General features: G+C 43.6%; 4 protein-coding genes and 2 long non-coding RNA genes across 10 annotated transcripts; 2 read left to right on the top strand and 4 right to left on the bottom strand.

Annotated features, from left to right (window-relative positions):
• Positions 1-177: 177 nt before the first annotated feature.
• On the top strand, positions 178-7,723 carry ARSI (arylsulfatase family member I). The gene is made up of 2 exons (XM_080991391.1): positions 178-1,382; positions 5,763-7,723. Exons 1-2 carry the CDS (start codon positions 1,042-1,044, stop codon positions 7,159-7,161), a joined length of 1,740 nt encoding a protein of 579 aa, XP_080847517.1. The 5' UTR covers positions 178-1,041; the 3' UTR covers positions 7,162-7,723.
• Positions 7,724-32,933: 25,210 nt separating this feature from the next.
• CAMK2A (calcium/calmodulin dependent protein kinase II alpha) lies at positions 32,934-151,359 on the top strand (the record flags this gene model as incomplete). Of its 4 annotated transcripts, XR_013981974.1 has the most annotated exons (20): positions 32,934-33,272; positions 52,388-52,482; positions 82,155-82,214; positions 98,631-98,685; positions 100,370-100,435; positions 102,162-102,234; positions 105,350-105,452; positions 109,560-109,643; positions 117,664-117,758; positions 119,359-119,481; positions 120,799-120,882; positions 123,328-123,370; positions 127,940-127,980; positions 132,238-132,270; positions 133,332-133,380; positions 137,342-137,417; positions 139,480-139,574; positions 140,904-141,132; positions 142,489-142,584; positions 144,935-151,359. XR_013981974.1 is itself a non-coding variant. In XM_080991394.1 (19 exons), the coding sequence occupies exons 1-19, from the start codon at positions 33,211-33,213 to the stop codon at positions 144,936-144,938; spliced, it is 1,470 nt and encodes a 489-aa protein (XP_080847520.1). In that variant the 5' UTR covers positions 32,934-33,210. The 4 variants fall into 4 exon arrangements, 2 of the variants coding, with proteins under 2 accessions (XP_080847520.1, XP_080847521.1); XM_080991394.1 differs by lacking the exon at positions 142,489-142,584; XR_013981975.1 differs by lacking the exon at positions 132,238-132,270 and having other exon boundaries at positions 32,937-33,272.
• On the bottom strand, positions 120,889-166,013 carry LOC308469248. Of its 2 annotated transcripts, XR_013982050.1 has the most exons (4): positions 159,875-166,013; positions 157,433-157,510; positions 152,084-152,150; positions 120,889-122,985 (listed from the first exon to the last, which is right to left on the bottom strand). It is a non-coding gene; the product is annotated as an uncharacterized lncRNA (long non-coding RNA). The 2 variants fall into 2 exon arrangements; XR_013982051.1 differs by lacking the exons at positions 157,433-157,510; positions 159,875-166,013 and adding an exon at positions 155,161-156,244.
• LOC308469250 lies at positions 127,939-133,332 on the bottom strand. Its single transcript, XR_013982053.1, has 2 exons — positions 133,194-133,332; positions 127,939-128,157 (listed from the first exon to the last, which is right to left on the bottom strand). It is a non-coding gene; the product is annotated as an uncharacterized lncRNA (long non-coding RNA).
• Positions 166,014-170,173: 4,160 nt separating the features above from the next.
• SLC6A7 (solute carrier family 6 member 7) lies at positions 170,174-193,450 on the bottom strand. The gene is made up of 14 exons (XM_080991387.1): positions 193,298-193,450; positions 184,279-184,462; positions 182,080-182,211; positions 180,160-180,394; positions 179,797-179,935; positions 178,718-178,852; positions 177,188-177,291; positions 175,871-175,995; positions 174,786-174,898; positions 174,548-174,679; positions 173,945-174,044; positions 173,227-173,327; positions 172,524-172,694; positions 170,174-171,108 (listed from the first exon to the last, which is right to left on the bottom strand). Exons 1-14 carry the CDS (start codon positions 193,325-193,327, stop codon positions 170,896-170,898), a joined length of 1,914 nt encoding a protein of 637 aa, XP_080847513.1. The 5' UTR covers positions 193,328-193,450; the 3' UTR covers positions 170,174-170,895.
• Positions 193,451-206,335: 12,885 nt separating this feature from the next.
• Positions 206,336-238,156, bottom strand: CDX1 (caudal type homeobox 1). Its single transcript, XM_080991434.1, has 3 exons — positions 237,624-238,156; positions 208,415-208,560; positions 206,336-206,611 (listed from the first exon to the last, which is right to left on the bottom strand). Exons 1-3 carry the CDS (start codon positions 238,054-238,056, stop codon positions 206,408-206,410), a joined length of 783 nt encoding a protein of 260 aa, XP_080847560.1. The 5' UTR covers positions 238,057-238,156; the 3' UTR covers positions 206,336-206,407.
• Between the last annotated feature and the right edge of the window lie 19,155 nt (positions 238,157-257,311).

Below are 257,311 nucleotides of genomic sequence, written 5' to 3'. Positions count from 1 at the left end.
TATTGCTCCTCTACAACCAGGAGATCCCGACTGGGCCACGTGGTTACATTTACAGCGTGGAATAGTGCGCTTGCATTGGCGGGTGGGGAAGAAAAACGGGCGCGGACGGAGCCCCCTGTGAGGCGTCGCGCAAACGCTGCTTGCTCAGCTTACGGCTTGCAGACTCTGCAGAGAGACGCTGCTGAGACCGCCTGGAAAAGGAACCGCTCTTAGGACCCGGGAAGATCCTCCCGGATGACTCCTTCGAATCAATGAGAGCCCTGGGAGGAGCCGGCGCTTGAGGCTCCCCATAAACCGGCCAATATCCTGGGCAGATGTTTTACAACTTCTTGCATTCTTCAGAGTTTGCTCAGGACGGGCTTTCCTGCCTGGCTGCGCTCTCCACATTTTGGGTTTCCCCCGGGTTGGCTGGACAGTGGAGGGTGGAGGGCGCGGAAGAGGAGGACTTTGGCAAAGATCTGCGTGGATTTTCGAGGCGGGGCAGTTTCAAGATTATTATTATTATTCATCTCAAGGGGGGCTAATGATGCGATTCTGCCCTCGCCAGGGATCTCCGCCAGGGCAAAGCTTGGAGAGGGCAGGGAAGCCCCCGCTCCGCAGGCCAGGAGGGGGCGCAGCGGCGATGGGGGGCTGAACTCCCGCGCCACCTTCGGCAGGAGTAGCACGTGGAAAGATCCTGTCTCTCCAAAGGGGCTCCGGGACGCTCAGCCCGCAAACGGGGGCGGGGGCGGGGAAAGAGAGAATAAATAACGGCAAAGCCCCAACTTTTGGGATTTCAAACCCTGAACTCTTTGAGGGCGTCGCTCTCTCGTACCTTGGCTGGTATTAACAATTGATACGATCGCTCAGGAGGATCCCTTTTGTGGCTTCCCCTAGATCGGCTGGGAAATTGTGAATCAAATCATAAAAGTTGCTTCACGAGGCAAAATAGTTTTTTTTGGGGGGGGGGCGGAAAGAGGAGATCTCCTGCTGCCGAAGATGCCGGGGCTGCACTAGAAAGCGCTTCTTCCCGCTTTTAAATGCCTGCCGGCTCGGTCCAGCATGGCTGTGTATGCCCTCACCGGCTTCTCCCTCGTCAGCCTGCTGAGTTTCGGCTACCTCTCCTGGGACTGGATGAAGCCCGGCTTGGTGGGCGAAGCGCCCGGCGACCCGATGGGGAAGCCTCTCCCGGCGGCTGCTGCTGCTGCTTCTGCCGCTCTGGCCAGGCCGCCCCACCTCATCTTCATCCTGACGGACGACCAAGGCTTCCATGACGTGGGCTACCACGGCTCCGATATCCAGACCCCGACGCTGGACAGGCTGGCGGCCGAAGGGGTGAAGCTGGAGAACTATTACATCCAACCCATCTGCACCCCTTCCAGGAGCCAGCTCATCACGGGCAGGTAAGGGCTCTGGGGTGGAGGGGGAGGACAAGCAACCAGACCCCCCGCAAAAAAAAAAAACAAAAAACACACAGCTTCTTATCAGGATGGTGTGGTGTGTACCCCCCCTCCGTCCAATAATTTCACATGCAACACCTGGCAAGTGTTAGGACATGGAATTCAAAAGGTAAGGTGAAGATGCCCAGGGTTAGAATCATAGAATTGTAGAGTTGGAAGGGACCCCAGAATCATCGAGTCCAGCCCCCTGCAATGCAGGAATATGCAACTGTCCCATACGGGGATCGAACCTGCAACCTTGGCATTATCAGCACTACATAAAATAACAACTGGTATTATACCAGGGGCAAGATCTGCGTGCTACTTGCTGGCGGTAACTCGACAACGTTCTGTAAAATAAGAGAGAGGAACTTTAAAAGCCAAATGAGCAACTCGATTTAAAATAACAAAAAACAGATTTCAGGCAATTAAAGTTTTGCTTTTGTTTCCTGGATGCTAAAGATACTAGGACTTTTTTGGGGAGGGGAGTGGGGGCACAAACAATAACCCTAACTGGGTAAAATATATCACTTTATCAAAATAGTGAAATGCAGCGTGGTTGGTGTGTAGACAGTGTGACGATCACTGGGAGGGGATACTCATTCCAACCGTTCAGTGAAGGCGCAATTTCATTGGATGCCTTTAAACAAGTCATCACAGCTCATTCGCAGTATGGGGATCGCGCTGACCTAAGAATTACAGTTAGGATGAATGATACATGTAGTTTGAAAAGCTTTTCTTTCATTAGGAGTACCATAGAAGGATGTGGTATGTAACAGGAGAAAGCACCAACCCTACCTTAGACAGAGTAAGGCAACTGCTTCAGAGACAGCTGTTTTGGGTTATCACAGAGGGGCAGCAGCAAATCGTTATTTATTTCTTTGTTTTATAATTGTTGTATTATTTACTGCCAGGGAGGGATAGAGGCATTTGCAGGATTCTCTGCCTGTACAGTGGTACCTCGGGTTAAGTACTTAATTCATTCCGGAGGTCTGTTCTTAACCTGAAACTGTTCTTAACCTGAAGCACCACTTTAGCTAATGGGGCCTCCTGCTGCCGCCGCACCGCCGGAGCAAGATTTCTGTTCTCATTCTGAAGCAAAGTTCTTAACCTGAAGCAATATTTCTGGGTTAGTGGAGTCTGTAACCTGAAGCGGATGCAACCTGAAGCGTATGTAACCTGAAGCGTATGTAACCCAAGATACCACTGTAGTGTCAAAATAACTGGACCAGCCTTGCATCTTATGCTCCTTGACATGTGTGTGTGTGTGTGTGTGTGTGTGTGTGTTTGTAGTGGAGTCTTAGACAACAAAATATCTTCAGTCAGCCCTTCCAAACAGTAGCTCTTTGGGTGGAGAAATCAGTGGCGTTTGAATACCATGCCCCACCTCTCTCTTTTAATTATGTCCTGGACAATTTCCCTTAGCAGTAAGAGTGATTTATTTTCCCCCTTTCATTTTTATGAAGTACTTTGAGGCATGATCTGGCTCCTGTTATAAGAAAAGATACTGGGCTGAAAAGTACTGTAGATGTCAAATGGAATAAAAGATCGCTTGCCTGCCAAGACACAAGAAGGAGAAAGCTGTGTAGAACCGTAAAGAAAACTTAATTTTTTAAAAAAGTTTCTATTAGGAATGTGCCCCTGGGGCCTTAGGTTGCAATCCTGAGCTTCTCTACGTGGATATACAGTCCATTGAAATCCACAGATAAATGCAGGGACTGTTGTAAATTTTGGTTCATGAGAGGGGGAATGCAGGCTCTTTTCTGTACTGTTTCTGCAACATGAGGATAGAATTAGTGTTCAATTAATGGGCATAATAATTTACTGACTGGTTGACTTCAGTGCCGTTAGCAAGAGCCTCACAGTCTGCATTATAGGTTTAGACATCCATGGGTGGCACAGAAAGGGAAGGGTGGATCCTGACATCAAAACCCCAACAATATTGATGGGTGTGTGAATGACATTTTTCCTTCAGCATTCTCCTATTCAGTGGCACCTATTTTGTAGGGAAGAAGAAATCTAGCATTATGACAAAGTATATTGTACAAACTGAGATTGTTTGCTGAACAAAAAACTCCCTTGGCCAACTGGAACAGAGCATCTAGATAGAGAAGATTATCATCATCATCATTTGTTAGTTGCTTTGTTCATGAAAATGATTCAAAGTGACTTAAAAACACAATAGAAAAAAACACAATAGAAAAAAACACAATAGAAAAAAAATCCAACGTCAATAAACAAAGTCAATAAAAAACTAAAACCAAAATGTAATATAGCAACTCAAATAAAAGACAAGCGTAGCAGATCCTGCTCCATGGGTATAGCCAAGAGGGGGGCAAGGGGGGCAGCTGCCCCCTCTAAATCAAGTAAATCAATAAAAAAGACTTAACTAGCTGAGGTTCTGCCCCCACCCCGACATAAATCCTGGCTATACCCATTTCCTGCACCAGAAGAGACCATCTGAGGATTCTCCCAAACGCTCTTTACTCTACACTCCCTTGTATTGCCAGTGTCTCAAACCACCAAAATAAGTATTCTGAATAAAAATTATGTTCTAACAGTAATCATTCCTCGAATGTTTATGAAATGATCTGCAGTGTGAAAATCAGGAAGCAAAGAAACCTCCCTGATCCCATGTAACCAAGCACTTTTCAGTCACGTAACAAAGACAGAAGGGACTGGTGTGACCTCTCCAGGCTATGCAGCCCAAACCAATGTAAGGGTAAGAAAGAGAGGCCAGAGTCAGCTGTGGTCACTCCTTCAAAAGGAGACTACATTTTGGACTGAGTAACAGGGTGAATAGAACAGACTCGCTGTGAGTCACAATGATTTCATCCTGGGAAGACTTAACTCTACTTCCAAGGGATTGGACAGTCAGCAATGCCAGTTAAAAAGGGGAATCCTCTTTGTACCTGCCTGGAATAAATACAGGAAGAATACTTAGGAGCAGTTGGGTGAATAATTAGCGTGTTGGCTGCAGTTTGAATTGCCTGCATGCCCAGGGCAAGTTTGGAGGGCGTGTGAGGTCTCCCCCCCCCCCCCATGCAATCTGACTGCACATTAACCTGGGATCAAGTCCCATTGCATTCAGTGGGAATTACTTTGAAGTGCATAGGATTGCATTGCACAATAGTTTCTCCCTTCTGGCTGAGCCTATCTATCAAGGCTACCAGTGATAGTGGTGGGTGTGGCCAGATGATCAATAGCTGTGGCTCTTATCTTTGCACAAGAGACTACAATCTGGCCAAGCACAAGCCAGAGGCTTTCTCACCTCATCCCACATCTCTTCATTCAAGCAATCACAGTTCAAGGACATGTTCCAGCCAGGCAAAAACATTCAAGGAGGGTGCAGAGTGTTAGTGACTGGGGAGGCCATGCAGGTGAGGTTCAGTTGCTGTAAACACAGTGGGTCACTGGCACTTACCCAAAGGGGAGAGATGAGGTGTGGGAAGCTTGGCGCGGCGCGGCGCATGGTGGCAGATCTAAGCCGACTCCTGCTGCCATGTACCGTTTCCCAGTTCACAGTGTGTTACACCCCACCCCCACCAGCAACCTGCAGTGTTGGGAAAAGGGGAGAGCGTTAAAGCCCCACCCACACTGTCTCACTAGACGCTACTGGGGCAGAGCAGGGCCTGGGAAAGGTTTGGCCTGGAGGGAACAATGTGGCCTAGAAAGATTCCTGAGGGCTCAATAGAGAGGCCTGCAGCCTAGGACAGAGGTCCTCAATGCCTGGTCAAAAAGCTTGGTATTGTAGCAAAAACAGGCAAAGGGTACTGTGTCACCTTAACTACTGAATGGTGCATAATGGACTGGAGACTATGCTTATGCTTCTGATGAGATGGATTCCAGTCTATGAAAGTTCATGGTATAATAAATCTATTGGCTCAAATCTGCATTTCTAGTCCTGGACAGCATGGTGAAAAGCATGGTGTGATAACAATGTGATTAAGGCTACAATATCATCATCATCATTCAATGTAGCACCAAGCAAATCGCCTTGCCAGTGCAAACATTTCTGCCTTCTCCCTCACCTGTGTGCTCTTCTGGGGCTCTCCCACCCCCAACCCTGAGCTAAGGGAAGCTTGGCCCCATGGCACCAGCAAAAGTCCTTATGCGAGCTTCCACTGGCGGGACTACTTAGTTGAATCTGCCCCCAATATATATATATTAGGTGTGCCTCCAATTTGAGAATCCTGAATATGCAGAATAAACATTCTCAAGTGCACCTAATGCCCTACAAGGGCAGATTTTTCCCTTGGGTTCTCTGCAAATGCAGAATGAGTGAGGGACTGAACTGTAGCCTTTAACAATTTCCCTTTCTGATCCCCTTTCCTCTCGTCCTAGGTACCAAATCCACACTGGCCTTCAGCACTCCATCATCCGTCCCCGGCAACCCAACTGCTTGCCCTTGAACCAGGTCACTCTTCCCCAGAAGCTGCAGGAAGCTGGCTATTCCACGCACATGGTGGGCAAGTGGCACTTGGGCTTCTACAGGAAAGAGTGCCTGCCCACTCGCCGGGGCTTTGACACTTTCCTTGGCTCGCTGACCGGGAATGTGGATTACTACACCTATGACAACTGTGACGGGCCGGGCGTTTGCGGCTACGACCTTCACGATGGCGAGAACGTGGCCTGGGAACAAAGTGGAAAATATTCCACTTTCCTCTATGCCCAGCGAGTCAACAAAATCCTGGCTGCCCATAACCCCAAGGAGCCCATCTTTATCTACGTAGCCTTCCAAGCTGTGCACACACCGCTGCAGTCCCCGAAGGAGTACATCTACCGCTACCGCTCCATGGGCAATGTTGCGCGGCGTAAATACGCTGCCATGGTCACGTGCATGGACGAAGCGGTGAAGAACATCACCTGGGCACTCAAGAAGTACGGCTACTATGAAAACAGTGTGGTCGTGTTCTCCACTGACAACGGCGGGCAGACCTTCTCCGGGGGAAGCAACTGGCCTCTGCGAGGCCGCAAAGGGACTTACTGGGAAGGAGGAGTTCGTGGAATTGGCTTCGTGCACAGCCCGCTGATTAAACGCAAGCGGAGAACCAGCAGGGCCCTGATTCACATCACGGACTGGTACCCAACTTTGGTGACCTTGGCCGGGGGCAACTTGTCCGAGGCAGACAACTTGGACGGCTATAACGTGTGGCCAGCGATCAGCGAGGGCAAAGAGTCTCCCCGCACGGAAATCCTGCATAACATTGACCCTCTTTATAACCATGCTAAATATGGCTCTTTGGAGAGAGGCTTTGGCATATGGAATACGGCAGTGCAGGCCTCGGTGCGGGTAGGAGACTGGAAGCTTCTTACTGGAGACCCCGGTTACAGTGACTGGATCCCGCCACAGACTCTGACCAACTTCCCAGGGAGCTGGTGGAACCTGGAGCGCCTGACGGACGGCCTACGCAAATCTGTCTGGCTCTTCAACATCTCCGCTGACCCATACGAGCGCTACGATCTGTCGGACCAGCGGCCCGACGTGGTGAGGGCTCTCCTCATTAGACTCGTCCGCTACAACCAGACGGCCATTCCTGTCAGATACCCGGCAGAAAACCCTCGTGCCCACCCAGACTTCAACGGTGGCGCCTGGGGTCCTTGGGCGACAGAAGAGGAGGACGTGTGGGAGGGAGGACATGGAAAACTGAAAAATAAAAACCGAAAGAAGAAGTGCAAGATCTGCAAGCTGCGCTCCTTCTTCCGGAAGCTGAACACCAGGCTGATGTCCAACCGCATCTGAGGGAGTAGGGCTGGTGCCAGACGCAGCCTCAAGGGGGTGCAGTTCCAAATAGAATCCATGGGGCAGTTTAATCCTCCCCCATACCTAGTGTGTGAAATTGGTTGGGATGCTAGTCCACTTCTTTTCCAGTGGCAGTAGGGCCCCTCCAGGTGGCCTTTTTATTGAACCTTCATGATGGTTTGTACTCATGGTGGTATCTAGGGAGTTATATGCAATCCTGCCTTCAATACGGTTTGCACCTACAACAGTTTCGGGGTGGGCAGACTGCTTTGTTTCCAATTAGCGCACATCCCGTAACTCCCTGCTGAAATCCTGCAACTTTTTATCCACAAATCTTCTGTTTTCTTTGTTTGTGTGGGTCTTGGTTTTCTTGCGCTATAGTGCAAGAGTATCCCTCTAGGTGGCAATAATGCGCTAACATTGGGGAAGCACTAATAAAGCGGAATGTTGCGAGAACAGTCCAGTATAAACCCACCACTGATGTACTATTATTGCATCAATGACATGTTACAGAAAGAAATCCCGGTCTGGAAGGGCCTTTAATAAAGTTTGACCTAACCCACCTCACCTCCTTTTTTCTTCCACTTTAGATACTGTCCACAACAATGAATATTTTTACTGGGAAACCCTCCAGGACTTGTAATCTCTAATCTTTGAGAGCCTGCTTAGCCTCAGCAGGTTCTGGAGACTGTCCCGTCCCGTCCCTTCCCTTCCCTTCCCTTCCCTTCCCTTCCCTTCCCTTCCCTTCCTTATTTCAGAATGTTCCGAATCCATAGTTGTCAAGTGTCATCATGATTAATGAACGTGTGTGTATCATAGTTAGATACAGTACTGCTATCCAGCAGTAGTCACGCTGAGCAAGGTCTTATCCACTACCCAAGGACCAAACCAATTGTACTCAAAATCACTGAAAGGTGTTTGAAAATGTCTGCAGCTGCTCTGTGGATGCATCATGAAATATCATAAATAATTTTAACTTATGTAACGCTTTTGCTCTGGGAAGGCGCCTGCAGGTTCTCCCCTCCCTCAAGGCTGCAGCCCCCGCCCCCAATCACTTCAGTGCATGTGGGCGGTGATACAGAAGACCTAGGATAGTTATTTTTATCAGGGAGAGAGAGAGAGAGAGAAAGCAGAGCTCTAACCTTGTGAACATTTTACCCGAAATATACATAATGCCTAACATCTCGTAGGCAGGGACATCAGTAAAGGGTGTGTGAGCACTGCAGGCATACAGTGCGCAGAAAAAATGTAAAATGACTGAGCAATATTTACATACTGATCCAACTACCTCATCTTTTATGGAGAGAGAGATGTTTCCACGTCTATTTATTTAGCCAACAAGTACAAGAGATTGAGAGGAAGCCACAGCTCTCATGGAGCTCCTTTAACTGCCCGGGTTTTCTTTCTCTTGGGCATGCCACAGGATTTTCTTCCTCTTCCCGCATCCTTCAGTTCAAGGGCTTAAGAGCGTTGGCAAAAACTGCTTACATAAACCACTCGTGTTAAAAAACTTAACATGAGCAAGATGTATAAATATAATTAGTTCAAAAATCATTAAACAAAGCCTGCTGCTGCTAAACTTTGGGAGTAGTTGCTTGAAGACAGTGCTTTTTTCCTTTAGTAAAAATAAAATAAAATGAGGTGCCGCTATACGTCTATTGATAAAAGTGCTTGGGGTGTCTGCACAAATTGGGTGCCGTGGGCAGCAAAAAAGAAAACCAAAAAGGGATGGTACACTGTACCATCTCTGTCACAAAAATGCCCTGCTTAAAATACACCTTGCAGTGCACAGTGAACTTGCAGTAACTGCTACAAATGTAGTGATGCCTACTAGTATAGCCTGCTTTAAAAATATGGACTTGTTAGCATGTTAGCTGTGATAGCAAAATAAACTCCCCTATATTTGAAAGCAGACAAGCAGACATTGAAGGCAAATAGGAAATGACCATCATGTATTACTTACAAGTAGGGTTGGAATGATCTGTCCATTTCTTTCCAATCTTAAATTCAGTTCATACAATTTGCAGGGTTGTTGTTTTTCTAAAATCCTCATGAAAATTCTTCAGCATTTTAATGCAAATTTCTTTTAATAAATACACTTTTGTTTTAAGTTTTGATTTATGTACATATTTTTGCAAGCAATTTCTCCTCATATAATGCATTTTGTATTTTATTTTTTCACCAATACATTAATTTTAATGCACATTTCCCTCTGATATATGCATTTTTGTATACATGGATTGGTTGGAGAGCTGCATCACAAAATTAAGATAAGTGCAAATTTTGAAGGATGGCTATGCTTCAGTGCCCATATTTTTTCAGAAAGTGGGAATTTGGCTTTGAATTTCTCCCCCGTCCCTGCTTGCAAGTTTCCAGCGGCAGTGCTTGATTGACCATTGTGGGAGACGGGCTCTACTAGATGGGCTGCTGGTCTGTTGCACAGGTACACAGGAAGCTCCTGTTTCCAATAGCATTTGTCCAACTGGTTTGGTACTGTCATTAGAGTCTCGGGGTTCAAGGCAGCAGCCTTTCTGAGCCCTGCCTGGAGACACCATGGATTGAACTTGCTTGCTCCAACAAGACAATTCTTTTGATCTTAACATTTCAGAAGAAGCAACGCTGACCCATTCAAAGAAGGCATCAAAGCCTGCAAGCAGCTGAAAGGAATTCAATCACCACCGGAAAACAAAAATTAAACTATTCCCCTCTTTCACCTAAGAATCTGTCTGCATGTAAACCAGGGGTTGCTAATCAGTTCAGGGACCTGATTGTTCACTTTTCTGCCCCCCTGAGACACACTTCCCCCTGATTTTGGCTTGGCTCACATTGTACACATATAGGCCTGTGTGTCATCCCAATGTAAATAATACCAGAATTGTTAATGTGGGATAACCAGCCCCATGTTATACATGAAGGGGTTAATACCATAGAGTAAGCTGTTTTGCCATGCTTAGCTATGTTCCCTTCCCTTCACCTTGGGAAGAACTAAGCAATCAGGCCTTCCCAGTCAGCCTGAGAAGATCAGTGTGTGAGGAGGCTGAGGTTGGTTGCTCCACATGGCTCTCACAAGCCACTCTGGGTTCCCATACCAATAATTTAGGAATTAAATTATTTCACCACTTTGTAATGAAGCTAAGTTTTACTGCCTGGGCAACTTTCTGAAGCGCATGAATCTGACCTTTGAATAGTTTGTAAGTAGACTATATTTTATTATTACAGTACAGTGGTACCTCAGGTTAAGTACTTAATTCGTTCTGGAGGTCCGTTCTTAACCTGAAGCACCACTTTAGCTAATAGGGCCTCCTGCTGCCGCCGCATCGCCGGAGCAAGATTTCTGTTCTCATTCTGAAGCAAAGTTCTTAACCTGAAGCACTATTTCTGGGTTAGCAGAGTCTGTAACCTGAAGCATATGTAACCTGAAGCGTATGTAACCTGAGGTACCACTGTAGTTCCTGCCTTGGGCTGAAACAGGTCCCTCACCCCCACTTTAAACCACTCTTTATTGAACAAACCATGCTTAAAGCAAAGGACATTCAGCTGGTTGTTCTTACAGACATTCAGAGTAACTCTCGCCTGTTTCATCATCCTTGGCCCTCCTTCCTCCCTTCAGCTGTTCCTCCGCTCAACATTTCTTAAGTCTCCATGGCACCAAACTGATGGCATTGTCTCACCACATCACCATTTCCCTTGTCACTGGTCAGTCGTGAGAGTGAGGGTGTGGGAATCTTCTCGGCAATCTTTGTCAGCTATTCTCCCCTTCCTCCAAGAAGGAAACACCCACAGCCCTTTGGAGTTTGTGGTTTTTAAAAGCTATTCTCTTCCACTTCTCCGTTCTAAAGCCATGGTTTAGTTTTGCTTTTTCCTTTCCCCAACCAACAATTGGTTGTTACTGGGAATTCATGCTTTGAGTTTAGTAACCCTCACCTATGTTGGAGCCACCACTTATCTGTCCCCTATTCCTCTACTACTGGGGCATGTTATTTTGCACCACCCTCCGTTATCAACACCTGCTGTTTTGTTTTGTGCCTCACAATTGAAGCAGACAGTTAATGCCCCCCCATCTTTCAAAACAGGACTTTGCACTCTGTGCCTTTGCTCCGCAACCCATATGGGCAACCCTTGGTGTTTATATTTCTTTCTCTGTGTTAAAATGCAAACATTTTCCAGCAGCACAAGTCTGTCTGGTAACATCCCAGCCTCATCCCAGCTGTGCAACCCTGCAGTGCGGAGCACCCACATTTTTGAACCCCACCCCGCCCTAACCATAGAAATAGTAAGTCTTTTTTTTGCAAGGACTTTACTTGAAAACTGCATGAGACAAATGTAGCTTCAAAAAACTAATCAGGAGCAGATGTTGCATGAGATATAAACGGGGGAGGAAATGTGTGTGTATATTTGTCACATGCAGGTGTGCTGCGGAGTTAGCAGCGGCATCAGCCTTGGGGAAAGTGCTCACTAGAGGAGCTGAGCGTTGAGAGCAGCTTTGCTTTACAGCCGCTCTCGCTTGTTGGGCGATGAAACAATCTAGACTTAAGCCATAGATAGAGAGGTGCCTATGTTCATACAAGACGCTAAGTCATGGTTAAGGGCAGCAAGCCAGCAACAAACTATGGCCTATTTTCACAAACAAACCATAGTTAAGGCACTAACCCATGCTGTATTGCCTTAAAATTTACTTAAACAATGGCTTAATGTGATGTGTGAACCAGGTTACTGGGTCAGAGCGCTGGTCTACCTAGCTCTACAGTGGATTTGAGGCTGCTGTCTTTCCTAGCCTTACCAAGATAGCTCAGGGATTGAATCTGTTACCCTATCTATGCAGAGAACAAACTCCTTTTTTATATTTGTGGATTGTTTTCTTGAGAAAATCCTTTAATCTTCATAGCGTAAGAAAGTTGTATTGCACCTGACTAGCAATGTGGACCCCTCCTTCTGATGCTGCATTTTCAAACACAGGCTTTTGATACTCACCTTGTCGTGTCACTGAAAACAATCATAGTATGAGAGATTGCCCTTCGAAGCCTGGTGCTGAATGTCCTATCCTGTTTTGAGGATTGCTATCGATCGGTTCGCGGGACGCGGGTGGCGCTGTGGGTAAAACCTCAGTGCCTAGGACTTGCCGATCGTATGGTCGGCGGTTCGAATCCCCGCGGCGGGGTGAGCTCCCGTCGTTCAGTCCCAGCTTCTGCCCACCTAGCAGTTCGAAAGCACCCTTAAGTGCATGTAGATAAATAGGTACCGCTTTCTAGCGGGAAGGTAAACGGCGTTTCCGTGTGTGGCGCTGGTGCAGGCTCGCCAGATGCCGCTTCGTCACGCTGGCCACGTGACCCGGAAGTGTCTCCGTACAGCGCTGGCCCCCGGCCTCTTAAGCGAGATGGGCGCGCAAGCCCAGAGTCGGTCACGACTGGCCCGTACGGGCAGGGGTACCTTTACCTTTACCTTTTATCGATTGGTTCCTTTTAACATAACAGGTGCAAGTATTACTTGACTGCAGCTTCCAGTAGAGGCAGATTTAGGGGAGCATGACTGGTTGGCTGAGCCAAGAGGGTGCTGCAGCAGTGACTTAGAATAGAAAACCTATAATAATTGTGCTCAGGAGTCTCCTGAGCTCAGAACACATCTTTGGTCAGTGGACTATGGAATGCAGGTGCTTTAAGTAATCCTGGCTACATTATTCTGGGACTTCCTGGACCACTGCAATGAGAACTTGCGTTTTCACTGAATATCTCTCAGCCTCACTTTCAAGACAGTAGCATACGTCATCTGACAGACGTCACTGGAACTTTATGGGGCAAACCGACATTGGCTGGCATGGCCTCTCCATTCTGCTTCTTTTCACGTATGCCTTTTTGTGTGTCTGGAGACCACGTTCTGTGTCCGTATGTGCACCACAGACGGGGGGTAGGCTTTAAAAGCAGTTTCCCATGTGAGCTGCATTTACATTTACACAATACATTTTACATTTTCTCCCCACAGGTTTTACATGGTGTAGTGTGTGTAGGCGAAAGCCCTGCTGTGAAGTTTGAAAAATAGATATTTTTGTCACTGGGAAAATAAGCCCTTTTATGACTTGTCAGCTCTTGGATGAGTTGTGTGAGGGTCTTTTTCTTTCCTTTCCTTAAAAATAATAATAATGAAATAACATGGATTTAAAATCTGTCACTGAAAGCTGTGATAGTTGGCAGCATTTATACTCTGTAGCTTTAAGTTTGCCTCTGAGCATTTGAGCAAAGTGTGGATTCTTTTGATGGTGTTCTGAATAAATGCCCTTGGTAATCAATGATGCAGATTCAGAGGGGACAATGAACACAGTCCATCATTTACTAAGTGGCAACTTACCCTGTTCTGCAGTAAGCATGTTATATACTGCTCATCTGAAAAGTCGTGTAAATGATGTGGTGCTGACCCAACAGATACACCTGATCAGCAGTGCCAGCCTACTCATGAGGCAACGTTAGGCGACGGCCTCAGGTGGCAGGATTCATAGGGGTAGCAGATCCTGGTAGAGATCTTGATCCAGTCATATTGTTCCCAGTGTAGATCTTCACTCATGCCTTCTTCCCTGGTGGGAAAGTGGCGCCATTTTGTGGTTCACCTCAGGTGCCAAAATGTCTTGGGCTGGCCCTGCTGATCAGAAACCCAGGGCCAAGTTTATAATAATAATAATTTTATTATTTATACCCTGCCTATCGGGCTGGCTTTCCCCAACCACTCTGGATGGCTTATGCATCCAACAAAGGCTTGAGTCTTTTTTTGGTAAATCTCTGGGAACTTAAAAGTATATTTTAAAAGAGTTATTATATTTACCAGGCAGCCCAGCCACACAGAGGAGTCTTATGGTGGAATCTGGCCTGTGAGCAGCCTCTGATCATACATACATCATTTTATTTGTCTGCCGCCTTTTCACACTTCATACCATGCTCCAGGCGGCTTACAGCATGAGTAAAATACGTAACTACAAAAGTAGACATAAACAATGAAACATTTTAAAAATGCAAAACTGAACTGAACAATTTCAACATAAATCACTACAAAATATAAAATAAAGTACAAAAAATCAACCCCCCGCCAACAACCCCCTCCCAAAAAACAATACCTCAGCCCAAGAGTGTTCAGCAGTGCAGCTTTTGCAGCTGGAGATAGTCAGGGCACTGTCCTCCCAGGCCAGGTGGAAAAAAGCAGGGAGCAGGTCTTCCCAGACTCACAGCCAATATGGTCTTGGCAACATGATTTTGGCATGGAAACCTGAAAGTGGGATAATGGGTGTTACTGCAGCTGTTTCTCCTTGGCTAAGCCACTGTCTCTGATAGTCCCATTAAGGCCCATCTTGGACAAGCTGTTCTGACTATCACTGCTGTGAGCTTGGAAGGCTTTGAATACTTGGAGAGAGTCTGAAATTGCCTAAGGGAGCTGTCTCTGAAAGTGGCTGATTTCTTTCCTGCCTGGTGTCAATCAGTAAAGGGCAGAGCAAATGAGAAAAACAATTAAATTCAAGGGAGCTTTGTGGAAATACAGGTTTCAAAGTGAAATGGCTCCTTTTGAGTCTGCAGAGCCATCACCCAAGATGCACTGCAGCCGTATCCCTGCCTGTCCCTGTTGCTGTTGCCACTTCTGGAATGTTCTGCACCAGCATCGTCACTCTGCCTTCCAACAACTCTACACCTTCTTCATTTCTGTCTCAAATGCGCATTGTGTGAGCAATTCCAACCCCCCTTCTGAAATTAACACAAGACATTCTGATTGTTGTCTTGTCTTAAGATAATGGGTGATTGACTTCTTTTTTCTCTTTCCTCCACATTTTCGTTTGATCCTTTCTCATCCAGGTTTCCAAGCCTGCTCCATTCTTTCTGCTTCTCCGAGGAAGCTCTCCTTATACCAGAGGCTGACTGTGTGGCTAGAGAGGGAATATCACCCTCTTTCATGCCTGTTGGTGAGGAATTATTTCCACAAGCTTCTAAGAAATCTAGATGCAGTGGAGCTGATAATATATAGGAAGGAGAGTAGGATACGAATGTCCTTCTGGCAGTTTCAGCACCAAAGAATCTGAGCATTTGCTGCTAGAGCTGACAGGCAATTAATTCTATGCTGTATTTTGAGGTGAACTTCAAATGCTATAAATTGGTATATGAGCAAAAGGAGAGCCCTGCTGGGTTAGTCCAAAGGCCTGTCTAGTCCAGCATCCTCTTCTCACAGTGGCCAACCAGAGGACATCAATACTCTCCCCACTTGGGACTCCCAGCAACTGGCATTCAGAGCACACTACTTCTGAGACATGGAAGATGCTGGCACAACAAAGGAATTAGTATGAAGCTTAGCTCTGTTCTAATACTTCTACCTGTCAAATATCGGATGCACTGAATGGTGTGAATGCAACTCCAATGTACGCCGACAGTTGGGTGGAGCCTGCAACTATTCTTGAGAAACGCTGGGTACTATCTAGCGGCATAATTTCCCAAGGCAACTAGCCCTAACTGTTCCCCTACAAAAAATGTCTCTGCACGTAGGAGGTGTGAAGCCAGGAAGCTGCAGGATGCAGTGCACAGGGAATTCACTCATATTTTTCAAGTTAGTATAACACAATCAGTTATGTCAATTACCCAAGGATGAGAGAGTTGAAGAGGAAGAAGCTTATCGCATGCTGGCTAGTACATAAATTGAAACCACAAAGGATGGCACAACCTTTTACTCTGGATGAATTAATCCAGATTCACTACCCTTTCTGTCTCCATGCAAATGGCTGTTTTCATCCAGATTCTAACTGATCCTCCTATGGACTAAAATGTATGCGTTGGTGAGGAAGGAAATCCACAATTTTAACTCCATATTTTGAGAGTGCAAAATAGGTTTCAAGGGAACTGACAGGTGTTAATTTATGTCTGGTATGTGTGCCTTTAGATGCTCCTGCCATTTTATGCTCTCTGCATATACATCATCTCTTAACAGCTCAGCCGTACTTTCGCTCTGCTACCATGACAAACTCCTCCGTACTCCTATAACTTTGCCGGGAGTGAGGTGGGGGTGTATGCCAAAAGTGTATAAATAAAATGTACAGCAGAATGACACAGTATTCTTTAGTGACAGATTTATACATCCACTTAAAACACACTGGGGGCTGGTGCAGTTTGTCCTGCTTCTGATCAAGTCTGAGGAATAGCAAGCATAAGCCTCAATCACATCACTTGAAGTTGGGAGAGCAGCCACTTAAGATCTGGGCGTTTATTCAGCGGGTCCTTCCTGGCTTGATCAGGTGCAGCAGGTATTCTGCACGTTCTTCACATTTGACATTGCTGTACCGCCTTCTCTCTTCAAGAAACTGTCAGCTCATTCCACATATACATCAGAGTGACATTTCCTATTTACAAATTCCATATCCCGGCCTCTCTTTAATGAGGGTTGCAGCGCCCCCTAGTGACATCTGGGATAAAAGATGTCTCTTGTTGGGGATTGCGCAAGATTTGCAGTTGGCCTTCCAGCTGTGGCCATTTATCCATATGTGCAGCCCCACCCCCACCAAGCCTTCAGAACTCTTTCTCAAACTAAGTAGCTTTCAAAAACCATTTAAAAGTTTCTGTGCTCTTTTCCTTGAGAGGAACTTCTTATCATTACAGCACTAAGTGGGTTTCTTTTCTTGCTTTTGGGAAGGCTGGCAGCTCAGTGGCTGAGTGCATGCTTTGCAGGGAGAAGTTCCCAAGTACAATCCCTGGCATGCCCAGAGTGGGCTGGAAAAGGTTCCAAGTCCTGTCTGAAAACCTGGAGAGCCATTGCCTTTCAGTGGCAGCTGGATGGACCAGTGCTCCGACCCAGTATAAAATGACTTGCAAATAGTACAGGAACTCTGCATTCCTCTGCCCTGAAATGTTGCTCACGCCAGCCAGGCTACTAATATTACAAACATTTTTGAAACTGACAGCAGCTCAATGTTAGAACACATTGCACAACCCCCAATCAGGTAACCTGGCAGACAGGATAAAAACAACACACTCAGATTTCTGTTATAGTCTGCCCCTTCTCTGATGTACTTATGATGTATTGGGGGGGGGTTGTCTTGGGCTCCAGGGTGGGCAACTCAAAAGTCTATATAAGGGTTTACACACCTTTCTCCTGGGTCCTCCTCCTCTCTCCTGTGTGTGGGGGGAGCACCCTGTTGCCACAGCTTTAATAAAGAACAGGTTTACTAGCTGCTTTGCTTCTCAATATTCTCTAGTTGGCCTCTGTTATTTTCACCTACTGATGGAGAACCTACAAAGGACTCTAAGGGCTCTTGTGTACCCCATAAGGGAAAGGAAGCTGTTTTTGTTTACAACATGCATAAGGCAAAATAAAAAATACTGAGGTCACAGTGTGACCAAAATTAAAGTGCAATCCTATACATGTCTATTCAGAGGCAAGTCCCATTGACTTCAATATGTCTTACTCCTGGGCTGTTACCTTAAGCACTTTTACTGACTGATAACATATCCAGGTTAGTAAAAATTAAAATATGCACAAGTTATTGTCCTGAACGTACTTATTTGGATTGACTTTTAAATAAACATTAATACTGGCCAAAACCCAACAAAGGTTTAAACCTGCTTAAGCCCTCTACTTTCAAAGGCATTAAGCACACTTAATTCTCCACTGGACTTTTTGGCCTATGTATTTATATACTGTTAGAAGTATATAATTTATAAATCTCTTTTCTACTTTAAAAATATCCCAGAGCAATAGACATATTGTTAAATAATTCACAAAGTAATATCCTATGTTAGGAATAGTTAGGATTGGGCTGCAGATTTAAATCCAACCATGTTCCATCATGTGGAGGATGCAATGAAGGGACTGGAGAGTCCCAAAGGAGATAAAGGATCGGCTCAAACGGGAGAGAGCCAGAAGCAAAGGAGTCCTGGGAAACAGTTTAAAAGGAAAAATGAGGGGAGTGAAGATGAATAATCTCTGACCAACCTATCCAGATAAACAAGGATTTATGCAATGTTGATTGCAAGTCTGCATACACAAGCTGCTTGACAAATGCATAATTCTGTCAGTGCAACCATGATTTAACATTTCAGTAAAATGGCCTGGGATTACGCTGCTTTGGAGTAACTATAAATTTCCCGTGAAAGAATACCAGACCTAAGAGACCAAAGGAAAACAGTAGTTTAATGATATGCACATGTGCAGAATTTCTGTTGAGACGCTCTGCAGGCTGGAGACACAAGACTGTATAAAGTTGTAGAAGTGGTGGTGCCGGCTCTCCGCTGAATAACTGCAGTGGTATCTAGAATGCGCATAACGATAAAGGCATTGGCGCAGCTTGCTCTCTCGTGCTTTGTGGCTCTGAGTTTCAAAGAACCACTTAGGTAGGCACCTGAACTCCTAACAAAATGAGAATGAACTGGTTGGCGCACTTCTCTGAGGACATTCTTAGGTCAGTTTCCTTGTAGATACAGAGCATGTCAGTGAGAAGGGAAGGTGGCCTTTGGGGCATGCTTTGAGATATACAAGGGGAGATGGGAGAGCAGGCAAGCCCTCTCCAAAGAGTGTTGGTCTGTAAACTGGCCTCAGCCTCAAACCGCTGACTCTTCAAACCTCCTTGCAGTCTCCTTTGTGCCTGTCGCCCACAAGTGTCAAACCTCTTTCTGATTTGCTGACCTCATCCCAAACTGAGGTCACACCCACGCCTTATGTTTAAAGCGCCTTTCTTCTCCCCAGGGATCCTGAGAACCGTAGTTTCCCCCTCACAGAACTGCAGTTCCCAAGCCTTTTTTTGCAGGGGTGGAGGAGTTAGCTATGTGCTTGAAGACTTATGAATGGTGGGAATGTTACCCGATTCTAACCAGCCACCACCATTAAGTAGCTGCAGCCACCAGCAACCCAAAGCCATCCAAGCTCATTTCTGGAAACCCCTTTTTGCCTGTTAAAGGCACATCTTTAGCTGTTAGCTAGACTTGAAAGTCTTGAGAAAATGCCCTCACTTTGCACAGCCATAATATCATTGCTTGTCAGTGCCCTCCTTCAACAATGAAAGGAGCATTGGTAACCTCTACGTTAAATTACTGTAATGTGTTATACATGGGGCTGCCTCTAAAGATGGTTTGGAAATTTCAGCTGGTGCAAAATTCAGCAGCCATGTTGCTCACCGGGGCAAGACAGTTTTAGCATATAACACCAATACTGGACTGACTGTACCAGCTGCCAATTAGTTTCTGGACCTAATTCAAAGTGCTGGTTTTGACCTATGAAACCTTAGACAGCTCAGCACCACAATACCTCAAGGACTGCCTCTCCCCATATAAACCAATCCAGACTGAAATTCATCATTTGAGGCCCTTGAAGTGCCATGTTTTCTCTTTCTCTCTCGCATAGACACATATATCCACAAAGGGGAACCAGAATACCCTTGTTTCCTTTCTGAATGTCTGCAATTTCAAGCATAGACATACATTCCTTGGCACCCTGGAAAGACGTGTAGCAAATGAGACGGCTTCTGCAATGGCCATTTTGTATTTGGAAACCAGCAAGCAATGCCATATGCTGTGCGCTGTTTAAAGCAAGACATTTAATTAAGATGCAATAAATCACAAAGCAGGATGAATGGCTAGTGGAGGGGGAACCCTCAAAATCCCGGGGCACATGAACCAAAGACAGCAAGTCTTTAGGGCATAAGCTGTAACACCACAGGAGCTATTTCAAACGCCTCACTCAGCATGCAGGCACTACCGAAGGCAGTGAAATCTGCCTCGAGCACAACTGGCAGAGCAGAGTGTGAGCAGCAAAACACCATGTGAGGTAATGGAAACCTGACTAGCCAGAAAGCAAAGGAAGCCCTCGTACACTGTGGATGAGCTTTGCAAGGCACATGGAGGACTAGCGATTCTCAGCACATAGATGGAGATCTGCTCTGCGGTGACAGACAGAAGAGAACAGAAGGTACAAGCTAGAACAAAGCTGGTAGCTAATAAAACAAAACAAAAAACCAGCAGGGCTGTGATGTGAAGGAAGGATCAGGCTTCTTATTAGCATAATGATCTTTTGCTGCATGTGTGCAGGTGGTGCAGGCTCCAACTAACTGTCTGGGCAGTGAGAAGGGGGCATTAAATGGAAGAATATGACCTGGAGGTGAGGGTGGTCTTAATTTATTTATTTGCTTGATTTATTAAATTTCTGTACCACCCTCCATCACAGGTCGGTTTACAATATAAAAACACAAAAATGCATATCATAGTAACGAACAAAAACAATAACCCCACGACATGTAGTTTAAAGGGGCATAGGATGCTAATCAGCCCAAGGGCTGGTTGCAAAGGAATGTTTTGCCTGGCTCCAGTCGAACCTTCCTGGGGAAAGCATTCCACAAATGGGAGCCACCGCAGAAAGGCCTGTTCACCCTCCAAACCTCTTGTGGCACACAAAGAAGGGCTTCAAATGTTTTGTTAAGAGGTGGCTTGGCAAGCACCTCTGGGAGACTGTTCCCTATCCACAGCACCAATACTAAAAATTCATTGTTTGTTTATATTCCAAGTAGAAGAAGCCCAGGCCAGATTTTAATATTCTGAGAAATACACAATGCACAATCCTCTCATCTTCCTCTCTTACAAATATACAGAATGGTATATTTCTCTGTTGAGTGGAGAGACTAGCGATAGGTTCCGAAGGCTGGCATAATTTCCTCCAAGTCATCCGCTGCACTTTCAACCTCCCCAAAGAGTTTGGTTATCTATAGCTTCATCATTCTCCTAGTGCTTCTCACTTTCAGCACAGCAATGAGTAAGATCCAGATGGCGTAAGGATTTTGTAGGCAAACACAAAAAACCATTATGAATTCTCAGCAATGGTTCCATAAAGCCAGCTTTACAGGAAGTGAGAGAGAGTGATTTTTAGCCCTGCGAAGGCATTTAGCGAGTGGGTTGTGTGTGTGTGTGTGTGTGTGTGTGTGTTTGCATGCGCATGTGTGTGAGAGAGAATTAGTGTCATGCCTGCTGTCCCTACTCCCAGTCTCCAAGTGGCAAGCTAAAAGTCTGAAGATAGGCTATGCGTGTACAGCCATGTGTGGATTGCTCGTACCTGCGGTAGGTTGGAAGCAGGATGCTTCTAGATGCCAGTTGCTGGAACCCATAGGAGTGGAGAGCGCTCCTGTGCTTGGTTCCTGCTTGCTGGCTTCAGTGGCGTAGCGTGGGGGGTGCAGGGAGGGCCGGCCGCACCAGGCGCAACATCTGGGGGGGAGCGCTCACACTCGCAGCTCTCTGCCCCTACCTGGCTCACTCACTCTCTCTCACTGCAGTGCTGGCTGTGCGAATCCGATCCGAGCCGCTGGGTCGCCGCCCACTGTGGAGGGGGTGGGTGCCAGGCGTGCGGTGCGGAGAGAGAGCGAGGGACTATCTGGGGGAGGGACAGTGCAGCGGCCGCCCAGCGCAGCGCTGAGCGCGGGAGAGAACCACACCAGACCAGCCCAGGCAGCAGCAAGAAGAAGCTGGCAGCGACGGCAGGTTAGGGGTTAGGGGGCGCAAATTACTTGCCTTGCCCCGGGTTAGGGGGCGCAAATTACTTGCCTTGCCCCGGGTGCTGACAACCCACGCTACGCCACTGGCTGGCTTCCCGTAGGCACCGGGGCAGGCCACTGTGAGAACAGGAGGCTGGACTAGATGGGCCATTGGCGTGATCCAGCAGCCTCTTCTTATGTTTTTACAGCTGGTGACTGCCTCAGTAGGCCAGCAAAGTTATCAAGTACAGTGGTACCTCAGTTTAAGAACAGTCTGGTTCAAGAAAGATTTGGTTTATGTTATGTACTGAAGTTCTCACCCTGGGCCAGCAGGGGGATACTGTAGATAGTTATGCAAATGAAGGATCGAAAGTGACGTTCAGTGATTGGATGGATACTGTAGATAGTTATGCAAATGAAGGATCGAAAGTGACGTTCAGTGATTGGATAGTTTTAGAAAGTTGTTACAGTAACGTGGTACTGGAGCTCTATATAAGCAGGCTGACTGAGCCCTTCAGCTCAGTTCTGTCCTGGCCTGTGAATAAACAAGAGCTGTTTGAAGAATCGCTGTGTCGTCTGATATGTTCACCCACAACTTAACAGTTTACAAACTCTGCAAAACTGGAAACAGTGTCTTGTTTTAGAACTTTACCTTGGTCTAAGAACGGAATCTGAACAGTGGAAGGGCACCGGCAGCGGGAGGCCTCATTAGGGAAAGCGCGCCTTGGTTTAAGAATGGCTTCGGTTTAAGAACGGACTTTCGGAATGGATTAAGTTTGTAAAGCGAGGTACCACTGTAACTGCCTTTCAGTAGGAAGTTGGCTGATTACTTTCTTTAATGTGTCTAGGAAAAGGCAGGAGAAGATGGGGAGCATTTTGGAAAGCGGGCATGTTTCCCACGCCCATGGTGCGAATTATGTAATCTGCGCATGACAGGAATTTGGAGTTTGAGGCACACAGACAGTGGACTTGGGCTGGGTGCTGGAATATTTGAACCGTGCCCCTACCCACACTCAACCGGTGTACTTGGTTAGTACTTGCACCCCAGGAGCTTCTTTCCACCTGGAGAAGTGGGCTAAGTGTAATGCTATTTTAATTAAATAGTCGCATGACTCCTATTCCTGGATTGTACACAGAAAATTCTGTGTGTTCTTTTTCTTTTGTTGAATACCTTGTATTCAAAATTTGGTCCTGAAAATCTCCTGTCCTGGGGAGCTTAAATAAAGGTGTTTTTTCTTCTGTCTGGAGATGGTCACCTCCCAAGTGTGATGTCACATGCTGTTGCTGAACCCCTTTCAGGTTAGCTTAATCTGAATATATCTATGTATATTCCAGAATTTATCTGGACCATACCTCCTTGTCAGCACCTTCTGCAAATTAAAGCAAAACCATAGAGCTTTAATCTCCTTTAAAAAAACCCACAAAACCCCCCCCACCATCTTCTGTATTCTAATCTCGCTCACATTTCACAGTGCTTCATTGGGCCTGCTGAGTGTGATTAATCAAATAATTCTCCCCATCATTACTTCTTCATTAGCCTAATTTTTCTCAATGGCTGAGGCTCTCTCATTTTCAGTCCAGTTTCCAAGAAACGCTTCTCCGTTCCCTCCCCAGCACTGCAGGAAGAGCCTCGCTGCCTTGAGTTCTCATGACACATGTCATCACTCACTCAATCAGAAACAAGACATGCTGTCATTCGCTCACCTCAACCGGTCTCTCCATAGCCAGTTTTTGCAGGCAGTGTGCCGAATTGAAAATCCCACCCCCTCCCCCATACCAAGAAGCTGCTTACATAACTTAGTTTTACTCCTTTTACAATGAAAAACAGCCTTCAAAGCATCTTTCTAATTATGTGTTCATTTATGTTTCATGAAATCGGGCCTGGCTGTTAGAGGCTCCCGGGGTTGGTATTGCAAAAGCAAGAAACAACAAACATGGAGGTAATTGTGTAATCAGGTGGTTGGAGGATAATCACAGCTGCTCTTTTTTTCTAAATCAAACATAGGTCACTCAGCATCCTGTTTTTTTACTGGTTCAAAATGTGGAAACGGTAAAGAAGGGGAACCTGTGGTTCTCTGGATGCTGTTTGACTGCATCTCCCATCATCCCTGACCATTGTCTATGCTAAGGCTAATGGGAATTGGAGTCCAACCACATTGTGAGGGGCCACAGATTCCCCACCCCAGCTGTAAAGAAGTAATTCCCACATTGGGTTGATATTATGGCAATGCTCTAACCTCACCTTTGAAAGTATCCTGAAACCAGATTAGCTCCATGCAGACAGCATGGACTTGGACTGATGCAATAGTCTTTTCCTTCCCTCCAGGGGCCTCTTGAGAATTGTGTGGCTAGGGATCTCTAGAAAAGTTAATATGTCCATAGTCTACGTGCCCTTACAATACATAGCAAGTTCTTAAATTGTCAGCCTTGGTAACTCTAAAAGCAGGAAGGTCTCTGTAGTGTACATATGCCCTTACTACCAAAAAAAAAAAAAAAAAAAAAAAGCATTAGTGTAGAGCAAATATTTAGCTGGCCTTGAAGAGGGAAGGAAGAGACTCCCTCTTGCAGATCAGCGTGCAGGGGTATGTGACCCAGTGTCCCGTTGTAATGTGTGCGCCTGTGTAAATGTGGGCATACCTCATTTTATAAGGGACAATCTCCTGGATTCAATTAGATTTCCATTGTGCTACCTCAATAGGTGCTCAGCCATCAGTCTCTCGCTGCTGGCAATGGCATACTTCTTTAGTTCAGATTTAGCACTGATGGCATTAGACATAATGTGTCTCTGCAAGGGGCTGCAATTATCTGGCAAGGTATAAGCAGAAAAGTATAGACCGAGGCAAACTCTCTCCCAAGATGATTAAAATCACTTCCCTAGCCTCCATCCATCAGCTTGCCAGGCTCTGCCTTGCAAGTTTCACACGGCAATTTGGTGGAAGGGGACAGCAGAGGAGCCTGGCTTAGTTCTGGCAGGTGTCTGCGGACCAGAATTGCAGTGGTTTGCTTTCACTCCACCAAGGTTTGGGGGTTTTTTTTTGTCTAATCATGAAAGCGAAAATGTTGAAAAAGAGATTGAAACAGCTTTAGCTATACATTCACCATGATTAGTTGGTGGTCTCTAAATCTAATTTTTTATTTGTTTTTGTTGTACATAGATACTATTGCAAGCTGCTCTGATGTTTTCATTGACATATAAATATTTTATAAATAAACAAATAAAATACCTTTAAAGCATACCGCACTGGCTCTATTAAAGCCCTGTTCACTAACTCTGGATGTTCATATAGTTGTGGGGGATGGGCTGGTTAGAAAAATGCATTTGGGGTGTGTGTGTATGTGTATGTTAAGTTGATTGCAGAAGCAGGAGTGTGGGGGCCTGATTAACACTTTACCTCTGGATTTACTATAATCAACCTTCCTCTCCCACCAAGAGTCCCCCTATTCCCCCTCCTGATTGGTGGATCTTTGCTCCAGACTGACGCCACAGTCAACAAATTCACATCCATCACCTACAGCTTTTCACTTAAACAACCACCACCACACACGACAAATGTCAAGAGACTGAAGAGCAGGCATAGGCCCTCCAGATGTTTTGGAACTACAATTCCCATCATCCCTAGCTAACAGGACCAGTGGTCAGGGATGATGTCTCAAAACATCTGGAAGGCCGGAGTTTGCCTATGCCTGCTGAAGAGCAACCCTGCAGTCTATATTGCAGGGTTCTCACACACTAACTTATTTTAGACACTCTCCTCAGCAATGTGGGTATGGATCACCAACATGGCAGCCTCAGATGCAAAGGCTTCCATTGGCAGCCCCAGGCAGGGTTCCCAGCCTCTGAGCTTTCATTTAAAAAGCAAAGTACAGTATGTCTCTAGCCCTCTTACAAAGAAAAGGTGGTTTGCAGAAGAAGAGCTGGCCAGAGTGGAGTGACAGCTCAACTGCCCTGCTAGCTTGTGTTGGAAGAAATGGGGTCTGTCCTAGGAATTGAGTAACTTCACCCATTCTTCCTCTGCAGCCCCCCATTTTGGGGTCGTGTGTTGGCTATGTTGGTTGACGTGTCCAATGTGTTGCGGTTTCTGCAGCCCAAGCAGGAGTCTCTGCATTGGTGGACCTCCCTCCCTCTACCAGAAGCCAGTGGATGGGGATGTCTGCTACATAATCATTCCCTCCAGCTGGAAGGACCAGGGTTTAGGACTGCAGCCCTAAACATCTTTATTTAGAAACACCTTTGGTCTTGCATGTGGTTGCTGGTCTATTTTTGTTATGTGGGGCGGTTGATGACTGATTTGTTGTCTTGTTTGTAGTTATAATCTGCTTTTACCCAATTAGGATATATGTGGTATTTTTACATTGTTGGCACTGCAGTCTTCATGAGAGCCATGTTTTTGGCTATTTAGCAAGATCTCAATGTTATAAACAAATAAAAATAAATAGGTTGATGGCAAGAAGAGACACTGTTCTCCAGTCCAATGTGCCTGAATTTTTTTCAAGAAGTTCTTCTTGATGCAAACATTTCTGGGTGGATCACAAGGCCTCTTGCATCCCTTTAAAAGGGTGGAGGGAGCAAGACTGTTCCTTTCCATCCCCTTGTGGTTTCACCAGTTTCCCTCCCTAGAAAGATTTGTGCTCCTGACTTTCATCAGTGGAGTGTATGCCTCCCATTCATTTTTTACAAGTTGGATGTAAATTAGGGTGGCCACGTGTCTTATTAGACAAAGGGCAGTCCTGTATTTGAAAGGCTATCAGAGTAGAGTCCTCTGTTTTCAAGGAACCCTCTGTTGTCCAATCCAAGTCCTTGGTAAAAAGAAAGAAAGAGTGGAGACCATCATTAGCACCTGGACAGCAAACAGAGCCTTCCCAATATAGTGAGATATATTTCTATTCAAATTATAGTAATTATTTATAATCATGCATCTGTACATATATATTTTTTTAAATGATATTTATTGAAAATTTTTAGAATTATAAAAGAGAACAAAGCAGAAAAAGAGAAAGAAAGAACAAAAAACAACAACAAATCACATCAAACAATACAAATTCAAAAAACAAAAATACACCACAAACACTCAAAAACAAATCCATCATTCTCAAATCCTCAACTGTCATTACCTTCTTTCTTTGACCTCCTCCTCCTCCCTTTTTTTGTATCCTAGTTGTTAATTGTCGCAGCAAATCCTTTCCATATTTCATAATATTCTGTCATTACATTACCTTAATCTATTTTAATCTTATCTTACTATAAAGAACCTTAAAGCTTAAAACTTAAATCTTATTTTTACCAACTTCTCATAACCATAATATTCTTACATAATTCTTTAAACATTTTTGCTATAGCCAAGTAATTTCGTTCCAACATTTTTCTAACATTCATCAATTTTATAAAGCAATCGTAGTAGTAAAAAAAAGAAATAAAAACAATCCAATCTTCATCCAGCGTCCCTTCCTCCTGGTCCCGGGTTTTGTCAGTTCTTATTATCCCATCGATCTAGCGCATTAACCTGGTAACCTTGTATCCGAGGCCCTTAAGTCTCTTCCATGTCCCTTCCGCAGCTCTTCTTCATATTTATAACTGTATTTTCCTTTGTCTCCTGCTCCTTTCACTCGTGGGAACTCCAGCTTAACAATGTTTTTGACCCTTCTCGACAAATCAGCCCCTTTTCCATAGTCCACACTAAACTCCATATGGTATTTAAGAACATGTTTCAAAATCCCTCCAAAATTAAGAGCCCCCACAATCCCAAACATCTCACGGCCCATTGCCAGACTTGAAAAGTCCAAACATCCCTGCATAGGGGGGTCTATCCAACCCCCCATTTCCAAACCAAACCAAACTTTATCTTTCCAAATCTGGCTTTTTCCAAGTTCATTTGTCAAGTCCAAAAGCTCATGTTCCTGCTGGGCCACAGCTCCCTTCATCTCTGGCGCCCAAGATTCAGCAACATCCTCTTCCCTCATCTGTTCTGTCAGGGCACACTCCTGATTTAATTCCTGGATGGGCTCCATATAATTTTCCACTGCCTGTTCAAAATTTCTGATCGCATCAGTCATCAAGTCCGTCTTCTCATGTAGCTGTTCCAGTAGGGCATTTGTTTTACAGAAAGCACGCAACAGAGCTTCTGAATACATTGTCCTGCAAGGTCAGAAGTCTATTCCCACGATTGTAACAGCTGCAAGCTCCCCGGAGTTGGTTACAGTTTCTCATTCTCCCTCTAGGGGGAAAACTTCTATTTGTTCTTTTTTTAAAAGACAAGTCTAACAACAAAGTTTCCTTTTTCAGATATTTTGTCAATATTTGTTCCTTTAAAATGCGAAGGGGAACAATGAAATCAATGTTTCTCTTCTTATAGCTATCTGTCAAAAAGTTTGTCTCTGGTCAATGAGCTTCAAAAAACATCAGTCCTGACACCCCGCTCCAGGATCAGGACGGTGGAAAGTTACTTTACTTTACACTCACTTCTGCAGGTTTAAACAGTCCGAAAAAATCCCCCCTCTTCTCCTGCTTCCAAAGGGGGGTTCAACAATTTTAAATGATGAAAGTTAATCTTTTACAAGCGATTTTCTGAGCTCTAGTTTGCCATGTCTTTGCTTTAATCTAGCTACAAGAAACGGAAGGCTGACTTCCTGTTTAGACCTTCCCGTTTCAGTGCCAAATTGAGGTAAACTTTTAAGTCCAATTTTCCTTTCTGCTCGCAAGTCCTTATTTAAAGTCCAATTGTCCGAAATTTAAGTACTCACGGGTGATTATTTTAGAAGCCAAATTGTCCCAGGAAAAAGGCAGCGCTCTCCGGCAACGGCTGTGCGGCTTCGCTCCACCGAAGAAGCAGTTGACTCTCAGCACCGCGCCACTTCCCCCTCTTCGCTCCGGAGCCCGTTAGTGGGTTCTTTTGCGGGTTGGGGGGGCGCTAAAGGTGCCCGCCGAGTCCCATGGTCACAGGCTTCATCCGCCTGTGATTTTTGAAAGGGTCCCCGCTTCGCCGTAGCGGAAAAGACCCGTTTCGCGTGGAGCTAGTCCCTCCAGATCAGAGGGAGTCCGCCATTGCCGATGGCGCCACCCCGGAAGTCCCCCATGCATCTGTACATATAAATTAGCACATGCTAATTTTATGCAAACCTGCGCCATGTGCCTCTTTTTTGGTGATGTGTTTTCTCTTCCTGGACAATGTGGAAGTTGTCTCCTTAGAGCACTTTCCTCCTGGAAACAAAGCAATTAACTAGCCATTATATTTGTAAGGGTCTTCTACTGTTTCTAGAAGGGCTAGAGAGAGCAAAGCAGAAAGGGAAAAGTCACTGGCCAAAACAGTCATTTGTACAAACTCTTCCAGGAGGGGCCAAGATGTCCCCATCATGCCATGTTTGTGAGGCATCTGCCTAATCACTGTTGGTAGACAGAATGCTGGGCTCCTGGATCCATCGCTCTGACCTAACGCAGGAAGTCTGACATTCATAGATTCCTAGACGTTCTAAGACCTGTGTTCCAAGCTGGGCCTCCTGCCATTTGCTGACAAATTGTTCTCAACAGTATTCCATGCCATTTAAACAAACACCATTCGTTAGTCACTGCTGAGGTAACAATGTCAGGAATGCGGAGAAACAGAATCTGCTTTTGGCTTTAGATATATGCAGTTTTGATGCAGCCTGGCCCATCTCGCTCCTTTTCAATTAAAAATAATAATTACGGTAGTTCTCCACTTTCCAGTCAAATGTTCTCCCCCCATGCTGGTGGACAGGAGCTTGATTCTCCTATGGAACATGTCATCTGACTGAAATCTGCTGGTGGATGGAGTTGAAGTGTATTGTGTGGAGGAATAAAAGCAGGTGTTTTCACGAAGGTGGCAATTAAATGGAAAGCCATTCAGGATTGCCTTCTCCCCCATCTTATTCTTTCTGACTATCCTTCTCCATCTACCTTAGCACCCCACCCCACTCTGGTCCACTTTCTCTACCTCCTTCTCTCCCTGCTGCAGAAAAGCACTGTGGCTTGGGACTTGATTTCAGCCTAGTTAGTTCTGCGGCTTTCCCACTTTACTTTACCATACCTACAGAACGGGGTGCAAAACCTCTAAAATGGGGGTGGGGTGGTCCACACTAGCAGTAGTTTGTTTCTTAGCATTACTGAGAATAATGTTGGCTGCTAACAAATTGTCCAGAACTGCTCTGGTCACTATGACACCTGCAGATGTTTGAGAATGGAATGTAAGTGGCATGCTTCCTTAGTGATGAAATCATTTTGGATCAGGCTGCAACTGCAATGGCCTGTCTGCCTTTCACCCTAGTTTTCACCCTGTGTGTCTTCACTTAAAGAAATAACTTGGATCAAAATTCCGTGTCAAGGAAAGGTGAATTCTGTAAGTAGCATGAAACATGTCTGTTAAACCCACGTGTATCTATTTGCTGATTTTCCATGATTCATGCATGGGACAGGATGGAAGTTTATAAAGGTATGTATGGTGTGGAGAAAAACATGATACTAGAACCCAGGATCATCCAATGAAATAGATTGGCAATAGATCCAGGACGGGCAAAAAGAAGTACTTCCTCACACAATACATGCTTATTTTGTGGAATTTGCTGCTGCAAGGTCTATTAATGCCCACTAGCTAGGTTACATGGCTTCAAAAGAGAATTGGGCAAATTCATGGAATCACAGAATTATGGAATTGGAAGGGGCCACAAGGGTCATGTAGTTCAACCCCCTGCAATGCAGGAATCTTTTTGCGTGGGGTCAAACCCACAACCCTGAGATTAAGAGTCTCATGCTCTACCTGAGCTATCTGGTTGGAAGATAAGATTATTAATAGCTACCAGTGCAAGTTCAAAGGCAATATACAGCTGAGGCTGCAATCATGTACACACTTACCTAGGAATAAGTTCCATTGCATTCAGTGACAGATCCTTTTGACTAAACATGTACAGGATTGCACCATTAATAGCAGTTGCAGGACAGCGACAACAGGAGAGGGTGATTACTTCCATTGCCTCTAGCAAGGGCACTCCTTCACACTTGGTATACTGTGTCTGTTTGTCATAGTAATGTGGTGTTATTCAAGGAAAGCTGTCTAATAATAGAACCTCTACTGTTCCCTTTCTGGGTTCAAAGATTACGCCAGACATTGCCCACACATTTTCAAGCTCAACTCATGACATCATGAGGTCTAGAAAAATTCTTTCAATATTAAAGGTCAGAACGTTGATTTCTGCAGCCAGTACAATGCTTTGCATCATTTCCGGTACTTGTGAACACCACAAAGCTCTGAGTATAAATCTCTGAGTTTGTTGTCACTGTTTTACGAAAGAAATATTTCTTAATGTGCAAGCATCTGTTGAGTTAAGAGGCCTGGAACTCTTAGAAATAGGAACACAAACTGAAACCTTGATTGTTCAGTGAAGAGGTTTATTTTTTAGTACAGTGCTTTGCTTGCTCATACCTATACAGACTGCTGTTCTTCCTCCCAGAATTCTCTGCAAGTCCTGGCACGGACAAGTCTATGCTGCTTAGATTAGAGCATTTTGGAATCCTGATCTGGAGCAATGAATGGATCTAATGTAGGCAGTACAGCATCTGGAACATTTAATGCCTGTAGTCTCTGCTGGAGCATGGCTACCACTGAGCATGATGAATTCTTGTCTCTTTCAAAGTCTGCCAATAAGATAACTTGCTGGGAAATGGGGGCACTTTGATTTTAAAATACAACACTGTATAAGAACGAGAAGCCCAGCAGCAGAATTTAGTATCTGAATGAAAAGGAAATAACTCCACATTGGTTGCTCTTTGGCTGTGTACACACCAATTTGTAGCGCAGAAATGTAATTTTTCTTGCTATGCAGTCATTCATGCTCATCCTCAACATGCTGCTTTCAGTATAGATTGACTGTACTGGAGATCCTGCCATGCAGACAGTTGGGTGTGGGTACTATGGAAAAAACCCTGTTTGAAAATTATCCCCTTGCAATCTTGGTATATGACCGCCAACCATATCATTGGGCAGGTGAGGATACACTCCCCATTGCTGAAGACTACCAATTATGCTGTGGGTTGTGATGCAGAAGCAATCTGCAATAAGCTTTTATTTTTGCAATGAAACCAGTTTGTCAAGAAGTGTTTTTTAGGAGGGGAAAACAAGCAACAGGTCTAGGTTTTGTGTGGACTAGTTGGGGGGGGGAATGCTCAGTTTCCATGGACTCTAAAATAAAATGCCATGTGTGCACATCCTTTGATTACATACCTTCATGGATGGAAATGCTGAAAAATAATAATATGAAAACTAGAAATAAGCAAGCATTTGCCACACAACTCAGGACAGTTAATATAAAATAGTTCTCACAAGCATTACAAAGATGTGGAAAAGCCTAAACATATTTAATATGTTTGTTCCTGTGTGGGCGACCTTTTAATATGCGAAAAGGCTGGCTCATTGCATTCCCAACTGCTAGAGAGGGAGGATTTCAGGGTTATTGGCAGAAGATATGGCTCTCAAAATGTAGGCATATTTTTCCGGCATCCTTAACTCAGCCCACACTCCATAATCACATCCACGCAAGGACTGATGTCTGCTAGGCAACCTGTCCTTCCATCAGGATACTTTTCCTCATCAGCAGCTGCATATAACTAACTACTGTATCATGCTGTTCTTGTTTTCTCTCTCTCTCTCTCTCTCTCTCTCCTCCCCCACTCCTCAGGAAATGTTTTTTTTCCCCTTTTCCTTTTTCTAAGTTCCAATGGCAGAAACAGAAAGTGCATGAAATCTGGGCCAGACACCCTACTGGGAATAAAGCTCTGTTGCTGCTTTCCAGAAGGTTTTGTAGATTCTGAATTAGTTTTAGCTGCTCCCCCTACAGGAATTGGAAAAATTCAGACTGCTTTATACTTGATTTATTCAAAAACCATAGTGTATCCCTTTAAAGGCACCCCATTCTAATGGTACTAAGTAAGTCTCACAGGTGCCTTCAGAAGCAGCCCCTTATATCTTCCCCAAAAGTAGCTGTGGCTGAAGGAAGCATAATGTTCCTTTAAACCTTGAAAGTATTGCAGTTGCCCGGGCAACGCAGCAATACCTGTCTTTCTGGAGAATAAGATGCAGTTGCCAGGGCAACAGCATCCTGTCTTTCCAGAGACCATCCTGTAATGTGGAAACTGCAGTTTCCATAGTAACCTTTTTGCCCCAGTTAATTCTCAGTTGCTTGACTTAATTTGCCTATATATATATATATATATATATGGTCTTCTCCTTCAAGTCATCTTCTGTTTTCTGGCTAAGGATGCAGTTTTCACAGTGACAGAGTCAGGGCGTTAGAGAGCTGCAAAGTAGCGGGCGAAGCAGGTGTTTGGGAAGCAGTTACCCAGGCAACAAAACCAGGGCGTTCCAGAGGTGGTTGCTATGGAGAACTGGATGCTGACGAAGGCTTGTGAGGCTGAGAAGACAAATTGCCCTCATCATTATCTCCAGGCTTGTCAATCATACATATTCGCTTATTTACCTCTGAGAAGGCGAGAGCGCTAGGAGCGAAGAGGAAAACGAGAAAGTGCGTGCTCAAGAGAGGAGAGGTGTTTGTGTAAAACTTCACGCCAGGGGAGGCAGTCACCATCCAGGATGGCAACCATCACCTGCACCCGGTTCACGGAAGAATACCAGCTCTTTGAAGAGCTGGGGAAGTAAGTTTAAGACAGATACAGTGTGTGTGTTTTGGGGGCAGGGATTGTACTGGAAATGAATGAGAGTACTGGACTGAGGAGTCAGAGGGGGGGATGGAGGCATCAGCCAGAATGGGAACAGCTGGCATCCCGGGGGGAGGGGGGGGGGAGAAAAGGCAACGGAGTGAACAATAAAACAAACTCGCAGGAGAGCAGGGAAATGTAGGCTTTAAAGAGGGCAGGAGGGGGGCTTCCAGGAAAGGAGAGCCAGTCTTGGAGCTGGCAAAACATTTTTTTCAGTCTGCTGATAAAATAAGGGTTCCATATTCCTCCACTTTTGTAAAGCAATGAGATCAGTGTGGGAAGTGTTAAAATCGCTTGCTAACATCGTTCGCACTTGCTGTGTGTGTGTATACTGTACTTGTGTTGCTATCTGTAGTTCTGAGATGACCCAGCGGAAGAGGGCAAGGGCACTAGGATCCTGGTTAAAATAATTACGCCAAGTGCCACTTTCTTCTTGGGGAAGTTGATGTGCTTGATTTGCCTCGCAAAGCACAACTTTCCGGGGAAGTCGCTGTCTTCCCAGGGAACGAAGGACTGGTGATTTATAAAGCAGCCCTGGATTGCAGTTGCCCCGTTCCTTACATTCCCTTAATCCTCTTTTCAGGTGAGACAGTTTTAGAGAGAACCCTGAAACCTGTGTGTAAAAACACTCACAGGTATGCAATAGAAACAGAACGAGAGAATGCCAGTTGGGTTTTTGAGACTGTAATGAACAGATGTGACAGTGTATAGTTTTGCATATTAAACCACATCTTTGCATGCACAGCTAGGTTTGCACCTCTCTTTTGCAGTCAGCTTGCATATCTCTTGTTCCGAGTGTGTTTGTGTGCATATGGCCACATGTGTGAATTTATATATCTGTTTCACTTTGCATATGCACTTCACTTTAAAGAATGTGAGAATTCACTCTACATGATCAAGTATCTTAGATGCATATCAGGCAATGCATATATCTTTCATGTGTCAGTAGTGTGCCTTGTATATGTGTGTCTGTATATCTATATCTATAGATATGTAACTTGTTCATGAGACATTTAGATGTTCAAGATATCTCCTATAAATTATCCTCGAATAGTGAGCATTTATGGATTTTTGTGTGTTTATGTGCTTTTTCTCCACACACGTTGACAATCCTAAGTGTCTGTATAAATAATCCTTTGTTGGAGATCCTCTTGTTTGTGCTGGCATTTTTCTGTCTTTGCAACGTATTGTGAATATGTGCCCCTGATTTGAATATGTAGGTGTGTCTATTTGCTGGCATTCGTGTTTCTCCAAGTCCACACAGTGGTACTTTGCATACGTATAAATGTTTGCATGCAAGTACCTGGAATTTTGGATGCATTTAGTTGCACTGGGGGATATCTTCACGGCAAACAAGATTCGAGAAGGGGTGGTAGAGGAAATTAGACTCATGTGTTAACACATGTGGTTTAGCACATGCAATTTAAAGCGGAGAACAGGACAAAGTGGGATAAATTCAGTAAGAGTCAACTCCATAGAAGTTGAACCTGTTTAAACTAGCAGGGTACGTGCACCCCTCTGATGTGTGTGCACATATGCATTTGTGCAGGGAACATATTTAGATGTTGTTCACCAGACATTGCATTTATTTTCACAAACATTTGGGCTGTTGAATCATGCATAGGTGGCGGAGTGATGAGTCAGTGGCCAGATCTCTGCAAAGCTTTATTTCAGTCCAGAAGATGAGTACGATTCCTTCTTAATTGACACCTGGGAAAGACTCAAACCTGTTTCTTCGGGAAGCTTTCTAACATCACCCCCAGCCCTCATGCAGGCACTATTTTGAGGGGTGCTAATGGCTGTGAGTCTGTGAAGTGTTCACAAGAGTCACTGAATTGGATGGAGAGCTTGTAAGGAGCAGCGTTTAGATGGTACCTGGCTCAGAAAGAGAGAGCACAGTGTTCCAACAGTGTGAGAATTCAGGTTAAAAATAAAAAAGCTGGCTATCTTTGGTTACCTCACAACAGTTTGGTATGGTCAGCATCCATTACTGACTTTTCCCCTCACCAGGTTGGATCCTGGCTCGTTCCCTGTCACTTCACCCAGCACTTCACTGAAACATTCCTATGGTCAGAAGGGTGTGGCAGAACTTCCATTTTTCCTCCTCTGTTACAGCTTAGGAGGAGATTGTGGGTGTCACACAGGATCCCATGGAAGTCTGCATGTGCCTTTGGTTGTGGAATGTTATTGACTGTGACGCAGGAAGGAAAGGATAAGTGTTGCATGGAATATGTCTCTGTCTGGCGGATCTGTCCAAAGCACACTTCACCCACTGTTTTCCATAGTCTTTTGAGCAGTGAGCCACATTGTTAAAATGTTTTCTGGATATTGCATTACATGTTACTCAACACAGTTGCAAGATGGCCACTTCCTCAGGAAGAAAGCCAAAACAAGTGGGATTTGCTGGAGAGGTTTTGTTTAACTTGAGGCACAAGGTTATGCATATCTTCATCCTAAGATATTTCAGAGCGTACTCTTATGTAGGACACTGTCAGAGATTGTTTTTACTAGACATGAAGGGGCTTGTTTGGCGGGCACCTTCTTCCAAACACAAGCAAACCCCAAAGAATGTTATTTGCATCTTAAAAGCTTATCCATGCGTATACTGAGGCAACTCATGTCCTAGTCCTCAAACTGAACTACTCACAGAGGATCCACTGGTATGCAAATTATTTGTTTCAAGAGATTATTTTGAGTACTGGGCTACTATCAATAAATTTTGGCTACGTCATCATTAGCATTATTAACATGCATTATGTTTTTGTGGAAATGCCTAATGTCACACCCTTCTCATATTGAGTAAATGTGTAACAAAAATATAGCTCTTTCAGGGAACACATCCCCCATGCCCCCGCTTATTATATTCTAGATTCACACAATGAAGAAATAATGGGCTTGCAAATCCCACCAGGATAAAGATGGCAGCACCAAGGGAGTAGACTTGGCATTTCTCATTCTCCCCACAGCGCTCCTAAAACATAGCTGTTTAACAGATCTAACACACCACTGGCTATATGGAGTGTATGTTAGTTGGAAGATGTGGTGTGTGGAGGTTGCTATTTGTGTTATATAAGACAAAGGCAGTCCAGGATGAGAAAGCAAAGTACATTTTGGCAGACTGCAAGCAATGAAAAGGAACTTGTGAGTATGCTGCCCCTGGTGGAGACGGAGTGAAATACCTCCGATTATGTACCTTTCCAGGGTCCTGTGGGGAACAAAGTGACTTGAGAAAGGAAATATATTCAGCATATAAAATACTGTCGTTTGATATTTATGTTTGTCTTAAATTGGACTGAAAAATTATTCTTGGAACATCACTGTCTCCAGGTGGGATTCAGTTGCATACTGGCAAATTCAGGTTCCACAGTGAGAGTTGATTGGGAGCTCTTGCACTGCAAAACCACTTCCCCAAAGGACCAGACCTTTTGTGTTAAGGAAAGTTCAGAATAACACTTAGATGCAATATCATTTAACCTCCCTGTAAACAAATCAGGCTGAATGTGTAGTAAACAGGTTGTGTGGAAGCACCCTTGGTTAAAGTAATTTTTTTGTCCAAAATCAAAGCAAAAGAAAAATCCCACCAATCCAACATAATATTATTATTATTAGTGGTAGTAGTAGTTGGAACCAAGCAACCCTACTGTTTGGCCATGGAAAGAAGAATTTTCAGAATTGATATCAAGTAAAGGTAGCCAAAGTGTAGAGCTTTCATTGGTACGGAACAACCAAATTTGAATTCAGTCTTACTCATTGGAGAGGCTTCCAGTATATTGAGACACACAATAACTCCGTCAAATTCTGAGGGCAGCTTTTCCAGTGCCAGATGAAACAGAACTGTTGGTAGCAAAACATGACGTTCTATCTATCATATATCTATCTTTACCTGGCTATGTTGAATGGTTTTAATGTCATTTTAAGTTAACCATTAAGAACATTGTTCTAAATTAAGATCTGATCAGTAATGGAGTGAACTTCCTAGGAAAACAGTAATTTGAATACAGTGGTGTTTTCAGTGAGAGATTAGAAAGGCGTAAGGGACACTTTGAGCATATGATGTTCTGCCACAGAACTTTTGGTCATAGTGAGCTGCAAGTCTTCAGAATGCTGAATCAGCACATCTGAATCATCACCCCCCAAGGGGATTGTGCCATGTCTCCTCCTTGATTATTGCTGGTGCAAAGAGAGTAGTAAACACAGATAGCTCACAAACTAAAATGCGCCAGCAGCGCCCAATTCTCCTACAGGTTGATACCTCTTCTTAAGATTTGTATCCCTTCCTCTTTGGTTATACCAGCAGTGATGAAACTACCCTTTGGTCCCTTCAAGCTCTGTAGTTCCAGTTTGCAATAATATCAATATATGGTTAAGACCAGCATCATGCATCTTCTAGATGCACCTATGGTCCAGCTCCAAATGGTCCACATGCACTGTATGAAAGCACAGGATAATTAAAGAGCATGGAATTCCATATCATTAGCTCCCAGGTGTTGTGACCAGCAGAAATGCACACCTTTTAGCCAGTAAATCAATATTAAAATTACTGTAAAAACACAAGAACACCCTTATGTTCAAGGGCCTCTTCAGCATCCTCTTTCCCACAGTAGCCAAGCAGAGGACTATAGAAATCCCAAAAGCAGAACCTAAGAGCAATGGTGCTCCCCAGCTGTTCTTCCTCGGCAACCGGCACCTGGAGGTGGTATATGGCCATCATGACAACAATAGCCATTGATCCCCATTTCCTCCATGCATTTCTCTGATCCACTTTTAGAGCTATCTAAATCAGCACATCCATCAGCACATATTGTGAAAGTGAATTTTGTAGTTCAGCTATGAGCTGTGTGAAGAAGCAGCTCCTTTTGTCTGCCCTGAATCTCCCGACATTCAGATTCATTTACATGACCTCAAGTTCTAGCATTATGAAAGGGAGTGGGGAATATCTCTATAATAATAACAATAATTTTTCTATACTGTACATACTTTATACACAACTATCACGTTCCTCCATTACTCTCCTGCCCTCCCCCCAATCTATAGGGCCCCCAAAGTTGTAACCCTTTCTCATGATCATTTTGCATGCCCTTTCCTATGTCTTTTCCAGCTCTACAATGCACTTTTGTGAGATGCAGGAAACAGTAGTACAAGGTATTCCAAGGTGCAATCACACCATAGGTTTATTTAAAGGCATTGCAATCTTGATGTTTTTATTCGTTGATCCTTTTCCTAATGATCTCTAGCATGGAACTGTCCATTTATTCCTCCTTTTTGCTTCTGGTTCTTTACTGAAGCCTAGGAGGGCCTCTCCTCCTGTCCCAGGACTGCTAAGCCTTCTCAGGAGCTTTTTGGAGAGGGACGTCATCCAAAAGATTTTGAAAACCTAAGTGAACAATGTGCACTAGATCACCCCATTGGCACACTTGTTGGCGCTCTTGAAAAACTCTGAAAGGTTTTGGAACGGAACTTACCATTGTAATATTGAACATTTACTGAAGCCTCAGAGAGGAACTGGAGAACATATAAAATATGAGCCTGGAGAAGCTCCTTATAATTTGGTTTTGTTCTCTCTCTCTCTCTCTCTCTCTCTCTCACACACACACACACACAATCTAGTATCTTTTAGATTCTTTAAAACACAATATTCGGGGGGAGGTTACATTTTTATTTGTAGTATCTTTTTTTATTTCTTAGCTTTTGAAAACTGCATGATAGAGTTTAATTTTTTTTACAAACTATGTCTTCAATGCAGTTTTTTTAAATTCAAATGATATGTTTCGGTAAATTACACTTGTGATGTGGGGGGGAAATGGTTGTAAGGTCTGACTTAATGTCATGTATGGAAAATGTAATGTCATCCATGACCTTTTTGTATCAAATATCCTCTATGTTAAGGGGGGGGAGACCATGATTTGCGCTGTTCAGCAAGGAGTTTTTCATTGCGTAAAGTGTTATACAACTGCTTGGTGTTTTACAGCAGGATTATTATTTTTTTACATCAATCTGAATCCCTATTTACAGAAATTCCCTTTGAAGGAATTATTCCTGTTACAATAATCCACTGGTGTGTTTGGCAGCATTATCTTTTCGATGGCCACTACTTTTTATTATACATCTTGACACTTAGCAGAGCCTTTGATTGCGCAAGGTCACAATGCTCCCATCCTTAGAACAAAACTAGAAGATAAGACTTGCTTTTTCCTTTGAGGCATGGGGAATGGTGATAATTAAAATGCAGGGAAGAGCTGACACCACACCAGGAATATCCTTCTCAATGCTAGCATTACTGAGTGGGTCTAGTTAAACTGGCCTCCCCCCACCCCGGGAATGTGAAGGCAGCATTTCCAGAATTCAGTTTTCTTGCATCACTCGAAAATTTGATAGTATGGTCAAAACCCCAGTAGTTCCCTGACCTGGTGATCTTTGAATGATTTGGGCAGGGAGTTGTAGTCCCAAACATTTCAGAGCGCAGCAGGTTGGGAGAGGCAGCTCTTATCATTAGTGAGGCAGGGAAAACTAGCTTCTCCTGGGGGAAAATGCCATTGATCGATCGCTCTGAATGCACGAGCTGATACCTGATGGAAGCAGATGCTTTCCACCCTACTGTTTGTCATGGAATTGTAAGAATACTCAGTCCCAAAGAGGGTTGGGGAGGGGCAAAGAAGATGGAGAAGGGGCACAGAAAGGGGCAGGGCTGCGGGGAATTGGAGAGGCAAAGAAAAAGAGCAGAACGCCTCTGTCTGAGTTCTTTGAGTTCACCCCCCCCCCCATGAGCAGGCAAAAGAAGTGGCTGAGTGGAATTATCATGTGACAATATATAATCAGGCCCTTCATTCCCAGAGCTGCAGGGGGAAAGAAAGGATTTGCTGAACAAATAAGAAGGGGAGAAATTTCCCAACCCACACTTTTCTTTCTAGAAGGGAGATAAGCCCTGAAAATGGTTTGGAGGAGGAGTGGGAGGCAGGCAGGTGGCCTCACAGGCTCACAAGTGTGAAGAACTGTGGGGAAGGAAGCTCTTTTTGCCTCAGGGATGCTGCTGCCTGTGTGGCAGGGACCTGCATGCACTCAGAAATTAAAATTGAGGCAGAAGCTGCTCTCCTCCCACTGACAGTTGGCTACTTCCCCCCAAACCTCTTCTGATAAGTAAGTTTATTCATGAACATGGTGTGCCAAAACATCCTTTGCCACTTTTCAGACAAAGGGAGCTCAGTTATATTGTTTCCAGTAGCCAGAGTGCATGTTCTTTGCATTTATTTCCTGTTTGTCTTCGAAGGTGCTCAACATCACCATGTTGAGCTTCTGTCCCCTGGCATTATAATATGTTTACAAGAGGCTGAGAGGCTGGGCAGACTGAGACATAGTGGCTGGCCCAAGCTCATCTAGTGAGCTTCATAGCTGAGTGGAAACCTGAGTCTGGTCCCCACTAGACATAGGACTCATCTACACTCGTAACACTAAAAGTGAGTTTTTAAAGGGTTATGATAACGACGTTCTTTTAAAACGTCAATAATGTATTATTAAAATGTGACACCAGAGAGCGCTGTAGAGTTCTCCCCATGAAATAAGTGGGTCGGCCTTGTAGAAAAGGAACCAAAAAGAAATCAAGACGCCTTTTTGTTAGAATGATATCAACAACACCGTTCTAAGAATGTTTAAAGAGTGAGTATAGATCCAGCCCTAGTCTACCACTGGGCCACAGTGGTTCTTCAGTTATATACTGTGTGGCCTCCATCACCTTAGAAAGGCACCCGTAACTGGTCGCCTTGGTTTGCTCAAGTTGTGCCATGATGATGAGAGGGTGCAGTTCTCAACAAATGTCCTACATGGCTTATTTATTTATTTATTTATTTAGTATTTTCATTGCCTTGTTCTTTTTTGTCTGGGGTAGCCAAGGTACCGGTAGTTCCTCCCAGGTGTTGTTAGACTACAGCTCCCATCATCCTTCACTACTGGCCGTACTGACTGGGGCTGATGGGGATCGGAGTCCAACAATGAGTTGGCTACCCCCGCTTTAGTAAAGCACCCCAGGAATATGGTGGAAGGGCAGTATAAAAATATCACACAAATGTAAATATGAATATAAATTGCACTGTAGCAGAGGGAAATATATTGCACATCCTCAAAGCATGTAGGCATTCTGGTTAATGAATCTCCTGGAAACGTGTAACCCAGCTGAGAAGAGCCTCTCAGACCTCGCTGGTACACTTACATCCTCACCTCCCCTGTTTCAGGAATGAGAAGATGGGGGTGCAGGTTGCATGGGCATTGCTGATCCAGAACAAAGAGGTACCAATACAAAAACAGCACTTTCCAAACACCTTAGAAACTTTTGCTTCACGAGCGGAGAACTTTTTGCAGCCACATTCCCTTTTGGACCATGTCCTGAAGGCCACATGCCAGGGGTGGGCAGGGCCAGAGGCAAAATTAGTCAGAACAGAAAAAGGAAGTAAAAATTATCTTTGTACAGAAGGCCGGCTGGTTTCATCACACACACCCTCTCTATTCTGAATCCAGGCAGGCAAAAGGCAGTTCAACGACACGTTCCAGTCAAGGAGGGTGCAAAGCAGCGTTGGTGCCCTGGAGAGGGTGTGTGACTCTGGGGAGGGTGTGGGGAAGAGTCCTGAGGACCCGATAGAGAGGCTTGGAGGGCCACAGGCCTGAGGTTTCCCACACCACATGAACCTGCTTCTTGGAAATTCAACCATGAGTGTCAAATGCAGGTATCCTGACCTTGTATAAATAATATATTTCAAGCATTTTTTGCTTTCAGACGACGGGCTTATATTCATGACACCATCAACAGCAAGGCATTTATAGCATTGGCTGAATGTGTGTGTGTGTGTGTTTGTGTGTGTCTATTTTGCATAGTCGTAGAGAGCTGTTTTCCTGTAGAGACATGAGCCATAATCGTATGAGTGGATCAACACTGCTGATGATTACCAACGTTATCTTTCAATACTATGACTAAAGCTGCGCTTGCCAAATTAAACCAAAGCTGCATGTAGTTCAACATTCAGTTTCCAGCAGTGGCAAATCAGATGCTACTCTGTGTGTGTGTGTGTGTGTGTGTGAGAGAGAGAGAGAGAGAGAGAGAGAGAGAATGGACATATTTTCCCCATTGGACTTATGGGGAAGAGGCACTTCCAAGATGCTCATTTACATCAGCTGTGAAAAGATGCTTTCTCTATATGCAATGGTGGCAACTGGTTCTCATAGAATCATACTGAATCATATTGAGGAAGGAAAGTGTGGGTGTAATAGGAGTGAAGGGGATTTTATGGATAACTCTGGACCAGCCAAATTTGGTGCCAACTGGGGATTTCCTCCCAATGCAAATAGCAGGTTCAGAATGGATTTTCCTCAGGGCTGCAGCTGGGGAGGAAATTGTTAAACTCCTCCTCTCCACTTATCATAGAATCAGAGACTTGTAGTGATCCCAATAATTATCAGCCATCCTGGTGGATGTCATATGCATTTTTTAAAAGAACAAAACCAAAGTTGTATTTAACGGCAAATCTAGTTTGGTCTTTCATCTCTGCTCTCTTCTACAGACCGCCTTTGTACAATGTGCATGATCGTAGTGAAGGCTGAATGAAGGGATATATTTGCGGGGAGGGGGGGCTCATGTGAGCACTACTTGCTGTCAAGCTTTATGCGTGTCTGAATGCCAGCAGGGATGCATCACCCACTCAACCACCTACATGCAAACTGAAATATGGACACAGTGAATCCCAGCCATGGTACACAGAACTCTACGCAATATGCTCTTGCACACATGTCCTTCTGGTTCCTTCCTGAACATGTGCGCACACAACCTTTGAAAGAAAAGAGAAAGACAGTTCCAATCTTACTATATAATAAAAATGTAAGAGTGTCACCACATGGCTCCCCTTGAAGGATTTGTAATGCTACATCAAAATCCTGGATTTGCGTGAAATCAGGGTGTGGCAGAGGAGCATGAGAGCCGTAGTGGCCATGCCATGGCATGGGAGCTAGAACGGAAGGTCACTGAGAATGGGAAGTGGTGGGAGAGGTCTGAATGGATATGGAATTTTAGGGTTATTTTTTTTAAAAAAGGTTAAACAAGAAATAGCAGAAATGGATACAACACAGAAACTAACACCAAGAAGCTAACGTAATACTGTAGACTCTTTCCCAGTTTCTTTCTTGCTGTACTGAAACCTTGTTTTAAACTGCTCAAACCCCTGACAAAGTTTAAAGCTGCGATTTTCCTCTCAATATCACTCCGCTCTTCCTCTGTTCTTCATACTCAAACATCTTCCTCCTCCTTTGTTCAGCTGCCTTACATGAGAGAGATAAAGCGTGCAGATCCCTCAAATATTCCACAGCACTTTCACACAATGTATATCATTCCTGGTACTACGTGTTGTCTTCAGCATGAAGTTCCAGATTCAATGTAGAACAGATCTTTTATTAACAAGCAAACACCCGTATTATGTGCAACATCCATCAACTGAACTGATTTTTTGTTTATTTATTTATTGCATTTACATACCACATTTATCTTCCACGGATCTCAAGGTGATGTACATGGTTCTTCTCCTCCCCATTGCATCCTCGCAACAACCCTGTGTGGTAGGTTAGCCTAAGAGATGGTGACTGGCCCAAGGTCACCCAGTGAACTTCATGGCTGAGTGGGGATTCGAACACTACTCTCCCAGGTCCTAGTCCATTGGTTTGACAGTGAAGTGTAAAGCAGGGCTGCAGAACAGAAGACTAATTAGTTGTCTTTCAGGACTAATTGGGGAGAAGGAGTGGGGGAAGGGGACCCTCCAGGCAATACAGAAGGCCTTTGTGGATATATGTGTGCCTACAGGTACCACATGGAGAATGCCTGGGCCACAGGTTCCTTTGTTGGTACCCCTTGAGAACACTGGTGTCTCAAGCATTTGCTCCTGAGCAATTTGTGAAGTTGTGAGGTGGTCCTGCATACAGTACAAAAAGGAAAAGCTGAATATTGCTCACAAGAAGTCCAGTGTGTGTGTGTGTGTGTGTGTGTGTGTGTGTGTGTGTGCTGCACGTGTAGCATGCATTGAATGCTTAGTGATAACGAGAGCAGTTAGCCAGAGAGAAGGGGAAATGCAAAAAACAAACAAACTACAGTTTCCATGAAGCTTGCCTATCCCTTTCATTATATCTGACCTGTTCATTGGGGCGTGTCTCAATTTTAATAGAACAAGGTTACACAGTTGTACTGCACATCATGGTCTTGTCTAATCCAAAGGAGACACTGGTTCCCCTGAAATACACATAATACTCAGAGAATGCTTCCTAAGCCAGCCACTTCCTCCTCCCTCACATACACCCATGCACGTTCCTTTGTTAACAGGCACCTGCAGTGCTCAGATTGCTATGTGCACACTTCATCCAAACATCTACCTTTCACCTGCCACCTCTGATTTCAAGCTACTTGAGTAAGGAGCAGCTTTCAGTGTGACTCCCCACCTAAACAAATTGGATAATGGTAGGCATAGGTGTGACTACATGACAGATCTAAAGGGTATGGGAGTTTCCCCATCAGCAGTTTTCAATAATCTTCAAATATACAGTGGTACCTCAGGTTACATAGGCTTCAGGTTACATACGCTTCAGGTTACAGACTCCGCTAACCCAGAAATATTACCTCAGGTTAAGAACTTTGCTTCAGGATGAGAACAGAAATCGTGCTCCGGCGGCATGGCAGCAGAAGGAGGCCCCATTAGCTAAAGTGGTGCTTCAGGTTAAGAACAGTTTTAGGTTAAGAACGGACCTCCGGAACGAATTAAGTACTTAACCCGAGGTACCACTGTAGTAGTATTCACACCCTTAACAGTTTGTATTATTGACAGATTCACAGCATACATTTAGAGTACACCCAATGCACATGTAAAGCACATGACTCCCCCTAAAGATTAATGGGAACTGTAGTTTGTTAAGGATGTGGGAAATTGTAGCTCTGTTTATGAACTATAGTTCTTTGGGGGAAGCCATGTGCTTTAAATGTGCATCAGATCGTAGAATCACAGAACTGTACAGTTGGGAGGGACCTCGAGGGTCATCTAGTCCAACTCCCTGCAATGCAGGAATCCCACCCACAGCTGTCCCTGGGTGGGGTTGAACCACTAATGTACTTTAAATGCATGGTGCAGACCCATGTTTTAAAATATACCAGAAACCTGGAAAGGATCCATTGCTTAGAGGCAGGGCAGGGTTTGCAGGCTTGACCATGGATGGGTTGCTGAGCTTGGTGGGAGGAAATGGTGAGGAGCATGCAGTGGTGATGATCTAGCAGTGTCAGGGCTTGGGAGATCACACAGTGTGAGTGAGCTAGAGACCTTCGGGTGACCTGTTTATTCAGAATCCATCCTGATTTGCTTGCACAAATCATACATGGTGGTTAGACTGCAGATGAATTCCGATGTGGGGAATATTGTCTTGGCTTTCCTGGTTCTAATGCTAGTGCTTCTGTCCCATTTTCTAACATTTCTTCCAGACTGCAGTACCTGTTGTGTTATGGAACGGTGTCTTTTTGAGCAAAATTCAGTCTGTCATGCTGAATTTCATTCACACCTGTGGGGGTGGAGTCTGCAGTGGCTGCAGACATATATATATAAAATGGATTGTTTTTGCTTAACGGGTTTTCCATGGTAAGGGGAAATCCAGATCATTTATATATATATAGAGAGAGAGAGAGAGAGAGAGAGAGAGGCTGGCATTTTGATGACAATGATGTCATGGGGTTGAGCAACAGCGAGTCCACAATAAACTCCCGCCTGGAAGCATCCTGTATAGCAGAGGTGAAGACTATTCTTTTCCACCAGAGCTTCTTTCTTAGTGATAATTTGCATTGCCATAGCAACTAGTCTCCAGCTATCTAGGGGACTCTCTGTAAGTTTGAGAAACCTGTGGCAGATGGGCTGTTGGGGGCTCCCCTCCCACCCCACCCCCAGTTCTGTAAATGCTGCTTTATTTGCTTTCTTTTGTTGAAATCCTATCTACATTGTTTGTTAACACTGTTCTAGATATCTGGGCCAAATACCCCATTGGGAGATGGGGGGGAGGTAGAATAGCTCTAGAGCTCTGCGAAGCTTCCCCAGTAACGTGGGGCGGGTGGGGGAAACTTGTGCCATGATGATAACATCATTTTGCATCATTGCATCCCCAGTTGTAAACATTCAGAGCGAGAGAAGAGGGAGGGGAGACTTGGAACTGCTGTATTCAGGTCAGGCTGGCTGGGGCTGATGGGATGGGAGTTGTAGTCCAAAATATCTGGAGGGCACCAGGATGTGGAAGGCGGTAGTTCTGGGTCAGTCACTGTGTATAGAACACATGGAAGGTTCCAAGAGAAAAAAGAGTGTGTATACTTGTGAGAAGCTCAAAGCTTTGCAGCCGCTGTAGTTTGTTAAGGGTTGCTTGGAATTGCAACTCGGTGAGAGGTTAACTGCAGGACCCAGAGTTCTTTGAGGGAAATAATGTGCTTCCCATGTGCTTTAAGGCTATCACGTGTATACAGCCACAATGAGCTTTAGAACTGAGAGGGAATTTGAATCAGAATTTGACATGGCCAAGCCTAGCGCTGCGTTAAACTGGAGCAAAGCAGCTATGACAAGAACATGGAGGCAGGCAACTTGCAGTCTCATGCACAGCTTATTATACTTGCAAAGGCTCTGCGGGTATTAAAAGATTGCCATCTTTCCTTCCACCCACTTGCCCTCCTACCCTAGCCAGGTACTGGAGCCCGTTGTGGAGAAATTGTCAGGGAATTGTTCTCACATCCCCCTCTCCTGCTGCTGGGAAAGCAGATGCGATTAAGACAAAAGCGCAGGGAAGGGAAACATAAAAGTAAAATCTTCAGGACCGAGAATGGATTGGTGGGCCCCTCTGTGGAGAAGAAATGCAACATTTATTTCCCTTCGTCCAAATTAAGCCCTTGGCCCTCTGGGTGAATGAGATATTAATAGTCCACTTCATACACAAGCAAAGAATAATTCTCAGGCTCCTACAGCAAAGACAGCCGGCAAGTATTCAGCCCCAGTCCCCTCTGTATAGTTAGTACAGCTACCTTAATTCTTCCAGAAGGGTCTCCTTTTTCCAAACCTCGCTCACTGCCAGGCCTGACTGCCATGTGACCCAGAACGATGGTTTCTAGCAGGGGCCCTTTGTGTGTGGGTTTGCTTTGCTACGTGAATTTCAATGAACATTTTGCTTCTGTTCCTCACACCCTGCCGCTTTCCTATTTGACTAAAGATTCATATTCATGCCCAAATTGCCCTCATCCTTCCACCCCACCGGGAAAATCAGTTACTCTCCATTCTCCTCAGAGGCTCTGGAGCCCCCTTTCCTGTGTTTATTCTTTTCCTTCTCTATATATGTTTTGCTGTGGGGAGAGATTGCTCTTGATATTTGTAATTCCTATGCCCACCCCCTCCAGGCGGAATAGATTTGGCAGAAATAGCGCTAGATACAAAGGAGCGTGATTATTTCCCGACTAAATGGAAACTGGGTGCAGGGTGGGGGGAGAAGGGTGGGGGGAGAAGGGTGCCTCTGATATGTGGGCCTATTAGGGAGACAAGACATGCAGACATCACACTTGGGGGTATTTCAAATAGGGGACCCATGATTTATACCTACTGTGTACAATGTCTAAAAAAGCGACTTACTCCTTCTCCCGTTTTAGTTCTTTCTGTCTCCAGCCCCCAGAGTGCAGAATGAGACCTCTGCATCATAAAGGCCCCACTTGAGAGACCCCCACATGAAACGCAGCGAGGTTATTCCTGCACCACCACCCTGCACTGCATTTCAAACCACATTTGCAGAGAGTTGTTTGTGTAAGAGAGGTGGCAGGGATGTGTCCCCCGGATGCCTCTCTTAGGTTTCCCCACCCCTCCAGCTCTTCTGTTCATTAGGCTGTCGCCTGCACTCATCTATGCCAGTGCAGCGACTGTTAGGGTAATTTCACATTACTGCTTACTCCACATTCACTTGTCTAATTGGATTGAACCTGGTTTGAGACGGGGGCGGGGGGACACATGAGACAACAGTGTTCGTCAAGAAACTACAGGTTCAATACAGTTGTGTGGATGTGGCTTCAAAAATCAGCCATGGGAGCGCAATGGAAGTGGAGTAAGTGGCACTGTGAACACCCACTTACCTCCACCTTCCATTGCCCCCTGGATGCAGATCCCTAGACATTGTGAATGGCAAGTAGGATACTCTTGTGGTACCATCACTGCTTAATCTAAGCCAGGGATCACCAAGGCTCATTCTGTGACACCATTATCAGTTGCTGGACCCATGAGTAGTTTTTGTTTTTGTTTATTCTGCAAAGGGTGCCTTTTTACAGCACTAACACTTCAGCTTAGGGAGAAGAGCTTGCAAGGCAGCAGTTGTGGCCCTCAGGCAGGTTTTAGTCCCAGCATTGCTTACTTTATGCCCTTGGCTGGTATGAGCCATGCCTCAGTTTCCCTCAGTCAAGCAGAAAGTATAGCTTCAGTTCTGAGCTCCTTGAGATTCATCAGGAATCTGGTTTGCAGGCCCAGGTGCAGTGGAGCTGCAAGCAGTGGGGCCAAGGAAAGATGTAGAGGCAATAAGCACAGGACAACCAAAATGGGATTTAAACAGGCCACAACTTTATTGATTACAGGTGTCAGCAGTTTTTGGCCTAGGCATTGGGTGTGTATCTTGACTTAACCAGCCTGACTGCTGGTTGATTTTTGGCAAGGTTAACTAAAGTTAAGTAGCACCCTATAACATGCATCAAATCAGGGCAACCCCTCCAAAATCACTATTTGGGGGTGCTGTAGCCCATCAGGCCCTGTCGGGGCACCCAAACAGAAGCATCTCCCCAGAATCACCTTAAGGGGATATACTGATCCCTTTGGGTGGGACACCCCCCATCCAATTAAACTAAGGATCCAACTCAATGTCATATCTGCCACCCGAGTGGCTAGGGCCTGAAACAAGTTGTTTATTATAAGTGGTGAAAGGCATAATAAAAAACAAGAAGGGTGAAGTATCTAATTAGGCACAAAGTCTTCTTTTCCTTAAGAGCATTCTCACACCTGTCTCTGTGGGCCTCTCCCATACCATTTGTGCACATGTGAATATTGTTAATGCAAAGTATGAAGAGGAATAGAGTGAAGGTTAGCCTGAATTTACACACAGGTTGCTGTAGGGTTTTCCAGGAGTGATATTTTTGTGGGAAATGCAAGCGCCAGTTTAAACCTCACATACGGAAGCACCTTACCATTCAATTTTAGCACCACAGAGCCAAGAAATGACAAGATTCCCGCTGCAAATCTTATTTCCCAGGCAATGAATATAAGCGTACCTTCACAGCATGTCTCATTTCCTCCTTTGCCTCTACTAAGTACTAGCAAGAGGTAGTTAACTCTACTCGGTAAGGTGATTCTTCTATTTCTGCAGAGGAGGCTCAGATTAAGAGAAGCCAAGCTGTTTTAGAAACTAGCAGGCCACTTCTCCCTGTAGGTAGATGACACTGGTCAGGTCAAGGTTGAAAAAGTCAAAGCTTTGCTTTCTGGTTGAAAAGTAGCTGCCCATGAAGAGGAGAAAAGGACACACATCTTCATTCTTCTTCACCTCTGCTTTAATGTTTACCATCAGGGGTCAATGAAGTCTTGGCATCTACAAATCCACCAGGATATGAACTGCATGCCTGGTGTGGAAGCATCCTGTAGGAAGCATGTTTCATAATACAGTTTCACTTGTGGGAAGCCTGGTGGCATCACAAATCATCATCTTCTTAGCAGAGCTTAAAGGGCTCTGTCTTTAACCAGCTCTTGCTTCTCTATGGAGCATTCCTTCTCTGTGGATGTACTAGCCTAATAAATGAAAACGACCAGTCCCATAAAAGACTGTGGTGCAGTGAAGTTGTCACAACAATTAGGATCCCAAAGGGATGCAAAAAATAAAGCAAGTTTTGTATACGTGTGGTTAGGGTTATGGGGTGGGGTACAAGTTTTATGTCCAAAGCTTGAACTTGTGTGTGCTTTAAGCCAGAAGGTAGTACAAACCCCCAATATCCACAAATTTGGGAATTACAGAAATATGGCACCCCCACTCCCCGAGTCCCCTAGACAAGCCTTCCTTGCACACCTTAAACTAGACATCTGTCCCCAGGTACAGAGGAGGATGTTGCCTCATCCCCAGTGCTGAAATAGGATTCAGCTGTCAACCCAATTGGATTCCATGCATGGAGTGGAGGACACCACCATCTTTGCCTCTGACAGAAAAATATATCGGCCAGGCCTGCTTGACTAACAGGCACAAAAGAAATTATATGAAATAAGCAAGCCTATGCAAATTTTCTTAACCTGACACAATTTATATAGACTGCAGAATGCAAGTTTCTATTTCTATAACATGAGAATATTTTAGCCCTTGTAGCTGCTGTCACTATAATCTTTGCCACCAGGTCATGTTTTAAAATTTCAGCAACATCAGATTCAAGTTGGGTCTTTTGCACAAAAACTGCATTGGTGTCAATCTTTCCTTCATTAAAATGCATTATTATTGGCAGGCACTGACTGCCATTTGTACCAAGAGACATTTGATAAGACAGAAGGTGCTTAATGCTTTCCACCAGTGGAAAAAGTCACTATTCAGGGGGAAGGGGGAGAAGACAATGTGAAAAATTGGAAGGGGAAACATGCCAAATGCTTGAATGAAGGAGACAATTTGTCACTTTTTATAACAGGGATTTTTTTTCTTTATTACATCCACATTGCTGATTTTTCTTTCAAATGCCATTTGATTGGGAAAGCTTCCCTAAGTGGATCTAATGCACATTGAACCTCTCTGTTGGGAAAATCCCCACCCCTCACCTCACCCCAGTGTTTCTACTCAAGCTAGTTATCAATTTCCACTTCAGCCTTAGAGTATTGGGCAAAAGAGGGTTGCAGAGGGCTGGACTAGATTATCCCTGTGGTCCCTTCAGACTCTACAAGTCTATGAAGGTCATGAAACTAATGTGATACATATGTAAAACAGCCAGTTCTTCCCATCCCCCCCCCCACTCAGAATGTGTCAAAGAGATAGGAAATGGCACTCATTTGGGGTAGGCAATGTGTTGAAGATAGAGGCAGAGCTAAGATTTGGCAGCTGTGGCAAAGGGGGAGAAAGGGGGGGAAGAGTGCTTTGGTGAAGGGGATTGAAGGGGGTAGGGGTTAAGATTAGGGATTATCATAAGAAAAGGATGAACTGCTGCAATCTTCCTTCTAAACACCTGACCATTCTCTAGAAGAGTGGTTTTCAATCAGTGTGCTGGGGTGCCTTGAATGATGGTTGGGGTGCTGCAGGCAACATTGGCCTCTGTCCCTCTTCACTTCCCTTCCCTTCCCTCCCTCCTCTGATGCCCTCTCACATCTCTTGCACAGCTGTTTGTTGCAGTAGCCCTGGCTACAAACTCCCAGGGCGAATGGTGCTTCTGGGGCTGGCCAGGGGGTGCTTCTCAGGCCCCAGTGGGGTAGTGGGAGGAGGCACCTCTCTTTGGGGCGGCGGGATGTGTGTGTGTGTGTGCAGCTCAGAGACCAGGGGCAGCAGCTGCGGCGAGGAGAGGGGAGAAGAGAGATTTCCCCACAAGGGAAGGTGTTCAAAAAGGGGTGAGGGGCTGCCAGCTCTGCAGGCAAGGGGTGACCTAAATGGGCTCCTGAGCCCCCCAGGGGTGCCACAGAGAGAATGTAGTTGGTCAAGGGAGCCATGGACCCAAAAAGGTTGAAAACCTCTGTTCTAGGTTTTAATGTGCTGTTAATAAAAAAGGAGCATCAATGACAACGGATCATGATGGCTTTATACTACCTCCAGGATCAGAGGACACATCTGTTACCTTTTTGTCTTGCTTGTGGGCTTTCCAGAGGACCACTGTGGGAATCAGGATGCTAGACTGTGCATGGGCCTTTTGCCTCCACCAGCCTGGCTCTTCCTAATGTTCTTTTGAACATTCCCACTTTTAAACATGTAGGCATGTGGGGTACGTGACTTTATTCGGCAAATATCTCATGTATTGGGGGTTTCTCCCTCTCTTCTCTTCTTCTCTCCAACAGAGGTGCTTTCTCAATTGTCAGGAGGTGTGTGAAGGTGTTGTCAGGACAAGAATATGCTGCCAAGATCATAAACACCAAGAAGCTCTCAGCTCGTGGTAGGTGCTGCCTGATCTTACTACATGTTGGAAAGGGATTCCTCAGACCTGTGTGCTGCAGTGAACGGCACTTATATATTTTTACATGCTTTGGGAACTGATGTGGTGACAATTGCTACAAGCACATGTTTAAAGGAACAAGTCTAGGCACACATTTTCATACATGCTAGAACCATTACTTTTACCCATTCATCCATCCGTTTAGTGTAGGATCAGCTGGCACCTAGGAAGGTAATCCCCCCCCCCCGCCCAGCTGTAGAACTAGAGTGGCCACATGCAAAACCCTGCATGTGACTGAAAGCCATACTTTCCATCAACATTGCTGCTCCATCTCCAACAACCCCTTTGCACCCTTCTTTCAATCCCTTAGGCCCAGCCCACAGGACAGCATTTAAAGCAAAAAACCCACCTTTGGATCTTGTACGTTCCCACCTCCTTGAAACTGACACACAGTGAAGAGGAGAAATGGAATGAGAATAGGACAGAGGGAATGGCCTTCTTGAACTGCTAGAGAGATATATATGGTTACTATCCCTTACAATCCTTGATCTAACATTTGAACTGCAAAGAATGCTACGTGGCTGGTTTTCCAGCCTTCCCACAACTAGGTGGTTGCTTTTCCCATTCTATGGATGGAGAACTGAGGCTCAGATAGTTTCTTGTTCTGAGGCTAGGTGTAAACTCATAGCTTTGGCCTGTGCACAGTAACTAGTAGCCACACTGCCCCTTTAAGGCTTTTGAGGTTTGGGATTTTGTGCTGTCAACACAAGAGACAGACACAAGAAAGAGCAGCCAGCACCCAGTTCCCAAAGAGATTCTTTCTTCAGTTATAACAATCAGTTCAGGGTTTTTGAATTACAGAAACTTTGCAAAACTATTGATTCTATTACTATGGCGAAACAACTCTAAAATTTTACAATCAATAGCCCTTCTTGCTTCTTGTAGCTAAAACCCAACTTTTCTCCAATTACTTTTAAACTAGGTAATATCAAGAGTGTTTTCGCACATCACTTTTGAGCCTCTGTCTCGCTATTGTTGCTAAGTGGCAGAGAGAGCAGAGGGACAGCATTTGCAATGCAAATTCTGGTGAATATAAGTTTTACATTCATAATCATAAAGCCTGCTTTAAGAGCTGCTTTAGGTTTTGTGTATGAAAACACTCATAAGAAGCAAGTCATCTTTCCTCCAGGCATTTTTGAAGAGCATATTGTCTTATAAAACAGCAAACATACAGACAAGCCGCATCAGAGTAGCATTACATGGTGAAATCACCACTTGGATGGGTGTCAGTAAGCAGAGGCTTTGGAGAATGTCAAGCATCTCAGTTATGGCCTTGGTGATGGTTAATGCCCTGAGCTGCCTGCCTTCCAGTAGAAAAGCCATGCTCAAGGGCCAGTCAGAGCTCCTGTCTTCAAACCCACCCTTTGAACTGTCAAACCCTAAATGCTTGCTGGTGGCTCACCCTCATGCCCTTCCTAATTCAATCCCCGGGACAGGACTCATAAATTTGCATAGCATGATGTTTTCCCTCATGCTTCCTAATGGGACTTGAAGGAAGTTGCCACCACAGTTTCTGTATTTGTCAATCATACTTTGCATGCAGGAGGCCTGAGGTTCAAACTCATGTTGAGAAAGACCCCTGCATGAGGATCACTGCCAGTCAGAGTAATAGAATAATATTGATCGATAGGTTGATTCAGCAGCCACACTCAAAATATTATGTCTCTGCACCTGCGCATAGCCCCTTTGTTTCTCCTTTTGCCTGAGTGGGCAAAGAACCCAGGAAGTCACATTCAAACATAGTTTCCCATTACATCTGAATTAGAATTATGGTTAATGGCTTCCAACAAACCAAGATCTGGAAACCAGCTTCATATTCTGGCTTGTTTGGATGCTATTAACCATAGTTTTCTGGTTCAGATCTGACTGGAAGCTAGGGTTAAATGTGGCTTGTTTGCACATTCAGCTAAAAGGAGCCTCAAAGCAGTTTGACATGGATGCATGAAGCTCATTAATATACAGGCAACAAGCATTTTGCACAGGGGTTGCATTCCTGAAACCGCCCCCCCCCAACATTGGCATGTAAGCCTGCCCCCAACCCTGTGACACCCCCTTTTATGTCTATTTCTGGGTTGCAGCGATGCGATTTTTGAATGTATGCAAACCGGGAGTTGTGTGTATACTTTTTTGCCCTTGCCTTTGACACCTGAGATGTTTTTAATACAGAATTTTAAATTTTTATAACCACCCACAGGACCTGCTAGTAAAGGGTAGGTAATAAATATAAAAATAACAACAAAGCTCATTAAGGCTTTGTCCAAACAAGCCCCAGTGTAAGGGAGCTTCATAAGCCTCTCCATTTACCTCTCTGTGCTGCCCTGGAGAAGTGGGATGGGCTGTCCGTCCTGCAGGCTCCTTGTGCTCCCCATGCAGAGAGAGGGAATCTGGAAGGACTTATTTAGTCAGTTAATTAATATGTATTCCCCCAAACATGCCTGCTGTCAAGGGGATTCAAAATACCACCTTCCTTTTAAACCTATTAAAGTGGTGTGGCATTGACTCTAGAAAAGACACAGTCAATCAGTATTAACCTCATATTTTAAAAAGGTCATAACAGATTAATTAATGCGGTGGTTATAAACCTCTGCACAGGCAAGTGTTCAGCAGCAATGGAGCAGATTTCCCTCAGTCTTTAGGGGGAAGATAAGCAGGGGGAGAGATATTGCTAAACATCCTTCTGCAAGAGATTCCTCGGCCAAAGATGCAGTGCCCTGGGCTTAAGCTGTGTCACAGAGCGTAGTCCGGGGACAGCAGCCAGCCAATTAGGTGACAGAGGAGCCAAAGAGAGGGAACCAGATTGTGTGCAATGAACTGCAAAAGGCAACTGAGGAAGTCAGAGGAAGCTGGGTGACAAACCGTCTGAGGCCGGGTCTCTGGGGTTTCTGTGACAGAGATCACCAGAGGGTGTGGAGGGCAGGCAGGTCAGCTGTAAGAGTTGCAGAGTCTGCTTCAGAGGGCAGAGACAACCTGGGGGCCCTGTACCTGTGAGAGAAGCATAATTTGAGACTCTGAGTTAACAGTGGTGCAAACAATGCCTTGTATGCTTAGTGCAAGTTGAAGAAAGCATGCTCGTCGTAGTTTTTACCTGTAGGAGTACAATAGGTTACTCTGAAGAATAACTGGGAAAAGGAAATGCCATTTGCACCCAGGTGGTGGGGCTCGTAGTTCAATGGTTAGAGGACACGCTCTGTGCTCAGAAAGCCCCGTGTTCGGTTTCCTGCTTCTCTGGCGGAAAGGATCTCATGTTGCAGGACTGGGAAAGATGGCTTATTGAGGCCGTTGGAGCCGCTGCTTGTCAGTGAATATGCTGGGCAAGATGGACCAATGCCCCAAATAAGTCCATATGGAATTAGATCCCCAAATTTCAATTTTGGCACTCTGATTTACAGAAGGCTGTATTCTAACTGAATGCCCACTCTGACAGTAGTCTATTTGAAGGAGCCTTCTGTTTGTAAGGTGTACAGACAAGTCCAGTCTAAAGATAAGGAGCCATAAGAAGGGGAAGCAGCAGGGACCTGAAAGTTGTTCATCAACAGTTGGCAGCTGGACAATAGTTTTAGCAGACACACCGGTCACCTGGTCAGTCTTCCCAACTGGATGTATTGTATTTCTATTTGAACTCTAGCACCTATTTCTAAATTTGTATATTATATAATAAAAATGTAAGAGTGCTGTCATGCTGCAGTTTGCTTGGCCACAGAAAGGTGGCACTGCAAATCACAGTATGATGAAAGGCGGTGGATGGGCAGCTGAGATGAGTCATGGAGGGACAGCCAGAACAGGCTGCAGCAGCTCCCGCCCCCCATCCCAATCCACAGGCTCCTTCGCCTGCCACTCCTGGGGCCCCTGCCTCCAGGATCCACACCTGTATACTAACTGGCACCGCTGCTTGCCAGCTTCATCCTCCTCAGCCCACTTGGGGCTCTGCTGCTTCTGCCACCACCATTTAGGATGATGAGTTGGGCTGTCAGGAGCAGCAGTGCAGGAAGGAAGAAGATGGCCAGTGGCCAGCCCCTCTGGTAATCTGCTGCCGCCGCTGCCGCCACCGCCACCACTGTATCTGGTGGTATATTACGTGAAAACTGTATATATATTAGCACATGCAAATTTCATGCAAATCTGTCTCTTCTGTTTTGGTGATGCATTTCCTCTTTTTTAGTGATAGGTAAGTGGCCACCCTAGCTAGACCAGACGGACTGGCTCCTATTGGAAATATTAGATGCTCTTGTAACAAGTTGAGGAGTTGCCGCCCACTACTATTTCAGGTCTGTGCCTGTTCCAACAGTTCTCCAATTCATTGAGGGTGCATGATATAACTGAGACTTCTAATGCACTGAGACCTTTGGGCATGTGCTGGAGGCCAAGGGACGTCCTTAGCCATGTCTTAGGTGTCTTTGTACATATGCTGATTATAGAACCCATTCCAAATCATCTAATCTAAACTGGAGTTCAGGTAGACAGAAATGGTCTCATTCTAAAATATGCCGGAACTGCTCATATCATAGTGTACTGCACCTACCTTTGGCTGTTTAGCATTGAGTTAATGCTGAGGAATCATTTTCATTTGGTAACCACAGTTAGTGCTTGTTTACTTGCAAAACTGCTGTAGACTATAGAGCTTTCTCTCGTATCTCCAGTCAACGAACTAATGAGAGGCAAACCAGGGGATAATAAGCCTATCACAGGTGTCTGCTCCTGCTTAAGGTGATTTTGTGAAGTGTTCCCTATAATAACTATACATGTCAGGAGCAGAATGTATGCACAGGCAAAAAGAGGAATATTACTTCATTGAATAATGCTAATCATTGCTTGATCAAAGGTTTAAAAAGCCGTATGTTACAGATTTTATTTTATTTTTCTTCGGTTGAAGCTTGTTTTACATCAGTGGATAGTAAGGAAAATGGAAACCCTAATAAACTCTCCCTTGGTTCTGCCTTTCCTTTTAATTTGCATTTACTATTCTCTCTAGCTCTCTTCAGGGGGAAAAATGAGTGGGCTTGACAAAGTGATAATTACCGAAGGAACATTATCAGTCTGTGTTATGAAGCAAGGTTAGCAAGCCTACAGTGGCCTTTTTTGATCTTAAAACCCCATCAACCTGTACCAACAAAGCCATGACAGTCTGTTACACAGAGCTTCCTCTCACATAGTTTTTGACATAATTATGTGAATTTGTGTTCTCAACATCAAAATATGCCATCTTTGATCAGGAACCATGCAAATGTGTGGAACTATTTCTCACCAATGTGGGGATAGCTCCAGGCGTTCAGTGGAAACACTCTGCATTTGGACCTCACCATAGTTGGTTCCAGCTGTTATTTCTAATAATTTACTTTGCGTATGACTTTCATCCTCCCCAAATCATGCATTTTTCTGGATTTTCTGGACTGAGTTTCAGAAGCACAGAGTACGTGCATTTGGTTACAGGACTAGTTGGTGACATAGGCCAATATGAAGAGATGAATGGGGGGGGGGATTAACAACAACAACAACAACAACAGCAAAAAACCAGGGTGATGGAGTGATATCATTTCTAACTAATCTCATACCTGTTTTCTTGGGATGGCTGTATATTTTACATTTCTAACATAAAAAATATCTCTGTCTCAACAAACTGAGTGGAGACAAAAAGCACAGTAATATTAGAAAGAAATCTCCAAATTCAATGGCTTGGGCATTCAGGCCAATAGGATGCTCAGTCTATCCAGGATTGACACTTGACAAACACATATCAAAAGCAGGATAGAGAAATAAACATCCTATGGTTTATATTGCTGGGTTTTCCCTTTTATCCTTTTGAATGGGTTTGAGCAGAGAGACTGTAGGCATGCCCAGGTGTCATTTTTATTGTGCATTTATGATTATTTATGTTCATGATGGTATTGGGGCATTTATATGGGATCTCACTTTCAACACTGTTTACATTTGCAAAAGTTTCAGGGCAGACATAATGCTTCATTTCCAACCAATGCATGTCCCATAACTTCCTGATAAAATCCTGTAATTTTTCAAACCAGAAATGTTTCAGGGTTGTTGTTTTTTTGAGGTGTGTGTCCTGTTTTTGTTGTGCTATAGTGGCGTAAGAGTGCTTTTCTTAGATGACAAAATTGAGGAAGCATTGCAACAACCAATAAAGCAGAAGTATGTGTGGTTGGTCTAGTATATGTCCCCCACTAGTGTATTATTATTGCGTTCCTGTTATGTTGCAGAATCCACCCTGTCCCAGTTCAATATTCAAAGGCTCATGATTCTGAAAAGGCAAATGAAAGATTATGCATAAAGTGTTTGTGGTTATATACACAGTTTCCATGCAAATCATTCAAGGCTGATGGGTTCCCAGTACAATGGGCCTATCTTGTCTTGGTAGCCTACAAGGGCAGGACAAAGCCAATGGAGGTATGGGTCACCAAGCGCCCCCCCCCCAATGGAATCCAGTGTTATTTCTGTTTAAAATCAAGTATAGCATTCCAGTGGCTTCCACGTCGCACATATCACTTTACCAGGATCAGAAAAATTAACAAAAAACTCTTTAAGGTTAACTTGATTTTTTTCAGGGAATAGTACAAGTATGTATTTGTCAGCACTGAATTCCTTGACTCTCCACTTGCTCAGCTAGCAAAACAGCTGTTTCACTCCTCAATCCACTCACCATTCAACAGTCTTGTGACTTTTATTCCTTTTGTGCTATGAATCAGGAAGCTGCCCATTCAGCTGTTTCTTGGTGGCCTTAGCAAGGCATTCTCTCTAAGCTTCAGTGTACCCTACCTACTATATGGGGATAATGACACTCCTTCACCTTACGTTGTTGTCGTGAAGGTTACAACATGATAATGCATGTGGTGCTCTTTCAACGCGTGGAAGTGCTTTACAAATGCCGCATATTACGATACTTCTTATTAGCATTTGGTGAAACTTTTCTTCTTCTTTTGGAATGTTTAGAGAGGACTGTAGGCTTAATTCCTTTTGGATTGTATGTGCGCAATACATTTAAATTACAGTGGTACCTTGGTTGTCAAACTCTTTGGTACTTGTACATTTTGGCTCCCAAACACCGCAAACCCAGAAGTGAGTGTTCTGGTTTGTGAACATTCTTTGGGACCTGAACGTCTGACGCTGCTTCCACAGCTTCTGATTGAGTGCAGGAAGCTCCTGCAGCCAATTGAAAGCCGCGCCTTGGTTTTTGAACGTTTTCAGAAGTCGAACGGACTTCCAGTACAGATTCCTTTCGAGAACCAAGGTATAACTGTACATTTAAACACATCCCACCCAAAGAATCCTGGGTATTGTGTTCTGTTAAGAGTGCTGGGAATCTGGCCAGGTCCAATACATTTTGGCACTTGAGGTGAACCACAAAATGGCATCCCCCTCCCCTCCAGAGAAAAAAGATGAGTGAAGATCTACATCAGGAACAAGGGGGGAATAAAGATCTGCATCGGGATCTCGACTGCTACATAGTCTCTGCTGTGCCTTATTCTCAAAAGAAAGCACAAACCCTGGGTAAGCACCTGGAGCCCCTGGAATCTCGCACCGCTCGTGGAGATTGGGGTGGCTTGTATCACTACTGTTATGCCCTATACTCCCTATAGAGCTATATAAATTACAGCATAGCAGTCCGTAAGTTGGCTTTTTCATTGCCATTCCCAGGAGTTTAGATTCATGATTTCCACCTCTGCATACTTGAGAGCCGCAGGCTTAAGCTGCTAGTCATTTCTCTTGGGAGTTATCCCAGCAGCACTCCATCAATACCCATTTCTTGTGGCAGCTTAGTTTGATGTTTTCTGTCAATATCAGGCAGGCTGCGTGTCAGAAAGGAAATGCCTCTAAATGCAACTTTGGGGGAGTTTGAGAGTCAGAGGACAAAAGCCTTCCAGCTATGGAAGATTTATTGGTTGGAGCTCTAAGCTGGGAGGAACTGCATTGTGTTTCATAACTGGATGGCATTCAATGTAGAGCATATGAAACTGAATTGAGCTTTATATAATGCATTTCATACCCGAGGTGTCAATACACTTTATAAGGCAGTGAGTAGGAGCAGTAAGTGTGCAAGCAAACAAGAGGAGCCTGTATGTGCGCAGCTGTCACTCAAATGCAGCTTTTAAACTTTCCTTCTTGCAAATGGAAGGACTGGCCCAAGGCACCGTCAATTATTTTCCTCCCAATAATTTTCACAAGTTCCTCAACTCCCACCTGAACAATCAGAGAAACATACTGGGGGGTTTTCTGACATCCTATTTACTGTATATGGTTGCCAGCCGGTCATGATATAAATCTGACATTTATATAATGCTGCAATATTTATGTTTCAGCCTAGTGTGATGGAACTTATGCTTCAAAATATCTGTGGCATGTTCCTCTGCAGAGATCTTGTCCCATTTCCCACTTCTGGTCTCCTCTGTGGCAATGCACGGGTGGATAATTTGCCAAAACATCTAGCTGCCTGTACTTCCTGTAGTCCTGGTACGACAGATCTTTCTGGTGTACCTGGAAACATTCTCAGGGCTGCCTAGAAATTTCATCATCACCAAGATACTACTAGATTAAAGCAACGACAGAAGGGTCACCACTAGGGTTGCCATATGTAAGGGTCATGACGCAAGTGTAGATTTTGGCGAATTTCCTTAAAAATAGCTCAAAAACTTCCAGCAACTTCTGTGTCCAGATGTTCACTTTTTGAAATATGGCGGCCTTAGTTACCACACATAAATGAATATCAATGGAACATGACATGGGCATAAGGGCATGAACATGACTCTGGAAGTAAAATTAGATTTAGCATCATTACCAAAGAAATACATTACACTGGGTTGGGGGAAATAGCTGGGAGATGGCTACCACCACTCCAAATTAAACTAATGATTTTAATTGTCTTGTGCTGTTTTGATTGAAACAGTGAAATGCAATGCAGTTTACACCAAGCCCACTGATATGACATACAACAAAATGAAAGTGCATAAATCCTTTCTATACATGTTTTAAAGGGAGAAAGTAGGAAGACGCGGAAAGATGGGGAAGGGCAGTGGTTTAGTGGGATGGCTTTGCATGCAGAATATCCCAGGTTCAATTCCTGGCATCTGCAGGTAGGGCTGAGAGAGAGACTCCTGCCTGAAACCCTGGAGAGAGGCTGCTAGTAGTCAGTGAAGACAACACTGAGCTAAATGGACCAATGGTCGGATTTCGTAGAAGGCACCTTCCTATAATCCTGTGATACATCTGAAAAGGAACCAATGGTAGGTCATCAAAGTGCCCTAGGAATAAAAAGAGCTTCAGAAAGGAAGGAGTAGGAGTTCCTCCATCATAGCAACAGGTTGTCCCCTCAATAAATACAACGTAATAGCTAGGTGCCCAAACTGGAGCTTGACAGGTGCCACCACTGAAACCTTTCCTAGACTCCCTTTCATTGTCAGAGTGCTCTAAGCAGCACCAGCAACTGAGTCTAGCTGCCATTTTTAATTTCCCACAATGCCCCTGTCATAGTGTTGCTCTAGGGAACTGTGGGGAATTTAAATGGTGTCCTTCAGACGGCTGACATTGCTTGAAGCACTGATTCTGGCAACCATCATTGCCATGAAATCTGCCAGGGCCTCCCTTAAGAGAAGAGGACCTACTGGAGGGTCCTTTACCCAGGCCCCACTCAAACTCGGAGCAGGCCTAGATGAACACCATGTCAATCATTTTGGAAAGACTGTATAGGGATGTCATTTTTTTGGTCAACTGTTACATATCACTTTACGAAATTATCGGATGACTCATTTACATCTCACGGCTGCCCCATGGAAGCCATTTTGAATTTTACATTTCTTCACTACAGAGGATGCCGCTCCACAGTGAAACACTGGTGTGCAGCTGGATTTCAGATCTATTGGGGCCAGGGAGCATGGGGAAAATCCCTGATCTATGTGGCAAGGTAGCTCACGACTCATTACGTGATAGCGACTCCCTTGTGGATGGCCAATGCGAGGGCACCTCCACAGGTGAGCTGCATCATGCATAGCAGACCTCAGCTGCCAAAAAGTGACCAGGCTTTTCTCTGTCAAAAGAAGCATCTTAAGTTCCGCCCATTGCACATGAAGAGGCAGCGTTAATGGGGAAGGAATGGCTGGTGCCTGTGTGCTGCTGCTTCTTTTGGGATTCATTTTGACTTTGTTTTCTGAAAATTCAAAGTGGGGGCGTTCCCTTCAGCAGAGCTGCTAGTACTTAATTAGTGTGAATAAGAAGCCTGGAAATGGGCAAAGCTTTCCCTTTGTTTCTTCATGACACCATTATTCATCTCTCCAAAAGGTAAAAAAGAATGAAATAAAGGAGCTACTTTCAGGCCCCCAAAATAGAACAGTACTTTGCAGGCTTCCCACACACAGCCTTGCCAGTGTAACACAATCCCCAGAAACCACAGCATTGCAGATCTTCCAGCCTTGGTTCATTGCAGTCTGCTGGAGAGACCGACCTGGTCCTCCCACCTCCCAAGTAGCTTCAACCAGTGGGGTGAAGTGGACAGGTATGTTAAACTGCAACCAAAGAGACCTGTGTTCAAATCCATGAACTTCACTGAATGACCTTGGTCCAGTTGCTCACTCTTAGACTTAAACCGACTGCCACACAGGATTATGTTGAGAATGACGTGAGAAAAATGCAGGCATGGTGGAGCAGTGGAAGAGGGAGAAACCTCTGCTAGCAATTAGTTTAGGTTTCTGGAAAGGATGAGGGCGTGGCAGAAGAAGAGGTGAAAGAGTGTATGTGGGTGGTGGAGGGGTGGCAGAGAGGGGGAGAGAGGAGGTTGGTATATTCACTGCTGGCATGGGGCTATGTGGTCATTGACATAAAAATCAGACCATTGATCTATCTGACTCAGTATTGTCTACACTGACTGGCGGCAGCTCTGCAGGGTTTCAGAGTGGGAACATTCCCTGCTGTACCTGGAGATGCCAGGGATTGAATCTGGGACCTTCTGCATGCAAAACAGATGCTATGACCCTTTCCCATAGAGGACAGGTGTCTGCTGCATGATGTATCACATTCATCATATCCAGCCACAAGGTATACTAGATTCATAAGAGATTCACTTGTCCGGGTTGTTCTGGTGACCTGGAAGGCTGAAGGAGCCATTTAGACCTGGGCGTTGCACATCCTGCAGATACATTCGCTCCTGACATACCGGTATTTCACAGGTTTATTAGTATTATTGGCTGATAAAATATTGTGTGTAGACTCTGGCATATTGAGTCCTTTTCATTTCTAACTCAACTTCTTCCAAAATGTAATGGCGCAGGACTTCGATAACTTGCTGCCACTGAGAGCAGATGGTGTGATTCTTCTGAAGGGTGCGCCCTCCTGGACTGAGTGCTTCGACGCTCCATGTGAATGCAAGTTGGCAGCAGGCAAGGGAAGGAAACACAGCAGTCTCCAGATCTTTCAGGAAGCACAGATTGAGTTACATTATTTCTTTCCTCTCCACCTTAATCCATCCCCCGTTATTTTTAAAATCTTCCCCCCCTTTTCCCTCTTCTCAGACTCACAGGAGTACATCCTTATAGCAAGAAACATCTGCAGTCCTCTGTGCATTTACTCAAGAGCAAATTCTGCTGTGCTCAACGGAGCTTAGCCCCAAGCAAATTTGTTTCAGATTGCTGCCTTAGGTGCAATTCAGATGAAACAGGCAACCATGGTTTCTCACTATGTGAACAAGGCATGTTGAGCCTTGACTTCCCGTTCAACTCCTGTTTCATGCACTGGATTAGAAAATTGCTGCAGGAAATTATATTCACAGAAAACAAATATTTTCCCAGTTATAGGTGATGTCCAGACTCAAGGAACTGTAGTTTAAAATATAATTACAGTGGTACCTCGGGTTACATACACTTCAGGTTACATACGCTTCAGGTTACAGACTCCGCTAACCCAGAAATATTACCTCAGGTTAAGAACTTCACTTCAGGATTAGTGAGAATTGCCAGGATCTAACTGGGCTGGGATTGAACTATGTTGTTGCATGCATGGAACAGAGTTGGCTCATGCAACTGGACTTTCCCCCTCCATCTCCTCGTTTCATGCACCTCCTAAATATACTCTTTGGGTTTTGGGGGGAGGGCAGAACAGGTTTAGGTTTCAGATACAGACTTGCTTTCACTGCTCATAGTTTACAAACCACAGTTTCCTATTTCAATGAACTATGATTAGTTTAAAACTCGTAACTGGATGTTCCCAATCTCCTTCTCTGTGTGTGTGAGGGAGGGAGGTGATGGGAAATAAGAACCTGAAGTTTGCTGTGGTTCATTTGCATAGCAGAAAAATACACTGCTAAATACTGTCTGAATCAAGGGTTAAGTGTACTTTGCAAATGACCTTGGATAAATAGCTATTGATGCATGGCAATCCTTTTAAAGTCGGCAGGACAATATTCCTGGATAGCCTGCTCCAAGGCCGCTACTAAGCTATTGTTGTGCCTCTGCAGGCTACCTGGGAAACTAGGTAAGGGGACAGCATCATTAGAGGCACTTTGGCTGTCAGGGAGAGAGTGGGATGCAGGCCAGGTTCACCAGCTGCAGCTTCCCTCTCATTAGGGTCCAGCAGTCAGCCAAGTAAATTGCAAGCTTCAAAGGTAGCTGATTACAGTGTAAGAAAAAGTCCTGCTAGTTCATGCCAATGGCTCATCTAGTCCAGCATCCTGTTCTCACAGTGGCCAACCAAGTGCCTACGGGAAGCCTGAAAGCAGGAAATCCTTGCTTTTTACATGCCCCATTAACAGCACAATTAGACTGCAAAGCACCCTCTCCCTCGCTGCAATCTGACAGGCAGTGGAATGGACTCTACCTTATAATGCATAGTGTGTGCTGTCTTAAGGATAGCCTGGCACACCTATTTCACCCACAGAACCCTGCAGAGGGCAGGGTACAATAATAAGAATATTCTGCTCACTGATCCTGTACAGCACCCTGCTGTTCTTCAGAGCAATCCTCTTTCAGGTGGTCAGGACACTTGCATACAGTGGTACCACGGGTTACATAGGCTTCAGGTTACATACGCTTCAGGTTACAGACTCCGCTAACCCAGAAATATTACCTCAGGTTAAGAACTTTACTTCAGGATGAGAACAGAAATTGTGCTACGGCGGCGCAGCAGCAGCAGGAGGCCCCATTAGTTAAAGTGCTGCTTCAGGTTAAGAACAGTTTCAGGTTAAGAACGGACCTCTGGAATGAATTAAGTACTTAACCCGAGGTATCACTGTATATGAATGCATGAAAATTTGTGCTGAATCAGACCAGAAGACTCATCTGCTACACTAATCTGCTTCCCACCATGGCTAACCAGATGCCTATGGAAAGTCCATAAAAGCAGAATGTGAATGCAACGGTGTTCTCCAGTTCATATTCCTCAGTGAGTGGTGTTCAAAGGCATGTTGCCTCTGATCCTGGAATTAGTATGTCATGAGGAGCAGCCATTGGTCATCTTATCACCCACAAGTTTTTCTAAGCCCATGTTGAAGCCACCTAAATTGGTGGCTAGTACCATGTCTTGTGGCAGTGCATTCTAGCTATGTGGTGCGTGAATCATAGAATTGCAGAGTTGGGAGGGACCCTGAGGATCGTTTAGTTCAACCTTAGCATATCAGCACCACTATCTAACTAACTGAGCTATCTAGCTGATTGATGTCAAGAAGTACAGTACTTCCTTTTCTCCTGATTCTCCCACCATTCAGCTTCATTGAATGAGCCCGGATTTCAGCATTAGGAAAGAGAGGGGGGTAAGGTGCTCTGTCCACTGTCTCCATAATATACATAATTTTATACCCCAAATCATCTTTTTCTCGATGCCTTGGATTGTGATTATAAAAGATGCATCACATGAATTAATGTAGGGTATTATTTTCCCTTTTCTTCCCTTTTATCCATTCTACTTCTCTCTCCCCCCACATTTGTATCTGTTCATTCAATGTTGTTTGTATTTTGTCTTTATTTTAAAAATTAAAGTTTTATTTTTATTTTTATTTTTCTTAAAGTTTCTTCCTAAACTGAAAAGCCTCAAAATGTTGCAACCATTCTGGGAGTTGCTGCAGCTCCTCGATCATTTTGGCTGCTCTTTTTTGCATCTTTCTGAGCAGCTCTAGAATATTATTTTTGAGGTGCTGGACCTTCAACAGGCATCCTGGTGAATAGGTTGCTGCATAGACAGAGATGTGCTGAGAGGAAGGCCGAAGGCGAGTGGTTAGGTGTGTTGCTTTAGATAAGTAAAGTAGTGGGAGAGAGGTGGAAAATGCAGGATTTGCCTTCCTTCCAGGTCAAAAGGGTGTTTTGAGTAAAGGAACAAAGGAGGCTTTTCAATTAGCCGACTAGTTTAAAAACTAAACTCCCCCACATATTTCCATTATTCATTTGCCATCAAACGCAGAGACCATTGTTTCAAGCGACATGTGCAGTACCCAGAAATCAGTAGCTTTACATATTCATAAGCAGAAGGTTCCCTGCTGCCCTGCCATGCTTCACGGTGACACCAGCTTTTGTTTGAATAAAGAGGGATTCCCCCTGCCTCTTCCCGCCTCCCACCCCCAGTGCAGATCCTGCCAAAGGACATGGTGACATGCTGTACTTAGAAACTCCCTTTCCCATTTCCTTCTACAGTTTGTGTTTGGATTGGTTGTTTTTTTAATGTACAGATTTTAATCTGTTTTTTAAAAAAATCTTAACGCGTCCAGGGACTGGTAGCAAGAGGGAACTATCATCCATAGGTACTTGTGAATATGTGTATGTGAAAAGTTATTGAGACCTTTCAATGCCTCTGGTTGTGCTGGATGTAGGCATGCGTGTATGAGCTGCCCCTATGTAGAAACTCTAAGATAAGACATTACTGGGAAGCATCAGATATTAGCTATTGGACTAGGGCAGCATGGAAGAGGAATGGTCTAAATTCTTCCAGCCACAGTCCCACTGCAGATAAATACAAACATATTTTGCAGTGAATGTGGCCATGTCTTGCAATGATTTCAGATGTTTGGGCTGGGATTTGGTGAGTCTCCTGAGAAAGGGGGTTCATCATTTACTTTGTTTTTATTTCTTTTCTGCCTTATCTGAAGGGTTTAGGGTTAATCATAACATGTCATCGCTGGCAAATCCTACTCACAGTCCCTGTGTGGTATGAAGAGTAGTTCATTCAAGTAGCTGGTCTCAATTGATGTTAGAGACTGACATTGGATGTAGGAAAGACTGTAGTATGTGTGTGTGTGTGTGTGTGTGTGTGTGTCTTAGGCCCAATTAATACAGTATCATGGCAACAGAGTTCGAAATTAGCAGGGCGCCAGGCGCATTTTGCACCTAAAGATTATCCATTTGCGAGTACTTCAAAAAGTCTGGGTGCCATTTTTTGTGCCTGGCTGACACTCAAGCATTACTGAAATGTATGTGCTTTGAAACGTCAACGTAGATCTTAAGGATAAACAGTATGTTAAGGAGTTTAACAATAAAGAGTAGAGTGTTTTGGAAACTGAAGTAAGGTACAAATATTTTTTATTATAAACATCAAATTAAACACGTATCTACAATTTCTGATAAAAATGTGATATTAACAATATGTCTCTTATGTGAATTGCTTATCAAAATAATAAATAAAAAGTGTTGCTGACACTCCGCCCCCCCAATGGCGACTAGATATTCTGTTTTGGCGCCCAGAACCCAGGTCCCAGGAACCATTTGGCTCCTAGCTTTTCTACCCCAGTTTCTAACCCTGCTTGGCAGCATCGTTGCTGCCATGAGGCCACTTCCATGTCGCACTCATCAGCATCAGGAGAGTAGCCACAGCTTGGATCACACTGGGTGCTTTCCACATCAACACCTCCTCAAGAAGTACTTGATCTGTGCTTACCTATATGATCAAAGCATACATTATGGATGCAGTGTGTGAGCCAGGTGTGGGAGACCTGTAGAAATTATGTTGCATAATCAAGCAATGTAGGACCTGGATTGAATGATTCTGCTCAAAATGTTGATGTGCATTTTTTATTGCATAGATATGTGTGAGCACAACTTTGCGGCACAGTGTGTCATTGCAGAAACACTGGGAGGAGTATTTATACACGAGTGCAAGTGTGTTTACTGCCAGCACTGTGCCAGGTGTTTATCTGAGCAGGTGGATGTGGGCAGGTACGTGTAAGGAAGGGTGTTTCAGCTCGCCATATGCTACACGTAGACCCTAAAGCAAAATAAGCCATTTTATAACTTTTAAGGTGGCAATTCTAATAGGGAATAAGAATATATTAAATACCACTATACAAAGAAGCTCTGGCCTCATTTAGAATCTGGTTTTAGTCAAAATAGAGACACTTAAATGGGAACAATTGCAAAGAAGAGTGATTGAATAATTGCTACGTTGCCAAACCCTATATGTGGAATTGCAAAAAGAGAAGAGAACAGAAGAGAACAGAAAAGTGGTGCCTTGTCTGTGTTGTAAAAAAAAAAGGGGGGGAGGCATTACTATAGCACACAACAGATAGGGGAAGAGGTATCTGTCATGATTCCCCAAAGGTGCAGGAAGCACTTTGGGATGTGAGGAAAAAAATTCAATCTGGTTCATATTTCCCAATACAGTATGTAGGTTTAACACAGCTATTCTTCCAAATTTTGCAGTGCAGTTCCCCAGCCAAAAAAATCCCTACAAAAATGTGTTTTATCAGGGGAAAGTGAATATATTAGTGAAGATAATACAAAAATGTTGAAAGTTACTTGCAAAACTGTGTGTATTAGGAGAAATCAACAACAAAAAAGGCTGACAAATTCTCATGGGGATGTAACGCTTTTTAAAAAATCAAAAACTGATGCAGAAATGTAATTTAAGATTGGAGAAATGGGAAACAGAGAGAAACTGAAATAGATGGATTCCCTAGAAGTACTCCCCCCCCCCCCCCAAGGCATGAACAGTAGGTGTGTGAGGAGTTTCCTGGATGCTCCTCCACAAAAGAATGACTCTGGACTTTCCAAACAATATTCCCTAGATCTTACCCTCCACATCTCTTTTACTTAAGACAGGCTTTGTACACACATCATTCTGGAATGAAGAGCGACCGAGCACTTGGTTTTCCTACCTAGCTGTGTTGCACTTTTTTTTTTGCCCTTGAAAAATGCTTCTTGACAAGCTGGATTCATTCCAAAAATAAAAGCTCATAGCATATTGATTTTGTATTTGCCCATCTGAAAACAGATGCAGGCGGTCCCAGCAATGGTGTGTGTGTGTGTGTGTGTGTGTATCCACACCTGCCCAGTGACATTGTGGGTGGGCATATATCAAGATCACAAGGGGAGAGTTTCAAACACATGCCAAGTAAGCACACCCACCTGCCTGGATGGCAGGATCTACGCAATAAATCTAGACTGAAAGCAGCATGTTAAGGATGAGCATGAATGGTTCCAGACTAATACAAACCACATATTTGTGCTGCGTATGGGTACCTTTCTTTCCTGAGGATGAGGAAGAAAGAATTCTTCTGTGCTACAGCCACAGACAGACAGGACTCTGCACTGGAAATTGTGGGGGGAAATCGAACAGCTTCCTCTTCCTTTTCCTTCGGGATATTTAACACAACTAAGTTTGCCACTGCCTGATTGTTGCTGTAGTTTAACTGTAGGTGCAACTCCAGCTGAATAGGAATAGGTATAAATGAAGCTGCCCTGAAATCTGTACCAATGCCTGGAGAGGATGCAAGACTGAGTAGACATGAATGCTAAGGAATGCAAAGGAAAGTTCCTCCACAGATCTCTTTCCTTGCGACTTCTCTGCATGTGAGTTCTTAGCACAGATGCATGATAGTGGGTTGTGTGCTAAAACTTGCTCCACAAGTAGATAGATGCTACAGAAAACCTGGTCACGTGGCTTTCTGTATCCTGGCAACCATGTTGGAAATAGTTTTCAGTATCCACCCAACAGCTTTTCTATATATTTTAGGGCTGTTTCACACAGAGGTAAACCAAGGTTGCTACTGAGAACATGCTTTCAGGGTCATATTTTATCCAGGCAACCTTTCTCATAATGTTGCCCAGACGCTGCATACATATTCTGAATCAAAATAAGAAAATGAAAATGTCTCAGATGTTGGTTTTACTGAAAGCTTCAAATCTAGTCATTTAAAACCATCCCATTTTAATTTCAGAGAGCTTTTGTATCATGCTTTATACCTATGTGTTGTAAACTGCTTGTGTGCGCAGCAGTGAAGAGGAGGGCCAAAATTAATAATCACAACAACAACATTAGAGGTAGAAGCAGTCATACGAAGGTCCTTGACCAGTATGCTTGTGTGACATTGTGTTTGTAGGTATTGCTTACAATACCTAGAAATATAATGTATGGAGTTGGCCCTGAAAAGGTAAGCAAATCAAACCCATAACAACGTATTATTATCACCAAATATAATCCATTCTGCATCAGTCTGGTGTGGATTCTGGGGCCCAATGTGACGGCCAGATCTATTCTAGGTGGACCACTAAGGCTGCATCTATATCCACTTATGTGGGAATACGCCCCATTGAACAGGGTGGGACTTAGTTTTGTGTATGTGAGGATTGTGCTGAACAGCTGCTAGTCTGTATATGCCTACTGAGAAGTAAGCCCCATTGAGTCCCATTACTCCTAGGGAAGTGTGCGTAGGATTGTAGCTTTAGTCTCCAGAGTTATTGTACCTCCTCCTTTCTTAAATTCGTGTTCCATTTTACTTTGTTGTTGTTTAGACGTATAGTGATGTCTGACTCTTCGTGACCCCATGGACCAGAGCACGCCAGGCACTCCTGTCTTCCACTGCCTCCCGCAGTTTGGTCAAACCATTTTACTTAGTGTCTCCTAATTTCCCTTTGTACCTTTTGAGTTTTAAGAAGAGCTGGATCTGTTCTGGCCGTCTCCTCCACACTAACTGCTGCTCCTTCTTTTCTCTCATTTCATAGTGACAGATTGCAATAGCACAAACAGAAGGAGAGGTTGCTTTGAGGAAGGAGACATTCATTTAGCATTTCAGTCCATATGACAGGAGATGGGTAAAAGCAAGGGAAAGGTTTATAACTGTCTGGTTCTGGCTCTTTCCAGATCCCTTATATGGGGCTGATGATCTCAAAGTATTCTGAAGACAGTGATGTAGAGACCCCATATACTTATCTCCCACATGTACCTTGGGTAGACATACATGCGGACTGGGGTGGTATTCAACTAAATAATTGCACTCATGGAAGGACTGCTGCTAGTGCAATGGGACTTTTCCTCCTCTGGTGTGGGTCCATGTTTCTGAGACAGGTTGTCACAAATAAATAGATTTTTTGCAATAAAAGAAAAAATAAAACAAATAAATTCATATTTGTTAAGCACTGGCTTGTCTCAGATTGTTTCTGATGTCCCCAAGAGACAATGATGTCTACTTAGGACGGTATTGGTGCTTAAGTTTAGAAACAGGACACATAGTGCTATTTATGTATGCAATTATTTATTATATTTTTAAACCACCCTTCATGCGAAGATCAAAGGGAGGTTTACAGTATAAAAACACAAAAATGCATGCCATAATAACCAACAATAACAATACCCCTCAAAAAAGTTCATAGTGTTCTGCACGCTCTACTTCCCCAAACAGTGAGAAGTTCCAGAGGCAGAGTTGGCTTCCTTTGGAGGAGAAAGCTGTGAACACTTACTGTGGTTATGTTACATTTTGTTTATTTCACTACCACACAAGTATAGCAAAAATGCAAGTTAGCAGCATGTGCACTCCCACCAGCAGATCTGTTACCTCACCTCAGGTCTTCAGACAGAGGCATCCAAGATGCTCTCAGCTTTTCAGCTAGACTTATCTTCATCCACTCACACTTTATCCAGAGAGAGGGTTCACTTCTCAAAGTTCTGATAGCAAACACTCAAGAGAGAGAATCCCATTAGTTCCCATTGAGATAAAGCCTGCGCCCCACTTACCAGTGCAAACCCCCTAGTGATAGACCTGTTCACAGGAGCCATAAAGTGAGCCCAGAGAACTCGGAACTTACTCAGTATGTCAGAGAAAAGGTATGTCTGGTTCAGTAGTGGGGGGACTTCTCTTTGCTGAGCGCTACCTTCACTTGGCTGTAATCTGTCAGGGGATGCATGCCAGAACCCAAAGTGTGTGACGTTTATAGGACTGCAGTTTTGCAGAGCCATCTTTCCCTCCATCTATCTGACCACCTTGGGTACCTTCTCTCCTTCAATTAACACATGTTAACACGGGAGCTCCTGGTTCCCTGCCAGTGGCTCTAGTCCAACAGAGTATAGACCTCCAACAGCAGGTGCAAAAGGAAGGAGCAGAGTTCTTGATTCCCTGCCATGTGTTAGGGCAATCTTTTAGCAGCCTAAGGTTTAAGGGCAGTCTAAGCAGAAGAGTAGACATTCTTCTGCCTTTCATGAATGCCACTGCCCCCTCTTGAGTAATAATAATAAGAAGAAGAATAACCATTTTATTATTTATACCCCACCCATCTGGCTGGATTGCCCTTCGAGCCAGACATCTGCCACACATGAATCAACTGTTTGCAGTTGAAACTGGCCTGTGTTTCAAGAGATATCCTGTAGAGCCTCCTGGCTATTTCCTCCCCCCCCCCCCCGTCCCATCTTCCAGCTTGCGATTGTATAGAAGGGTTACATTTCTCACATCGCTTTCAGTATTAAGGAAAGGAAGGAAATACCTCTGTATAAAAGGGCAGAGTGGGAGGATAAAATTCCCTGCCTCTTTGTTCCCTGGCTGTGAAGGTAAAATGAAATGCTTAGCGATCACTTCTTTGCAAAACAGGAGAGTGAGATCTCACCTGCCAGTCACAGTTAAAAGAACAGGTGCACCCCCCCAGCTATCTACAATGGCAGTAACACCCTGCTGTTTGCAGCTTCTGTACTTAAGGCAGGGAGCTTGCTGTGCTTTGTCCACCAGCAAATTTTATTGGCCTGTGACTGCTTCAGGCAGGATGCTGGGGACCACTGAGTCCTTGGAAGATGGTTTCCAACTAGGAGAATGACCAGGCTTATTAACTACGAACCCAACAAACCAGGCTGGAGTGACCCTCTGGAAGCTCTGCAAAATACATAGTTATAGCACCCTCAGTGTGAGGCAGGAGGGTTTGTTCAGGGGGAGAGTCAGGGTCAAAGTGGAGGAGTGAGCTGCGGTCTGCGGAATCACTCCTGCTTGCATGGACTCTGGGATTTTATCCCCATCATGCGTAGCATAAACAAAATTCATTTTTTTCTGGTTTTATTAAATGGAAGCATTTGCTTTTGGTTTTAGTTAATGGCGGCTTCCCGTATTGTCCAAACCAGAAGGTTGAAATTTGAGACAAATTACCGGTAGTTTCCAGACAAGCCAATTTCTAACCATGGATTATTAGGCTGGCTTGTTGAAACTAATCATGGTTTGTATTAAACCATGATGTGTGCTTACACAAAATGGGGTGCTATTGTTAAATAAGACAAAGAGAAAAGGCCTAAAAATCCTCCTCCTCACCATTCTGGAGGAAGGCAAAGGAAGGAGGACTTCCCAAAGAGCTGTGCTCATTCATATTACACTGAACCCTGGTTTGGTGTGTTATCTAAATGATGCCATTATCTCCCTGTCAACCCACCCAAACACTCTTTGTCCCAAATTCTCAGACATTCTGATACAGAAGATGGATCTACTACTGCTACTACTATTACTATTATTTAAACATAGACAATCTTGCTGATGTTGATAAGTGAGTGACAATTTCCAAACCTTCTGGAAGAACTACAGATTTCACATAACAGTACAGTACTACTACAGGACCCAGTGCAAATTCATGCCATGTCATGTGTTTGATATCATAGCCCCTCTTGGGCTTTTTTAAAAGCATGAATAGAAGCAATATTACCATGTACAACCAAACACACACTATGTCCTTTCTGAAAAGGAAAAAGGCTCCTCTTGCTGCTTTGCACCGCTCCTTGCTATATCTGAGTATCCCCACACATTCCGTTCACACAGTGATCATTATTTCCTGTTGGCTCTCCTCAGAAACTGAAGGAGGATACTTTCTTCTTTCACAATAGAACAAGTGGAGTTTGCAGCAAACCCACACAGGATGGCAAATGGAGTTAAATACTGTACAGCAAACAGCCATCCAACCTGTTGGAAATGACATGGCAACAGCAGAACAAAACATATTGTTCTGCCGTGCCGCTTGGTCAGGGGGCTCAAAGAAACATCCCCCTCTAGAAATAAAAAGCATTTTAAAGGATTCAAAGCAATTCACACATTTATAATTGGCGTGGGAAATGGTTGGCCCATAAACGGTTGCTGAACCAAAGGTCCCATCATCCATAGCTATTTGTCATGCCTGCTGGGACTGATGGGAGTTATAGTTCAGCCAAAATTGGTGGGCCAAAGGTTTCCCATATCTCCTTTACGACAACATTGTTATTTGCACATTGTAGGTGGGGTAGCTGAGAGAGTTATTAGGTGCTGAAAGCCACCTAACAACTGCATGTAAACCTGAGCCAAGTCCACAATGTTGGGTTTACCCCAAGATAAGCCTATTCAGACATTATATGCCTGAACAGGAAATATGAACACAACCAGTTCCTGACATTTCCAGGTAGGACTAGCAACTGCCATGCTTTCAGACCAGGCCTTGGGCAGAGTTTAAGCTGAATACAACCACACCAAACATTTAAAGCACTTGACTTCCTCCCAAAAGCACATTTTCAGGCTGTGTGGCGCCCAAAAATGTTCATTTTGGGGCACTGTGTGAGATCTCACGCTGAAAAAAGTGTGGCACGTGTCATGTGACTCACCTGAGAGCTCATCCCAGAAGGTGTGTGTCCCAGTTTTGGCTCCAGAAAAGCTGGACGGTACGCAGCCATGGCAGGAGCCTCCCCTATTAGTGTAGACAGTTGTGAGCTGGACCAACTGGTGCTTCCACTCAGTATAAGTCTGCTTCCTATTTTTCCTTCGTTCCTTGAGAAGGATATGGTTGGCGCATGCCAATAACTCTGACGCAATTGGAAATACATGGACAGACGTCACAGGGAAGAAAGCTTTATCTCGTGCTGTTCAACCATTCTTTGCGACGTTTTGTCAGCCAAAAGAGGAACATTTGTTCCTACACTAGGTGAGAGGTGTACTCCTCAGGACACTGTGAGTGGTATAAGCAAGCTGATTCCCTCCTTGGCAGCTGACAGAACCCACTTGAGAATTTTAGGAACCTACACTTAATTTGTATTTATGTACCACTTAGGGATTATTCTTTTTAAAAAAAAAAAAAGTACTACAAATGTTCATCAAATGCGACCTTGTATTTAAGCACTCACTGCTGGCAACAAGGAATTGCATGGAGGGTCGGCAGAGGATGAGTGGAGAGCCCAGCCTCCTCTCTGTGCCCTGCATAAAAAACAAGTAGGTTGCCAAAGGAGAGGAAAGCCCCTCTTCTCCACACTCAGTGTAGAAATTGCAGTGGGTACAGGAGCCCTTCTGTGTTCCTTTGACAGCACTAAGCAGGCTAGTAGGAATTTCTGCAGGATTGAATGGACTTATTTACAAGGTTGACCTAGTGCTACATGCACGGGTCCTTTCAGTCTCAGGGATGGCATTTCATCATGGGGCAACCTTCCAAGGGCTTTGTGCCAGTGGTGGGCGGGACCAGAGGCAAAAATGGGTGGAGCAACAGGTGGCGCTCTTTTGCCTTGAAACACTAAAAGCCAGATGTTTCTACATACACTCACCCACTACCCAGCACTCACATCTTTTATCCTCCATCAAGGCAAACCAGATGAATTATCCCAGTTTAAGATTAGGCATTCCAGCCAGGAAAAAGCATTTGAGGAGAATGCAGAGCAGGGCCCTTGGTAGCCAGGATTGGGGGGTGTGGATTGTGAGGAGTACCAAAGGCCAAGTACAGTAGGGGAGCTGGGTGAGGAGGGCGCAGTGTTCAGTCCTTGGGCTGTTGCACACTGATCAAATAAAATATTGAGCTGTGCATCAGCAAGATCATTAGATGTGTGTGGGAGGAGGGAATCCAAGGTAGATATCATTTGACCTGTCAAATTGGTACAGTTGCATCTTCGGAACAAATTCAGTACTGAATCAGTACCATTAAGTATGCAGAAATAGACACTGCGCCTCCTCAACCAGTTTATCATAGAATTAAAGGTTTATTACCCCTCTAGATTGAGGCTGCAATCCTACGCATACAGCATAGTCATATGCATGTTTACTCAACTCATGGTACCTCCTCTGACAGAAGTATGCAGCGAATGGTGGCGACACCTCAACTGCTTAAATCCCATTGAAGTCAATGAAGTCAAGATTATTTCTCTTTGAAAGGAACAAGGAGCTCTTGCTGGAAATGGGAAGCCTGCGTGGAGCTCCCCACTTCCCTCTGCAATGTCTAGTCCAGTTAACCCGAAGTTCTGACATCATTACGATGTGTGTTTCCTCGCTCTTGTTCCACACAATTGGCTGCCGTTGATGGAATTGCAGCCAGAACTATAGCACAGAGAACAAGACTGCCTTATAATGGCTTAGACCATTGATGGCTCTGCAGTCTTTGCCAGCTAGTGGCACCAATGGTATGGACATATTGAAAACTTAAGAGCCAGTGTGGTTTTTCCAGAAGGCAGATTAGAAGAAGAGGTGTAGTGTGCCCATGAGGAGAAGAAGAAAACTGTTGTTGTTGGTTCATTTTTGTTGGTTTGCCTCCTTTGTTTCTTGCACACACACACACACACACACATGCACTCACTGCAAGCATCAGAGACAAAGCAATGGGAGGGAATTGTAAGCGGGGACAACAATGAATTCAATGAGGAGGAGGTGATTTAGGTGGAAAAGATTAAGAGCTGTGTCTATGTCTGCATAGCTTAGCAAGAAAATGCCGCAATGATGAGTCTCTAGATGTAAACGCCAAGGATTGAAAAGGATTATTCAAAGCTTTACATGGCAGGTGCATGAGTAGAAATGCAGTGGAGCCGAATTAGGGAAAATGTTAGCTTTGTATTAGGAAGAGCTGCCTGTCAGACTCAGTGACATTAGCCTACGGGATCCTTCTTGCATTCAAAGTACCAGAAGCTACAGCATCCAGGAATCCCTCTGTGGCCAGGGAGGCCAGTGCAAAAGGTCTGCTCCATTCTCAATAGCCGCTAAATGCAATGGCTGAGCTGTGCTGTGTTCCAATAATGATGATGAAACACTTGCTTCAGTTGTTGGTGCCTGGTGCAATAAAACACTTTCATAAATGCTAGCAAGGGGAACGTTCTGCTCCCAGGAAATTCATTCTATGTACTAAGAAGCCAATAAAATGTAGAGCGATGGGCACAAAGCACTGCACTGTAAAATGGAGAGAAACAAATACAAGATTCTATATTTCAATGTTCTAGAAAACAACCATTGCTAGTTCAGCTAACAAGGCTCAAGAGTGTTGAAGATATCTGAGAATCTGTGCGCAACTCTTTTAACACTTTTTTTGTTGAGAATGCAAGGTTCACACTGGTGCTGAGATCCCATGGCTGATATATAATCTTTAATCAAATTAGGAGTATCATTGCCAGTGCCAGGGAGAGGATCGAAGTCAATTCTGTGTGAAGAACCACATTTTATATCCTGCTGTTTTTCATTTTCACAACGCCTTCCTACTTACGCAGCTGCAGAGGGTGAGCCTTGTCGGTAAAAGCCACAGCTTTGTGGTAGGGTTCATGATCTGCATCCATAAAAGTTCAAGGTTCAAGCTTCAGCGCCTCCAATTAAAGGATGTCTATCATCCAAACTTGTTCAGCTCTGCTCTTTTCCCCATATGCAGGGAATGTCCTCCAGAACAACTGTGATACCTCTCTTCTCTCTTGATTCAGAACAAGCCTTTGGCTCAGTCCCTTAGACCTCATCCCCCATTGAAACTTAGGGCCCACCCACACTCCCATTTGCCCCATGATTTCAAGTGATTTCAAGTCATAGGTCCAAGAGGCTGTTGTTGTCCTGCCGCTTTCTCTGGGAAAACCTGCTGTCTACTACAGAACCAGGACAACCATCAATTAGGTTTTCTGCAGTAGAAAGCATCTTTGTATAGTCATAAATGGAAACTGTTCCTGAAGAAGGTAGAAGCACAGGTGCCTTGTAGGGAGGGCCCTAGACGAATCTGGGACTGCCACAAAGCTCAAGGAGCAAATTCTGTGGAACATCAAGTTCCAGCCAGAAAGGTGATTGCTCACAATCCTTTTTACTACTGATGTGAGGCCAATATATTTTTGCTCCAGAGCTGTGTTGCAAGGGTGAGCATAGGCAAAACAGTGAAGTTCTACGACTTCATGTTCTTTCAGATGTGTTTGTGCAAGCACAGTGATTCCTGCATACTCATGAGTGTGGCGGTTTTGTGGATTTATTTCCAGTGGTACCCGAGTTACAAACGCCTCAGGTTCCAAACGCTTCAGGTTACAAACTCCGCTAACCTGAAGAGTTACCTCAAGTTGAGAACTTTGCCCCAGGATGAGAACGAAAATCGTGTGCCAGCGGCGCAGCAGCAGCAGGAGGCCCCATTAGCGAAAGCACGCCTCTAGTTAAGAACAGTTTCAGGTTAAGAACAGACCTCCGGAACGAATTAAGTTTGTAACTAGAAGTATCACTGTATAAGATTTCTTACCAGCCCTTCACCCATAAGGCCCCAGGGCAGGTTCCAACAATACCATATGATTAGACCCTATCAAGTGTCCCTATTTTCCAGGGACAGTCCTGGATTTACAGAAGATGTTCCAGTTTCTGGTTTGATCCCAGAATGTCCTGCTTTTCCTTAGGAATGTCCCTAGTTTCATTGTAGAAATGTTGGGATTTACTGATTTATGTGACCCCCAAGCCAAGAAGATAAGTAACTACACAGCCATTAGAAGCAGCATTAGAAACTGAGATATGAAAGCTAGGAGCTAAATGGCACCTTAAAACATAGGATATGGGCACGACAATGGAATGTCTAGGTGCCCTTTTTTAATAATAAGAATACAAAGCTGAAAAATGAATGAACTGCAGCTCAAATTTTATGCTCGTTTTTCACATGGTCTAGTCTTCCCTGCCCACCCCTCTAATATTCTTAAAAGGGTCCCTTCTGTAGTCTTCAGAAAGTGGCTGGAAGTGGGGAGGCAGAAAAAGGTCCTCTTTTCCTTCCACTCTGCAGACAAGCCCTGGATTCTCCCTACACCCACTTACCTTCATATAAATATATCTTTTTGGCACCACAATTAACACATATTAAAGGCCTATACAACTGATGGCAGAGACATCCACCTTGAGTGTCCAGTTCGCAAACCTAAGACTTAAGGGTTGTTCAGTGATCCCACTCCAAAGTTTGTTTTGATTTTACGCATCACTGTGAGAGTCTGAGGTAGATAACACTTTTAACATGTGCTGTTTAAACCATCATAACTAACTGGCTAGTATATTTTGAATTCAAAGCACATCATACATTAAAAGAACATTTAATGTTGGGTTGAAAAGAAAAGTTTACAGAGCCCCAATCCATGCATGTTTTAGTTGGGAGGAAGCCCCATTGAACTTGGTTGGGATTTACTTCCTAGGAACAGTGGCAATTTTAATCTGAAATCTTAGGCGCAGTACTGCGCCCAGAGCTCAGAAACTGCGTTTATGAAATTCCCTGTAGCAAAATGCGCCTAGAACAATGGGAGTTTTGAATGCTGATTACAAGACATCTGAAGGCAGCCCTGTATAGGGAAGTTTTTTAATCTTTAATTTCTAGTATGTTTTTATATACGTTGAAAGCAGGCCAGAGTAGCTGGGGCAACCCAGTCAGATGGGTGGGGTATAAATAATAAAATGAGGGTGATGATGGAATGGGACATCCCTATTTTCATCAGAGAAATGTTGGAGGGTATGTATTATTTAATACAAAGGAAGTAATTCCAAACAAAAGCAGCTCAGTGTAGGTTAAACAAAAACAGAAGAGGTCCGTCCTACAAAAATATATGAATTGTCAGAGGCCTGACGCCTGTGTGTGTCTTCAGAATACAGGGGAATGTATACAACAGATACGCTAGATGCCCCTCTGTGGGGAGGGAATCTGACAATTCAGAGGCTGCCACGAGGCAAAAGAACACCAAGGAAGAATTAAGCTTGCTTTTCTTATTGCCATATGCCCTGTTGGGATAGGCAGGCTAAAAGAAAACAGCAGTGAAAGATCAGTGCTGTGCTCGCACATACATAGCCATTCATGGTCTGCTGGAGCTTGTTAAGCTTTTGATGTTTGGCACCTCTGGCGGAGTGTGAGACTGTTGTCCCCAAGCTCCGAGGCACATTTGCAACACAATGGGGAACAGGCAGCAGAAAGTTCACACTGCTGGATTCCTCATATCTTACTTCAACACAAACCTAATTGTGTGTGTTTATCTCAAGAAAGAGGCTGAGAGAAAGGGGACAAGTGGTGCTTTGTACTAGGAAGGTGAGCAAGGAAAATGGGAGGTGGGGACATAAAGAGGCACATGGCTGCTACATCAGAACAAAACCGAGCTAGACATTTAGGCTGCTTGTTTGTAGGACGCTATATTCAACCAGCAGTCCGTGAGCTTGCTAGGGAAGAACTCACATTTGTAAAATCAGTCTTTGCCAAGAAACCCTTATTTTTAAATTTAAATGCCAAAAGAAAAGGTTTCCCCACTCCCACTATCTTCAAATGAAGTGCAGTGGATATTTCCACTCACTCACCCACCTTTGTTAAAAATCTTGTTGCTATTGATGAGAGCCCTGCCTGCTATAATGCAAAATAACTCCAGATTTTTGTGTGGCTTGATCCTAAGTGAGTCGAAAGTAGCCAGTGCTAGGTTGACTTGTGTTTTAAAGACATGCCTTTGAGGTTGTTTACCTTTGAGGTTGTGATTTCTGCTTTGTAGGAGGTTGGACTAGGTGACTCTGTGGGTCCCCTCCAGCTCTACAATTCTGTGAGGTGCCAGGGGTTACAGTTACCTGCAGAATCAGAGGATAATTTGTTTTTTTTTATGACTATCAATTCTCATTGTCCTGACTGCTTACTTGCATTTTTTTTGTGTTGCAGATAAACATATATTACAAAAGGTGTAATCTCATTGAAAGGAAGTAAGCACTATGACACTGTCCCTGGAACTTCTTGTCCCTTGGGGAAGTGGCACAAGCAGAAGCGTATTATAAATTAGCATTAATTTTTAAAAGTGGAACATAACGCAGGAGATTGTCAGCTCTAGCTTAGTTTCAAGGTACTTGTGGATATTGCCAAGAAATCATTCCTATGTCATTTTTTCCTAGAGTTCAAGGAAGTAATTTTATTTTCATACAGAATAATCATTTCCACGTTGGTCATAGAAGGGCTTTTGGGTGAATAGCCGCTAAGTGGATGGGTGGGTGATTTAGATTTCTTAAGGACATTAAAGGCTGACAGTTCTGACAGAGGCTGGAAAAGTTTGCCTCAACAATTCTATAGGTACTTGCCCCTTAGCTGAATATTTAGATAACTTTTGTTAAATCATCCCAAATTCTTATTGCTGCCTGGATTTGCATGCTATAAATCCCAGAGGAATAATATGGAGAGCTAATGACTAGCCTACAATCAGCTGAGGATAGCATGCATGCTGCTCTTTCAGACACACTGATTTGTTGGCATCTTTCCCTACAGATCATCAGAAGCTGGAACGAGAGGCTCGGATCTGCCGTCTCCTGAAGCATCCTAATATAGGTAGGGAAGAATTCTCGTCTCTCTTTGGGATAATGAGTCCATTCATCTGATGGGAATGTGTCAACTCCAGTGTTTGTTCCATGAAAGTTGAGGGTCACCTGTATTTTACTTTTTGGTATGGAACAGCATTCCATCATGTGAACCCCGCTTCTCAGTCTGATGTGGTACAGTCCTGAAAGATGATGACTAGGCCTCACTCTAGGTTTGAGGGGTCCCTGAGCAAAGTGTCATTTGGTGGGCCCTTCCTCTGTAAACAGGCATGCCTGTCTCTAGTACCAGCTCAGTGCAGCTGGGTCGAGAACCCCTTTTGATGTCCCACAAAACCCCAGATCAATGGCAGCTCTGTGTATTGTGGTAAAGTAAAAGAGTGACTAGATGCGGTTTGCAGTGGCCAAGATTTTTGGTCTTGGGGATGTGGTAGGCATCAGCAGTGGGCCCTATGAAGGTGCCCAAGGATACCTGCCTGTATGCCCACGGATGCTAGCCCTGCGTGTATGAACTGTTTTCCTGTTTATGGGACTTGCTTTCAAACATCAGTTCAGAGGGGCAGGGGTGCCAACTTGAATAAAATATTGCAGTGGCCCAGGTATGCCCTGCCCTACATAATCAATCAACTGATGCAGTGCCTGCACACCATTTGAATGGCAATGACCATCACCTTTGGAGGGCCCCAGTCCCCTCAAATATTTTATTGCTGGGCCAAAGCCCCCACAGCCCCTAGGAGTTGGCAGAGGGGTGTAGCCAACTAAGTTCTAATCAGAAACAGATGTATGTTGGATTTGTGGGATTAATGTTGCTTGTTACGAACAATGCCAAAGATACTGTATTCAAGTAGCTGCGCATCCCATGTATACAGCCATGTTCTACATAGCAGACCCAATAGTAATAAAGCACTACCTGGAGGGGGGGGGGGTTATATTTCTTAATGACAAGATATTCTGGTTTAAGCTCTGAATAAATATAGACTCTCAGAAGGTGTGGGTTGTATTCAGTGTAGCGCTAAGGGGATTGTTCCACCAGGGCAAGGATTCCTGCTTGTGCAACGAAATGTTCTTTCCCTCTGCTTCCCCTAAATATGTTCTAACCCTCTGGAGCAGATCTGGGGAGGCAAATGCATGGGGAGAGGAGAAGGGAAGAAATTCTGTTGTGCAAGCAGAAATCCTTATGCTCATGAAATACTGTAGCTGAATACCTTCCTGTATCTTTAAAAGAATCTGGTTCCTTTGCCATTAATTAATAAAAACTGCATATTTATTAAGCAACCCTCTGCCCTCAGAAAACCTCAAAGAGCTGGATTATAATGCTGCTAAAAGCAAGAAAAACCAACCAATGACGTTCATTAGCATTGGATCAAATCAAATAGCTGGGCAAAAAAAGAGGGTAAAAAGGTACAAAGTAATAATAATCTGCACAGGTAGGTAGCCATTTTGGTCTGCCGTAGTCGAAACAAACAAACAAACAAACAAACAAACAAACTAAATCCTTCCAGTAGCACCTTAGAGACCAACTAAGTTTGTTATTGGTATGAGCTTTCGTGTGCACGCACACTTCTTCAGATACACACACACATGCACACTGAAGCTCATACCAATAACAAACTTAGTTGCTCTCTATGGTGCTACTGAAAGGAATTTTTTTTTTTAATAATCTGTACAGTTTGGAATAATACCTAAATGGGGCTAATATTGACTTCAGTTTTGTTTTCTATGACTGTTTCTGTGTTGGTTGAGTTTTATTTTCTTCTATGCATTTTATTTTCTTCTATGCATTTTTTTAAAAGTTGTGTTTTTATAATAAATTTAATATATGTTAATAAATAAACAGACAACTCTCAGAATCATTAAGTTCAGATTCCTAACATGTAGGGGCTAGCTTCTCCTTTAACCAACCAATTTCACTCACAGAACAGAATAGAATAGTGATGAAGGTGGGTAGTAGTAGTTATTCTCGACGCATTGATCCATAGCACTGAGAAGTAATTGGATGAATATGTGTGATATGAAAGAAGCAGGCTAGAGGAGAGGGTGGGAGAATTAGCCTCAAAAGCCAAAGCCATGATGCTGATTTGCTCTGTCATGTTCCTGTGCTCCTAGAGCTGGAGTTGTTCATGACTTGACATTAGCTACCTACCTAATGGGAGCATTCAGGCCTGGCTAACAGACCTTTCCATTATATGATGGCTATTAGTCAAAGCAGCAGTATCAGCTGCAGAGAACCTGCCGGGCTTTTGTACGCTGCATAAAAGCTAAACACACTTAGCATCAAGCTTTGGTGCTGTAGGATGATAATGCACACATAGACCAGAATTAACTTATAAGATGGATGTTAGCACAATGAAGATTTGGGGTGAAGGAATGGGACCTCTTTATCGTGCTGATTTACCTGGCTCTTTCACATAATGATGAGGATGATGATGTTGGTCTGTCCTTGAAAGCATGGCTTGCTCCCAGTCAGTTAGGAGCTGGGGATGAAAGCAAGCGAGGCACAAGCTGTAAGTCTCACCTTTAAATATTTTTCAATGGCTGCTGAATTTGAGAAGCAAAGCTGCAGTTTGTTCTATATGCAACTGCTTGTGAATAATTCCCAGTGAGACTGTTTCCCGAGACATATGGCTTGGACTGCATAGTAGTCTGATTCTTCAACCCTGGACTACCTCCTAACATCCAATGAGAACAAAAAAGAATGTTGGTTGTAGTCCACAAATGGAGGCATGCATATTCACTTCCAGTTGCTACTAAAATCATCCGCTTTTGAAAATCCTTTCTCCTCTAGGTGCCTGACATAATAGGGGAAGCTTTTCTGGTTACTTACTTTTTTTACAGTAGGAAATGCTTCAGGTTCACCTCCCACCATGTTTCAGTAATACTGTCCTTTATTAGGAGCTCAAATTCTCCTTGCTTGTTTCCCATAATCTGTGTATTAGTACGTATAACTAAAATGAGCCATTCCCTCCAGTTTATTTTCAGGATCATCTTGCCCCATATTTCCCACTCGATCATCTTGATTTGTGCAACTGGCTCCGCTTGTGCCTTTAACAGCTGCTTGATAAGCAACAAGCTTTTGAAGTTTTCTTGGCAAGGAAGCACTAGCACTTGCTAATGTTTAAAGATCAAGGGCATAGAACCAGGGCTAGTTTTAAAAAGTTGGCAACCCCATGTACTGTGTGCATCAAGGCTTTCCATCTTCACTTTTCAGATCACTTTTATTCACTGACAAACTGACTTCTTACAACTTTAGGCCACCCAAGAACAAAAAAGTCCTCTGGGTGGCTTACAATAATAGTTGAAACTGCCAGATCTACAAATAAGCTGATAAAAACCACAGAATCTTAATACAGCCTCAAAGCACAGTACTTGGTTTATGAACCACAGTCGTTTGCAGGATCCATCCTTTATCCAGAAGCTTGAGTGCAGAATATGTTTTGGTGGAATGTGCTGAACATCCTTGGCTGGTCGTCTTGCCCTCTTTCTGTCTGTAACAGTAGTCTGTTGCCACTGCTCTGATTTCCATCTCACCCTTCCTTCTCTCTCTCTCTCTCTCTCTCTCTCTCTCTCTCTCTCTCTCTCTACACACACACACACACACACACACACATGCTCACACACATGGCCCCTGCTTTATAAATGTTTCAGATCATAAAGAGCCTGTCAGGTTCAATCTGTCTTGGGCAAATGCCTGCACAGCAGCGTCAGGTCTCTTTTACATCAGGCAGAACCACAGACTGAGCTGGACCAAGCTGTTACTATGACAACAGAGGCCTGTCCTCTTTCCCCCTCCCTTTCTTTTCCTTGCCCCAACTGAAGGGATGCTTCTCTAGAGCTAAAAAATAAAAATCCACATAAGAAGACAATGGAGTTTGGGATGCATGTGGGGTAAGAATCAGGTGCTGGGACGACAAAGGAAATGATTCTTTTCTCTTTTACTCCCAATTTTCTTTTCTTTTTGAAGATATTATTATTATTATTATTATTATTATTATTAGCATAATGTTACCCACTAACAAGACCAATACTGTTTAAATTGAATGGAAACGCCAGTGTGGAAAAACTCATTCTAATGGAAAAGAAATGTAATTTGTCTATTTCTTCAGTGCATATGTCACCACATGCTTATAAAAAGCCTCAGGCTAGCTAGCAGCAATTAAAAACAACCATTAAAAAATCTCAGCGATACAATAAAATTAGTTAAAAATAAACAGCATTGACAATAATGCCGTGGCTCCATCTGGCACCGAGTTCAGATCTCTGCCAGGCTATTTTGGTTTGTTCAATACACATTGTGCTACCAGGTGGTTTGTTTTTTAAGGTCATCTCCTATTTTACCAGCAATACTGCTGTTCATTTGCCCAGCAACTCAGTATACAGAAATGTATACATTTCTGAGTGGAAGGCTGTTAAAACAGAGATGTAGAGATAGGAAGAAAAGCGGAATACATATATTTTGTGAATACAAAATAGATTTTATCACACAATTAAAATATGCAAACTTCTAAAAGAACAACAAATCAATATCTGATCTTTTATTCTGTGGTCAGGTGGTCAGCTTTTTTGCCAAAAGTTTTAGAACTCAAACCATTACATGCATAATACAATATATTCATGTGTGTGTTTATGTGTAAATCACATGCAACCCTAAGGTGTTCCCCAAACATTGGTGGAATGGGTCACCCTAATGCAAGGGTAGAGAATCTGTAGCCCTCCACATGTTGCTGGACTACAACTCCCATCATCCCTGCCTGTTGGCCATGGTGGCTGGAGCTATTGTAAGTCCAACAATATCTAGAGGGCCATAGGTTTCCCCACCCACCCGAATGCATTGGTTTCAGCATCTGATGCTGTTTGTCTTTGATCACTGTTTCCCAAACTACCCAATGTCTTTGTGTGTGGTTTACATGGGTGTCATGGAAGCAATGCACACAGAAGAATCATACCCATACATCCAGGATATGATGCCAGTTGCACTCCAGTGTGCTGTACACACCATCAGCTGCAACATCTGTGATATAGGAACCAAGGATAGACCAAGATCTGTCAATTTCAGTTCTCCCAGATTTTCATTTTTCCAATCTCACATTCAGTTCTCTACATTTCTGCAATTTGAATTCCCCATTAGAATCATTTCTCTTAACAAAAAACATTTTTATGCAAGTGTTTCCCCCTAATACGAGGCATTTTTTATGTTATTTTCATTGATATACTAATTTTAATGCATGTTTCCCCTCCTCAATAGTATGCATGTTGTTGGGTAAACATTGATTGGAGAACTACACTGCAACATTTGGAGAAGTGCAAATTTCAGAGAATGACTGTGTTTCAGCTCTGGCATTGTTTCGGAAGGTGTGGATTAAGTAGCTTTCCCTTTAAATGCAAACTGAATCAAAGCTCCCCCCAGCCCTACAGAACAACCCTAAGGTAGGCAATGACGGGGGTGGAGAAAAAGTGTTGGTACTTTCCCTTCTTTTCTTCAGCTCCAAAATGTACTCCATCTGTGTGAATCGCTGCACACAGCTTGCAATCGAGCTTGCAATAAATTGTAGAGTGCTGCAGCCACGGCTTTCCTATTTTCTCAAAGGGATGGAATAGTTAACATTGCTGACATCTGAATTCACATCTCTGGCATTTGAGTTAATCCCACACTGAAGAGGAACAGGCAGTTTATGCCTCTGAAGACAATTGAGAGTGACACTCTGCAGACTCATTCAGTTGCTTTACATAGCTCTTATTGTGTGCATTTTCTCTGCAGCCATAAAACCTTCACATGCACCTGCACACCCTTTTACAAAGGAAAACCAAGATTAATTGGAGTGAGTGTTCAATATCATTAGATACCAAATTGCCCTTTTGTAGGTCATTCTTCTTCATTTTTACTCAGAGTAGACCCATAGAAGTTAATGGACGTGGCAAAGATGGACCCATTAATTTCAGTGGGCCTGCTTTGAATACCACAGTTTTTCATTTTTGTATCTGTTTTGTTGCACGAGCAATAGCTTTCCCTTTTGTCAGGCTGCTCAGATGCAAAGGAGAGTGACAGGACTCTTGTGTCGTCCCCTACACTTTTAATATTTTATGTTAGAAGAGGGATGCTGCTTGTTCTGCAGGGCTGGAAGAAAGCTACTTCTTCTGCATTTCCCATTTTTATGCAAATGTCACAGGCTGCATTTAGAACACATTTAAAGCACACCCACCCACACACCTGGGAATTATAGTTGTTAAGGGTGCTGGGAATTGTAGCTCTGTAATGGGTAAACGAAGGGACGCGGGTGGCGCTGTGGGTTAAACCACAGAGCCTAGGACTTGCCGATCAGAAGGTTGGCGGTTTGAATCCCCGTGGCAGGGTGAACTCCCGTTGCTCGGTCCCTGCTCCTGCCAACCTAGCAGTTTGAAAGCACATCAAAGTGCAAGTAGATAAATAGGTACCGCTCCAGCGGGAAGGTAAATGGCGTTTCTGTGCACTGCTCTGGTTCACCAGAAGCGGCTTAGTCATGCTGGCCACATGACCCGGAAGCTGTAAGCTGGCTCCCTCGGCCAATAAAGTGAGATGAGCGCCGCAACCCCAGAGTCGGTCATGACTGGACCTAATGGTCAGGGGTCCCTTTGCCTTTACTTTAATGGGTAAACTACAGTTCTTAGCATTCTTGGTGTGTGTGTGCGTGTGCGCGCACACACTTTAAATGTATGGTGTATATCATTAACTCTAATCTTTTCACTGGGCCATCTGATACCCTATTAGGGTTGCCAGCTTTTCAATGAGCTGAGCCGCTGTAACGCTGCTTTTGAACAGCTGCTTGATTTTCAGAAATTAACAGATATATATATGTATACACACACACACACACACACACACACACACACACACACCATGGAAATAAGGGCTGCAACCTACATTTCATCTCCATATTGAAAAAGCTTCACTTGCTGATTTTCAAAGCTGCTGCTAAAGGCAGAAGAACAGGCCGTGCCATGGTTCCCTCTGGTCATCTGGCAACTCTGCCCCCTGCTCCTTTTTTGCCCTTCTCCCTGGAGACACAGATGTGAGCTGCACAGAGTGGCAGTGCTTCTCTGTGGGAACAGACAGGATTGTGTTAACAGAGCAAGATAACTGAACAAGACCAATCTGGTAGCTATTTATACCCAGAAAGCCTTTCTCTCCTCTCCTCCCCTCACACCCCCACTGTTCACTGCTGCCTGGAAACTCAGGAGTACAGTTCCCAATGAAAGCAGCACAAACAGGGTAATTATCTACTGATGATCTAAAATGAACCAAAATGCTGCAGGCTGGAATGAAAGAGGAGAATTGATGCTGCCAGAAGGAGCAGAGTGATATCTGTGGTGGCACAGAGCCATGTGCAAAGGGCTGGACCCCTGGCTTCTGGGGCTGGGTTGACCCTAGTTTACGAGACGCGTCCTCTGTGTTGAATCTTCACTTTATTTAAAATTATGAGGAAGGCGATCACTTTGACTCCACCCTGTCTAAAACATAATAAAAAGAGGGGTACTCTATGAAGGGATTTGTCCCTCTCAAACTACATAAATACGTAAACATAAAATGATAATAGCAAAATAGATTAATGTTATCAATCAGTTTGCTATCTTATGCTTGTGTAATGTTCATGCATCCTGGTCAGTGCGGGGCAGTGTTTTGGCTTATAGGGTGTCAAAATAGGCTCCTAACAGTGGCTCAACATCCCTTGTGTCCTGCAAAGCTTACCCCAGTAGCCTATGTGTTTTCACAATTCCTGCTACAGGAATGCTGGAGAGCTTCCTTGCCCACGGCTGTAAGTTGGTAAGCAGCAGTCTTGGGTGGAAGGAAGGACTAGGTCTCAGCCCAGGCTTCCTCAACCTCGGCCCTCCAGATGTTTTGAGACTACAATTCCCATCATCCCTGACCACTGGTCCTGTTAGCTAGGGATCATGGGAGTTGTAGGCCAAAATAATCTGGAGTGCCAAGGTTGAGGAAGCCTGTCCTAGCCTGTTGCATCTAGCTCTGTAACTACGGTAGCTTTACCATGGTGGCTTATTCCCTCCCTGCAGCTGAATTCCTTCACTCAACACATAATTAGCTAATCTTCCTTACAGTCAAAATAAAAAAATCCTTCCAGTAGCACCTTTAAGACCAACTAAGTTAGTTCTTGGTATGAGCTTTCGTGTGCAAGCACACTTCTTCAGATACTTCCTTACAGTGTTGCTGAGGGGAGAGGGAAAAAATGTAGTCTTGGTTCAGATGCTGGATTTTGAATGCTCAGAGAGGCATTTTGTATGGCATCACCTGCACCTATAGTTAAGCTTAGTTTTGGATTTATGGTTGAATATCTACCATAGTCGTTGATGAATGCGTCCCCTAGCATCCCTTCCCCCCCCCCCACACACTTTAAAGGGGCTCAGCTTTAATCCAGGTGGTCAGTTCTAGAGTCAAAAGTCATCGCTCTAAAGTGGTCTCCTTTATGCTTCGGTGGTGTTGTGTGTTAAGGAGTCGTTCTATTCTGCTCTGCCTCTAATTATAACAGTGAAGGTCTGGTGTGCCTTTTCCAATCCATCTATTCAAACCTTTTCATGCTCATTGAATAATTCAGTTGCTCGCTATTCATAAAAGAGGCATGCCTTTTATGCAACTACATTTATGTTGTGACTTCTAGAAAGATGGAGAGCTGAAAGCAGGCGAGCAATTTGGACCCTTCCTGATGGAATGTGTGGGAGGTTCTGGCTGAGCAGAGCAAGAAGCAGAGAGTCCTTGTTTTTCTTCCCCAGCACGACTCTTTATTGACTGGAACAGCTCTTCAAGGAGTCTCATGATCCCAGGGCCTGTTGGTGGACGAGTCTGAATAATCTCTTAACAGAGGCTATGCAGTATTAAATCCCCATAAGTCTGCACTTTCTGAAACAAAGCCTCCATGGCCCATGCAATCATTCAGCTGCCTGTTCTGGACTACAGCATTTCCAGGGAGGGCTGGGAAGGTCTCCTGCCTGAAACACAGGAAAGCCACTGCCTGTGTGACAGCCAGGTAGACCAATTGCCTGACAAGGCAGCTTCCTATGCATACAGCCCAACCTGGAGATTTCAGGGATCAAACATGGAACCTTCTGCATGTGAATGTTCTGCCAAGAGCAGAGGTTCTTTTAGGGTTCAGACAAGGCAAAGAACACACAGGTTGTTCCTTGAGAAACAGATTTTATTTACAGGCAGGATGAGAAAACAAAACAAGGAACAAAGAGGAAAGCAAAAGGCAGGTTATGTCCATTCTGTTGCTGGGAACCCCCTCAGAACAACCATGGTTGGACTCAGTGGCATTCAGTCAGTGGACCAGGGGACTAGGCTAGTGCCCTAAATTTTCCCCTGGTGCCTCCCTCCCAAAGCCTGGGAAGCTTCTGCCCAGCTCAGGGAAGGAGGTGTGGTGCTCTGATGGGTCCAAGAGCCCTCCCAACACCTTCCCAAAACCCACCCGGCTTTGGGAAGGAAGCAGGAGGGCCCCAGCATCATGTCAGAGACCTGGCTCCTCCTTCCCAAAGCCTGGGAAACTTTTGCCTGGCTTAGAGAGGGAGGCGCAATGCTCATGCTTGCAACACCGCCCCCCATTGTCCTCACAAGCTGGCGCCTCTATGAAAATTTTCACCACATTCCACTGGTACCTTGTAAGCTGGCCTTTGGCTTGGCCTTCTAAGATCTATTGGAGGACACTGTGCCATTGCCTGATGTTTTATGGTTCTCAACTGGTTCATTGTTTTTGTAAGCTGCCTTAGGAGACATTTTAAATAAAGGATCCAACCCTCCCTCACTTTATCCCAGCAGTGCTCTATACCAGCTATCACTTTTCTCCTAGCCCAGCTCAAATACTGGAGAGAGAAATCAGACAGAGAGATTAGAGAGGATACAATTAAGAGAAAGACTAAGATGGTAGACTTGGCCAGGTGAACCAAAGGAGATCTTAGGTGGCAATTAAGTAACAGTGTGAGAGTTGCTTGCTCCTTCCATGGACACATATATAGGAACATTCATGTCTTTGGATGGAGGGCTGAATTTTAATAAGTGCAATCAGGAGAGATTATCATCAGAGTGAGCAGGTAAGGCATTATCAAGAGACAGAGAAATTTAGGGGCAGTAGTTCTGCAGGGCGGAATGGGTGGAATAGATAGCCTAGAATTAGAGAGAGGTCAGGAGTCAAAGCCACGTGGTGGAACAAAGTCTGGTTTCGACAAAGGATGCCACTTCTTAAGGTTGTAAAGTGGGTGGGGATAATTAATGGGGGTGGCTCTGCCCATGTAGTCCTCATTTACAAGCACATAACTGCTGCACGTGTGAATAGGGCCTGCCCAGGTAAATTTTGTCCCTAAACCCTCCTGCACAGCACACTCTTAAAACCAGCAACTGACTAGTCAATTAATCAAAGCCATGATAGCTCTTCTGCAACTTCCTTACCTGAAAAACTATACATGTATAATAGCAGGCATCTCTGTGTCATGGGGTGAGCTCCTGTTGTTCGGTCCCAGCTCCTGCCCACCTAGCAGTTCAAAGTGCAAGTAGAGAAATAGGTACCGCTCCGGTGGGAAGGTAAACGGCGTTTCCGTGCGCTGCTCTGGTTCGCCAGAAGCGGCTTAGTCATGCTGGCCACATGACCCGGAAGCTGTCTGCAGACAAATGCTGATTCCCTTGGCCTATAGAGCAAGATGAGTGCGCAACCCCAGAGTTGTCTGCAACTGGACCTAATGGTGAGGTGTACCTTTACCTTTACCTTTTACCGTGTCTTGTGTGCAGATATGTGTATGCTGTCTCAGCTCATCCTGATGTGCTTAGATCACCCAATTTGGTCATTTTGGCGGGGGGGGGGGATTCTTCTCTTCCTTTAGTGTTCAATTAACCAATCTGATTTAACCAACATCACTTGAATGGAATAGCTGGCATTAATTTATTGAGGTGTGAAATCCAATTATGGAACCATTTGGTCCTTCAAGAGAGCATAACAAACTGAATCTATGTAGAGACAGCTTCTGGTGCCCTTCTCTCTCTCTGTCAAACCCTGCCCCCCCCACTGTTTCCTTTCTAATTCTTGTGGCAAATTGGGATGGAGAAGGAGGAAGGACTTTGACATTGCCTGGTGAGTAAGCAGCTGCTTGTAGGGTACATTGCTGTTAGCATGAAGGAACAGCTCAGCCTCTTTGCTTGGGACCCAAAAGGAGCCTTATCCCAGGCCAAGCACTCGCAGAGCATACTTCATTTCATGGATATAATTCCACAGCCCTTGAGCCAAAAGTAAGGAAGTAACTAGAGCCAGTTCAATACATTTTGCCGTGTGAGGCACAGCACGATGATGCCACTCCCTTCCACATACACCCCCTTCCACATACAGAAGTCAACTGGACTGGCACAGCATGGTCCACCACAACTGAAAGCAGCAGACCACTTAAGGGGGCACCTGACATGCACAGAGCATAAACTATGGAATTTGCTCCCACAAGAGGTAGTGATGACCACCAATTTGGGAGGCTTTAAAAAGAGGATTAGACAAACACATGGTGGGTAAAGCTACCAATAGCCACTAGTCAACAATACCTATGTTCTATGACCACTGCCAGAGGCACTATGCCTCTAAATACTGTTTGGGGAGTGTTGTTCTGCTTTCAGTGGTTTACCACAATGTGAGAACAGAGTTTTGGACTGGGTAGGCCTTTAGGCAGGTCCAACAGGGCCCTTCTTCTTATCTAGATAAAGGTAGGTAGCCGTTTTGGTCTGCCGTAGTCGAAACAAAATAAAAAAATTCCTTCCAGTAGCACCTTAGAGACCACCTAAGTTTGTATTAGTATGAGCTTTCGTGTGCATGCACACTTCTTCAGATACACTGAAACAGACCCTTAGATATAGTGAGAGGGTGGGGAGGGGTATTACTCAGAAGGGTGGTGGGAATGGGTGATTGGCTGATAGGTGTGGTAAACCTGTTGACGACTGACTGTTAACGGCTGCAATTAGTCTTACAGGAAAAAGCAAGCCGTGAGATGACTGAAAATAGCTTTATCATGTATAATGAGATAAGAATCCAATGTCTCTATTCAGACCAGGTCTCTCCATGGTTTTAAGTTTGGTAATAAGTAATTCAGCAACTTCTCTTTCCAATCTATTTCTGAAATTATTTTGTAATATGACAGCTATTTTGAGATCTTGTATAGAATGTCCTGGGAGACTGAAGTGTTCTCCTACTGGTTTCTCTGTCTTGTGATTCCTGGTGTCTTCTTACCTGTTCTTCTGTACCTCTTCACTGTTCCCTGCCATTCAGCATTCGCTGCCAGAAGCAACTGCCTCACTGTGCCCCAGAATTAAGTGTATACTGGTGCTAGCAGGACAATTCTAAACCCGTTAGCTCAGCTGTACTGATCAAGACCTACCATTCGGTGGAGGTATATAGAGGAAGACTATGACTGAAGACCAAAGTAGACAGAAGGGACATGAGGCATGGTTCTCATTGTTTGGCCTCATATAGGTTTGTTTGTTTTGTTTTGTTTAGAAAACAGCAGCAACAAATGATTGGTGTGGTGGGGAAACATTAGGATTACATAAATTTATTAACATTTCTATTAAAATACCAACAAAAAAGAGGAAGTAATAACTCTTAGCACAAATGAGGGAAATTGGGTAAGCACATATCTCTGAAAGTTAGCAGCAAAATGCAGAAGCCAAAGATGAAAAATAAAACAAATAGATAGGAGTAATGGTCATGCCTCAAATCTTCAAATACACAGAGGTGGAAAGAAAGAAAGAAAGATTCATTCAAGCATAGCAAAACCCATCATTCTCTGAAATAATGATGTGATAATTTTGAATGAAAATGCCCTAATAAATCTCACAGCAAGTTCAGTGCAAATCAAAACTAGATGGCAACATTTTAACAAAGGTTGTGATGTATTTATGATAACATTGAAAAATAAATTTCATGTCAAACTTGCAAGGGGACAAAGATGAAGTGTTGCAAGGGGAAGCATAAAGTATTACAAGAAAGACTCCTTGCCAGAGCAAAAAGAGGGCAGATTTTTATTCTCTCATCTCTGCCCTACCTACCTGTCTTTCAGGTACTGGCACTTTGTTTCTTCTTTGTCCCGCATTCTGCTCATATGTCATTGTTCCTCACCAGGTAATCTATTAAGAACACAAGACATAAGGACAAAATAAGAGCCATGCTGGATCAGGCCAGTGGCCCGACTAGTCCAGCATCCTGTTCTCACCAGATACCTATAGGAAGTCCACTTGCAGGACTTCAGTGCAATGGCACTCGCCTAGGGTGCCAACTTGAATAAAGTATTGGGGGTCCCAGTAAGCCCTGCCTTGCATAATCACTCACAATACGTGGCACATGCACACCATTTAAATGGCACTTCCCATCAACTTTGGAGCCCCTGGCCCCCTCAAATATTTTATGGGAGGGGCAAAGGGACCTTGGTCACTAAGAGTTGGCTCCTGTGGCACTTGCCCCACTTCTGATTCACAGAAACTTGTATTCGGGGCATTTATAGATCACTTTAGACTAGCACTTCACATGTATTATTTCAGTGTTCCTTAAAACAATCCCCTGTATTGTAAATGGAATAATTTTGTGGTGAGAAGATGACTTGTGGATTTTTTAATTTTATTTTTTAAAAACATTTTTTCATTAGGCAACATCAGCATCCTCTTTATCCTGGCCTTTTTTGGAATTATGTTCTAGTGGGTAATATTAAATGTTTAAAGAAATATGGGAAGTAGAGAGGTTACCTCCTTTAAAATCAAGAATGACATGCATGCCTCTAAATTATGTGGATCCCTTCCTCTGACTGTTCATAATAACCATTTCTGTTATTATATGAAACAACTAATATTCTGCTTGTTAAGGATTCTTTGGGTGTCTTCCCAGCCTTCTTGCAGCTGATTGTTAGATTGTTCTTACATTTGGAAATGTATCTTAGCACAAAATAATTTTCTGGTAATAGCAAGAATCAGATAACTGGATATTTTCCAAAGGTTATGCAGTAGTTGTGATTAAAATTTCAGTAGCTGAAATTGCTCTGCTTAGATTTTTCATAAATACATATAAACCCATTTCCCCCCTCTTTCGTTTCTCCCTCCATTTTTTTGCCCACCATTGGGAATATGCATTTACACACACACACTTTTCAGAAATATCTCATCATTCTAGAACATACTGAGATTAGATTAAATAGTAATATTTAAATATGCATGGTTCAAGGGATATTTTGATAATGCACATTTATTGAAATGGCATTGTGACATCCCAAACAATTGACTAATCACATTTTCAGCAGCTAAACCAGGCTGCAGTAGTGCAAACTCTGTACTGCAGAGGATAATAACCATTTCTGTCAAGTTTACATCTGTGGAAATCGACTGTAATAATTCTTGTCAATTTTTCTTCTAAGGGCTATTTTTTTCATCACAGTATTTTCCCTGATGAGAAAAAGCAAACCTGGTGAAATTGTCTCTTCTAGGCAACCCTTAAAGGTGCAGCAATATTCCTTTCAAGCCTTCAGAAAAAAATATAATTGTTAAATTTAAGCACAGCCCCCACATCGTGAAAAATATAGAATGGATTCCCTGGAAGTTGTATGTGTGAAGTCTCACACAGAGAGCATCAAGGCTGTTCCAGGATGTTTCTCATTCCATTCACGGTCTTTTGCCTCGAGTTGTGGATGATGGAGGAGGAGTGTTCCCTCGGCTATGGAAGCTATCCTTGGAGGATGCCAGGATTATTTGATATCTGGCACACAGTAAGGAGGGAAAAGGTCACAGGGAATGCCATCACCAAGCCAAGCCGCCCAAAAACCCCTGCCCTGCCTGCCAGAGTACTGTCTTAGCAAGACTGCCTGTGAAGCTGTGTTTATCAAGCCAAGCAAATGGCAGCAATCTTTGGGATATGGGGATATGGAGAAGATATTAGGCATTGAGAGCAGGGGGAAGGGAGATATAGAGAGGTTGCTGTCACCTGGGCTGGGGCATCTACTGGCTGTTATTAGCTGCTGGGTTCTAACTGTACAACCCTGAATAATGGGATGAGCCACCTTGTTCAACCGTATGATTTGTTTTTTCCCTTTGAAGAATTTCAGCTTTCACCCTAATCCTAAAATGGAAATCTGTTGGATGTTTGTGTTTTAGGCTGCATAGAATTGCAGCCCAGTTCTTAAAAGAATATAAAGTTTGAATTCCCAAGCTAGGCCTGACTCATTCTAACAATGGCTGGCCCAAAGCCTCGGGGAAGTTTATAGTCGGAGTGAGATGCTGCCATCCATTCCCTGTTGTGAGTCTGCACTATCTAGCAGCTAGAGGTAAATGATGTTGTTGTTGTTTTTGTGGGGTGGTAGTGGTACGATCACAAAACTCTTGTTGAAATATACACATAAGGCATTGGCAAGATTGTTTTCTAAAAAATGCATCTAATTTACATGGAAAGGGTAAATCTGAATTAAAGGGAGAAAACAATACAGACTGGCATTTTGATGACAATGATTTCATATGAATGCAGTAAAAAAACCCAACCAACCTTGTATGCATGAGATGCACCGATCCCACAATAACATCTGTTGTTTCCCTGAACATGGATGAGACATGGGGGATGGTGGATTCAAACTGCAGCAGAGTCCCTGGCAAAGCTGCCCAATCATTTCATCGCGTGTCCAACTATCCAGTTAGCCATCAGTGAGCTGAATGGAGAAACAAATGTCCTTGGCTCCACTGTGTAAGGCTGACAAGTAATCTAGGCACATTATAAACAAACAAACGAGTACCTTAGCACATCCTCAGCTGAAATGCAAATCCATTCAACCCACACCTGGGCACACACACAATAGGTCCCATGAATTGGCCCGCAGTCTGCCTTCTTTCCATTGAAATCCACTGTTTCTTTTCTCCCTCTTCTGTGTTATATCGAAACCATTGTTTCTGTTACTTGATAGTCTGCAGTCATAAAGAGCTTCAGCAGAAAAACGGCAGTGTTTGCCAAGGTCAGTAAAGTCGACTTCAGTGATCGGAAAATACTCCCTGGATGCATGTATGTTGCAGAAGGTTTACCTCCTTTTCAACGTTTTGAAGCATTGAATATATGGCAAGATGGGGAAGGTTCCCAGGACATGTTCTGAAGGTATATGAGGCCGCTACTTTGATAAAACTAAGTGGGCCTGGGTCTGGTAAGTGCGTCGATCGGTGGCCCTCTGGGAACCACATGGATCTCACCTTGGGTTCAGTGATGGAGGAAAGCTATCAATGTCAGAAAATAAATACATACATGAATATAGGTGAGGTGAAGTGTGGTTCCACTTCATACACTTGCAGCCTGCATTGCACTAGGGAAGTATTTCAGCTCAGTGGACCAAGGTGAAAGACCAGTAGATTTACCTCTGAATATAATAAGTTTATTCTGGCTGGTAACCTGTTCCATTTTTGTCTCTGCAGTGAGGCTTCATGACAGCATATCAGAGGAGGCACACCACTACCTGATATTTGACCTGTAAGTAATGGTGGGACATGAATAAATCTTCATATGCATGTTAAGTACTCTGTGAATCACTACAGGAGCATTACCTCTCAGGACACACACACAGTTTGAGAGCTACTCAGTCCAAAGTGGACTTAGATCATAGAGTTTCTCCACCCACCTACTGAAAAGTGAACGTGGTGTGAAGGAGCCATTTTTCCACATGCCTCATGCACACATTATCTGTCTCTCTACCATCACGAAGCAAACAGATATTTTGGAAAATAAAAAAAATCCTTCCAGTAGCACCTTTAAGACCAACTAAGTTAGTTCTTGGTATGAGCTTTCGTGTGCAAGCACACTTCTTCAGATACACAGAATATTTTGGAATGAGTCAAAACCCTGCAAAACCCATTTGACAAGAGACAAATAAATTGGTATGTAGTGCATCACAGACTACAATGGCTCTGCCAAACCACCTTCAACTTCCTTAAAAGCTGTCTCCAGGTTAAGTTGGTGCCCTATCACAGTTGGATATCAGTGTTGGGTAGCTTGTGTCCAGCCCTTTTAGAAAGCAGAGCAGTTAAGTGGCTTGGATTTCGCAAAGCGTTTTGCAGCATCCAGCTTTAAGAGAATTAGCACTGCTCTTTATGCAGATCAGCCCTTCAAGCTTCTTAGAGCAACAATTAGCATATTGAATGTGAAGTCCCTGGAGGACCAGCTGCTCTTGCACTGTTCTCCAAATCCTTTAAGAGATCCTGCCTGGCGCTGCAGTTTTTCTTTGTTACTCCTCTGAGACAGAGGGGTCTGGCATCCAAGACGGCGCTGATACATCTCCCGTTCCAACCTGTTCCTTCTCAGGCTGCTCTTAATTTCTCCTTCCTATCTGGCAAGCAAAATCACAGTAGGAATGCTCCACTAGAAATTCTAAGAAGGCTGTCGAGGAAGTAGTGGGGTTGGCAAGGTCACTTGAGAGGGGACTGCTGTTCTGCATGCTTAGCATATGGCCCACACGAGGCAAGATATTAAGCTTAACAAAGAGGAAATGGTGATAGCCCATTTCATCATTTCCTCCAGAATTACAGTCCTACAGTTTGCAGAATGAGGCAAAAAAATCTGATAGGATGAATATCACTGCTAGCTGTGGTAGAATAATAGAATTATAGAACTGCATAGAACTGCAAGGGACCCTAAAGGTCATCCTAATCCAACCCTCTGCAATGCAGAAATCTCAACTAAAGCATCCATGGCAGATGTCCGTCCAATCTCTGCTTTAAAATCCCCAAGGAAAGAGAATCCACCATTTTCCCACCATTTTCCCACAGCTCTTACCACTAGAAAGTTCTTCCTCCAACCTTCTGCATACGAAGTGTGTGCTCAGAACTGTTTTCACTAATAAAATACATTTTGTATGTCATTGCCACTAATACATGCTACTAATTGCCACTAATACACTAATACATATGGGTGCTTTACCCCAGTATATGCTTTAAAAATAAATAAATGTATACATTACTTGGCTGCAGAACTGCATTGCAAAATTCAGAGAAGTGTGCATTTCAAAGGATGGTTGTTTTTTGTTTTGTGTGTTACTTGGGAAACTGTGGGTTTAGCACATTCTCCCCTTTAAACGTGAACTGCCTTGACTTTCTCCTCCATTCCTTGCAGCAGGAGGATGTCTGGAGCTGGGACTGATTCCTCTTTAATTTCTTCACAGGGTGACAGGCGGAGAACTGTTTGAGGACATCGTTGCTAGAGAATACTATAGTGAAGCAGATGCCAGGTGGGTATGGGGGAAATAATAAAGTGCCTAGGAAAAACTGTACAACACTTCATCTCTGAGGCTGGCAGGCAACAAGGCTGAGAACCTACCTCTGTCACCGATTAGTTTTGCCTTCAATCTTTTTGTATTGATACACTATGCTTCTTGTCATGTAAGCAGGCAGTGTCCAACAACAATACAAAATACAGTGCATATTCGGTGTGTGTGTGTGTGTGTGTGTGTGTGCGCGCGTGTGTGTACATATATGCAATATAGATACAATAAAATTAAAATCCAAAGACAGTCAGTAGTCCAAATAAAAGTAAGATTCATGATGACAGACATCAAGGGCCAGCAAAGATCAGGGTAAATGAAAAGTACTGGTGTGTGCCTTGTTTTGGGTGGAAATGGAGCCATTGCAGCTGCTCATACACAATATAGGCACAATCTGTGATACAGTGTGACTCTAGGTGAGGGACTGGGAACTGATAGCTCACGGTCTTCATCTGGCCCATGAAACCTCCTTAACCAGCCCTTCTTGGCCCTTCTCCCTCCTCCTTGATATGGGCAGCTGTGGTGAGAGCAGCTACAAAAACAGACACTGCAACTGCAGTGCCCACTTCTGTCTTCCCTTTTCACCCTGATCTCAGACAAATCTGCTTCCTTCTCAGCACCGACAGCCTCTGTCTTTCCCTGGTCCTTTCCCAGTGCTTGGGAAATACAGTGGAAAGTGTAAAATGACACTTGCTTTGATGCGATGCCATCTAACCTCTGCACAAATGTATCAGGACAAATGCTCATCAAATAACCAGCATTGTATCATTGCTCCAAATAAATTAGGATGCATGCTCAACAAGCAGGTTGCCCTGAAATGCCCTTAATTGAAATTTTGCCAGCTTTTAATTTGGATAGTGACTCTTGGGCTGGGGTGGAGGGTGATTCTTTGGCTTTGTGAGACAATGGATTAAACTAGTAAGATGACGATTGCCATGCAAAGATGCTTACTTGAAAATAGGTCACACCAACTTCAACTGGACTTACTTCTGAGTAAGTAAGCATAGACGTGCAACCTTAACACCACACACACCCTTACAATCGCCTGGCATATTAGACTATCAGCTTGGTGTGCTTCCTAGCAAACAACTTTTATTAAGTTTCCTGTATGCCCAGAACATTATAAACGATTGCTTTATTAGCATCTGCCAAAAACGTAAACAGAGCCATTTCATTTTGCAGACAGCTGTTCTGGCACCTGGTCCTTCATTTTCTGTTTTCCACATGCCTGCAACATGATGTGTGTGTCTCATCAAGCTGTCGTAGTGAGACCTACCAACATGAGAAAAGTGATCATGAACTTGCCACCCCATCTACTGCCATAATTTCTGTGAGAAACCGATCCAGTGGTTTTTGCTCATTAGCTTCTGCAACACTGCATGCTCATAAAGCAACCAGCTTTGTTCTTTTTTCCTCTCACGGAAGAACCCAAATGCCTCCAATAATGCCCTCCTGTAATAGTTTCAATGGCAATCAGATTACAATGGTTATTTCATTTCCCGTCCTGTTGGTAAGCCTGGCTCTGCAGAGAAAGGCACTGAGCCATTCTTCATGGCTGCTAGCAGGAAAGGGGAAGGGGAAAATAGGAAATGGCAAAAAGATAGCAGTGCAGACAGGACTCTGCTGGGAAACCTTGCCGCAAGCCATCTCCTGACCCCTTCCAAGGTAATGTGACTGTGTTTCCTCTCTCTAGTCACTGCATTCAACAGATCCTGGAAGCTGTCTTACATTGCCACCAGATGGGTGTAGTGCACCGGGATTTAAAGGTAAAATATTTATAAACTGTAAGACTAAAAGTGTATCCCTTCTGCAGCCAACTCCTACACCCAGAATACATACCCTGGTTGATTTACTTTGATAGAAAGTAGATGATAGCATATCTTCAATAGAAATAGAATTGTTAAGTGGCTGAAGTCTGTAGATTTCATAAGTCCTAGTTTTCACAGACGTACAGTAGTAAACTGTCGGAGCTGTACGAACTTCTAATTGCATTGGACTGAATACTCCTCCTCCGAAAACAAATCCCCGTCCATAGAAAACTAGCATATCAGGGAGAAAGCTTGATTAAAATCCTTCTTGCTGATACCTAGCTTTCTGCAAGGAGGGACTTTTTTTTTACTATGAAGGAACATTCAATCATGTGAGGCCCCCCCCCCAGCCTGAAATGATACAGGTGGCCACCTCCAGTTATAAATATGCCTCCTAATTAAGCCAGCTGTAAAATGTAAGTGTATCCAAGAATACTTCAAGCCAAAGGTAGGGTTGGAAAGATCTGTCGGTTTTCGTTTTCTCCGTTTCTCATTTTCTCAATCTTAAATTCAGTTTCCCACATTTCTGCAGTAGCTCATGAGCCAAATGAGTACCACGTGGCATGGTCAGAATCTAGCCAAAAGATGCTAGCTGAGGCATATCGCCATCCTAGTATTCCACCTCCTACTCCAAATAAGATGTCTTCTCATTTGGACATAAGCAGCAGTCAGAGGATTCACAGTCTGTTTTGTGTCTCGCTGGAAAAAACCAAACAAACTGCAAGTAGCTTGTACCTGGGACTCAATAAGAAACCAAGGGGCGTTTTTTTGCTGTTTGCCTTGGGATTACTGAGCCAGCCAGCTGCTTCCTTGCTGGCGACTGCAATTGTAAGCATGCAACTTGACCATAATTCTCTATAGTGGATGCACTAATAACATGGTTGCTGATTGTGATCTGGGAGTCAGGCAGCCGAGCAGAGAAGAAAACCTGATCTATGTTTCTTCAATCAGTGCTGTTGGCAATCCTAGGTCCTGAGGTGCAGCTGACAGCCCTGTTAGTACACTGTTGTCTGCCAAAACAGCCAGCCATATGAGCTACCTCTTCACTAATTAGGGAGTTGTTCTGTCTGTGGGCTGGCTTATTATGGGATGGGAGCTCACCATGCATGCAAAATTTTCACAGCATGCATGCCATGTTGTTGGCATCAAATCCCACCCACAGTTTAATCCTTTCCAGGGAAAATCCAGTAAGTTTTTAAAAACCCATTTGTGACATGTGAACGTTGGACCATTCTAGGGGAATGCGGGGCCCAGGAAAAATGACACCTTTTGGCTCTCCCCATTGCCCTCATCTCCCTTTTGCCTCTGCCACCTTCTCCACCACGTCCCTCCCTCCCTTGCTCTAGGAAGGGTGGTACCTAGCTGGGCTGGCCAGGCAGCAAGCATGCTGTGACTGCCACCATCAAGTACAGGGCATCCAACATGCAGTACCTGGGGCAGTTGCCCCTAGAGACAGCCCTTCCTGAAGGTCCTGTTTCCAAATCCTTGTCCCCACCTGCAATCACCACCATAAGCGATTCCTTTGCCTGTTGCTTTAAGAAACACACGCTTCATTTCTGTTATTTCGCTCCTTCTTCTCCCTCCTCCAGAATACACGTCACCCTCTATATTTCTCCCACCTACTGAAGTGCTGCTAAACTCCCTGCTCACACTCATTACCAAGAAAAATGGCCCACGCAGCCATGTGACAGGGCTCCCGCTAAGTGGCCAGGAGAGAACAGAAGCTGGTACATAAGAAGAACCTTGCTGGGTTAGACCAAAGGCATCCATAGCTCAACACCCTGTTTCCCACAGTGCTAAGCCCATAAATAGGACACAGGCCCCTCCCCTGGTTGTTCCCCACCAATTAGAGTTCAGACAGATACTACTGTTTCTGATCCTGGAAGCATCATATATAGCGAGCATAACTAGCAGCCATTGGTGACGATAAGCTTCTAGGGGGATTTTTTTGCCCCATGTTGCATCACTTTATACTCGCTTGGAACTGCAGTTGCCGCTTGGTCACCCATTCACTTGGTTTGGAGAGCTCTGAGCATTCCAGTTTTGTTTTCATTCACACTGAAGCACCCTGGGCTTGATGTTTAGTGCTTGAATGTACAAGTGGAAGTTCAGGAAGCAGTCTCGAGGGAAATAAATAATGTTGTATACCATGCCTTCCCATGGTGAGGGGAGCGGGGTACATAAAGGTAAAGGTAAAGGGACCCCTGACCATTAGGTCCAGTCGTGGCCGACTCTGGGGTTGCGGCGCTCATCTTGCTTTATTGGCCAAGGGAGCCGGCGTACAGCTTCCGGGTCATGTGGCCAGCATGACTAAGCAGCTTCTGGCGAAGCAGAGCAGCACATGGAAACGCCATTTACCTTCCTGCCGGAGCGGTATCTATTTATCTACTTGCACTTTGATGTGCTTTCGAACTGCTAGGTTGGCAGGAGCAGGGACCAAGCAACGGGAGCTCACCCCGTCACAGGGATTCGAACCGCTGACCTTCTGGTCGGCAAGCCCAAGAGGCTCAGTGGTTTAGATCACAGCGCCACCTGCGCTGTATATCCCACGCCTTCCCATGGTGAGAGTAGCGGGGTACATAAGTATCTGCATTTCTGCTGAGCATGGGGCAGAGAGAGGAGGGCTGCACCATAAACATGCTTTCTGACCAGCATGGTTATACAGTGGTGCCTCGCAAGACGAAATTAATCCGTTCCGCGAGTCTCTTCGTCTTGCGGTTTTTTCGTCTTGCGAAGCACGGCTATTAGCGGCTTAGCGGCTATTAACGGCTTAGTGGCTTAGCAGCTTTAAGAAAAAGGAAAGAAACTCGCAAGAACTCGCAAGACGTTTCGTCTTGCGAAGCAAGCCCATAGGGAAATTCGTCTTGCGGAACGACTCAAAAAACGGAAAACTCTTTCGTCTTGCGTGTTTTTCGTCTTGCGAGGCATTTGTCTTGCGAGGTACCACTGTAATTGAAAATGTGCAGGTGGTATTTTTTAAAGACTCAGAAATTAGAAGAGGGCTAAGCAGATTTAATGGGTACTTCAGAGTTGTGCTTCTGTATGTTTATCCTCTAACCGATTCCTCCCATAGCCGGAGAACCTCCTGCTGGCATCCAAACTGAAGGGAGCTGCTGTAAAACTGGCTGACTTTGGCCTTGCCATTGAAGTGGAAGGGGAGCAGCAGGCTTGGTTTGGTGAGTGGGGGAAAGTTGGGTGTCATGGGTGTAACACTTCTGTGGATCTAGTTACGCTCATGTAACAAGGGACTCAATTGCTGTGAATATTTTAAGGATCTTCGGACCTTAAGCCCAGTACGTTGTACATATCTGTTGTATAAGCTTTAGAAACCATAAACATGGTGATTATTCTGCTGCAGAGTAGGTGTATGACAGTGGTTAGTACCTCAGGGAAAAACTCCCAAATAACCACCAACCAAAACATATTCTCCTTTTTTTGAATATTTTAGAACTATCACTACACAGAGAGGTGGGGGGGGGGTCACAGATGCTAGGAGTTGTAGTACAGCAACATCTGTAGGACCACAAGTTAGCCACACTTGCCTTAAGCATGGTCTGTGTTATTTTTCTTCTATGGGTCACTCTGGTTTGGATCACATCAAAGTTTTACCTGATATGTGTTGCTTGCCATTAAAGATCTGGAAAGCTATATAATTGCACTATCCTGTAAATCTGCTAGGTGAGATTTCATAATCTCTGTTTTGGTAGTCATGTACAATATGTAGAACAGAGAGGGGTTCAAAGTAGCACAGCTGTCCGTTCATGTATCATCCTATTTGTCAATAAAAATATAATGCATGGACCACATTCACACAATTAGATAATGGAATCTTAGAGTTGGAAGAGACCCAAGGATCCAACCCCCTGTAATGCAGGAATCTCACATAAAGCATCCATGACAGTTGGCCATCCAACCTCTACTTAAAAACCTCTAATGAAGTATATAAATGAGCTTCCTACATCTGCACATTTGTTCTTCTCTTCACACAAATGGGCAAACAAACCATGAAGCCGTAGTTAACTATTGCTTCCCTGTGACCTGGTTCACATGTGATGTTAAGCCAAAGTTTATTAAACTATGTCTTAGTATTATGTGTGATCCTTGCCCAGTGTCTTAGCCTTGGTTTGTTTACTACCAACAAACCATGATCTGAAGCCATGATTTGTCATCGACTTACAAAACTTTAACTATGGTTTGGCATTGTGTGTAAACTCAACACCTTTCCTTAACCAGGGTTTGCTTGCCTGCCCCACCCAGGGCACTCACCAAAATACAAAGGCAGAGTGAGAGCTTGGGAGAAGCAAGTCATAGTTTGTTTGATTTGTCTGTGGGACAACTTGTGCTTAGCTTGTAGTTTTTTTAAACAAAGCACAGTTTAAATAAACCATGGCTTTACATTCTGTGCAAATATGGCATTAGAAGCATAAAGCTAGGATTAATGGTTTCCATGAAAGCCAACTTGATCTGGTAGCCACCTTTAAACCTTGGCTTCATATACTAGCTTGCTTAGAAGACTTTTGTGTTGTAAAGGGGAGCTATGGTTAACTGCAGCTTCCCGGCTTCTTTCCTTGTACAGCAGGAGTGAAGGGGCTGGATGGAAGTGAATGAGGCTCTTTCATATCTCAGCTTATTAAGCTTCAGTTTCATAATCGAAATATGGAACAGGATTGCTGCACTTCTAAATGGGATAATGCACCATAATTAATGCAGTGTAAATACATATTAGATAGGAACATGATAACCTGCAGCAGTGTTACAAATGTCTGAGGGGGACTCCTGTGGGATCCACTACACACTCCATCTTCCCGAAACACCTGCCTCCCAGAAAGGAGCAAAATGTTTTGCTAGAAAGCAACAGGCACCAGCCTATCTGTGCCTGAGTATGGGTGCAATCATGAAGTACACTCGGACCAGGAAGCCTTCATTAACTGCAACTGAAGAATCCAGGCATATCAATTACAGTACAATTTTATTACTAATTAGGCGTGGGAGCACATTTGATGTGGTTGATGCATTTGATTATAATCTTGGCCAATTATAACTAAGAATTTAAGAACCTCTAGGCTAGGAGAAGGAAGGGTCTGAGAAGTATGGTGATGTGGCATTCAAAGTCCCAGCTTTTTTCTGGCTTGGGTTAAGGAATTCCTTGCCCTGTGTGTGAGGTCAAGGTGTGGGGAAGAAAAAACACCAATTGTGTTTCGATTCAGCGGTAAACAAAAGTCCCATGTTTCCATATATCTGGTCCCTTTGGAACTCCTATATGACTGACAGGCAGGCTTGGTAAAAAAATACTGAGAAACGTTCTAGCCACCTTAGTTCCATAAATAAGCTTTTGGAAACTAAAGGCTGAGAAAGCAAACCCCCCAAACGGCAATCTGTCATGCTTTGTAAGAGGCTAAGTAAATACATTACTGAAAGAAACGGAAGACACCAACCATTTATGGTTTGTTGCCTTTTGTGTAAAAGGTGTGAGGATTTTGTGTAGCTGAAATATACAAAGCATTTTTAGATCCAGTTGCTCCAATATAGTCTTCAGTTCTAAAAATGCCACCCACCCTGATTTTGACTACGTAGAGTCCCCTGACTTAACTGAGTTACAATGGCCAATATGTTTAGCCAAACTATATTAGTTCTTCTCCCCTGAGGTTTCTTTTACTGAGTTAGTGGCATATATTCAATTTGTTTAGCCATTTAATTGCATTTTCTAAAAAGTCTACTTGGGTACTAGATGTGGTTTAATGAACTCACGATAACTTGCAGCTATAAATGTAACTTACTGAGGTCATCATAACTTACATTGCTATTGTATCTTTGAGCTGTAGACATAGGCTGTTAAGGGAATCCATTTATAATTTCTCAAACCACAAATACATTTTGGCAGATGCAATTTGTTAGGGGAGGGGGCATAACTCAGTAGCACAGCACAAACCTTTGCATGCAGAAAGTCCCAAAAGGATCTCAGCAACAAGGCTAGAAGAAATCCTTCTGTTAGCTCAGAAAATGCTGTCCTAGATGGCATAGCAGCCTATTTTCTGAGGGGCAAACTAGGACTGCATAGACACTCGGGAAAAACAAACATGTCCATTTTGATTTCTCATTTTACAGTGTTAAACTCAATGCTCCACTTTTCTACATCAGTTTACGATTATTATTATTTTTTAATCCTCACAAACATTCATCAACCTTTTAGTATGGCTTCTGCTATACACATTTTTATATGGGGCAGGTTTAACTTAGTGTAGTGAGTGGTTCGGCGCCTTAGCAAGCAACCTAACATTCCGCCTTGAAGGCAGGATCTCTCCCATCTGTTCACACCTCCCTTGGTACCTCCAGGAGCTAGGTGAGGGAGGGAGTGTCTCTGCCCCCTCTGGAGAGGAAGGGTTAGATCCAACATAGTGAAAGGCATTGTGGAGGTATCAGAGATAGCTGTGAAGCTGGCCATTGAGTTCTTATGGGGCTGGTTGGGGGCTCCTCCCCTTTAGACTATTTTCTAAAGATTATTATTATAATTATTATTTATTGAATTTATATACCGCCCTATACCCGGGGGGTCTCAGGGCGGCTCACAGAATAAAATCAAGATATAAAACCACAAAATACCTAATGAAAATAAAAACAGCAACCCAATCCCCCCCCAAAAAGAAAGCACATTTTAAAAGGGCCTAGGATGTAAATTGGATCAACCAAATGCCTGGTTAAAGAGGAACATTTTTGCCTGGCGCCTAAAGGTGTATAATGAAGGTGCCAGCTGAACCTCCCTGGGGAGAGCATTCCACAGACGGGGAGCCACTGCAGAGAAGGCCCATTCTTGTGTTGCCACCCTCCTGACTCCTCAAGGAGGAGGCACACAAAGAAGGGCCTCAGAAGATGATCTCAGGGTCCAGGTAGGTTCATATGGAAAGAGGCAGTCCTTGAGGTATTGCCGTCCTGAGCTGTATAAGGCTTTATAGGTCAAAACCAGCACTTTGAATTGGGCCCAGAAACCAATATCAGGTTACCACAAGACTACCTACACTTTTCTCTTGTGTATGGGCCGTGAGGTTGTGGCAATAGCTCTACAAGCACTGGAAGACTTGAATCAGAGATGTTAGGAGTGATTTTCAGCAAAGGTGCTCCAGGATAGCATGTATCTAGTGCAGAACAAACACCAGGTTTGGTGGGAATATTAGAGAGCAATTCTCTTTTCCCATTCGACTGATAGCTGCCTTGTGCTTTTTGCTGCAGACTCCGCTGGACCCCATGATGTGTAACTAGCTGCATATTGTAAATCTTTGCCTTACTAGGTTTTGCAGGTACTCCAGGCTACCTTTCGCCCGAGGTGCTCCGAAAGGACCCCTATGGCAAAGCTGTGGACTTGTGGGCATGTGGTAAGTGAGGTTATGTTTCGAAAGTGGCTAAACAGGCAAAATAAATCTTTAAGGAATGAGATGGAGGCCGCTGTGATTCTCTCACCATCTTTCATACTGTGTGCAGTCCCTAGCTTGTTCACAGGGCTTGGTTACCTCTGAGGTATGTCAGTGCTGCTGTGTGAACTAGTGTCAGTGGACTGATAAACTCTACAGGAAACAGAATTCTAGTAGCACATCATGCAAGAGGATGTGAACATTCATTGTCATCCTCTGCCGTGGATCAAATGGAAAGCCAGAATTCTTTACCCCCATGTGAGCCAGTGTGGTGCAATGGCTAGAGTGCTGTGTGACCTTAGAGCAGTCACAGTCTCTCCACACAGCCTAGCTCACAGGATTGTTGTGATGATAAAATAAGGGAATCTCTTTGAAGGGAAATATTTTATGCTGCATATTTGAATGCAGTTGTAAAAGCACTGGCATGGCTCCCTCCCCACTTCAGCGCTCCCTCTGATGGGTTGTTGTCCTTAAAACTCTTAGTAAAAATAGCAAAGTTGTTCTGGTCAATATGACAAACTCATGTATGAATTTGTGACTCCACAATCATGTGTACTAGAGGAAACCATAGAAATGTTTTGTAAGCGATGGGCTGAAAATCTTACAACCAAAACCCTACTCCTATGACCTGTGGGAGGAATGGCTAGCTAGCTGAATGAGCTTTTAGCAGCCAGGAAGCATTATGCTACAAGGTTTATGGATTTATGGGATTAGCATTCACCAGAGAGTAACTTCCACAAGAGCAATTTGGAGATTAAAAATTGTGTTTCTGGATGTTTGTTAAATTGGAGAGTCCATTATATTCCCCCCTCACCATAGCATCAAGGAGTCTCTCACTCATTAATCTATTTATCCTCATCATTCTTTTGAGACTCAGGGAAGAGCTCTTATCCAATGAGAAAAGGAAACACAGTAAGCCTAAATCACTTGTGTAACCCAAACAAGTAGTTACAGTAGAGCAGAAAGCGAACGCAGGTGGCCTGAATTAAACTTTATTTCAGATGGAATGTGTTCCTTTCTGGCAAAACACCTGACTTCCTATGGCATGTGTGTTTTTTAAAAAAACATTTGATGTGAATAATGAACCACAAAGATCTTCTGAATGGTAGGAACTGAAACTGTGTCCTGGTGCAATGACTTAACATGCAGTCATCCCCTCAGCAGGGCTACTTCTGAAGAATAAGAGTCTTAAGTGGCGTCTCAGGCAGTCTCTATGAGAAAGTCTGCTTCTCAACAGTAATGTGTTGCTCATCACACAAGTTCAGTGATTTTTTTTTAAAATCAGATAGTGCTCTCAAAAAAGGACAAGCCTTCTCATGAGGCCAGATTGTATGTGTATGTTGCCTATTTGGCATGTTGATGCATCAGTGACTCACTTAATTAAACATTTTACCTTCAGCCTCATTTTCACAGCACACACATGGAAGGAACAGTTTTTCCTGTGTTGGGTTGCAGAATGTTGTAGGAAACAGATGAGGAACATACACCTGATGTTACATTTTCATTCCAAAAGAATCTTTGAGCAGGGTCTGATGTGTCTGAATGTTGCATTACTGCTGCTAGCATGCATAACGGTGCCAATCCTTGCAAAAGTTTGCCAAGGGATTCCCAGATGTTCAGAGTTCAACTCCTATATACAAAAAAACTATTAGAGTGGAAGAAAATTTCCTGGGCAGCATATATGCAGTACAGAAAGAGAGGGGGCATTGTGGTGTGTGTTGTTGATAAAGAAATTTCTTCAAAATAATAAATCTCAGATAGTGTTTTGGGTGTCTGAGATCAGACATAGGGACCTGATAGTGTGTAAGAGAACAGGTAGAAATGGTAGGTGAGAAATAGGAATTCTTCCTTCTCCCACCCAAGTTCAGCTCTATGAACTGATATGGAGGAAAGACTGGGCTTAAACAAGCCCAAAGAGCAGACTGCAGTGTTGCGGTTCCTGGATGTTGTTACTTAGCTAGGATGGATGCTGTTCTGGACACTTGACAAGATACTTTTTACTAACTGGATTCAGGGTATCTGACAAATAAGTGGCAAGTGATTTCTTTGTTTGGGACAGAGGGTGCTTCCCTCAGATAACAACTGGACAAGAAATGGCTTCCTCAAAGCATAGGATTTTTTGCAGTAAGGAAAGTGACAGGGAAACACACTGAAAAATGTGTGTTAACACTTGCTTTGACTCTAACCTACTGTCAGGGAACTGCCATTGGAAGGAAGGGAGGTGAAAGGGCTCACACAGGTTGGGAGAGACTCAGCAGCTGAAGAGGGAACCAGTAGGGGGAGAGGAGGTGAGCTGAGGGAAAGTGAGCTGGAGGGATGGCTCAGAGACACTTCCAGCGAAAACAGTGGGGAGGTTTCAGGACCTCCTGTAGGGACACCCACTCCTCGCCGGAAACTGTCACGCAGAGAGTCCAGAAGACGCGTTTCCGTTAAGGAGCTTTTATGTTGGAAGCGATTCCAAAAGCAACCACTGTCGGAATCTGCCAGCGACTGACGGAGCCATGTTTAAGGGGCTCCGTTACAGACAGAGGTTTGCAAACTTGACCAAACTCTGAGGGACTTGGATTTTACACACAAGCAGCTCATCGTCCCATCACAGCATTCCGACAGTCTCCGTGAGCAGCTTGTGCAGGAGAAGGCATCATGAGCAACCCAGCCGGAACCGGAGAAGCAGGAGCTGGAGCGGGTCCAAGCCTGGAAGAAAGGTACCGGGCGTTGGAGGTCCAGCTAGCGCTGCAGACGGCGAGGCTCGAGGAGAGGAGGGCTCAAGATGCAGAGAAGGGGAAAACCACCCCGCTCGCCAGAAAGTTGCCAGGATTGGTACAGAAGTTTGGGGGGGAGCCCAAGGACTATCATGCCTTTAGGACAGAGATGCAATATGCCCTTAATCTGCAGTTTGATGACTTTCCCGACGAGGAATCGCGGGTGGCTTTTGTGATTGGGCATCTCGAAAAGGGGGCGAAAGACTGGGTGAGGCCCCTGATGGCAACGAATAATGACATCCTGAAGGACACGAGGAAGTTTTTTCGTGCCATGGATCTGATGTTTTCCAGCGATATTGAGCAGGGAGTGGTACGCAGACAGTTAATGGCGTGCAAACAGGGGAGCCGATCTGTTCGTGAGTACTGGACTGAGTTTACCATGTTGATCCATAAATTGGGGTGGGATCTATCGGCGGAACCCATTCAAATGCTCTTTGAAGAAGGGCTTTCTTCGGCTGTGAAAGACGAACTTTCCCGGGCGCCCAGGGCGGAGTCTATGGACCAGCTGACCAAATCAGTGCTGACCATAGGAGCGCGCCAAGAGGCGAGAGCCTTGGAGAGGCGGGAAGGGAAGGGGGAACGTTGGAGGGAGCTTCGCATTCCAGAGATTCCAGAGCCACCGTTCCCGCCGGGAGAGCCGATGGAAATTGGAACAGCGCGCGCGCGCGCAGTTTCAAAGCCCAGTGAAGAGCGGAAGAAGGAGGGGAAGGGCGCCAAGAAATGTTATCTCTGCCAACAGCCAGGTCATTTTGCCAGAGTCTGCCCCCAAAGAAAGGAATGGCAAGGAATGGCGGGAGCTGTTGGGGAGAGGGAGGAAAAGGTACCGGAGCAAGTAAAAGCCAACGCCTGGCTGCCACCGTCAGGGCACAGCAGCCAGGCCAAAGAGCAGTGAAAGTGCCCACGCCGGAACCTCCTAAACCCGCCCTAGTGATAGAGGTGTTACTAGAGCTGCCTAACGGACACCCACTAAAGATAAAGGCGCTATTGGACTCAGGCAGCTCCTGCAATTTCATGAGTAAGGAGTTTGCTGCTGAGCACCAGATACAGACTATCCCTTTAAGTAACCCTTTGCAGGTGACCACGATCGATGGAAGGGAGCTGCTGGGAGGAGAAGTCAGCCAGCAGACCGTCCCAATGATAATGAGGGTAGCAAGACACACTGAGCTAATAGCGTTTAATGTGGCTACCTTGGGAGGAGCTCCCATTATTTTGGGGATGAGCTGGCTAGCGTTACATGATCCGCTAGTGGGCTGGCATCAGAGAGTGGTCTCCTTTGGGTCAGCACATTGTCTAGAACACTGCAAAGAGCGGGAGGCTCAAGGAGGGGCCAGAGCCACTCTAGCAGGGACGGAAGTAACGGAGAAGGGGAAGGTTCCCCAACAATACGCCGACCTGAGCAACGTCTTCAGCGAGAGGGAGGCAGACAAACTACCCCCACATAGACCCTTTGACTGTCAAATCAATTTACTCCCTGGGGCACAGCTCCCTGTAGGCAAGCTGTACGCCATGTCAGACAGAGAGATGCAGGAGCTAAGGGAGTTCATTGACAAGAACCTGAAGAGAGGGTTCATCAGAGAGTCCAGGGCGGTGGGGGGCAGCCCAGTGTTTTTTGTGGATAAAAAAAACACGGACAAACCTAGACTTGTAGTGGACTTCAGGGCCTTAAATGCAGTGTCAGAACCAGTGACTTTCCCGATGCCCAGAATTGATGACATTTTGACAAGGGTCAGGAAGGGAAAGATTTTTACTAAACTGGACCTGAGGGGGGCGTACAACCTGATCCGAATAAGGAAGGGGGATGAATGGAAAACCACCATGTTCACCCCTTTGGGGGCATTTGAATATTTAGTTATGCCCTTCGGCTTACAAGCAGGCTCCGCGTGCTTTCAATCGTTTATGAACCACGTCCTGGGGCCTTTGCTTTACAAGAATTGTGTGGCCAAATTAGATGACGTGTTAGTATATTCAGAGAATGAGGAGCAGCATGTAAAAGACGTCAGGGAAGTGTTGGGCAGACTGCAAGCCAATCAGCTGTGGGTGAAGCTAGAGAAGTGTCAGTTTCATGCCAAGGAGGTGGAATTCCTGGGGTACCGCTTGTCGGACAAGGGATTGGCCATGGATCCTGGCAAGGTCCAAGCGGTACTGGAATGGAAAACACCGAAAACAAGGAAGGATGTGCAAAGATTCCTTGGATTTGGAAACTTCTATCGGAAGTTCATCAGAAATTTTGCCCACTTGACGGCGCCCATTACGGACTGTCTCAGCAGTAAGAGGAAATTCGTTTGGACGGCGGAGGCGGAGCGAGCTTTTGAGGAGCTGAAAAGGGCGTTCGCTTCGGAAGAACAGCTCCTGCATGTGGATTTACAAAAACCGATGCGAGTGGAAACGGACGCATCAGACCGGGCTGTGGGGGCGGTGCTTCTGCAGCCTGGCAAGGAGGAGTCGGAGTGGAGACCGTGTGCCTTTTTTTCGCGAAAGCTGAACAAATCTGAGAGGAACTACACGGTGTATGACCGAGAACTACTAGCCATTCATGAAGCGTTCAGGAGATGGAGGCATTTATTAATTGGGGCACAACATAAGGTGCAAGTGTGCACGGACCACAAGAACTTAGAGTATTGGAGAACGGCACGAGTGCTCAACCAACGGCAAGTGAGATGGGCCCAGGAGTTCTCCAAATTCCACTTTGAAATTTGTTATGTGCCAGGTCCAGAAAATGTTAGGGCGGACGCTCTCTCACGCAAACCTGAATATTTGGAAGAGGAGGGGGCACCCGAAGAGAGACATGTCATCCCAGAGGACCGCTGGGTGTGTGGGGCGGCATTGGTGGGGCAAAGAGAACTGGTAGAGGAAACAGAGAATGATGAATACGCCCAGAATAAGCTCAGAGGTCTTAGGGGTGAGGGAGAGGAACCAGGGGGTTTCGAGGAAAGAAATGGAGCTTTGTATTACAAAGGGGCACTGTATATCCCTGAAGGAGACTTAAGGGGGAGGGTACTCAAGCAGTTGCACGACAGCCCCACGGCGGGGCATTTTGGACAACACAAAACCATGTGGTTAGTCACCAGGGAATTTTGGTGGCCTAAGGTGAGGGAAGAGGTACGGGAGTATGTAAGAGGGTGCGAGCAATGCCAGCGAGCCAAAGGGGAGAGGCGGGCGCCGGCGGGGCTATTAGAACCCTTACCAACCCCAGAACGACCTTGGGAGGCAGTGTCGATAGATTTTATGACTGATCTGCCGAAGTCCAAGGGGAAAACAGCCATCATGGTGGTGGTAGACCTACTAACAAAGATGTGCCACTTTGTAGCCTGCTCGCATGCAGTCACGGCGGAAGAGACAGCGAAGTTATTTGTAGAACACATTTTTAGGTTGCACGGGGTGCCATTGAGGGTGGTCTCAGACCGAGGAAAACAATTTACTTCCAGGTTCTGGAGGAAGCTCATGAGCTTACTGCAGGTGGAGGTCAACTTTTCGACTGCCCGGCACCCTGAAACCAACGAGCAGGCGGAAAGAGCAAACGGTGTCCTCCAGCAATACCTGAGGTGTTATGTCAATGACAGAGAGAATGACTGGGTAGAAAAGTTGGCGCTGGCGGAATTTGCCTACAACAATGCCGAGAATGTGTCCACAGGGATGAGCCCCTTCTTGGCTAATTATGGGTGTCATCCCAGGGCTTTCCCAGGGGGAGAAGGGGAGAGATGGAGCGTCCCGGCAGCCGAGCATTTTGTAGAAGAAATGGAAGCAATCCATCGTCAGCTCCAACTCAACTTAGAAAGGGCGAAGGAAGAATACAAGAGGCAGGCAGACAAGAACCGAAGGGAAGGTGAAACCATAAGGGTGGGAGATAGGGTGTGGCTGTCAACCCAAGGGTTGCCGTTCAAAGGAGGTTGTAAGAAATTAAGACCCAGGAGATTGGGTCCCTTTGAGGTCATTCAACAGGTCAACCCAGTGGCTTTCAGGCTCCGGTTACCCAACCACATGAAACTGCACCCAGTATTTCACAGGTCGTTACTGTCACCGTATGAGGGGGGACGAGAAGGGATGGCCACTCGGGGACCGGTCATAGAAGAAAGGGAATGCAGCAGCCATGTGGCAGAAATCCTCGACGCCAGGTGGAAGGGGGATCAGGTGGAGTATTTGGTAGCGTGGGAAGGAGAACCGGAGTCAGAAAACACTTGGGTAATGGCAGAAGATATCAATGACGAGGTATTGATAGAAACGTTCCATCAAAGGTTCCCAAGGAAACCTCAGCCTGTGGAGAGGTTCCGGAGGGAATACTTTGGGACCACCGATGAGGAGGAGGAGTTGGAAGGATTCCCGGACTCGGAAGGGGAAGGGGAGAAGGACTCTGAGGAGGAGGAGTACTTCGAGACCAGGAACCGCAACAGGTGGAGAGAAGTGTTCGAGACATCGGAAGATGAAGGAAGTTCATTCCGGGGTTTTGCCTCCTCACCGCCCGTAGAGGAGGGGGCGGGAGGGGGTGAAGGGGGCCCTGGAGGGGAGGTGGATGTCAGGGAACTGCCATCGGAAGGAAGGGAGGTGAAAGGGCTCACACAGGTTGGGAGAGACTCAGCAGCTGAAGAGGGAACCAGTAGGGGGAGAGGAGGTGAGCTGAGGGAAAGTGAGCTGGAGGGATGGCTCAGAGACACTTCCAGCGAAAACAGTGGGGAGGTTTCAGGACCTCCTGTAGGGACACCCACTCCTCGCCGGAAACTGTCACGCAGAGAGTCCAGAAGACGTGTTTCCGTTAAGGAGCTTTTATGTTGGAAGCGATTCCAAAAGCAACCACTGTCGGAATCTGCCAGCGACTGACGGAGCCATGTTTAAGGGGCTCCGTTACAGACAGAGGTTTGCAAACTTGACCAAACTCTGAGGGACTTGGATTTTACACACAAGCAGCTCATCGTCCCATCACACCTACCCACAAGTTAATGAGTGAAAGCTAATTAAATAGCCATTTGCTCAATGAGCTGGTCGTTTGTTAGTGCCCCCTGTCAGGCAGGTTCTGATGCTAACTGACGACTCAGCCTGAACTATAAAAATGCTCCTACTTATCATTGACAATTTAGACAAGAAGGAGCCTTTTCACATCCTCTTCAGTTTTGAGTCTCACAGACAGTGTAGGCCTGCTGCTCCAGGCTTCTGAGTCACTGAACTAACCCCTTTTCCCACCTGTGTGTGGCTGGAGCTTACATAACAATGCCTGTCCCTGTCTCACACAGGAGTTATTCTGTATATTCTGCTGGTTGGCTATCCTCCTTTCTGGGATGAGGATCAACATCGACTATACCAGCAGATCAAAGCTGGAGCCTATGATGTAAGTGATCCCACCCCCAAATCCCTTCATTGTTTTCTCACATGCCATCATTTCTTTGAAGAGTTCTCAACTCCCGCTTTGTTTTGTACACACAGAGAGACAGAGCACCAGGTCTGAAAGCTTATTTGAGAACCAGTGTGGTGAAGTGGTTAGTAGGTTGGACTCTGAGACCGGGACTCAAATCTCTATTCACCAGTGATGCTCCCTGAGTGAACTTGGGCCACTCTCAGTCTCTTGGCCTAACCTACCTCACAAGTTTGTTGTGAGGAAAAAAATACAGTGAGCTAAGTGGGGATATTCCTTTTTCTTTTTTTAAAGGAAATAATTTGTATCTATTTATTTCATGGGTTTGTATATGACCCTTTAAGCAATTGGTTTACAACAGTAAAAGAAAGAAAGAAATCAGAAAAAGCCAATTAAAGCACAGGCCCCCCCTAATAAATAAAAGCAGAGGTTTAAATGGTTAAAACTCAAAGCTTAAAAAGCTTGGGAGAATAAAAAGGTATTTTCCTGTTGTTGAAAAGACAGCCAGGTGAGAGTCTCTGGGGAAAGGATTTCCATAACTAAGTGACAATTAAAATATCCCTTTCTTTGGTTGCAACTTCCCTCACTTCAGGAACACCCTTGCTGACCTCAATGTGCAGGCAAGCTTATGTAGGAACAGGTTTTCTTCAGGTACCTGATCCCAAGGCTTGCAGGGCTTTTGATAGTGTTGTGAGCTTTGTAGGGGGAGTAGGCTGTATACCAAGCCCTTTCTAATACCTGCCCCCCTCCTAATTCTTGGAATAGTCAGGCTAGCTTCCAGGTGAGGCAATTGCCTGGGTGATGGGCCATTAAGGGAACAAAGAAAGTGGATCCGGGCCAGATGGCAAATGGGGTGACCTAGAATGAACATGCAAATTGCAGCCACGCACCTGGCTCTCCTCCAGCTTTACCCACCAAGAGGATGAATGTAGAAAATAAAAGTTTACAAAGTTCAGTTGTGAAAATCCACACCAAAAAGATACTGGTCAAAGTACTGATAGTTTCTAGCTGCCAACCTCTTCCACCCCACTCTGTGACAGTTCAAGGGCAAGGCCTTATGGCTTCCCCTCAGTGCGCACAAAGGCCAAATGGGCCATGCAACAGGGCTGCTCCGTGGATGTTTTTATTTTTTGCTGTGTGTGTTAACAAGCTGGCAAACCTGCAGCTGGATGGCAATTCAGCAGAGAACAGGGTTTGGCAGAGCATTTTCAGCACCTGGCCCCCACCCAGTGGTCATTCTGTGCTATGTTTACTGCCTTATATTGACTGTGATTAGCAAGAAATGCACCCAGCCTTAAGGTTGGCCATGTGAAACTGTTTTTTTGTTTTGTTTTAAGAAAAGCTGCTGGGTGGAAATCAGTGGTAAAAATATTAACAAACTCTTACGGTACCCTGTGCATGTCAGAGACCATTTCCTACACCAATGGATGCTTTTATCCCTTCCCTATCTCAAATCCGCATTATTGTATAGTGTGAAAAAGAGAGTGTGCAAATAGGCCAAACTGCATGATGCAAAAAAGGAGGGGGAGCTCCTGATCATATTGTTATGAGTTGTGCTGTCCCTTTGCTCTTACAGTTTCCTTCTCCCGAGTGGGATACTGTCACTCCTGAAGCAAAAGATCTCATCAATAAAATGTTGACGATCAACCCATCCAAACGTATCACAGCAGCTGAAGCTCTGAAGCACCCATGGATATCAGTAAGTTCAACTGCCCAGATCCTGAGGATTGTCTGGATGAAAAGCAATTTTTTTTAGAGGGTCTCAGTGGGACAAAATACATTTCAGTTATGTAGCACACGCACAGCAGAGTAATCATTTGTTCGCATGTTGATTAATAAGCATTGTATCACATGAGGTACATGCCATAGGTATATACTTATTATGGGCAACTGGTTATGTGGCTCCAAAAAAAAAAAAAAACAAAACACTGAACCATTTGCTGATTGCACTTATTAAGTGTCTGTGTTCATGCAGTCCACTTACAGCAATCAAGACGGGCTCCCAGGAAAAAAAGCAGCTTCAGAGGAGTGCAAAGCACATAATTTTTAAAATCACTTTTCCTGTTTTCCACCAGACCTAGTCATTCTGATCTATAGAAATAACAGTTTGAGATGCACTTTTACTATTTCCACAGCCCGTATTATAACTCAGCTGTGCTCTTGGAATAAAACAGTTACAGAGGACTTTGACAAGTGTGGTTTGTTTAATAATAAAAAAAACCTCTAGCTCTCATCCACTGAGAATCAGGGAGCCTATATAGGATGATACCCCCAAACCCCACTGCTTATAATTAAAGCAATATCCTCAGTTTATTTCCTGGAACATTTTTTACTTGTGTACTTCTGTCTATCAAGTGTTGCTGCCACAACTACATAGATTGCTAAACTATGGGTTTCCTTCCCAAGGGGCTGGAACATTTATATTCAGGTCTTTGCTTTGAATGTCCGTTGTGCTTGAAAAGGACAATAGTCTGAGCCATCAGTGCATAAGAGAATCAGACTGGGGAGGGTTACCTAAGCCACCATCAACCTAATGAACCATCTCCAGAATCTCTGGTGTAGCAAAATAAGGAGCAAATGAATGAGCAGGAAAACTAGTTTGCACAAACCATTCAAGTTTTATTTGCTACTGCTTGGAGAATTCAAACATATGCCTAATATATGAGTGCACATTCAAGAGACACAGAGATAGTGCAGAGTTCAGACTTGTATGTGTAGCCATGAAATAACCATCCTGCACAAAGGTGTAAGAAGCTGAGAGTTATCTAAGCTAGCCCACTGCGCAAAGGCTGGAGTCTCCAAATACAGGCTCCCCAAAAGATCTTACCTGGTTACAGTGGGCAGGGAACAAGTTCTGATTAGGACACATGGGTTCATGCAAACCAAGGAATACCACAAGTAAAAGAAGCCAGGTTGCTAAAAAAGAAAAAAGAAAAAAGGCAGGGGGTGTGGAGGGGGAGACCTCTCTATTTTCTATCCCCTTCCATTTCTGAGCAACTTTCTTTTTGCCTTACAGCACCGTTCCACCGTGGCATCTTGCATGCACAGGCAGGAGACTGTGGACTGCTTGAAGAAGTTCAATGCCAGAAGGAAGCTAAAGGTAATCCATGCCTCTTCTCTGACTTGTAGGTGGTCTTCTAGGAAATGGGTGTACGTCACCAGACTGTTTTCCATTTCATCTGCTTTCCCGTGTTCATAAAGGTTTCCAAAGAATTGACTTTCTAAGAAAGCTGTGAGGCTTCCAAGAAATTGGCTTTCACCACCTTTGTGCTGAGAAAGGAAAGGCCTTCCTAGATATCTTAATTAAGTCTTCGGGTCGTATGCACTGAATGACAAAGGATAAAGTAGAGCAGTGGCTCCCCGCTGCCCCCATTGATTGTTGTTGTATAACTAGATGCTAGTGTCTGCAGAAGGGACAACCCATTTCAGGCTCACTCGAGCCGGCAGTGCCTGCAGTGTCACCATTTCTTGGCATGTCAAGGACTCTGCTCTTTGATAAAGTCCACTAAAATAATTCCTGAAAAGTGAACACTGATTAGACTAAACCCCTTTTTTTATAGGACAAACTGAAGTTGCTTCCTAGGAATCACTGAATCTGAATTCCTTAAGGGCACTTCCATTGATTTCCATGGAACGTCCTTCAAGACAATGAAATTGGGATCAGTGTCCAAATTCACCATTTTCAAATCACTGTCCGCCAGCCCTATGCCCAGGGGGAAAGTTCAGTATCGGCTAAGAAGTTTACTGCCACCAGTGCTATCATCAGCACCTTCCTCCGAGGCCTTGTTGGATATCTCCACATGCTGTTATTCTTCCTTTGAATGCTGTGCAAGTTTCCAGCCTCAGGGCTGGAGGCTAATAAGATTACTGAGCAAGGAAACAGATAATGATTTGTGTTTACTTTTCCTCCAGTAATCTGTTACTGCTTCAATTATGTTAATGTAATCCTATTATACATGTCCTCTTACTAGCTCATGAAATTGATTGGGAAATTGAGAAATGCTCTGTGTGTCCGCACCTACCCACAAAAATGAGGAGAGAGACCAAGAGCATCAAAGAGGCATAGCCCAGTTGACCTTTTTCACTTCCCCTCTTGGAAAGTTATATTTGGATGGAAGTTTTGAGTCCTGCGCAACCAGTGGGAGTAAATGCTAAGTTCCATCATGCAGGGTGTATCTGACGTGGCACTTTCTAGTCCCCTAGTGGTACACTTGTTCCACTGGTGAAATGTTTTCCAACTGCAGAACGTTGTTGTGGAAGAGAAGGCATTAGCAAGTTGCTTGTAACTTTGTTGCACAGGTTGAACAATCCGCTGCACAACAAGTTTTCATTAGCTCAGCTGTTGCACAGGATTTAACTGTTGCGCAACATTAAAACTCACCTGCACCTTAGTACAACAAGAGCTCTTGTGCTAGCGGACAGAAAATGTCCGGGTACAGCTCAGCATCTTTATCCAGCGGCAATATGTGTGTCTACATCCTGTTTTTCTTTGACAAACTAGAAACAGTTTTATGCACAGTACTGCCCCTTCCTTTTGTGAGGTGTTTTCTTTTCCAGTAAGAAAACAGGCAGTCTTAACTGAGAGATAGTCGGTGTTAAATGCTTGGCAAAGGAGAGCAGGGATCTATAACCAGTTCTTTTATTAACTTGCAGAGAATGGCTCTGAAGATGTTACTTCAGTACTGTACCATAGTCTTCCCATCTATAAAATGGATGTGAGGAGACCGATCTGCTCTTTGACATCTATGGGACAATATGCTATGTGAGAACAGATATGTGTAGTAATAGTAGTAGAAATAGTGGTAGCTGTGGTAGATTTTATTATCAGGTGCTAAAATTGAATTGCTTTTTTCAAAACAAACAAACCATGCCGCATATATAGATCTGTCTCTAAATGTCCAGTATTTTTTAATTTCACAATATATCAAGTTTGGGAGTACCATGTAGCATTCTGGGGCTTGGGCACAGTTCTGAACAATAGGAAAGCAGGTTATTCTCGGGCAGGGCAGGGGGCTTCTATCGCTGATGTGTCTAGTAGAGTCTAGCTGCAACTGCAGCTTCTATGGGGAGATGAGATATGGGGAGTTTCCCTCGAGACGCAATGGGAATTCCTCATCAGTGACTGCTAGAAACTTGTCAGTTGTCCTGGTCTCATCAGAGCGTGGAGGATGCTTGTTTATCAGAGGACGAAATCCCATTAACACTGCAGGAAAGGATACTGAGTTTCTATAAGGTGGTTATAATAAACCCCTGCTGCCATCATTGAGAAACTTGCAGAGTAGTTAAAAATCCCTGAGCCACTATCCAGTGACTTGTTTTCTGCAAACAGTTAGCTATATCTATTAATACCACCTCCGAACTATATTCATCATACCCCTGGAACCATGCCAAAGAGCCGTCCCTCTTGGAGCCCCAGCCAGCTCCATTTTCCACTAGATGCCTTTAAGAGGAAGAGGACTAGGGTTGGGGGAAGGGATGGGTCTGATTCTGAACCCAGTGATGTTTCTTGCTTCCCCGTTTTCTTTTTGTCTTTTGTGTATTTCAGGGTGCAATCCTCACTACAATGCTAGCAACCCGGAATTTTTCTGGTAGGTAACCCAACTCTCTCCAGGACAGTATTGACTTGCTGCCTCTTCCTATGTTGGATGCTAGTCATATGTGCTTAAAATGACTGGCCAGTGTGACAGGCTCCCCAAACCCTGGCTCTTGTTGGAAAAGACTGGGCACAGGGCATCTTCATGCATGGCTCTAAAGCAGGGGTGGGGAACCTCCGATCCTGAAGAGTTGTTGGACAGGACTCCAGTTTCCATCAGCCCCCAAACAGCATGGCCAATGGTCAGGGATGATGGGAGTTGTGGTCCAACAGCAACTGCATCATCAGAGGTTCCCCACCCCTGCTATGATACCATTTTGGAATTCTTCTGACATTTCTACCTGTGGCTAAACATTAATGCAGGAAAGAAAGAAAAGTGGAGAAGCATTTTAAATTTATATTCTGACCCTTGTTGGTTTGGCATTAATGAAGGTCAATTTGTATGTCCCAGACTTGTTCAATGCATAAATCCATTTGCTGGATTTTACTCAGTAGACAAGGCTGCCTATTGGTTGTCTTGAAATTCTAGCATTTCTGCAGCTTCCCTGCAGGTTGCTACTTTCAGCACTGTACAAGCAGATACAATTTGGAAAGCAAGATACTGGGACTGCAGTGGAATCCTATAAGGATGTTTTGACTTATGCTTAAAAATCCAGGGTTGTTGAATTTTGATTTACTAATGAAGATCACATGCTTTGGAGATAGCTTGCATTTTAATATGATGTTTGGGTCTTCCTGGTTGCGGTGCAGTCAGGGGAATAGGGCATTGCAAAGTCTGGATGTGGTTGAACTGATACTGTACTCTCATTTTTCATACTGACACACTGCTACTGACACACTCAGGGGGTTTATTACTAGGTAAATCACAGGCAGCCAACCTGCAGCTTGTCAACCACATGTGCCCTCACTGCTTGTGCCAGCCATGCCAACTGGCATGCAGCACCTGACCACTTACCCACACCACCACGAGTCCCTGGGGGCAGTAGGCAGGGTTTCTCATCCCTGGTATAAACCAGCACAACTTAAGGTCGTCCCCCCCCATACACCAAAACCTTTTGTATGTTTGGGTTAGTCTGTTTGCACCATGTTCCTATTCTATAACATTCCCCAGATTTCACCATCCTATTGGTGTTACATTTTAGGAAAAGAAGCTTGACAAATGGACTTGATAAATGCACCAGCAGCCTGCCTCTAAGTTTGGGCTCCAGCCCTGTTATCGGTTATGCTTGGGAAAGTGGCACAGAATAACTATCTGTGTGTTCCTGTGCATTGCTTCTCAGAAGTAAACGGTGTTTAATGGTGCTTACTCACTTAGAAGAAAGCATGCATAGATTTGCAGCATAGATCAAGTGCCTTGGTAAAATAATTTAGTTTGCTAGTGGGGGGGGGAGAGTACTGATGTATAAACGATCATTTTAAAATTCCCTAAATATTCACGACATGCATTGTCGCTGTCTGCTATGTCAGGAACTTCGTCCAAGATTTGTTTCTGTGCACAGCCTCCTTTCATTTCACTGGGCATCTAGCTCAGAAGGCTTTCCTTGTCGTGGCAGCCTGAAAAGAAAGCACTCAGTGTCTTTTAGACCTATTCTTGGAGTATGACTCAAACGTTTGGTGTCCAGACATAGCTCACATATTACTTATTTCAGGAACTTGTGGCCCTCAGATGTTGCTGGACCTCCGACCATTGGCCATGTTGGCTGCAGCTGATGAAACCTGGGGTCCAACAAGATCTGGAAAATCACAGGCTTCCCACCCCAGACCTATTTCCAAAGGTCTCCAAGCAGCACAGTTTGAACATGGAAAGAATGTATGTTAGAGATGCTACAGAGTTGACAAGGATTTACTATATGGCTTAATAAGATTCATGCATTCTTCCACTCCACGGGTGGGAGGTATTGAGGTGTGTTTACTACTTAAAAGTGAGCACTTCGTAATTTTGAAAGAGAAAGAAAACTACTTCTTATGCATAGGACCTCCCACTCTACAGTTCAGCTTTTTACACACACACACACACACACACACACACACACACATCTCCACTAAGCTTCCCCTCTTTCCTTCCCTCCCCTGGTTCCACACTGTGATAACTACTCAAAGTGAAAAGCTCACAGTTTGGAGGTAATTATACACAACCAGGACTACAAGTGATCACAGTTAGGTGCACTTAAGCTGCAATCCTATACACAGATATCTGGGGAGGTGGGGAGTAAGTCCTATTGAGACACGTACGGTTGTGCAGTACTGCGCAACGTACTTCTTTCAAGAGGCTTAAGTGTGCCCGACTCTGTGCTGGATTGTGGCTTAGTTGTCTACGGCAAAAAGCTGATGTCAGTCCTTAACTCAGGCACTGACTTGTGGCTTTTCTCATGTCACATTCATAAATAGTTATTAATCGTTTACCCAAAGATCACAAAGAAGTGACAAAGCACAACTAATCATTCCTAAAACGCTTTGTGACACATTGCTGGAAAGGCTGCCGTCAGTGGATCAGTGCAGCTGCCAATCCTCTTCCCTTCACACAACAGAAATTCGCAGCATCACCTTGATTTGGCAGGATTTTACATTTGCTTTAAATTATGGATGACCCAAAAAAGGCGGGGGCAAGATTTAATCTTGTACTCTGGAGAGGGAGCTATTGTGTGGACGTGCAGTTCCACCCGAAATATACCGTATGGGGGGGATATTAGGGGAGAAGGATTACAAAATTGTGATTGCCTCTTTGGAACACAGGAACTAGATAGGTTGAAGGTTCCTTCCCAGCACACAGGAATTGCTTACAAGTGTCCTCAAAAGGCCAGTGTTCAGGAAAAGCCTCTTCTAAGCTGTTTTTTTAAATTTTAATTTGAGGTAGGCAGAATTTGAAGAGGCTTTTCCAAGAAGCACTTTATGAGGACCTTCCAAGGATGACTTCCATCTTCTGAGATTTTTATTGAAACATGGCAAAAACCAGCTCCTTGGAAAATACAGGGGGGCAATTGTTTGCGATTACATTTAATATGTGGCCAAATTATTAGAAGTAGTGTGGCATGTGGCCCCAGAAACATGTTCAAAAGGGAAATGTGGCCCTCCAGCTGAAAAAGGTTCCTCATTCCTGCTTCATGTAGGAAATAATGTGCCAAATGTATGTACACAATCACAGCTGATAATAATCAAATATTTGGTGTTCCAACATGGAGTACATGCAGTGTGAAACCACAACTGGTTGTGACTTCCTACAGCATGCACATGTAGTGAAGTACACCTGTGCAATATACACATGTGACACACTATGCACGGGGCTGCATATTATAAGCTGGAACACTTAGCCACAATGAGCACTTGGACGAAGCGGAAAGGGCTGGGTAGAATTTAAATAAATAAATGCTAAACTGTAGGGAAAGATAACATAAGATGCTTAGCTAATGCAGGCTGGTTGCTTATTGAATGGAGAAAACAAGGTCAAATGGGGACATAATTAAATCACTGAAGAAAAATCTAGGAAATTAGGGTTGATTGTCTACCATGACACTCTTAGGAAGTTTGTATTTAAAAAATGAAAAAATGTGGAGGTGGAGGAGAGTTAATCAGCTGAGACTGCTCTAAAAGTGATAAGGGTTCACCACTGAAATTCAAATCAGGGAATTCAAATCTTGATCCTTTATTTAGTTTTCTGTCCTCCATGTTCAGATGTGTGTTCCCCCCGCCCAAAACCAGAGTAGTGATTGCTACTGATGATAGGGTTATCCAGGTCATCTTTTGCTCAGAAGCTGCAGTCAGGCCAAGCGTGCTTATGCCATGCTTCATATCTGTGTGTTTTATGCATCCAGAATCTATTTGAAGGCAACAGAGGGAAGAGGGAGGGATTATGAGTGGGCTGCAGTCCCAGGAGACGAGGCTGGCTCTGGGATAGTCATGGGGGAGGGAGGCATGGGGGAAGATGTCTGCTTTTCATCATTGTCAAAATGTGGGCTGCAGCTGTCAGGATGTCATAATTGTAGCACATGACCCCACCAGCATGGGGGTCTAAAATTAGCGAAAGAGGCAGAGTGTGAGAAAGGCAGGCAGGCAGGCAATTGCACGCTGATCTTATCGTAGTTGAGCCATTAGCGTTCATATCTGAGACCGCGAAACAGGGCAGGCAAGCCCAGGAGGTGAGGGTGATGGCACAGGGCAGGACTGAATCCCTGTAAGCCATGTTGAAGGATCCTTGAGCCCTCTCAGGAAGGAAACAAGTGTCAGAGAATGCTCTGTCAGCTCCCTTCTCTCTCCGTCGCTGGCCATTCTGCTGGTTCCTTCAAAGATTTGGGAGTCCGAGAGTACAAGTGGCTGTGGCTTTTCACGGGGAAGGATCCCAGTAATCCAGCTGGTGAGCTTCATAGTTTTCTGAAAGAGACTTCCTCCAGAACTCTGGATCATTGCAAAGCAAGTTCGCTACCAGCAGAGGAGGTGGTGGCATTGAATCTGTGATCTTCGGTTCCTGCGTTCTGCTGCTCTCACACAACTCCCCCCATGTTGCTGGTTCTCAGTGTGCTGACCCTGATACCGTGCCTGTTCCTCTTGACGTGGTACTTTTTCTCCACAGGAGGGAAAAGTGGTGGCAACAAGAAGAACGATGGCGTCAAGGTAAGTCCTGGGCTCATAAAGCCACCAGCTTGCCTGTACTCAAGAAGGCAGGAATGTTTGGGCTGGTGGACTGTGTGGTCATGGGTCCCTGCGTGGCCCAGGCCCTTTGTGTTAAGGCCTTGCATTAGTGGATCTCTTGCATCATCCTCTTCTCATCATGAAATACATTTCCACACTCTGAAAGCAAAAAAGGAAAAACAAATACCTTTACCTAAGCGAAGTTTGCTGCTTAGAGTAATGGATGCCTTGACTCATGTTCAATTTGCTTGGCTAACTCATATCCTCATAATCTCTTCCCATTCCTGCTTTCTTTTCATAAAGAGGAGAAAAAAAGCTTGTGCCTTTCTCCTACCGTTTTACTGTTACTATGCTACTGTCATTTCGGGGAAATAGAGCCAATCCAAATGTTTGGAGGCCATGGTGAAACAGCCCCATAAGAGGACAGCAACTCACAAGTCCAACTGATTCAGAAATCTGGAGGTTGATGCTCCTACGGTCCTTGTGTGGGAGTGAATTATCCCACAGTATGCCTCAGAAATCAGGCAGGCCTTCTTCCTGGCTTGTTATCTTTCTGTGTGAAGGAATATCTTGACAAGGAAACACTTCCAAACAAATCAACACCTGAGTGAATTTGGAGGTGTTATGGATCTGCCAAGAGATCTTTACCACACACCCCTGCCCAACAATTTGAATTGGCTCTAGGGCATTTCATAATACTGTAAAGGGGGCTGTGACAGGTAAGACAAACTGAAAGACACTTAATATGGAAGAGAGGGAGATGGGATGGGGAGTGGGAGCAAGGATGACTCTTTCTTTGATTGGCTCCTGAGGACATCAGTTTAGACTGAGCCTCTGAGCAGTGGCGAGGGGCCCAGCTGCCACCTTTTCTTTTCAGATAGGTCATTACTGTTTTATTTGTGTCGTGAGTCTCCCATGGTGGCCTGATGAACTATCTTCTGATCAACTGAAAACCTGGGAGGAATGAGAAAATATAGATGTTTCTGTCATCAACCCAAAAGGAGGGGAGAAAGGGGTTAGAACTGAAAACAGAACTAGGGACACAAGTAATCCTCCCCAACACACACACACACACACACACACACACTCACCTCCTCCAGGTTTTTGATTCTACATTGGTCCCTTTGGGTTTGCAGCACTCATGTCATGCCTTGAAACCTGGTTCATTGATTTGGCAGAGATGCAGATTAATGGATGAACAGGTTTGCTCATTCCAGTGACATCACCCATTCCAGCTCTGAAATATTTGTGAAGTTTGAATACTAGCGTTTGAAAGAATGGCTTTGTGCTGATATTATAATGATTTTCTTTTCTGGAAACCAAACTGGAGTATTCTGGACAGGTGCCTGGCATCTCTTTCCACGGTGCCAAATTGAGACTTGGTGGCTATCTGAGGATGTGGCAAAGGTTTCTTCAAAGAATGAAGAAGATTCTGACAACAGTGTTCCTTGGCCAAGAGATACACTTACGCTTGCCCATCTGCCTATTTCCTATGCTAACAGCCACTCCTGGCACTGTCATCTCACCCCCATTTCCTTGCAGAAATACCCCAGATGGACAGACCTCAATTCCAGTAGTGGAATCCCACTTGGCTTAATTGTCAAATTGGCTTGGCTGCAGATTCTCCTTCCCCCTCACCTTGTTTGGTTTTGATATCCCCCTCTGTAGAAGGAGATGGCTGTTGGCACCACAAATTGTGGGGTCTAGTTCACGATCTCATGGTTAGCTTGCCTTTCTGATGAAACTCTCTGGTTTAACCAGTTCATGCTAACAGACAGACCCTACCTACTGTGTTTGAAGTAAGATGGTAATGGCAACACCCCCCATTGCAGAAAGGATATTACCCCCTACTTTGGCTACACCTTTTAGTGAAAAAGTAGATATTTATGTGCCACCTCTGCAAACATGCTATCCATGAAGAGTAGAAAGGACGACGGACCCCCTTCACCAATAGTTTATTGAGAGAAGAGGCTTTGCCCCTCTTGTAACCAGTGGATACTCAATAAGTTCACTGCCCTGTGTCACATCCTGTTACATTGTTAATTAATGCAATCACTGCCCCATGTCACATCCTGTTACATCCTAAATTAATAAAGTCACTGCCCTGTGTTGCATCCTTTTATTGTATGTACGTCCTACTTTAATAAGGTCACCACTTTTGTGTTGCGTCATGTTGCGTCAATTGCTTCTACAGTTACCGTCCCGTAAGGTTTCCTAGACAGTTCTTGGTATGTTCTCATTGGAGCCACCATGCATCTGAGCCTAGCTACCTCCATCATATATAGCTTAAGTACCAAATCTAAGAGTTGTAGTAGAGTCTGTTCTCTGTCTTTTTGTTGGCTTTGGAGAAGAAGCTGTAGAGGGCTAGCTGAGGATATCATATGATGAAATAAAGCAGTCAGAATCGCCAAGTGCCAATGGGCTCGTTCTACTGTAGCTCATAGAACACATTTCATCTCACCAGATATATGCAGTTTTGATACCTTTTTAAATAAATAATAGTGAAGAAGATTAGGATGGAGGCTTCTACACTGTGCCTATGGTGAGCCTGTTTAGATGCTGCATTTTCTGGATTTCATCTAGATCCATTTTCCAAGTTTCATCTACAGGACAGAAAGAAGTAGTGTGAAGAAGGCAAGAAGAAGCCAAGAATGGATTTGTGGGGTAGGAAATAGAGAACTTATTCAAGACTCTTTTGAGTAATAATTAGGAATCTGACATGATGTGCCTCTCTTTTGATGTACATTAAAGCACTGTGTTGAGAGAAGCTCATCAAGAATCAAAAGACAAAAGTCTTAAATCTTGAATTATTTGCAGGATTTCTGCTGTGAGCTGTTCAGTACTACTTTGAGGCGTAGAAGGAGCTTCTTAGGTCATGTCTGCAATGCAAATAAACTCACTTCCACCATTTGGCATTGTGTTGATTTACCACCTTTGGTACAATGCTGGGATTATATGAATCAGACTTTCCACTCCTAAAAACTGCAGTCGTAGTCCATGTAAACATTGCAGTTTGTCTGTGGTTTCAGTCATTCTCTCAAGGTTTTATCACACTTTAAAAAGAAATCCCCGGTGAAAGCTATGTGATAGCATATTCCTGCACACTGCTCTGTTTCTTCTCACCCAGATACTTGTTGCTGCACTTGCACAAATCTAGAAAAAGGGGGTCACTTGGCTCAAAGTTTGAACATCATCTACTTCATTTGTATTTTTCATGCCCTAGCAAGCCTCTCCTAGCTCTGATATAGGCATTCACATCCCACCTAAACAACCCCCACTCTGATTTGGTGCAATATACAGCATTATAACTGGGCTGCTCCAAACAAACACTGATATTATCTCATAACCATTGCAAATGCCAAGATGCTTGCATCTTAGTGTGGATAGTGAAGACTTTTAAGTGCTTTACTAGTACCCAAATTATCATGCCAAAATGATGTGCAGACGTGACCTTAGAAGAGTGATCACTGAAGACAGGATGAGAAGCAACAAATTTTGATCACAGTGAGAATGCAGATTTAGATTAGTGAATAACAAGACTGTTCAGCACTAGTGTAACTGTCTATGAAGGCTTTCAGAGATGCTATAGATGTAAAATGCCCATCCTTATTCGGTGCAGTGGAGGATCATTTGGATTTCTTCTGGCTTTATTCTTTTAGGATTCTAAGTGAACAATTCCAGTCTTTAATGTCTCCAGCTTCTTGCTGCCACAAGTAGAATGATGCAAAGTCACAGTGGCAAGGAGGGTTGGAAAAGTATAGCATTTCATTTATGGAGGGCTGTATTCAGATATTGTTGTGTCCACAAGTTAAGTTGGTGTGGCAGTTTTAGCTTGATGACTAGTATTTACGGATCTCAAAACATGATTCCTCTTTAGCTTGGAAATCTTTTGTTGGATTGGATTAGAAAATGGCAGGAGAGATGTTAAGGTGGAGCCCTGCCCTGGGTCAGGATATTAAGGTTCATAGGGATGCCGACATCTGTGGGTCCAAACATAGAATAGTGGACAAGGCTGATGGATTTGTTAATTGTGCTGGAAGGTTAGATTGGCATGGTTTGCATTGTGAGAGTTTTGACCTCTCTTTGGCATTAAGCATCAGATTTATTCACAAACTCTTCACCTTTCTAGTAGGATCGCAAAAAGGTGTCCTAGGACCCACTGCGTCCCATGTTCTGCTCTCTTCCTTCTTTCTCACTCTGTGTCTCTTCTTGTCCTATCTCTTCTCCTTGTTTTTCCAGAAAAGAAAGTCCAGTTCCAGCGTTCAGTTAATGGTGAGTGTCCTTTGTCTTCCTCAATGCTGATAATGTTGGGCCTCTCAACATGTTCCAGCCCTCCCTGTTTTGGGGAATCACTCTGAGGTGTGGAGAGCAGGGCTGAAAGTAATTCCTTCAGAGCAGCATCCTCCCCTATGGGGATCCTTCTAAACAGGAACGGCTGGAACAGAAGGATAGTTGAAGCCCAAGAGCACTGAGAACCTAATTCCATTTTCTAGCAAAAGGTTCTCCATGGAACTTCTCCTCTAGCAGATCTGCAAGCTGCACCAGTCCAAGCAGCCATGACGGAAAGGCCATCTTATATGGCTTTGCTGGAACTGTTCGGTCACAGGAGACCAAATGGCTGGCAAGGCCTTGGTCAATCTGCTGTTTAATATTGTTTGCAATATGTCTCTGGTGGGATGAACTGGTGGTTGCAGCCCAGCTACCAGAGTTGTCTTGATGAGAAGCAAATGGTTCCCTTTCTCTGTGTTAATCTGTGTACCAGTTGGCTGTTTATGGAAAGAGGTGTGTGTCAGCCTTTGGCGGTCCATGTGGTTCTTGGCAGCCCTCTCTGTTTGAGTGTACATTTCTTTCTTTACTATGCGGTCAATGTGGTCTCTTTCACTCCTGCACAATCTCCCTCACTCTCTCATCCTAGCTCCCTCTCTTTGTTAATTTGTACATTCCTCTCCCAACTGTAGTCAACATGGTGTCTTTCACTCCTACACAGCCCTTCTTGCCCCCTGCTAGCTGTAGCTGTAGGAGATGTCAAGCCTCTCACTCCTGATAGTAGTGCAGTGGAATACTAGTGAATTCACTCCTGCAAGATTCTTCACAATCGGACCTCCGACTCAGTTGTCGTTTCAAAGTCAAGACAAGTATTACAGTCACAAAGCAAAATCTGTGGTTACTGACAAGTGCTTTTATCTGATGCTTACCTGGTTTTCATCCCTTTGCAGTGTTTGGTCCTGTTGAGGTAGAACCTGGGTGATGGGTTACTGGTCAGGATTTTTCTGGGGGGGGAAGCCATTTGGGTGCATCTTATTTTGCTTCTGTCCTCTCCGTTCTTTCTCCAGGAATCTTCAGAGAGCACAAACACCACCATTGAGGATGAAGACACCAAAGGTATAGTATAAGACTCTGGCGGAAGAGGTAAAAGGAAACCCATTTTAGTCAATGACTTCCAGTAAGCATGAGTTGTGAGACTATGGACCCCTAGGCAATTCTCGCTGTCAGCCTATATAGGTAGAGCTGTTCAAATACTAAAATGAAATTTGAAGTTTAGGGTTTTATTTTTCATCAGTTTTTCAATGAATGAAAACTTCATCCTTACTCTATAGCCCACTGACCAGGATTGGTCAGTAAAACTGTTCAGCTATCACAAAACTATTCTGTTGTGAATTTGCAATCTAAAACTTATTTTGTGAAGTAAAAGAAAAATCAACTGTGTGGAGAAATTTACTGTGATGCGTCTAAAAGACTCAAATTTCATTATAAGTGGTCCTGTATCAGTTTATGTGCAATGCGCAAAATTCTCCTACAGAATAATACCGCTGTTGAGACTACCATTTGTGAATTAGCAAGGCAATTAGACCTCATTTGTACATACCACTGCACCACACCTACTCAGGGACATAGCGTTGGAGGGGGGGGGTGCTGCCAGGGCGATGACCCTGGGCACATTTTTCTGGGGAGCACTGCACATTTGGCTCTTCACGCCTCCTGCCAGCCCTGCACCGCATGACGAGGCTGGGATCGGATCTGAATGATTTGCCAGGTGAATCATTCAGATCAGATTCCAGCCTCGCGAAGGGGCATAGGGCTAGCAGGGCAGCATGCGAAGGACTCAACAGTCATGCACCTTTCAATCCCAGCCTTGCCTTTGCCATTGTCTTTGGCCATTTGCTATGCATGCAGGGGCTAATGAGAGTTGAAGTTCAGCAATATCTGAAGACTCAGGTTTGCAAAAGGCTGCCCTAGATACTTAAATCCCTTGCTCTCCCTCGGTTCAGCTTGCAGTGTGTTGTGATTTTTCTAACAACTTGGCAAACACTGACTTTTTCATTCCTCTTCTCCATCGAGTCCCTATGGAAGTAGTTTCACTGTCACCATTTTGGGAAGAACCTTAGTGAGGCCTCTTTCTTACTGCCTGACAAGGCCACAGCGTTCCCATAATAGCTTGGGAAATCAGTGTTAATTTGTAAAGTCTCCCCAAATGAAAGGAACTCATCTGCTGTGGAGATGGACTTTGGCCTGACATTAAAGTTAATTGAAAATTTGTCTCTCTGGGAATAACTCCCACAGGAAAGGCAGGAGTGTGTGTGTGTGGCAAATTAATATGAAATGATAGAAACACTGCTGATGAGGAAAGGCTTCCCTGCGCATTTTATCATTAACCACTTTGTCTCTTTAGTATAGGGAATTAGATCTACCCACAGGACACCCATATTTTAGCCTTATTAATAAGCACATTGGAATGCTTTGGCACAGTCTTTTGGAAGATCCAGTTCCCTGAATGTGTTGCTGGATTTCTAAGAGATTTCAGCCCTCTTGCAGATCCAACAAAAAGCAGAGGTAAGGAAGGAGGACAGAAAAGAATCATCCTAAAATTTGTATTGTCTTCAAGGCTTCTTTAAAGTGAAAAGGAGGGTAATGGTGAGGTCTCTGTGTTTGTTTTTAAAAGAAGTTTGTTGTTCCAAACTTTAAAGCATCTATCTTTTGAAGGGCAGTGAAAGAAACCTGAGGAACTTGACTTGGCACATTTTCTCATTCCCTGGGGGGGGGGGGGGAGGCACAAAGAGGCTGTTCATATTTTGTTGCTGCAAGCAGCCCACACAGATTCTGACACAGGGATCCAGGTAAACCTCACAGCCACTACTTCAAGCCTGCCTTTCAGGAATAATAATCCCATATAATCGGGGCACACAGCCTCCCATGACAAGTCATTTGTTCACAAGGGTGTAGGGGCTAAAAGCACATGAGATGCAAGTACCTGTAACGAGTCCCAGCACCATTTTTTAAAAGAAAAGGTTTGTGAGGAAGGCTTTTTTTTGTGAGGAAGCCTTGGGGCAGAGAAGCCAGTGGCTTGGGATACTGTGTGCTTAATTCTTTCCCTATCTGGCATTTCTCAGCTCATCAAGCTGCCATCCCCACAACAGCTTCCCTATGCAGAGAGCAAAATTACATATTTACCAATGTTTTGAACCTTTAGAAACTTAAAGGAAGGAAAAAGTTGCCTCCTCACATATCTTGAGCTTTTAAACACAAGCCCGAAGAAGGGAGCACCTTGTAACATGTCATTCATTTACTCATTTTATGCTTGATATCAATTAATACTAATCCTGCAATCAATCCTAGTACTACTACTAATAATAATAACAAAACAACAACAACAACCAGTATTTTCTAAAGAAATCCTGCTGTTTGGCGTGTTTTCCCTCACAACAGCTTCCATCTGATTTGAAAACATTAGCCACAATCACCGTTAAGTTGAGGTGTGTACATTTGAGACCACCATTGCACATGCTCAGATGACAACTTAACGCATAGGAGTTTGGCAGGGAAACCAAACAGGTAACACACATCAGGTGAAGGCATCCCGGCCCCCTTTCTGGTGCGTACAGTGTGCAACTGCATCTTGAAACACAGCAGGCCAGTAGAAGGGGACAACCTCGCTGTGCTTTAGGCCACTAAGAGTCTCAGGCCTCTGAATACAACAGGTCCCACTTGGCACCTGTCTGGGTCTCCTGACTGGTGTGACCAGAGCCATCTCTCCAGTGAAGATGCTGCTACTGGTATGGGAAGCTCCCACAAACTGGCGAGCCGTGTTTGCATATGTGATTGTCACACCCCCTGGCCATAGCCTAAGACTGTGCTTTCCACTGTGCAAAAAGTTGCACATGCAAAAGGAGATACCACCATGGCTATTCTAACAGTGCTGCTCAGAGTGCCAGGAAAGCAGCCTGCCCTGCCAAGGTTTGTTTTTAAATGAAGTGGCAGTCACTCACTCATGGCCAAAAGTGAAAACAAGCTGCTCTTTGGCCAAGAAAGGTGCCATTTTCTAACAACGCTCTCCTCCGCCTCTTCTCAGTCCTTGGTCTGCACTGATGCCTTTTGTTCTCATTCTACCCCCTCTTACTATCCTTCCCCCGCTGCCAGGGTCTCTTTGCTCCTCCATTTGTTTCCTCTGCCAGTTCCTCTCCCTGCTGGGGTGTAATGTAGCTGAGCAACAAAAGCTTGCCTCCCTAAGCCTGGTGTAATTGCTTGTCTGTGCCTCAGCCACTGTGTTGAAAGAGCTGTGCAGGCTGGCAGGAAAGCACCAGCCATGTCTGTAAATGCCTCTGAAGGCTGCTTGTGTGTCACCTGCCAAGCACCATCACAGCTGAGGTGTTTATGGTAAGGCTTGCCCTGTAGTTGATTCTTCCGAGGCTGGGAACTAATCTGCCACCTCCAGCCTGCATAGCTAAATGGACAGGCGTTGTGGTCCAGCGACATCAGGAGGGCTGCATGGACCTCACCCCCGCTCTAGGCAATCACTAAATACTGAGCTGGCCTTTCCCTCAGCCCTTCCACTGAGAGGTAGAAACAACCAAAGATTTCTAAATCTTCCTCATTCTGGAGGAGTATCTTTTCCTAGCCATTTTTATAATCTCTCCATCTAGTAAGTCTTTCTTTAAATTCCCCCCCTTCTGCCAGACTATCCAGGGCTGTCTATACATTAAAATAAATAAATAAATAAATCTGTATGCAAGCAATTCAGTTTTCTAGTTTTGGTAGTTCTGAGAAGGGCAGAAGCAAAGAAGCCCTGTCCTCAACTTCTGATCTTCTTGGCCGCCTGCTGAGATTTTCAAAGGCATTGCCCCAAAGATTTTCAAATACATCTTCACAGCAATAAGGACTAGAAACTTGAGGTGTTTTTTAAAATGAAAGCAGGCATTTTTAGAAAGTCGAGTTCTACGTGCACTACCACTTTCTGCGGTTCACAGCACTGTGACATCCACACAGCTCTAACAATGCCCTTTCTCACTGTCTTATTTACATTCAATATTTTCTCTCCCTTCTTCCCCCCCCCCCCTTAAACCAACAGTACGAAAGCAGGAAATCATTAAGGTGACGGAGCAGCTGATTGAAGCAATAAGCAATGGGGACTTTGAGTCCTACACGTGAGTGTGCCCAGTGGGTGTCTTGACTTTAACAAGAGAGCGAAGTATATTCCTGAGCTGGCCCAGTATGGAGGAAGAGGGTTAGCAGGAAATCCTTCAAATGGCCTTAACTGTGAAAAAACAGTTTTGAAATGTCAGGTTGCTCTGAAGGCAAGCAAATTAGTGTTTTTCTTTTATGGGTTTTCAAAGCACAGCTAGAAATGGACTTCAAGAACTTGTGTTTTCCGTTTCTTCTGTTCCTACCGAGCCACTCTGTCATTATTATCTCCCATCAAAATTAAAATGGATGGATTCATTTTGCAGTCTGGCCAAGGATAAATCGCAGCTATTACTGCTGAGTGAGCAAGCAAAGGCCCTGGATTCCTGGTTAAGAGAACAAAGAAGCATGGGTTTATTGACAAAGAGTAGAGGCTGCTGAGTTTGTTTTTCTCCTGTCTACAAGAAGGGCCTGTTTGAAAACAAACGTGCAAACAAAACCCCTTTCTGTCTTTATGAATCAACCAGTTAGCACGGTAATGTTATGGGAAGGAGCACAGGTCAGTGCTGGAGCTTCTGCATTTTGTGCAGAAAGTTCCATGCTCAATCCCTGGCCTTCCCAGGTAGAGAGCTGAGAGAGAAACCAATAGGCTGACTCAGTATAAGGCAGATTCCCATGTTCCTAAAGGAAGCTTACTTTACGCTCATCTCAGCATAACTTCAAAATAGTTAGCACTAACTCATTAAAGCTTAACAAGATAATGAGGAACCCAAAGTTAACCTCCGTAATTTATAATAGTATTTCCATTGTGGGTAATGGGTTAAATGAGTGCCTTTCACCTATTTATTTATTTTTAAATATACTATTTGAAACCTCATCAGTTTGAAACCCATCTGTTTACTAAGGCAGGATGCCAGCACACTGGAACTGATGCATGTTCTGCTAACTTCAATAAGGCTGGATATATTTTATTGATTTGTTTTGAATCTGCCCAAGGATGGCTCCATAAAGTCCCCCATGCAGTTGGCAGCATGGCATAAAACAACAATTAATACAAACAATATGAAGCAATATTGGATTAGATTACAGATATAGACAACAAATCAAGAACAAATCAGCGGCAAGGAAGAGTCGACGGAGAACCTTCCCTAGTAGATTTATGAAACATAAAAATCTCTGCCAACTCACACAGTCAACAAAGCGACCCTCCCACCTTCCCTCCCAAAAGCCCACTGGAACAAAATGATTTTTTGTCTTTTAACTAAGTTTCTAAAAATAAAAAATGAGCTGATGTGGCGAGTCTTCAGGAAAACAGCGTTCCATAATGAAGGCGCTACTTACTGTTGTTTTCCCTCTAGCCTCTGAAAGATGAAAGTTAAAGCAGAGACCTGTCAGATGATTTTGATGTATTGGTGGGTGGTCTCATACAGGAGCAGGGACTGTTCTCTAATATGAAACAGACCATAACCATTCAGGGCTATTAACACCAGCCCTGCAGATTGTGGTTGGAAAGACATTGGGAGCCAGCACTGCTCTGAGTTTATTCATACTTACCTGGGCTTAGAAAGAGCCGACCTGCCAATACATCAAAATCAGAGCAAATGTCAATTCAGATTTTTTGTGGATTGCCATTTGCTCCGATTGAGCTTTAAAGAGCGAGTTTTTGTGGGGAAAGCTCTGGGGCAAATAAAGGGCACTCAAGACATGGAGCTTGTCCATCCTGCAGGAGGATTTTACAGATGCTTCCTTTAACCTGCCACCAAAATGACAATTTCTTCAATCCGTTAGGAAATTATTGTAGCCCCTCACTCTTCAAAACTGAGAAAAACATGTCCTTTAAGGTCACAGGCCAAGGAGCAGAGAAACTATTGAAGTATGTCACTGAGCACAGTGATATGCTTAAGAGGTAAGATAAATAAATTAAAATATATCATGAGAAATAAATTATGTATTTGTATTGCATAGACAGGTTAACTTCATTGGTGTTAAATCCATAGGAATGAAGACATGTGACTAGATAATGAGGTTATTTCACTTCCTTTTCTCTCTCCACCCTGACCCTGGTCCTTTCATGGGCTCTTCCAGGAAAATGTGTGACCCTGGGATGACAGCTTTTGAACCAGAAGCTCTAGGGAACCTGGTGGAAGGGCTGGATTTCCATAGATTCTACTTTGAAAACTGTAAGCACCCTCTGCCTTGTCAAAAGGCCCTTTGACTCTCTTATCAGAATGGAAATATTTGCAATATTGGGTCACTTCATCAGCCTTCTAGCCCAGTGACCAACCTCTTAACTACAACCAGTTTGTTTTAAAATAAAGTATGCTAAGAGATTTGAAGGCATATAGATGGAATCTTCTGTCCTGTTACCCGCCAAGATTCTGCTTGTCAGAGTAGAAATTTCATCCTTTGAACATTTTGGTTCACAACACTAGATAGGCCTAACATCCCTTAAATTTGTCTTATCTCTTTTTGAGCTTTCTGAAAAGATAAGGACAACTTGGCTGAACTAGCACATGCATTTAAGGGCAGGACAGCATATCAGAGATACAGCACGAACTCAGATTTAATTGCTGACACCTCCTGTTAAAAAGCATATCTGTATCAAGGCTAAGAAAGACATCTGTCTGAGGCCCTGGAAAGTCATTCCCAGTCTGAATAGACCATGCTGGGCTGGATGGACCAATAGTATGTGTCAGCTTTGTAAGCTCATAGGTATGCACTTGAAGGTTTACTTCTAAGTAGACTTGGTTAGGCTTGTGCTCTTAATCTCTCACTCATTTCCAAAGTTTCAAACCAAATCATAAATGGTTGAATGTAGAGTGGATGAGCAGGATTCACCTAATGAACCCTGTCAGCACCAGCCCTATTTGAGGGTTTCTGCTTGCACAGTGCCCCATCCCCAATGGCTGGGGTGGGAGTCAGGAGAACTGCCCCCCCAGAACAACACATGAGGGGTGGATTGTTCCACCTGGCAAGCTACAGTACTTTTGCTGACAATGTTGAAATCCCAAACAATGTTTTTAGTTTTCAGAATGTGAACTGGTCAGTGAATGCAATTTAATGAATTTTTAAGAGAATAATTTCCCTGCGATTGGGACATAAACTGAAACAAGCCTAGAAATATTCTGCATATGCCTTCTTTTTCCTTGTTGCTACAGTGATTTTATAAAGATTAGAGAAAGATGTCCGTCCTAGTTACCGTATTTTTTGCTCTATAAGACTCACTTTTTCCCTCCTAAAAAGTAAGGGGAAATGTGTGTGCGTCTTATGGAGCGAATGCAGGCTGCACAGCTATCCCAGAAGCCAGAACAGCAAGAGGGATTGCTGCTTTCACTGCGCAGTGATCCCTCTTGTTGTTCTGGCTTCTGAGATTCAGAATATTTTTTTTCTTGTTTTCCTGCTCCAAAAACTAGGTGTGTCTTATGGTCTGGTGCGTCTTATAGAGCGAAAAATACGTATGTGGGGACGCAGGCAGCATTGATCTCACTGGCTTTCCTCTCAACCCCCAGTGTGGTCTAGAAACAGCAAGCCGGTCCACACTACCATCCTGAACCCTCACATTCACTTAATGGGAGATGAATCTGCCTGCATTGCCTACATCCGCATCACGCAGTACGTCGACACCAGTGGGATCCCTCGCACTGCACAGTCGGAGGAGACCCGAATCTGGCACCGCCGGGATGGCAAATGGCAAATTGTTCACTTCCACAGATCTGGAGCACCTTCTGTCTTACCACAGTAAGTCATCCCCAGGCCTTGGTGAACCCTCTCAAAGCCACTCTTGTCATACCACTGAAAACTGAATATTCCGTTTCTACAGTGTAAACAGGGGTAGATAAGTGTAAATTAAAGGTGAGAGTATAAGCAAGGCAGTAGAAGGAAAGAACAGCAGCGAAGGCCAAATGTAACACATCTATGCGTGGCTTAACGATATTTGTAGCTAGGTCAAAACCTTCCTGAAAGAACTTTTATCTATGTCAGTGGCCCCCCACTTTGTTGTGCCTGGGGGCACTTTTGGAAATCTAAGTAACTGTTGTGGGCACCACAAAATAAAATAAATTTCCCAGAAGAAAAACTGATAGTGCTCAGACCCCCCCCCCCCCCGGTCTCTCAAAATCAAACACCTACACCACTACTCCCAACAAATAAAACAGATTTTTTTCAAAAAAAAATTGCAACACCCCCCCCCCAATGCAGGTACCTCCCCCTCAAACAACAAAAAGCCCCAAACCACAATTTTGAAAACAAAACTTAAAATTGGAGGGGGCCTTGACAGATGCCTGAGAGTGCTGTTGTGCCCACAGGCACCACATTGGGAACCCCAGACGGGGATTATTCATTTGCCTTTATGCAAGGATGCATTCATGGCATTAAATTACAAGAGATTTGAAGGCAATTCATGCATATTTAGTTTAACCTCCCACCAGTTACAGTCACACATTATTGTTTGATGATTTGCTAAGATCCACATGCATGCTACCAGAATGGAGAATACCCTGCCCCCCATGTGGTAGGCTCATTGGTGGCAATGGCATGTATGGAATAGAAGTGTCTAATGATTGGTTCTTGGAGTTATAGCAAGTTTAACATTCTTTCTCTGTCTCTCTCAGACCCAGTTCACAGGTCACTTTTTCACATGGTAATTTCACCACGTCAAATTGATGTATGAACATGATGTATGAATCTGGTCCCGTGACAGGAGATATTTATTATGCCAGAGCAAGCCAAATTGATTGCAAAATATCAACCCAACCTGGTTTATATTGGTTTAGAAGTTTCAACTTTTAGTGATGTCATTCAGAATTGGGGCTCCCACGTTCTTCTCCCCATCACCATTCCTTTTCTTACTGTGATGTTATGACTGTCATAGGTGTTTTCTCAGTAAAGAAAGATGCATCCTCGTATTTCATGTTAACTTATGCACTGCCAGTTTAAATCATCAAAAGAAATGAAAATAACTTTATTATCCATAAGGTAGAGTTGAAAGTGAAGAGGGAAAAACTGTGTTATTTTATCACTCTCTAAACTTCTTGATAACAAGGTGCGAAGGTGCAGAAATGAAGTTAAGGGTATACACTGTTTGTTTTTTAATAGGCGGGAACATTCAAACACACAAGCCCCCACCTGCACTCTGGAATGATACAGTCCAGCATCAGATACTTCACGTGTGTCTGATCATCTGTTTCTGATGTGAGTGCAAGAAGATTCCATATGGGCATCCCTGATAGCAGAGAAGAGTATCTTTTGTCCAGGTTTGATGAGACTCCACGGCTAGCCCTTAGTGGCCAGCGTGATAGGGGTTACTCACTCTGTTGAAAACTACTACTGAAGTTAGAGTTATTCATTCATTGCTTTTATGAATTGCCTCTCTGCTTAAATAAAAAAGTGTTCAAGGTGATGTACAAGAACACACCCCGCTGGGGCTTAAACAAATTTATTTGCAGTTAGGGATGGAGGAAAAATGTCATGCAAACCTGTGTAATTCCCGCTTGTGAAATTCAGAAAATGTTCAGAAAATGTGAACAAAAATATGTCTGTTAGGGGAAAGTGTGCATAAAATACATATATATTAGTGAAAGCAACATGCTAAAATGCATTGCATTAGATAATTTACTTGCAAAAATGTGTATATTAGGAGAAATGTGCACTAAAATGCAGGCAAATCTTAATGAGGACTTTTTAAAAAGAAAAATCACAGACTGATACAAATGTGGCGAACTTAAATTAAGGTGGGGGGGGGACAGAGAAAAAGTGAAACTGACAGAATCGTCTACCCTATTTGTGGTAGCTGCTTTTCCTGTTTGCCTCCACACTAACTGTTTTCTGAGGTCAAAATAAAAAAATCCTTCCAGTAGCACCTTTAAGACCAACTAAGTTAGTTCTTGGTATGAGCTTTCGTGTGCAAGCACACTTCTTCAGATACACTGTTTTCTGAGGAATTGCCATCCTTCCCTCATTTAGGTACCATAGAGAATCCAGATGACATTTTTGTCAGATAGTTGCATTCTGGTGTTTTCTGTGTCACCTTGCCATATCCCCCATCCCATATCAAATTTGTGGCAATTTTTCCAACTGAACGGGGGGGGGGGGACCCACTAGCTTGTTCAGCATGGTTATGCAGAGAGCTATTGATTCAACTGGCTTTTACTTCTGCCCATGTGCAGCCACTGTTAGACTTTTAGGGGGGAAATTATTTTTGACACTTCCTTATTGCACTGGTGCATGTACAGCAATAGATGCATCCACAAATTTGGGGTGGGGAACCACAACAACATTGTGATGCTCCTTACAGTTTCAAGCCAGAGAGGGTTAGGGAGACTTCTCACTATTTTACAAGCCTCTCTGGGGCTCAGTGCAAGCAAGGGGATTCCCTCCCATCATTTTCTGGTTTCTCTCAGCTGTAGAGCTTGGAATTCTAATGAAAATGCCTTGCCGCACTTCCACTTCAGCATAACAAGGAAGGACCATTTTTTTAAAGCACCTAAAATGGTATGTCAGGCAACGCAGGCCTAATCCTTCCTCTGTCCCCTGCTTCTCAGAGATGCCTTGTGGCATGTGGGAATTTAAGAAAAATTCTGGTGCTCTAGAGTGAATGTACATTCATAAAGGGGTGGAGGAAGCCAATATTTTAAAACAAAATTAATTCCCCTCCCCCATTTTTTTCAATAGCTGCCAAGCCCTGTTCCTCCTTCATCATGTGTATAGGCATTGCAGGATGCTAATGGGGAAGATCTGTGCTACACAGAACCGCTATTTTAATTCCCCGTCCAGCTCGCAGTGCAAGAGTGATGTCTCAGCAGCACTAAAGAGGCGTACTGCTTCTTATGCTTGTCTGAGGCTAATTGACAATCTAGGTCTATGCTCCTGCCTGTTTTTCATTTGGGTTCCCTGAATGCTCTGTTCTCCTCTTGAGAGATGGTGGCACTTAGTAGTCTGGGGTGCAAGTGGCTACCAGGATGGTGCAGCCCTCACCCAGCCCTTTTCTTATTCTCCTCCTCCTGCTGCTGCTCTCTTTTCAGGGCAAGGCTTTTCAAAAGTAGTCTAGTAGTGGTAGTTGCGGAAAGAAGGTGGGCCCCCTCAACATGAGTCACATCCACCCCACACATTGAAAGCACTCCTAGACCACTTTAACAGGCATGTCTTCCCCCAAAGGATCCTGGGAACTGTGGTAAGTTAAGGGTGCTGGGCACTGTAGCTCTGTGAGGGGTCTCCTACCCAACTCTCAACACCCTTAATGAATGACATTTCCCAGGATTCTCTGGGGCAAAGCCGTGACACCAAAGAACGCTTTCAGTGTACGGTGTGGGTGTGACCGAATGTTTTACATTCTCCTGGACATCTCTTGTCCTCTCGTGCTCTTCACTCCTTCACCCCTGCCCTGCCACAAAGCTTGAGAGATGGATGCCAGCTGGAGGACAAGACTTCACAAATAGAAAAGAGTAATTATTTGGGGTGGGGGTGGCTAGGGTTGGGGGGAGAACCAGATGGGAAGGTCACCATTTTGGTGGAGTAAAAAGCCGTTTCCTTTTGTGTTTTTCAGCTGAAGCATCAGCCCCTCAGGCCAGGTTTCTCACTGCCTCACTACAAAGGGAAGATCCCTGCTATCCTTTACCTAGGGAACTTGGCTGCTGCTGCTGACTCTCCTCCTTGGTTCTTGCTGGAATTCCTTTCACACACAGAGCTCCTCACCAAAATAAACCAAGAATTTAATAGACCTTTGCTCCTTCTGTTTCACACGCTCTGCGTTTTGCCACTTTGTGCTATTGTAGTAGAACAGGGCAAGACACCCTATTGCATGAAAAAGCTTTTCTGTGGTTAACAGGAGAAACCCAATGTGGGGGGTAGCCTTCAGCCACTACTGCCCACAGAGCTCATGGAACCACCCTGGTTCAGTACTTAAAATTAACTGTGTTCCTCACAAGGACATGGTTTATTTTGCTCTCTTTGCTGTTTTCCACGAAGTCTTAAGGGGCCTGAGAGAAAGGGGAACATGTTCCAGTGCAGAATCAGAAGCCACCTCCTTGCAATGGCAGATTGATGCCCATCCACACAATGCAAAGTTCTTGCTCAATTATGATCTCAGCCAAAATCAAAAATACTTTTATACTGCCCTGCGTTACCTAAATTCCAGATCGATAAGCATACATGCAACGCAAGATTCTTGCTTGATCATGACCTCAGTCATTTTATTTATTTTAAAATATTTCTATGCCACCATTCATTATTTAAATCCGGAGCAGTTCACACTGCACCGCTGTCACTCATCTACATCTACATCTTCTGTTCTGTGTGAAGTTAAAACCTTACAAGTATCAGCCTATATTCATTAAAGCCTAGTAAAATTCTGCTGGGATGAATATGGCTTTATGGCGCATAAAATGCAGAATCCATTTCTCTTCCCAGAGAACGTACCTTTTTGTGTGCCTGGACCAATTGAGGTTCATGACAATTCCTTTCTCTTTTCAGAACGTGCATGAAATGAAACTGTTAACACTATATTGGCATTATAATGTGTCTAAGAGCACATAAATAAATGAAATGATAGGTTAGAAATTCAGCATGGCAGCAGGGTATTTTTCACCTTATTTGTAATGCAGTGATATAGTTGAGGCAGTTTCTGCCACTATCCAGCACACCATAGGAACTTCCTTTATTCAGCTTAGTAAGGATCTCCTAGATGTTTCATTTTGTTTAGAATTCAGTTTTCTTTGAACTGGCCTTTTGCTCCTTTCTGGCAGGATTTTGAGTTATGTTTCTTTCCCTCTGTCCCTTCAAGACTTAGATTCACCATTAAGAGGAAGAGGGGAGGCTGAACCTTTTTAGTCCCACAATTTCCCACATACACACTTCAGGCAATTTGACAGCATTGAAGATGCAGGCACTATGGAAACAGAACTGCCCCTTCAATTTGACATAAAAATAGAGGCCAACACTTTCCAGCAAAGACAGAGAATGCAAGCTTTACTAATGACACTTTGAGGCGTTTTGATTATGCTTTCAACAAACAAAATGAAACCTTTCGCTATCTCTTGTACTTTGAGCGCATGCCTTTTTATATGAAAAACAAACAAACAAAACCCTTCCGTGTTATTTCGTAAATGGATTTTGAGTATTTGCTAAAATGGATCTTTATGTAATACCTAGAAATATCAATTGTTTGGGTTTGTGGCTGATTTTTAATGAAGTTGGGATGGGGTGGGTGGGGCTTAATATGTTATTGTTTACATTTGGAGTTGACTTTTGTGGCAAATTGTTCTTGAAAGTGCAAAAGGGCACAATAAGCTGGACATGTGGGCAGGATTTCTGATGTGGGCTTCTGGCAAATCTCAGAGTGCTTTACGCCATAATAGGACTCCTTGTGGTCGTGTACTCTCTATATGCCATGAGAAAGGTTTGGCAATCAGAATCGCACATCTTAATGAAAGGAACCCAATGGAGAGACTGAGGAAACTTCCAAACTGGGGTCAAACGACAGCATCTGCTTTTAAAAACACTGGAGTCATCTTCAAGGAATGCAGGAATGGGTTCTTCACAAGCCAGAATGTCCCTGACACCATTGTTGCTTTGATGGCATATGGAGGGGCTGAAAGATCTTCTATTTTTGGCATCACCTTCTTGCCTTCTAGTACAGGTATGGGAAGTGTGATGGTTGTTAATTTTTTGGCAGTCTTTCCGTTTCTTGTTATCTTTTATTTTTTTGAAACTTTACAAGTCTTTACTCTTTGATGTGAGATTAACTACCGTGCACTTCTACTACCAAGGGAACTTATAAATGGCACTTTCTTCATTTGCATGACATTTAACTTTATAGACAGCTACGTGTACTTCAAAGCAAACAAACATGCTTGTTTGGGGACAGTAACAACAACAACAATAGCAACAACAACAGTGGGGGAAACTCTCTGTGTAAATTTTGAATGGTGTAATTTTGCCTTTTCCGTGGTTTGAAGTGCTTAGCTTTCCATCTTGTAAGGCAGGGCGGACATCTGTCAGTATAAAGCCAAGTTTTGCAAAGTGCAAGAATAACTTCCCATTGGAGATGAGGGGGGAAAGTGACTAAGGGGAAAGGAGGGCCGTTTGACAGGATCTGATTTGCCTAAACAGGAGTTTGCTTTTTACTCAGAAGGGGCTGTCAGTGTACCATTTTCCAATTTCTAACAGAAAAAGTATAACATGATTGAATCATTGGAATTTTTTTGATGCTCAACTGAATATAAAAAAAATATACTGAGGTGAGAAGGGCTTTCATATCAGGGGGGCTTGCCATAAAAATATAGACCTGAGGACCTGTTTGCATTTCCCCACTCAAATTACTTGGATTTCAGTCAATTTGTTTCATTTTTGTTTCATTATCCTCACCTACTAGTAGCATTTAAAACATACATGGCAGCTCATCTTTACATATCTATAACTACAGGCCTAATTTTTCAGCTGCCAGTGTTCACATGTCTTGATCTTACACTGGACTTCAACGAAGTTCTCTCCTGTTGAGTTGAGCAGCACTGAAATTTCCTGACCACTGAACTACTTTTGACCCATTTCTCTGTGAAAACCTCTGCTCAGGTGATGAATCTGATAAACCTTGATAGCCTGGCCTGTCTGGGCTGTACCCATTGCACCGGGCTTTTGCTTCCAGTGTATTATGATGAGTACTTCAGGAATGAGGAGGCCCTTCCTTCCTGTTTCCCAAGCACACATTCTGTCAAGCATTAGCTGCCTTGACTGTGTTTCTTTGGGCAACATAAATACTATTTCCTGCATTGAATTTATATTTCGTAATTTCTGGCATCCTTTCCAAACATAAACCTCAACATTTCAAAGAGAAGGGGGAGTCTGTCCTAGCAGAGCCTGACTTCTCTCAAGTCTTCCAATAAAGAGGGGAACCTGACAGGTGACAAGGCATCTAATCCATCCCATTACAATTTTGCCCAAAACATCTGATTAAGCACCTGCACTTTAAGGAGGGGCCTCCTACCATGAAGTTCTTTTCAAGGCCCTCTCATGTATTCTTTGCCCTGATTGCCACTGGCATTTCTGAAACCCTGTTTTGATCGTGAAAGCAATTGTACCCAGATTTTGATCCATTGTCTGTACCTCCCCAAACCCCACCTTTACTCTTCCGTATCAGTGGCATAATACCTAGAGACAAACCAGTTCACCTTTCCTGGCTTCCGCAATAAAGGCCTATGGATCCTAATCACTTCTGGAGCACATAGCCTGGGTACCTCTTCCATAGGCTACAGATGCCAGTAAGGCAGTACATGTTCCACAGAAATGCATGTAGCAAACCCACAAGCAGCATCAAGGGGCTGGGATTTTGAAGGCATGGTAAAGGGAAAGGAATGCTTTCCATCTTTCTGCCCCAAAGCCACCCCACCTCCCCATCCTCCCCACAATAGGGTTGAAGTGCTTTAGGAGGGTAAACGCTCCTGGAATTCCCACAAAGGTGAAACAGTTTTGTGTGCAGTGTTGGTGGGTGGAACCCAACAAAACCCCTGGCAGGGCATGGGTTAAGCATTCCATTCCTCCTCTTAGTACAACACTCAAAACTGTAGACTCTTGAAGCTACAGTACTTTTCATTATAAACAGCAGGGCTTCACTGCGTGCATTTGTGTGTAATGTAACACAGAATCAGAGAACATAGAGTTGGAAGGGACCTCGAGGGTCACCTATTCCAACCCCCTGCAAGACAATGTGTAGTTTGCCCCTCGGTTTTAGGCAGGGAGGCAGATTTCAGATGGTGAAAGGTACAAATGTAATTGGAATTTCCTCTCTAGTATGCGGTAGGCTGTTAGCAGCATCTGTTTGAGCACAAAACAACAAGATCATGGCTCCATATGAGCTTTACGGAGTCCAACAAGAAGGGATGCTGTTGGAAAATGTGCTTTGACTATTCATCACCCTCACTATCATTATCAGCCAAGTCAAATGTTCAGTGACAGCTTAGTGATATGATCCAAGAGAAAACACCAGTTAAAAATCCTAAAATTGTGCCTGGACAGGCCTATTTTGTCATGGTTTGTCCTGGGGAGGAAGTGCTGCAAATGGCTCACACTTTTATCTTACAATCTGTCCCAATAATGTGTCACTGGGTTTTGCTGGTACCCGTGCTAACCTTTCCCACCACAATGCCCTTTGCTAATGTTGCTTCAAACATCTTGCTCTTTCCCTTCTCCAGACCATTGCCCTGGACCTCCTCTTGCAATAGCGTAGCCCTGCCTTTTTAACCACAACTACAAGCTTTCGTGCATTTCAACCCATTCCCCGTAGAAACCTCACAAACACCTCCTGATACCCTTTGTGGAAGTGGAATAGTGGGGCTTTTCCACAGCACAACCTCAGCTTCTACACAACCCCACAAAAAATATTTCAATTCCTCACCCCCTTTTGCATCCCACATCAAAGTTCTTGGTGCATGAAGGGCTGCACATCTATATTTGTGCTTATTTTATAAAATAAACATGTCCCTTGTCTACGGTCTTGAACAGAAAGAAACCATGGGTGTATAGGAAAGCAGTGAAGAGCAATAAAAGGCACAATAACCAGGAAGGAGAGGGATAAGGAGGGACAAACTAATCTAAAATAAAATCTAACTAGCAGCAACAAGAGGATACCTGGCTTGGGCATTACACCTCATAACAATCTAGAACCAGGATTAAGGTGTGCTGCATTTATTGGCATTTTCTACAGCTGCACAGGAGTAATCTCCATATTTCATTACTTTCGAGATGAATCGGGATATACCTGTATCAGGGACAGTTTATGCCTATTGAATTGGACAAGGTGGGGGAAAACTGGGCTACCTCATCTAGCATTCTACCACTGATGTGAAAACAACTGCAAAGTTAGCCTGCTCCTTGTTGAAGTCTAGTCATCTTACCTACTTCACAACTGATCCCAGAAATTAATTTCCAGCTAGAGATGAAGTTAGCAGCAGGGAAGGACTGCGGCTTAGTAGCAGAGCATCTGCTTTGCCTGCAGGAGTTCTCAGGTTTGATCCCCAGCATTTCCAGGTAGGGCTTGGAATGGTTCCTGCATGGAACCCTGGAGAGCAGCTGGCAGTCAGTATAAGTGAAGTTAGATGGAGCAAGGACCTGACTCAGTAAGAGGCAGCTTCCTAGGTTCCTATGTGTGACAGAATGATTCCTAGGAAACCCTTTCCTCTGTACATTACAGCTGCCACTGCTGGTGGAAAGAAAAAATAAATATATTCAAATATACTCCAGATAGATGGAACCTGGAGCAAAGCTTTATATGCTCAGACTTTGCTTCCTACCTAACTGAGAATACCAGTTGTCATTTCTCCTTCGGTTATGCCACATGTTCTCCTTTTTGTTAGGATGGCTTCCCTTCCTCCTCCTTAGTTCTTGCATGGCTGCAAATCAGCCACTTTTTGCCCTGCTCCCTGCCCCTTTTAGGTAATGGAAAATCCGCGAGAAGGCAAAGTTTGGTATTTTTGTTTTTTTTCTAACTGTTGCACAATTTTTTGGCTTTTGTAACATTTGGGGGGAGAAGCTGGAAAAGTGGTTTGAGAAGAAAGTATAGATGTATATAAAAAGATATATATAAAGATATAAATATATATGCATATAAATATATGAAATCTCTATGGAAATATTTATTTCACATGAATGCAAAAAAAAAAAATCACAAAAAAGAAGGGAAGAAAAAAAAAGCAGCTTTGTAATGTAAACAAACAAAACAGTCAGAGAGCGTCCCTCTCATGTTTGTTAACTTGATGTGGCTGGAATATTCCAAAATCCTTCAGTATCTTTTGTAAGTGAATCAGACCTGTAAAGCGGTGTGACTGTGTTGGATTCATTGTTCCAGTTTTTTGAAGCTGTGGCTGTGAACAAAATGATCACTGCTAAAAATTTATGCTATATTTTTGGGGTGGGGGAGATGGGGATTGTCAGTTTTATTCTTGGTGTTTCAAGTGCAATAAAATAGCTACAAACTCTTGAGTATGGAAAATGCTGATTGTCACTAAATGACTCCCAGACTCTGTTTTACTTTCTATTTCATTGTGATGCTTCTGTCTTTAAGGGGTATCATATCTAGAATACAACACTCAGGGACAGAGCAGAAAGGAGGACTGAAAGTTCTCTTCCTCTTTGGTGATTTAGGGCCTGTCTTCTACTCCTCGGGTGCTTTTTCCTGCTTGGGATGTTTCCTTCAATTGTGATTATGCTTCTTGATATACTTGGATGGAAAGAGGGGTGGTGGTTTAGAAACCACTGGAGGTTTATTGTAAGGAGGTCCCTTGGAGGCTTATTCCTCTAAAATGTACACAAGTTGGGTGTCCGCTAAAATTCTGACCCTTGTTTTCTTTTCACACAGAGATCTAGCTTGCCCTCTCTCGCTTCTGAGGAGGGAATAATAAAAATAACAGCAATACTACAACACCTCTGCTGCTACTGCTGCTACGACTACTGTCTTATATCCTCCCCTTTCTCACACAGAGCACAGGGTGGCTAACAAAATCTAAAAGCCACAACATTAAAACAAAAATCTAAAATGCAGTATTCATCAGCACTATTTGATTGGGGCTGAGCTGCTGGCCGTGTCTTTCTTCATTCCACACTGAAAGCCCTACTCACAGGAATCTGATAGGGACCCTTTAAGAAAAGGGAGCAATGGAGGCTGGTCCAGTAGTGTGAATGGGGCCCTACGTGACTTCTTACTTACATTCATTCCAAGGGGTGACATTTCCTCATCAGCCTCTTCCTTAGCCTCAGTGTTGTCCCTTGCAGATCTGAGAAAGGAGGATGGAGACAAAATTAGAATGGCCTATCCTTGGCTCTGCCTCCTTGGGTCTCCCTGCCTTCTGCGCTACCAGTCTCAATGGGCACTAGCCACCACAGCCTGTAAGCAGCAACCTGTGGAGAGGCACAGGTTTCCCATCCCTGTGCCAGAATAATCAATACCATAGCTTTTAGAAATGATACAAACTGAGCAAGGCCCTAGCGGGTAACTGTGTAGGAAGTATAGAAGGGTTGCCACACCCTCTGCTGGTAATTGCAGGCATGCCTGCATTCTTCTTAGTGTTTCCTTTTGTATTCTCTTGGGCCCATCCAGACATCTTGTTTACTGTGCATTCGTGATTATTTGTGCCAATGGTGTTGGTGCAGTAATACTCAAAACCTTTTTCTATCCTCTTTGCCCCTGCAGCCGTTTCACGACAAACATGTTGCTTTGTTTCCTGTTACTGTGTGTCCTGTAGTTTCCTAGAAAAATAATGTAACGTTCATACCACAAATGTCTGAGAGCTTTTTGTATTCGTTGTGCCACAATGCAAGAGTGTCTCTCCCAAGGGCAATAATGCAGTGTTGCTCACATTGCAGAACAACTAGCAAAGTGAAATGATGTGAGGATGGTTCAATAAAAAATCACCGCTAATGTTGTGTCAGTGACAGGTTGCAGGGTGCACCTGCCAAAAAACACCAGCCTGGAAGGGCCCTTGAGATTTATACACAATGTTCATTATGATAGTAAATGATCAGTTGTTTATATAACAGGTCCCCCCCCTCTCCTAGTAGTGATAAACAAAAATAGTTTTAAAATACAGTTGGATCCCGAACACCTTGGTACTCAGACGTTTTGGCTGCTGGACACTGCAAACCTGGAAGTGAGTGTTCTGGTTTTTGAGCGTTCTTTGGAACCCGAATGTCTGACGGGGCTTCTGCAGCTTCTGGTTAGCTGCAGGAGCTTCTGGCAGCCAATCAGAGCTACGTTTTGGTTTCTGAACGTTTTGGAAGTTGAATGGACTACCAGAACGGATTCCGTTCGACCTCCAAGGTACGACTATATGTCATTTTGAACTACTTTTCATAAAGTAGTTGTAATTACCATTCAATTGCATGAAAGGTAGTTTAACCACCACTCATGATGACTGCTGAATCTGTCCCCCCACCCCCCAACCTGTTGGGCAGAGTTGACATCATCCATCAGATATGTGAACATAGCAGTGCATGTACAGCCCACTATTTCAAGCATGACTCTCTGGATAAGGACAGAGTTAAGCCTTCAGAAACATCTACTACCTAAATGTCCAAAAGGCATTTTGTAAGGTGAACAGGAAGGTCTTAGAAGCAGTCAGGTGGAAATATATTTAACAGAAAACCTTCATTAATTGGATGATGTTACTGCATTACAGTGGTACCTCAGGTTACGTACGCTTCAGGTTACAGACTCCGCTAACCCAGAAATAGTGCTTCAGGTTAAGAACTTTGCTTCAGGATGAGAACAGAAATTGTGCTCTGGCGGCGCAGCGGCAGCGGGAGGCCCCATTAGCTAAAGTGCTGCTTCAGGTTAAGAACAGTTTCAGGTTAAGTACGGACCTCCGGAACGAATTAAGTACTTAAACCTAGGTACCATTGTAATTGAATGATGTTACTGTCAAGGAACAAGACTGTAACATGGATGAAATAATTTCATGAGTGATTTTTGTTTTTAGAGGGGTTTTAGATAAGGATACCCATATCTTTATAGTTCCCATATCCTCTTCCCATATCTACTGCAGTTCACTATGCTTATAGAACTCCTTGTTAAAATATTATGCAACTATAGAATATATAGAAATCAGGATTAAAATTAGCCTCTATATTATTTATTTACATCAATAAATTCTAACATCACTAGGAGGTGCTAAATGACAATGATGTTTTTACTCGGATATCTGGTTACAAATTAAATCTAGATGAAATTGAATGAATATTGTGTATATCAAGGATCTCTGAGTCATACAAGAATGAGGAAAAGCAACCCAACTGCATCTAAGAATATATGTGCCTGAAAAACTAAAATAAAATAGGAGAGTTACTTAATTTCTAAGTAGCTCTCAGACCAAAACCAAGATGGCTGAGAAGAAGAAGAAGCAGCCTTGCAAAGGAAAGAGAGTGAAGAAGAGACTTTTCAACCTGTCCTTGCTCACCTTCACTTTTAAAGGATTTAAGTTTGACCTGTAGCAGGTTAAGCATGCAACACTATCTCTGCCCACAAGATGTCAGCAGCTCACTGTGAGGAAGTTTGTGCAGTTGTAGTAATGGAACTCTGGGTGGAACATGACACACAGCCCAGGTTTCTTGGGATTATTTCATTTTGTATGGTGGAGTTCCCCCTCCTAAAATTCCTGTCTATGGAAAGCTAGTATCAAAGGAGAAAGGCCATAATCATGTAGGGAGATGGGGGTGGGGTTTTTTTTAATGAGATGGGCAATTACACTCAAGGATTCAAAGAGTGTAAATAAAATTTAATACATTAACTGTTCCTACACCGTGTGTGTATATGGGAGAGTTTTAAACTGTGTATATGAGCCCTAATATTGTGTTGGGTGAGGGACTGGGCCTCGGGAGAGAGCGTATTTGCCTGACTGGAAAGAGTCTTCAGCACATACGGTAATAGAACACACTGAATAGAAAGGTATCGTTTGGCTCCCAGCTTCCCCAGCCCTGCAGCCTACAGCCTGTTGCTCCATTGCAAATAAATACATTTGGGAATGGATTGCTAATTAATGGGACCACTGGTCTATGGTCACCCTTTTTGCTGAGGGGAATTCTTCATGCCTTTGGGCATGGAAGTTTCATTTTTTTAAAGCCTCATCCCAGAGATTTAAGGGCTTGGTGAGCTCTCTTGGAAGCCTCACAATGAGGCTGATCCCTCAGGAAGTCAAGGCCTGCTGTTCCAGACCTTGGGAGCAGCTGAACCCAAAAGCCAAAGCTTTTTTTTTAATAGAACATCTAAAAAAGTGAAGGAATTCTCCTCACGTGCATTTTTGTGTTCACCAAGTTTCTTTATTCAGTATGAAGACATGGGCTCCTCTGGCCATTGCTGTGTCCCTTCTCAGGAAACTCCAACTCTCCCCTTCCGGTGCTCTTTTTGCTCTGACCCCCAAACTTCAGATTCCCCAAACAGACAGGGAACATGACAAGAAAGTTCATTGAAAGCCTCTCTAAAGGCCCAGCTGGGAGCTGATGGACATGACAGGGCTGCCTTGGGGAGGGGGGGGAATGCAAGCTTGAATGTTAAATGTGAGGAAAACTTGAGGAGGTATTTACACGCCCACTTCAATAATTTTCTTTTCTTAGAATTGGAAGCAGACAGAAAAGTCTGGGAAAATTCCCCATACTCAGGCTTTTGTATTGTTCATAGTGCTAAGAGGGAATGAGAGAAGGGAGAGGATCTCACTCTGCCTTGCTAAATACATAATAAATGAGAGAGTACTTTTGAGGTCACTGTGAAGAGAGTTAACTTGCTTTCATCTACTTTGGGAATCCTGTGCATTCCTTGAATCCCTTGCCAAGCACCCCCTTTCCCTAGTCTACATGATTGTAGAGAGATCCTTATGTATGTAAGTAATTTCCCGCTGGCCTGCAAAGTCTTGCCCTATCTTAATAAACAGGGAGCCCTAAAGGCCAAGAGGAAGATTTTACTGGAGAGCCAATCAGAGCACAAGCAAGCACTCTTCCTCTGTGTGAGAGACAGGAAGGCCTAAATGGCAGCCTGCAGCTGAGCAGCCTGAGTCTCAGGTGAGGTGCGTGCAAACAAAACAGAATACTGGTACTGGCTAAAAATGAGGGCAAATCACTCCCCCCCCCTTCACAAGAAGTTGAATTACAGAAGGATTTGACAAAATCTGACCAGCGTTGCTGTACAAAAGAGGCAGCCAATCAAAATGGACTCAGTTATTTTCAAGGCATGAGGCTTGATGTGAGGATTTTTAAAATAAAAAAATCCGAGAATTGAAAATGGTGGCCTGGGGATGTGCATATTGCCCATAAACTGTGGTGATACAGCAGAAGCAAGAAGTTCTCAAAGAACGAAACTGCTCCATACTGGAGTAACAGTCAGAGAAGATCACTCTGAAATGTAAGTGCCAAATTTCTTTTCGTCACATTTAATGTTAAAATACATTTATCATAGTCTTCATTTTGTTTATGTGATATGTATTTTTATGAAGATTTTAAAGTCCCATATTATATAGTTAAAAAAGCTGTTTGGAATTTGTTCCCCGCCAGTGAAAATTCCTTTAATAAGGCATTGCCCAAAGCCCACCAACTAATTTCTTTCTTTGCCACTTACATTTCATTTTGCTGCAATCAAGACTTGTTATGCATTTAACCTGCTTTTAGTTTTCAGTCTTCTTCCCTTCCACCTTCCCACAAATCCACTCTTTGCTCACTTTGGTATTGTGACCCCAGTGTACCTCATATGCAGGTTTTTCCCCACATAGCCTGTTATTGTTACTACAAATCCTAATAGTGCCTTCATTCCAGCTCTCTGGAGACAAAACCCATTAACACCTTGCAGTGGCCGGTCAGCAACTTATGAATACTTATACAAAGGATATTATGTGAGCTTTACAATTTATGATGCCCCACTAAGTCTCTAAGGCTGCAGTCTAGATGAGCCTTTGGCATGATCCAGTAGGTCAGGTGTGGGGGGAAGATTTGGCCCTCCAGATGCTGTTGAACCACAACTCCCAGCCCCAAAAAGCGTGGCCAGTAGGTGGCGATATTGGGAGTTACATTTCAGTGACATCTGTAGAGTCAAAGATTCCCCACACCTACAGTAGGGCATTACTTAAAACCTCCAGTTTCAAAATGTGCTTAAGAGCTCAAAAATGTTGGCATCCCAGAACAGTGGAACATGTATAAAAAGGTAAAGGTAAAGGACCCCTGACAGTTAAGTCCAGGCGTGAACAACTCTGGGGTTGCAGCGCTCATCTCGTTTTACTGGCCGAGGGAGCCAGCATGACTAAGCTGCTTCTGGCGAAACCAGAGCAGCACACGGAAACGCCGTTTACCTTCCCACCAGAACAGTACCTTTTATCTACTTGCACTTTGACGTGCTTTCAAACTGCTAGGTTGGCAGGAGCTGGGACCAAGTAATGGGAGCTCAACCCGTTGCTGGGATTCAAACCACTGACTTTCTGATCAGCAAGCCCTAGGCTCAGTGGTTTAGATCACAGCGCCCATCCACGTCCCGTGGAACATGTATAGGAAAGTATATTGCACATCAGATTTCTTGGGTACTCACTGTAGTCTTAGTAATCTTCATGAGCTGTTAGAGGGTTCTAGTATCAATGGTAGCAGAATGCCTACATGCAACTGAAAGCTAGAATGGAAATTTGAATTTCTGAGGCTGGCTTCCCATTGAGATATTCTACTGAGGAATATAGATAAGGAAAGTTTCAATTTGACTATACAAGCAAAGCTATTTTGCTGATTTTTTTTAATTATAAGATATTTATTAGGATTTTCAAAATATTACAAAATAGAAAAAGAAAAAAGAAAAATGCAAAATAAAAATAGTTAAAAACAATTCAGTCTTTCAATCACTTATCTTTCATTTGCTTGTTTCCCAGACCTCCTCACGCCTCCCTTTTCTGTATTCCACTTCAATTGTTAGTTTAGCAAATCCCTCCCCTCTTTGTTTATCCTAGTCTTCAATCTTAAAGTATTGTAACATTAAATTTTTACCTATTAATAGTCCATTTTTTCATATTCCCTTATACTATTACAGCTAAAAACCACTTAATTTCTATCCAACATCATTCTAACATTCATCAATTTTACAATATTTCTGTAAATATTCTTTGAACTTTTTCCAATCTTCTTCCACCGACTCTTCTCCCTGGTCTCAGATTCTGCCAGTCATTTCCGCCAATTCCATATAGTCCATCACCTTCATCTGCCATTCTTCCAGAGTGGGTAGGTCTTGTGTCTTCCAATACTTTGCAATAAGTATTCTTGCTGCTGTTGTGGCATACATAAAGAAAGTTCTATCCTTCTTTAGCACCAATTGGCCGACTATGCCCAACAGAAAGGCCTCTGGTTTCTTTAGAAAGGTATATTTAAATACCTTTTTCAATTCATTATAGATCATCTCCCAGAAAGCCTTAATCTTTGGGCACGTCCACCAAAGGTGAAAGAATGTACCTTCGTTTTCTTTACATTTCCAACATTTATTATCGGGCAAATGGTAGATTTTTGCAAGCTTGACTGGTGTCATGTACCACCTGTATATCATTTTCATAATATTCTCTCTTAGGGCATTGCATGCCGTAAATTTCATACCTGTGATCCACAACTGTTCCCAGTCAGCAAACATAATATTATGTCCAACATCTTGTGCCCATTTAATCATAGCAGATTTCACCGTTTCATCCTGAGTATTCCATTTCAACAGCAAGTTATACATCTTTGACAAAATCTTAGTTTTGGGTTCTAACAGTTCTGTTTCTAGTTTTGATTTTTCCACCTGGAAGCCAATTTTCTTATCCAAATTATATGCCTCCATTATCTGATAATAATGAAGCCAGTCTCGCACTTTATCTTTTAATTTCTCAAAACTCTGCAATTTCAATTTGTCTCCTTCTTGTTCCAAAATTTCCCAATATTTCGGCCATTTGGCCTCCATATTGAGCCTTTTCTGAGCCTTTGCTTCCATTGGTGGCAACCACCTTGGGGTTTTATTTTCAAGTACTTGAAAATAAAACCCCTATTTTGCTGATTTTTAAACAACCCCACCAGGTCTTCACCTCCTTCAAAATGAAGTAGCTATTCCCTATAAACTATATATGAACACAATTATTATAATCTAGCAAAATACTGTAATTCAAACAAACATGTACATCATTCTGCTATAAACACTACAGTAAAATCCATCCTAACCAAAACAGTGCTGAGGCCCATTGCTGACAGAAATAATAATTTGCTTCTTTTTAATTTACAGCAATAGTTCCCAGAAGAGTTTTCTTTGTTTGGTTGCTAGCTAGTCAGTCCCTTGAAAACATTGTCAAGAAACCTACGTTGCTTCCCTGCATTCTAATAGTGACCTTACATTTCTTTTTGCCTTATTAATGAATGGCACTGGTAAATGCAAGATTTGGTGGGATGGATGAATCAACTGAGCAGCATAGAATCCAATAAATTAGCAATACTAAAACATTAATTTAAAAACTCCAGCATTAAGAGACCTCATTAAAGAAAAAAGTAGTCTGAAATTTTTTACATGCAGTTGTGGAGAAAGTTCTATAACTTGGGGGCCACAACAGAAAAGGCCCTGCATCTTGTACCTGTCTTCTGTACTCAATCTGTGTTTCCCACAAGCCTTCTGGGCTCCATGCAGGGTGAGGAGGATTGGACTGGTTATGACATTTGTACCACATATTGCTTAATCTGAGTTATATTTACATATAGATATATTTGTGCAACATTCCTGTTTTCTGCTTGTGACATACAGCAAGCTTGGTTGAATAGGTTAAGTTCTGGTACTACGAACCTTCTGTGTTGATAGTCCTGGCACTAGGCTGGAGCTGGAGTCTTAGAAGACCTTTGGTCACACATGTTTTAGTTATGCATAGACAAATGTGGCCATACTTTCTGCTGCAGGGTGGTCAATTACCCAACCTGGGTGTGCTGGACTGACTGTACAATCTGCACAGACCTGAGCATGAAGGAAGTCACATTAACTTACATATGTACATTGGACGTGATGCTCTGTTCTCTCTTCTTGCCTTTTTGACAAATGACTTTCCTCATGTAAATTATGACTCTTTGTGTTTGTACTAGACCTCTGTGTAGCCCCCCCCCCCCCGTTGAAGAGGGTTGCTCTACTGCTCTACTGTGTGTATCTGTTGATGACGTGGGGTTCCCCACCCCCCATGTAACAATTACCATAGTCACAGTCAAGTAACAGCAACCATAAACAGAGCATGGGAGTGTGTACTGTTGCTTCTCCACCCTCTCTCTGCAGCATAGCAGTGACAAAAGATGTTTGGATGAATTTATTTGACATAGGCGCCAAGCTCTGTAAATGGTTTATGAACATCATTTCTAGGAGCAAGAGGAAGTGTTAGATCAAGTCAGGACAGCTTGGATTTATTCCCATGAGAATTCAGCTTCTGAGGAAAAGTCTCTTACTGTACTAAGGCAACAGATTTTTCACCTCAGTCTTAATTCACCTTCCCCTGCCCCACTCTCATCCACATCTCCAAATTGCCGTTTGATGAGGAAGAACTCCCATCCCTCAGAATAGGGATTTTTTTCAAAACACCTGTCCGCAAGGCTTCTCACACTGCTTTGTGATTTGGTTCTGCATGTGAACTTCAGAAAACAGCTCTTGGGGGACAGGGACGGGGACACACACACTAGGGTCTGGTCCATACATCTGACATTCTGTTTACTCTGGCTCCAGTGCACTCCCACCACTGGTATTTAAAGGGCATTAGTTACAGTCCATATATATCCTGAATTTCCCTCAAAAATACTGCTATTTGATGCATTTCCTCTTAAACCAGCTTCCATCTGATTTGAAACATAAGCCACAGTCACTTCACCATTAAGCTGAAGGGCATACATTTGAGTCAACCATTGTACATGTGCATATGACAGCTTCATGCATCAGAGTTCTGGGAGTTGCAGTGGCAAGAGACGCAAATAGGAAATGAAGACATCCCACCCCTCTTTGGTGTGTACAGCAACATGCAAGTGTGTGACTTTAAGGGCGGTGGGGGATGACAACTTTGCTGCGTTTTAAGTTGATAATGTGTACATAGCCTTAGCCATGTGCCTTTGCATGGGACCAGTGGAATCTACAGGAAAATATAATTGAGGTTGGGGTGTGGGGAGCAACATGTAATCTGGGAGAGGTGGAGTTTTGTCCCACAAATTAGATTTCTAAAAGATCAGTAACGGTACATTTCATATTCACGCTGCCACCCTGAACACGTTTTCTTTGAAATAAGTCCTATTTATTTGATGGAGTTAACCATGAAGTAAGCATGCCTACCATTACAGCCTGTTTATGATCCTCTTATAATTTGCATGTGAAAAGTGCCTTTGCATTAAGGAACCACAGGAGTCCAGCAACGGAGGCTGGTGGTCCCTGCCCTCCAGCCTCCTGGCCCAGCCTATATATAAGAGCAGCCTCACACAACACTTGTTTGTGTTGCGTAAGAAGGAAACAGCACGTGGGACTCTTCACATCTTAGGTCACAATGGTGACCTGAAATGAATTAATGATGTGAGAACAATTTGCCCATTGTTAGTAAAATGTAGGACTTCCCTTTCTTGCATTGAGGTTGGGGATGTTCATGAAAAGAAAACTTTGATATGGTGGCATGGCGTGGCATAGCATTTTCCAGGATACATCTGTAATCCTCACTGCACTGTCACATTATGTGCATGATGCACAAGGATGGATTGGTTCATGTGGTGAAAGACAAGGGAGACCCAAACTGAACACATGGGGATGGTCAGACATTTCTATGCCCGTGGCTTCATTTCCCCCTCATTGAAAACTGAAAAGGCAGCTCACTCCTTCCAGCCTGGTTTACGCAAACCTGTCTCCATGCCATCATTTTTCCTGTGCACAACAGAACTGAGGAATGCAACAGTTCGAGCAGCTCCTTGGTCCACACCGCTTTGCAGGCTTCCCTTATCCATCTGGCTACCCACTGTGCAAACAGGATGCTGAACTAGATGGGCCTTTGGCCTGATCCAACAGAGCTCTTCTTACGTTCTTACATTCCTGCTGCACTATGGCCTCACTGGACTGTGTTGTAAAAGGGCAGGATTCAGCAGTTTGCCTGTGATCTTTTTCAGAGCCAACCAGTAACTTACCTGTTAATTAGTTATCTTTGCACAAACCAATAGTTTTCCTATTTCCTGTTCCATCTGAATTCAGTATGTTCCTGGGTTCCCCAACTCTCACCCAATCAAAGGCAATCTGGGCAATTAAACCAGCCTCTCCTTGGGTAAACGGTGTCAAGGTTAGAGCAAGTCATTCATTGTCGTAATAAATCTTTATTGCAACCCCTTCTTCCCATCCCCCATCATAAACTAAACTTTCCATAAACGCTAGGTTTATAGTAGGTCTTCTTCTAATGATTAACTTGCAGCTTAGCAGCTTGCAAAGCTCTGCAGAAGGCACTGGTAGTGCAAGAACTCTGAAGGGCATCTGCAGTCTCTTCTTCTTAGCATGAAGTTGACTCTTAAGCTGCAGAAACAATTGCCTGATTCCAGCATTAAGAGTGTTGGAACTGAGAAAGCAAAGAAACCTGCTCAATTCCTTTCTAGTTAAATAAGGTTATAACAATGTAGTTTCCCCACCTGAAGTTCTGAAATGGAATGGAAAGTATTGTTATGTGGACGGTGTGGTCTTATTGTCAAAAGAGGTTTAACCCCATCTTCTGAGTGGATTGACTCCTTTTCCTAAAAAGGCACATCCATGGATAGTCAGCCCAGCAACCTGTTCTCATAGTGGTCAACCAGGCGCCGATAACAAGTGCTGATCTTCCCACTTGTGCTCCTCAGCAACTGGTATTCAGAGACATGCCGCCTCTAATACTGGAGGTAGGTCATAGCCATCATGGCTAGTGGTCACTGGTAGTCTTATCCATGTATTGGTCTAATCACCTTTTAGAGCTGTCCAGGTTGAATGAATGAATGAGTGAATGGGAGAGGAGGCATCATGCAGGTATGCTGGGAGGTCCTTCCAAACATCACGGGCAACAAGAGAGAGGGAAATCAGTTCAGGAAGGAAGGATGGTGGTGCTACTGGAAGAGTGATGATTCCAGGCTGAAATGCTTTCCATTGAGAACATTAAAGAAAGTTGTATAAAGGCAGCAATTGGTTTAGATCATGAGATGCCAAAACAAAATTAGGCCTATGGGTACCTCTGCAAACTGTGGTCATTACACACACCTCACAACCTAGCACACTGTGCAGCCTATTCGGTTGTAGTGTTGCATTGAGTCAAACATCAGCATAGGGATAAGAAAGGACAGGCCTCTTTGGGCACATGGGTGCCATATTGGTGACCCGTGATTTAGACTGCCTGTTTGATTCATGTTGCTCTGTAAAGTGTAGTGCAGAGCAAACAGTAATTTTCATTTCATTACATTTAAAAATCACAATATATAATATTAAAAATAAAAATAATTCAATAGCCCCCCCCAAAAGAGCCACCTTTTAAAGGGTATAGGAGAAATAATTTCAGACCTTTTCTTAAATTAAAGCTTGTCCTGTGGTTTAAGAGGCTAGTTTCCTATGCCAAGATACACTAAAATGAGAACTAATCTGAAAATAAAATGTCATTAAGTCCTGGGAATTCTTACATAGGACTCCCCGCCCCACCCCGGGTTTCTATTTTTAGCCTGCTACACTGTAAATGGATCCAGTCAGTTATGATATGGACTTGAAACCAGTTTTGGATGATACACTGATATATCGCCCAGCCCTAGTTAAGAGCAGAGTACAGCAATGCATACTGTGGATGTTGCCTCATCCACTATGGCTTCCACCAAGAGGTAAAATTTGAACTGTCTGGAAACTTCACCTTAGAATGAGCAAGCAAGAAGAAGTTCAGTGTCCCACTATCTGCTTGCTTAGCAAGCGCTGATGTGAAGTGACTAGCATTTGAATTGATGGACAGACCTTGCAGGGCATAGTTTTTATTTATTATATTTACACAAACCTTTCCCCTCAAGGCCCTTAAGTTTCTCTCCCCCTACCCTGCTCCCCCACTGCCTTGAAAACACACAGCAAACCAAGACTCTGTGAGTTTCATGGGTGAAGGAGGATTTGAACCTGGATCTTCTGCCCAGTTCTGCTCCAAACTAGAGCTGCAGGGTCTTTTTCAATCTGAGGGACCACATTCCCTCATGCAGAGCATTCTTGCCAATGGGGCCAGAATGACCAGGAGCAATGAGTGATGTCACTGGAGTATTTTTTACATACGGTATATCTCCTTCTGATATGAGCAGCACACCTGAGGGGGAATAGCTACAGGGTGCTGCGACAGCTTTCCCCCCATTTGCAACTGTAAGCTATCTAGAAAACATTGTTATTGGCTGGCTATTGTAAATGAAATAAATAGTGCCATGTGATATGCGCTGAGAAAGCAGGGGCTCCAAAGGAAGTCCCTTTATTTGGCTTTAGTGTTATTTACATCCAAGATTGGTCTTCTAAATCTTAATCTGGTATTTAATGTTTTCCTCTCTCTCTCATTCTTTTTTTTTTGCTGGGAAGCAAGGAAAAGCAACAGGGTGTGGAAATCTGCCGACATTATGAACTTGCAGCTGCAGTCCATTATGCACTGCCAGTGTTGCTCTCCTGTAGAGCTGATGACAAATGGAATTGCTGCCCCAGGGGAAGCCTTGACATTTTGAAAAGCATTTCCGTTGTGGAGCTGGAAAGTAACTGTGTGTGTGTGTGTGTGTGTGTAATCTTTTTGTAAACACTTTGAGGTATTATACAATCAAGTGGAATATAAATGTGAAATAAATAAGAATAGCACACATTCTCTTTTTTACACACACACACACAGAGAGAGAGAGAGAGAGAGAGAGATTGTTGATGCCAAGGAGAAAACATTGAATATATATGGAAAACTTCCTTTTTTATTGCTGTCATTCAAAATGTTTGCACCTTGGCATTAAAAACATGACCCAGAAATGAAACGTGGTTTGGTGCAGTTTGATATAGAATGTTGTTTATGTACATGTGGCAAAATGGACACTCTCCTGACGTTTGTAAATCAGCATGTAAGTAGAGAAATAAAAAGGAAAATTCCTGTACTTTATTCAGTCTCTCCTTTAAAACGAGAAGTGCTGGGCTTAACTCAATCCAAGATCTTAATTTTAACATGCAGCTCCATTTTATTTTATGACACCACACATTAGAGAATCCAACATCTTTTCCACAAAGGAGGTATGTAAACAGGATGCTGCTCTTCTGAACTGTCACCTTACCCTTTATCCCCATCCCTGAAGTCCATTTAAATAATTCACATGGCAGGCTGATTCCTTTCCTTAGATTTCGCTGTGGTGACTTGTCTATGATTTCAACTTCCTGAGGCAAAGAGAGAATCGAAGGACACACGTTTTGCATCCCTGTGAACGGTGGGGGGGGGGGCGAGCCATCTGAATGAATTTGGGCTGTGAATCTCCATCCCCGATGATTTACACATAAATCTCTGGTAACCCCCTCAGAACGCTTGCCTCAAGGTGGGAGGAGAACGAAAGAGGGAAGGAATATTCTGCAATGTATGTATGCATGTATGAGGGCCTGGTACCATCAACATTCAAATTGTCATGCACCTCAAAACTAGCATTTCAAAGCTTCCTAGTCTCTGATGCCTCCCTTTCAGATAAATGAGGAGGAGAGAAATTGGCTACAGTTCAATGACCTGATGAGAAAATTTGTGTTACACCCCACCCCCCTTCTAGGTTCTTATTTATTTTTAAGGCACTCTCCAACTTCGCTCTGTAGTCACAAATCTTGAGGGATCCTATTTTAAATGCTGAATTCTACATTGTTTGGACACTAATAATAGAATCTCTCTTTCTCATAAATATCTCAGTGGTTAATTCCTGAATTTGTAACCTATTAGCTCAAGTATCATTGAGGAAAAAACAGCAGCTGTGCTTTCAATTTCAGCCATTACTATTCCTGGCATTCTTGGGATAATTGGAAATAATTGATTGCAACCCTGCTATCTGTGTTCAGGTGACTCTAAGGCAGGGAGTGGAGAACCATGTGGCGCTTCCAGTTGTTGGGCTATAAATCCCATCCTCAGGGATAATGGGAGTCGTACTTCAACAACACTGGGCATAAGAACTGTTTCACATATTCATTTTCATCATCACTTGATGACTATAATATTCAGAGACAACCCGTGAGCCATCACAGAAATATCCATAGATACAGTTTTTATTTCACTTCTTGTCACCTCAGACATCATGATTTCCAAGTGGCATTCATCCAGCCAGCTGATAGTTAGAAATCCTGTAGTATGGGATAGCTCAGTTTGTAGAGCTTAATCTCACTCTTAATCTCAGGGTGGTGGGTTTGAGCCCCACATTGGGTGAACGATTCCTGCATTGCAGGGGGTTGGACTAGAGGACCCTCCTGGTCACTTTCAACTTTACCATTCTAAGAGAGCAACCTGTGGGTGGTTGGGAATCAGATCTGAGAACTGGGAGAAAACGACAATGGGTGCAGTACTATGAGCTTGGCTGGACAGTGAGTCCACACTATGAGGTTCTCAAAGAGTGTGTCTAAAACTATGCTTAGAGGGGTGTCTCAGGTGGTTGTTTTTAAATGCTTAGTTAACCCATGCCACTTCCTTCCTGTTGTTGACACTTGATAAATATGAGTAGTGGACAGATGCTTTCTCAGTGACTTTAAATGGTCTGTTTTCATATTAGCTGATTTGTAGGGCATAACTGTGTAGACCACAGAGTGGTGCTGCACTTTTAGCCCCACTCCCTGATATTGCATCTTCTTCCTTTAAAACATGAGTTGTTTGTGGCTGTCTGCAAAGAAAGCCCTGTGTGTGAGCGCCTGCTCAAGAGTAAGTGCTTCATGAAACCGGGACGTCTGGTTGCGCTAGAGTCCTTACACCATCGGGGTTTTCCTTTAGCTTGTCTATTTCACCAGAGACTGCAAAAGGCAGTGAACAAAATAGTCACGCCACACAGATATTCATGGTCATGGAAAGGGGAACTGGGTAAGGAAGCCTTCCCATGCATGCAGGGAAGGCTAGAATGATTGAGTGCCTTGTTCACAGGCGTGTATACTGTCAGTGTAGCAATGCTCTGTTGAATTGTCTTTGGCTGCAATTTTTGCATTTCATTTCCACTTGACCCCACTGCTCAGAATCCCCACTCACCCATCTTTATATATACGTGCAACTGAGGATTACATTTGACATGGACCTAATGAAGTAGACTCATGAGAACTTATGGCATAAGAAATGTGCTAGCAGCCTTTAAGATACAATTCTCTTTGTTGTTTTTGCAGCAAATTCTTTGTCAAAGCTGTGATCTGTAATTTTGGTTTTTACATTGTGTGTGGGTGGGTGTGGGTGTTTCATACTGCTTTGATTTTAATGAATTTTTGATTCAGTATGTACCCCTGACAGTATGTATTTTTATAAATAAAATAAACACAGATTAACACAGTTCTACAGAGGCTTAAAGCTCCTTGAAGGCTGCATACACACAATACGCTTAAAGCATATTCTTCCCCTCAAAGAATTCTGGGCTCTGTAGTTTACTCCCTACAGAGTTACAATCTCCAGCAACTCTTAACAAGCTAGAGAACCAGAATTCCTTGAGGGAAAGAATGTGCTTTGAATGTGCTTTAAAGCTTGTGTGCTTCTCATAGGTATCTACTTGGCTATTGTGGGAGACAGCATTTTGGGCAAGATGGGCCTTTGGCCTGATCCTTCAGGCCTCTTGGGGGGGGCAGGGTTACTGGGTTGCTGTTGTTTTTATTTTGATTATGTATTTTGTGGTTTTCTTCTGCGAACCGCCCTGAGACCTGCAGGTATAGGACAGTATATAAATTCAATAAACAAATAAAAACACAGACTTTAAAAGATACATGGCAATAATTTATATGCATATTACTATCACTCCTTAAGACTAGTGTTCCACAGACACATTCACTTGAGCAGACTGGTTCTTCCTTATTTTAATGTCAAACAGTACACACCCACGCTCACTCAAGAACACATATCAGTAGCTGGAATACATTGTAAATGCTGGCCACTGTAGCTGAGCATTAGAACTGCTCTTTAAAGGGGGAGTGGCCTGTGCTGTCCATAATTACATAAAAATAAGAAGATTCTGACACACAGACTCACATGTGCACTTAACACAGAGATGAGGTCAGGAACCTATTGAATTTTAGAAATGCCTGATCAGAGTTATTTGTCCATTCATCTGTTTGCTTTGTAAGGAAACAGGGACTTCTCAACACCCAAAAGAGGCTTTGTAGATTGTATATAAAAGTTTTCTGAAGCCTGGATTCTCCAGGGGTTTTCATTGGGATTTGGAACACCCATACATAGATGCACACATTTGCTGGCCAACTCAGGAAGAAAAGCCTGTGTGGACAATCAGTCCCAGAAAATCATCTGGAGCCAGACTACAGACAGCACATTTATATGCCAGGCTAGAGGCGAGAGATATTTCTTTCCCTCTTTTTCTGCCAATTATTTTTAGCAAAATCTTAAAATATTGCTCACTAATGGACTGCCTCCCCGCCCCCGACCTATAACTACAGAGGCCACTAGAGAAAAGAATGCAGACAGTCACACAGAAGAACAGCGTGTATCTGTGCCAGGAAATGGGAACTACATTGCGCTTCTACAAATAGCCCATTTCCCAATGCATATTGGTTTAAGAAGGAACAGAAAAAGGCCAACTGTTAGAAAATCAAGCCATGTAAGGGAAAAACTCCTAGGTACCTTTTCCCTCATAATGTATTAGAGGTACTATAGAAAACCCAGTCTATTCACAGGTCCCACACAATACAACAAGCCTCCAGTCTATACTTTCGCCGACAGCGAGCCAGATAGGTAATGGCCTCGCACCAAAGTCCTTTCTTGATCTTCCTTCACTAAAGCTCTCCCCAAAGCTGGAGGTACAAAATTGCTCCTACCTGTTGTTTCTCTTTAGAGGATGAAAGAATAGATATTGTGATTTGCATTGTTTTGTAAAATAGCAGCATTTCATACAGTTTTGAAAAATAGGACTTAGAATGTCAGATTTGATCTTTCCTGGTTTTACTGTAACACACGCTTCAGGAAAGAGGGTGCCTTGAAATACTGTGATCCTTTATATAAAGAAGTGGTAGTGCTAACAGAACCAAGTTTGCCTCTTAGAATCATAGAATCTTAGAGTTGGAAGGGACTCCAAGGGTCATCTAGTCCGAAACCCTGCAATGCAGGAATCTCAGCTGAAGCTGTCCTGTTGCTTGAGGTGTGGCTAGGTGGGCCTCAAGCACCTTCTCTTCCAGCAAGACAGCGAGCTTGCACTTGCTACAAGTGTACTGCTGCTTGTTCTCTGGCAGAATGGCAAACATGGCACAGGTGTTACAGGTCACTGCAGCAGCTCCCTCTCCCACCACGTCTCTGGTCCTGTGCACACCAAGAGACACAACTCCGGGCCTCCGCTGCTAAACGCCCTGGCAAACACCCCTGTTTGCGAGGTCTGTTTGCGAGCTCCCAGGATCTGCACTGAGCTAAGTTTCACTGCTGCTGGTTGCTAACTCCTCCCTCAGCTCCTCCCCCTCAGATCCTATGTGTCCTCTCTCTCTTTGGTGGATGCTCTAGGGGCTGTTTTCATGCATAGGACCCGAAATACACATAAATCCTCCCTCCTGCTACTTACACAACATTTGAGTGGCACAAGAGGATAGAATTCAGAAGCTAAATAGAATGCACTTTCTAGTCATTCTTGTAGTGTTTTGGGGTTTTTTTTACATTCCTATTAGACACTGATTCAAGCATAAACCAATTTCAGCCTCACAAGCAAAATTTCCAACCCAATACAATTTGAAAACTGAAGAGCAAACTGCACTTTGGGCCATTTCAGCCACTCACCCATCCATCATGTTTGTATGTGTGCCCCTCCTCTATGTACTTCAGGTAGTGTGTGGCATTGGGGCACATATGGCCATACAAAACTAAGTCCAGTGTATGTGATAGCTCCTCCTCAAAAAGAGAGGAGGAGGTGTCTGTAACTCAGTGGTAAAGAACATGCTTTATATGCAAAAGGCCCCAGGGTGGGCCTGGGGAAATCCCATCTGAAAGAGCCTGGAGAGTTCCTGCCACACATTGTAGACAACAATGAATGAGATGGACAAACTGTCTGACATAGTAGAAGGTTTGCATGTCTGCCCCTCCACTCTGTACTTCAGGCAGTGGATGGGTTTTATCTAGCTAAGTTTAAATGAATGGATATAAGCTAGCAATGCCCATTAACTTCAATGGGTTTACTCTGCATTGGATGCAACCCTACATTCCAATGATTATACAAATTGTGTTTACATGTAGGATGATTTCTACACATGCTCACACATCTCTCCCTGTCCTCTACCCTGGCAAGTGGCAAGCAAGAAGCATTTTCAAAGTGCAAAGCAGGGCTAAAGAGGGGTGTGGCCCAATGAGTGCCTCAAGGGCCAGATAGAGAGGCCTGGAGGGCCACATTTGATCCCCAGACTTGAGGGGTCCCCCATCCTTGACTTAGTTGTTAGGCCACAGAACGTAGTGGCAGCTTTGGGAGAGCTATACTGAGTGACACAATGTAGGCTAAAAACTGCAAACGAATAGCTAGGTGACCATCAAGTGGGTGGGGAGATAGATTAGATAGGAAGAAGATAGTTTATGGGATCCTAGGCCCTGACCCTGAGGAATTCATCACTGCTTTGGTGAGGAAGGGAAAACATGAGTGGATCCAAGAGACCTGTCCTAGACATTAGAGCAGCAAGACACAGATTCATTGCACACCTCTCCACATCAAACAGAAACCTCAACAACACTGGGATTCTCAGCAGAGTTATGCTGAGTTCACTGCAATGAGATGCTAAATGCATCTGGAAGTGCCAAAGTGCAATTTTGTGCAAAAGTTCAGTGGTCTGCTTCCTTGCGTTTCCTCCATCTTCCCCCACATGGGGGGTGAGCTGGGAGGCTGCCGCTTCATTCACATCATGGACTCTTCTTCATCCTCTTCAATCTCTTTATCTACCTGAAAGGCTATATTCTCGTAGCTGGTTATCCCTCCATATTTCCTCATATGGACCATCAAAGGTTTAGGTGATTGGCTGCCTGCCAGAGTAGCCACATACATGCCAGTTCTGTTCTCCTCCAGGGAAGGACCCCAGTCCATGGTTGGCCTGCTAGCTTGCTGGATTCTCTGCAAGTAGAAGGACAAACAATTACAGGAAGTACCATGATGGACATCCAAAAGAACGTCCATCTTTGGGAGTCCAAAATTGCTTTGATACTGTCGAAAGCATTTCTGTGAAAGAGCATGGAAGAACATCTCCAAAGCTCCCAAGGCATTGCCAATGAAGTAAACCCAAACAGTGATTAGTGTTTGCACAGCCAATAAGGTTGATGAACACAGAGCACTGGTCTTTGTTCACTGTTAGTGTTAACTTTTTAACTCCAAAGAAGTTATCAGCACCTGTGGAGGCAGACAGTTCTGTTAATTTCACAGGGTGCCCTGACTGTTCAGCACTGCACAGCAAATGTGCAATATAGTCTGAGATTAGCAGCAATATCATGTTCTTTTCTGCAAAGCAGAAGTGCAAGGCTCTGCTATTTTTCTACAGATCTTCATATTGGTTCTCTGTTTGAAAATATTTCAAGTTTATGCAATGCACATAAACACCACTAGATGGCAACCTCTGTCCCAGCAATATAGAAACTTGACATTATTAAAAGCTATTTAAACGAAGTAATTCAAATGAAGATAGAAAGTGGGTGGGGGTGTTGGTATTTAGCGTATCTCTGGAAAGTCAATTTTTTTAAGATTGGATGGCAAGGAAAGTTCCTTTGCTTTCTCCACACATTCTTTTTAAATGGCTAAATAAAATGAAACTGACAACCAGTTGTCCTCTAGCAGAGGGGGAATGATTGCAGCCTCATTCACTGGACCTAATGGTATGACCAACTCCGTTTAGACAAAGCATTAAACTGAGGCTAGTTAAAACAAAAGAGAAAGCTTCCAATCTTCTCCTTGTAGCCACAATGGTCATATAAAGTAGACCTAAAAGGTGCAAAAACAAAGATCCCATGAGAAAACAGACTCTCCAAGTGTCCCTGAAGGAGCGTCTCCACCCCCATTGTTCTACCTGGACACTGAGGTCCAGTGCCAAGGGCCTTCTGCCGGTTCCCTCACTGCGAGAAGCCAAGTTACAGGGAACCACGCAGAGGGCCTTCTCGGTAGTGGCGCCCACCCTGTGGAACGCCCTCCCACCAGATGTCAAAGAGAAAAACAACTACCAGACTTTTAGAAGACATCTGAAGGCAGCCCTGTTTAGGGAAGCTTTTAATGTTTAATAGACTATTGTATTTTAATATTCTGTTGAAAGCCACTCAGAGTGCCTGGGGAAACCCAGCCAGATGGTTGGGGTAGAAATAATTATTTATTATAATATTATTATTATACCTATTTTCCAGGGACAGTCCTGGATTTACAGAAACTGTCCTGGTTTCTGATTTGATCCCGGAATGTCCCGCTTTTCCTTAGGACATCCCTGTTTTCATCAGAGAAATGTTGGAGGGTATGAGAAAACAAAGAAAATGACCCCAGAAGCGGCTTACCTGCCAGAGTGTTCCTTCCTCATGGAGCACAGCAAAAACCATCCCCATGGGGATCATCAGACAGGAGATGATTCCCATCAGGATGCCCAGGATCTCAGCCCAGAATGGAAAACGATAGGATCCATTATACTCTGATGGTTCATACTTGATGATGCTGTACACCAGCAGAGCCTGAAACAAAGAGTGTCATCATAGAATTGCACGAAGCATTTCCCCTTCCATTTTGAGTCAGTTGTGGGGAGTGCTGTCCTACAGATGAACTTTTAATCTCAGGAGGTGTAGGACAAGACCCTGCTAACAGACCAGGGGAGAATGAGATGAGCTGGGGGAAATGATTCAAAACTACCACCTGGCAGAGACTGAAGGTTTATCCATACCTCCGCCAAAATCTGCAGCGCTGAATCAGAACAAATGGCAATCAGGTTTTCTGCAGATTGCGATTTGTTCCACATAGCACTAAATAGAGGATTTTCTTGGGGAGAGCAGCGGGGCCAATACAAAAGTACTCAGACCAATGCCTAGAGCGTCAGGACAAGCGGAAAAACATTTGGACGTGTGCTTTCCAGGCACAGAGCAAGCAGAAATGTGGTCAAGCCTTTAATCAGTCTGTAGTTTCCATTTGAGAAGCTTCCCACTCTCTTGTGACATTTTAGATGGTTTTGATAAGGGTATTGTCCAGCTGTGGATATTGGTGCATATTTACCATCATTGTCACTGGAGACAGGAACAGCCAACAGGCTTTGAAGTATATCCCTGGCTTGAAACCCAGCATCATATGAATGTCACGACAGAATCTCTTCATGCCTGCAGAGAACAAAATGATGTGTAAGAAATGGGATATTACATCAGCTGTTTTCCACTAAATCATTAACGGCACAACCCTATGCAAGTTCACTCAGAAGTAAGCCCCGCTATGGTTAATGTGGCTTGGCCCCAAGTAATAATGCAAAGGATGGCTGTCCGAGGCTATCTGGGAGTAAACTCCATCAAACACAGTTCAGCTGACTTCCAGAGAAGCAATTTTTAATGGTACATAAAGATATGTGACTTACCCACAAAACAAACAGTAGTACAAATGTATTCTGCAGAATACATTGTTTTTAAATGTTAAAACTTATTTATATGTACTGTATTTTTTGCATTTATTATATATTACTGGTTTTGAGACTTTTAGTTGTAGCAACAACCACCACCACCCCCCTTTGGTGCAGTATGAAAGCCAGGGGTGGTACAATTCTAAGTTATCATTTTAACCACTGCCACATGCATCTTGAGATGTTGCATATGTTATTGGCAGTCTTACTTACCCCACAAAAGCCAGTGTATATCTCTTTGTATTTATCAATGTCACTTAAAAAATCTCAACATATACTCAGCAATTCAGAATTGAATTTCTACACTATCGGTGTATCTCGTCTTACCATAGACACGTGTCACCACCAGGCAGGTGGTAATGACCACTACCATGAGTCCAAACCCAGCGCTATAGTCATCCAGCAGCACCAGCCAATACATCCCGCCCTAGGGAGAAAAAGCAGTGAATGGTCAAGGCCTCTATCAAGACATGGGATTGTCAACTCAGTGAGTTTACTTGTGTCAATACATCCTGTTCTATAGGCCAGCACCAGCATTTTAATAACCTGAATATTTAGGAAGTATGAACGGGGGGTGTCACGTACCAAATAAGTCACTCTAGGAATTTCATGGGCTCATTCTATCAGGACACAGAAAACACTATGATTTGCTTTCTGAATCACAGCTCAAATTACAGGTGGAATTCTACTGAGTTCTGTCAGCACAAGGATTTCTGATTGCACAACAGGACATTCCCCTCTTGTTTCCCTGTGTGTCCCTATGCCCTCCCCAAATCTGCTCCAGAGGGTTTGGGGAACCCCTAGAACATTTAGGGAGGGCACAGATAGAGGAAAGAGGGAGAACACATCAATTGCCCCTGTAAATCCTCAACTTAAATGATCAACAGAAAGGTCTGGCTGCTGCAGTCTTGGACTGTCCATATTGCTTACCTCTGTTGTGAGGATGAGCCCCATCAGGAACATCACAATACAAACGACGCCTGAGAAAAAAGCCTTCTTTGGCCGCAGGTAATATGGGAACTCATCTGTCACCGCAGTAACAATGGTCTCTAGAAAGGCAAACTGCACACAGATAATAACAGATGCTCTCTTGTACTGTAAGCCGTAAGCACCATTCGCTTGAGGCCATATAGTTCAAGTCCTTCCTCACAGCAGAGCACACTCTTACCTGACTGTCCAGGCCAAGAGTCAACAGCATGAAGAAGAAAAGGAAAGACCAGAAAGGAGAAAGAGGAAGCATTGTCATTGCTTGTGGGTACACCACGAATGCCAAGCCTGGACCTAGAAGACAGGCAAAGGAGGAGAAGAATCACAAGTGGGATTATACAGCTACAGGCAAGAAGATATTACTGAGACTGAGTAGAGTTTCATGGCTGTAGACATAAGGGCAACTTACAGCAAGAGATGTCAGGAAAGGAGAAATGTCACAGAAACAGTCTAGAGTTGGCACAGAGCAGTGTTTCCCAACTGGAAACGGTTTCCAGTCCCTGAAGTACTACTTGCTTTCTGGACCGTATTTTTTGAAAGCCAAGGCTCAGGAAATAAGTCATTGATACCCTAAGTCACAACTTAGGATTCTTCAAGACATGGATGATCTAGCAGAAGCCAATTGTTGCTGTTCTGATTTAAGCTGGAAGTGGAACACTAACTTTGCTTTCAGATTTCTAACACCTGCTAGCAAAGTGAGCAGCCCCAGATATTGGAGGGTATGTGTAATTTTACTGTGGAAGGAGTTAAATAGTGCCTTTCTCTCACCATGATCACAATTGCAGTTACACCCTACCTCACCTTGTGTGCTGTAATTTAGAGTGGGAAGGAAGAAAAAAATGACATAAAAACAATGTTATTTAGAAAGGGAAGGGTTAAAGCAACAGAGCTGATTCCTAGAGGAGCAATATAGACCATAAAGGGGAAACTACCTAGAGCATAATTAGAAAATGGTCACAATACTCTAAATTTCCCAGAATAGCTGTATACCCAGAGGGAAATTATGCAGCAATTCCACTCTGTGTGTGTGTGTTTTTTGTGTGTGTGTGTTTATAAAAAAGAATATTCTTAGCTCCCCTCAAAATAAGGAAGCCAAAAATTTAAAATGTAAAAGGAGGATGTTCTGTTCACGATGTCCTGCAGCCTCAGAAATCATTTGCAAGCCAATTTCATTATGTTGCATGCAGACATGTAATGCTTGGAAGACCTGGTGGACAATACACACACTTGCACAGAAGATGGAGGGAAGGAATGTTCAGGCCTTACCTGCTTTGGCAACTTCCTGAACGGGGACGTCAAGTTCTTGGGACATGTAGCCCAAAACAGAGAAGATGGCAAAGCCAGCCAAGATACTGGTGATAGCATTGCCCACAGTAACTATAAACGTATCCCTACAGAATAAAAAATACAGGAACTGGATCAGCTGTCTCTAGCATAATGAACTGGCCATTTGAGACCCCATAGCAGTGGCGGGGAGCCATTTTCAGCTCAAGGGTCACATCTGGCAGTCACATGCTAGCAGTAGGCAGGACTAGAGGTAAAAGTGGGCAGTGTGAATGCCACCTGTGAACAGTAGGCTACTTTCTGCATGCGCATGTATACACACACCACCACCACCAAGCAAGAAGCATGATTAGAGCTTAAGGACACATTCCAGGCAGGCAAAAAGACTTAAGGAGATTGCAGAGCACAGCTGGGAAGAGGTGTGGCTCAGGACAGTGTGTGGTCTGTGAAGAGTCCCTGGGGCCAGACAGGATTGAAGGGCCACATTTGGACCCTGAGCCAGAGGGTTCCATCCCTGATGTACTGAGTTGGAAGGCAAGAGGAAGGAAAGGATGACACCACAACCAAATTAGGCTGCCATACTTGCCATCTATTGGGATCTAAGTTGTGGGGTTCATACCTTAGAAAATGCTACTCTGCTGTGCTTTGGGTTTACATGGAAATATCGAGAGATATGTCACCTATAGAAATATGAAGGAGCATATGTTTTGCTGAGGATAAAGAGCAGAAACAGAGTTCTCATGGGATCTTTATGCTGATTTTATTTGAATTCCATGATGAGCTGGAATTCTGTGTGGTTGTGCCACAATAAACCTTCCTTTTGCACAAGCATTTCAGCAGAACCAGAACAATCCCCTCTCTCCTCCCCGCCCTATGCTGTTGTTGGGGATCTCCCAACATCTCCCAAGCCGATTTTGGGGGGTGTAGGGGAAGGAAAGGGTGGGAGGTCCTATTGTGCAAGCGGAAATCTTTGCACAGAGCTTTCTCTGATGGGGCAGGGCTTGTTGGGTGAATCTCATCCTCTGCCTTCACTGTCGCAAAGCATCCATTAGAGGGATGGTGGGGAGCCAGGGAAAAGGTTGACTGATTTAGTCTATGTTCGTTTCCATTGTACATTCCCACTTGTTTTCTGGTAGTTACATTTTGTCTCCTTCCTCTTGCCACATCCATCATTCACCTGCTACTCTATACAGCCTCAATTCAGGGATCATGGAGTGTTGCTAACATCCATGATGACATGGATGAGCAACCACCTCTGTATGTTCCATCTCCATGCCATGTTACACTGAAAACATGTACCTGTAAATGTTCTGGTGGAAGGTGTTATATGATGCAAAGGTGAGAAGTCCCCCAAATCCTACCCCAAGAGAGTAGAAGATCTGTAAAGCTGCTTCAATCCACACCTGAAACAGTGTTTGAAAACAAGAGGTAAAGGAGAAGTCCATTGAAATGCAGAAGAGTCAAGACTCTGCTTTGAGTGACAAAACAGTCCATTCATGTGCACAGTGAAGCTTTTTCTAAGGATGATCTAACCAGCTTGAAAGCATACCAGCTTCGAAAGCATAGGTACTGTTGCAGTGGGAAGGTAAGCAGCGTTTCCGTGCTCTCTGGCTTCCGTCACAGTGTCCCGTTGCGCCAGAAGCAGTTTAGTCATGCTGGCCACATGACCCGGAAAGCTGTCTGTGGACAAACACCGGCTCCCTTAGCCTGAAAGTGGAGATGAGCGCCGCACCCCATAGTTGAATTCAATTAGACTTAACTGTCCAGGGGTCCTTTACCTTTACCTAACCTCTCATGACAACAAAACATTAAGGAAGAACTTTGCCAAAGCACATCTGCCAATGTATACAATTTTAATAAATAATAATAATCTGCCAATGTCTGCACTTATTCCTTAATGAAGTTAAATGATCCTAAAGTGTTTCTGTACATCTCCTCATGAAGGATGCATGCTGATTTCTACTTTGCACGTTACAGCAGAAGTGAAGGCAGTAAACACACGTTATACTTTTGCTTTTTCCTCTAATGCACAGGAGAACTCTGTGTTTCGATTGGACCCACCTAAGTGCATTTCTATAGAGTGTATGCAATACATGTAATAGATCTCAGACAAGTCAACACATGGGAAGGGGCCTTGGCTCAGTGGTCCAGCACATGCTGTGTACACAGAAGAGCCTGCAATCAGTCTTTGGCATCTCCACTTACAGGTTTAGGAGCAGGATCTGGAGAGCAACTGCTAGTCAAAATAGGGAACAATGGGCTAAAATGAGAAATGAGGCTCAGTATATATATATATATATATATATATATATATATATATATATATATGAGCCACTTTATATTTTCATATAAATGTTTCATATGAGGGAAGTGAGTGATGCTGATGGAAACAAGGGGGCTGGAAGTGGGTAAGTTGTCTTTGATTTTATAGGGGGAGGTGCTAAAATACACAACTGCTGTTTATGGTAGCAGCAACACATCTAATATAGTATGTTGCTCTGGTCTCAGTGATGTATATTTTGCATGGACACATCTAAAATGCTATTCTTACATAGCATTGGAATGTCACTTGCTTTTCAATTTTATTTTTGCAAGGGCTGTCCTACTTACAAGTGGGGTCCAATTAAAACCTGATTGGCCTATCCAGCCCATAAACATTCTTCTAAAAGGAAAGCCTTTTCCTTCCTTGTGCATCCCACCAAGTTTGAGGAGCCCCCTGCTGCACACATCTGCTCTGAACATGGCGAGCACTTGTGTGTGGCAGCTGAAAGGGCAGGTCTATGTAATTAAGCTCCACTCTACAGTGAAATCACATGGCATAAACCTCACCTTGGGAGACAGTAGCAGGTCAAACTGTGGTGTGAGATAGAACTTGATTCCTAACCAGGCTCCTTCCAGGGTCACACCTCGAATCAGGAGCATGATCAGGATGAGGTAAGGAAAGGTAGCTGTGAAATATACAACCTGCAAGAGGATAAAGGTATTTGATTGAAGCTGCAGTGGTTCATTTCAGTATGCATAAGAAAATGTGGAGATGGTGGCTGTCTACAGGACAGCTCTGTAGAAGTCTTGCACAGTTCCACAGATTATGCAGAGTGGTTGTCATGTACCCATAATGTCCAACCATTGTGGTGTATTGGTTGGAGTGTTGGACTAGGACCTGAGAGCCTAGGGTTCATATTGCCACTCAGCCATGGAGCTCACTGGGTGACCTTGGACCAGTCACCAAATCTCAGCCTAACCTATCTAATAAGAGTTATGTGAGGATAATATAGAGAAAGAAAAAGTGGTGCATGACTCCTTGAGTTCCTTGGAGGAATGGAGGAATATAAATGTAATAAATAAATAATTCCTCTGCACGTTGCAAGAAATTCAGAGTTAGAGCATCCCCAAGAGATGGTTGTCCAGACCTCCAGTGATGGAGAGCCCACCACCCCTCTCGGAAATTGACTTGAGTTTGCTCTTACCATCAAGACATTCCTCCTAGTGCAGCTGGATGGGGGTACACATGGTTATTGTCAGACAATGATACTAATTGTGCAAGGGAGGAGACTGGAGCTGTACTTGTTGGCCCCACCAGCTCTGTTAGGTCCCCTGTAGCCTGTCCTGTCTCCCTCCATGCATCGGAAGGCTGAGCATCTGCAGCTGGGAGGCTGCTTTACTTGCAGAGCTCCCCATACAATTTAGAACCTTGGCAGCAAATTCTAAAATGTGTGGGGAATGTCCACATGTAAAGCCAAACACCCCCCCCCCATTCATATACATTAAGCCCCGGTGTATAGAGGGTTACTGGTTGGGCCACTGCGAATGCAATGGAGGGGAAGAGGCCAACCATTGAGTCTAGCTAATAGTTCCAGAACAAGCATAGCTTCAAACACACTAGTGGCTGCTGCCGATTCATACTTTACCTTGCCAGAGGATTTGACTCCCTTTAGGATACATAGGTACACAATGACCCAGGCGAGGAGAAGACACAGGCATAGATTCCAGCGGATCCTCCCAGGATCGCCAATCCCCGAGCTCTCCTGGATGTGCAGGACATAACGACTAGGACAAAAGGGAGGCGGTTAATGGACAGGAGCATCACGTCTCTCTTAGTACAAGGGAGGGCAAATCTGCCATTGAAAACCACCTAATTTAGGAACATAAACTGGATTGGGCCAAGGGCCCCAAAAGGGCTGGGGATCCCTGATTTAGAGTGTGCAGTTGTCAATCAGGTCCAATATGGTCGTCAATGGTCACCTAAACATTGCCTGGCTTATTGTACTTGCCTCCAGTATTCCTCACTTGGGCTGACAGTGTTAGAGATGTTGAAGGGGACAGCGCCATTCCCCGAGCGCATGATGTGGTGGTCCAGGCACAGATCTGTATTCCACCAGTTGCCGCAGTACTGCCAGGGCAAGTTTTTTGTCAGCGAGGCAAAGAGGTAGAAGAGAACGTAGGCAATGATCATGTTATAGTAAATGGCCACCAAGCAGACAATCAGGATTGTGGCCATGCCAACACCTGAAAAGGGAACAAAAATGGAAGACAGATTAACATAACGGCAACAAGATTCAAACAGCTCCTTGGGTGCTGCTTATATGCTGCACTGTTTATAGTGAACATTTCCACGCCAGAAAATCTGAGTCAGCCATAACCACATAGGCTGGCACTTGACCACTGGAGAAGAAAGCTTCATTTGCTTTGGTTGCATGATATGTACAGAGGATGGAAGGACCAGCCTATTCCTGGTCCATGCCAGCTTTGCATGTCTACATTCATAAATCCATTTTGCCCTATTTCTGAATTAATCTACATTTAAAAAAGAAATCCAAACTAAAATTTACATTTAGACACATATTTTCTCACAAATTACATAAGTACATGAAAATAGCTCTGCTATCTAGGCCACATCCTATTTTCACAGTGACCAACCAGATGCCTTTGAGAATCTTGCAAGCAGGAGTGGAGAACAACAGAGCTCTCCCCTCCTGCAGTTTCCAGCAATTAGTATTCAGAGGCATACTGCCTCCTACAGGGGAGGCAGTACATAGCCGCTGTGGCTAATAGCAATGTCCTTCTTGAATTTGTCCTGTTTTGGAGCCATCCAGTTGGTGGCTATTGCTATGCATTGCTAAGGTTGCTTCCAGATTTTGAGGAGGGGAGTTAATATGCAAGCAGGTTATTGAGATATTGCAAACAGGTGTTTGTTTTACCTTTTCTTCCTGGAAAGGGTAAATCTGGATTAAATGCCATGCCAGGGGAGGGGGGAGGAATACAGGCTGGATACTGCAAAAAACGTTTATACGTGAGACACACCAACACCACAGTACAGTGGTACCTCGGGTTAAGAACTTAATTTGTTCTGGAGGTACGTTCTTAACCTGAAACTGTTCTTAACCTGAGGTACCACTTTAGCTAATGGGACCTCCCACTGCCGCTGCCCCGGCAGAGCACGATTTCTGTTCTCATCCTGAAGCAAAGTCCTTAACCCGAGGTACTATTTCTGGGTTAGTGGAGTCTGTAACCTGAAGCGTCTGTAACCTGAAGCGTCTGTAACCCGAGGTACCACTGTAAACACCAGTCTGAAAGCACCCTAAATATATTTTGTCTCAAGCTACACATTTCTATATGCGTTTTAGTATCGGTTTTTTTGCAGAATTTGAAAAACTCTGAAATCCCAAGGGATAGTTGCATTCCAATCTGCACATTCATCTGGGAGGTGTGGATTGTGTCTGCTTGTACTGGAATTAGCAAGGGACTGATTCCTCAAGCATCCCTATCCATTTATAACTATCCACACCAGTAATTTTCATCCTGGCTGTCACATTTGTCACCATCTCTAGTGTAAGCTGTTGCATTTAAAAGCACACAAGCCATGTGAAAACATTGGCCTCGTTGGGGTTGTTTCTTATGCAACTCGGAGCTTGAGACTGGACCATTAAAACTCTGAAACAATGAGAGAGAGAAAGGCTGCCTTCTCTGTGTCTCTCACCATGCAGCTTCACTGATCCCTTTGTGTACCATCCATTCGCACCCATAGACTCCTATGTTCTAAGTTTGCTCCATGATGAGCGGAGACAGTGGCAACAGCTGCTGCTATGCCTTTTTGCTACTGACACAACGGACCCTGGTTTTATAGTTCTCAGCAGAAGAGAGAGAGACAGAAACATCAAGGAAGCTGAGAACTGCCTTGCATGCACACATACCTTTAAACAGAGGGCTTATTTTCCAAACAGCAAGAGGCCCCAAGCTGGAGAACTGGCCCAGCGACAGCTCCATGAAGAAGATGGGAATCCCACAGATCGCCAGCATGATGAAATAAGGAACAAGGAATGCCCCTGTAGGATAGAAAATTGTGACACAAGGCACAGGGGGCATGACTGGATGTTGGGCAAGCAGCACAGTTAAATGTGAGCACCTTGTTATATAACTTCCCTATGTAGCATAGTTTCATTGTGCTAAAGGGACCTTGGAGGTCATTTAATGCAACACCAGCTCAATGTAGGATCTACAGTGCAGGCTGCAACTTTAATCTAGATTGAACATTTCTATGGAAAACCCAATAGGTTAAAACAAAAACTGGAAACAGTAAATGTGGATTAAGTGAGAATGGGAGTGGGGAGAATGGAACGGCATTTTGATGTCATTGTGTGGATACTGCAAAAAAAAAACACCTTGCATGCCTGAGCAGCGCCAAGTCTACAATAGCTCCCTTGATTTCCAGTTACTTTAAATGTATGTGCAAATGCCCAGGTTGCCATCTGAGAACTCTATGACTCCAGCATTGGAAGTACCCCCTATCATAATAACTTGCTTGTGATGGGACCATAGTTCAGTGATAGAGCACATGCTTTGCTTGCAGAAGGTCGAGAATCATTCCTTAGCATCTTTGGTAACAAAAATGAGGAAATAGGCACAATAATAGGAAACTGAGATGATCTGGGGGACTTAGAGCAAAGACTTTAAGGTGAAAGCTGAATCTAAATGACTTGACAAGATCACTGGAGTGACTGTGGTTCAGCCAAGAACCCAATTAAATCCCCATAGTATCCTAATCAGTGGATTAAAATGGGGAAAAAACATAAAACGTCAAAGACTATCTACATGGCACATATTTTCAAATTTGCATTTTTGGCAGCTGTCTGAGATTCACAAGATTTTCTGTCAATTCAAAGGGCTCAGTTTCTACTCTACTGAAAGCCAGCCAATTTTGTCATAGAAAATAATTCCACCCACCATTCTTAGAAAAGCAATCTGAAGACACTATTCATCAAACACTAACCAGAAGATTCAGCTAAGCAAAATCAAATTATTTCTCTGAATTCTGTCAGCTTTCTGGGACCGACACCCCTATGGCATAAGCAAAACACTGATAAAGATTTACAGTGAATGGTTAGAATCTTGTTGTTGTTGTTACTTTTCTCCCCAGTGGAGAAGATGGTATCTCCAGGAGTGTGCTGCCCTTTCACATCCTGAATTCATGCAAGCTGCACTATGCACTGACTCAGAAGGATGTATGCCTCCTACTGATTCATCAGTGTTGCTTTCGGAAGCACGCAGGACATTTGACAGAGGTGCCTGGCATCATGCTGAAGCCTGCTTAAGAGTAAACAGTTCATATGGCATGGCAGCCAGCCCCTTTATAAATGTGTCCTTAGTTGTATATCCCAGGACACCACAGGGGTATAGTAAATGGGTCACAGAGGACTATCACCCATGAATAGGGTACACAATCTAGGGACCTGTGCCTTTTCATCCAGCACTGAGCTGGAGCGAACTACAGGAATTTGAGTTTTGTATGTTTAGGTGTCGACTTTCTGGCAGTTTTTGTTGTGATCACCCCGTCCCCATTTTGGTTTTGTAAAAATTAAAGGGACCATAGCCTAGGCAGATATTCTTTAGATACCACTTCACTATCACTTGTGTTCCTGGTGTCTGTTTTTTGTTTTTTTTTTAAATAAAACACTCCATCCCCCCTGCCCTGCATTTCAGAGATGCAGGTGTGCCTGTCATTTGGGGTGGGCAGTGTACGCTCCCACCTGCCAGATCAATGTCTTGCAAGCTGCAGAGAGAGACAGTCACTCAGCAGTGTCCCCAGGGTGCTTGTGCACCAGCCAAGAGCAAATGCACATCCAACCCAGGGGATCAGCAGAGTCGTTTGTGACTCCAGGCTGAAGCTGATGCAGGAAATCAGGTGTCTGCTTGGTGTGTTTCCTGAAGTTGGTTGTGGCTACAGGCAAAGCAGCAGCATTGAGGAGTCCTTCTGGGCCATGCCTGCGTAGCAGTTGCTGCTGTGGGAGTTGCACGCACACACAACTCCTACCTGACACCAGTTTTCTATTGTCAGTTTTAAATATAGAGATGCAGCCCTCCAGCACAGGAGGTAAGAAAAGCCCAGGGCTTACCTCCTCCATTTGTGTAAGCGCGGTATGGAAACCTCCAGACGTTCCCCAGTCCAACACAGTAGCCAATACAGGACAAAAGGAAATCCAGCTTGCCTGTCCAGTTCCCTCTGTCTTCAGGGTATTCAATCTCCAGGTCACCATCTCCTTGATCGCTTGGAGTCATTAGCAAGTCTGGAATCACGGGCTGACAAGGGGCAGAAGTGAGGAATTAAAGACAAGGTTGTTGGAAGAAGACAGAAAGAAATGCAAGGGAAACTTCAGAGAGCAAGGGGAAATGATTTTTTTTTTTTAAGAAAAGGGTAGATAGAAGCTAGATGGTGGTATATGTTTGTAATATACACACACAGGGGTGGGCAACCGGTGGCCCTCCATGTTATTGGACTACAGCATACTTAGGGGAGCACAACTGGTTCAGTCGCACTGTGCATGGTGCCTCAGGGGTGCCTTCTGGGGAGCTCAAGAGGTGGAGGGGCTCCGAATTTTGGCGTCACACAGGGTGCCACTGAAATTTGAAACACCAAGAGATCTGCCACTGAGTGACTGTGCCTTTCATCATGGCTGCCCATACTGCTTGGGGCTGATGGGAGCTGCAAGGAAAGACTTGCATCTGTCATGAGCTGAGTGAAGTCCATCTTCTCAGCCTCAGAGGTCCACAGCAGGAGCTGTTGCCTGTCTGCTTTATACAGAGCCAGCCCATTTGTGACCTCCAGTTATTGTTGGGACTACAGTTCCCATCTTTCCTAATCACTGGCCATGCCAGCTAGAGTTGATGGAGGTAGACTCCAACATCATCTGGAGAGCACCACCCTGGACTACCCTTGGTCTACTCTACACTGACTACGCTCTCCGGGGGTTCGGTTCCAACAGACGTTTTCCCCAGCCGTATTTGGAGATGCAATTGAATCTGAGATCCTCATCATGCAAAGTTTGTGCTCTGGCACAAAGCTACACCACTTCTCCATGTCCAGTTCTGCTCTCCCGGCTTGCATGATGTTAGTCAAGGATTAACTTAGCCCCTATTGCCCCTGAATCACACCCCTGGGCCAGCGATAGCTAACATAGTGCCCTCAAATATTGTTGGACTCCAACTCCCATCATCCCTGACCACTGATCTAGTTGACTGAGGCTGATGGGAATCGGAGTCTCATAATTGGCTACCTCTGCTCTGGCCCAACAAACCCTCTTTGGTTTGCCAAGTTAAAAAGCAGCAACCCATCATCTCGCTGGCTTCCATTGCCTCATTTAAGAACTGCCTGCCTAGCTAAGACACTGGCTGAACTAGACTGACTTAAAAATGATCCTCCCTTGACATGGCTTCCAAATATATTTTCCCAACACAAGAAGCTGCCTGCATCTGGTTCTTAATTTCATAAAAAGAGAGGTGACAGGGCTCAATCCTATATGGAAACCACACACTCTGACTTGAAAGCTCTCCCTTAAAATCCTTGACATGAGGGGACAGGCTCTGGCTACTCAGCAGCGATTGAAAGGTTCGCTTGCCAAAACTCAGGAGAACTATTTGATCTTTATTATTAATTCATATGTTCCTTGAAAACAGCCAGAGCACTGGTGAGCACTGGCCCAAATTAAACGTTGGTTCTCCTTTTTTTCTCCAATAGCTGCCCTTTCCTCTCCCACAATAGGCTACAGTTGTAGCAATGCTCCTCTTGTTCAGTTTCCATGGAGACAAGTGAAGAAAGTGTTAGTGAAGCACAGATTTACCTGCCATATGTTTACATGCTCTTGCACTTACATGCGCACATATCTCTGCTCAGACCCAGCCATACAAACATGTCTGTACGTGGGCAAGCTAATATCACACACATGTGAATAACATGTGTATCCATATACAGACCTCATAGACGCAATTATATATTTTTATTTCTTTATTACATTTATATACCACTTCTATCTTCCAAGGATCTCAAGGTGGTGTACATGTTTCTGCTTTAGACTAAGAGATGGTGACTGGCCCAAGGCTTCATGGCACATATATGAACATGATGCCCAAAGAAACTTCTATATATCTTAGTGCAAAAGATGCCTATGTATGTACATGACATATCTGTAACTCATGTGGACAAGTACATTATCATGTACACTCACTCACTTTCTCACATACACACTTACATTTATAATAATCTAGACCTAACACATCAAAGCAGAAAGTAACTATATGGACAGGACAGTGCCAACATCTGTAGAAATGAATATAACCAGGGAAAATCTACTAAAAATGCCCTTCATGGTACTGTATATTTTTCCATGCACCATAATAGCCATTCATCTGTTTACTGAACACATTTATATGCCATTAATCCTCCCAAAGGCTGTCAAAGTGATTTACAATACAGCATTTTAACATCTAAAATATATTAGCAATGTTAAGCAGCTACAAGATAAAATTAATACAGACTGAAAGCTTCCTTTAAAAAGCCACATTTTAGCTTCTCACTGAAAAGTGAGCAAGTGAGGTAGCCATATGGCTCTTTCTGGGGAGGTCATTCACAGTCTAGGCTCCGCCATCGGAAAAGCCATCTTGTGTCACCACCTGCCAAATTTCAGGCAGCAGGAGGACTACCAACAGAGTGGCAGTTGAACAGAGTGCTTGAGCATGAGCAAAAGGAAGAAGGCAGTCTATAAATCAAACTGGCTCCAGATCTTTTAAGGCCTTAAGGTTAAGACTTCAAATTAAGCCTGGAACCAAAATTCATGTTGGTACAACTGGAGTATCACTGGGATGACAAGATCAGAAAGCGTCATACTGTACCAAGGCAGCTACATTTTGAAGCGACTGAAGCTTTCAAGTGCTTTGGAAAGGCAGGCAGCCATGTATGGAATATGTTACAGTGATCTAAACTGGGCATAACAGGGGCATGAAGAACTGGCCAGGTCTTCTCCAGCTAGGAACACAACTGGTGCATCAGCCAATTATGCTGAAAAGCTTATGGTCACTGAGGGCACCCAGGAGCAGTGCAGGATCCAGGAAACTTCCAAAAGTGTCCACGCGATCATTCAGGAGATTGCAGCCCCAACCAGATCAGAATGATCACCTAATTCGGGTTCAGTAGAGCTTCAAACCATGTCTTTACCCCATGCCCATTACCTGATTTAGTTTCTCTGCACCAAACTCCTATTTCAGGCATAGGCAAACTCGGCCCGCCAGATCCTTTGGGACTACAACTCCCATCATCCCTGACCACTGGTCCTGTCAGCTAGGGATGATGGGAGTTGTAGTCCCAAAACATCTGGAGCGCCAAGTTTGCCTGTCCTATTTGATGAAGAGGTCATCTGCACATGGGCTACCATCAGTGCATGTTCAATGGCTATCTCAGATGTACAATATCTCAGCTTAACCACAGCTTATATTTTCAAATCAGGAGGAAGGTGGTTTAAGGGGAAATGCATTGAACAAGAGAATTTCTCAAGAAACTGCAGGATACAGATGGGTTTCAGCCAATATCTTGTGTACTCAGTTTCACTGTTCCAGTAGTGGGAGTGCACTGAAGCTGGAGTAAATGGTATCCATGTGTACACAGCCTAAGTCTCACCATTACACAATGTAAACCTCCAGTTTCTAAACCTCTTGCAGTAACGGCTTATATTTTTCCAGGATTTTTGCTGAAGCAATTAGATCTTGCAGTCATTCCCTTGTAAGAAAAAGGAGTGGGGCAGCACACAGAGAAAGTAGGACAAACTAGCTGGGTGCAATAGATCTGTGTTCTAAAGCAAATTGGGGTGGGAAATTGCCTTTAAAATAAGTGGCAAATGTATTTTAAAAATGCTTAGCTGAGTAAGGTGTACAAGGAAACTATTATGACTTTTTTTCTGTTAATATAATAATAGTGTCTGTGTGTGCATACGTGTGTGTATGCACTTAAAGCAGTAAATTTTAAGGAAGTTTTCTGTTTTACGAACAATTTTAACTGATTTTATCCACGGAATTACTTTTGTATTCTTTATGTACATCACTTATACAGTGGTACCTCGGGTTAAGAACTTAATTCATTCTGGAGGTCTGTTCTTAACCTGAAACTGTTCTTAACCTGAAGCACCACTTTAGCTAATGGGGCCTCCTGCTGTTGTTGCGCTGCCTCTGCACGATTTCTGTTCTCATCCTGAAGCAAAGTTCTTAACCCGAGGTAATATTTCTGGGTTAGTGGAGTCTGTAACCTGAAGCATATGTAACCCGAGGTACCATTTTATACTTCGGTGATTAAGCAGTATATAAATAGCTGAAATTTAAAAAAATCATTTCAGCAGGCATTGTAATACTTTTCTAAATACATATATATATTACATTCTGTGCTGTCTGAATAAAATAAAACCTTACACTTTCCAGAACACTTCTTTTTTGGAGGGTTTTTTGAAAATAAAAATAAATGCCTTTGTTTTAGGAAACATGTTCATTAAATAAGTCAAAATCCTTTAGGGTTTTTTTCTAGCACCTGCTTGGCATGAAATCAATGTTAACTAGTAATCTTTAGAATGTTAGTTCTAATAGATTCTCTTAAACCCCATTTTCAGCCCACATTATGGTCCAAACTATTTACCTTTGATTGCTTAATCTCTCCCTTCTACCCGCCTCCTGCCATACTCTCTTTTGTCTAAATGCCCTTCATCATCTATGAGACTACTATGAGTAAGAAGACTCTAAGCTTGGTCCTTGGTTATTGTTTTCTTCTCAGTGTCAGTATCTCAGGTGCAATGAATCAGCCTATACAATACTTGGCTCTCTCTCTTTTTTTTAACTGCCCCAAAGCAAAGCAGAGGCATAGTATGAGGAAGGCAGTTAACAGACTAGTGTTTATTGTGATATCCAGCCACATACATAAATTACTGTGTGAAAATGTCCACATCACAGCTTATAGTCGCTTGCACACACTTTTGGACTCAAGGGAACTTGCTTGCCAAATATGTACTTAATTAAGATGGGAGAGGGGAAGGGTGCCCACAGAGCTTGAATTTTAGCCAGGGATCCCTCTATTTGTTTATTTATATGCAGCTATTTTGTAAAAATATATATATCAAGGCGGCTTACAACAAAAATACACAAAACAATACAGTAAAAAGCATATTAAAAAGTTAAAAACAGAAATCAATTAACCAATGTGGAAAGATGTATTCTTAATTGACTGCATAAGCCTAGCGAAATAGAAAAGTTTTCAGCAGGTGTTGAAAAGTTGGAACAGAAGGCACCAGCTGAATCTCTAGTGGCAGAGTGTTCCACAGGACTGAGCCAAAGACATGAAAGGCTTTATTTCTTGTTGTTATCAAGAAGGCCTCATACATTTGAGGAACGACCAACAATGCCCCTGCAATGAGCTCAGTGACTGAGCTGGGATATAACAGTTCAGGTGATTCCTGACGTACCCTGGACCTAAGTGGTTCAGGCTGGCTTTGTAAATTAATACAAGGATCTTGACCCTGGCTCTGTAGCAGATGGGCAGCCAGTGCAGCTGTTTTAACTATGGTGTCACAGGTTCTCGGCCAGATGCCCCCATCAACAGTACGGCTGTTGTGTTCTGCACTAGTTGGACCCAAGGGCAGCCACATATGGTGCGCATTACAGTAATCCAGCCTGGAAGTTACCAGTGGCCAGGCTATCTCTGTCCAGGAAGGCCATAGCTCTATGGCTCATTCCTGGAACCTATATACTATGCCATGGGATGTCTGAAGAAAGAGTATGCCTCTGAGCATATGTAGAGTACATATGTCTCATACCTGAGAGCAGTTTCTAGCACCTGGCTTTCTACAAATTGAGCACCGGGAAGGGTTAATGAAGGGTTATCCCACAACTGAAGTTATATGAATCAGCCTAAAGTTTATTCTGACAAAGACTCTACCCCATTTTTTGGCCAAGGCCAGTTTCCACTGAGTGTGATCACTGCTATACTTTGGAGTAACATGTTTGTCTCTCCATGCTACAATCTGGTGCTTTCTTTAGAATCCTGGTGGCATTCTGAGCATCTTTGCTTTTCATTTTTCTTAGGCAGCCTTCTGTTCCTGAAGAAAAAAAAATCAATCATACACACCATCGCTTGGAACAACAAATTGAGGCAAGAAGCTTTTCTTCCCAGGCTGCAAAGTTTAAGCATTGTGGTTAATCTATAATGCCAAACTCTGCTGGGAGACTGAGAGACTCCAGCACAGGTTCCTCAGCAGGAAATTTTTAACAGCTTTCTGCCATTCCCTTCTCCTGTCCTTTGGGCAGCTAGGTATTCTATGAAGGCATCCTCAAACAGAAATAGTTCAGAGTAGAAAAAACAAGGGCAGATTCAGAGCGAGAGGGCTATCCTTCAGATAAATGAACAATGGATAAGCTAGCTTTGGATATATAAAAAAAGAAAGTATATGGTGACTATTGTGGTAAAAAGGCAAAAAGGACAAATATTATTATTCCACTACACACCAGATAAATGTGATAGACCGCCTTTTGGAATACGAAAAACATTTATTAGAGTGTGTGTAAGCCCCACAAAAGCCTTTATTTTACTGATTTAGGTCATCAGTACCACATCACACTCAAGAACACTGAGTTACAGGAGAGAGAGAAAATCCCTCACTTTAAGAAATGCATCTGTGCCACATCTGAGTCACAAGCTGGCAGCTGGAGAAATCAAAAGACACCCCCCCCCCGAAACACTTCAAAATGAATATTTTTCTCCACAGTTTTGGGAGTGTCCCATTTTGTAGACCTTGACTTCAGATCTGGTTGGAACCAGATGTGGTATGTAGTAGCCTCCCCTTACTCTACATTAGCACGGTGTAATGATGCCATATCTTTCATTTCCTCAGTTATACATTACAGGGAGAGAGAAGGGGGACCTTAGCATTAAGTTACATTTATGTGAGATGTGTGTGTGTGCACACATGTGCGTATAAGAGAGGGTTTAGTTCTGTTGTAGAGCAGCTGCTTATGATATTAAACTTCAGTTTGAAGCTGGTTTAATACCTTGCCTTGTTCTGAAGCTGCTGAGATATTATTGTCTGAACCCCGTCAGTGTGCATGCCACACACAAAAGTTGGGGGGAAAGCAGACACGAGTTAGTGTCCTGGGGATTAGATAAGGTCATGCCTCTCAGAGGTGTTCAGATCAATTGGCTGAGGCTGCATGGCATCTCCACCACTCTGTGCTGGTGAAGGCTCATTATTTGGTGAAATGGCGGTACTTTCACCTACTTATCTAGCACCACTACCCCAGAAACAAATTATTTTTCATTTCTCTCAAAATTTGGGATGGGAGGTGGAGACCTGGACTAGAGACGGCAGGAAGCCACCTTGAAAGTCACTAGAGCAAAACAAGGCTCACTGCTTCAGCAAAATCATAGCAAATCCCCATTTAGACAAGAATTCCCCATAGCTCCTGACTTGAATCTTCTGCTGCTGTCTTAATGGGATTGCTTTATTGTGCATTTTGACTGTGGATTTTTATTCTAACGTTTTGATTAAATTGTTTCATTGTGCATTTTAATTAGGGGGTTTTCTTGGCGGTTGTAACTTGTTTTTTTTTTTTTAAATTTGCTTTGCCTGCTACCTGCTGCAATGAGAGAGCCTTTTGGTCCAAAGACTAGCACTAGCACCAGATTTAGGGTGGTGCCAAACTGAGAAGATCCATTTTGGGGCGCCAAATGTTGGCCTCACACGGGATGTCATATTACAAAATATTACCAATGTCCACCCCTGCTAGCACCAGTCAGAAACAGGATGGATGGCTTTGCTTATAGACTACCTGTCCCTGCAAATCTTATGAACTTTCTCAGACAGCGCACTCTGAATGGTGGTTGGAGTCTTGTGGGATTTTCTGCCTCAAGGGCCAAAATAACTTGGCTGGCCTTGAACCGGGGTGGGGGGGGTACTGGGTGCTATTTACTGCTCTACCTTCATTTACTGCAAAATGTCTTGGAACAGCCAGCAGTGGAGTCAGAAGTGGGAGATATGGGGAAAGATAAATAAATGAATAAACATTAATGCATTCATATCCCAGGGTGGCATACAGCACATGGTCCTCTACTCCCACTCCATTTTATTCTCACAGCAATAGGTTGTGGTTAGGCTGTAACTGGCCCCAAGTAACCTTCGTGGCTGAGTGAGGATTTGAACCCTGCTCTTTCAGTTCCTACCTGGCACTCTAACCACTGTGCCACACTGACATGCTTATGTAAGAGATTCTGCCTGGGTGATGTAAAAGTGGGAAGGGGAAAGGGGAAAAGAATCACTGCCAGAAGAAGGCTTCCCAGGGGGAAAGAGGGAGGAGCCGGCCGGGTGATGCAAGCCGAGAGGGAGCGGATATGGAAAGAAGCAACGAGGGGCTTGATAGACCTGACCCAGTTTCCTGCTCCAGCCATGTCCGATGTGAACCTCTCTAGTCTGTCTTCCTGGGCGCTCTTTCCCTTTTAGCACCTGTTGCACATAGGATGCAGTGGGAGGACAAGCACTGATGCAAACACTACAGGGGACTTGCAATCCTCTCTCTCCCCACCCAATTGTTCCATACCTAAATCCCACCCCCAGCCATATAGCATGCATCATCCCCTGGTGGAAACACCTGCCTTCCAGAGGAAAAAGAAACACCTGCGTGATGAGGCTGGCTGGTGAAAAGCGGGTGCACTCAAGTATAGGCACAGCCCCCCCCCCCAGCTTGCTAATTAAAGAGAGTGAGAAGAGCTGGCTGTGCAATGACAGCCAGCCAGCCACCCCCGCCTCCTACCTGCCCCACCTGCTGCTTCCTGGGGTCCTGCCAGGGGCAGAAGGTGTCGTCGCTCTCCACCTTTAGCAGCAGACAACCTGCTACTCTGAAGGGTCTGGGTCCCAGAGGAAGCATCCCCTGCCAACCTTACCTGGGGGAAAGGATACAGGGACTGTGGGATGTGCAATCCTGAGCCTGGATTGTTTTGCCATCCAGAAAAAGGCACCTGCTAAAGCTCTCTTCCCCTGATACACACACACACACTTTCTCCTTTTGTGGCATCTAATTATGTGCCTCCGGTACAAGCTGCTCGCTGCCTCCTCGTCTTACCTTCTGAGGATGATGCTCCTGGTTCTTCATCGTGGAGTCGCGTTGCTATGCACTCCTTCTCCCTCCCTGCAGTTTGCTTGTTCGCACTCTGGCTCTTCCACTTGTTCCAGAGATGCGCTCTCTCTCTCTCTCTCTCTCTCTCTCTCTCTCTCCCTCCCTCCCTCCCTCCCTCCCTCTCCCTCTCTCTCTCTCTCTCTCCCCCCCCTCTCTCTGCAACAATAGGGAAGACAGAAGGACCATCCAGATAAATAGATCAGCAAGTGAGCAGGAGAAACCTTCCCTTTCTCTGTATGTTTCTGTCCCTCTCTGGACCAGCACAGAGTATGTTGTTACCATTAGCTAGCTAGAGAATGAGGCGGAATGAGAGCGAGCTGCCAGGGAGGGCTAGCAGCAGCAGGTTGGCTGTTTGGCACACAGCTCTGCTTCGGAGTCAGATGGAGATTGCAGGCTGTGTCAAGCAGTAAGTGAAGAGGGGACAAATGCCTGGAGCAGGAGGTTTGCCAGCGGCTAACAGGACTTTTTGTCTTTTTGTATACAGAAGCAAGTGATTATGCCTCTCAATACCTGTTTCTGGGGATCAAGCAAGATGCTGGGACTGTTGCTTCCATGTCTGACTTTGACGATTTCCCAGAGTCATCTTGGTTTATTTGGGGAACATGACACTGGACCATAGCTCAGTGGTAGAGCTCAATCCTTGGCATCTCCTGGGAAAGGCTGTGAGGGAATGATCTCTGGAACCCTAACCAGTGTAGGAAACACTGAACCTGACAGACCAATGGTCTCATTCAATACAAGGCAGATCCCCATGTCCTATGTCTGTGTTGTTACTTCATCATCAGTGGAGTGGTATTCAAGAGATCTGTTGCTTTTCAATGAGCTGGGCTTTGAACATGTTTAGGAGGCATTATCAGAAAGAAGAGAATGGAGTGAACACTATCAGCAGTAGTGTTAAAAGACACCCACACTAAAGCTGTACTTAACACACTTCCATTTCTCATGCTATGTTTGACACTGGTAATCTACTCTGGGGGGAAGCAGATTTCTGGTATGTAGGATTTACTTTGATTTTAACAAAAACTAAAGTGCTACCAACCTTTTCTATGTGGCTTGAGACAGAATGGAATACCTGTCTAGTATTCACCTAGATTCACAGCAACCTGCCTGGTTTGATAACTGAATTTCTGCCAAGCCAAATAAAGCACCAAATAAAGCACCTATGATTCTATTACTCGTTCTAGCAGTGGAGTGTATCATTTCTGAGCTCTAAGAAATACTTTCTTGTTAGCAAGTAGAATGGTTGTTGGATTGGCACACAACTTCTGTGACCTTCCCCATAGCAGTTCTTTGCCCTGTTTCTCTATTTTCAGTTGCCTATCTCCCTGTCAATAAGGAACCAGACCTCACGCTTCCATGTTGCCCTGTCGCAAGCACTACTGTCCCTAACACTGGCTCCCACAAATCCTAAATGACATCCCACCTTCTGCTTGCCTTGCTTTGTGCCAGGTGTGGGGAACTCTTGCCCCTCTAGAGGTTGGTGAACTACAACTCCCATCAGCCCCAGCACACATGGCCAACAGCGAAGGATAATGGGCTTTGTTGTTCACCAACCTCCAGAGGGTCAGAGGTTTCCCACACCTGCTTTATCCAATGCCAAGTAATCAGCTCTGATTTGCCAACTTCATAACAAAGGTAGCAGATCTGGTCTAGGTCTGTGTTGTACCATCTGGTGGGAAAAATCCCCACACTCAGGCAATAGAACACAGTGTGACTGCTAGATCGGGCAGCTGCCGCGTATACAAATGCTTTCAGTCAAGATGAGACAGGTCCTTATTTTGTTCCAAATTCATCACAGCGAGAGCTGAATTCGTGTTTTACTTTCATCTTCCCTGCCTGCCCATTTCAAACCTGTCTGACCCTCCTTTGACTAGATACCTCCTCAGTACTTTTCCACTTCTAAATGGATTTGTACTGAACTGTGACCCAGGGATTTAGGGACTGAACCCTAGCAGCTCAGGGATCAGGAGCATTTCTGACATCTTCCTGTTTTGAGCCAGTCCCCCCTCCCCTCACCCGATATCCTTGCTCCCTCTACTGGCAAATGCCTGCACTGATGCACAAACGTTGATTCCTGCAGCTCCTCCTGCTGAAATTCCTTCTTCTCTATAGGAAAGAGCAGGTCTCCCTAGAGGAGTCTCTTCACCCATACACACGGTTCAAAAGGCACAAAATGCATTATGCAAACAAAGACAAATGTGCCACTTTATTGGCTTATTCTGCATGGAATGGCTCCACCTGAAAATTCTTTATTCCAAATTTTGACAGACTCCAGAACGTTTAGGGGAAAATGCAGCAAGACAGGCACAGAAATGGGTTAATGAGGCAGCAGTATATAAGTATTCCAAATTAATTAAGGGAAAGGGTGGTAACTGGATGGCAGGAATTATCACAGTACTTAGATCCCCCTCCACCTTACGCACTTTATAGTCTCCTCAGTCTTGCAAACCAAGGGAGCCTTTTGCAGAAAAGCCATAGCTCATTTGTAGAGCACATGTTTTATGCGCTAGATGAAATCCCTGTCATTGCTGTCTTCTTCCTTTAAAAAAAAATATGTCCAAGCAACATTGGGGAAATCTTCTTCCCTAAGATCTAAGAGAACCACCTAGACCATTAATCTGCCATCTATTACTACAACCTTGAGGACTAAAAAGCAGAGATCAAAATTATGCCACAGAGCCACAAATGTATGTAGAAAGTATACATAGCTACAATTGCAGAAAACAAACAGCAGTGACTTAAATCATTCTTCTTGCCTTTTGGGTTTCGTGCAGAACCACTGAAGAGAGCACCTGACGTGACCTTCTGGGGGTGCCTTGAATTCCCCCCCCCCCTTAAGTGGAAGCATGAAAAACCAGGAAACAAGCAGCAGTAGATAGCTGATGAAGCCAAATTGCACATTTGCACTCACTTCTGGTTCAAGGCAAACAGGACTCTCTCAGCTAAGCTCCTGAAAGTGCACACAGGTGGGGAGATGACTTTGGGCAAACGCACCTGAGCCCATTTCATAACCTGGGCCAAGCCGTTTGAGCGGGGGTGGGGACAGAGGGCACTTTTATGACTGCTTCTCATCATCACCTGTTCCCTGTGCACACATGCCTGGCGGGAACCACAGGGACCAGCCTGTCGTTCCATGGACTTTTACCCTGCTGTGCAAACAGGCAAAAGCCTGATAGAGTTTCGGTTGGAAGTTCATCATCTCAATACATGGCCGGAACTGCGGTTGAGTCAGTGAATCCCTAGTGTGTGCTCTCCCTCTTCCCCTCTCCCTCTCTCCTTATAGAATCATAGAATAGAGTTGGAAGTGACCAGGAAGGTCATCTAGTCTAACCCCCTGCAATGCAGGAGTCTTTTGCCCAACATGAGGCTTGAACCCACAAGCCTGAGATTAAGAGTCTCACGCTCTACTGACTGAGCTATCTTGTGTTCTCCCCTTTTATGCCTCTTCAATGTTATTAGCTCTGTCCCATTCTAGATTACACTGCCTGCCTTTACGTCTTTCTCCTAAGTAGGGCATGTGCATTCCTCACCCTCATTGACACTTGCATATGCAATGATAAGCTGTGAATCCTGGCATGCTGCAATAAACTACTAATTTATCTAGCTTGCTGGGATAAAGATGCAGAAATACAGCGAAATGATAAAGGAGCAGCAGGTATCTGGAGCTCTGGGGCCAAATTCAACCACCAGCATACACGGAAACTTCACACATACTAAGATGCAGGCAAAGATTTCTTCACCCCTTCATCTGCAGCAGGAACAGCAACAAAGCTCTGAGAGCATGCTCCACATATGCAGAATGATGGTGAGCAGCTGTAATGCTAAAAGGAAGTGCTGTTGGTATTTCCATTGAGATGGAATTTGGGAGAGGTAATTCCTTGGGGTTCAGCTTATGTGACCCAATGCGGCTGAATCTCTAAATGTTTGTTCGGTTCAAAATATGACTTCTGCTGTTAAAAATTAGTTGCTGACCAAGTTCATATAGCCTTTGAAGACATTGTTTCTTAGAGATAGCCCCTCGCTTGTAGAGCTTGCTGATATGCTGGTCACCTAGACCAGTGTTTCCCAATCTTTTTCCTATCGTGGCCCCCTCCCGATCTTGTGTCCTTCCTGTGACTCCCCCATGGGTATAGCCAGGGGGGCAGCTGCCCCCCAAATAAGTAAAAATCAATACAAATCTGAGGTTCTACCCCCCCCAACAAAAGCCTGCCCCCAACAAAAATCCTGGCTATGCCCATGCCCCCCCCCATCATACCGGTAGAAAAGTAGCTATTTAAATGTTTTGTTTGTAAATAGAACATGGTTTTTAAAAAATAATTTATACAAAACATAATTACATAAAATGATAGGAACATAATGAAATATTGTTGAAGCAGAAAAACAGAATCATAGAGCTGGGTCATTTTCTAGTTCAACCCCCTGCAATGTAGGAAACTTAGCTAAAGCATCCATGACAGATGGCCATCCAACTTCTGCTTAGAAATCTCCAAGGAAGGAGAGTCCAGAACCTTCCGAGGGACATCCATCTTCCATGTACAGTGGTACCTCGGGTTACAGATGCTTCAGGTTATGTGTTTTTGGGTTGCGCACCGTGCCGAACCCAGAAGTACCAGAACGGATTATTTCTGGGTTTTGGCGCATGCACAGAAGCACTAAATTGTGCTTTGCGCATCCGCAGAAGTGCCGAATTGCGACCCGCGTGTGCGCAGATGCAGCGCTACAGGTTGTGAATACTGTGGGTTGCAAACATGTCACATTCGCAACCCGAGGTTCCACTGTACTATAAAAATTAAAAAACACTTATTTGGCCCCAGTTATTTGACACAGAGGGGGAAACCTACAGATGCAGTCCAAAAGGTGCAAAGGGAGTTCTGCATATATGGGAGAATTTTTTAAAAAAGTGGTCCTCACTTACCTGGTGCCTTCTACACAACTCGTAAATGTACTTTATCGCTTTCATCTTTTGAAATGTGTTGTCTGATCTCCATCACAAGGGCCTGAAAAATGCTGCAGACCTTTTATAGCCTAGAAGGCGTTTGCCAAATCTAATCCCACCCAGGTTAGGAATAGTCCCCAGATACTTGGATCCAATATCAGTTGCCTATATGCTACCAATCTGACTTCAGTGGGACCTTTCCCTATAGTACTTCCTCCTATATCAACCTGCCTGTGCATTAAGATCAGCTGGATGGGCATTTCTCATAGCCTCATCACTGGATGAAGTTAATGGTGTGGTGACATGACAGGGACTTTTCTGTGGTGGCAGCTCAATTGTAGAATACCCTCTCCTCAAAGTACGAATAGTACCCTAATTGCTTATCTTTCAGTGATGTGTAAAAGCACACATCTTTGACCAGGTTTCTGTGACGAGAGTACCTGATGCGCCAGATGTAAACCAGTGATTTGTCTGCTGTTGCATTGCGTATTGTTATTTTATATACTGGAAGTATCTGAATTGTTAATTGCTTTCACTGATTTTCCTGGTTGCTTAATCATGACTTGAGGGGCTCAATGAGCTGGTGAAGGGTGGGATATAATAAATGAATTAAAAAATAAAACTGAAAATAAGAGGCGCACAAGGCCATCTTGCTGTCATGTGATTGACTAGCAAGACATTGAATTTGACAGAAACTAGGATGACTCACCACCATTTCTCTTTGCCCTCAAGTGACACTATGACTCCACATACCATTTGAGAGAAGTACCACCTGCAAAATTGGTCCTGATGCTCTGCTAGTGGAAGGAATGTGTGTAACAAAACAATTAAGCTTGTGAGAGGCCAAGGTGTACCATTCATGTTTTCAAAGCAATTTCCTTGGGTCCCGAAGGTACCCTTGCCAGCTGCCCCTTGTACTATCCCGATGCGATAGTATCGCATGCCTTCCTTCTGTGTTTGTTGTTCTTGGATGGGAGGCTCGTCAGCCTGTGGACAGCCATAAACCGAGATTAGAAGCCCAGCGCAACTGATTGTTTATGGTTTGCTGGCCTTGGTCTTTGACCCTAGGAAGAAGCAAGCCCTTCCCTTCTCTTGCTTTCCTCAGCTGCCCCCAGTGTCAAGATTGTAACAGTTCTCAATAACTCCCTTTACCAGGCTTCTATGCAAAGCAAACTAGCCTCTGGAAAACACACACACACACACACCCTGCTGCTGGGTGCAAGTGAGAAGGAAGAGAGCTTTCTTCGCTTGATCTGCAAAAAATGAATTGCGATTCCCAAATTTAGCATAGGAAGCAGGCTTAAAACAAGCACAGCAGGATCCTTTCCGCACAATGCAAGTGTATTCATTCTCAAAGGAGAATTTAATAAAATCATGGATGGATCATAGAATCATAGAATCATAGAGTTGGAAGAGACCACAAGAGCCATCGAGTCCAACCCCCTGCCAAGCAGGAAACACCATCAGAGCACTCCTGACATATGGTTGTCAAGCCTCTGCTTAAAGACCTCCAAAGAAGGAGACTCCACCACACTCCTTGGCAGCAAATTCCACTGTCGAACAGCTCTTACTGTCAGGAAGTTCTTCCTAATGTTTAGGTGGAATCTTCTTTCTTGTAGTTTGGATCCATTGCTCCGAGTCCGCTTCTCTGGAGCAGCAGAAAACAACCTTTCTCCCTCCTCTATGTGACATCCTTTTATATATTTGAACATGGCTATCATATCACCCCTTAACCTCCTCTTCTCCAGGCTAAACATGCCCAGCTCCCTTAGCCGTTCCTCATAAGGCATCGTTTCCAGGCCTTTGACCATTTTGGTTGCCCTCCTCTGGACACGTTCCAGTTTGTCGGTGTCCTTCTTGAACTGTGGTGCCCAGAACTGGACACAGTACTCCAGGTGAGGTCTGACCAGAGCAGAATACAGTGGCACTATTACTTCCCTTGATCTAGATGCTATACTCCTATTGATGCAGCCCAGAATTGCATTGGCTTTTTTAGCTGCCGCGTCACACTGTTGGCTCATGTCAAGTTTGTGGTCAACCAAGACTCCTAGATCCTTTTCACATGTACTGCTCTCAAGCCAGGTGTCACCCATCTTGTATTTGTGCCTCTCATTTTTTTTGCCCAAGTGCAATACTTTACATTTCTCCCTGTTAAAATTCATCTTGTTTGTTTTGGCCCAGTTCTCTAATCTGTCAAGGTCGTTTTGAAGTGTGATCCTGTCCTCTGGGGTGTTAGCCACCCCCCCACCCCCCAGTTTGGTGTCATCTGCAAATTTGATCAGGATGCCCTTGAGTCCATCATCCAAATCGGTAATTATTTGGGTCCTCTCTTTTCCCCTTTTTGAAAATAGGGACAACATTTGCCCTCCTCCAGTCTGCCGGGACTTCGCCTGTTCTCCAGGAATTATCAAAGATGACTGCCAGTGGTTTTGAGATCACATCTGCCAGTTCTTTTAATACTCTTGGATGCAGTTCATCTGGCCCTGGAGACTTGAATACATCTAAACTAGCCAAGTATTCTTGTACTATCTCCTTAGTTATTCTGGGCTGTGTTTCCTCTGCTGAATCATTTGCTCCAAATTCTTCCGGTCGGGCATTGTTTTCTTTATCGGAGAAGACTGAGGCAAAGAAGCCATTGAGGAGTTCAGCCCTTTCTGTGTCCCCTGTTTGCATTTCACCATCTTCTCCTCTGAGTGACCCCACTGTTTCCTTGTTCTTCCTTTTGCTACGAACATACCCAAAAAACCTTTTTTGTTGCTTTTAACCTCTCTAGCAAGCCTGAATTCATTCTGTGCTTTAGCTTTTCTGACTTTGTGTCTACACGTGCTGGCTATTTGTTTGAATTCCTCTTTGGTGGTTTCCCCCCTTTTCCATTTTTTGTACACATCCTTTTTTAATCTTAACTCAGTTAGAAGTTCTTTAGATAGCCACCCTGGCTTCTTTAGGCACCTTCCATGTTTCCGTCTCATTGGTATTGCCTGAAGTTGTGCTTTTACTATCTCCCTCTTAACAAACTCCCAGCCATCATGATCTCCCTTTCCTTTTAGTATTACTGTCCATGGGATCTCACCCAGCACTTCCCTAAGTTTTATGAAGTCGGCTTTCTTAAAGTCAAGAAATTGAGTCCTAGTATGCTTGGCTGCTCCTTTCCGCTGTATAGTAAACTTCAGAAGAGCATGATCACTCGCGCCTAATGATCCTTCCACTTCTACCCCACTAACCAGGTCATCAACATTGGTTAGGACCAGATCTAAAATGGCTGTTCCTCTTGTTGCTTCTCCCAATTATCAGTGTGAACAAGGATAAAATTATCAGTGTGAACAAGGAGCTAATTCTTAAGATATTCCTGAACCTCGTTGCTGGAAGGTGGAAATAAGTAATGAACACTCTGTAATAGCCCTGTTTCCTCTCTTACATTATTTCTGTAGCTGGATCTTAGCTACTTACCAGAGATAGGACTCCATGATCCACTTTCCTAAGCCAGCGGGACTCTTTTACGTTCTTATAGAATCATACAGCTAAAAAAAGGGCCTGAAGAGGATGCAGTCTCTATTCATCAATCCCAAGGATATTTTGTGTCCTTCAGATCACACAAAATGTACTATAGACCAAGGACAGGAAAGATGCTCAAAACCAAAAGTGCCAGCACAGCTCAAATTAATAGTTTAGTAAAACAATCCAAACAGCACATAATGGAATAGGTATCCAGTTAAACGTTGAACATGAAGCAAAAAAACATCCACCGTTGCACCCCATGAGGGGAAAATATTATCTAGAGATACATATTGGCTTCTGGTACAAGTCGTACCTACGTCTGGAATGAGAAAGGAAATTCAAGACCTGAAAGGGTTGTGTGAGCTCTATCTTATAGCATGAGGCACCAGATTAAAAACCATATTACCAACAGCAAGAAGACACGCCAAATTCCTGAACTGTGTTAATCAAAACGTACCTCAACGGACTAAGGCTGCAAAGGGATAAGAAATGGTTTGCAATGAATTGCAGCCTTTTAACACAGGGAAGGTTAGGTTACCAATAACCTTAAAACTCAAGAATCAGGTTATTAATAAGAAGCATATATTTTAAAACAGAACCATTGCACAAAGGAACACCAGATTTGTAGTAGTGGTAGTAATAATAATAATAAAAATAATAACATTAACAATAATTTTTATTATTTATACCCCGCCCATCTAGCTGGGTTTCCCCAGCCACTCTGGGCAGCTTACAGCATATATAAAAACATAGTACAACATCAAGCATTAAAAACTTCCTGATACAGGGCTTCCTTCAGATGTCTTATAAAATTTGTGTAGCTCTTCATCTCCTTGACATCTGAAAGGAGGATGTTCCACAGGGCGGGCACCACTACCAAGAAGGCCCTCTGCTTGGCTCCCTGTAACTTTGCTCCTCACAGTGAGGGAACCAGCAGAAGACCCTTGGAGGAGGACCTCAGTGTCTGGGCTGAGCAATGGGGGTGGAGATGCTCCTTCAGGTATACTGGGCCAAGGCCATTTAAGGCTTTAAAGATCATCACCAACACTTTGAATTGTTTTTGGAAATGTACTGGGAGCCAGTGAAGATCCTTTAGGACCAGTATTATATGGTCCTGGCGGCCACTCCCAGTCAGCAGTCTAGCTGTTGCCTTCTGGATTAGTTGTAGTTTCCAAGTCACCTTCAAATGTTGCCCCATGTAGAGCCCAATGCAGTAGTTCCCTCACAGAGGGAATCATTCACCACCCTGCAGAGCCCATCACCCAGCCCTTCCTGGCTCGCTTTTATGAGCCAGGATGGGCAAGGATCAAGGAGACAGGTGGTCAGTTTCACTTGTCTAAGCAGCCAGTCCACATCCCCGGAGGTAACAGATTAGAAATGATCCCATGCAACTTGACTCGACAGGGCTCTAGCACTCTCCCACCCTGGCCTTGCTACCATGGTGGAGTCTACCTCTTTCCGAATCTGAGCAACTTTATCTGCAAGAATGTTAGTGGTAAGACTGTGAGGGAGATAAACCTGGACAAGAATGGTCTTTTCAAGCCTGATGCAGTCTAGCAGTAGTCAGGGAACAATATGATGAGGACTGGAAGCAGCTAATAAGAGATTTTTTTCTATATAAAAAATCCAGGCTGTCCTAAAACTTGCTGCATTAGGAAACAATGGCTCAGAATGTTAGCACAATGGCAGTTCCATCAGCATCACTATCTGGAGGAAAGGTGCAACTTTAGCAGGGAAGACTACTACAAGAACATCACAAAATTCCTCATCCACAACGTCACTGATCACTTTGACTAAGACCAGCCATCACAATTAACCAAAGTGCAGTGGCCAAAAATAGTAGAATGGAGGAGTCATGTTGTTGGGAGATATTTGGATTCCCAATTCACATGGCAACCTATAAGATCATAGCACACATTCAGTGCTGTGTATGCAATGTAATTGTCGCCTGTTAAAAATGTATGTTTGAACAATGAAAGCTGGTTCAGACCCATGTTTGCTACTGTACAACTTGTCCTAACCCCCACTTCTCAACACCAATAGATCACATGCGTTATTTTCAATGCCAAACTTTTTTATAGACCATTTGCTGCCCCAATTTCAAACTGAGGAATTCGCAAATCTCACCACAGTGTACAAAGGATAGAATAACAAATACATAAAATGTATTTTTTATTTTTAAAGAGGCTTTAAAAAATGTACCTTAAATACAAAAAATATCACCAGTCTGAGTAGCCATTATGAAGAAATATAAACATCAGTGGTTTTGACACTAAGCCCAGAAGGCACTGGTGTCAAGAGGGAATACTCAGGAGGAGAGAACTAAAAGCCTAATATACATCAAAGGTGGAGAACGAATGAATGAAAGTAGGTCTGATTCAGCCAACTGTTAGCCTTCATCGGGGAGACATCAGCTTTATCGCCACTTCTCCAAACTTCCATTGGTCTTCCAGGATTAGAAGATTCATTTTACTTCCAAGTAATACAATTTGAATGAAGATCAGGAATAAGCTCATGAAGCTTTGCAGCAAGTCATATTGGTACACCAAATCAACAAGTTTTGCATGCTCCAAAGTCTGGTTACAAGCGAGTCCATTTTTCACTGATTAATCATTTTACTCTCTATTTCTGCCTCAGTGCTTTACATGTGGAAACAAGGAACTGGTACATTAAGTTAAAGTAATTGTGGGCTGTGCTTAGGATTTCCATCTCCCCAGGGCAGGGGTGGAAACCTCAGGCACAAAATTCCACCCTCCAAGTCTCTCATATCTGCCCCTTGAGACTTCCCCACCACCACACCCTCTCCCCTGCTTCACACCCTCCTCGAGTGCTTTTGACTGACTGAACTCTGTCCTTGAACTCTGATAATGTATTTTGCTTGCCTGGATGGAGGCTAGAGGGATGTGTGTGTATAAGTGTAGAAACTAGCCTACCGTATAAAGGTAAAATTTGCATGTGTTGCTCCACCCACTTTTGCCTCTGTCCCCACCCGCTACAGCCATGTGGCCCCTGGAAGGTTCTCCAGAAAGTAATGCAGCCCTCAGGCTGATAATTAAAGGTTCCCCACCTTCAGGGGGAAGTGTAATGGCCATTACTCACCTCAATGGGCAAGTCATTCAAATATTGGCATATATAAAAGCAAGAAGGAAAGTACAGTTGTACCTTAGAAGTCAAACAGAATCCATTCCAGAAGCCCGTTCGACTTCCAAAACATTTGGAAACCAAAGCGCGGCTATTGATTGGCTGCAGGAAGCTCCTGCAGCCAATTGGAAGCCGCGCCAGATGTCCGGCTTCCGAAAATCATTTGAAAACAGGAACACTCATTTGCAGGCTTTGATCGTTCGGGAGCCAAGGCATTTGAGATCCAAGGTATGGCTGTATAGCCAAATCAGCAGGCATCAACAAATACAAAGCCCTGGCAATTCATTCAAAGACATGTTCCTCAACATCTCAAACATCTTGTAAGGAAGTGGTTGGATGAAACTGGACAAACCCGAGTCGGAAAGCTGCTAGGCTGTTGTCTTGAATTCTGCCACTCTACCTACCAGAAACTGAACCAGGGCCCAGCACTGGACAAAATATACAACTCTGTGCAGGCACATAAAACTTTAAAAACAAAAAACGTAACCAAAGGACATTCTTAGCCTTCAATCTTTGATGTAGTAAGAGACAGTGCTGTGCAGAAGCCAACCCTTTGCTTCCTTTCCCTTATACCTTATTGCCTCTTTTAAGGTTCTTTCATTGTTTTGTACGTGTCAGCATTTAATCTCAATTTTGTTTTGCTCTTGCATACTTGACCCCTATTTATTTGCTTTTTAAATGACTTTTGCTCCTAGTGCTACAAATATCAACTGTAACTCAGGTGTGTGGCACTGGCCTCCTGACCTCCATTGCCTAGTGTGGATGGGCTTCTGTGATGGCTTGGAGTTGGCTTTGGATAGTTGACCTGACAAGCTCAGTCCTTCTGGCCAAGATATCAAGGCCTGGTTGTGGTCAGATGCCAGATACTGGCAAATGCTCCTGAAACACTTCCTGAGTACCCTGGTTGTCTGTTTCTTCCCCCCAACCCCAAATCATCCATGCTTGCATTTTCTTTTCTCTTTAAATATTTTGCAACAGGAGCAATTCCTTCCCAAAGAAAAGTACAGAAAAGATAATGAGCCTATTGCTTCGATTCCTAGGAATAAGTCCATGATTCTCCCCTGCAGTGGTATCATAGAAAATAACCCAGTGGGTCAAAGAGGAAATGGCTTCATTGGTTCAGCAGTGATAGCATTGCCTCTGCGTAAGTTTCTAGAGTATGCCAGCTAGTGCCGATTCTCGTGGTTAATCCGTATACAGTGGTACCTTGGGTTACAGACGCTTCAGGTTACAGACGCTTCAGGTTACAGACTCCGCTAACCCAGAAATAGTACCTCGGGTTAAAAACTTTGCTTCAGGATGAGAACAGAAATCGTGCTCCGGCGGCGCGGTGGCGGCTGGAGGCCCCATTAGCTAAAGTGGTACCTCAGGTTAAGAACAGTTTCAGGTTAAGAACGGACCTCCAGAACAAATTAAGTTCTTAACTAGAGGTACCACTGTATTGCTGTTTTGGTTTATATGCAGTTCAACTGGAAGGGCTGGGTTTAAGGCATAAATTCTTCCTTGATAGTCATTGGTGATGAGGAAACCAGGTTGGTAGTGCTGCTGCAGATGCCTCCAATGGGACCAGGGGTGCCAACTGCTGGAGGAGTTGGTGTGGTTGTGCTGGCAGGCTGGGTCTGCTGCTGCATCTTCTTCTTGTTCACCTTCCTCTCCTTTGCTCTGCGGTTCTGGAACCAGATTTTCACCTGCAGAGACAAACGCAGAAGGCGGTAAAGGCCGTACAGAATATAAAGGAGGAAGATGGGAGAGAAAGAGGATTGAGATGGTTGCACAGGACAAGACCATCTTCACTGTGAGTCCAGAAAGACCTGCTCCCTGTCTTGTCAGCCTTTTCACCTGGCCTGGGACAGCGGAGCCCTGACTGACTCCACCTACAAAAGTTGAGGCTGCTGAAAAGACTCTTGGGCTGTGCATAGGGGGTTTTGTTCAGGTGTGCTGTTATTGATACTAATCTTTATTAGTATTAGTGTTATTAGTATTAGTGTTATTGATACTATATTTTAAAATGCATTATGACTTATGTTTTAATTGTTCGGTTTGGTTGTGTCCTTTTTGGTGTTTTATTTATCGCTTATGACTACTTTTGTTATGTTTGTAATTACGTGATTTCTTTCGTGGTGTCAGCTGCCTTGAGCATGGTTTGAACTATGGAAAGTGGCATACAAATAAAATGATGTGTGTATGTACTGAATATATATAGTGTGTGTGTGTGTGTGTGTGTGTGTGTGTATACATGTATGTATATATATATATTACTGTATTTTTCGCCCCATAGGGCGCACCGGCCCATAGGACGCACCTAGTTTGGGGGGGGGGGGAATAAAGAAAAAAAATTATTTTCCCCCCAGCCCGAGCTTCCCCCGACCCCAGCCCCCAGAACAGGCAGCTCTCCGCAAGCCTTGGGAGACCGGCGCGACTTCCCGCTGGGCTCCCATGCCTTGCGGATATCTGCCTGAAGCCCAAACCAGGTCGGGGAACAGCAGGATGGCGGCGCTCCACCTCCCCGCTGTCCCCCAGCTTGTGGGGCTGGCGGCGGGGAGAAGCGTGCTTCTCCCCGCCGCCAGCCTCCAAACCAGGTTGGGGGGACAGCGGGAAGGCGCGCTTCCTGAAGCCTGCATTCGCCCCATAGGACGCACACACATTTCCCCTTCATTTTTGGAGGGGGAAAAGTGTGTCCTATAGGGCGAAAAATACGGTATATAGAATATATAGTGGCCGAGGAAAGGCAGAGATGAAAAGGAATTGGGAGGAGGAAGAGCATGGCATGATTCAGAGCAGAGGCAAAATGGATACATAACTGTGAGAATTCATTTAGGATGTTACTGGTTTCTAATGCCCCTAATAGTCTGCAATCAGATACCTTTCTGTGGACTTCCAATCTTCCGTGTCATTTTTATGTTCCACATAGTAATAGCTGAGCATTAAGGTTTCTTGCTGAGAACTATTCAGTCATAGTCAAACAGTGAGGAAGAAAGTGGGACCTACACTGAGGCAGGTGAATGATGCCAGTGCTATAAAGGGCTCATCATCTGACCACTTTTTCCTTGGCCCATCACTGCCCACCAACCTGGACCACCTAACTAAAAAAACAGTTATAGAAGTATCTAGCCTACATTTGATATATGCCAAGCAAGACAGAAGATAACCAACCATGAAGCACATTCACAGCCTGATCCTATACATATTTACACAAACGTAAGCCACTGTATTCAGTGGGGTCAATTTCCAAGGTAAGTGTGTATAAGATTGCTGTCTTTATCCTCAGCATTTGCACTGGCATCTGTGCCTGAGATGCTCATTGTAATGCTTTACGTTTTGTGATGGTTTGTGATCCTGCCACATCAGGGGCGAGGAACTTGTGGCCCTCCAGTTGTTGCTGGATTCCCAATTCCCGCCACTGCTGAACATTGGCTATGCTAGCTGGGGCTGATTGGAGTTGGGAGTCCAACAGGACCCCCCACTCCTGTGCAAGACCTTTCTGTACCAACCTGCCGCTCGGTGAGTCCCAGCGTTGCTGCCAGTTCTGCTTTCCGCCGGATGGTAATGTAGTGGCTGTAGTGGAATTCCTTCTCTAGTTCCAAGCGCTGGTGGTCTGTGTAGACAACACGATACTTGTCTTTCGTTCTGGTCTTCCCTAATAAACAGCAAACAGTAAGACACTGAATTAGAAGAAGGGATTTGGAAAATGTATTGCCATAACCGTCTTGTGGTCGTCTGATGAAGGGGAGTACATTAATTTAATTTAAACAACAACATTGAAGAAAGCAGCAATGGGAAAAGGAGGAGGAGGACAGGAGAGGCAGGGAATGGCAAAGTGGTAATCTGGTGGAGGATGGCAGGAGCGGTAGTGGAGGTGGAATGATTCTCTGAGTTAAAATTCGTATTTCATGTTGTGCCTTTTAAAACTTCTAGCTATAGATTTTTCTTAAAGTTACAGGAAGTGCATTCTCAAATGTACGCTTTTTTGTACTTTGGCCAAGTGTTAAGATACATATCAGTTCCAGTTCTTCAGTGGTACACCACACAGCTTTCTCTGATTGCCAGTGTTGACATTTCTTCATCCTAGTGTTCCATTCTTCAGAGGTATTCAGGCCTCCCATTTAACAGCAGCACGTTCTTAGCAGCTGCAGTCGCTCCCTTGATGTGCCCTGTTTTGCTCTTACTTGATGTTCACGTAGTTGAGGTGTGACCTAGCAATTGCCATTGGCATCGGAAGTTGTGTTGTTTCTGTGCCCCATTTCACTTTTACAAAGAAACCTCTGTCTATAAGGAGTGCACTAAGAGACATCTCCACATCGTATGCCCCCTTTTCTTCCCCGTAATGGCAGCAAGTGTCCATTTCCCAAGAGGCAAATGCAAACAGAGGGCAAAACCCTGAGAGGGGATTACATATTGTGGAATTTGCACAAATCAGGCTAGCTTGTACATTATTTAAAACAGCACAAAAGGTGTGTGCCACCCTGTGTGTGTTTTGTGTTGTTGCCATCTAGAAACCCTTGTGAGTAATAAAACAGCTGTACAAGTGGAACTGGTAACAAAACGTAGCCATGTGCAGTGCTCCTGTTTAGGGTTCCAGTGCAGCCATTGTTCTCATCCACAATATTCCATCAAATTCTCCCTCTCACAATTTTTTTGTTTTCCTCCATCTGTCTCCTGCAGCTGTCAGTCAGCAATTTTTGTGGCCACTGTGCATATTTTGCTCTCACTGGGCTGCTTTACGGTTCCCACCCTCTTAGGGTCCCCCCCTTTCTTATTTACTTCTGTACATCTGCTGGTACTTCCTCTTTTGTGCATGGATGGTGCCAGGTAGGTTGCATAAGGATCAACATTCACCCCTAAAAGAAGAGGCAGTAATTTCAAGAACAGAATCAGTTCATATATTTAATTAACCATTGCAGGGTCTCTCAAGCACCCTGTTCAATTTGTTAGCATTCAAGATGAATTTAATTTAAATCCACCAGAAATGAACTGAGCAGAGTTCTCTGTGGGCAGCCTGACATTCACATCAGCTATCTGGCTTGGACCCCTGCAGACTAATTATGAGTCATGTACAATGGAGCTCTTGTGCATAGTGGAGTAGGGAACAAAAATGGAAATGAGGCTGTGTAATCTTGCAACAGTCCTCACAATTAACTTTCTACACCTCTGCATTATTCCAGAGGCTTGGAAGCCCCATGAGGGAACTATGGGGTTTGTGAGCTCTATGGTGACACAGTGCATGAGTACCGTATGACCATTTGACTCTCAACAGCAAATAAATAAATTCTGTCCAAAACGTCAGGCAGGACCATTTAAGATATCAACATCCTTTTGAATAGGAATCTCAGTCCACTGAACAGGAACTAGTCCAGAGAAGAGCAGGTGTCTGTTAGCTGTCTTTTCCTTAACTTTTGCCAATAAGATTGGCATTGAAACAAGCACCCAGCGGGTGAGAAATCCAGAGCATTTGCTCATTAATTTTAATGCCTGGGATCAACATCAGTTGTCAGTGAGAATTCTGCCTGGCAATTGCAATTGCTTATCTCCAGCTGCTCACCAGATGTAGAGCACCAGATTTTGGCCCTGGTGCTGCTGAAGTATATTAGCAAAAGTAGGCCAAATTCTGTTCTGAGTATAAACAGGAAGCATTGACTTCAGTTCAAAAGAAGAAGAGGAGGAGGAGTTTGGACTCGATATTCCGCCTTTCGCTCCCCTTAAGAAGTCTCAAAGCGGCTAACAATCTCCTTTCCCTTCCTCCCCCACAACAAATGCTCTGTGAGGCTGAGAGACTTCAGAGAAGTGTGACTAGCCCAAGGTCACCCAGCAACTGCATGTGGAGGAGCGGGAACGCGAACCCGGTTCACCAGATTACGAGTCTACCACTCTTAACCACTACACCACACTGGCTCTCAATAGTTATTACAGCATTTTATTTACATACTAATCCGGACAGTCAAGTGAGCAGGATGGGAGGGACAATGCACTATCCAAGAACTACTGTACCACCTTGGCTCTCACTGGCTTTCTGCAATGTGCCTCTCCACACAAGTACTTCTCGTGATGCCTGCATGAATGCCATTTTGCTGTGTGCCCACTACTGAAACAAGTACTGATTACACTGGCCTCCATGATTCACAACAGGCCCTAGGGGATTCACCAGAGGCATAGCTGGGGGTGTGTGCACTGGGTGCCACTCACCCAGGGGGTGGGACTTACCGCGGGGGGCCTCCAGCGCCCCCGAGCCATGTGTCTCTCCTGGGAGAGATGCTGCGTGATGTCTGGATGTTGCACACAACAGCGCCCATCCAGGCATTGCAAACAACATTGTGACGTCATGCATGACACCGCCGTCATGACGTTGCACACATGCGACCAGCCCTCCATCTTATTCCTGCGTTGGTGCCTCTGTCTTAGAGAGTGCAAGCACCTTCACATTCCCTCCCAGTGAAGCTGTTCTTGCAAGGGAATCGTATGCTCCCTATAACCAGCCCCAGCCAGCAATCTTGCTGCAGCTTTTTGAGCTGGTTGAAGTTTCTGATCACTTTTCAAAGGCAGCCCCCCAGCCCCACATAGAGCACAGTGCAGTAATCCAAATGGGATGTAACTTAAACAGTCAAGCAACCTGTTTGATATTTGGGACCCACAATCATATGCTCTCCCATTCCTACTATAAGCTCACCCTCTGCTCTTTCCCTATAACACCAGCTTTATGCAGAAGAAAAAGAGTGTATAGATGAGGGTAGCAGCAGCAGCTGTTACATTTGTGCTGGACATGCAGCATTTTAAAGGCACAGGAGCCCTGCTACAATATAGGAGGGCAAGCCTGGAGGAAAAAGATGCAGAGGAAAAGAAAGGTGTCCAAAACCCACCTAAGAATGGGAAAGCTTAGTGGAGGTTGACTCACAACCCGCCAACACACTCAGCTACAGTCCATCTATATCACCACTTTCTGAAATACCGTATTTTTCGCTCTATTGGACGCAGTTTTTCCTCTCCAAAAATTGAGAGGAAATGTGTGTGCGTCCTATAGAGCGAATGCAGGCTTGTGCCATAGCCGCGCGCAACCCCTCCGGCAGGGAGAGGCTGCACGGGGCTATGGCTTCTTTAGCCCTGCGCAGCGTCTCCCGGCAAGGAGAGGCCGCACGGGGCTAAAGGGGAAGCCAAAACAGCGAGCGGGATGGATCCCGCTCGCTGCCTTGCCTGCTTCCATAGCTGCGCGCAACCCCTCCGGCAAGGAGAGGCTGCACGGGGCTAAAGGGGAAGCCAAAGCAGTGAGCGGGATGGATCCCGCTCGCTGTCTTGCCTTCTTCCATAGCTGCGCGCAACCCCTCCGCAAGGAGAGGCTGCACGGGGCTATGGCTTCTTTAGCCCCACGCAGCCTCTCCCGGCAAGGAGAGGCTGCACGGGGCTAAAGGGGAAGGCAAAACAGCGAGCGGGATCCATCCCGCTCGCTGCCTTGCCTTCTTCCATAGCTGCGCGCAACCCCTCCACAAGGAGAGGCTGCACGGGGCTATGGCTTCTTTAGCCCCACGCAGCCTCTCCCGGCAAGGAGAGGCTGCATGGGGCTAAAGGGGAAGGCAAAACAGCGAGCGGGATCCATCCCGCTTGCTGCCTTGCCTTCTTCTTTAGCCCCACGCAGCCTCTCCCTGCAAGGAGAGGCTGCACGGGGCTATGGCTTCTTTAGCCCCACGCAGCCTCTCCCGGCAAGGAGAGGCTGCATGGGGCTAAAGGGGAAGGCAAAACAGCGAGCGGGATCCATCCCGCTTGCTGCCTTGCCTTCTTCCATAGCTGCGCGCAACCCCTCCGCAAGGAGAGGCTGCACGGGGCTATGGCTTCTTTAGCCCCACGCAGCCTCTCCCGGCAAGGAGAGGCTGCATGGGGCTAAAGGGGAAGGCAAAACAGCGAGCGGGATCCATCCCGCTTGCTGCCTTGCCTTCTTCCATAGCTGCGCGCAACCCCTCCGCAAGGAGAGGCTGCACGGGGCTATGGCTTCTTTAGCCCCACGCAGCCTCTCCCGGCAAGGAGAGGCTGCACGGGGCTAAAGGGGAAGGCAAAACAGCGAGCGGGATCCATCCCGCTCGCTGCCTTGCCTTCTTCCATAGCTGCGCGCAACCCCTCCGCAAGGAGAGGCTGCACGGGGCTATGGCTTCTTTAGCCCCACGCAGCCTCTCCCTGCAAGGAGAGGCTGCACGGGGCTAAAGGGGAAGGCAAAACAGCGAGCGGGATCCATCCCGCTCGCTGCCTTGCCTTCTTCCATAGCTGCGCGCAACCCCTCCGCAAGGAGAGGCTGCACGGGGCTATGGCTTCTTTAGCCCCACGCAGCCTCTCCCGGCAAAGAGAGGCTGCATGGGGCTAAAGGGGAAGGCAAAACAGCGAGCGGGATCCATCCCGCTTGCTGCCTTGCCTTCTTCCATAGCTGCGCGCAACCCCACTGGCAGGGAGAGGTTGTGTGCAGCCTGTACGCTGCTCTTTGGGGCTGGGGGGGAAAAATATTTTTTTCCTTGATTTCCCCCCCTAAAAACTGGGTGCGCCCTATGGTCCGGTGCGCCCTATGGTGCGAAAAATACGGTATGTTCCCTCCTCTGGCCCATTTGATGGGCATCTCACTAGAACATTTACAATGCTCTTCATGACTTTGTCTTTCAATTTCAAACATTTCATGAATTTAAATAGGATTTTTACCTCCCCATCCCAGCCCCCAATTAACTGGAGAAACACAAGGTCTGCGTGCTTGTTTTGTCGTTAATTACTCATACTTGATAACTCATTTTTTCTAATCTATTTTATCAGCCAGCCAAATAGGATTAACAGTCCATCCCATGCATATAAAAAAATCAGTGGGTTTAGGCATGTCTAACTTTGCAAAGGATCAGGCTGTTAAGTAGTGTCAAATAATCTGAATATTCTGTCACTCAAAGGAACTAGAATGAAGCAGGGGAGTATTAAAGAGGAGTCCACAAACAATGCAGCCTATATATTATTTCATTCTGGGTTGCCAACATGGTGCCCATGGGCACAACAACACCCTGGAGGACTTCCCCTGATGCCTGTGAAAGCTCTTAATTCCCTCCCCGTCTCACTGCACTATCTTTATTAAGTAGCCAGAGTGGTTATCTTCCCTCACCCTCCTAAAAACTACATAGCACTGAAGGAGGAAGTTGAAAGAGTGGCACTCTTCGCCACTTCTTTCAGCTCTATGTGCTTTCCAAGGCTCAGATTGGCTCCTGGGCAGCTTAACAGGAAGCAGAGTAACCAAGAGGGAAAGAGAGGAAGCAGGGAGGCTAAGGAGGGAAACTGGAGTGATCTGGGAGACTTGAGGGTAGCTGAGAGGAGAAAATGTTGTGCCACAAGAGTCAAGAGAAAGGGTGAAGTGTGACAAAGAGTGGGAGGAGGTGCATGTGCCACACACAAAATCAGATCCAGTAAAATTGATCCTCTTGAAATTTCATAATTTTAATGGGTTCACACATATCCCAAGCCACCATCAAATCATGGATCACTTTTGTATCCATTGGAAACCCCCTACAGTTCCACTGTTTTCCAGCACTGCCATGACACAAAAACATGGATCTGAGACACAGATCCTTATTTACTCTAATTTTTCAAGGGATCCCCTGAAAATCACTATTAAACCATGTCACACATTCTGCAAGTTCAAGAGGATCCATTTTAATTCTACTGCACCTTTTACTCAGACCACTTACGAAAGCAAAGAATATGCATACACAGATCTGCTTTCTGTCTGGTTGGGAGGGGGAGAAATAACCTATGGCGCTTTCAACATTCAAAATGTGCCTGTGGCCCCTAAAAGGCTGGCAACCCCTGGCTTAGCTGCATTACTCATCCATGTCAATAATTAGACAATACGTGTAGAGCACAGAAATACGGATGATTCATAAACAGAAGAAAAACACTAATGACTGAGTGGAGAGTGAACACAATTACTATATCAGTTCCAAGTTATCAGATGGGTTTGTGGGGAGAGGGCTATTAGGAAAAAAGGGAAAATGTAAAATGTATCAGCTACAATTTTCGTATTCTGACATACAGGCATTTCCCACTCGTGCACGATCAGCACACGCGCAACTGCTGACACACACACTATTTTCAGTGCTGAAAGGGGGCAGGGGGGGAAGGGACTTAAGAACATCCCGCTGATGCGCATGGTGGCCAGGAACAGAACCCCCCACGTAAGTGGGAATTCCCCTGTATTAGTGAAATGTGTGTTGACCAGAAAGCATGGAAGATCGGTAGTTTGGATACAAAAGACAACTATACCTAAATCATTTCATGTGACAGGTTTCTGTGTACTTGCTTCAACAGGCAACTCTCCATTTACACGCAGTCGAATCATGTGTGACCGCCCACATTGCCACAAACCCAGAAATGGCACCTAAAGAGGCAAAAACAGTTCCCAAAAGAGTGCGAAAATGGCAAAAATGTTGTAACCCCTGCGTAAATAGGGAGTTGCCTGTGTCATTTGAAATGATTATCAAAGAGAAAGACAGAAATGATGGGCTTCTGAATACCTGTTATTTAGTAGTAGTAGTAGTAGTAGTAGTAGTAGTAGTAGTACAGTGGTACCTCGGGTTAAGTACTTAATTCGTTCTGGAGGTCCGTACTTAACCTGAAACTGTTCTTAACCTGAAGGACCACTTTAGCTAATGGGGCCTCCTGCTGCTGCCGTGCTGCCGGAGCACGGTTTCTGTTCTCATCCTGAAGCAAAGTTCTTAACCTGAAGCACTATTTCTGGGTTAGCGGAGTCTGTAACCTGAAGCATCTGTAACCCGAGGTACCACTGTAGTAGTATACTGTCCTTCATCCAAAGATCACAAGGCAGTTCACAACATAAAAATACAAAATGAGAACACAAAATGCATAATGAAAACAAAAACAAAACCAATAACCCCCTCCGACAAACTCATTTAAAGGCCATAGAATGTTAATCAGCCAAAGGCCTGATTATAGAGTAATGATCTCACCTGGTGTCTAAAGAGATGTAATAATGGTGCCAGGCAAGCCACCTTGGGGAGAGCATTCTGCATATGGGGAGGCCTGTTCTTGTGTTGCCACCCTCTGGACCTCTCATGCAGGAGACACACGAAGAAGGGCCTCAGAGGATGATCTCAGGGTCCAGGTAGGCTCATACGGAGAGAGGAAGTCCCGAGCCTTTTAAGGCTTTATAGCACTTTGAAATGGGCCTGGAAACTAACTGTTAGCCAGTGCAGTCTGGCCAGGATCAGTGAAATTTGAAACCATCTTGCCCTAGTGAGCAGCCGTAAGCATAATGTGTTTCAGTAATCTAACCTAGAGGTTTCCAGAGCATAGATGACAAAAATTAGGTTATCCCTGTCCATATAGGGGTGCAACTGGGCCATCAGTTGAAGCTGATGGAAGGTACTCTACACCACTGAGGCCACCTGAGCCTCAAGCTATGTACCTGCTCCTTCAGAGGGAGTGTAACCCCCATCAATGTTAAACAGCATGACTTACAAATTTTTTAAATGTCAATCCAACATTCCACTGCATGGTAATACTGCATTTCATGCTAGATTTTATGTACTGTATTTTTCTGTGTATAACACCCCCCACGTATAAGACACCCCCCTATTTTGGGGGATGCCTTATTAAGGAAATGGGGGGAGATTGCCTGGAATTGTTGAGCTTTTTTTTGTGGGGGTGCCAACAATCGCACACCCACCTGACCACCAATTGAACAAAACATTGTCTTATACACACAAAAATACGGTATGTATCATCCATACATCAATTGATTTTTTTTTTCTTGTTTCCACCATGCTCGGTTGTCCATTAAGAGGATGTTCTGCTGGTAATATGTACAGTAAATACAGGTGTTGCAGAACAGTTTGCCAGCGTCACAAAGCCATGCCCCATTATACAGAGGCATTCACATCCCTTCTAAGGTTGACTGAAGAGTGTGAGCCTAGAATACTTCCCCCACACACCTTTTTTAAACAAAATATAATCTGCAATGGAAAAAATTAACAACATTTTTACATGCAGTTGTCGCAAATATATTGTTTATCTGAATGCAAACCCTCCCCATTTGGGCACTTCCTTCTTCCTCTGATGAGAAAGTGGTAAGACCCACTCCTAAAATCTAGCTGGAGACAATTTTGTCAGAAAATTCATATTTGAATAGGATTTAAGTTTTACTGATTCGAGCAGAACGTCAAACTTTGAGTGTCTTTAAAACTATTTTGTTTGTTTGTTTGTTGTTTTTAAGAACCTGTTTTTAACCACTAGTTGCTATAGTTTGGTATTTTGCTTTCATATATTTGTAAATATTTTTAAAGCACTGTGCAAAAATATTTTTCCTTGCAAAAATATATATGTTTAATCATTTTTTATTCTGTAAAATTTTATCCATTCTTTCTGGTTTGGCCTGGTTTATAAAAGAAATGCACATTCCTCTTTACCAATTTTTTGTTCTATTAAAATGTATTCATTCCTTTCTTTCTATTTTGGCCTGGTTTAGAAAAGAAAATTAACAATCTAATAACTGGTGTTGTGGGATGCACACATTCAGCTAAGACTCAATAGTGAAATATATTGGAATATCTAAAATTGTGACAGTGATTGTGAATTGGCTTTTTTCTTGTTTAGTAATGTAATTAATTTTTTAGGAAACTCTCTCACCTTACCTTTGATATCTGTGCTACTGAATTACTTCTACAGCTTTAGTTTTAGAGATAATGTGCTAATTTAAACATTATCAGTACAGTAGTACTATAACATAACAGTTTTAACAATATGTTAAAGGTAAGAAAAATTTATCAGTTTTAGAGTTAGACCTGTAAGGGCATTACCACATTCACCTTTACATAGTTTCAGCCTTATTTCAAACATTGTGATATATTGAAATATCGCGATGTTTAGCTGGTGAAATATTGTGATGTTGAAAACCAGATATCGCCCAGCCCTAATCCCTAACTTCAAAGGCAGCTCTCCTGCTATCTTTGCTTTCCAATTAACTCCTATTCTTTATTCATTAAACCACTTTTCCTGATAGTAGGCATTGAGCCCAATTGTCCAATTTTTAATATTTGAAAACTTTATTGCCACCACCTGACTATCTTCTGATAAGAAGGGCTAACTTATTTTGAATTCCCGCCCCCATCCACAATCTTGTCACAATTATGGGAGGTAAATGACCTCCTTGATCAGCCCAAATAAACCTGTTAATGAGGCCAGAGGCAAGAAGTTCAAAATGGGGATCAAGGGGAGGCTAATGTCCGTATAGATGGAAGGTATCGTTACTATTGTTAATGTGTAACCCTAATAGCGCTCAACTTAGCTATCATTAGATAAGGGAACTGCTTTAATATGCTACACGAACCATAAAAGGAATCACCTTTGAGTGTATGCACATGCATAGACGCACTGATACACATTCAGGTTTTTTACCTAAAACAATCAACACCTAAGTACTAATTTAGTCATGATCCAAGGATTTGTTCTGTTTCGTTTGCTATTCTGGGGCCAGGATTTATCCCAATTAATCTGCATAACCTAATCTACTCTCTGCTGGCAAGCTGTCCCCAAAGAAAACAAAAGGATTGCGTTAATGCCTGGAGCGGCACACCAGAGTGTAAACCAATTACAGTATATCAATATCTGAATAGATCATGGACGTAAAAAAGAAATGGATTTACACCTGTGTTCAGCCAAACATTAGGGTCTTTTTTCACTCCGGTTAAATACACCCGCTTGTTAATGGTTTGCACACGTTTTCAACAGAATGCAAAACTGTTTGCAAGGTTGCAGATGTGTTCCCTGACGTCTCATTGCTCCCTCACTCCACTCCAGTAGTACTTATTGATTTGCAATATTTATGTACTCCCAAATAACAAAAGAGTTTATTTAAACCATAAATGAAATTGATCAGTTGATTCAGAATGTGGATGAAGATTCACATCCTGGCTTACGTACAAATGATGAACATTCCATTGAAACTACTAACATCCACTTTCAGGTGAATATTCTGCATAGTGTTTAATGGTATGTCCATTTGGATTACCATCCAGGTGTGCATGCCCATCCACATCTACACTCTGTCCCTACCTGGTCATTCATGATGCATCACCAGAACTGCTAGACTGGGGCAAAAGTCATGCTGCTCAATAGTGGTGGGCAATGAAGCTTCCAGCAAAGCATGGTAAGACAAGGGAGGGCAAGGCGGACATGTTCTCTCCCTGTCACTCTAAACAGAAGTAGATGAGCTATCAATGGATCAGAACAGGCATGGAAAAGGGCACAAAGGAGCTGGAGGGTAAAGATTTTTCATGAACCAGTTTTGTGCCTTCTGAAATAGCAGTTTTCACACAGAAAACCAATGTGAAATTTTGCTCAAAGTGGGAAGATTAATGCGATTTGTTAAAGTATTTCAGGAATCTGTGATTTTGAGTAAATAGCAACTCTTGGCAGGCCAATGTCATGTGCATGCAAGCTCACAATCTCTGACAATAAAAAAGCTGTGTTTTCTTAAAGACACAAGCTAAAATGTACTTACCAAAAACATCTCCAAACTAATGCATCAGATTGGGTGGCTTACAGTTTGTTTCAGACAGATTTTCTCATCAAGTGAGAAAGTTCCTTTCCAAGCTGAGGTTGGTATTCAACTAAGTTTTTCTCGAAACAGACACACTGAAATTAACTTAGACCTGTTCATTAAATCCAACAGGTCTATTCTGAGTAAAACCTACCTGACTACCGCCCTAAGTGTGTCAGAAACAAGAAATGAAATTTATAGGGACCACTATTCTTTAAGTCAAGTGATGATGGGAAAGGAAATGCAGTGGTACCTTGGGTTACATATGCTTCAGGTTACAGACACTCCAGGTTATAGACTCCTCTAACCCAGAAATAGTACCTCGGGTTAAGAACTTTGCTTCAGGAAATCGTGCTCCGGCGGCGCAGCAGCAGCGGGAGGCCTCATTAGCTAAAGTGGTGCTTCAGGTTAAGAACAGTTTCAGGTTAAGAACAGACTTCCGGAACAAATTAAGTTCTTAACCCGAGGTGCCACTGTACCAGGGGTTTATCTAACCACAATATCCCAAATGCTAAATAATTTTAAAGAGCAGACTCCAAACAAATACAGTGATTCCCATTATATTATTGCAATCCTATACACAGTTCCCTGGGAATAAGCCGCCTCAAATAAGCAGGCACAGATTCTCACTGTGGATAATATACTTTTCTTGTTAAACTGTGCTCTGAGGTGTTACAGCAACAAAAAGGGAGGGGTGTGTGGAAAAAGTAATAAATAGATTTTATTTGGAGTTTAGAGAATATTCTTAGCCATTCAGCAGAATATTCAACAGTGGGGCCCTAAAACAAGTGGATTGTGGCTTTGCAGTATAATTAGTAATTACCTGAGCACCTTTGTGTGAAAAGCCTGCCAGATCTGCTCCCTGTGCTAGTAGCTATGAAACACAACGCCTCTCCAACCAGGACAAGTGCTCCCTTATTTTGTAACCCAAAGGAACAGCCATCTTCTCAGCTGTGAAACCTAAAATAGCAGTGAAGCTGCCTGGCATAATGAGCAAGGTTGGCATACTTTCTAAACTGTGCCACAACAGGAACTAAAACTCTTGCTTCTGTGTGCCTGGTTACCTAAAAGAAGACAGGAGTGCATGTGCAGATTATTCACCACAGAGGTGGAAAAATGCAGAATGTTTGAGTACAGAACACTATTTAATCCAGCAAGCAGTGTATGGGGCGGGAAAGCGCCATAATTTACGAAATAGTTGTTGTGGAGTAAAGGGATTCTTTTTTTAAAAAAAAGATTAGGCATCACAGCATTCCATAATAGGACCAAACTAGGCATAAAGTAGCAAATACATGTCTCTCAGCAAGCTTCAATTTTATTTTAATGCCGTCTCAGGGGCTCTGAATTTGATTGCTGTGGTGGAATGGGGGTGGCTGCTTAATATTCTCTCAGTAGGACGTTTTCCTGATCAAAATGTCGCTCTCCCAAGCTGCCTTTCACCACACCACAGAGTTCTTGTTTTCCTGTTCTCTCCTTGATTCTACCCATCCCCCTCAGTCTTGGAGTGGAATTGGTTTTATCTCAGTTCAGGCTTGTGGATACTGACTCACCAGGTGAATATCTAGGTGTCCAGCATCTAGATTAGGCTGGATTGTTTTAGGAGCCAGAGCTAATTTGGACAATAGCTTTCTCTTGCATAGCTACAGAAACACCTTAGGGACCAGATAATCTCCAAAACTGCCCACTCCCTTGTGGACCCACAGCTTTTAAGATCAGTCTCACACAGGTCCTGCTCTCATGGCCATCTATACATCAGCGCAGGTTGGAGGTGACATCAATATTGTGGAGTGACTTCACAGTGAAGATCCACCAGGTTGCCTCTCTGCCATTCATTAGACTAGTCTTCTCCAAAGTGGTGCCATTCAGATGCTTTGAGCTACAGCTCCCATCAGCCCAAGCTGCCACAGTGTTGCAGTCCCAAATATCTGAATGGCACCAAGTTGGTGAAGGCTGCTTTAAATGATCTGATAATTTTTTAGTTTTGTACTGCTGTCTTTTAAGCTGTTTTCACCTTTGTCATTTTCACTCTGTGTAATAGGCTGCAATCATATGTCTCTGAAGTCTCTCTCTCTCCCCCCCCCCCCATCTCTGCTGCGCAAGGCCAGGGCAGAAACATAGAATCACAGGATTGTAGAGTTTGAAGGGACCCCAGAGGGTCATTTAGCCCAACCCCCTGCAATGCAGAAATCTCAATTAGATAATACATGCCATCCAACTTCTGCTTTAAAACCTCTAAGGAAGGAGAAATCACAACCTCCCAAGGGAGTCCGCTCCACTGTCAAACCGCTCTTACTGGCAAAAAGTTCTTTCTGGTGGTGGCAGGGGGCAGGTAGATTGCTGTGCCAGTGTGGAATGAAAACAGCAATCCCTTGCACACCTACTTGAAAGTAAGCCTTACTGTTTCCAAGGAAATATGCGTCAAGCAATTCTATAGAACAGAGCTGTTCTTGTTAATATAATGATGCAAGTCATGAGATATATACACATTATATGTAAAAAGAGAATGAGATCTGCTTGCCTACGATTTAAAAGCTGGTTTTATTCCAGTATAAATCCTTTTAGGGCTTTTATTTTTGGCAGATGTATCTTCCACCACTGGAGTCCCTTAATGTCCATTCAGATCTCTAATTTTAGTGCATTCAATGTACAATGCACATTAGAAATACAGTCATACCTTGGGTTACAGATGCTTCAGGTTGTGTGTTTTCGGGTTGTGCACTGCGCCAAACCTGGAAGTACCAGAACGGGTTACTTCCGGGTTTTGGCACTTGCGCATGCGCAGAAGCACTAAATCACGCTTTGCGCATGCACAGAAGTGCCGAATCGTGACCTGCGCATGCGCAGACACAGTGCTGCAGGGTGTGAATGCTGCAGGCTGCGAAGGTGCCTCCCGCACGGATCACGTTCACAATCCGAGCGTCCACTGTATCGGTTAAATATACAGGCATATTTAAAGGGAGGCTGCTATTCTCTGGATTTCAAAGAAACCATACCTTAAGGACTGTATGTACCTTGGACAAAGGACTGGCTGCTCAACAAATCTCATATGAGGTCAGCAGCATGCTGTGGTTAATAATTTAAGAAAGACTTGTGTGTGTACGTGCATGGTTGTGTGTACATATAGCATGCCTCTATATGTATCTCTGCATGGAGAAGAGAAGCTATCAGTTTCAGGTATTTGACAGTGATGTGTTCCATATGGAAAACAAACCCCAAAAGTTTTATCATGCTGAAAAATCCACAATGAGCTCACACATAGGAATTACACACAGAGATGAAAAGCCTTTCTGCTAAAGACTCCATAAAGGCTCTAATGTGAAATCTGCAGCAGCATTTTCAGACTGAAACACACTCATCTCCTAGGATTTGAGTGAATTTTAATTTCCTTCCCATAACAGAAACAGAAGTATTTCTGAGAATATTTATTTAGATTCTAATCAACTGTTTTTTCTGCAACTTGGAAACATCGGCTTGTCACTGCATTCAAATCCTCGTTTCACCATCCATTGCAACCACTGTAACAAAATGACAATAGCCAAGCTTGAATATCTAGCAACAAAATATTGGGACTCATTGTTTTGAAAAAGGTATTGAACCAGAGAGTGGAATTTATGCCACATTACTACTTATATAACTACCCAATGAAGGGCGAGTTTCAAAGCTCACATATAAAACATGGGCAATGAACTATTCATAGACTATTTATTTACAAAGGTGGGTTGAAAATAAATAGCACAAGGAAGTCTGTGAAAAATTGCAAAGAAGTGCAAGACTTTCACACATAGTTTGTGAATATCTTCTGCAGAGGAAAAGAGCAACATTTAACAATGACTGTAGCTTTTAATAATAATAATAATAAGCATTTGTTTTGTTGTCCAAATAAAACAATATTCCAAACAACATTATAGGCACAATCCAGCAAGTTAGTTGCAATGGCAAGTCCAGTTAATTTCAGTAAAATGTTACTCAATACTGTTTTGCTGGAATGTGCCTCTGGAGGATCTCCTTTCTCTAGCCCCGCAGTCTCAATATGAATCGCCAGCAGCGTAGATCATTTGTCAGTGCCCAGGGCCTGTGGGCATGCACGGGGGGGGGGGGGAGGCAGCCGCCCAGCCCTCAACACCAATGCTGCCGGAGCGACCCCAGCCCCACCAGGGCAAAGCAGGGCTGCCCTGAGCCGCCTGCCTGCCTGGGCAGGGGTAGAGATGTAAAATTTCTGGAAATTTTGAAGCCATGGGGGGAAATCGTTTTTTCCCGGTGGGAAAGGAAATTTTGGAAAAATTGAAAAAAAGTTCAGTGTGGAGTAGTTTTACAAATGAAACACCGTCTATATAAAAGTATTATGCTTGCAATAAAACAGGCAACCACCCCCCTTTCCATCAAAAACAAGAAAAAAAGCAAGAAACCATCAACATAAATAATAATCAGATTTGCCCCTTAGCACCAACAGCAAATAAAATTAAGATCCACCTCAATATTTAAGCTCCATAGAAGGTCTACCCTTTGAGTGGTGCTTTAAAAAAATCTCATTTTCTGAACTACTGCTATCATTTTCCATTTCTTCTTCCTCTTCCTCTTTGTCATTTTTCTCATGGACTTCTAAAAAACGGCTTTGGGGGAAAACAGGAAAAAACCTGTTTTCCCCCCAATTTTCCCGTGTTTTTTTTCCAGGTCTTCCCATCTCTACTTGAGGACAGCTGGGGTAAAGCATAAGGCAAATTTTTTGCATGCCAGGCCCAGAAGGAACCAACATCCAGTTACTGAATAGTATATTGCACTAAGGCTCAAACTCTGTTTGAAAGCAAAAGGAGTGTGTGTGTGTGTGTGTGTGTGTGTTTTAAATTGAATTTGTTATTATATATTATAAACCGCATGATGGTAAGAGAGCTTCTGAACAGTTTACAAAAATATTCAACAGAACATTAAAATGATAGATAAAGCACAGTTAAAAGCAGGTATTTAAGAGTATTCAAAAGATGATTAAAGTCAGCAGTGGTTAAAAGGAAGTAAATCGCATGCAGCTTCTACGTGTTCAGATGGGCTGGACCTAATGAAAATGTTTTGAGCAGTTGCCGGAAAGAGTACAGTGAGAACACCTGCCTGGTGTCAGTCGGCTGGGAGCTCTAAAGTGTGGTGCTGGAAGGCCTGGCCGGGGGGGGGGGGAATGGAAAAATGGGGGGGGTCATGTTATTTTCTGTTTTTTCCCAAAGCCATTTTTTTCAGGAAAAATTGGAAAAAAGTGTGTGGAATATTCAAACTATATCAAACTAATTTTTTTTTTCAATTTTTCTGGGGAAAAACAGCTTTGGAAAAAATGGGGGGGGAACCCTGTTTTTTACCCAAATTTTTCCAGTTTTTTTCCAGGCCTTCCCATCTCTAAGCAGGGGGGAGCCCAGTCTGTGGGTGGAGAGGAGCACTGGGCTGGGCTGGGCTGCACTGGGGGTGCCTACATGGGGGCGCTTGGTTTTTGCCCCCTCAAATATTGTGCTCCCAAGGTCACGGCCCCCTGGTACCCCCCACACTACGCCCCTGTAAATCACTATTAGTGGTTTGTTTAAAAGCTAATGATCTTCGTCATTACATATAGTTTAGGTGTGAGTTCTACTGTGTGCGTAAAAAAAAATGAGGAGTGATTGCAGTTTCAAAATGTTTACGGATGCAGTGTTACTCTTGAAGTCTCATGTTTGTGCGATTTGTGCTAAAGTTTGCTGCTATTCTAATTTTTGGCCAGTCACCTATACCTTGGCAAACTATTGTAGCCCACTCTACACATGCTGTCTTTAAAGAACGTTCAGAAGCTGTAGCTTGTGTAGAATACGGTAGCTTGCTTAAAAATAAGATCACGTACTGCCATTGTCCCATTTCTTTTTGGCATCAAGTGAGGTTTTTATTTATTTATTTAAAAAGGCATCTCCTGGCCGCTGAGTCTTTTTAGAATTATTGCTGCTGAGTGGACAGTACAAAATTCGCTGACATTCAGCATCAACTATTTTTATTCTTATTTCATTAAGTGTTCTCGTAATTTGATAAAGTTGCAGTTATGTTTGATGCTCGTAGATTGTTGTTAATTGTGAAAGGTGCTGTTCCTCTTAGTGGTACGTGGTCTTAAAATGCCACAAACAAGCAAATTAAAGCTGGCCCAATTCCTAACGCTGCTAATGATGCATAAACTACGTGTGCCTATATATCTGTTTAGTTTCAAGCACAAGGTGTTTGAGCTGGCTTAGATGAAATTGCTCCTGCTTAAATAATTGGTAGGCTCAATATCACAAGCTGGAAATGTGTGCTTGGTTATAAGCAAACAAAATGACCTAAATCCCTATCCTACTAAACACTAAACAAATGGATATAAATTCCATTAAAATCAATAGATCTACGGTAAATCCTGTTGATCAGGGTGTTAGAAGCTTTTAATAATTTCATTCATGGTATCTTGAACACTAAATCATATCATCTAAAGGTCCCTTTTTCTCCCAGGTTCGCCAAGATTTAATAACACCACTACGTTATTTTCCAGCAGCTCTCAGGATACATCCCAATAGTGATTTAGTCAATAAGGAGCTGAGAAGGAACCTTTAATATAGCTATCTAGCATTATGATTTATAACATACATAATTAAACTGTTGATAATGTCAACCATTAATCAATTCAAACTGATTGTTTGATTCGTATAATTTCATTTAAGAGTTTTATTTGCTCTCTATGTTAATCTTATTCCTGAGCGGGTTACTCCTTTGTTTATTAAAAATGCTTTAAAATGATTACAGATTTTAAATAATATAATGTACCTAATACAATGTACATAGGACAGCACCTGTATACAAAGTGCCTTATTCGCACTGGCCAAAATGAAATGAAAGGTTTTGCACTTTCAGAAAAATTAGATTATTCCAATCTATGTGCGTTAACAGTTTTTGTATGTGTACAAGTATTTTCTCATTATGATTCAATTATATCATTTCCACATCCAATGCTTTCAATGGTTAAGAGACCCTCAGGCTGTTTTACTATAATTGCCTCACAACCAGGGCTTTTTTTTTCAATTGGAGCTCACCCGAGTGCTCAGTTCTGGCACCTCTCATGACCATTCTAAGAGAATGAGGGAGAAGTTCATGGTGAGCTCTGGCACCTCTTTTTCTAGAAAAATAGCACGGCTTACAACCTCATATACCAAGAATATAACCAGTTAAGCTTCACTTTTTATTATTCTTTCCCCCTTTTCTCTTAATTAGTGACCTTGTATTTTAATGTGTTCTTCCCTTTCGTTGCTCATATTTTCAATTTCTATTTCGAAATGAAATTCCATGGTCTGATACCTAACTAAGCCATACTCACAGTAGACCCACTGAAATCAATTCTTACTTAATCCCAATGAGTTTACTTTGAGTAGCATTGGATACCACCCTACGTTTCTAAAAAAGAATTTCACATCTTTTGGATGTTACAAACATCTGGCACCATATGTACATACAATAAATTCTACTTAGGTGCCTAGTTCTAAGACATTTCTTCTGATTTGATATTAAATTCATTTGTATTAGTGAGAATCCCTATAACAACTTATGGGGGTGGGGGTTTATGACAAGTGCTACCAATCTCAGAACTGCTCAATAATATTTAGAGCACTGCTTTATTAACTAAGTGTATTTTAATGAAGTTATTTTGGGCAATAAAATACTGTTCATTGAAAAATGTTATATATTTATGACAGGGTGGATTGATTTAAATCAAATCGATTAAAAAAACGATTTAAATCACTAGTCAGTAAGACTTGATTTAAATGATTTTTTTTTTAATAGACAGACTCATTCTTGCTGGTATAATCTTAATATTTACAACCAGACGAAGGCTACATTTTTGGAATAATAAATTTTCAGCGTAGTTTTTACAGTTATATAAAAAATTACTGATTTGGTTATACTATTAGAAATACATTGACAGATAATTATGAAATTATTGTGAGGTTTAATAAGTTAACTGTTTATATTTGGACAACTTTTCTGCTGTACTTTATTGGAAGGAGAAAAATAATCATTTCCTTAATAACAATTTAAACAATTTATTTAACTAAAACAGTAACATTATAGCATATGTATCCATGTTCGTTAACTGATGTGGTTAAACGTTGTTGTTGTTTTTTAAAAAAAAGCTTAGACTGAGTTTAAGCAAACATGAAAAATTTAAAACAAATCCTTATTTCCTGATGAATAACCTTTGGACTATAATGTAACTTAAATAGAAAACTATCTTTAGAAAGATTTTTCCACCAAAAGCATTTTATTTTTAAAATCCAATTTAAATTTTAAAAAATCTGATTTAAATTTTTTAAAAATCTGATTTTTTATTTTTTAAAAATAATAATTGCTTTTTATTCACCCTGATTTATGATACTTTATATAAAACAAAATTCATAATAGTATAAAAGTGTATATTTTCCTTTCAGTGTTATAATTGAAATGTGTGTGAATTTTTCGGTAGTTTATTATTTAAAAAATTTTTTGGTTTTTGTTTATTTGTAGTCAAGGAGAGAATAAGTTTCTCATAATCCAATCCAACCAGATCATTTAACTTATTTAGAAATGTTTTTGAGATTTTATTTTATCTTAATGCAACTCTGTTGTGTAACATTTTAAGTAAAATCTAGTTACAATGTTTTTGTTTCCCACCATCACAAAATAAGACACCTTCTTTGCTGCCCCAGGACCTCAAAATACCAACTGGCTCCAGTTTTGATAAAGTGAAGGTGATACCAAGCCTTTGATGAGTTCTAAGCAGAACTAGATTGTAATCCTTTCCTGGTTAAAAAAGGCTCTCAAGTTAACCACACAGATAACAAATGTGTGATTCTTTCAGTACCAGTTCTCTTATGTTTTCTATTCTACAGACCCTTTGGGAAGTACCGGTAAACAAATCAAAAAGATGAAAGTTCGAGGCCCTTAAAGTGTTACAATGAATCAACATAACCACTCAGAAAACTAGCAAAAAGACCTCTCTATTAAGCTACCATTCTCTAAATGGTTTATTAAAATCTAAGGCGTTATAAAAACATTAAGGCATTATAATCTAAGGCATTATAAAAACATTAAACATGTCATCTAATGGCTGTATTTTATTACTATATTCTGCAATGCCGTGGCTGTTACAAGCATATATCAAAAGCCCATTAGATGCTGCACAAAACAAAAATAGTGGAAACCTAGTGTCATTCTGGGTCTACCAACTATCAAAAACACAGACAAAGTAAAACTCTACCTCGTGAAACTTAGTAAATGCAGCCCAAACACTGGGAAAATCATTCTGGAAAAGGATCAGGGTTTTGGGGCATAATGGTCTCACAAAACTGGGTCCTACTGCTCCTTTTAAAGAAGGTATATCATTCACCTGTCCCATGCACCTTATTATGAATAAGGTCACACAAATATTTCATTTCTCAGTCGTGCACCTACATTACTTTCCCATTGGTTGCAATTCATTTTGTGCAAACTAGTCATATGTTACAGTTGCCTAAAGTCACCACTAATACATGAAAAAGTATTTGTGCAAACAAGCCATGCAAGTCAATGGTTGTGTTTGGTTATCACGATAAACACAGAGTATTGGTTATTAAACTGGCTTGTTTTAACAGCCATGGGTTCAAAGCCATGTCCTAAACCTGGCTAATCTAAAACCGAAGCAGAAGTTTCTGATCGCCTAGTGGAGTGGGAAAGCTCTTGCAGGGTGTGTGGGTGTGTAGGTTATTCTCATAACTGTAAACCATGAATTAACATTATGTCAGAATGCAAATAATATCCAGCAGAAATGAAGTTCAACAACCCAGTGCAGATAGTATGTGGGAAAGGAATGCCTCATCTAATACAATGCATTTCTGACTCTTTATTCATCACACAATTTACGCACGTTAGCATTTTCATAATTTGTCCACACTTTTCATATAACTGGCTGCTACGGTAGGGCATTCACATTATTGTGAGGCAGAGAGAAAACAGGCAAATAAATCAACTGCAATGACTATGGTAGCGAACACAGGGTTCAGCTCAATTCAGAAGCCTGATAATGTGCATGTTTATTGTTTTTAAAATATTGTACATCCTTCCTCCCTAAGAGCTGTGTACATTGAAAACAATAGGAAATAAAGACAAGTTATAGAAAACAGTAAAACTCACAGCAGCCCCTCCAAAATTAAGAGGTCTCAAAACCTTTATTAAAATGAAATGTATTAACTGTCCTGTTGAACACAAGCAGTGAAGGAACCATAGAGAGGAATGGATCAGTGCCTTTGGCTGTTAACCAGAAGGTTGGTGGTTTGTGCCCACCAAGGGATGGCTGTGAGAGGAATTTCTGCATTGCAGAGGGTTAGACTAGATGACCCTTGGGGTCTCTTCCAATTCTAACTTTCTATCTCATGAAGAAGAGTGTTTCAGAGGGCAGGAACCACCACAGAAAATGCCCTTTTGTGCACTGTCGTGTGGGGTGGAGGAAAAAATATTTTTGAATGGATTTAGACACAGAATCTGGCTTTTCTGACCCAATCTAGTATTGGATCACCTCTTGAATACAAAAGTTTTTGTCAGAACCTCTCATGCATTTTCATGTTTTTTAAAAAAACCTGGATAATTATATGCAAAATTATACATCTATTATACGCATATGTATATCTAGTATATAAAAGAAGTACTATTTTGCCCTGTATAAGTACAGCATTAAAACACAAGTATTATTCCGTTATATGCATTGCTGCATGTATCTCTTATGTGAGCACTACCATAAGAAACCTGGAATGTATATGCATATAATATTATGCATATAAAATGCTAGAATGTTTCTATTTTTAGCAGAGCTGGTTTTAAAAAAACTTGCTTGTCACTGAGATCAAGGAGCAAGGCAGGAATTGGGGGGGGGGATAATCTCTCTGGATAAGGTCGAGATAAAGATTTTCAGAAAATTTAATCCCTAATTGTTGTCTTAGGAATAGCTGAAGGGACACTGAGAAAGGCATATGTGGAAGGTCTCGATTCTCAGCAGGATTGTATGGAGGAAGATGGTCTTTCAGATAACCTTGTCCCTAGGGCTTTATTGGTCAACCAGAACTCTGACTTGAGCTGGGAGACAAATGGGCAGCCAATGCAGAATGCAGTTGGGTAACATAAGCACTATATCTCACCTGCATAAGAAACTTGGTGGCAGCATTCTGATCCAACTGTTCAGAATGTTCTGAATGGTCTTCAAAGGTCTTCAAATGGTATTCAGCATGTTAAAATAATCAAGACAAGATGGCGTGGATCATCACAGCTAAATTTTAAGTTTTCAAAAAAGTATGTGGATGGTGCAGAAATCTTAATCATGGAAAGATGGTTCTAGCCATGTCCAAGATTTGAAAATCCAGGTCTAAGACTCAGTCCAAATTTACCCCAAATAGCATGCCCCTTCAATGCCAATGAACCTCCAAATCGAAATCCTGCCTACTGATCAGAAGAACTAGCTTTGGTTTCTGTTTGTTAGCCCTTATCCAGCCCATCATGGACATCAAACACTGGATTGCCTCTTTGCAATCTTAGATTTCATATTATTCATTGTTGTTGTTTGGGAAGGTTGTCTTGAGAATGTGTAGATAACTAAATCTCAGAGCAGGAGAGGCCTTGGCAGAATTCACTCCTTGCCCCTCACTGCCACTCAAAGAAGCAGAATAAGCAGAGAGCAATTTTTATAGTTAATGCAGGCTGCATAAATTGTTCCCCCCCCCCCTTGGTGCACCAGGATTTGGCTCTATTTTAAGTACAGTCTGCCAGGGCAGCCAGACAGTAAGTTTATAATATGACAAAATTTCAGTCTTCTCTTACAGATCCCCATTTCAGCAGTGACTCATGCAGTGATGGCCTTTCATACTGCAGTACTCTCCAGAGGCACTTCCAATGTACATGTTCTAAAAATATTGCTGGAAAATGACCAAATATTTGATTCCCACCCCCTTTTTTTTACATTTGGGTCTGAGATGCATGAATGACAGATTCCTGAACCTGTGTGTCTGACCACCCACTCACACAAATGGCAGCTGCTGTGATTTTCTTGTAGTTTCCCCATCCTTGCTAAAGAAAAAAAAATGAAGTTCCTATAGGATCTAGGTCTAAGGGTGTACATTTCCAGAGTTCAGTCTAATTGACCTTCACATACCTTCAAGACTTAACTCAAAAATGTATTTTTGAAGGCGATGGGTCCCTCACCCCTGCTTAGGCCTGTCTAGAAAAGCATGCAAGTTGTAAACCGTGTGTATGGTTCAAGTCTCAAGAGAAAACACCAACTGAAATACATCCCCACCCCTAATTCTGTGCTTTAGTTCAACTCTCATATGCAAATATTAAATCAGCACTGGTTCAGTCCAAGATGAGATGCCTTCCAAAATTTTGTGATGCATGAATTCACTGAACAAAACCAAAATAGACATCTGGAGATGAACAGATTTTCCTAGAATCTATAGAGTACAGGAGAATTGACACATTGTTAAGATTTCTTGCAGGGAAATAGCCCAGGATCTACTCTCCAGAATTCCTAAGGGGAATATTGACTGTTCCGAGACCTTCCCAGCCAGCCCACTTCATTGTACTTTTCTTTAGCAACCTATTTAAGGAAACCAGGAGTCTCTGAATATCATTGTATTAAAACATCCTGCTCAACTCCTAAATGATTCAACATCTACTTTAGTGCAGACATGCTTGCGATTGCCATCACAATACCACAAAACAGTACGTACACATTATCCCTCACTAAAAAGGCTGTAGAGGGGTAAGTAAAACAGTATGGGGACATACTGTTACACCATTCCTGGAAAGTATAGCCTTGTCAGAGGGCAGAAAAGAAGTCACTATTGTTGTGGATGAGTCCATGAATCATGGCGCAAGGCGGTGATGGTGGTAAAGTCATTGATTGTGCTTGCTTCAGATGTTGTCGAGGAGGTGCATCTTCATATGACCAGACCAGGTTTTCGTTTCCCACCCATTCATTCATTCATTCATGCCATTCAAAAATCATGAAGTTTGATGGCATGATTGTGACTTGGGCCACTTTATGCCCAGGTGAAGGCAATTTTGTGATTGGCAAAATCATTTTTTACAAGGAATAAAGATGGTGAACTAAAACCAAAACAAAACCCACTGCTTTGTTTTATTTTTAAATAACAAGTTTGGTATTTAAAAGTCTTGCTGATTTCAAGGAAACGTTAAACTGCTGCTTAGATCTCTCTCGCTGAAATCAAGAGAGTAGTTGAAAATGCTGGCCTCTGGCAAGGTTGGGCCTATGGTATATAAAACGTGGTTCAAAACCGAATTGAGCGACACATTTCCAAACCTGAAGGATTTTCAGTGCCAAATTTCCAGCTGAAGCAGAGATTCTGGAAAACAAGCTTTCACCTATTATGCCAGCGCCTCTTTTGTGAGATAGATGCTGAAGTATTGCATCAGGCCGCTTGGCTTAAATGAAGAGACACCAGTAAAACTCGCCGCTCGCATTCAGCGGAAGAAAGGAGCGCGGGAGCGAGCGGAGGCCTGTTGCATGCCAGCGGCGGGCTTGCCCGGCCCGAAGTGGAGCCGGGCAGGAAGCAGAAAGTGCCTGCAGATGCTGCCCCCACTTCAAAGGGCGCCAGGAGCCCCCGCTTCCCAGCCCCCCAAGCTGAGGACAATGGAAGCCGCTGGGCGCCCCGCTGCACGCAGGGCCGCTGCCTATCTGCATGACAAAGGGGGCACGCTTGTAAATTTGCCCTGGGCTTGAGGGAGGCCTCGCAGGCCCTTTCATGAACCAGCTCCTGGTCCCGGCCGCCTTTGAACTGGGCAGCGCCGCGGGGTCTTTCCCCGGCATGTTCATTTGCGTTTCCCTGGGGAGAGACTTCCACTTTCCCACCCGGCAGCAAGCCCAGCCCTTTAAAATGTCGACCCCGCGCAGAGTTCAAGAGTTCAGCGCCATCACGAAGCCGGCTGCTGGAGAGCTCCCGGGCGGGCGCGAACCCGCGTGGGGGACGAAAAGCTCCCGTCGAGGGGAGGCCCGGCTTCCCGCCAAGGCAATCTAGGCGACGAGGAGGAATTATAGACTTGGCGGGAAAGTTCGCTCTCGCCGCTCGCGCCCTTTTCCCCTCATAGAAACGCAAGGAAGAGATTTAAAAATCCATTCATTTCAGCGGCTCTACTCGGAGTATGGCTAACGCTGGATGAGAACCAAAGTCCGTCCGTCACGTTCCAGCGTTGGGTTAGCACTTGGACGGCCAGGGTCCAGATCCTTGCTCAGCCGTGAAACTTACTGGAAGAGAACCAGCCAAGTATGTCACCTTGAGCTCCTTGGAGAAAGGTGGCATATATAAATGCCATACATACATACATACATACATGTGGTGCGTTGCTTGACCACGCCACATACGTAATTCCCACCTGTAAAAAAAAGTACCCCAGAATTTATAATTTTACATCCCATTTTTTTGCTGTGAGTCAAGGTGGATTTGTGACATTTTGAAACACCAAATCATGTTTTAAAAGGAAACAGACACAAGCATGCAGTGAGCAGAATGCCAGATTTGGAAAGCGGACATCAAATGCCCAGCCATGAGGTTCGCTCTGGGACCTGCCACACACAGCTGTTGGCGAGGATAGTTAAATTATTATGTAATCTATTGTCAACAGGTATCTATATTCTTGTCCGTTCCCCACCTTTTTTTTCACTTTTAATTCCTTTTGACACTGAATGCAAGTTTGCATTTAATTGTATATTTTGTAATCCTGCAGAAATTCTATTTATTTTGATAAATTACACAATTACAAATCTTTGTTTGCCCAATCATCAGCAGAAAGGTTAAAACGATAGGTTACTCCTATTATAGCTGTCATGTGGACATAAACACTATAAAGAGATGACCTGTCCTCCACCCCACCCACACAAGTACGGCCTCTGTAAAACTACATACTATGTGAAATCAGTTTGTTTGATTGCAAACCATGCTTCACATTTCTTTAAAAATACTCCCAGTGTAACTCTATCATTGACTACTCACATAAGTCCAATTTAGTTCAATAGAGCTTATTTCTAGGTAAGTGCTTTAAGAGCATTAGAAGAACACTTTGCGCATGATATGCATTCTGGTCTGTGAAAGCTTTATGTCACAATAAATGTGTTAGTTATACCCAATTTATTGTCACATAAGCAGTCTCACTTCAAAAAGAGCCACTGAACTCTTTATTATTTTAACATCTTATGGTGATATTAAGTAGCTCATTCTTGTACAACACCTATTTTTCACAGACAATCACATAGTTCTACCCACAATCCTACCCTACCCTACAGATCCATCATTCTCACATACTCTTGCCTTAATTAAGAACATGTAAATAACACTCAGTGGTTTCTTACTTACACTCACTAAAATGGATTAGAGTATAAACACAAGAATTGAAAGGCGGGAATCTACCTTTTTACCACTCTGATTATGAATAAAACAATATGATTACAGACAGTATTAAAGAGTAACTAATCTGTGTTAAGTGATCTTGACTATGTGCCTATGTATGCACTCATCACACACACATATGTACAGAATCTCCACAAAAACAAAGCATATCTCAGATCCAGTGGAACTCTCCTTTCATACATAGGTGTAACCCATCCTTGCAAAACATTGAATTCTTCCATACAATCATACAAAAATATCTTTTCATTCTTCTTTGCATACTAAACCATCACATAAAGCAAATCCATCACCCAGTTTAGTAGTTCCACATTATTTGTCAACAGATCAGTCCAGACCCAAATGAGTGATCCGATAGTTTCTCATTTAAAGAAGAGAAGGTGGTCATCAAGACTGTGGCTGATGTAACTTAAGATTTTTCGCATGCTACCAGGGCTATGGTTTGAATCCATGTAGCAGAGCCAGAGTGCTGAAGCTAAACAGCTTTGGGGCTGGTGGGTACCTGGACTAGAGGCTGCCTAGAAGTTACGTAAACAGGTTTGAGTTCTATTGAAGAAATGTTTAAGAAAAGTAGAATTTAATCCATCCGTCCATATTAAACCCACCCTTAAATCACATCTCGTCCCCAGTCACTTGCTAATACATCAGATCCAGTAAAGAGAGATTTCTGCTTGCTTAACTAGGTTCTAAGTTTTTCTTGGCATTTGCTCGCACAAATTAGATAATGTCAGGTGATTCTACTCATCTGCCTCAGGACACCCAAAAGAGCTGGTTTGCCATTCCCAATAACCACCTCCAGCAAGGATCTGAAAAGGACTTGCAAACATTCAGGATCAGAACTGAAACAGTAAAACCTTATTGCATATGAAGTGCAGTAGCTTCATGGTAACAGCTTCCAAAATTATAGATCTATAAAATAAATAAAGGAGCATCTCAGTTTAAAGTATCGTAAGCCTGGCTGATTCCCAGTAATGGAGCAAGAAGAAGGGGAATAGAATTATTAAAACTAAGTCCATGCCCATGTCCTATAATGATCCAAATTTGATTAGATACCATGTGGAATATTGATTTTTCCAGACAAATACATGAGTGCAACTTTGAGGCTGTGCTTAAGCAGAGCCACTTCGCATCTTATGTGAAACAATTGTTTATATTTTAAAAGGTATATGTAGCAGAAAATTGGAACATGGACACTTTTCTGTCAGTGTACACAGACTGCAATTCAAGATAAACTTACTAGAAGTGAGTGTTATTGAACATAAGTGTGATGTGCCCCACAAACAAGAGAGCTCATAAGCACAGCAGCTCCTTGATTAATTAACACAAGCCCCCGGAAATGAGGCATACTTTCCCCAAGATACCACCTTTATTTTCTTATTTTAAAACAGAAACACATAAGATGACCCTTGAAATGTAAAATAATGTTGACAAAGCAAGAAGATTGCCCACCCCCTTGCTAGTTTAATAATAAATGGATAACTAACACATCCAAATACGTATATACCCACGTATATACCCACAATTGGTCCTTTTTCAAAGGGTCTACCAAAATAAAACAAAAATTATTTCCAGGTTACCAAAATATTTGCAAGCAAAATATTTGCAATCAACATATTGCAATTTCCAGGTTACCAAACTATTTGCAATCAACATAGATTGCTTTATCCATCAGAGTTGTCTCTCAGCATAATATTTACCTGCAGAGGCTGTCAGTAATCTAGACTGAGAAAAATCTCAGTTTACTACAGGCTTACTAGATGAGAGAAAAATTAACTTGTGACTCAGTGCTAGAATCTGAGTGAAGTGTTTGACAATGATACTGAAAAAGTCGACAGTTAAAGGTAGCTATTTGAAAGTTCTAGCCATCCATTTTATAGCAAACACAGTCATCAGCCCAAACCATAAACTACATGTTTTTAATGTTACATACTATCTTCATCCCATCTTGTGTTCTTAGAAATCCTCCATTGCACCCACTCCTCAGACCTATAACCTTTATCATTTTGGCTATAACGTTTACAGAAAAAGAAGTCATACTTCCAGGTAAATCTCTTTAGTCATAATCAATGTGATTAACATATAGTATGGATCATACACACACTAACTAAGATCCACATTTAAGCGCCCTTAACTCTGTGCTGAGTTGTGACCATTGTCTTGGATATAGGAAGCAAACTCGTACTGAGGCCATTTGTCCATCTACCCCAGGATTGCCTACTCTGACCGGCAGAGGCTCCCACTACCTGCCACTTCTTTTGGCCAGAGATGCTAGGGATTGAACCTGGCACCTTTTGCAAGCAAAGCACCAAGTTATAGACTCACCAATCACACCTCACTGACGGACAAATCTACATGTACAGTATGAAGGTTACGCATGCCAACCGCATATACTCTGCAGGTTTAACTGCTAAGTGTAGAGTCTGAAATGGCCCTGGGTTTGCAGCCAACCTCTCATGCACCCTTTCATGTTAAAATGCCGCTTGACCACAAACTCTTGTGTCTACAAGTTGATGGGCGAAAGATAATGAAGAGTAAACCTTATAAAGTTGACACCTCAGTCCTACTAACCAGCAACGGAAACTCGTGTGGGGCTTGCTGAGCGAAAAAAAAGGAAAGGCAGAGAAACAGCAGAAGTTGGTCTCCTGCGTGACCTAAACGAGCCCTCTCCCCAAGAGCAAGGAGGAGGAAGAAACGGAGACGGTTCCTTACCGTTGCCGCTGTTGGTGGGGACGGGGCGCCTCATCCACTCATAAGGCGTGCGCCTTTGCGCATTTGGCGAGAGCTGGGGCAGCGAGCTGCTCATAGGCGGAGGCAGCAGTCCAGAGCCCGGTGGCTGAATTGGATTGAAATCAGGGGGGCTGTATCCGAGCTGCCCCGGGTTGGCGACAGAAGAAGGGGCTCCTGCCCCATAGGAGTGCCAGTCCTCTTTGGTGGGGGTGTAGGGAGAGCCCCAGGCGCCCGCGGGTTGCCCATGGTGAGGATCGCTGTTAATCCCTGGCACGTGGTGGTAGCTGGCAAACTCCGAGTACTGAGGGGGCACCGGCACGTAATTCTGAGGGCTGAGGTTCAGGCTGGGGTGCCTGACCGGGTTGGGGTACATGTTGGTGGCGTCCTTATCCAACAGGTATCCCACATACATCATCCCCAAGTGGCCCTGCGCGCATAATGTGTGCGCCCTGTGCCACAGCCGCCTCTTCCCAGGCCTGCCCTTGCCGATCACTCGCAGCTTCTTCCTGATTAGCTGCTCACCTGAACTTCTTGGTCAGTGGTGTGGTTTGGTTTTTTTTCTTTTCCTCCCTTCACTTCCCCACTTTGCAAAGGCACCTCCCTGAGGAAAGGCTTTTTATTGGGCCAAGCTCCCGGAGCATTTGCATTGAAAGGCAGGTTTGCATTTCAAAGTGCAGGAATCAAAGGGAAGCCACTGGGTACAAATTACTCAGCAGATAGAAATGACGGGGTGGGGGAGAGGAAAGGCCCTGACAGAGGAGGTTATGCTTAGATGGTAAGGAAGGCCTGAGAAGTTCCCAGAGAATACAAAGAAATCCAGGCACAAAAGGGGTCATCAGGTAAAGGGCCCAGGAAGAAAACGGGGAAGGGGGAGGGAGGGAGAGGTGGTATTTCCATGGGTTTTCCCAGGCAGTGGGCAGGTAGTCGGTGTCATTTAGTTACAAGACCGGCAACCTGGCATCTCCACCACTTGGAGCACCTGATTAAAAAGAGACTGACAAAAAATGGAAAGGGTCCTAAGGGGCTTTTGTCTGTTCGCTTTGCATTTTAGTTTCTTAAGGTCAGCTCTGTGGAAGCAGTGGTGTTTATCATGTGAGAAAAGCATAGTTTTCCGTGCAAAAAATGGACACCGTTTCCAGTTTTTTAATCCCTCTGAGACCCCGAAGCCACATAGCCATGCTGGAGTGGTCTTTCTAATAATCCCATCCCAACCATTTTAGATTGTACATAGGCTGCCAGACGTTTGAGAATCCCAGAAACCTGGGCCTAACATTTGCCTGGAGATATTGGGCGGGGGAAACTTTATCATTATAAATATTAACGTAATAATCGGGTGAGTCTACGTTTTCTTGAAAGGTTCAATTTTCACAGCTTCCTGCTTCAAATGAGCGAAACATACACACAAATTTTTCCATTTTAAAGAACAAACACATTATTATTATTATTATTATTGTTATTGTTATTGTTATTGTTATTATTATTAAAATATTCAAGTAGAATCAACTGCATCCATTCAGGAAGAAGATATTAATAAGGGAAAAAAAAACACCGGTCTTTTAAAATCACCACCACCACCATCATCATCATTGGACAACCGTTTTTCCTGGTTGTCGGAAGTGTCCAAAGAATGACAGGCAGCAGCGCTGAGCTTGTTAAAAGACGTCGTGCTCTTCCAGTGGATCTCTCCAATAAACACCTCGATGAATATTAAGAAAGGCAGCTGTTAATAATTCGAAACGCTAATCCTCATTGCACTACACCTTTGAAAGGAGCTGGTTTTTTTCATTAAAATTTTCGAAAAACAGAGAAATAAAGTAGGGAAGCTGGAGGAGGAAGGAAGAAAGCAAGAGCTCATTTATCTTCGGGTGACGCTCCTCTCTGATGCGAGGTCGTAATACTACTAATTGACAGGAACGCTTTCCAAAACTAGCTTTTATGTTTACGTGTCTATTCGAAATATTTGCTGCCCGCTCTTCACTCAGCAGTCGATTTAGGACATTTATTACATTTTATTACATTTCCATTATAGTTCTCTTCCGCCCTTCCTCCCGCAGTGTCCCAGCGCAGCGAACAAAACATAATCAAAACTATCTTTAGAGTCATTAAAAAGGTTTAAAACTACATCTCTAGTGTGCCTCTCTCTAATATAATATTATTTATTTATTCATTACATTTGTATTCTATCTTTTCTCCAGGGGCACACGTGGTTCTCTTCCTCCCCATTTTACCCCGCCCCAACAACAGCCCTGCGAGGTAGGCTAGGCTTAGAGACAGTGGCTTAAAGGCTTAGTAACAACCCCGTGACAACTGTCTCAGTGTGTGTGTATGTGCACGTACATATACACACGTGTTTACACTATCTCTTCTTTGGTATTTTTTGGAGTTACAAAACAAAACACCCACTGATATTGACTCTGGTAGCTAAATCTCCCTCCCCGACGGGGCAAGAAACACGGAGCATGGCTTCCTGGAACGATCGTGAATCTTTTGGTATTGAAAGAGGACAGTTCTGTGTGTGGCATAGATCAATTTTTTAAAAGAGCCCTTTCTCCTTCGTTTCTGAGCAGCAAGCACGAACCGTTTGCTACAATAAGAAACGCCAACGCGGCTCATTCAAAGGAGAGGGGCTTGCTGATGATACCAATAAGATAATGTGGGCAATGAAATCCATAGGATCTCCGTGCAAGGTGATTTACTGCGCCGAGATTTCAAACCCCTCTTCCTGCAGATCCTGAATCCAGGAAGGCTGGAACCTGCTGCTGGGAACCACCCTCGGATTTCCATGCCCCAAAGCCTCGTGAGTGTCAGGGCTTGCCCTCTCCCAACTGCCCCCACCCCGCCAGCCGTGCCTTTTATCCTTTTGAAGGCAACTCACACCTACACGTTGCTAGAAGCCCAGCCGTTGTCCCACAAGCAGAGGAACTCCTCCTTCCTTGGGGAGAAGAAGAGCGCCCCTAACAAAAGGCGCATGCAAAGGAAGGTGGTCGTGCTCCACGGCAGGGATTTCTCCTGCTCTCACTTCCTTATTTTACTTGGAAGAAGAGACAAATTCAGAAGCCCAGAAAAAAAGGCCCAGGGTGCAATCCTCTCCTTACTTACTGGAGAAAGTCTCACTGATTTTAGAGGGTTGTACTATCTGCCTGCTTGAGTTTGTCCAGGGGTCTCATCACCCTCAGCAGGGCTCTGAAAATGTTTCCAGTTTAATTGGATCAAAGACTAACAAATTTATTACTATATAATATTTTGTGGACTGGAGTCTATTTATCAGATGCAGGAAATGTGGATAAGTGAAATGTTATCCTGAGACACATGCCACATTTGGGGAGTGAGGAGGTTGTAAACTGTTAAATACACCACCAATGTGTGCTTATACCTGTAACTCAGGATAACATTTCTTGCATCTGATGGAGTGGACGGTGGTCTACAAAATACTATGCTGTAATAAATTTGTTAGCCACAAAACTCTTTGGTATTTCTGTTGAAGCAGACTAGCGGGCTACCCCTCTGAAGATTAATGAGTCTCCAGCTAGTTGTTGCACTCCTAGGAGTAGCTCAGCCCCATGAGATTGTAGATTCTCAGTCATTTAAAGACCTGATTGGCAACACAGCTTTAACCCCTAGCAAAAAAAATTTAATAGTATCTGTGCTCCTAATTCAAATTAATCTGTCTCATAAACAATAAACACTCAAGTAGTGCACAAAATCTACTTAGGGAAGGGCCTATCTCTCTGTGTGTGTTGAGGCCGGAGAAAAGGTAAAGAACGTAATGGTTTTTGCTACACTGTGACGTTTTCTCTATCTATCTGTACATAGCATTCCCAGTTGTACACACACCGTGGCAAAGTGGTCAATTGATTAAGAGACCTGTCTATTACAGGTGTCATTTGGATCTCCTCTGAAAGCACCTCTTTCAGGTTTGGCTCACAGTTTAACAGATACAGAAAAATCTGAAAAAGCAAACCTAAGTGCTTGTTTGCCTTCTGTACAATAGAGATACTTCTATTGAAATGGGGATTGTTTTAAAACCCCATGTTTTTATTAAAGTTTTTCAGTACCTCTGTTTAGATAGTTGATATACTCTAAAAAAGGAAGACCGTCAATGCAGTTATATGACTGCCACCTTCTGCTTATGCCTTGGGTCCTCTTCAGAGGCCTGCTCAGTGGTACCACCCCAGAGGGTTTGAGTTGTATCTTATAATTTAAGTGGTTTTATTTATCTTCTACTAGAAAGGGCAGCTTTTATTGTTTCTGTTGTTTAATTTTAACTATTGTAATTTATATTTAATATTGTAATTTATTCTGTAAGCCACTGAGAGAACAAATGTTAATGGGTGGCTTATACAAATTTAGTAATTAGATATTATAAAGGAACATTGTGAAATAATACAAGGCAATTTCCACAGTGTTTTCTAATCCAGAATTTCCATTTCAATTATTTTGAGAGTGTGTTAAACACATACTTTAACTCTTTGCTTTAAAACAATTGAACTCTCTGGGTAGGATTCCAATATTTGACTGGGCTGTGCAAAATGATTATAATTGCCAAGCGATAGAAAACTATACAGTGTACCCTAAGATTTTAGCATGATCTCTGCAGAAAACAATAAGTAAATGTCTTTTCTAAAAATCTTAGCTAGATCTTGGTTTTATAAGGGAGGATATAATAGAATCATAGAACTGTAGAGTTGGAAGGTATCTCAAGGGTCATCAAGTCCAACTACCTAAAATCTAGAAGGAAATTTAAAGCTAATTTAAAAGTCAAGATTTTGTGTTTTTAAAAGTGTCTGTCATAATTTGAGGTGCTTGGTGATTTCAGAGCCTTCCTTGTAATGAACAGGGTTAGGAATCGCACAGCAACTTAATTAGAAGTCTAATTAAATTCATATTCTCCCATTTTGTTTATTTTTAAATATCAGTTGTACTTATCTTGCAGGTCAAAAGAAAAAAAGTTTATGAAAGTGATGTAAAAATAGGCATTAATCTGTTAAAATGAAATAATTTTTCCCATGACGAGCAATTTGCTACAAAATCTTTCACAACTCGTGGATGACCTAAGATTACAGGTAGCCAGGGATAATTGTGGGAAATGCAGGTGAATGAGGGAGTTACAAAATGATACAACACTAGATAACATAGTCTTAAAAAGAGCATCACAGTCTGAAGACTTTTTTGTTGTTGCTATTGAAGGGACAATATGTTGCATTTATAAAACAAACAAGATTACAACAGAAGCTTCTCTGCATTGGGTAAAATGGACTTCTATATTATGTGCAATGACACGTTGTCATAAGCAAGTTGATCAAAGTATTTTTAGTGTTTGCTGTTCTGGATTTACTGAGAGAGGAGAGATATTGGGCGAGCGGTGGAAAGGTCATTGAGAATGACAGCTGCAGCAAAAAGACAAGCCCAATTCTGGGATTAATTCAGAAAGGGATTGGCAATAAAATGGCAGGTTTATAGAGATTTTGGAGCAACTTCCTTATTAGTGAAGGCTAAAGTGATCTAAAGCTTTTTAGTTTAGGGCAGCAAAGGAACACTATAGCCCTCCAGATGTTGCTGGACTGCAGCTCCCATTATTCCTAACCATAGACTCTGCTGGCTGGGACTGATGGGCTTTAGAGTGCAACAACATATAGGCAGGCAGAGGCTCCCCATCCCTGGTTTGAAGCAAGGATTTATTTATAAAGCTGTGTAAAATTATGAATAACTTAACAATTTCCCACACAAGTTTGCTTTATACTGATACAATAACTTGGATTCGACTGACATTAAGTTCAGGACCAACAAAAGGTAGCCCTTGTTCACATGAGGAAGTTCACATTAGGAAATTGACTACAAAATGTGGTATTGGCTACTAGCTTTCAAATGGGTAAGAAAATTCCCAGAGGAGATGTCTTATCAACAACTTTTAACTCTGACAGCTAAGTGATACTTCCACAAATAGGGGTAATATAGCTTTGAGTCAGCATCCAGGCATTGATGAGAGGAGGGGACATTCTACCCAGGGCTAGAGGTCCACAGGGGCTGCAAGGTGATTACGATCAGGGGTGAGTGGAAATCAGGTTAAAATGTTGAGGATTATCACAGTTAAGATGTTTATATCCCTGTTTCCCCTTAGAGTATCCAGAACTTGTGAAATCTGTCAAAGCCAATCAGAAGCAGGGTTAGACGAGAACAAGCAAAGTTATAAACCGTGATCTGTCAGCACAAGGCCTTGGTCTTGTAGTCTGAGAGAAAGAGGGAAGTGTGTTGCCCTGCGTGATATGCTCTCTCAAGAACTGCAAGTCCTACCTAACAACGTCCAGTGATATGATGTAGCCATGTTAGTCTGTTGCAACAAAAACCACAAAGAGTCTTGTGGCACCTTATAGGTTAATACAAAAGTGGATTTCAAGTGGATTTCTTTGGATCATGTGGATGGATAATAAGAATAAGTAGAAATATTCTGAATCTAACTTTTTGATAGTTTAATAAACATATAAGATCCATATAGTCGGACAATGTGTCCTGATAAATCGTATGTATGTACAGTAATATATGGAGAAGAGTTCAATTTTGGACCTGCCTTAGGAGATTTTAAAATATGGAAAATAAGCCTAAATTAAAATGATAAACCGTGTTATACTGTGTTAAAGTGATGATAGAATGAAGATTTAGGAATGTACTACCGTAAATGTACTAAATGTACTAAAACATTGATGTCTGGGAATACTTCGGGAAAAGAGCAAATAAGCTGCTCACTTTTTGCAAGTTATCAAGACCACTGTGTTGGGCTGATGATGTATTGGCAAACAGCAGCAGTGAAATCATGTAACCTATGAAGTATAGTTAGCAAGAAATGTTGGAAATGTCAAAAGGAAGATAGAGTTCATTTTCATACGTGGTGGACTTATCTGGAAACAAGAGAATACCTGGGCAAAGGTAAGGGATAACATAATGTTAACAACACATAGCAAGTGGGATATAAATTTTCCATTATTAAGTAATGCAAGAGATTTGCCTGTTTTGTGCACATTGTAGTAACGGCTATAATTTGTTATGCCAAAATGGGGGGACAACAGCAATCCTTACTATTGAAGATCATGAAGACAAAGTATATGACTGTGTAGCTATGTCAAAACTAACCATCAAGGAAGGAAGGAAGGAAGGAAGGGGAAATCATTCATTAAATAGAGCACATAATGTTCACAAATGTGAAGTATTTTTTGGCTCTATTTAAATGATTTGATCAAGGTGAAGATTAAGTTCTCCCCCCTGCCCCCAATCAACTTTAAATGTGACTAGCAAAATAAGTCCTAGACTTATTTGTCTACAATTTGGCAGGGTTCTTTCCCAAGGGCATATCTCTTAAGTCTGCTATTTTCAGACCAATTGTCCTCCAAGCACTAGGGAATATTAGGTGGTCCTTTTTTTTTACCCACCCAAAAACTATAACAGTGACCCTTGTGGGGAAACCACTGCAGCCATCCTTCTGAAATTTAGCAGGCTTTAAACCCTAGGAAGGGATCACCTTGTCTGCAAATTTAATCCAACCCCCAAAACATATGTTTAGATGTTTATTTAAAAATAATAATTAAAAAGGACTCAGCACAATAGCTCCTGGTCCTTTTAGTTGCACATAATTTCACAGGCTTTATCCATTCTTCAGGAACTCATGTGCCTACAAATTTCATCCACTTCTGTCAAAACAAAACAGAAGTTATAACTATGTTTAAACTTTGAACTAGTGAATGGGGGAACAAAATGGACTCAGATGAACCTTGACTCAAAATGACCAACATATGGACTTCCGGGGAGGTGCCTCCGGTAATGGCGGAATTACTCTGACCGGGAGGAATCTGCTCCATGGGAATCTGGGTCTGGCCACCACGGCGAAGGCGCAGACCCGCTAAAATCACAGGCGGGAGAAGCCTGTGAGCGTGGGATTCGGCGGGCACCTTTTGTGCCTCCCCCACACGCGGGGAACCCCAGTTTTTGGGGCTCTGGAGCGACGTGGGGTGAGCGGCGCGGTGCATCGAATCGTCTGCTTCTTCCACGGAGCGAAGCCGCATAGCTGTTGCTGGATAGCGCTGACCTGTGGACAATTTGATTTTAAAGTAATTACCCGTGAGTAGAGCTGAAGCGGAAGAATTGGATTTCTAAATGTTTAATTTGGTACCGGAACGGGGAGGTTCAAAACAGGAAGTCCGCCTTCCCCTTTTGTAAATAGACTGAGGCAATGAAGTTGCAAGCTGGAGTCCTGGAAAGCCTTTTGTAAAAGATTAAATTTCCATCATTAAAGAACATTAAACCCCCTCTTGGAGGCAGGAGAAGAGAGGGGGAAGTTGCGGATTGAGTATGCCTGTGGGAGAGAGCGAAGAGATTTAAAACACCGCCACTCTGACCCTGGAAACGGGCTGCTAGCAGGACTGACATCTTTTGGAATGTTCATTGACAGCGTTTAGAACGTTCATTGACAGCTAGTTAAACAAAGGAATACATTGTTTCTACTGTCTCCGGCTGCTTTAAAAAGGAGTAAAAGTAACTGAAAATTGAAACTAATTTGAAACTAATTTTGGATTGTTTAAAAGAGGATACTATTGACTATTACAAATAGAAACTGTTTCCCCCTAGTGGAAGCCTTTGAAACCAGTTGCTTTATAAGAGCTGGGCTAGGGGAATTTCCAGCTGCAAGTTAAAAACCGTGAGACTCTGGGACTGACCTTGAATCTTTTAAGTGTTATGGTAAATGGAAGAGGAAAAACAGACCAGTCAACTGCTGACAAAACATTAAGGTATGGGAGGACTTGGCAACAATCCAGGAGAGGTCCATCATCAGGCCCCCCTGCTCCTTCTGTTGCTGCCTTTGTACCAGTATATTTAAAACCAAGAGGAATGTCGACAGAAGAGGCTTTAGTGGCTGCATTATATAAGATAAATGACTCATTGGATCAGCTTAACAGGAAAATGGACACGATAAATGCGAAAGTGGATGTTTCAATTACTAAAATTAACCTAAATACAGAAAGTATAAATAATACCAATACAGAAACCACCCAGAAATTGATACAGGAACCTGCTTTGATACGGCAAACTGCGGAGGAAGCCTGGGAAAAAGCTGTTGTTCCTGAATGTAAAGTAACACAACTGGAGAGAAAGAGAGAGCCCCAGCCCTACAGAGGCAATTTGATGAACATAAGTTGACGCTTGCTATGACTGAACTTAAAGAAAAACAGACGAATTTGAGGATCAGAGTTCACCTTTGGTGGACATGCCCAAGGATTAAGACACTTTGGGAGATGATTCATAACGAAATGAAAAAGGTATTTAAATATACCCTTTTGAAGAAACCAGAGGCCTTTCTCCTGGGCATGGTCGGCCAATTGGTGTTAAAGAAGGATAGAACTTTTTTCACGTATGCAGCAATAGCAGCAAGAATACTCATTGTGAAGTACTGGAAGACACAAGACTTATCTATTCGGGAAGAATGGCAAATGAAGTTGATGGACTATATGGAATTGGCGGAAACGACTTGCAGAAATCCGAGACCAGGGAGAAGAGTCGGTGGAAGAAGACTGGAAAAAGTTTAAGACTATTTATAGAAATACTGTAAAAATAATGAATGTTAGAAAAATGTTGGAATGAAGCTATATGGCTCTATTAGAAATGCTATAAGGAATCAAGTATAAATAGATTAATAGAGTATTAAAGGGAAAAATAAGGTTAGAATATGTTAAGATTATTATAGGATAGAAAACAGAGGAAGATGGAAAGGAATTGATGAAACAATTAACAGAAGTGGAATACAAAAAGGGAGGTGTGAGGAGGTCGTGGAAATAAGAGAATGAAAGATAAGATATTGAAATTGTTTTGTGTTTTAAATGGTTTGTGTTTTATTTTGTTAGTCTTATGTTTTTTCCCCCTCTTCTGCTTTGTTGTGTTTAAACGGTTGGAAAATTAATAAATATTATTTAAAAAACAAAACAAAATTACCAACATATGCACACACACACACACACACACACACACTCACACACAGTATAATGAATATATATTATTTTAGGTGGCTTTTCTGCCCAAGGGTCTTCAAAGTGTTAATAGGTTAAAAACACATACATATTGAGATCAAAACAATTTAATAAGATAATTATAATGCAGACAAGAATTCTGTGATTTACTATTTAATTTGTAGCAACTTATTCTCCGTGTATCTAGTAACTTAGCAGAATGGAAACTTTTCATGTGTCTGGAAACTCCTTTTCTTTTCTTTATCTCCTCCTCCTCCTCCTCCTCCTTTTTCAAGACTGTATAAGCAGCTTTTGTTTTCCTTGCAGCAGGGTGAAAGGTCCAGCCTGAGGTTGTGGGGAAATACAAGTGGAAGATAAAGGAACGGCTTTATCTTTCAGCATAACAACTGGGTCTGGCAGTGCACAAAATACGATGGGGACAGAAATATATTTTTGAATGAGAGTCCTGCTTGGTCACATGATCTCCACAACTTGATGTTGTGCAGGGTACGACACTGGCCTGACCCAAGCTTTAAAAATGGCAACCCTAGTTCAGCTTAGCAGCTCCCACTTTTAGGGTTTCACTTTCTAAACCCTCAGGCGCAAAGCAAGTGTTTTTCATATGTGCACAACAAAGCCATTCTCTCTTGATGGAACCACACAGCCAGCCCTAACTATAACATCTTACTGGGCAGATACATAATAAGCGATTACTGTGCCATGACCAGGCTGCCCAGGTATTAGGCTGAGTAAAACAGTGGGAGCTGGTGGAGCACAGTGGCTGAAATCAGAACTACAAGGTACAGTGGTACCTTGGTTTATGAACTTCATCCATTCCGGAAGTCCATTCTTAAACTGAAACTGTTCTTAAACCGAGGTGTGCTTTCCCTAATGAGGCCTCCCGCCGCCGGTGCCGTTCCACCATTTGGATTCCGTTCTTAAACTGAGGTAAAGTTCGCAAACCGGGACACTACTTCCGGTTTTGTGGAGTTCATAAACCGAATTGTTTGTAAACAGGGCTGTTCTTAAACCAAGGTACCACTGTAGTCCTTTCCTCTGCCCGCCATCTTCATCCATCAGCTAAAGTAACTGCAAGTAGCCTCAGACTGATGAGGTGGTGGGTTAATGATTCCACAGCTGCTTTTCATTCTGAGAGATGAAACCTTGGGAAGAAGGGCACCTTGGAAAGAAAGGCAACTAAGTTCAGCAGAGAAATGGATATAAAAGAAGGGGTGTAACACTCCCTTTCTCTCTCCCCACCCCCCAAGCTCTGCTCATTCTGAATCCACCTGTAGCTGCATCACCTGATAATAAATCTTTAAAAGTACTAGGGGAAAGAGCCATAGAAGAGTCAGCTGTAAGAGTGTGAGAATCCAAAGTTCCAGCCTCACTGCAGCTATGGTTAGGGGCAACCCATCGTTTTCTATAGCTTCCTCTCTGCATCTGCAGTATATACTATGCAGATCAACCGTACAGGTTTATTTTAAAGATTGCTGAGAGATAATACATTATTTAGAGTTCGGTTCACCAGAAGTGGCTTAGTCATGCTGGCCACATGACCCAGAAGCTGTACGCCGGCTCCCTCAGCCAGTAAAGCGAGATGAACGCCGCAACCCCAGAGTCGTTTGCGACTGGACCTAATGGTCAGGGGTCCCTTTACCTTTAAATGTCCTAAATAAAATAATTATAATTATTACTGATATTAATACTACCATTATTCTCTTTCCATTTTTAAACACCTGCTGAAAACATTTCTATTCTGTCAGGCTTATGCAGCCAATTAAAAAAAATAAGATCTTCCCCTCATAGTTAGGTGATTTCTGATTTTAACAGTTTTATATGGTTTTTAACGTATGTTTTTTCTGTATGACTCCTGAAAACTGCTCTGATATTGTTTAATGAATGGCGCTATTTAAGTACTTTTATAAATAAGACAAACTACTGTATTACCTTTTTTACGTAGTCTCCTGACAGATGATGTAGTTGTTGCTGCTACTACTATTAGTACTGCTACCACCAGCACTGTGTAAAGGGAAGAGGAATGGCAGGCTTCTGCCATCCATACCCGCCTCCATCAAAAAGAAAAGTTTGCAAGCTGGATGAACCTGATTCAGACCAAGTTTTTGTACAGAGCTATTTTGTTCTGTGAAAAGGTGATAGATGCAGCAAAATGTTTATTCGGTTTTTGCAGTCAGCTTGCAGTAGAAATGAAGCTTCCCAGCTTGTAGCATGTTCAGCATCATGTAGTCTGCAGTTCTGCTTTTGGGTATTGAACTACCAAAGCAAGAAGAACTATATGGATCTCCATTAAAAAATGGAGTGGAAGGCAATAGAAAAAAACAACCCAATCATTTGATTCCACTCTGGACACGGCCTAGTCTACATTCAGGCTAGCTGCTATCAGCCTGCAAAGCTCTTCAGCCAGAGGTAGCTAATCCAGTGCCTTCCAGATGTTAGCCAGCCTGACAAATGATCAGGGATGATGACACCTCTATTCCAAAATAAAAAATAAAATTGGAGGGCACCACCTAGGGAAGGCTGTGTGCAGCAGAAGATGCGCTGTATGTCTTCTGTTTTGTTTACAATGCTTTTAGCGCTTGCTCTAGCAAAAAGCCAAAGATTAAAGTGGCTCATTAAAGACTAGCAATTGGATTGCATGGGCCAGAGCCCATTTCATTACAGTGTTCAGGTATCTATATACAGAAGAAAAAGGAGAAGTGAGACTTAAAAGCCATTCAGTGTGGAATGTGGTTGTGTCACACTACTATGCAGAGTGCAAATGATAATGAGATCTGCTCAAAGGAGTGAAAGATCCAATCACAGGTGTGGCTCATTCCCACCTGGTGATGAAATACTATGGTGCACTAACCACCTTGCTATATTAAGGGACTGTTATTTTATGGGAAACTAGCAGAGTCTTAGGGCTTTTGCTTGATTGTAAAACAAACAAACAAAAAACAACAACTCCAAACTACTTCATTAGGGGCATGAGGTGTCATAGAGCGGCTGGAGAAACTGCAAGCTGTGGGCTCAAATGGCAATGGAAAACAAAAAATACAGATAATGAAATTAAAGATTAAGTGTACACAAAATAATCATAGTGGTATAGGAAACCATTGTCTCTATTCATGCCCAAATGCATGTAATCTAAGTTTCTTGATGAGTTCTAATTCAGCAGTTTCATGCTGGAGTCTCTGTTTAGAATTCCTTATTTCCTCCAGTGAACAAGCCACTCCCTTCACCCACGCCTAGCTTGGCAATGGGGATTTGCTACCCCACATGCATTTCAGCATGTACAGTGCTCTCCTAGCTGCATAACAAATATGGAGAGCAAATTCTATTTTTAGAGCAAATTCTATTTTTAGTTACCATAGCTGGATCACAGATACCCTTACAAGGAGTAGTCAGTTTGAATGACAGGGAAAACAAATTGGCCAATAGAGTCAACAGATACTGCCACACCCTCTAGCCACACCTATAGCTGGAACATCCAAGGCGGAAAGCTGCAAGATACCATGTGCAAATGATGACAGGAATTTGCCTGTGTGTCAAAGGGGCACAGTGCGCATTCCAATCCTTATATTCATCTCAAACTAGAAAACCCTTTGTTCAACGAAATATTTCTTTTTCCCAGAGCACAGACCAGTGGGAAAAGTCAGAGAGGATGCAATATCATCAAACACAAACATAATTTCTTCCTATCTTTGTGTAACACTGTGTTGGCTTTCTGTTTACGCAGGGAGGAGCAGAAAGACAACCTTTTGTTTTGTTTTGTTTTGTTTTGTTTTGTTTTGTTTTGTTTTGTTTTGTTTTGTTTTGTTTTATATTATTAGTTAGGAGAATGGACTCTACAAATCATTGGGGGGGGGGTTGATGTATTTTACTCTTCTCTTCTTAGAACAAAACAAAACAAATCATCCGAAAGTTGAAACATAGCCCTGCTTATATAGAATAAATCCAAATGAAATATCAATGCATTTATTCTTTTGAAAATGAAGAAAATGGAGGGGGGGTTACATGTAAACTCCAGATTGCAAGCTGCTATCTCTGAAGTGAACCTGCTAATTTGAGTAGGACTGATCTGAGTAGGACTGATCTTGAGTAAGACTGATCCCCACCAGTTTGGGGCCAGAATGTATCCCTACCATTCTTAAAGGCCAGTTGGAATTATTACGGCAACCTATTCTAATTCCATAACCAGCCTGAAGGAAGCAATTTCCTGAATGATCCTTGACCTTATGTCTATGTGCTGCAGGTTACAAACAATATAGCTTCAGTGTTATTCCTTTGGGATGAGTACTGTGGTGGTGGTGGTGGTGGTCTGTGTGTGGATTAGCTTGCTTGGGGATCTACAGAAGTCAGAACAAATAATGCAAAATTAATCACAATTGTATAAAGCATACAGAATACAGAATATAGTTTTGGGTTTCAGTTTTTGATACTGGCAGAATTTGGGGGATAATGGCAAAAAGCATATCCAACTCTGACTAAATTTTTTTAGAAAAGAGTGCTAAATATGTAGCACGGATATATATAAAACCCAAATTTAAAAACAAAGGAACAGCAACATCAAAAATAGTGGGATTCTTACATGGGAAAACCTTAACACACACATGCGCATTAACACACTCACACATTATCATGCACTCTGCAGGGGTACAGTTACAAGACATAGGTACGCTATCAGGACTTGAAGAAGCAAAGATCACCAGTGTTGAAGCAATGATTCTTCAACATCAACTTCTTTGGACTGGTCATGTTGTGTGGATGCCTGATTATCATCTTCCAAAGCAGCTACTCTATTCCCAACTTAAGAATGGAAAGCAAAATACTAGTGATCAACAAAAGGTTTAAAGATGCTCTCAAGGCAAATCTTTTAAAAAGTAGTATAAGTACTGATAACTGGGAAGCACTGGTCTGTGAATGCTCCAGTTGGAGAACAGCCTTTACCAAAGGTGTCATGGACTTCGAAGAAGCACAAACTCAGGGTGAAAAGGAGAAACGAGCTAAGAGGAAGACACTTTTGGCAAACCCTCACTGTGATCAACTCCCACCCGGAAATCAATGTCCCCACTGTGGAAGGACATGTGGATCCAGAATTGTCCTCCACAGTCACTTACGGGCTCACTGTTAAGATTGTGTTCATGAAAGACAATCTTACTCAGCTATGAGTAATCGCCAAAGAAGAAGAAGACATTGTCGGGATGGCCAGTCTAGGGTGGCCAGTCTAGAGTGATGAGGAGAGGAATGGAGGAAGAAAGGGTGACAGATGCATCATGCAATTCAAAGATGGACACAGGCCGTAGCTCAGTGGCAGAGCATCGGCCTTGCCAGCCGAAGGTCCCAAGTTCAATCCCTGGCATCTCAGATAAGAATGTCCCCTGCCTGAAATCCTGCAAAGCCACAGCCAATCAGTGTAGACAATACTGAGCTAGATGGACCAATGGTCTGCCTCGGTACAAGGCATCTTCCTATGTTCCTATCAGGGGATCTGTTGCTCATGCCGCCTCCTTTCATTCTTTTATCTTGACCACAGGCTGTCAGCATATGGCCCGAGACCTGCAACAGGGGCGACTGAGTATGCAGTAATCTTGGGGTGCTGTCCTGCACTAAGGTCATACTCACAAGGGCCTGGCTGGATGCTGCTGTTCCTTGTAGTTCTGATGAGATTAGGCATCTTGATTTGGTGTCTTCAGCCAGTTTTGTTCTGCGTACCAAGCTTTGTATGGTACTAGAAGGAAGGGCTGTCACTCAGTGGTACATTTTATCTTATGTATTTATTTACTAGGGACGCGGACTTCCGGGTTGGCGCCATCGCCGAATGGCGGACTCCCTCCGAGCTCCGGAGGGAGCCTGCTCGGCAGGGGCTGGGTCCTACCGCACCGGCGATGCGGGGACCCTTAAAAACCACGGCCACGGAGGCCGTGGACATGGAGACTCGGCTGGCACCGCTAGCGCCCTCCCGACTCGTGAAGGAGCCTTTTTAAAGGCTACGGATCGGGTGCCGGGGAGAAGCGTGGTGCTTTGAGTCCTCTGCTATCCCTGCCGAGCGCAGCCGCATGCCATCCGGCGGAGAGCGCTGACTTCTTCTATTGAAAATTCGGACTTCTTAACAACAACCCGTGAGTAATTTGGAAACCGGGTTCAAAAGGAGAAAAAAAAAAAATTTTTTTTCGGATTGGACACGAGCGGGGGGGGGGATCCAAAAAGGAAGTCAGTCCCCCTCCCTACTGTAAACCTTCCAAAACAAGGACGGGGAAACCAAGGTCCAAAAAGATTTGTATTGTTGATAAAAACTAAGAATTCCACGATGGGGAACTACAAGAACTGTGCTGGAGGAAGAATTGAGGGAGAAGGGAAACGTGACCCCCCCCCCTGGGAACCGGGGTGATTGAAGAGAGAGCCTGGTGAAAAGAGTCGGAGATTTTGACAGCTGTCAAAGTAGCTGTCAAAGTCGGAAAGCAGAGAGGATTTTATTATGAGAACTTTGCTGGTTAAATTGGTTACAATTTGCTATAACCCGTTAAAACTTGGATACAAAATGGCGAAAACATGGATAACAATCGGACTTTTGGACTAGAGAAAACAAAGTTACAACAATCCCCCTAGAGGAGTTTTGGGACATTACAAAGATGGTCGTAAGTGGAAAAATACCATTGGAATTTTACAGGACTGGTTATCTTCTGGGAAAGCTGCAAAACGGAAATAATATTTTGTCTACAGGGTGTTCAGCTAAAGGAGACAATAGAATTTTCTATTGAAGAAAGGAAGGGACTGAACGCAAGTTTTTGTTCCTGAATAACAATAATCCCTGCAGAGTTACTAAACTTCTGAATTAGAACGTTTCAGCAGCGGAACAAGAGGAAATTGGACTACAACTTGGAAAGAACAATGGGGGGAGTTTTATTAAAGATTTGAAGTTAAATGTTTTAAAAAATAACTATAAAAAGAAAAAGCCAGCAAGGAGTTGGGGGAAATAGGTGATTTATGGATTTTAAGAATTCCAGGCAGATAACATGGTTTGGTGGTCAGGGGGAAATTAAACCGGGGACAGGGGGGGGAGAACTAAAATTCAAAGGCTTGTCAACTTTTTTTTCTGAACAGGCTCTTTTTCACCTACTATACTTTTTATTTCTTATTTCTTATATTTCTATTGTGTGGGGTGTCCTTATCTTTAAAAAAAGGGAAATTGTGGAATGAAAATGGGGTGGGCCCTGGGGAGAGAACTTTTGTCTTTTATTAAGGGTATTGATGAGGAGTGTATAAATTTTAAATTCGAATAATGGTCTAAACAAATTAAGTTTTAATTAGAACTGAGAGCTTGTGGAGCCAACAATATGAAAGGGGAATATGGTAGGGGTGGGGGAAGGGGGGAGTCCCGGAAAGTGGATGTATGAAAATAAGGCTTTGAATGTACTTTAATCTTTACTTTCTGTATTTTTGAAAATCTTAATAAATATCATTTAAAAAAAAAAAATATTTACTAGGGACGCGGGTGGCGCTGTGGGTTAAACCACAACTAGGACTTGCCGATCAGAAGGTCGGAGGTTTGAATGCCCGTGACGGGGTGAGCTCCCGTTGCTCAATCCCAGCTCCTGCCAACCTAGCAGTTTGAAAGCACGTCAAAGTGCATGTAGATAAATAGGTACCGCTCTGGCGGGAAGGTAAACAGCATTTCCGTGCGCTGCTCTGGTTTGCCAGAAGCTGCTTAGTCATGCTGGCCACATGACCCAGAAGCTGTACACTGGCTCCCTCGGCCAGTAAAGCGAGATGAGCGCCGCAACCCCAGAGTCGGTCATGACTGGACCTAATGGTCAGGGGTCCATTACCAAAGACCTTTACCTATTTATTTACTATTTTGTGCCATTAACATTTATATACTTCTTTTTCCTCCAAGGAGCTTGAGGTGGTGCGCACACTTCTCCCTCTCTACATTTTATCTTTACAACAACCCTGTGAGGTAGGTTAGGCTGAGAGAGAGTGGTCGTGCATCACCTAGCAGAGTATCTGCTTTGCATGTAGAAGGGTGTGGGTTCAATCCCTGCTGCCGCCCTCCCCCCCATCATCTCCATGTATGGCTGGGAATCCCATGTGTGGAATCCTAGAGAGCTGCTGTCAGACAGTACACAATATGAAACTAGCTGCTGTTCAGTGCATGAACAGCTGGAAAACTGTCGGGAGTATACTATAAGTGTAGGTGTCCTATGCAGAAAATGTCTGATGTCTTTCTGGTTCTCATTTGCCTAGTGAATCAGATAAGGTTTAAAATGCAGCACTCTATTTTTAGGCGCTTGCTTACAGACCCACCCTCCGTGTCTATGTGGTGAAAGTTTACTTTGGTGGGGAGGGTTAGCTGGGACAAGAGAGATGAGCTGGAATGACAATAGAGCCATAAAGATCCACTGATAACTTTTCCTTTTGGTCCCTTTTAATAACAGAAGAGAATCATGTTTGGAAAAGTTTGTTTGCAAAAAAACCAACAACCCTTCTATCCATTGTGGTCATACTACAGAGCATCTCCACCTCACAATCACCGCTTCTACAAAGTAAGGACAGAGGTTGGCCATTTTGTAACTTTCCCTTCCGGGCTGGATAGTACAACTCCAGTACAATGTCTGGTAAGGAGTTTTCTTTCAGAAGTACAGCCACCCCCACTTCCTTGCTGTAAGGAAAAGAGAGCAGTGGTCACATAGAAACAAAAGACCAGTGTAGTGTGGAGGTTAGAGTGCCAGACTAAGACTTGGGAGACCAGGGTTCATAATCCCCCTTGAGCCATGAAGCTCACTGGGCAAGAAATGTTCTTGCTTGAAATGATAGCTTCTCCTAGATGTAATGCAATAAATGAAGGCTAAAAGCATGTATAGTTGTACCGCGGAAGTCGAACAGAATCCATTCCGGAAGACCGTTCGACTTTCAAAATGTTCAGAAACCAAAGCATGGCTTCTGATTGGCTGCAGGAAACTCCTGCAGCCAATCGGAAGCCGTGGAAGCCCCGCCAGACATTTGGCTTCCAAAAGAATGTTAAAAAACCAGAACACTCACTTCCAGCCAGAATGTTCAATTCCCAAGGTGTTTGGGAACCGAGATATGACTGTATTACATTTGGGAGAAGCTATCATTTTAAACAAGCACATTTCTTGCCCATTGCCTTTTTCATGCTTTTTTTGACCACTTATGCATATGCTTAAGGTGGTATAGAAACACAAGAATTCCACAGAAGTGTGTGTTCTAGCACTTAAAAGTGTAAGGTGTCGTTGTGAACTTCATGACTGAATGGTGTGTGTGTGTGTGTGTGTGTGTGTGTCCGTGTGTCCGTGTGTGCGCACAACCCTTGATCCTATTCAAATCATAACCAGGGCATCAGTCTTTCTTATAGCATGGCCTACCTCACAGGGTTGTTGTGAGATTCAAAAGCAGGGAGGTAGGGGACAAAAGAGCCCTATGCTGTCCTGAGCTCCTAGATGGGAGGATGGATTGAAATGTAAGAAATGACTACGATATTTCCCTCCTTGTCACATGTACATTCTCACCAATGTACAACAGCTAGGTTTTAAATTACAGACTCGGCACATGCACACATTGTAGGCCATGTGTGAAAAGTCCTTTAGAGCCCAAAGGGCATCTGGATGAGCCTTCTTGCTTGGTTTCAAGGTTCCTGCACTAGCACAAATGAGAATATCCAAC

This window comes from Podarcis pityusensis, assembly GCF_964106645.2.
Source record: "Podarcis pityusensis genome assembly, chromosome: 2".
Classification (NCBI taxonomy): Eukaryota; Metazoa; Chordata; class Lepidosauria; order Squamata; family Lacertidae; genus Podarcis; species Podarcis pityusensis.
This window is presented reverse-complemented; position numbering and strand designations above follow the sequence as displayed.

Excerpts from the sequence above, each read along its gene's own strand:
- ARSI (XM_080991391.1), top strand. The coding sequence starts at position 1,042 with ATGGCTGTGTATGCCCTCACCGGCTTCTCCCTCGTCAGCCTGCTGAGT. Across the intron at positions 1,383-5,762 it reads AGCCAGCTCATCACGGGCAG|GTACCAAATCCACACTGGCC; the intron begins GTAAGGGCTCTG and ends CTCTCGTCCTAG.
- SLC6A7 (XM_080991387.1), bottom strand. The coding sequence starts at position 193,327 with ATGAAGAACCAGGAGCATCATCCTCAGAAG. Across the intron at positions 180,395-182,079 it reads AATAAGCCCTCTGTTTAAAG|GTGTTGGCATGGCCACAATC; the intron begins GTATGTGTGCAT and ends TTCCCTTTTCAG. Across the intron at positions 171,109-172,523 it reads AGGAAGGAACACTCTGGCAG|AGAATCCAGCAAGCTAGCAG; the intron begins GTAAGCCGCTTC and ends TTCTACTTGCAG.
- CDX1 (XM_080991434.1), bottom strand. The coding sequence starts at position 238,056 with ATGATGTATGTGGGATACCTGTTGGATAAGGACGCCACCAACATGTAC. Across the intron at positions 208,561-237,623 it reads CCCCACCAACAGCGGCAACG|GGAAGACCAGAACGAAAGAC; the intron begins GTAAGGAACCGT and ends GCTGTTTATTAG. Across the intron at positions 206,612-208,414 it reads TGGGACTCACCGAGCGGCAG|GTGAAAATCTGGTTCCAGAA; the intron begins GTTGGTACAGAA and ends TTGTCTCTGCAG.